Here is a 288,358-nt window from a genome sequence, read left to right as displayed (position 1 = left end):
CTGCCACACTTCCAGGTCAATATGTCTCGTCCCTGCGCCGTGCACTCATACCGCTTGGGTCAATAGGTCTCATTCATATGTCTTCTCTTGCATTGTACCCTCACACTGCCGCGCTTCCTACACGCATGCTGCTCAGAGTATGCCTTTTAACCCCCTCCCACCCCTAGATCATCCCTGTCCTCTGTCTCCATCCCTCCAGGAACTGCTACAGATGGTTCTTTGTACAGATGTCCTTCCCTCCCGGTTTACAATGCCACAGCTCTAAATTGAAGGTGGTAAATTAAACATACTCACCCCAACAACTGGATCATTGTTCCGTTCGAGAAGTTCTTGTACTCTGCTTGCAGCGCCAAATTGAAGGGGAAAATGGGAAGGCTTCTCTTCGCACAAGGGGGCCCTTTGATATAAAGGGTCGACACTCGTCCCAATCCGCGTAGCAGCCCTCAAAGTATTAGACAGAGATGGATGGCAAGGTATAACGATTTTTAATTACGGACATCCGGGAACACGTCTCATCACAGCCGCCTGTGAGTGGAGATGTTCCCTGAATAACAAAATTGTACATCATTTATATATTTCATAGATCCCCCCCAGGTACGACCTCCCTCGATCTCTAATTGGGTTACCTTATTAGTAATATTTTGGATTGACAGACCAAGATCTCAAGGCAACTTTTAGACCTTAACTGGGATGACCTCATTGGGTTAGAATTTGCTGATCAAACATAGCGCCTAAAAGTCTGTTTAGAGTCTTTTCACAGAATCTTATCTTGGACTGGAAGTACCTTAATGTTATCTGGTGTTTTAGTGCATCAATGTTGAATCAGACGCGTCCGGGTCCTTGGTGCTGGAATAGGTTAGAATGTGAGGTCAGCTATAGACCTTCTGCCCCTTTTGCTGAGCCAATGTAGAAGCCGGCACTTTAAACCTTATTTCGCTTATACTCCAAATGCCAATTTTCTCTTACACCACCCTAAAGCTGTTAGAAATACAGGGGAAATGGCATGTGGTATATAAACCCCAATCATCAGGTCCAATAGAAAGGACAAACCAGACCTTAAAAGAGAGGCTTAGGAAGGAGATAGGAAATACTCCGAAGAAATGAGATGAGATCCTACCCCTAATACTAATGAGCCACCGAGACAATCTCTCTAAGAGTACGGGATACTCCCCACATGCGCTGATGACAGGGAGACTTATGAGGACCCCGACCCATGTACTAGCACCAGTCCTGACCGAAACGCAGGTTACAGAGGTCACACGGGACAGGTTTGTTAGAGATCTGTATAATACTCTGAAGGGGCTGCATTTGGAAGCAGCTAACAATATGGGCAGACAGCAGCAGCAGAATAAACTGCTGCTGGAACCCCGGGTTACACAGGAATGGAGGGTAGGGGATCAGGTAATGGTCAGGAATTATGCCAGAATAGGGGCATTTGAACCGTTGAAAAAGGACCATATAGCATTGTAGACATGGCAAGCCCTATGGTCTACGTGATCCAGCTGCCAAAATGAATAAAGTGGTTTCATATAAACCAGTTAAGCTGTATAACCCTGGAGAGAAAAGTAAAAAGCGGGCCAAGGCCCAAGAAACTACAATGAGTTTGATCGATGTAAGCCTTCCACCAATGCTGTGGGATGATGATGAGGATGGAGATGTAAGGTACGGAGCAGTAAGGCGGAATGGTTGGGTGCCGTGACCGAGGATGCCCTGGATGCCTGCTCCATCTCCACCACCGAGCCTCCGAAAGCCCAAGCATCGGGATAAAAGAAGAGGGAAGCAATGATCTTAAAAAAAAGGGTTATGTACATGTGTGAATAACTGAAGAAGGACCTATGAGGGGGAGCCCCCTATAGAGCAAAAGTATTTGTTTCATTTTGTCTTTATAGGAGTGAATCGAGCCAGGGATACGAGATGAGGTGGATGTTGTGGATAGGCCTGTGGATGGCCTTGATTATTAAAGAATGGGGAGATCGGAGAGACACCGAGACATTCCTTACATACGGGTGCATGTGTGGTTGGATCAAACCACAAGTGCAGGGGAGGTGTGGGGATTGTTTTTAAACATCAGTGAAAGGATTCCAGGTCGGGGATGAACTGGATGCTGGGTTTTGATTCCTGTGTGACCTTGAACCCTCCAAAAACAGTCAATGCAACCGAGCTGATCGCGAGCAAATTAAAACCTATGCCTAAAATTCTGGAGATTCCAAACCAAGAAATTCCATGTCTTGTCCTAACACCCGGGCCTAAGAACGGGTTGGCATTAATCCCAACAGGGAAAATGTTGTATCATACTGTGTATTACAAAGTCGCGTTGGTTATTCTGAATTTAACAGTTATAATTACCCCGGTGGTGTCTGCCAGAAACGGAAAAGTTATATGAACGATTGTTAAAAGAAATGTTTAAACAATTCTATCAGAAGAATTATGGGGATGCAAGTCAGGGGGAGGCACACAAACCGAGATGAAAAAGGGGACTAATAAGTGATGTAGCAACAGCAATTAATAAAGGGACATCATTGGTAAATAGTGCGGACAACGCTCAGTTGCAATCCAAGTGAATACCTTAAGGGATCAGTTAAAGAAAATACTGGAGGAGGGTAGTGACATAGAGGATCATGAACTACAGGAGGACCAGGTTATGACAACCCATTTGAAGGAGATGGTAGCTGAGGAGGAGACACACGCTCAGACCATCAATGCTTTAACAAAGGAGGGTAGAAATGCGTCAGATCAAGCTGCTCAGAATGATGTATGTGTCATGTACAGAGCTTGGTTGTTAAATGAAGGACGCGATAATTTAGAGGAGTTAAAACAAGGGTCAGTAGCAAGCACCTAAAAGCTTTGAGTGTCTGCAACAACCTCCTGAATTCGTGCCAGCTATGGTCAGCCTCCGAAATGTACCCAGTCCCGATCAACTGTGGCCAGAGTGAACAATCCATAATGGGGATAGTGCTTAGAATACCGGTGATGGATCAGTTACAACGACCCGTACTGGTATACTGCATGGAAAACATTGGGGTACAACTCTTTCATAGAATAATTAGTTCAAATGCCCCCTGAATACAGGGGTGGGATAAAGCCTCCTGCACCTGGTATTCCTAGGCGGTCTCCTATCCAAGTATTAACCAGGCCTGACTTTGCTTAGCTTCCAAGATCAGATGAGAGCAGGCATTTTCAGACTAGTGTGGCCGTAGGCCAATAGTATTCAATTGGCCCGTATGGGAATCGAACCAGCGACCTTGGCGTTATTAGCTGCATGCTTTACCCAACTGAGCTAACCAGCAGCAAAGTGTAACAAAACTGCCCACCAGCACCATAGAACCCCTCAGTATGTGGTGAAATTGGGAGACTCAATAACCGGTACTATTCTGGAGGGATGACAGAGAGGAGAGACACATGTGATATTATGCCCCTATCATCTGAATCCTTTTGACCGGCCGGTATGTGGGTTCAAGTACGAGGACAGACAGCCTATAAGCTGTATCGTGGAAGTGACAGCTCACGACCATATCCCGCCACAGGTTACGTACAAGGAAAACGGGACATACTGTGTCACCACCAGCAAAAGCCGGTATAGAGGACACCAGGACACTTGGTGCCCAGTGACAGATTCTACCTCTTGTTTCAAACCCCAGGTAGAGACACTCATAGCACAAGAAAGGATCATTCCTATCTCAGACCACAAACACATAAGTATCATAGTCAACGGTACTTTACCCAACCTCCAGGAATACATATCACGTTTTGGATATGATATCTCGCCATTACCCGAACATTTGACTGAGCTATTAAAGGACATCAAGCTTTTCACACAAACATTATTACACATTACACCAAAAGAATGAAAAAGTAAGGGAGGAAATTGAGGAAATGATGGCCACTCTACGATGGGACTTAGGACTCAATATTGAGATCCCCCCTGGGTTCGAATCGTATTACATGCACTAATAATTGGTAATAGTGTTCTATCTATTTATCTTATTCTGTAAGTTAAAACAAAAGGTGAAAGAAGTGAATCTTGAAGGGTTATTAAAATGAACCAAGGCCAAAGTGTTTGTATATAAAACTGAAGTCAGATGGAGCAAAGCCGAACATCGTGTTGTTGTAAAAAGCGTTGGTTTGTCGGGAAAGATACTGTTTTGCTGTAAAAAGGGATGTAATCTGGAGTTTTGACTGAAGGCTGCAATATACCCAAAAAGGGTCATGGAAAAGAAGAAGTCACCAAGAATAATGTCTCTGAGTTTATAATAAGAGACATTAAAGGGGGGAGTGTAAGGTTTACACACTTCTACAGAAGGCACAGAGAGAGGTCACAAACTAAAAATGATTTAATACAAGCTTTTGGGATTAACTGGACAAAGGGAGAAAAAAGGCACCAGCCTGGGGCAGGTGGTGACTCATCACCAATTAAGAACAATCTCTGCGGTCGAGAGCCAGCCATGTTTATGTGCAGAAACAAAAGGGTTGATACATTTTCATATAAACCCACAGAAGAGCCCCTGGATTGATTGGCTGGAGGTGAAAAGACATATTCTCTCTAGAAACTCCAAGTCTGCAAGAAACCAGGACAACAAAAGGACCCCACAAGTTATATATTTTTGGAGAACGGGATACTTAAAATAAGGAGTTATCTTTTGCCCTGTACACACCGTGTGAAAATTGGGGACATCCAGGCCCATCATGGCAGTCAGTCAAACAGAGCACAACAAACAACGAATCGATCCAGACACATTAACGGAAACCTCAGCTCAGTGGGTGTTTTATTCGTAAAATGGATATATATACCACGAGATGGAAACAGCTCGGCGAGAACGAAAAGGAACGGAATGAACATTGGAAACTTTTCCGGGCGAAGGTGCGGATCCCAGAGGCACGACCCATTCACCACAAGGCGCGAGCAGTACCTCACATGATGAGGGAGAGAGTGGAAATCGAGCTGGACAGGCTGCAACGCGAGGGCATCATCTCCCCAGTGGAATTCAGCGAGTGGGCCAGCCCGATTGTTCCAGGACTCAAAAGTGATGGCACGGTCAGGATTTGCGGCGATTATAAAGTAACTATTAGTCGTTTCTCGCTACAGGACCAATACCCGCTACCTAAGGCAGACGACCTATTTGCGACGCTGTCAGGAGGCAAGACATTCACCAAGCTCAACCTGACTTCAGCCGACATGATGCAGGAGCTGGAGGAGTCTTCGAAGGGCCTCACCTGCATCAACACGCACAAAAGATTGTTCATCTACAACAGATGCCCGTTTGGAATTCGGTCGGCTGCAGCGATCTTCCAGAGAAACATGGAGAGCCTACTCAAGTTTTTACCATGCACAGTGGTTTTTCAGGAAGACATATTGGCCACGGGTCAGGACATCAACGAGCACCTACAAAATCTGGAGGAGGTCCTCCAGCAACTGGATTGCGCAGGGCTGCGGCTGAAGAGGTCGAAATACGTCTTCATGGCAACAAAAGTGGAGTTTTTGGGGAGATAGATCACGGCGGACGGCATTCGGCCCACAGACGCCAATACAGATGCTATCAGGAACGCGCCCAGGCCACAGAACGTCACGGAGCTGCAGTCATTCCTGCGACTCCTCAACTATTTTGGTAACTTCCTACCGGGGTTAAGCACCCTCTTAGAGCCCCTGCATTTGTTATTGCGTAAAGGTGAGAACTGGGTATGGAAAAAAAAACAAGTAATTGCTTTTGAGAAAGCCAGAAACATTTTATGCTCCAACTAGTTGCTGGTATTATATAACCCATGTAAAAGACTCGTGCTAGCATGTGATGCGTCATCGTATGGAGTCGGATGTGTATTACAACAAGCAAACGTTGCGGGGAAGTTGCAACCTGTCGCCTATGCTTCCAAGAGCTTGTCTAAGACCGAGAGGGCCTACAGCATGATTGAGAAAGAGGCATTAGTGTGTGTGTTTGGGGTAAAGAAAATGCATCAGTACCTGTTTGGCCTCAAATTTGAGCTGGAAACCAATCACAAGCCCCTCATATCCCTGTTCGCTGAAAACAAGGGGATAAATACTAATGCCTCAGCCCGCATACAAAGGTGGGCACTCGTGCTATCAGCGTATAACTATACCATCCGCCACAGGCCAGGCACCGAGAACTGTGCGGATGCTCTCAGTCGGCTACCATTGCCCACCACGGGGGTGGAAATGGCGCAGCCTGCAAACTTGTTGATGGTGGCGCAGCCCGCAGAATTGTTGATGGTCATGGAAGCGTTTGAAAATGATAAATCACCTGTCACGGCCCACCAGATTAGGACTTGGACCAGCCAAGATCCTCTGCTGTCCCTCGTAAAAAACTGTGTACTGCATGGGAGCTGGGCCAGCATCCCCGTTGAAATGCAAGAGCTAATCAAGCCGTTCCAGCGGCGAAAGAACAAGCTGTCCATTCAGGCAGACTGCCTGTTGTGGGGTAACCGCGTAGTGGTACCCAAAAAGGACAGGGAGATGTTCATCTCTGATCACCACAGCACACACTCGGGTATAGTAATGATGAAAGCGATAGCCAGATCCCACGTGTGGTGGCCCGGTATCAACTCTGACTTCGAGTCCTGTGTACGGCAATGCAGCGTTTGTGCTCAGTTGAGCAACGCACCCAGAGAGGCACCACTAAGTTTGTGGTCCTGGCCCTCCAGACCATGGTCGAGGATCCATGTCGACTATGCGGGCCCGTTTCCCGGTAAAATGTTCCTGATGGTGGTGGATGCTTTTCCAAAATGGATTGAATGTGAAATAATGTCGGGAAGCACCGCCACCACCACCATTGAAAGCCTGAGGGCCATGTTTGCTACCCACGTCCTGCCTGTTGTACTGGTCAGTGACAACGGGCCATGTTTCACCAGTGCCGAGTTTAAAGTATTCATGACCCGCAATGGGATAAAACATGTCACCTCGGCCCCGTTTAAACCAGCCTCCAATGGGCAGGCAGAGCGGGCAGTACAAACAATCAAACAGAGCCTTAAACGAGTCACAGAAGGCTCCCTCCAAACCCGCCTGTCCCAAGTACTGCTCAGATACCGCACGAGACCCCACTCGCTCACAGGGGTGCCCCCGGCTGAGCTACTCATGAAAAGGACACTTAAAACCAGACTCTCGCTGGTTCACCCCAATCTGCATGATCAGGTAGATGGCAGGTGGCAGCAACAAAATGTAAACGATGGTCGCGCCACTGTGTCACGGGAAATTAATCTGAATGACCCTGTGTATGTTCTAAACTATGGACATGATCCCAAGTGGATCGCGGGCACGGTGATAGCTAAAGAAGGGAGTAGGGTATTTGTCGTCAAACTAGACAATGGATAAATTTGCAGAAAGCACCTGGACCAAACGAGGCTGCAGCTCACAGACTGCCCTGAACAACCCACAGCAGACATCATCTTTTTCGAGCCCACAACACACACCCAAAGGATCAACAACACCACCCCGGACCAGGAAATCAAACCCATCACGCCCAACAGCCCAGCAAGGCCAGGCTCACCCAGCAGCCCTGCAGGGCCAACAACATGCCAGCCCAGCGAGGGCACAGCCAACACACCAGAACAGACATTTGTACCGAGGCGGTCCACCAGGGAAAGAAAGGCTCCCAACTGCCTCACCTTGTAAATAGTTTTCATTTTGACTTTGTGGGGGAGTGATGTTGTGTATCTGTAAAGCATGCACTCCCATGTTCTGCCACCAGGGAGCGCATCCCCTGAAGTCCCAAGGGATCCCAGCATCCCTTGGGAGCAATGTATATAAGCCGGCCCCTAAGGTCTGTTCCTCACTCTGGAGTGTCTTAATAAAGACTGAGGTCACTGTTATTTTAACCTCCCTGTGTGCAGTCTCATCTGTGTTAGGAACACAACAGCATGCATCCCTAATTTCTTGTTTGATGCTGTCCCCAACCTCACTACTACTGTTTGGTGGTCTGTACACAACTCCCACTAGTGTTTTCTGCCCCTTGGTATTCCGTAGCTCCACCCATACCGACTCCACATCATCCAAGCTAATGTCCTTTCTCACTATTGCATTAATTTCCTCTTTAACCAGCAATGCCATCCCGCCTCCTTTTCCTTTCTGTCTATCCTTCCTAAATGTTGAATACCCCTGCATGTTGAGTGCCCAGCCTTGGTCACCCTGGAGCCATGTCTTCGTGATGCCAATTACATCATACCCGTTAACTGCTATCTGCGCAGTTAATTCGTCCACCTTATTCCGAATACTCCTCACATTGAGGCACAGAGCCTTCAGGCTTGTCTTTCTAATACACTTTGCCCCTTTAGAATGTTGCTGTAATGTGACCCTTTTTGCTTTTTGCCTTAGGGTTCTCTGCCCTCCACTTTTACTATTCTCCTTTCTATCTTTTGCTTCTGCCTTCATTTTATTTCCCTCTGCCTCCCTGCATAGGTTCCCATCCCCCTGCCATGTTAGTTTAACTGCTCCCCAACAGCACCAGCAAATACTTCCCCTAGGACATTGTTTCCGGTCCTGCCCAAGTGCAGACGGTCCGGCTTGTACTGGTCCCACCTCCCCCAGAACCGGTTCCAGTGTCCCAGGAATTTGAATCCCTCCCTTCTGCACCACTCCTCAAGCCACGTATTCATTTGAGCTATCCTGCGATTCCTACTCTGACTAGCACGTGGCACTGGTAGCAATCCTAAGAATACTACTTTTGAGGTCCTACTTTTTAATTTAGCTCCTAGCTCCCTAAATTCGTCTTGTAGGACCTCATCCCGTTTTTTACCTATATCGTTGGTACATGTATGCACCACGACAACTGGCTGTTCTCCCTCCCTTTTCAGAATGCCCTGCACCTGCTCCGAGACATCCTTGACCCTTGCACCAGAGAGGCAACATACCATCCTGGAGTCTCAGTTGCGGCCGCAGAAACGTCTATCTATTCCCCTTACAATTGAATTCCCTATCACTATAGCTCTCCCACTCTTTTTCCTGCCCTCCTGTGCAGCAGAGCCAGCCACGGTGCCATGAACTTGGCTGCTGCTGCCCTCCCCTGATGAGTCATCCCCCTCAACAGTACCCAAAGCGGTGTATCTGTTTTGCAGGGAGACGACTGCAGGGGACCCATTCACTACCTTCCTTGTACTGCTCTTCTCTATCTGGCTGTGTACCCTTTACCTGTGGCAAGACCAACTCACTAAATGTGCTATTCACATCATTTTCAGCATCGTGCATGCTCCAGAGTGAATCCACTCGCAGCTCCAGTGCTGCAATGCGGTCCATCAGAAGCTGCAGCCGGACACACTTCCCGCACATGCAGTCATCAGGGACTCCGGACACATCCCTGACTTCCCACATAGTACAGGAGGAGCATAACACGTGACTTAACCCCTAGATAAACTTAACCCCTAGATAAACTTAATTTGGCAACAACAATGCTATAGGTTACTTACTGATAAAGAAAAGAGAAAGAAAAACTACTTACCAATCACCAGCCAATCACTTACCCCCTTGGATGTAACGTCACCTTTCGATTTCTTTCTACTTCTTTTTCTCTCCCTGCTGTAGCTGCACCGGCTGGCCTCTCCAATCTGCCGACGCTCCTGTTGGGCCTTTACAGACTCTCGATGTCCCGCTCCGCCTCCGCGACTCCCCACTGGCCGTTCCGATCTGTCGACACTCCTGTTGGGCCTTTACAGGCCTCTTGACGTCCCGCTCCGCCTCCGCGACTCCCCACTGGCCGTTCCGATCTGCCGACGCTCCTGTTAGGCCTTTACAGGCCTCTTGACGTCCCGCTCCGCCTCCGCGACTCCCCACTAGCCTTTGCACAAGCTGCTCAGGAAAGGAGATGACTGAGTATGGGGTGAACTTCAAGGCAGAGCCTTTGACAAGGCTACAAATCTGTTGTGTTCCCACAAGCTACTGGTACTGTATGACCCATGCAAGCGTCTAGTTTTGACCTGTGATGCGTTGTCCTATGGGGTCGGCTGCATACTCCAGCAAGCCAATGAGTCAGGCAAACTACAACCAGTTGCATACGCATCTCGAAGCGGAAAGAGCCTATGGCATGGTGGAGAAAGAGGCTTTAACATGTGTTTATGGGGTAAAAAAAATGCACCAGTACGTGCTTGGGCTTCGCTTTGAGCTGGAAACCGATCACAAGCCGCTTATATCGTTGTTCTCGGAACATAAAAGTATCAATACCAACGCGTCGTCCCGCATCCAGAGGTGGGCACTGACATTATCTGCCTATGATTATGTCAATCACCATAGACCAGGCACCGACAACTGTGCTGATGCATTGAGCCGGTTACTGTTGCCCACATTGGAGGTGGAAATGCCAATACCTGCAGAGCTACTCATGGTCACGGATGCCTTTGAGAGTGAAGGGTCGCCTGTCACTACTCAAAAAGTTAAGACCTGGACCAGCCAGGATCCGACCTTATCGGTTGTAAAACATTGTGTTCTGAACGGGGACTGGTCGACCATCCACAAGGAAATGGGTGATGAAACCAAACCGTACAGCCGTCACAAAGATGAGCTTTCCATCCAGTCCGACTGTTTACTGTGGAGTAATCGTGTTGTAATGACCAAGAAAGGCAGGGCGAGATTTGTATGGGAGTTACATAGCACGCATCCCGGTATTGTCATGATGAAGTCCATCAGCAGGTCCCATGTTTGGTGGCCTGGCATTGACTCAGACTTAGATTCATGCGTGCATCAGTGCAGCACTTGCATGCAGTTAAGCAATGCCCCAAAGGAAGCTCCGCTCAGTCTGTGGTCATGGCCATCCAAACCGTGGTCGAGAATCCACATCAACTTTGCAGGCTCCTTCCTCGGTAAAGTGTTTTTTGTGGTGGTGGATGTATACTCCAAATGGATAGAATTCATGATCATGTCATCCAGCACTTCCACTGCCACCATTGAGAACCTGAGAGCCATGTTTTCCACACAAGGTCTGCCAGATATCATTGTCAATGACAATGGACCGTGTTTCATGAGCCTGGAGTTTCAAGAGTTCATGAAACGCAATGGCATAAAACACATGAGGTCAGCGCCGTTCAAACCCGCGTCCAATTGTCAAGCGGAGCGGGCAGTTCAAACCATCAAGCAGAGCCTGAAACGCATAACTCACGGTTCCTTGCAGACACGCCTGTCACGCATACTGCTCAGTTACAGGACAAGGCCACACATGCTCACCGGGGTCCCGCCTCAAAACCAGGCTCTCTTTAGTCCATCCTGACCTTAACGATCATGTCGAAACCCGACGTCAACGCCAGCAGTGGTATCACAACAGCGCTGCATTGTCACGCGACATATCTGTAAATGACCCAGTGTATGTACTTAACCATGGTCAAGGGCCCAAGTGGCTCCCGGGCAATGTTACGTATAAGGAGGGTAACCGGGTGTGTGTGGTTAAGCTCAAGAATGGGCAGATGTGCAGGAAACACATTGATCAAATCAAGCTAAGACACACTGACGAACCGGAACAGTTGGAAGAAGACACCGCAAGCTTAGACGACCAACCAACTCACGTCCAACCATCAGAAGAACCCACTGTGGTCAACGCCCAGCCCCAAGTCGTGAGAGACTCGGAAAGCACTGGGATTGTACTGAGACGGTCAACTAGGGAGCGAAGGGCTCCGGACTGTCTGAACTTGTAATATGAACTTGTGCCAAGAACTGGGGGGGGGAATGATGTACATAAGGTCTGCCCACCACCAGGGGGCACTACCGCTGGAGGTCCAAGGGTCATAGGTAAATTCATGCTGGGCCCGGTATATAGCCTGAACTTCACCTTTGTATCTTCACTTCTGGAAGCCATTAAAGACTGACCAGGTTACACCTCATCACTGGCTCACAGTACGGAGTTCATTGTATCATTTCATACACGACAATAGGGGCTCATGAAGCCCTGATGCGTAATCCCTGGATGGAAGCTGATCTGGAATACAACATGTCACACATTGCGATGGGCAGCATAATAGAGAGAACTATTGACATCTTGAAACAGCGTTTCCAATGCCCGGACCATTCCGGAGGCTACTCACAATACTCCCCTGAGATTGTCGGTCAGTTCATTGTTGTGTGCTGCATGCTGCATAATTTAGCCATCATGAGGCAGCAGCAGCTGGTAGTAGAAGACCCACCTGCGGTGAAAGTGGTTAATGATGTGGAGGAATATGCAGATCATGAGGAGCAGGAGGAGGAGGACGAGGAAGCCATGCAACTATCTGAACCCGGAGCAGGACAGCGGAGGAGGGTGGGCCGTCGTGCCCATTTAATGATTGCTCGAGCCTTGCACCAGCAGTTCATCCGTGAACACTTTGCTGCCTGAAGGCTCAGCGGCAACTATTCCAAATGGACCATGCTTACTGTTTGGTCCTGTTTTGTAATGTTGTTGTGTTAATGGAACAAATAATGGAAATGATTCTTCTTGTGATGTTATGTATTGATGTGTGTATCGTCCTGGTAGCTTAAATGTAATGTAAGCACAATGCTACACCACAGAGGGCGCTGTGGTGGGAAACCTGGAAGGACCTGCAACAGGCACTATAAAAGGCTGACCACCACACCTGAGAGGCACTCTGGAGCTGAACAATAAAGGACGAAGGTCACAGCAGTTAGATTTACACCAGACCGTGTGGAGTCAGTGATTTGTGTGCTACATACACCACACTTCTTTAGTTCAAAAAGTTATACAGGCAACTCTCGATTATCCGCATACGGATCTAACGGAGAACCCGTTGCAACGGCATTTTTAAAAACTGTGATGGTGTCCCGTGTACGGCTGCACCGAGATGGACATTTCGCTGTTTTTCTAATCTCAGCACCGGAAAACAAGCTGATCCCAACTGCAACAGAAAGCAATGCAAAGCTCCTGTCCAAACTTCTCATTTTTGGTCTTTAACGCGCCCTTACACACGACCATTAATCCCACCCCACACACAGTCCTGCGCTGACCACTTTCTGCACTGTCCGCTGTTTGCACGAAAGCGCTGACATCAGTGAGTAACTGCAGCCCTGGGTGCAATGAATTATTTATTGAATGTTCCCACTCCAGAGAGTTTAAAAATATCCACTTCCAACACAATAAGGTTTACCGTGTCCTTGCCCGCATTTTTACCTTTCTCTCTATGTCAAATTTGGGATCCAAACATTCTCGCCAAGTATGTGCATTCGCCCTAGCGGCAAAATCTTTTACCCGGAATAGCCCGATCCCCGAGGGACCCGGATAATCGAGAGTTTCCTGTATTAATAAAGGAACAAATAATTTAAATGATTCAGTTATAATTTAACTTTAATAAAAATAATCTTGCATCAAAATTTAAAGTTTTCAGTTAAGATCACTAACAAACTTTAAGATCACTTACAAACTCTAAGATCGCATAAAAACTTTAAGATCACTTACAAACTTTTAAACTTGTAAATTTACGTAAATTACAAAACACTTTTAATTTGAGAACAGTTACAACAGTAACAACAATATCAATCATCAATCAATCATAGGCAGTCCCTCGGAATTGAGGAAGACTTGCTTCCATTCTAAAAATGAGTCCTTAGGTGGCTGAACTGTCCAATACGAGAACCACAGTCCCTGCCACAGGTGGGACAGATAGTCGTTGCGGGAATGGTGGGTGGGACAGATTAGCCGCACGCTCTTTCTGCTGCCTGCGCTTGATTTCTGCATGCTCTCGGAGATGAGACTCGAGGTGCTCAGCGCCCTCCCGGATGCACTTCCTCCACTTAGGGCGGTCTTTGGCCAGGGACTCCCAGCTGTCAGTGGGAATGTTGCACTTTATCAGGGAGGCTTTGAGGGTGTTCTTGTAACGTTTCTGCCCACTTTTGTCTTGTTTGCCGTGAAGGAGTTCTGAGTAGAGCACTTGCTTTGGGAGTCTCGTGTCTGGCATGCAAACAATGTGGCCTGCCCAGCGGAGCTGATCAAGTGTGGTCAGTGCTTCAATGCTGGGGATGTTGGCCTGGTCGAGGACACTAACGTTGGTGTGTCTGTCCTCCCAGGGGATTTGTAGGATCTTGCGGAAGCATCATTGGTGGTATTTCTCCAGCGATTTGAGGTGCCCACTGTACATGGTCCATATCTCTGAGCCATACAGGAGGGCGGGTATTACTACAGCCCTGTAGACCATGAACTTAGTGGAAGATTTGAGGGCCTGATCTTCCAAAACTCTTTTCCTCAGGCGACCAAAGGCTGCACTGACACACTGGAGGTGGTGTTGAATCTCGTCGTCAATGTCTGCTCTTGTTGATAAGTGGTTCCCGAGGTATGGGAAATAGTCCACATTGTACAGGGCCGCGCCGTGGATCTTGATGACTGGGGGGCAATGCTGTGTGGCGAGGACAGGCTGGTGGAGGACCTTTGACTTACGGATGTTTAGCATAAGACCCATGCTTTCGTAAGCCTCAGTAAATACATCGACTATGACTTGGAGTTCAGCCTCTGAATGTGCACATTGGCAGCTGTTGTCCGCATACTGTAGCTCGACGACAGAGGTTGGGGTGGTCTTGGACTTGGCTTGGAGACGACGAAGGTTGAACAGATTTCCACTAGTTTAGCTCCAGTTTAACGGGGAGCTTGTTGACTGTGAGGTCGAGCATGGCAGCGAGGAAAATTGAGAAGAGGGTTGGGGTGAAGACGCAGCCCTGTTTGACCCCAGTCCAGACGTGAATTGGGTCTGTAATGGATCCGTTGGTAAGGATCACTGCCTGCATGTCGTCGTGGAGCAGGCGGAGGATGGTGATGAACTTTTTGGGGCATCCGAAACGGAGGAGGACACTCCATAGACTCTTGCGGTTGATGGTGTCAAAGGCCTTTGTAAGGTCGAAGAAAGTCATGTATAAGGGCTGGTGCTGTTCACTGCATTTTTCTTGCAGCTGTCGCGCTGTAAAAATCATGTCCGGTGTGCCCCGTAGGGGACGAAATCCGCATTGTGACTCCGGAAGGAGCTCCTCAGCCACAGGGAGAAGACAGTTGAGGAAGACTCTAGCAACGACTTTCCCAGTAGCTGATAACAGGGATAAAACAATAATAATACCAACAACAACAACAAGGAAAAGCTGCACCCATCTCTCCTCCACCTTATTCCAAGACCTCCTGCTGCGATTGGTCATGTTGCCACCACCCCTGCCCACAGGCAGTGGCGCAACGTTTCTGGGGTTGGTACCAAGCTTATTCTTTTGAACATCTCGGATAATGCGCACTTCTTGATGGCGGGCATGAGCAAGTATTAATGCGGAGGGCTCAGCTTGGACCTCTTCAGAGGCTGGTCTGGGGATTGGAGTGGGAGTTGATTCTGTCAATGGGAGCGGGGTCTGGGCGTGTTCCCATATTGCAGCAGCTAACTCCGACATTCCTTCCCTCATGTGCCCTGACAGTGTATCGGCTACCTGCAACATTCCCTCCCTCATGTTCACCAACAGTGTCTCAACTATCTGCGACATTTCCTCCCTCATGTGCACTGACAGTATTCCCATTTCTCGTGAGAGTGTTGTTACTTCTCCCGACAGTCCCGGTACCTCATCAACTACCCCACTGATGGTGTCCAGGAATGATTGCAGAAGGTCAATGCCCTCACACTCATTGCCATCATCTGAACCACATCTGTTAAATCCTGCACCTCAGGAGAGCACTGTCGAGCTCTCCTTCTCCTCCTCACCCTGGGTGTGCCTCATTGCATTCCACCGGGACCCACAACCTTGGACAGTGGGGCCGCGGGTGTGATTCGCTGCATTCCACTGGGATCCCCAGCCTCGGACTGTGAGAAACCATGGAATGTCCCAACGCTCGTACCACTCAAGAAAGGGGCTGGCACCTCAATGGGCAACAACTGCACCTCCTCCAGAGTGAGTGCAACAGTGGGGGCTTCATTCATCCCCTCCCCCTGCGCCTCCCCCTCCCCCTCACCCCCATGCTCTTGGTCTGGAAGGTGGGATTGGAAGATGTTCTCCTCTTCAGGTTCGTCCGCGTCTGAATCTTCTTCTGCATCGGCTTCAGCCTCGTCAAGGTTGGCCTCAAGTTCTGCAAAATATAACAGAACAGACAAATGGTTAGCAGCAGAGGAGGGGTCAGGGGGCATGAGTAGGCTCACACAGTGCAGGTAGCAGGTTCAATTGCAGGACCACAATGAATGATACCACACTGCATCAACCAAAGCATAACTAACGGAGACATCCCCTTGAACTGAAGCATGGCTAACCCACGCAGTACTTAACATTTAGCAAAGCCAGACTGCGGAATTTGCAGGAGTAATCCTCTCCCTCGAGTGTGGGCCCAGCTTGTGCAGTGGTGGTTGCTTTTCTCCAGGCAGGACTCGTCAAAGCAGTGACCCTGTCTTCCAAGGGTGTCAGCGGGTGCAGATTTGCTGGGGCTCCTCCTGCTCAAGTTCTTTCTCGTTTGTTGTGTGCCATCTTCCTCTGCAACGATGAAAAAGTAACTTTTTACAGAGGATGTCTTTCTGCTGGGTGGGACATATACAGATGGTCACAGTTATAATTACAATTCCAGTGACTAACTGAAAGTATTACTTACATTAACTACTTGACCAAGGTCCTGCCACTTCTTTTTGCACTGGCCTCGGGGTGGTCACCATTGTACAGTAATCTTCTGCAAGTTGGTTCCAGTGTTTCTTCATTTCTTTCGGTGAAACTTTTACGTGATCTCTGGTGGTGTCCAGCTCATGCCATCTGGCCTCAATTATAGTAACCAGTGCCTCCACTTCATCCTGTGAGAAATTCTTGGTCCTTGAGCAGCGTTGCATATTGTATTGCAGCTCCGATTTTTCCAATGAGAATTAAAGTCCTCACACACAACTGGCTCTTTAAAAATAGCCGAGTGTAGACCTGGAGGTGTACTGGGCATGTGCGTCCATAGCAGTCACGTAAAAAACGTCATTTTTTCGGCGCAAACATTAAGCTCCACCCCCCGAAGCTAAAGGACAGGCTACCTGGCGCCAATTTGAAAAAATAGAACGGGGAAATTCTAGTTATTTTCTTGGAGTAGTCGGGGCAAAAAAAAACGCCCGTAACTCTTGCAAAATGCCAAAAAACGTCACTGGGGAAAATTGAGCCCTTTATCTCCACTGCCTTATCTCGGCTGGTGCCAGCAATTGATAATAAATGAGTAAATCAGGTGCTGCATGAGTAGCTCGTGTGAGAACTTCTGGCAGAAGTTTTGTATTGCTAAAGAAGATGGTAAAATCAGAAAACAGGTAGAATATTTTTGCCCTTACTACCAGATAAAAAGTAAGTTTGCCATTGGTAGTAGTGCTCACCATTACTAACAATGGAACAATCTTGCCCTATGATGTATGACTAAATGTTTAAGTGATAACGGCTGTCTGAATTGATGCCTGAGTATGCAGATTACTCGTGGGTGTGCGGGGGTGGGGGGAGAGGGGGAGTGTTTAACCACTTGCAACCTGTATCACAACAACACCAGAGGGCCTACCTGTTGGAGTCACAAGGGATCCCAGCATCCCTTGGGAGCACTGTATATAAGCAGGTCACCCACGAGGTACCTGCACTCTGGAGTCTTATTAAAGAAGCTAAGGTCACACTTGCTCATTGTTCACAGCACTCAGTTTCATCCTTTATTATGAGTGTATCAATTGGCGATGAGGTAACGATCAACCGCGCAAAACTGCAAAGAATAGTTGGCATCCTGGAGAAGTTCTCAGAAGGGGACGATTGGGAGGTCTTTGTGGAGAGACTCAACCAATACTTTGTGGCCAACATAGAAACATAGAAACATAGAAAATAGGTGCAGGTGTAGGCCATTCGGTCCTTCGAGACTGCACTGCCATTCAATAAGATCATGGCTGATCATTCCTGCAGTACCCCTTTCCTGCTTTCTCTCCATACTCCATGATCTCTTTAGCCGTAAGGGCCATATATAATTCCCTCTTGAATATATCCAATGAACTGGCATCAACAACTCTCTGCGGCAGGGAATTCCACAGGTTAACAACTCTGAGTGAAGAACTTTCTCCTCATCTCAGTCCTAGTCAGAGCAGGAATCGCAGGATAGCGCAGATGAATACGTGGCTTGAGCAGTGGTGCAGTAGGGAGGGATTCAAATTCCTGGGGCATTGGAACCGGTTCTGGGGAAGGTGGGACCAGTACAAACCGGACGGTCTGCACCTGGGCAGGACCGGAACCAATGCCCTAGGGGGAGTGTTTGCTCGTGCTGTTGGGGAGGAGTTAAACTAATATGGCAGGGGGATGGGAACCAATGCAGGGAGACAGAGGGAAACAAAAAGGAGGCAAAAGCAAAAGACAGAAAGGAGATGAGGAAAAGTGGAGGGCAGAGAAACCCAAGGCAAAGAATAAAAAGGGCCACTGTACAGCAAAATTCTAAAAGGACAAAGGGTGTTAAAAAAACAAGCCTGAAGGCTTTGTGTCTTAATGCAAGGAGTATCCGCAATAAGGTGGATGAATTAACTGTGCAAATAGATGTCAACAAATATGATGTGATTGGGATTACGGAGACGTGGCTCCAGGATGATCAGGGCTGGGAACTCAACATCCAGGGGTATTCAACATTCAGGAAGGATAGAATAAAAGGAAAAGGAGGTTGGGTAGCATTGCTAGTTAAAGAGGAGATTAATGCAATAGTTAGGAAAGACATTAACTTGGATGATGTGGAATCTATATGGGTAGAGCTGCAGAACACCAAAGGGCAAAAAACGTTAGTGGGAGTTGTGTACAGACCTCCAAACAGTAGTAGTGATGTTGAGGAGGGCATCAAACAGGAAATTAGGGGTGCATGCAATAAAGTTGCAGCAGTTATAATGGGTGACTTTAATATGCACATAGATTGGGCTAACCAAACTGGAAGCAATACGGTGGAGGAGGATTTCCTGGAGTGCATAAGGGATGGTTTTCTAGACCAATATGTCGAGGAACCAACTAGGGGGGAGGCCATCTTAGACTGGGTGTTGTGTAATGAGAGAGGATTAATTAGCAATCTCATTGTGCGAGGCCCCTTGGGGAAGAGTGACCATAATATGGGGGAATTCTGCATTAGAATGGAGAATGAAACAGTTAATTCAGAGACCATGGTCCAGAACTTAAAGAATGGTAACTTTGAAGGTATGAGGCGTGAATTGGCTAGGATAGATTGCCGAATGATACTTAAGGGGTTGACTGTGGATGGGCAATGGCAGATATTTAGAGACCGCATGGATGAATTACAACAATTGTACATTCCTGTCTGGCGTAAAAATAAAAAAGGGAAGGTGGCTCAACCGTGGCTATCTAGAGAAATCAGGGATAGTATTAAAGCCAAGGAAGTGGCATACAAATTGGCCAGAAATATCAGCGAACCCGGGGACTGGGAGAAATTTAGAACTCAGCAGAGGAGGACAAAGGGTTTGATTAGGGCAGGGAAAATGGAGTACGAGAAGAAGCTTGCAGGGAACATTAAGGCGGATTGCAAAAGTTTCTATAGGTATGTAAAGAGAAAAAGGTTAGTAAAGACAAATGTAGGTCCCCTGCAGTCAGAATCAGTGGAAGTCATAGCGGGGAACAAAGAAATGGCAGACCAATTGAACAAGTACTTTGGTTCGGTATTCACTAAGGAGGACACAAACAATCTTCCGGATATAAAAGGGGTCAGAGGGTCTAGTAAGGAGGAGGAACTGAGGGAAATCTTTATTAGTCGGGAAATTGTGTTGGGGAAATTGATAGGATTGAAGGCCGATAAATCCCCAGGGCCTGATGGACTGCATCCCAGAGTACTTAAGGAGGTGGCCTTGGAAATAGCGGATGCATTGACAGTCATTTTCCAACATTCCATTGACTCTGGATCAGTTCCTATTGAGTGGAGGGTAGCCAATGTAACCCCACTTTTTAAAAAAGGAGGGAGAGAGTAAACAGGGAATTATAGACCGGTCAGCCTGACCTCAGTAGTGGGTAAAATGATGGAATCAATTATTAAGGATGTCACAGCAGCGCATTTGGAAAATGGTGACATGATAGGTCCAAGTCAGCATGGATTTGTGAAAGGGAAATCATGCTTGACAAATCTTCTGGAATTTTTTGAGGATGTTTCCAGTAAAGTGGACAAAGGAGAACCAGTTGATGTGGTATATTTGGACTTTCAGAAGGCTTTCGACAAGGTCACACACAAGAGATTAATGTGCAAAGTTAAAGCACATGGGATTGGGGGTAGTGTGCTGACGTGGATTGAGAACTGGTTGTCAGACAGGAAGCAAAGAGTAGGAGTAAATGGGTACTTTTCAGAATGGCAGGCAGTGACTACTGGGGTACCGCAAGGTTCTGTGCTGGGGCCCCAGCTGTTTACATTGTAGATTAATGATTTAGACGAGGGGATTAAATGTAGTATCTCCAAATTTGCAGATGACACTAAGTTGGGTGGCAGTGTGAGCTGTGAGGAGGATGCTATGAGGCTGCAGAGTGACTTGGATAGGTTAGGTGAGTGGGCAAATGAATGGCAGATGAAGTATAATGTGGATAAATGTGAGGTTATCCACTTTGGTGGTAAAAACAGAGAGACAGACTATGATCTGAATGGTGACAGATTAGGAAAAGGGGAGGTGCAACGAGACCTGGGTGTCATGGTACATCAGTCATTGAAGGTTGGCATGCAGGTACAGCATGCGGTTAAGAAAGCAAATGGCATGGTGGCCTTCATAGCGAGGGGATTTGAGTACAGGGGCAGGGAGGTGTTGCTACAGTTGTATAGGGCCTTGGTGAGGCCACATCTGGAGTATTGTGTTCAGTTTTGGTCTCCTAACTTGAGGAAGGACATTCTTGCTATTGAGGGAGTGCAGCGAAGATTCACCAGACTGATTCCCGGGATGGTGGGACTGATCTATCAAGAAAGACTGGATCAACTGGGCTTGTATTCACTGGAGTTCAGAAGAATGAGAGGGGACCTCATAGAAACGTTTAAAATTCTGACGGGTTTAGACAGGTTAGATGCAGGAAGAATGTTCCCAATGTTGGGGAAGTCCAGAACCAGGGGTCACAGTCTAAGGATAAGGGGTATGCCATTTAGGACCGAGATGAGGAGAAACTTCTTCACCCAGAGAGTGGTGAACCTGTGGAATTCTCTACCACAGAAAGTTTTTGAGGCCAATTCACTAAATATATTCAAAAGGCAGTTAGATGAAGTCCTTACTACTCGGGGGATCAAGGGGTATGGCGAGAAAGCAGGAATGGGGTACTGAAGTTTCATGTTCCGCCATGAACTCATTGAATGGTGGTGCAGGCTAGAAGGGCTGAATGGCCTGCTCCTGCACCTATTTTCTATGTTTCTATGTTTCTATGCAAATGGCCGACCACTTATCCTAAGACTATGTTCCCTGGTTCTGGACTTCCCCAACAGCGGGAACATTCTTCCCGCATCTAACCTGTCCAGTCCCATCAGAATCTTATACGTTTCGATGAGATCCCCTCTCATCCTTCTAAACTCCAGTGAATAAAGGCCCAGTTGATCTAGTCTCTCCTCGTATGTCATTCCAATCATCCCTGGAATCAGTCTGGTGAACCTTCACTGCACTCCCTCAATAGCAAGAATGTCCTTCCTCAGATTAGGAGATGAAAACTGAACACAATATTCCAGGTGAGGCCTCACCAATGCCCTGTAAACTGCAGTAAGACCTCCCTGCTCCTATACTCAAGTCCCCTAGCTATGAAGGCCAACATACCATTTGCCTTCTTCACCGCTGCTGTACCTGCATGATAACTTTCAATGATTGATGAACCATGACACCCAGGTTTCGTTGCACCTCCACTTTTCCTAATCTGCCGCCATTCAGATAATATTCTGCCTTTGTGTTTTTGCCCCCAAAGTAGATAACCTCACATTTATCCACATTATACTGCATCTGCCATGCATTTGCCCACTCACCTAACCTGTCCAAGTCACCCTGCAACCTCTTAGTGTCCTCCTCACAGCTCACACCGCCACCCAGTTTAGTGTCATCTGCAAACTTGGAGATATTACACTCAATTACTTCACCTAAATCGTTAATGTATATTGTAAAGAGCTGGGGTCCCAGCACTGAGCCCTGCAGCACTCCACTAGTCACTGCCTGCCATTCTGAAAAGGACCCATTTATCCCGATTCTCTGCTTCCTGTCTGCCAACCAGTTCTCTATGCACATCAGTACATTACCCCTAATACCATGTGCTTTGATTGTGCGGGATCTTGTCAAAAGCCTTTTGAAAGTCCAAATACACCACATCCACTGGTTCTCCCTTGTCCACTCTGCTAGTTACATCCTCAAAAAATTCCAGAAGATTCGTCAAGCCTTTCATAAATCCATGCTGACTTGGACCGATCCTGTCACTGCTTTCCAAATGCGCTGCTATTTCATCCTTAATCATTGATTCCAACATTTTCCCCACTACTGATGTCAGGCTAACTGGTCTATAATTACTCGTTTTCTCTCTCCCTCCTTTTTTAATAAGTGGTGTTACATTAGCAACCCTCCAGTCCATAGGAACTGATCCAGAGTCGATAGACAGTTGGAAAATGATCACCAATGCATCCACTATTTCTAGGGCCACTTCCTTAAGTAGTCTGGGATGCAGACTATCAGGCCCCAGGGATTTATCGGCCTTCAATCCCATCAATTTCCCTGACACAATTTCCTGCTTTATAAGGATATCCTTCAGTTCCTCCTTCTCACTGGACCCATTGTTCCCTAGTAGATTCGGAAGGTTATTTGTGTCTTCCTTCGTGAAGACAGAATCAAAGTATTTGTTCAATTGGTCTGCCATTTCTTTGTTCCCCATAATAAATTCACCTGAATCCGACTGCAAGGGACCTACGTTTGTCTTCACTAATCTTTTTCTCTTCACATATTTATAGAAGCTTTTGCAGTCAGTTTTTATGTTCCCGGCAAGCTTCCTCTCGGATTCTATTTTCTCCCTCTTAATTAAACCCTTAGTTCTGCTCTGTTGAATTCTAATTTTCTCCCAGTCCTCAGGTTTGCTGCTTTTTCTGGCCAATTTATATGCCTCCTCCTTGGTTTTAACACTATCCTTAATTTCCCTTGTTAGCCACGGTTGAGTCACCTTCCCCATTTTATTTTTACTCCAGACAGGGATGTACAATTGCTGAAGTTCATCCATGTGATCTTTAAATGTTTGCCATTGCTTATCCACCGTCAACCCTTTTAGTATCGTTTGCCAATCTATTCTAGCCAATTCATGCCTCATACCGTCGAAGTTACCTTTCCTTAAGTTCAGGACCCTAGATTCCGAATTAACTGTGTCACCCTCCATCTTAATAAAGAATTCTACCATATTATGGTCACTCTTCCCCAAGAGGCCTCGCATAACAAGATTGCTAATTAGTCCCTTCTCATTACACATCACCCAGTTTAGGATGGCCAGCTTGCTAGTTGGTTCCTCAACATATTGGTCTAGAAAACCATCCCTAATATACTCCAGGAAATCCTCCTCCATCGCATTGCAACCAATTTGATTAGCCCAATCAACATGTAGATTAAAGTCGTCATGATAACTGCTGTACCTTTATTGTACACATCCCTTATTTCTTGTTTGATGTTGCCCCCAACCTCACTACTACTGTTTGGTGGTCTGTACACAAATCCCACTCGCGTTTTCTGCCCTTTGGTATTCCGCAGCTGCACCCATACAGATTCCACATCATCCAGGCTAATGTCCCTCCTTACTATTGCATTAATTTCCTCTTTAACCAGCAGTGCCACCCCGCCTCCTTTTCCTCTCTGTCTATCTTTCCTAAATGTTGAATACCCTTGGATGTTGAGTTCCCAGCCTTGGTCACCCTGGAGCCATGTGTCCGTGATGCCAATTACATCATATCCGTTAACTGCTATCTGCGCAGTTAATTCATCCACCTTATTCCGAATATACATGGCAGAATGTACACGTCGGCTGCTGCTGCACGACCTCAGATGACCCAGAGTCCACTATCAATCGTTAATGCGAGACAGTTAACACCTTGTTGGCGTTGTGGAGGTGATCATCGGCCCCATCAGTGCTGTTTCAAGCACTATGCGTGCAACGGCTGCAGAACAATGGGACACCTCCAGCGAATGTGCAGGCGAGCTGCAAACCCTGCAAACCCTGCAGGCCATCACGTTGCAGAGGAAGATCGATCCACTGTGGATCAGGCTGAATTGGAGACTTGTACCGAGGAAGCAGAAGTGTACGGGGTACACACATTCACCATGAAATGTCCACCAATAATGTTGAAAGTTGAACTGAACGGAATTCCAGTATCTATGGAACTGGACACGGGTGCAAGTCAGTCCATAATGAGTAAAAATGCCTGCGACAGGCTGTGGTGCAACAAGGCACACAGGCCCAAGCTCAGCCTCATTCACACCAAACTAAGGACTTACACCAAGGAACTAATCTCTGTATTTGGCAGTGCAGATCAAAGTCTCCTATGATGGAGCAGTACACGAACTCCGGATGTGGATCGTGCCAGGGGATGGTCCCACACTGTTTGGCAATAGCTGGCTGGGAAAAATCCACTGGAACTGAGACGACATCTGAGAGCTTTCATCCGTCAACGACACCTCATGTGCCCAGGTTCTGAGCAGATTTCCATCGTTGTTCGAGCCAGGCATTGGAAGCTTCTCGATGGCAAAAGTGCAGATCCATTTGGTTCCCGGTACGCGACCCATCCACAAAGCATGTGCGGTACCCTATATGATGTGAGAGAAAGTGGAAATTGAGCTGCACAGGCTGCAGCGAGAAGGCATCATCGCGCCGGTGGAATTCAATGAGTGGGCCAGTCCGATTGTCCTGGTACTTAAAGAGGACGGCACGGTCAGAATTTGTGGGGACTATAAAGTAACGATTAACCGTTTCTCGCTGAAGGACCAGTACCCGCTACCCAAGGCAGACAACCAATTTTCGGCCCTGGCTGGAGGGAAGACGTTCACCAAGTTGGACCTGGCCTCGGCCTACATGGCGCAGGAGCTGGAGGTGACTTCGAAAGTTCTCACCTGCATCAACACGCACAAAGGTCTGTTCATTGATAACCGGTGCCCGTTCGGGATTCAGTCGGCCGCGGCAATCTTCCAATGGAACATGGAGAGCCTGCTAAAGTCGGTTCCTCACACCATGGTTTTCCAGGACGACATACTGATTACAGGTCGGGACACCATTGAGCACTTGAAAAATCTGGAAGAGGTTCTTAGTCAGTTGGATTGCGTGGGACTCAGGTTGAAAAGCTTGAAGTGTGTTTTCCTGGCGTCGGAGGTCGAGTTCTTGGGAAGAAGAATCGCAGCAGATGGCATCAGACCCATTGATGCCAAGATGAAGGCCATCAAGAATGCGCCGAGACCACAGAACGTGATGGAGCTGCGGTCGTTCCTGGGACTCCTTAACTATTTCGGTAATTTCCTACCTGGGGTAAGCACCTTGCTAGAACCCCTACATGTGCTACTGCGCAAGGGAGATGACTGGATATGGGGGAATTCACAAGAGGCTGTCTTTGAGAAAGCCAGAAATCTGTTGTGTTCAAACAAACTGCTTGTCCTGTATAACCCTTGTAAATGATTAGTGCTAGCTTGCGATGCGACGTCATACAGGGCTGGGTGTGTGTTACAGCAGGCTAACGAATCGGGGATTTTGCAACCGGTCGCTTATGCGTCCAGGAGTTTGTCCAACGCCAAAAGGGCCGACAGCATGATTGAAAAAGAGGTTCCGGCGTGCGTTTACGGGGTAAGAAAAAATGCACCAGTACTTGTTTGGGCTCAAGTTTGAGCTTGAAACTGACCACAAGCTGCTCATATCACTGTTCTCTGACAGCAAAGGGATTAACACCAATGCCTTTACCCGCATCCAAAGATGGGCGCTCATGCTGTCGGCATGCAACTATGTAATCTACCACAGACTGGGCACAGAGAACTGTGTTGATGCTCTCAGTCGCCTACCATTGCCCACCACTGGGGTGGAAATGGCACAGCCTGCAAAATTGCTCATGGTAATGGATGCCTTTGTAAACAAAAAGTCACCCGTTACGGCCCGCCAGATCAGGACCTGGACCAGCCAGGATCCTTTACTGTCCTTGGTAAAAAAAACTGTGTCCTCCATGGGAGCTGGTCCAGCATGCCAGCAGAAATGCAGGAGGTGATTAAGCCGTTCCACAGGCACAAAGACGAAATGTCCCTGCAGGCGGACTGTCTATTGTGGGGTTATCACGTGGTCTTGCCCAAGAAAGGCAGAGATACATTCATTTGTGAACTGCACAGCACCCACTCAGGCATTGTAATGATGAAAGCAATAGCCAGATGTGGTGGTGGCATGGCATCGACTCAGATTTAGAGTCATGCGTGCACAAGTGCAAAATTTGCTCTCAGCTGAGCAATGCACCCAGAGAGGTACCGCTAAGTTTGTGGTCATGGCCCTCCAAACCATGGTCGAGGATCCAAGTGGACTATGCGGGCCCATTTCTAGGCAAAATGTTCTTGGTTGTCGTGGATGCCTACTCAAAATGATTGAATGTGCAATAATGTGTGTAAGCACGTCCACGGCCACCATTGAAAGCCTACGAGCCATGTTTGCCACGCACGGCCTGCCTGATGTCCTAGTCGGCCGTGTTTCACCAGTGCTGACTTCAAGGAATTCATGACCCGCAATGGGATCAAGCACGTCACATCTGCCCTGTTCAAGCCCGCATCCAATGGCCAGGCAGAACAGGCAGTTCAAACCATCAAGCAAAGCTTGAAACTTGTGTCGGAAGGCTCCCTGCAGACCCGACTGTCCCGAGTGCTGCTCAGCTACCGCACCAGACCCCACTCACTCACCGGGGTTCCCCCAGCCGAGCTGCTCATGAAAAGGGTGCTCAAAACAAGGCTCTCTCTTGTGCAATCTGATCTCCAAGATCATGTGGCAGACAGGCGGCATCAACAAAGTATGTACCATGACCGCGCAAATTAGTCACGCGATATTGAGGTCAATGACCCTGTGTTTGTACTCAATTGTGGACATGGTCCCAAATGGTTCGCTGGCACGGTCATAGCCAAGGAGGGGAGTAGGGTGTTCCAAGTCAAATTGGCCAATGGACTAACGTGCAGAAAACATTTGGACCAAATCAAATTGTGGTTCACCAACAGCTACGAGCAAGCTGAAGAAGACACCACCAACTTTGATCCTCAAACACACACACAAGTGGCAACCGACATCATGGTTGACCACAAAGCTGAACTCAGCATCCCCAGCAGCCCAGCAAGACCGGCTGCCCAGCAACCCAGTGAAGAACCAACCAACTCACCCACACCCGCATTTGTACCGAGACGATCGACAAGGGAGCGAAAAGCTCCAGATCATCTCACCCTGTAAATAAGTGTACTATTAACTGTACGAGGGAGTGATGTCATGTATTTAACCCCTTGCAACCTGTATCACACTACCACCAGAGGGCCTACCTGTTGGAGTCCCAAGGAATCCCAGCATCCCTTGGGAGCACTGTATATAAGCAGGCCACCCACAAGGTACCTGCACTCTGGAGTCTTATGAAAGGAGCTAAGATCACACTTGCACATTGTTCACAGTACTCAGTTTCATCCTTTATATTATGAGTATATCAGGGAGAAATTCAACTTGCACCCAAAATGGGTGGCAAATGGCAGAGCGATTGCTCCATGTGCTGGTCCACTGTACCTCCGGCCTGAACTGAGAGCCAAATGGACATCACGATGCAGCTCGCAGGTGGGGCCCTGACAAACTTTGACCATTTCTAATGTTGAGCCAGCCCCAGCTCGTTCCTGTGAGTGGGGGAGCCCGAATATGGCATCAGGTGGGCCTTCGACGCCAATCGGTCGACCGAGGTACCCCCTCCTCCCTCCACTTTCTCCCTCCCCCACCTGAATTTGCAGGTGCAAAACAGGTTGCCATGAGTTGAGGTCCTTTCCTGGCTGGCTACAGATGCTTACATCGCCATTCAGCTCTCCTCATTCGATTCCTCACAGCAATTTCTTTCTCAGCCAGGACCAAAACAGTGACTTTTAAATATACCTTTCTGTTTGTATTTTTTTAATTCATTGACCATCAGAAACATATGCAAGTGACAAATTTGTACACCTGTATATAAATTTGTGATTTCTGACTGACAGGATGGACTGTATCTACTTTACAAAATATTTACATGAAATACCAATGCTGATAGAAGTACAGTGGCTAACTAAACCATTTAACCTCTTAAAGAATATCATTTATTTATCACTATCTTAGCTATTATTTTATCATGTACCTTCACACTGAATGTTTCATTTGTCAATGACATATTGATTATGTGCTGTACTTTATGATATTCAGCTTGATCTGTGTTCTTTGTGATTGCACTTAAACAGTATCTGAAAACCTAATAAAAAGATAATGGAAAAAAATCATTTTCAACATATTAATATAGAAATATAGATAGATAGATAGATAGATAGATAGATAGATAGATAGATAGATAGATAGATAGATAGATAGATAAAGTGAATGATACATATGTAGACATTTTATGCATTATTATCTGCCCCTACCTAAATGTTAACTTTAGTTCTGAAAAGGATATTATACTGAAAAATTAATTGCTCTTAGTCCTGTTTTTCTCTATGTTCTATTTAAAACGTATTACCACTCTTCACAGCAGTGTGCGGAAATCATTATGGATGTCATGTTGATATCTGATCTTTGATAAATAACTGAAATTCCTGTATGTGGATCATTTACTGTTAACTATACCATCAGTATCCTCTACATTCTGTCTCAAAGATTACATTGAAATAGCTTTTTTTTAAAGACAAAAACATGTTCAAAATTTTTTGGAAGTGTGATTGAATTGATCATTATGAAATGCTTTTTAGAGACCATAAATATTTCTGGAAGAATGTATGAAAAATGTTGGTGCATTTCTGTAGGACTAATAATAATGATACTACCTTTTTAAAGCACTGGTCTTCTCTACTTTGACAATCATTTACTAAACAGAAGTCTGTTCTGTCCCCTGGGTGTAGAATTCCTACTCACAGAGGTCATTCTGAGAGAAGGTGGAAAAAAATCCTTAATAAAATGTTGGTAGAAGCTACAGGTGGGAAATAACGAAGATCTTGTGACCTGTAATCTTCTGCCACCTTGACTCACTTTGAGAGCACGCCATTTGTCAGTGCTGAAATTAGACGACGAGCCAACTTCTGCCTTGATCATAGCCCTTGGAATGCAGTCCTCATTTCAAACTAAATGCGAGTGAAGAATACAAGCTTGGCTCTGCTTTCCTTTGTGTGGTGGGGAATGTCTTTCAAATATGTCACATATGTCTAGTCACAACTGGAAAATAAAACTGCTTTTAGCATTCCATAGATTGTTCTTTATAGGAACAATATGGCTTTTTTGGCTAGATCTGATATTTATCCAACAAAGTTCAGTGGAGAGATTTATGAGTAACAAAGAAAGAATAATTTTGTCAAGAGTTTTGCTTTACTAATGGGCTTGTTTGGCTGAAATAAATCTTTGAAATCCTAATGCAGCTCTCAGGGTAAGGCATATGACAGACTTTTTTAGTGCAGAGTGAAACAAGTTTGTGAGCTGGAATTCAATTGTGCAGTATTGATTCCCAGCACCAGTCATTATTCCAGTCTGATTGACAGCTGAAAATTGGTTACGTTAAGTATTTCATATGTTATATTGGCTGACATTTGCTTGCCTGCTCCTGTGTCAATATTGTTGTAGAGATCTCGAGCTTTATGAGATAGCAATATACACTGACTGTGGCTTTTGTGTGATGTTCCAGTGTTTTTCTGACATAATTTAAGATATATTAAAAATGAGCAGCATCTTTCCTCTTGAGGAGCTTAATGCCAATATTATTGTCTTCCACGGGAAGATCATGTATGCTCATAATCTGGTGCTAATTTCCACCTGCACGCTCATGTTTAGGCATTAGATGCTCTAACTGTAAAATTGAGCTTGCTTGATTGATTCATGTCAAGCATCATCTCTGCTCTTGCAGGGGAAGTCGTCTAGATGACCCTTTTAAACTAGGAAACGAGATTTGTGTTTTTATCTTCACCTGGAAGCATCAAATTGACTGAATAATCTGTAATACATTAGCACTGGCATTTGTTGGGCAAGAATTAAACACGATACATTAATCATTCCTGATTATAATTCTCTTCGACCTGCAACAGAGTTGCATAGAAGAAACTATAAGATTTATTACATTTACTAGCTTATGCTGGATAATTTTTAATTGTTCTTGAACATCCTTATTACACTTGCATTGCTCTTTTAAAACTTAACCAATCATTCTGAACCAATAACATCAGCATCATACTTCCTATTTAATTTTTCCATGAGATATAAAAATACTTTACTTTAAACTTTGTGTGCTTTGTTATAAATAGCAGCGTTGCACGGGAATATGATGAGCACAACCCTCTTAATTTGGTTTGGATATCAGTGCAGCTGTACATTTTACTTACACTTACACTATCATATAATGATCCAGCGAGCATGTCAGCATAATTGTACAACAGATCCGATTCAGGTTCAAAACTATCACTGTACATTTTTTTACTGAGATTTGTTTAGGTGACATATCTGAATTTAAATATCAACAGACATATATTTTTCTTTGGAAAAGCAAAGATGGTTAAGGTTGAAAATTACTGTTAAATTATTTAAAATGGGCTAATGTCTCAATTAAAATAGTGGACAGAGGAATGTAAAATGTAATATAAACGTACTAAGTATTTATCTGCTCTTATCAGCAACAGTAATAGCTAGCCTTTAGTAACTTTCGTGGTCTTGGTGCCTGTCTTAATGTTTTGAGTTATTTTTAAGAAAGTAAGTCCTAGTTATCCAGCAGTATGTTGGCTAAAGAAATGTGCACTGATTTGTTTTAAATCTCAAATATTGTTTGTGTTGTATGTATCCCATAGGTATTAATGATCAGATTGTGTAAGATGCAGAGTCGTGCAACTTTATGAATGAGAAAATATATGGTTTGACATTACCTTTAATTTGTCTACAAACTGCTGCAGTAATAAGGCAGTTAAAAGAACGCCCAGTTTCTTCTGAAAGACAATTTGCTTTGTTTTACTCCCGATAATCGCTTGAAAGTAAATTTGCCTCCAGCTGTAAGTTGACTAAGAGTTGAATGTCCATCTACTATCTGCCACCTGCTAAAGCAAGGAGTCACCAAAATCCTGGATGCATTATGTATGGGTGGCCTTTTGTTTATGGGAGACAAAGCAAAAATCCTTAGGATTACTTTAAGATATCATATGTCACGCAACATGGAGTTTACCGCTATTCTTTGCTAAGATGTATAGTGCTTCCCTTGGGCTGAGAATGAAAGTGCAGCCAATTTTGAGTAGGTAACTCCTATTAAAGATTTATGCAAGCCTGAATTATTTGGCTTTAAACTACACTTTAATGAGAGCGTGTTTTTCTTGCAATGCAATGCTAAGTGAAGTAGATAGTATCATTGGTAATCCAGGGCTTAGTTGCAGGATTCTAAATGGCTATGAATTAAGGGGAGTATGCACATGTTTGAATCCCCCGCCCCCCACTCCTGTTTCTAAACCTGCCCTAGATAGTTCAGCGCAGGAACATGGCTGATTGCCCTTTGATAAACATGCCAAAAAATATCAGTCTGAAAAACTCAAGGACACAGTTTGTCAGTTTGAAAATCTGGCCAGGATTTTTTCTTTAGAAGTTACACTTTCATCTGCAGGTAGTCTCTTCCAATACAAGATGGTGGACATCCAGTTTCACTCATATAGTGAGAAGCAACAATGAGTTGATATTGTAAAGACCATAGCACTGTCAGAAATGGAATATTTCTTCATCACTCGTAGTACCTGTTTTTTTGTTGTTTTCTATCATATCCAGAAGCTGTCTTGAATTCTACAGAATTTCTGATCATTCTTAAATTTAATGCTGCTTATGCTTTATTACACATTAGCTAGAGCAGGATTCAAAATGAAAGAAGGGTTTTTCATGTTAAGAGGGTTGTGCTTGTCTACTGCTTTTGTAACTCTACATAATTGCACAACTATTAATACAGTTAGCATAATAAATAATAAAACTCCTAAAAATGGCACTTGATAATTAGTTCTTTTAGGAAAAAACTTTAACTTCATTATATGGAGCACGATGGGTTGAGCCAAATGATTATGATCAGAAATAATGGAACAAAATAGATATTATTTATCTCTATGTTGCATATTGATGTAAATTCAGTCCTTGTTTGATAAATATTTGTCCCTTTATATTCTCGATTCTGTAAATAATCAGTATAATAAAGTTTCACAACCAAACCTTTTAATTGTTTTTTAGGTTCAGTAAGAAAACATTTGCATGACTGCTGTTGCTAAGCAACCATGATCTCATTGCTGGGTCAGACAGTTGCTTTTAGCTCCTCAGATGCAATGAAGGCAGATATTCTGATCCCCAGCATGTTATCAATTCATCTCACATGTGATGTTGGGAAGAGTCTGTAATTACAATTCTCAGTTCATTTGACTTGTACATATTATTCCAAGTTAACTTTTCATGAAATAAAATACACGCTCAGTTAGAAGGCTGTTAGGGGCCCCTGATGTGACCCACTGCCATAGTAGTAAAACAGTTGGTTGACACACAACTCATGTTTCCAGAGGCTTGATTCAAATCTCAATCTCATCTGTCTGATGAGAAGAACCCATTTGGGGGAAGGGAGTATTACATTAGATATTCATCACATCAAATACCACACACTTACAACATCAACTACCATCTCAAATGTAGGTACGTACAACAGGGAAAAAGACGAGTTTGTGAGTGCTATTAAATGTAGGCGTGCATTACCTCATAGATACTCATTCTCTTGTCTGTTTATTTCCAAGGCTGTGGCACAAACCCAGTTAGTAACATGGGCTTCAGTGTTATATTTCAGTGCTTGCCTTGTAATTGTCATATGGCATTTCTGTAAAAGTGTACATGAAATTTGAAAGCTAGCTGCATTCAGAAGCTGATAAATGAGCATCAAGGGAGTGTTACCATTTGTACCCTCTGTCAACAAATGCCTCTGGCTAGTAAAAGGCACTTGTATCATTCAGTGGGAGAAAGCTGACACTCTTCTTGTGCAAAGAACTGCACAGACCTGAGTCAGCAGTTGGGTAAATGAAAAAAAAAATCAATATTTGACTATATCAGAGCACACCATAAGAAAGTGCAAAGTTATTATTTTGCTGCTTCATTGATGATTAGACGGTTGCACAGAAAAAGCTTTGAAAAACCTGAATCAAACACGTGGCTGAAATATTCACTTCACCAAAAATAAAATATGGCTATGTTGTTGTGGAAATGATGGAAAGTTTCCCATATCTGTATGGGAAGGGGAAATGACACACATACAAGAGGTGACATCACAGGTATCATTTTACATCAAAGTTCACTTGCAGTTTGGCAACAACAAGCAAATATCCTTTCAGAAGATGAGCATCTCCCTGAAAATAATCATGTAGGTGACTTAATTATTTTTTTCCATCTGAAAGAGGTCTAAAGTAAGTGTAAAGAATGGCACTATATCATGGTATTTTCAGGCTTGCAGGGTTACTATATGTGACTGTGCTTCTAATATTATCAGAACGTTGATTCCTTGGCAAACAAGCCAATTAAAACTATCAATATCTGTATCTGAAGTCCAAGTCAGGCTTTTATCAAGTATTCCTCGTACCTTCATTTTGAAAGCAATGAATGAGATAATGTTATTTGAATGGAACAAATATTTCTTCCAAATAATTTGATCAATTTTTTAAAAATTCTTCTGGTTATCTTCTATTTGTTAAGGAAAACTGTAAAATAATAAGGATGACATTAGACAAAATAAGTTTAAAGTAAGGGGTACAATCTGACATGACATCATATTTTATTTGAAACACTTTGTTTTGTTCATGAGTGGAAAGGAACAATTGCTGCATTGAGGGCATTGTTGTGTACTTCCAAAAGAAAGGCATTTTTGACAAGAACGGTTGAATTATGGAGCACCATCCTGCTTCTTAATCCCCATTACTGAAATGTAATAAAATAAAATTTGTAGCAAGCAACGTGCCTGTGTAAGTGCTGCAGATTTTTTAAAAGGGGTAGCAATTTTAAAATGATTCATAACCACACAGATTTAATAGTTCCATTTCATTCTTAGGATTAAAAGGCTTTTCTGAATTTTCGTGGCTGATTTGCAGTTAGAAATGAGCCTCCATTGCAAAATCTCAAGTGAAATCAGCAGCAGCTGTACTGAGATTATTTAATATGCTTTTGGGGTCCACGGAATAAACATGACGAGGTAAGAGTGTGTTAACCCAATGGTGGGCAGCGTGACTTACATAGAATTACATTGGCCTGGAATTTGTGGTCAGCAGCGAAATGATGGCATTCGCCAATAACCTCGAAATAAGCTGCCCACAAAGATCTAGAGATTTCTGTGGCATGAATTTCAGCTCCCCCGACCTTTGGTTGAATCTGGCGCCAAATTAAGCGAATCTCCAGCATCCAGCAATAGTGATGTCATCAAGCAGGCTGAGCAGCCAAATATATTGAAGAATTCTCATGGACTACAAACCAGGAAGTAAAATGTACAGATTCTAATTTACTTTTTATAAATTTTACAGAGAGCAAAATAAAGATTGGAACATAGATATAAAATTAAGATAGAAGCTGAAATAACAAACAAACTTTTAAAAATATATATTATTTTAAAAATCATGTAGTTCTTAATCATATTAATGGAAAAATTAGACATTCCACAAATATAAAATTTGTTTTTCAGGACCAGAATGGTTGTTCAGCAGTCAGCACACCATTAAAAACCATTGACACCTCTTTCAAATTAAGGGAGGTTTTTGTCCTTCAGTGTGATTTGAATTGATTACCGGCTCTGGGAGTTCCACAGTGCAACCTGTGGCGGAGCAGGGAATGTCTGAGTGCAACTTCCAGATTTCCACGTTTATCTGTGCATGTACTGCATCCTGAAGTTGCTGTCTGTTTCAGACAACAACGACAGTGAACGCTAACATTACCACCGCAAAATCCGGGCCATTGAATTTACAGCACAGAAATAGGCCATTCGACCCAACTAGTCTACGCCCACATAAGCTTCCTCCCACCCGACTTCATATAACCCTGTCAACATATCCTTCACATACTCAGTTACTGGCGCCCATGTCAAAACCAGTGACCGTTCTTCTTTCTTTCTGCAGACCTCTCATTAAGGTATTCCACAAGGTAGCACTGTAACTATTGCATTGTCTGCAGTAATGGAAAGCAACACTCCAAGTGGTCTGTCTTCCAAGCCAGCAGGCAATTATTAGCTTTAAAGTAAATCACTCATTTTATGAAGCTGAACCATAACAAATACTATCAAGGCAGGCTTCAAGATAGCAGGTGGCACTAATTGCACATCAAAACTATAGGAAAAGAGGCAAATAACACCCCATAGAGAAACATGACAGGAAGCTATGTTACCACTACAGCTTGTCCACACCATTTCTTCTGGTTTGCAAACTAGAAATTCCATGCAATACCTTTAGAACAATGACTGTATTTTGGAGGTTGTATGTGTCATTATGTCCGAGAGATTAAAGGGAATAATATGGAATTTGCTGTTAATTTTTTTGTTACTCGTACTGTGCTGTTCTAAGTTTTTGGCCAAAATTTTCTGTTTCAAAGTTTAGGTTTAATGCTGTACTTTTTCAAGTAATAGCATACATTGAACTGCAGATAGACCATATATAGAGCATTTAGATTAAAATTATTTTAAAGCCTTTTAATTAAACCCTAGAACCAAATGCTAAATATAATTCACATAACTTTACTAGTAAAAGAAAGCAGTGCGTGTCATACATTTATACTACCACTGGAGCACAATGACAAGAAGACACTGCCCCGTTTTTATAACATTGAATGAGAACCAAAATTGAGGTTGGCAGGTTTTATAATATATAAAGTGGAGCATTGAATGGACAGGAATATTTGATAATATTTATTTATCAATTTTGTTGTTAAATATAGATTTCAAAGGCTAAAGTTTCCTCGTGATACAAACACTATGTTGGCATGTACATAGTTTTCCTAATGAGCAAAGCTTTCACCGTTGCTATTTTTGACTCCCATTAGCAGCATTGCTATCGAAACATTGGGGCTGAAATTGGTGGCCGAACTGTCCACTGCCACTGGCTGTCGGCAAGTTTTTTCGCCGTTCTCACCTAGATCTGCATCCGGCGGGAGTGGAGTACTGCCGGGAACCGCCCGCTGACGGCTTCTGGCGCCAAGTCGCAGAAGTGATCTCACGCCCACCAAGCTGACATATTGGTGTGGGCGGGAGTCGGCGGGAATCGGCGGCAGCAGGGGGAAAGACCGCTGCGTGGAGACAGGTTTAACCCCAATGGTAAGTAAGGAGACCTGCAAAAAAAAAGGTTAGTGATCATTTTTTTATTTTATTTTTCTCAGCATTTCACCTGTAAGGGGTCTCCTGAAGGTGTCATGGTGTTTTTTTTAATTGTGAATATTTTTATTTTTCAGTCTTCCCCCCCCTCCCTGGGCCCAACTCAGTCCTCCGCGGCACTTTGGTGAGGAATGCATTTGCCGCCGAGATTGAGAGTTCCCGCCCGCTGCCACCCAGATTGATGGCGTAAGCCGTTATTTGTCTGTCGGGCTGTACCGCCATCTCTTTTTGAGGGATCTTCCTGGCAAAGTACCGCCCGGTCTCTCGGCGGCCATCGGCACTTGGGTGGGCCTTGGCTTCCACCAAGTTATGGCCCCATGTTTGCTAAATGCAAAGTGGGGAATCAGTGCAGTCAGGAGACAGAATTAGTAATGGTCATTAATATTCTGTTCCAAAAATAGGGTAAAGAACTAATTAGAAATAACACTAACTGAAAGCTGGTGTGTTGACACAAAACAAAGACCATTAACGTACAATTTTTTGAAAAAACAAGTGAATTTCTGTCTCCAATATGATTCTTTGCCCTCTGCTTTTAGATCTAATACAACATGCATCATTGACTGCCTTAGAGTACACCGAGAGTATCCAAGCCTCTGAGAGCAGCAGTTTCCACATCAGAATTTAAAGGCACAATCCAGTGTCCAACAGTTTGGGTTGCAGCATATTAAAATGCCAACTGTGGAAAAGCTTAATTTTAAATAGGAGAAGCTGAGGGTTCACATGGCAGGGAACGATATATTAAAAAATGGTGGAAACAAAATCCATAGTGCTTGTTAAAAGGGAAATGGATAAGTATTTGAAGAAAAATTGTAACGAGTATGGGGAATAACATATTCTAGACTGAGTGAAAGCTGCCTTGTCGGAGGTGTCACCTTTCGGATGAGAAGGTAAAGCAAGGCACAGTCAGCACTCTCAGGTGGAGCAAAAGATCCCATGGCATGATCTCAAAGAAGAGCAAGTCAGATCTCTTTGGTATCCTAGCCAAAAATTATTCATTAACTACAACAGAGGGCCCGATTTTGACCAAAGCCTCCACCCGTCCAAGTGCCGCCCAAAGTGCCAGACGGTACTTTGAGCGGGATATTCATGGGCGAAGTCCCTCGAAGGCCAGCGGGCGGCAACTGGACAATGTACGCCACCAATCTGGGCGTCAGCGGGTGGGAGGTCTCATTCTCGGCGGCAGAGGCGTTTGCCACCCAAGTGTCGCCGAGGATGGAATTGGGCCCACGGAGGGTCGAAGACCTGAAAAAATTCTCGGGAGACCTTCAGGGGAAAAAATATATAAAGTATTCACTAACATTTTTTTCAGGTTCTTCATACTTACCTTCGGGGACAGACCAGCCTCCTCGCAGCGGTCCACCCCTGTTCTGGTGCCGACTCCCACCAACACTCGCTCACATCAAAATGGGAGCTCGGCGGGGGAGGTCAGCTACGCCACTCGGCCGTCCGCTGACGTCAGCGGGCGGTTCCCGTCGGCTCTCCCCTCCCGCCCATTCAAGGCCACCTCGAAAGTGGCACTGGGTGGATCTGCAGGAGGAATGTGGGTGGCAGTGGGTGGCAGTGGGTGGTGAGGTGATGAATTTCGGCCACAGATTATCTGGTCATTGATGCCTGCAGGACCTTGCTGTGCGCAAATTGGCTGTCACGTTTCCTAAATTACAAAAGTGACTGCACTTCAAAAAGTACTTTTGGACATCTTGGGCCATAAAAGGTGTTATATAAATGCAAGTCTTTCTTTGTTCATTTAAGTGGTACCTTAGAGATCCAGCACAGGTACAATAAGCTAAATAATCTTCTATAATGTAAAATCATTTTTTTTAATTCTTTCACGGGATGTGCCGTTGCTGGCAAGGCCAGCCTTTACTGACCATCCCTAATTGTCCTTGAGAAGGTGGTGGTGAGATGCCTTCTTGAACCGCTGCAGTTCATGTGGTGAATGTACTCTCACAGTGCTGTTAGTGAGGGAGTTCCAGGATTTTGACCCAGCGACGATAAAGGACCAGCAATATATTTCCAAGTCAGGATGGTGTCTGACTTGAAAGGAAACTTGAAGGTGGTGGTGGTGCTCCCATGTGCCTGCTGCTCTTGTCCTTCTAGGTGATTAGTTCACGGGTTTAGAAGCAGCCTTAGCAAATTGCTGCAGTGCATCATGTACACACTGCAGCCATGTTGCGCTAGCGGTGGAGGGAGTGAATGTTTCAGGTGGTGGATGGGGTGCCAATCAATCGGCCTGCTTTGTCCGAGATGGTGTCGAGCTTCTTGAGTGTTGTTGGAGCTGCACTCATCCAGGCAAGTGGAGAGTATTCCATCACACTCCTGACGTGCCTTGAAGGAAAGGCTTTGGGGAGTCAGGAGTGAGTCACTTGCCACAGAATTGGCAAGTCTGCTGTTATTGCCACAGTATTTATGTGACTGGTCCAGTTAAGCTTTTGGTCAATAGTGACTCCCAGGATGTTGATGCTGGGGAATTTGACAATGGTAATTCCATTAATTTTTATGGTGAGGTGGTTAACTCTCACTTGTTGGAGATAGTCATTGCCTGGCACTAGTGTGGCACAAGTGTTACTTGCCACTTATCAGAACAAACCTGGATTTGTCCAGGTCTTGTTGCATGTGGATACAGACTACTTCATTATGTGAGGAATTGCGAATGGAACTGAGCACTGTGCAATCATAAGTGAACATCTCCACTTCTGACCTTATGATGGAGGAAAGGTCATTGATGAAGCAACTGAAGATAGTTGGGCCGAGAACACTGCCCTGAGGAGCTCCTGCAGCAATGTCCTGGGGCTGAGATGATTGACCTCCAACAACCACAACCATCTTCTTTTGTGCTAAGTATGACTCCAGTCAGTGAAGCATTTTCCACATTGATTTCAATTTTACAAGGGCTCCTTGAGGCCACACTCGGTCAAATGCTGCCTTGATGTCAAGGGCAGTCATTCTCGCCTAGCCTCTGGAATTCAGCTCTTTTGTCCATGTTTGGACCAAGGCTGTAATGAGGTCTGGAGCTGAGTGGTCCTGGCAGAACCCAACTGTGCATTGGTGAGCAGGTTATTGGAGAGTAAGTGCCACACGATAGCAATTTTGACGACACCTTCCATCACTATGCTGATGATTGAGAGTAGACTGATGGGACAGTAATTGGCCGGATTTAATTTTTCCTGTTTTTTGTGGACAGGACATATCTGGGCAATTTCCCACTTTGTTGGGTAGATGCCAATGTTGTAGCTGTACTGGATCAGGTTGGCTAGAGGCACGGCTAGTTCTGGAGCACAAGTCTTCAGCACTACAGCCTGGATGTGGTCGGGGCCAATACCCTTTGCTGTATCCAGTGCGCTCAGCCATATCTTGATATCACATGGAGTGAATCAAATTGGTTTAGACTTGTTTTCAGATTAGAATATTATGGAATTCTAGCAGCACTCCTCCTCCTCCTGGCACCAGAGGAATGTCTCTTTAAATTACTATTCTTTTAAAGTTGCCATTTGTGGCAGCTGCTGCCTTAGCATCTACCTATTATTCCTCAATGGTGCAGGTTTGACAAAGATGTCCTAAAATAGGCATTAAGCCCTTCATTTATATATGTTTTAGGCTGCCACTGTGAGTGCCTGAAAAGTTATCCAACCCGAAATTGAATCGGACGCCTTTCAGTCAGCTTTGGGGTGCAGGACGTTGGCGCTTGAAATTGGCACTCATTGTGTGAATTTTCAGTCATAAAATGGGTGCAACGAGGTCCACTATGATTCTGTAAGCATTAAGATTTCTTCGGGTCTATCCTCTCACTCTGACTTGCAAAGGCTAGCTCTGCAGCATGGCTATGTCACATGTTTCAATCAAGACTTCAAAGGAGGTGAAATAGCACTTTTACTCTTCCCCAACATGAAATACAAAGTTTTCCTCATGTGCTTCCTCTGGGAATTGTGCTTGTTGTACTTTGGCAAATAGACTTATTTTTATTGAATGGTAGAATTCCAATTTTATTCATGCTAATGTTATCTTTTTAGACTTTAGTTGATGCATATTGTGTGTTATTTATATTCATTTCTAACTACATCTTTAGGCTGCATCCCACAAACTGTCAAAATTACTGTTTAGAATGTATTTCTTTATAAATGAAGAAAGCCAGGCAGAGCTTACAATATTTCACCAGGGAAATGCTGCAATCTTATTATTTCAGACATGAAAATAAGACTTCTCATTGGCATTAAGTAGATCAACCTTGTATTTCATTTTACAAGCAGGTTCAACTTGACAAAAGCAGGAAAATACTGGAAGCAGAAAACAACTCATAAAATATTGGAGAGCTTCCAATGATATGTCATTACACACAGCTGTTCCACCCTTACACTGTGCTATTTAATGCAGTCACAATATTATTATGTGTGTTTTTCCCCCTTAGTGACACTTTATTTTTCAAAAGGAGTTCTGTGCAAACCTGTGATATACCTCAAAAGAATTATATCGCATGGAGTCAATTGCCATTTTGTAAAAAATTGCTCCTAAGATGGAAGCCGATTAGAAATATGTTGGAAAACACAAACAGGAGGATATCACCGAATTGATTAGTGGTTTTGCATCAGTTTCTCCAAATGTTGACATCTGTTCTCTTTCATGAAGGTACCATTTTTAGGGCTAATGGATAATTACAGATAATGGCATTTAGCTGTAAGGCATGAAAGCAATCTCTTCACAGCTCCTGACATTTGGTATGCAACCCACTGATAGTTGAAGCACAATTAAATAATTGTTTAGAGTAAGGTCTTGTTTTTTATTATTGTATGTATTTTACCAGCACTAGATTTCCCCTTGCTCCCACTTGCCTCAACACCTTCTGCTTCAGCTAGGAATGTAGTTTGTTTAAATATGGATATCTCTATAGCTACGATCATTGGCACTCTGTACTGACCACTAGCTAGTTTTCATCTTTATTGGATATGCTGGCTTTTCTTATTATTCCATTTACCCGACTACCCCCTACCCTAAGGTGAACTGCTTAACTATTGTGAAGTACTTCACCTTAAAGATCAGCAGAGAGCTAACAAGACTCAACCATTGTGAGAAGTCAAATTCCAATTAGTTGGAATGGAATTCAATTTCAGCTCCTTTGAATGGGAGTCCTATGCTCTATCAATACTAGATGGGATAGTTACTTAATATGAGGGATTGAGGAGAGTTGCCATTTAGTTCCTCTCTGAATTTAAGAACATTCTTTGCTCACCAACCCCATCACCCCAGATTTGTTTAAGGAATCAGTCATTTTTGGGGGGAGGGTGGGGAGGATTTGTTTTAAGTGTATCAAATGCCTACAGTAGATTCACAAAACCTAGACTCCCTCTCACATCTTTGGATCATTTTGGAGAGTAGTGATAACAAAGAGACTTCAGGTGATAAATGTCTGTCCTGATTGGGATTTAGAAAAATTGTTAACAGCATGAAATAAGGTACTCTCAGGGTAGATTTTGTTTGAACAGTTTGAATTTAGGCAAACAAAATAATGATTAGGTTGATGACTAAATATCCTGTAATACATCTAATCATCTATCAATGACCCTCCCTGAAAACCAAAACAGGGCCAATGGCAGAAAGCTCCCGAAATAGCTGTTGTAATACACATTGAAAAAAAGTAACAAGACAACATAATAATGATTAGATATTTGTTAACTGATGCAGTTATTTGATTTAGGAAAAGACCTAATGCTTCTTTGATTGTGTTTTCCAAACAGTGTCGAAAGTTTATCCTGCTCACAATGAGATGCAGATGTTCACGTAATCACATCTGCCCTCAAGAGGCCAGTTCAGTTAACGTGAGTATGACAGATCTGTTAAGGTATGTGATGATTACATGAAACTTTATTAAATAAATTTTTTCTGTCTTCCCTTCCCCCCAGTAGCCCTTTGAGTTTGTCCAGTGGCTTATTACATTTGTTTGAATACTCTGTAGATGCATGACATGGCCTCCTGAAAGGTTACCTGTTCACTTTCCAGATAGAATTAAAGGTTTCCACCTCTTCTGGCTTACCATGACTTGAAACTAGCAAGTAAACAGAGTATGTTAACTGCAGGACTCACATTTTCCCTCCTCTTCCATCTTAACATGAGTCAGTGGCACTGTGTAGCCTAAAGGGATGAAATCATATTTTTCATTCTTCTCCACTAATAAACCAACTAAAGGTTATTAAAACTACCCAATTCCTCACCTATCAATCATAAAGAAAAAGCTTTTAACCATAACAACCATCTCATGATAAATGTGCAAACACAGTATTGTGCGTAGGTCCAATTTATCACTGAGATATGCAGCAAAAATGCCTCCCCCATTTTACCACCTCTGGAGGAAGAAGAATGCTGGGAAACAGGATTTTAAAGCAATTTATAGATTCAAAAAGCTAAGAGAAAAGACTGCAGTTAATTAATTAAGCAGTCAGTCCTGGATGCTTCGGTCCTATTTAAATTTACCCTCGTGCTCTGAACTTTAGTCTTTTTTTCAAATATAGAAAATCTTTACTTTTCTTCCACACATGATAAAACTTGCTTTATCTGGTGCAAGGGTCAAGGATGTCTCGGAGCGGGTGCAGGACATTCTGAAAAGGGAGGGTGAACAGCCAGTTGTCGTGGTGCACATTGGTACCAAGGATATAGGTAAAAAACGGGATGAGGTCCTAAGAGACGAATTTAAGGAGCTAGGAGCTAAATTAAAAAGTATGACCTCAAAAGTAGTAATCTCGGGATTGCTACCAGTGCCACATGCTAGTCAGAGTAGGAATCGCAGGATAGCTCAGATGAATACGTGGCTTGAGGAGTGGTGCAGATAGGAGGGATTCAAATTCCTGGGGCATTGGAACCGGTTCTGGGGGAGGTGGGAACCAGTACAAACCGGACGGTCTGCACCTAGACAGGACCGGAACCAATGTCCGAGGGGAGTGTTTGCTAACGCTGTTGGGGAGGAGTTAAACTAATATGGCAGGGGGATGGGAACCAATGCAGGGAGACAGAGGGAAGCAAAATGGAGACAGAAGCAAAAGACAGAAAGGAGATGAGTAAAAGGGGAGGGCAGAGAAACCCAAGGCAAAAAACAAAATGGGCCACATTACAGCAAAATTCTAAAGGGTCAAAGTGTATTAAAAAGACAAGCCTGAAGGCTCTGTGCCTCAATGCGAGGAATATTCGGAGTAAGGTGGACAAATTAACTGTGCAGATAGCAGTTAATGGATACGATGTGGTTGGCATCATGGAGACATGGCTTCAGGGTGACCAAGGCTGGGAACTCAACATCCAAGGGTATTCAACATTTAGGAAAGATAGACAGAAAGGAAAAGGAGGCGGGATGGCGTTGCTGGTTAAAGAGGAAATTAATGCAATTGTAAGGAAAGACATTAGCTTGGATGATGTGGAATCGGTATGGATGGAGCTACGGAATACCAAAGGGCAGAAAACGCTAGTGGGAGTTGTGTACAGACCTCCAAACAGTCGTAGTGATGTTGGGGAGGGCATCAAACAGGAAATTAGGGGTACATGCAATAAAGGTGCAGCAGTTATCATGGGTGACTTTAATATGCATATAGATTGGGCTAACCAAACTGGAAACAATACAGTGGAGGAGGATTTCCTGGAGTGCATAAGGGATGGTTTTCTCGACCAATATGTCGAGGAACCAACAAGGGGGGAGGCCATCTTAGACTGGGTGTTGTGTAATGAGAGAGGATTAATTAGCAATCTCGTTGTGCGAGGCCCCTTGTGGAAGAGTGACCATAATATGGTGGAATTCTACATTAGGATGGAGAATGAAACAGTTAATTCAGAGGGTATGATTCAGAACTTAAAGAAGGGTAACTTTGAAGGTATGAGGCGTGAATTGGCTAGGATAGATTGGCGAATGATACTTAAGGGGTTGACAGTGGATGGGCAATGGCAGACATTTAGAGACCGCATGGATGAACTACAACAATTGTACATCCCTGTCTGGCGTAAAAATAAAAAAGGGAAGGTGGCTCAACCATGGCTATCAAGGGAAATCAGGGATAGTATTAAAGCCAAGGAAATGGCATAAAAATTGGCCAGAAATAGCAGCGAACCCGGGGACTGGGAGAAATTTAGAACTCAGCAGAGGAGGACAAAGAGTTTGATTAGGGCAGGGAAAATAGAGTATGAGAGGAAACTTGCAGGGAACATTAAAATAGACTGCAAAAGCTTCTATCGATATGTAAAGAAAAAAAGGTTAGTAAAGACAAACATAGGTCCCCTGCAGTCAGAATCAGGAGAAGTCATAACTGGGAACAAAGAAATGGCCGACCAATTGAACAAGTACTTTGGTTCGGTATTCACTAAGGAGTACACAAACAACCTTCTGGATATAAAAGGGGTCAGAAGATCTAGTAAGGAGGAGGAACAGAGGGAAATCCTTATTAGTCGGGAAATTGTGTTGGGGAAATTGATGGGATTGAAGGCCGATAAATCCCCAGGGCCTGATGGTCTGCATCCCAGACTACTTAAGGAGGTGGCCTTGGAAATAGCGGATGCATTGACAGTCATTTTCCAACATTCCATAGACTCTGGATCAGTTCCTATGGAGTGTAAGGTAGCCAATGTAACCCCACTTTTTAAAAAAGGAGGGAGAGAGAAAACGGAATTATAGACCGGTCAGCCTGACATCGGTAGTGGGTAAAATGATGGAATCGATTATTAAGGATGTCATAGCAGTGCATTTGGAAAGAGGTGACATGATAGGTCCAAGTCAGCCTGGATTTGTGAAGGGGAAATCATGCTTGATAAATCTTCTGAAATTTTTTGAGGATGTTTCCAGTAGAGTGGACAGGGCAGAACCAGTTGATGTGGACTTTCAGAAGGCTTTCGACAAGGTCCCACAAAAGAGATTAATGTGCAAAGTTAAAGCACATGGGATTGGGGGTAGTGTGTTGACATGGATTGAGAACTGGTTATCAGACAGGAAGCAAAGAGTAGGAGTAAATGGGTACTTTTCAGAATGGCAGGCAGTGACTAGTGGGGCACCGCAGGGTTCTTTGCTGGGGCCCCAGCTGTTTACATTGTACATTAATGATTTAGACGAGGGGATTAAATATAATATCTCCAAATTTGCGAATGGCACTAAGTTGGGTGGCAGTGTGAGCTGCGAGGAGAATGCTATGAGGCTGCAGAGTGACTTGGATAGGTTAGGTGAGTGAGCAAATGCATGGCAGATGAAGTATAATGTGGATAAATGTGAGGTTATCCACTTCGGTGGTAAAAACAGAGAGACAGACTATTATCTGAATGGTGACAGATTAGGAAAAGGGGAGCTGCAATGAGACCTGGGTGTCATGGTACATCAGTCATTGAAGGTTGGCATGCAGGTACAGCAGGCGGTCAAGAAGGCAAATGGCATGTTGGCCTTCATAGCGAGGGGATTTGAGTACAGGGGCAGGGATGTATTACTACAATTGTACAGGGCCTTGGTGAGGCCACACCTGGAGTATTGTGTACAGTTTTGGTCTCCTAACTTGAGGAAGGACGTTCTTGCTATTGAGGGAGTGCAGCGAAGGTTCACCAGATTAATTCCTGGGGTGGGGGGACTGACATATCAAGAAAGACTGGATCAACTGGGCTTGTATTCACTGGAGTTCAGAAGAATGAGAGGGGATCTCATAGAAACGTTTAAAATTCTGGCGGGTTGAGACAGGTTAGATGCAGGAAGAATGTTCCCAATGTTGGGGAAGTCCAGAACCAGGGAACACAGTCTAAGGATAAGGGGTAAGCCATTTAGGACCGAGATGAGGAGAAACTTCTTCACCCAGAGAGTGGTGAACCTGTGGAATTCTCTACCACAGAAAGTTGTTGAGGCCAATTCATTAATTATATTCAAAAAGGAGTTAGATGTAGTCCTTACTACTCGGGGGATCAAGGGGTATGGCGAGAAAGCAGGAATGGGGTACTGAAGTTGCATGTTTAGCCATGAACTCATTGAATGGCAGTGCTGGCTCAAAGAGCCGAATGGCCTACTCCCTGCACCTATTTTCTATGTTTCTATGTTTCTATATGACTGAACCAATTAACCTGGACCTTTGATATTACAGTATAAATCAGTGGTAGAGGCAATTTGGGAAATGGGATAAGGAAACAAAGACTCTTCACAGGAGACTGCTAAACTAATGTTATGCATTTTCTTGGTTTAGAATAAGATGCATTCCAAGGGTACAGGGAATGAATTGCCCCCCAGCTACTCTGCTCTCTTGCACAAAACTACAATGAATATAAAATTAATAATAATTCCAAAATAGCTCCAATGTTCAAAGCTCCTCAGTTTATGAACAATGCGATCATAAATTTTCTGAAAAAATTATTGAAAACAACCATCTGTCAAAGGCACTTATTATCTTTTTCCAGATTTAACATGATTTTTTTACCTTTTAAACAGTAGCATGTCACTTATATAACTCCACTGGGAATGTGATAGGGGCAGGTGTACCAACAAGTCAGACAAATGAGCACATGCAATATCCCAAAATAAATGATGACATCAACATTTCTGCCACAGCAACATCCATGCTGAAAATACTGGAGATATTGGCGAGACAGTTGCTTTCTCCCTATCAACATGGCAGCAGTGAATGCACAATATTGCCACAAAATGGCAGTTGCCATGTAATCTTCTATGCATGCAACTGTAATAATAATTACCACCTTTTGACACATTTTGCGAATACTGTGGTTGTGCAGCACCTCAATACCATACTATTGGGTAATGTCTGTGAGCTTGTAATGTTTGTAGCTCCACACTGTGGATGTGGACGTATTGTGTGCTGCAACTACAGAGTTAATAATAAACAGAACCAGGCACATTCCAGAGGCTTCTGACAGAGCTGCCTGTCATGTTAAAAAGCTGTGTGTGCTATGGTCTGTGAATACATCACATTTGGCGGCGAGATAGGATTTTTTTCAGATGATTTAAAGCTGAAATTTTGTTGGTGAAGGATTCAGCCAGCCGACAGAGAGACTTTGGAAGCTTCTGACTTTGGGAAAAAGCAACAAAATCCGAGGTAAAATTCAGCACATTGTGTGAACAGCGAGAAATTAAAATGGCAGCACCCGCAGGTGTAATGGGACATTTGGATGAATATAGACACGACCGGGAACGTTTTAAAGCGTATGTGGATCGGCTCGAAATGTATTTCACTGCAAATAACATAATCGAAGTTCCAGAGAATGCAGTCCAGAATCAGGCGATATTGGAACGGAAGCGCGCTATCTTCTTATCAGAGGTGGGTCCGGCATTGTATGAAACGCTGATAAATCTTCTTGTGCCTTGACGAGCCAAAGGACTCAATGCTTAAAGAGATTTTAATGAAGCTGGAGCAACACGATAACCCCAAACCGTTAGTAATTGCTGAAAGCTATCGTTTCGGGATTCGGAATCAAAAAACTGATGATTGTATCAGTGATTACATTGTAGCATTAAAAAAGCTATCGATTCACTGTAATTTCGCAAACTTTGAAAATGGAGCATTACGGGATTGTTTTGTTTGTGGGGTGAAAAATGATGCGCTCAGAAGAAAGTTATTGACGACAGATGACTTGACTTTTGAGATTGCTTGTCAGACAGTGAGGTCAATGGGCATGGCCAAATAATATTCCCGAGAATTAAATAATAATTACAGTCATCAGTCACCGAGGTGAATCACCTGCAGATTCAAAGTAAAAGGCGGTGGGGACCCAAGGTCTCAGAAACTGGAAATTTTAACAGAGCGTCGAAGTCATGCTATAGGCACCTGGGACAACATATTGCTCAAAGTTGTCCATATGTGAAGGCAGAGTGTTTCTTCTGCAGAAAGACTGGGCATCTTGCGAAGGCATGCCGACTGAAGGGTAAACCAGTTTTCAAAGCCACGAGTCCAGCATTCAAAGCTATGAGTAGAAATCCCCAGAGACTACATAGCAAGGAAGAACAACAACAGGACGTGGAGATGTTAGAGTTACACATCATCAGAAGCACGAGGTTAACAGACAGCGATTCGGAAAGTATCAAAATTCAAATAGCTGTTGCGGAATTCAAGATACCAATGGAAATCGACACGGGTGCATCCATGAGTGTGGTACCAGAGTCACTAAACCGCGACAAATTGCATGATTTCCCATTGGGGAAATCCAAGATAGAGCTGCGAGGCTACTCGGGAGAGAAAATTTCTGTGGTAGGTCGTATCATCATACCGGTGAAATATAAGGATCAATTTAAGAACTTGCCTCTAATAGTAGTGAAAGGAGACAAGCCTGCCTTACGAGGAAGAAATTGGTTGAGCTCACTGAAGCTGGATTGGAGGGAGATTTTCCATGTGGAAGTGAGATTTGCATCAATGGATGATATCAAAAAATATCCGAAGGTGTTCTGCGAAATGGGCAGTCCGATCCAAGGCTTCAAGGCGAGTGTCAGGGTACAGAAGGACGCTAGATCGGTTTACTACAAGCCACGTTCTGTACCATATGTACTCAAGGAGAAAGTTGAGCAAGAACTCAAAAGACTAGTGACTGAAAACATTATTTGTAAGATAGATCAATGTAATTGGGCTACACCCATTGCTGTTGTACCTAAGTCTGATGGTAAGGTAAGATTGTGTGGTGATTATAAAGTAACCGTAAACCAGGTTCTAGAGGGTAATGTCCCCAATACATTGCCAAATGTAGAAGATTTGTTCACAACACTGACAGGTTGTCAGATCTTACGAATGCCTACTTACAGCTTGAACTAGATGAGGAGTCCAAGTCATGCTTGAGTATAATACTCATCTAGGCCTATGTCAATTTAATAGGCTACCATTTGGAATGTCTTCCGCCCTTGCCATATTCCAAGGGGTGATGAACCAGATTTTGCAAGGTGTTGGAGGGGTAGAATGTTATTTAGATGACATACTAATTTCAGCACCAAATAGGCAAATTCATAATAACATATTGAATGAAGTCCTCAAATGGCTAGAGAAGCACAGAGTACGAGTGTCTGCTCGTAAGTGTGAGTTATTTAAAAACTCAGTGGAGTACTTAGGGTACAGAGTAGACAAAGATGGCTTACATCCAACCATGGGAAAGCTGGATGCAATTAGAAATGCACCCACTCCCAGGAATGTCACTGAACTTCGTTCATTCTTGGGTCTTTTGAACTATTATGGAAAGTTCCTACCAAATTTGGCTACAGTATTACATCCACTGATTTAACTATTAAAAAAACAGGTCCATTGGAAGTGGTCAAAAGAATGCAAAACAGCATTTAAGGAGTGTAAAAGCAAATTGGTAGAGAGCGCCATGTTAGTTCACTATGAAATATCTAAGGAGATTAAGCTAGCATGTGATGCCTCTCCGTATGGAGTTGGGGCAGTAATCTCTCATGTATTAAGTAGTGGGGAGGAGAGACCAATTGCTTTTGCTTCACACACTCTCAGTGCCAGTGAGAGCAATTATGCGCAAATTGAAAGGGAAGCTTTGGCATTAATTTTTGGGGTCAAGAAGTTTCACAAATACTTGTACCGTCGTATGTTTACCATCGTTATGGACCATAAGCCCCTTACAGCAATCCTCCATCCAAAGTCCCCAGTTCAAACATTAGCTGCAGCCCGAATGCAGAGATGGGCTTTGATTTTATCAGCATACATATATGATATTGAATACAGATGATCAGCTGATCACAGTAATGCTGATGCAATGTCTAGATTGCCTTCCCCATCACAAGTTACACCCAATAGAGAAGAAGTGTTTTATTTTTCATACACTGATGAACTGCCAGCTGATGAGATTGGTAGAGCAACCAAACGTGACCCAGTGATGTCAAAGGTATATGATTATATTGCAAATGAATGGCCAAACCATGTAACAGACAAAGATATTCATCCATTCTTCATTCGAAGGAATGAATTATCAGTCGATAAAGATTGTATCATGTGGGATGCAAGAGTGGTTATACCAAATTCAGGTCCAAATTATTAGGAGACCTCCATGACCAGCACCTGGGATTGTGCTTGACCAAGAGTTTTGCATGCAGTTATTTATGGTGGCCAAGTCTTGATAAAGATATAGAGTACATCGTGAGTCAGTGTACGACATGTCAATCGGTAAGCAAGCAACCACCATCAATACCATTACAGCCATGGAAATGGCCTCCCAGGATGTGGCAAAGGCTACATATTGATTTTGCTGAGTTAGAAGGACAACAATTATTCATTGTGATTGATAGCCATTCGAAGTGGGTTGAGGTGTTCCCAATGTGCAAAATAACAAGTAAAACATTAGACATTTTACGAAGATTATTTTCTCCATTTGGCCCCCCCAGAAGAAATTGTTTCGAATAATGAACCACAATTTCGTTCGGAAGAATTTGCACAGTTCACGAGCAAAAATGGTGTGAAACATACCAAGGTTCCACCGTACCACCATGCTTTGATTGGTGCAGCAGAGCACACTGTACAAATTGTAAAACGTGCCCTCATAAAACAAATGTTAGATCCAAATCCAAAGAAATGACAGTTGTCATTGGATCACAAATTGGCTAATTTTTTGATTACCTATCGTAATACTCCTCATACAACCACTGGTAGAACACTAGCAGAGTTGTTTCTCAAACGACAGCCACGAACCAGATTCTCGTTGTTAAAACCAAATTTGGTACCGTCCGTTGAAGAGACACAATTAAGACAGAAAGAGAATCATGATAAAGGTAGAGTAAAAGGGAGAAGTGTGAAATTAAACCAGAAGGTGAGAGTGAAGAACCATCACCATAAATGGTTAAAGTGGTTACTAGGAAGAGTGGTGAAGATATGTGGTCCTTGCACATATTTGGTAAAGATGTTTGATAACGGATAGGTTAGGTTTGTTCATATTGATCATATTTTACCTACAGACATGGAAGGAGTTGAAGGTGGGAATGATTCAATTATTTCTGACTCATCAGATAGTTTTGATATACCAATAGCAAATCCTACTTCTAATGTACTGGAAACAAATCCAAGAGAAAATCAGAATGTAAGTCTGAGTCCAAGTCAGGAAAACAAAGAGCCTGAAGTTAGAGTGAGTTCAAATGAAAATCAAGGAAATTCTGTGGAGGAAAACATTCCTCCATCGAAGGAGTTTAGATTTGACACCATGTTTGGAAGATTCTGTTCGAGGCTGAAGGTATCCTCTTCGAAACAGAAAACAAGTGGTTAAGTTAAATTTGTAAATATGGGGACAAAAATAAGCCTATATCCTGTGTTATGTATAAACATGCAAGTTATGTATGATGTTATAATAACTTATTCATGAAGGAGGGAGAAGTGTAATGACTGTGAGCTTGTAATGTTTGTAGCGCCACACTGTGGATGTGGACATATTGTGTACTGCAACTACAGAGTTAATAATAAACAGAACCAGGCATGTTCCAGAGGCTTCTGACAGAGCTGCCTGCCATGTTAGAAAGCTGTGAGTGCTGTGTTCTGTGAATATATCACATATTGTATCCTCTGGAAGGTTGAAGCATGCTGTGCATATTGTTGCTTCACCAGATGAGAAGGGGCTCTGACTCCAGTGAATTGATGTAAAATGATGTAAGGTTCTACCTAGATGGCACTTAAAAACATGACACATCGACCAACCTTCAGAGCATCACAGCAAGATTATTGACCATAACAATTCACCGAGTAAAGTGACTTCATAATAGTCCTTTGTTTTCACAACTTTGACAAACTGGACTAACCTACTATAGTTTACAAGGATGTGATAGGATGGACATTGACTCTGTTAGCTGACCTGGTAAAAATGTCATTGGAGGAAGCACACATTTAAATTATTCCAAGGCTTTTGTGGTACCCTGCGAAAAACAAAAGTAATTCATTGGCTGTAAATTGTTTTGGGATGTTATGAGAATGTGAAAGGTGCTTTATAAATGCAGTTATTTCTGTCTTTTTTTTTCTTTCTAGAAGGACTGAAAGAGACTATGAAAAAGGCTACAGGATAATATAAGCATATAAAATGTAAATGAGTAGTTAAAAGAGAGGGTAACAACCATTCGAGGATGAAGGGGGGTATCCAATTGTGGAGGATGACGGGATGCTGGAGATATTAAGTATTTTGCACCAGTTTTTGCAATAACAGTAGAAAGGTGAATTAGGTGCACTAGAGCAGAATATAGTACAATTGATATAGATAAATGAAAAAATAATTCAATCTTAAAAAAATGAGCAGAATTTAAAGTGGACAAGTCACCAGGCCCTGATGGCATGCAACATGAGCAGTTGAAAGAAGTTAGATAGAAGATAGCAGAGGACTTGGCCATCAGTTTTTTTCAATCATCCTTAACTATGAAAATGGTGCCCAGGGACTGGAAAGTAGCTGATGTAACACTTTTGTTCAAGAAGGAAGTGAAGGATAAACTGCTTAACTATAGATCAGTTAGACTAATGTCAATTGTGGGCAAACTCTCATAAGCCATAATTCAACATAAAATTAATGAATATTTAGAAATGCGTGTTAATTAAGAACAGCGAGCATGGATTTGTTAAAGATAAGCTTTGTTTGATAAATTTGATAAAAATTTTTGAAGAAAAAAGTGATTATATTGCTAAAGAAAATCAAATGGATGTATTGTATATGAATTTTCAGAAGTTGTTTGATAAGGTGTTTCACAAGAGGTTCATTAGAAAAATTCAGGCATACAATGTAAAAATATAGCAGCATGGATAACTCGTTTGTCGACAGACAGGACACAGAACTAGGGTGCTGTTAAGATTGGAGAACATAAGAAGTAGCAGCAGGAGTAGACCATTTAGCCCCTCGAGCCTGCTCCGCCATTCAATGAGATCATGGCTGATCTTCTGCCTCAACTTCACTTTCCTGCACTATCCCCATATCCCTTGATTGTCTTAATATTCAAAAATCTATTGATCTCTGTCTTGAATATGCTCAACGACTGAGCATCCACAGCCCTCTGGGGTAGAGAATTCCAAAGATTCACCACCCTCTGAGTGAAGAAATTTCTCCTCATCTCAGTCCTACATGGCCGACCCCTTATTCTGAGACTGTGACCCCTGGTTCTAGACTTTACAGCCAGGGAAACATCCTCCCTACATCTACCCTGTACAAATTTTGTATGTTTCAATGAGATCACCTCTCATTCTTCTAAACTCGAGAGAATATAGGCCTCGTCTACTCAATCACTCCTCATAGGACAATCCTTCCATCCCAGGAATCAGTATGGCGAACCTTCCTTGCACTCCCTTTATGGTATGTATATCCTTCCTTAGGTAAGGAGACCAAAACTGTACACAATACTTCATGTGGTCTCACCAGAGCAATATTTAATTGCAGTAGGAAAAATTTACTCTTATACTCAAAAGCTTTTGTAATAAAGGCCAACATTTGCTTTCTTAATTGCTTGCTGTACTTGCATGTCAACTTTCATGATTCGTGTACAAGGACACACCCAAGTCCCTCTGAACACCAACATTTCCCAAACTGTCACCATTTTCAAAAATATTATGCTTCTCTATTTTTCCTACCAAAGAGGATAATTTTGCATTTCTCTACATTATATTCCATTTACCATTTTCTTGCCCACTCACTTAGCCGGTCTATATCCCTCTGAAGTCTCTTTGCATCCTCCTCATAACTTACATTCCTTCCAAGCTTTCTATCATCAACAAACTTGGATATATTACATTTGCTCCCCTTATCCAAATCATTGATATATATTGTGACTACCTGGGGCCAAGCACTGATCCTTGTGGTACCCCACTAGTTACAGTCTGACAACCCAAAAATGACCCGTTTATTCTTACTCTTTGTTTTCTGTCCATTAACCAATCTTCAATCCATGCTAGTATATTATCCCCAACCCCATGAGCCCTAATTTTCTTTAATATCCTCTTGTATGGCACCTCAGCGAATGCCTTGGGAAGGGTTGGAAGTGGTGTAGCCAGAGGTCGGTATTGGGTTCACTTTTGTTCTCAGTACATATAGAGGATTTGGACTTGGGCAGAGGGAGCGTAATCTCCAAATGTGATTATGACACAAAATAGAGAGTTGTCAAGCAGTCAGGATGACTGTAAAACACATAGATAGGCTAGCAGAATGGGCAGACAGGAGTTTGATGTAATTTAATGTAGATAAGTGTTGGATAATACATTTTGGAAGGAAATCAAGGAATGGGAGCATACACACAATGGAAAGACATTGAAAGGTGCAAAGGAACAGACAGACCAAGGGATCCAATACATAATTTCCTGAAAGTGCAAATGCATTAGATAAGCCCATAAAAAAGCCAACAGCATTCTGGGTTTTATATATTGGGGTATAGAGGACAAGGGTAAAGAAGTAATGATACATTTAAATTTGTACAAAGCATTGGTTTGTCTGCAATTCGAGTGCTATGTGCAATTTTAGCCCACCCCCTTTTTGAAATGACATTAAAGCCATAGAGTACAATGAACATTCACCAGCATGATACTGGGATTGAAAACTAAGGAGAGACTTGGGATACTGGAACATTTGCCACTGCAGCAGAGAAGGCTAAGAGGAGAGTTAACAGATGTTTTTGAAATTATGAAGGGTTTTGATGGAATCAGTAGGGAAAGACTTTCCATTGATGGAGCAGTCAGTGATTAACAATTGTCACTGAGAGTGAAGCAAGGAAGATACCAGGCTATGGGAATAGAATAAGGCAGTGGAATTAGTTTTAGATTGCTATAACAAAGAGTTGGCACAGACATAATGGGCAAAATGACCTCCTTCTGTGCTGTAAACATATATGTTTCTATAGTGCATCTTATCCATGGACACGAGTTCACAAAGATAATGGGGAAATCATAAATAATAATATAAGAGTGGTAAATTTGTATATTATAATTCCATAGAAAGGGAGAACTTCCATTTATGGGAATGCAATAACCTGTAAAAGAAAACTAGGGGGAGTATAAAATGGGCTGCCAATGCACTAATGCCCAAGACAGATTTAACCCCTTACAACTAATTTTCCCATCCGATGATATACAAGAAAATAGTGCGAACTATATAAGCATGTAATGTTCACAATAATTTGATATCTGCTCACAACAGTAGCAGAAGCAATGTGTGCAAACCATATCACAAATAGCAATTGTTGGTCTCACATATTGATAATGTTTGCTTATTAATTTTTTGGAGGGTTAGGAATCTTCAGGGTAGCATTAAATGTGGGGGAATGGTCTGTTGATGCTTTCTACTTGTATTCACATCGCTTTTACTCATGTCTATTTTTGCTAATATGAGAAAACACAGAAACTTATGATATATGACGGTTGCTGAGTTAACAGCATCCGACAGCAGTAACATGAAGTGTACCGATGGTCAGTAATGACTCACTCAGTGTCAAAACCAGCTTAAAAATGGAACCCTCTCCCCACTTAAAATTAATACATTATATATTATGAAATTATGGAGTGATTTTAAGACTGCAACCTTGGAGTGTAACCTTGGGGTTCAGTTAAACGTTCTCCTGGTTCATAAAGTCACCTGAGACACTTGATTGGTTTACTGCTTTATAATCACTCCCAGGAATTCATTATTCTCTGTATAATGTAAAGCAAGGAGATGCTGCTTGTTTATGAAAAGAATTAAAAAATTGTATCTGAATTATGTTGCCAGTAATACATCATAGAGAATAGGCTTTTAGTATGATTATATATTGTATTAGAAACTCGCAGATCTACAACTGAACATTAGCAGAACTCCCAGCATAGAGCCCTAAACATTACAAGCCAATTAGTTGCTGTCACCAAACCGCCATTTTTATATACATGGATTTCCTGTTTTGACTGGTGGTATCCACATGTTTAACTTAACCTGACATAGGATACATGTTTTATGGAGATGATTGAAAAATGGATTCTTTTTGCATTTGTATAACATGTACGGAGTTCATTTCCAAAGTGCTTGCAGGAGTTAAAACAGAAAATCCTACTTTCAAAACAGAAGCATAAATATATAGACCAGCTGAGAAGTCTGGTGTTCAATGAAAATGAATACAGTTTATAGGTATTGCCAAAGAAGCCATTTGGCTGGCTGTAAACTATATTTAAATGCACGGCAAATGCATATTTTAACTCATTAGCTGAGGTCCTTTCATTGCATTACATTAGTCTGCTACTGGGAAGTCAAGAAGATTACAGACAGCTGGTGAAGGGCAGTAGATAGATTATAAGCTATTGGCAATAATCAACTCAAAGGTGTACATTAATCTGGTTTAATGGACTTCAAGTCTGCTTTATCACTTGGCTTTGACCTTGACAAACACATGCCTTGATGTTTCCCAGTTTCTATTTTGATCCGCAGTTCTTATAAATATCGATTCATTCTATGTATTCTATACTCTGTTTCCAAATGATCTTGGACTATAATAAATGGTCATGTTTGGACAATACCTGATTAGTACACATCTATTTATCCTTTTACTAAGCAAGAACATTTTAGTCATCAAAATATTAAAATCAAAATTTTTTTGGGCCCTAAAACATATGTATAAAAGAATCCTTAAGTATTCCATAGTTTGATCATTGTGGATGAGTACAATTGAAGATGTCCATCAGAAATTACATTAAAACTTACAAGAATTTTACAATCAAGATGATCATTACTAAATGACAACAGAACAATTTAGCGACATTGCTCAGAGGCCAATTATTATCTTACACATTTTGTAGTAGAAGCCTCTGGAAAACATGTGTGGTGAGCACAACACTTATTCAATGTAGAAGTAGGCACAGTTAACATCATCATCATCATCATCATAGGCAGTCCCTCGGAGTCGAGGATGACTTGCTTCCACTCTAAAAGTGAGTTCTCAGGTGACTGAGGAGTCCAATGTGGGACCTACAGTCTCTGTCACAGGTGGAACAGACAGTGGTTGAAGGAATGGGTGGTCGGGGAACCAAGGTTGAAACACAGAAACATAGAAAATAGGTGCAGGAGTAGGTCATTCGGCCCTTCGAGCCCGCACCACCATTCAATAAGATCATGGCTAATCATTCACCTCAGTACCCCTTTCCTGCTTTCTCTCTATACCCCTTGATCCCTTTAGCCGTAAGGGCCATATCTAGCTCCCACTTGAATATATCCAATGAACTGGCATCAACAACTCACTGAGGTAGGGAATTCCACAGGTTAACAACTCTCTGAGTGAAGAAGTTTCTCCTCATCTCAGTCCTAAATGGCTTACCCCTTATCCTTAGACTGTGTCCCCTGGTTCTGGACTTCCCCAACATCGGGAACATTCTTCCCGCATCTAACCTGTCCAGTCCTGTCAGAATTTTATATATTTCAATGAGATCCCCTCTCATCCTTCTAAACTCCAGTGAATACAGGACCAGTTGATCCAGTCTCTCCTCATATGTCAGTCCCGCCGTCTGACGAACCATCGCTGCACTCCCTCAATAGCAAGAGCGTTCTTCCTCAGATTAGAAGACCAAAACTGAACACAATATTCCAGATGAGGCCTCACCAAGGTCATGTACAACTGCAGTAAGACCTCCCTGCTCCTATACTCAAATCCCCTAACTATGAAGGCCAACATACCATTTGCCTTCTTCACCGCCTGCTGTACCTGCATACCAACTTTCAATGACTGATGTACCATGACACCCAGGTCTCATTGTACCTCCCCTTTTCCTAATCTGCCGCCATTCAGATAATATTCTGCCTTTGTGTTTTTGCCCCCAAAGTGGATAACCTCACATTTATCCACATTATACTGCATCTGCCATGCATTTGCCCACTCACTTAACCTGTCTAAGTCACCCTGCAGCCTCTTAGCATCCTCCTCACAGCTCACACCACCACCCAGCTTAGTGTCATCTGCAAACTTGGAGATATCACACTCAATTCCTTCATCCAAATCATTGATATATATTGTAAATAGCTGGGATCCCAGCACTGACCCCACTGCCTGCCATTCTGAAAAGGACTGGTTAACCCCGACTCTCTCCTTCCTGTCTGTCAACCAGTTCTCTATCCATGTCAGTACATTACCCCCAATACCATGTGCTTTGATTTTGCACACCAATCTCTTGTGTGGCACCTTGTCAAAAGCCTTTTGAAAGTCCAAATACACCACATCCACTGGTTCTCCCTGGTCCACTCTCATAGAAACATAGAAACATAGAAAATAGGTGCAGGAGTAGGCCATTCGGCCCTTCTAGCCTGCACCGCCATTCAATGAGTTCATGGCTGAACATTCAACTTCAGTACCCCATTCCTGCTTTCTCGCCATACCCCTTGATCCCCCTAGTAGTAAGGACCTCATCTAACTCCTTTTTGATAGTTGCATCCTCAAAAAACTCTAGAAGATTTGTCAAGCATGATTTCCCTTTCATAAATTCATGCTGACTTGGACTGATGCTGTCACTGCTTTCCAAATGCACTGCTATTTCATCTTTAATAATTTATTCCAACATTTTCCCCACTACTGATGTCAGGCTAACCGGTCTATAATTACCTATTTTTTCTCTCCCTCCTTTTTTAAAAAGTGGTGTTATCTTATCTAGCCTCCAGTCCATAGGAACTGATCCAGAGTCGATAGACTGTTGGAAATTGATCACCAATGCAGCCACTATTTCTAGGGCCACTTCCTTAAGTACTCTTGGATGCAGACTATCAGGCCCCAAGGATTTATCGGCCTTCAATCCCATCAATTTCCCCAACACAATTTCCCGCCTAATAAGAATTTCCTTCAGTTGCTCCTCCTCATTAAACCCTCGGTACCTAGTATTTCCGGAAGGTTATTTGTGTCTTCCTTCGTGAAGACAGAACCAAAGTTTTGTTCAACTGGTCTGCCATTTCTTTGTTCCCCATTATAAATTCACCTGAATCTGACTGCAAAGGACCTATGTTTGTCTTCACTAATCTTTTTCTCTTCACATATCTATAGAAGCTTTTGCAGTCAGTTTTTATGTTCCCAGCAAGTTTCCTCTCATACTCTATTTTCCCCCTCCTAATTAAACACTTTGTCCTCCTCTGCTGGATTCTAAATTTCTCCCAGTCCTCAGGTTTGCTACTTTTTCTGGCCAATTTATATGTCACTTCCTTGGATTTAACACTATCCTTAATTCCCCTTGTTACCCAAGGTTGAGCCACCTTCCCCGTTTTATTTTTACTTCAGACAGGGATGTACAATTGTTGAAGTTCATCCATGTGATCTTTAAATGTTTGCCATTGCTTATCCACTGTCACCCCTTTAATATCATTCGCCAGTCTATTCTAAACAATTCACATCTCATACCATCGAAGTTACCTTTCCTCAAGTTCAGGACCCTAGTCTCTCAATTAACTGTCTCACTCTCCATCTTAATAAAGAATTCTACCATATTATGGTCACTCTTCCCCAAGGGGCCTCGCACAAAAAAATTGCTAATTACTCCTTTCTCATTACACATCATTACAGTCGAGGATGTCCAGCCCTCTAGTTGGTTCCTCGACATATTGGTCTAGAAAACCATCCCTAATACACTCCAGGTTGGTTAGCCCAATCTATATGTACATTAAAGTCGTCCATGATAACTGCTGTACCTTTATTGCACGCATCCCTAATTTCTTGTTTGATGCTGTCCCTAACCTCACTACTACTGTTTGGTGGTCTGTACACAACTCCCACTGGCGTTTTCTGCCTTTTGGTATCCCGCAGCTCCACCCATACAGATTCCACATCATCCAAGCTAATGTCCTTTCTTACTATTGCGTTAATTTCCTCTTCAACCAGCAACGCTACACCACCTCCTTTTCCTTTCTGTCTAACCTTCCTGAATGTTGAATACCCCTGGATGTTGAGTTCCCAGCCTTGGTCACCCTGGAGCCATGTCTCCGTGATGCCAATTATATCAGATTTGTTAATTGCTGCCTGCGCAGTTAATTCGTCCACCTTATTACGAATACTCCTCGCATTGAGGCACAGAGCCTTCAGGCTTGTCTTTTTAACACACTTTGCCCCTTTAGAATTTTGCTGTAATGTGGCCCTTTTTGATTTTTGCCTTGGGTTTCTCTGCCTTCCAATTTTACTTTTCTTCTTTCTATCTTTTGCATCTGCCCCCATTCTACTTCCCTCTGTCTCCGTGCATAGGTTCCCATCCCCCTGCCATATTAATTTAACCCCTCCCCAACAGCACGTTCCTTCCGATGTCTATGCTTGTTTCTGCTTTTTCTCAGCGATGGGACTCGAGGTGCTCAGTGCCCTCCCGGATGCCCTTCTTCCACTTTGGGTGGTCTTGGGCCAGGGATTCCCAGGAATCAATGGGGATGTTGCATTTTGTCAAGGAGCCTTGGAGGGTGTCCTTGAAGCATGACCTCTGACCACCTGGGGTTCACTTGCCATGTCGGACCTCCTTTTAGAGCGCTTGCTTTGTGAGTCTTGTGTCAGGCATGCGGACGATGTGGCCCGCCCAACGGAGCTGATCAAGCGTGGTCAATGCTTCGATGCTGTGGATGTTGGCCTGAACGAGAACACTGAGGTTGGTGCATCTGTCTTGCCAATAGATTTGCAGGATCTTGTGGAGGCAGCGCTGGTGGTATTTCTCCAGCGCTTTGAGGTGTCTACTGTATATAGACCATGTCTCTGAGCCATATAGAAGTGCCTGTAAACCCTTGGTGCCGGATTTGAGGTCCTGATCTTCAAACACTCTCTTCCTCAGGCTACCGAAGGCTGTGCTGGCACACTGAAGCCGGTGTTCGACCTCATCATCAATGTCTTCTCTTGCTGACGATAGGCTCCTGAGGTATGGAAAATGGTCCTTGTTGTCCAAGGCCTCATCTTGGATTTTGGTAATCGGGGGGCCAGTGCTGTATGGCGGGATCAGGTTGGTAGAGGACCTTTGTCTTACAGATGTTTAGTGTAAGGCCCATGCTCTCATAGGCCTTGGTAAAGGTGTTGACAATTGCTTGGAGTTCCGAGTGTGCACAGACGCAAGTGTCTTCTACATACTGTAGTTGGATGACAGAGGATGGGACGACCTTGGATCTGGCCTGGAGGCAGCAGAGGTTGAACAGATTCCCATCTGTTCTATAATTTAGTTGCATTCCAGCGGGGAGCTTGCTAAGGGTGAGATGTAGCATTGCAGCAAGGAAGATTGAAAAAAGCGTTGGTGCGATAACGCAACCCTGCTTGACTCCAGTCCGGACGTAGATTGGGTTTATGGTGGATCCATTGGTCAGTATCACAGCTTGCATTTCATTGTGGAGTAGACGGAGGATGGTGACAATCTTTTGAGGGCAGCCAAAACGGAGGAGGAAGCTCCATAATCCCTCACGGTTAACGATGTCAAATGCCTTTGTGAGGTTAAAGAAGGCCATGTACAAGGGTCAGAACTGTTCGCTGCATTTCTTTTGCAGTTGTCGCTCGGTGAAGATCATGTCCATTGTACCCTTTAGTCGACAGAATCTGCATTGCGACTATGGGAGGAGCTCTTCAGCCACAGGGAGAAAACGGTTGAGGAGAATTCTTGCAATGATTTTCCCTGTGGCCGACAGCAGGAAGATTCCTCTCTAGTTGCCACAGTCGGACTTGTCCCCTTTTTTGAAGATGCTCATGATTATGGCAGCTCTGAATTCTCCTGGCATGCTCTCCTCCTTCCAGATAAGAGAAATTAGGTCATGTATTCGAGCCAATAGTGCTTCTCCATCATGCTTTAGTGCTTCAGTGGGAATTCCATCTGCTCCTGTTGCCTTGTTATTCTACAGCTAATGGATGGCCTTTCAATCTCGTGCTGGGCTGGGGTTGTGCTGAGATGGTGGCGGATACCATGCTGCGGGATGGAGTCAAGGACACTCACGTCGAAGACAGAGTCTCGGTTAAGGAGTCCTTGGAAATGCTCCTTCCAATGGACACTGACTGCCTCTCTGTTCTTGATGAATACCTCACCATTCTTGCCAGCAGTGGGGTAGGGCGTTGGATGCTTGGGCCGTAGGTGTTCTTGACTGCGCTGAAGAATCCATGCACGTCATGGTTGTCGGCTAACTGCTGGATCTCCTGTGCTTTCTCCACCCACCATCTGTTTTTTAGGTCACGAGTTTTTTCTTGGACCTCAGCCTTCAGACGTCTGTAGAGCTGTTTTCTTGCTCTCCAGTTCGGTTGCTGTTTTAAGTTCAGAAATGCCTTGCGCTTGCGACTAATTAGCTCCTGGATCTCCTGGTCATTTTCGTCAAACCATTCTTGGTGTTTCCTGGTCAAGTGACCAAGTGTCTCTTCGTAGGTGCTAATTGTGGAGGCCTTGAGGGAAGACCAGGTGCTGTGGGCACTCTGCATCTCTGGGTTATCAAGGGTCGGCAGATTGGCAGTGAGGCGCTGTCTGAATAGGGCTTTCTTAACAGGATCTTTGTGTGCCTCTGCGTCGATTTTCCTGCGGCATTGTTTTTGTTGTCATCGCTGTTTTGGGGCTACATTGATTTTAATGAGGGAATGGATTAGTGGGTGGTCCGTCGAGCAGTCGTCAGCTCCTGTCATGGCATGGGTGATGCGCACGTCCTTGCGGTCCCTCGCTCGGATGATGCAGTCGAGCAGATGCTAGTGCTTGGAGTGAGGGTGCTGCCATGATGCCTTGTACTTGTCCTTCTGATGGAACAAGGTGTTGGTAATGACAAGGTCGTGTTCTAGGCATTTTGTCAAGAGCAGGGTACCACTGGAGTTGGTTTCCCCTACCCCCTCTCTGCCGATCACGCCTCCCCAGAGGTCTGTGTCCTTACCGACTCTGGCATTAAAATCGCCAAGAAGGATCAGCTTGTTGTCCGTTGGAACTCGGGACAGGAATTGTTCAAGGCTGGCGTAGAATTCCTCTTTGGTCTTATCTGTAGTGTCCAGTGTTGGGCCCTCACGCTGATGACCGTAGTGTACTGGTTCCGGGGTAGTCTTTGAGACAGCCCACCAGCTCATTCTTGATGGTGAAGCCCACTCTGTGGCAGCGGCATTCTTCTTCTGGTTTGCCTTTCCAGAAGAAGGTGTAACCGGCACCTTGCTCTTTGAACTGGCTTTCCCCTGCCTGCCGGGTCTCACTTAGGACGGTGATGTCAACGTCGAAGCGTCTGAGTTCCTGGCAACGATAGCAGTGTGGCGTTTTGGTCTGTCGTTGTTGGGGTTGTCCATGAGGGTTCTGACGTTCCAGGTCCCAAACTTCATTTTTAAGGGTGGAAGATGCCTGTGCATGAGTTCTTTTAACGTGGGGTGGATGTTGCACACCAGCTACCACACGGGCTTAGCAGAGCGAGGTCTTGACCCAGTGGCAAGGGGGTCCAAGATGACTGGAGACCAGGCACTACTGTATGGGCCTAGTTGCCTACAGTGGGATGTGATCCCTAAGCTCATCGCTGAGCAGCTCCTTTCGGAGAGATGTTGAGAAATCCGAGTTGTGGAGAATGGGAGTGAAAGATTTGAGGCAATGGTTCCTTCTCCCAAGCATTAGCTCCCGGCTGTGGGCAGGCATTGAGATGGCCAGAGGTCCAGTTCGTAGGAGGAGGAGAGGTCAGAGAAGTCAGAGTGGCCGCCTCCATTGCATGCTCAACTGCTGAGCCCCTGTCGAGCACATGGTGAATACAATTAACATTGTGGGAGCTGACAGTGATGGGTCTTAATACATCCTGCAACTGCCAAAGGACTAAATGCCATTACACCATCTTTAATAGCAGGCTTGCATGAGTTGATAAAACAGGCCTGTTGAGCTCCTTAGGTCTATAATATATGGCAATAGCAGGAGGATATGCAAAATTTACTCAAACAATCATTCTAGGTATACTTCATTTATGAAAACCCTAATCAGCACTTATCACAAAGGGTCACAGTACTTGGTTAACTACATGCAAATGAAACCCTATTGCTTTTGTTTAAAGTACTTACATCTACTAATCCAGTAATGGATCACTTGCAAGTGCTGGCTAACAATCAGCCTTTTAAGCAGCAGCAACAGTTTGAAGTGTTCCTCTAAACCATTGTTTTTTAGATTACAGTTAGTGGCAAATTAATTGATGTCTAAGCAAATGTTCCCTTTAAATAGATGTTTCTATGAACAGGTTGTGCTTTAATTACTAAAACCTTTAAGCTAGAAATTGGTATCAAACAAACACGTAATGTGCTTGTCCTTTCCTGCTGTTTTAAGGAAGGTATTAACCTTTTTAAAATAATGGTGTTAATATCTCCTGCAAAATCGTTGGTAGAAGATTTTGATGAGAGTGTTAAGCATTTGTGGCTGAATGGCCTACTCCTACTCCTAACACTTATATTCTTATGTAACATCACCAACAATAATTTTCAGGGTTTTTTTTTTACTTTTTGAGAAAGACCTAACATGCTTGCACACTCAATGGGGTTGAGGAAAAAAAGGGACATTTTTTTCTCTTGCTGTATTTGGTTCTAAATGATCGTCTGACACAAAGCATAGAGGAAAATCAGACGGAGGCATTGCATATCCATAACAGACACTCTCAATTGTCTTCCTATTCATTTAAATGGACAAGAAATTGGATGAACTCAGTTATATGCATGCACTTCCTGAATTTTGTCTATGATTCTTTAAGCTCAAGTGCAGTAAGAAGAAAATCTACCTCAAAATAATCTAAAGATGATTACTCAGTTTGTTGTGTCCTTTGTTTTGAGTGTCCTTCTTGAGTTCCACCCATAAAAAATCCAATAATTACTCTGTTAAGCTTCTGACATTGTAAAAAATGTATGAAAATTAAATATAATCATGGGTAGTGATGGACTTGTTATATGGTGCTATTATTAGTAGCCACAAAGTGGATGTGTTCTGCAAGGGAGCCACGCCTCCTAGGGTGTAGTGAGCTTTAGAGATTTAAAACTTTGGAAACGTGACTTTTAATCCAGGGGTGTAGTCTTAAAACCACACCAGAAACTTATTTGAAACCCTTTGAGAACTGAAAGAAATAAATCTATTTCTCTTAAGCCTATATCCTTCTTACATGTGGATGATTCAACCAGGAAGTGAATGTTCATGAAATAAATTATTTGAGGACAGAATCTGTTTGGTTTGTAAAATGCAGGAGTCATGATTGTAAGTCATTGCTTATATTATTAAAAAATGTTGCTAACATTTAATTTGCTTGTCCCAGATGTCAACTGTGGCTCAGTTGGTAGCACTCTTGCCTATGAGTCAGAAGGTTGTAGGTTTAAATCCCACTCCAGGGATTTGAGCACAAAAAGAAATGTAGGTTGACTCTCCAGTACAGTATGAGGGAGTGTCTATGGAGCAAGGGACTATGGAGTGTCCTCCTCCGTTTCAGCTGGCCCCATAGGTTTGTCCGCTTGCTCCATGACGACATGTAAGCCGTGATCCTGACCAACGGATCCATCAAAGACACAATCCACGTCCGGACCAGGGTTAAGCAGGGCTGCATCATCACACCAACCCTCTTCTTGATCTTCCTTGCTGCCATGCTCCACCTCACAGTCAACAAGCTCCCCGCTGGAGTGGAAGTAAACTACAGAACCAGTGCGAACCTGTTCAACCTTCGTCATCTCCAGGCCAGATACAAGACTGTCCCAACCTCTGCCGTCGAACTACAGTATGCGAAAGACGCTTGCGTCTGCGCACATTCGGAGATTGAACTCCATGTCATAGTCAACATCTTCATTGAGTCGTACGAAAGCATGGGCCTTATGCTAAACATCTGTAAGACAAAGGTCCTCCACCAACCTGACCCCGCCACACAGTACTGCCCTCCAATCATCAAGATCCACGACGTGGCCCTAGACAATGTGGATCGCTTCCATACCTCGGGAGCCTATTATCAGCAAAGGCAGACATTGACGACGAGATTCAACACTGCCTCCAGTGTGCCAGTGCAGCAATTGGCCACCTGAGGAAAGGAGTGTTCAAAGATCAGGCCCTCAAATCTGCCACCAAGCTCATGGTCTACAGGGCTGTAGTGACACCCGCCCTCCTGTATGGCTCAGAGACGTGGACCATATAAAGTAGACACCCCAAATTGCTGGAGAAATACCACCAACGATGTCTCCGCAAGATACTGCAAATTCCCTGGGAGGACAGACGCACCAATGTTAACCTCGATTAGGCCAACATCCCCAGCATCAAAGCATGAACCACACTTGACCAGCTTCGTTGGGCAGGTCACATTGTTCACATGCCTGACACAAGACTCCCAAAGCAAGCGCTCTACTTGGGACTCCACTATGGCAAGCGAGCCTAATGTGGGCAGAGGAAACATTTCAAGGACACCCTCAAAGCCTCCTTGATAAAATGCAACATCTACACCGACACCTGAGAGTCCCTGGCCAAAGACCGCCCTAAGTGGAGGAAGTGCATCTGGGAGGTCTCTGAGCACCTCGAGTCTCATCACCGAGAGCATGCAGAAACCAAGCGCAGGCAACGGAAGGAGCATGCGACAAACCTGTCCCACCCACCCTTTCCTTCAACGACTGTCTGTCCCACCTGTGACAGAGACTATAATTCCCATATTGGACTGTTCAGTCACCTAAGAACTCACTTTTAGAGTGGAAGCAAGTCTTCCTCGATTTCAAGGGACTGCCTATGATGATGACAATATGAGGGAGTGCTGCACTGTCGGAGGGGCTGTCTTTTGGATGAGATTTTAAACAAAGCCCCTACCTACTCTCTCAGGTCGATGTAAAAGACCCCATGGCATTATTTTGGGTTATCGCTGGTGTCTTGGCCAATATATATCCCTCAATTAACATCACTAAAACAGGTTATCTGCTCATTATCACATTGTGGAAGCTTGCTGTTGCAAATTGGCTGCCATGTTTTCTATATTACAACAGTGTCAGTGACTACACTTTTTAAAAAAATACTTAATTGGCTGTAAAGCATTTTGAGGCATCCAGTGGTTGTGAAAGGTGCTATATAAATGCAAGTCTTTCTTTTTTTTTCTGTCACCCTAGCTAAAATTGCCTACCCCAGAGCAGGCCTATTTTGACTTCGTTCCACATTAAACACTGAACGTAATAACTGTGCTCTTAGGGAAATCTTAGTTTTGAAAGAAAAAATTCGAAGTATTACAATAGGAACAGGAGTAGACCATTTGCCTCTCAAACTTGCCCCACCATTCAATTGTGGCCAATCTGTAACTCAACTCCATTTCCTCACCTTCACTCCCTATCCCTTATATACCCTTACCTAACAAGAATCTATCGATCTTAATCTTGAATATTTCAACACTATCTGTGATCACTACTTGGACACTTACTTTCCCCAAAAACGTGATATATTTTTTGACACTACTAACAAATTTTTTAAATGTTATTTTCTGAATCTTTTCCGATTTTCTCCAGACCTCTCCAGATCCTCTTTACCTGAAATTCCTGGCTCCCTGCTGCAATATATTTTCACTGGTAAGAACATAAGAACATAAGAACATAAGAAATAGGAACAGGAGTAGGCCACATGGCCCCTTGAGTCTGCTCCGCCATTTAATACGATCATGGCTGATCCGATCATGGACTCAGGTCCTCTTCCCTGCCCGTTCCTCATAACCTCTTATTCCCTTATCGGTTAAGAAACTGTATATCTTTGTCAAACATGACTTCCCTTTCATAAATCCATGCTGACTCTGCCTGACTGAATTATGTTTTCCCAAATATCCTGTACTGCTTCTTTAATAATGGACTCCAACCATAGATGTTAGGTTAACTGGGCTATAGTTTCCTGCTTTTTGTCTCCCTCCTTTTTTAAATAGAGGCGTTACATTTGCAGTTTTCCAATCTGCTGGGACCTCCTCAGAATCCAGAGAATTTTGGTAAATTATCCCTGCCGCTACTTCTCTTAAGACCCGTTTTTTAATGTAAACCTGTGATTACCATGTCTAACCACCAGAGGGCTTACCCTTGAGAGTCCGCCATCAAGTGTGGTGAATACAAGGCAATTAACACCTTGTTGGTGCTGCGGGGGTGATCATCGATTCCATTCATGCCACTTCAAAGGATACGTTTGCAAGGTCTGTGGAACAATGGGACACCTCCAACGTATGTGCAGACGAGCTGCAAGCCCTGCTAATCCTGCAAACCACCATGTTGCAGAGAAGGACAGATCCACGGTGGATCACGACGAACCAGAGCCACAGACCAAGGAGGCAGAGGTATATGGGGTGCACACATTTACCACAAAGTGTGACCACAAATGGACTCCCGGTGTCCATGGAGCTGGACATGGGTGCAAACCAGTCCATAATGAGTAAAAGGACTTTCGATAAGTTGTGGTGCAACAAGGCTTCAAGGCCAGCCCTGACTCGCATTCGTACCAAACTTTGAACGTACACAAAGGAACCGATTCCCGTAATGGGCAGTGCTACTGTAAAGGTCGCCTACGATGGAGTGGTGCACGACTTACAACTCTGGGTGGTACCGGGCAATGGCCTCATGCTGTTCGGCAGGAGCTGGCTGGGAAAGATACGCTGGAACTGGGACAACGTCCAAGCGCTTTCGGCGGTCAATGGCACCTCATGTGTCCAGGTCCTAAGCAAGTTCCCCGCGCTGTTCGAACCAGGCATCGGGAAGTTCCAAGGAGCAAAAGTGCAGATACATTTGATTCCGGGGGCGCGACCCATCCAGCACAAGAGAGCGGTACTTTACATGATGAGAGAGAGGGTGGAGATCGAGCTGGACAGGCTGCAACGAGAGGGCATCATTTCACCGATAGAATTCAATCAGTTGACCAGTCCAATTGTTCCAGTCCTCAAGGGAGATGGCACCGTCAGAATCTGTGGTGATTACAAAGTAACTATCAATCGTTTTTCACTGCAGGATCAATACCCGCTACCAAAGGCATACGACCTATTTGCGATGCTGGCGGGAGGGAAAACATTCACGAAGCAGGACTTGACCTCGGCCTACATGATGCAGGAGCTGGAGGAATCGTCAAAAGGCCTCACCTGCATCAACATGCACAAAGGTCTTTTCGTTTGCAACAGATGCCCGTTTGGGATTCGATCGGCCGCGGCGGTATTTTCCAATGGAACATGGAAAACTTGCTGAAGTTGGTTCCGCGCACTGTGGTCTTCCAGGACAAAATCTTGGTTACAGGTCGGAACACCGTCGAGCACCTGCAGAATCTGGAGGAGGTTGTTAGTCGGCTTAATTGTGTGAGGCTCAGGCTAAAATGCTCGAAGTGCATTTTCCTGGCACCTGAAGTGGAGTTCCTGGGGAGAAGAATTGCAGCGGACGGCATCAGGCCCACCGATTCGAAGACGGAGGCAATCAAAAACGCACCAAGACCCCAGAACGTGACGGAGTTGCGGTCATTTCGAGGACTCCTGAACTACTTTGGTAACTTCTTACCAGGTCTTAGCACATTGTTAGAAGCCCTGCACTCTTTACTGCATAAAGGAGATGAATGGGTATGGGGTAAAAGCCAAGAAAATGCCTTTGAGAAAGCTAGGAAGCTGTTATGTTCAAACAAATTGCTTGTGTTGTACGATCCATATAAACATTTGGGAGTAACATGTGATGTGTCGTCATACGGTGTCGGGTGTGTATTGCAACAAGCTAATGAATTTGGGAAATTGCAACCGGTTGCTTATGCATCCAGGAGTCTGTCTAAGGCAGAGAGGGCCTACAGTATGATCGAAAAAGAAGCGTTAGCGTGTGTTTACGGGGTAAAGAAAATGCATCAATATCTGTTCGGGCTCAAATTTGAATTGGAGACCGACCATAAGCCACTTATATCCCTCTTTTCTGAAAATAAGGGGATAAATACAAATGCATCGGCCCGCATCCAGAGATGTGCGCTCACGTTGTCCGCATACAACTACGCCATCCGCCACAGACCAGGCACAGAAAACTGTGCCAATGCTTTCAGTAGGCTGCCATTGCCCACCACCAGGGTGGAGATGGCACAGCCCGCAGATCTAGTTATGGTAATGGAAGCATTCGAGTAATGGAACAATCACCTGTTACTGCCCGACAGATTAGAACCTGGACGAGCCAGGACCCCTTACTATCCTTAGGAAAAAACTGTGTGCTCCACATGAGTTGTTCTAGTGTCCCGTTAGAGATGCAGAAAGAAATAAAACTGTACCAGTGGCACAAAGATGAAATGTCCTATGGGGTAATCGGCTAGTTGTGCCAAAAAAGGGCAGGGACACTTTCATTAGTGATCTCCACAGGACCCACCCAGGCATTGTAATAATGAAAGCGGTGGCCCGGTATTAATGCAGACTGAGAGTCCTGTGTGCACAGATGTACTACATGTTCCCAGTTAAGCAATGCACCCAGGGAGGCGCCACTAAGTTTATGGTCTTGGCCCTCCAAACCGTGGTCTAGGGTTCATGTCGACTATGCAGGCCATTCTTGGGAAAAATGTTTTTAGTGGTTGTAGAGGTGTACTCCAAGTGGATTGAATGTGTGATAATGTCGGCAAGCACGTCCGCTGCCACCATTGAAAGCCTACAGGCCATGTTTGCCATGCACGGCCTGCCTGATGTCCTTGTAAGTGACAATGGGCCGTGCTTTACCAGTGCCGAATTCAAGGAATTCATGATCCGTAATGGGGTCAAACATGTCACATCTGCCCCGTTTAAGCCAGCGTCCAACAGTCAGGCAGAACGAGCAGTTCAAACAATCAAGCAGAGCTTGAAAAGGCTAACTGAAGGCTCACTGCAGACTCGCTTATCCCGAGTCCTGCTTAGTTACCGCACAAGACTCCACTCGCTCACCGGGGTCCCTCCCGCTGAACTGCTCATGAAAAGGGCACTTAAGACAAGGCTCTCATTAGTCCACCCTGATCTACATGAACAGGTAGAGAGCAGGCGGCTTCAACAGAATACATATCATGATCATGCAAATGTGTCACTAGAAATTGAAGTAAATGATCCTGTATTTGTGTTGAACTATGGACAAGGTCCCAAGTGGATTTCTGGCACTGTTTTGGCCAAAGAGCGGAGTAGGGTGTTTGTGGTCAAACTCGCAAATGGACTCACCTGCAGAAAACACTTGGACCAAACCAAACTCAGATTTACAGACTATCCAGAACAACCCACAACAGACTCTACCTTTTTCAACCCTCCAACACACACACAAATGGCAACTGACCCAGCGGTTGACCACGAAGGGGAACCCATCACCCCCAGCAGATGCAGCAAGGCGAGTTGCACAGCTGCGCAACAGCTCAGCGAAGGCCCAACAAACGATTCACTAACACCAGCATTTGCACCGAGACAATCAACCAGGGAAAGGAAGGCACCAGATCGAATCACATTGTAAATAGTTACACTATTGACTTTGGGGGGGGAGTATTGTTATGTATGTAAGCCTGTAATTACCATGCCTAACCATCAGAGGGCTTTTGCCCTGGAGTCCCAAGGGATCCCACAATCCCTTGGGAGCACCTGTATATAAGTAGGCCTCACAGGCTGGAGAAGCACTCTGAGATCTGTAATAAAGGACTATGGTCACACCTTACTTTGAGCTTGCAGTATCTATTCAAGACATAACAGACCCCAGGATGCAAGCCTCAGAATGTGCGCAGATTCAGGCATTGTCTGCGGACTGCAGCTCAACGACAGAGGTTGGGGTGATCTTGGACCTGGCCTGGAGGCGGCGTAGGTTAACCAGCTTCTCACTGGTGCTGTAGTTTAGTTCCACTCCAGCGGGAAGCTTGTTGATTGTGAGGCGGAGCATGGCGGCGAGGAAGATTGAGAAGAGGGTTGGAGCGATGACGCAGCCCTCCTTGACCCCGGTCCGGACGTGAATTGGGTCTGTAATGGATCTGTTGGTAAGGATCACGGCCTGCATGTCATCGTGAAGCAGGCGAAGGGTGTTGACAAACATTTGGGGGCATCCGAAACGGAGGAGGACACTCCATAGACCCTCATGGTTGACAGTGTATAGTCAATGTATTCACTGACTCCAGGATATAGTCAATATATTCACTGAGGCATATGAAAGCATGGGCCTTACCCTTAACATCCGTAAGACAAAGATCCTCCATCAGCCTGTCACTGCTGCACAGCACTGCCCTCTAATCATCAAGATCCACGGCATGGCCCTCAACATCGTGGACCATTTCCCATATCTCGGGAGCCTCTTATCAACAAAGGCAGACATTGATGCGGAGATTCAACATCGCCTCGCGTGTGCCAGTGCAGCTTTCGGCCATCTGAGGAAAAGAGTGTTTAAAGACCAGGCCCTCAAATCTACCACCAAGCTCTTGGTCCACAGGGCTGTAGTACTACCCGCCCTCCTATATGGATTTGAAGCATGGACGATGTATAGAAGGCACCTCAAGTCGCTGGAGATATATCACCAACAATGTCACTGCAAGATCCTGCAAATCCCCTAGGAGGACAGGCACCAACATCAGTGTCCTCATCCAGGCTAACATCCTCAGTATTGAAGCACTGACCACACTCGATCAGCTTCGCTGGGCAGGCCACATAGTTCGCATGTCAGATACGAGACTCCCTAAGCAAATGCTTTATGCAGAACTCCTTCATGGTAAACAAGCCAAAGGTGGGCAGCGGAAGCGTTACAAGGATACCCTCAAAGCCTCCCTGGTAAAGTGCGACATCACCACTGACACCTGGGAGACCCTGGCCGAAGACCGCCCGAAGTGGAGAAAGTGCATCCGGGAGGGCGTTGAGCTCTTCAAGTCTCAATGCAAAGAGCGTGAAGAGGTCAAGCGCAGGCCTCTGCAAACTAGCCCCACCTACCACTTCCCTTGATGAATGTCTGCCCTACCTGCAACAGGGTCTGTGGCTCTCGTATCGGACTGTTCAGCTACCAAAGAACTCACTTTGGGAGTGGAAGCAAATCTTCCTTGATTCCGAGGGGCTACCTATGATGATGAGGATGCAAGCCATCAGGTCCAGGGGATTTATCTGCCTTTAGTCCCATTATTTTACTGAGTACTACCTCCTTAGTGATTGTGATTGTGTTAAGTTCCTCCGCCGCACCCCCCCCACCTAGCTATAGCCCCTTGACTATCACTGTTGGAATATTGTTAGTGTCCTCTACTTAAAGACTGATACAAAATATTTGTTCAGAATTTCTGCCACCTCCATGTTCCCCATTAATAATTTCCTGGTCTTGTCCTCTGTTAGGTCTCTTAATTTCCAATGAAATACGAACTCCGATGGTAGTTTTAACTTTTTAATTCTTGGCAGAGAGCAACAAACTGCTTGGCTTCAAGCCAGGTCTTTGTTCTTACTGAGACACATGGTCAAAATGGCTGTAATTTATACCTGGATCAATTTACAGAAAAGAACTCGCCTTCTTTGACCTTATTGGCTCAATTGAAAGTCTTTTAACGTTTTATTGGCTCGCTACCCAAGGTCCGAAGATGTCAAAGTTGATTGATGAGTTAATGCAACATGCCGAACTGCATGTAGCAGCCTTGACTTGGGGGTCTGTGAATTTTCACAGTCTGTCTAAATGTGCCTGTTTGAATACTCTATCAATCCCCCCTTTGATTCTTTCACAAACTGAATCCTAAAACTTCAGGTATCACTGGTTAAACATTCTACAAAATAATGTTAATAGAGTTTCCTTCTAAAATTTGTTGATGTGTTTCGCCACATGTCCGGACTAGTAGCTTCCACACAAATTTACACCAACCCGAGTTCCATTGTGGCCACAATGGAAGTCTGGTTTTAATAGGTTAATTAACCTTATTCCAATTTAATCCAAATCAATATCTTAATTCAACCAGTAAACAACCTTTCCTTGAGCATAACATACTCCTGTGCCACATACAGACGGTCTGCTGGGACCTGCAAGGTGTCTCACCTGCGGGACAGCAGCTACAGCCGCCTGGTCGCAACAACATTTAATCAACATAAACAAACAATATAAAAGTAAAATGTAATTGTCCTTATTAGATTTCAGCTTCAGTTATGGGTGCTCGTTTAACGTGTAAAGCGTGGATCCAGGCTTCCTTTCCTTGGACTTTAACAGCTGCCTGGGTGGTCAATAACACTTGATAAGGTCCCTCCTACTTGGCACCCAAAGGTTCTTTATGCAACTTTTTCACATACACCCAGACTCCCGGGATGATGTCGTGTCCTCCTTCGGGTGGATTACCCCAAGCTGCCTATACCTGTCGGGAAACAGAACTAATAGCATTGGTTAAGTTCTGACAGTATAATAACAAAGTGTCACTCATTAAGTGAACATCAGCTTTCCGTAAATCGATAGTTCCTGGCAGCGACACGGGTCTTCCTGTTATAATTTCAAATGGGCTTAGACCTGTAGTTCTGTTCAGCGTTGCCCTAATGCTACATAGCACTATTGGTGGTGCCTAGGGCCATGGTGTTCCTTCTTGGTGATATTTGGCAAGCTGTTGTTTCAGAGTTCGATTCATTCGTTCTACTTGTCCTGATGATTGTGGATGATAAGGACAGTGTAAATCCCATGTAATGTTCAGTAACCTGCAAACTTCTTGGCAGACAGCACCTGTGAAGTGTGTTCCCTGATCTGAGTCAATGCTACTCGGAACTCTCCATCGGGGAATGTAATCCTTACACAAGACCTTTGCAGTGTGATTAGCTGTGGCTCTTTTAGTTGGGACAGCTTCTACCCATCTAGAGAATCTGTCGACCATGACAAGAATGTTAGTGTATCCTTGGCATGAAGGAAGAGATATATAATCAACCTGCAGATGCTGGAATGGTCCGACAGAGGCAGGGGGCCTCAGTTGGGACATTACCGTGATGGGTCCAGAATTATTTTTCTGGCAGACCACACAGCGGTCTGTTACCAGCTGGGCATGTTTTTTAAATCCCCGACCCCACCAGCTTTTCTGGAACCGTGCCATCATCTGTTGTGAGGCCAAGTGTCCCCACGAGTGGATCTGTTGGGCTAAAAAAGGCATAAGCGCTTGTGGCGCGACTGGCTTGTCGGTAACTCTTTGTCTCCAGACACCATCTTCGCATTGCTTAATTCCTGCCTCAATCCATGTCCATTTTTCCTCTCGGGAGCACTTGCCTTGCATTGTTTGAAGGTCTCGTGTCAGAACCCTGAGTGCTTTCCATCTGCACATCTGTGTTGGTTCTTCTGGAGGAACGCCCTGTGAGGCGACATCTTTAGCTGCCTGGTCGGCTAGGGCATTTCCCTGTGCTTCTGTGGTATTTTCCTTGGTATGGGCCTTACACTTCAGGATGGACACTTCCTGAGGTAATTGTATGGCCTCCAGTAAGTCTCGGACTTCTTTTCCATTTCGGATAGGTGTACCAGCAGCAGTGAGGAATCCTCTTTTCCGCCATAACATACCAAAGTCGTGAGCGACTCCAAAAGCATAACGCGAATCTGTGTAGACATTAGCTGTCTGTCCTTCTGCTATTCGACATGCTTCTGACAGGGCCCGTAACTCGGCCTGTTGTGCTGACATTCCTGAGGGTAAACATCCTTTTGCCACTACCTCATATAAGGTTGTAACTGCCCATCCTGCTTTTCTGGTACCATTGTCAACAAAGGAGGAACCATCTGTAAACAGGATGAGGTCTGAGTTGTGCAGAGGCTCCTCTGCTGCTAAGGCTGCTTCTTCTGTTTCTTTTAAAATCTCCACGCAGTCATGCTCTTCACATTCTCCCCCCTCTTGCTCCCTCAATTCTGACATCAGGAGCATAGTTGCGGGATTAACCGGGCTGGCCCGGACGATATGAAGATTAGGAGCTTCCAAAACTGCTGTCCAGCGGGTCCATCTTGCTGCTGTCACCTGAAACATTCTATTCATAGATAGCAAAGCGTGTACGGTGTGGGGACACTTGACAATCAGCTTTTGGTCGAGGACTAGACCCGCAGTGGTCATTACCGCTCGACATGTAGCTTCCATGGCCCTTAGGCAACTTCCCCATCCGAGGGCTACCGCATCCAGTTTTGCCGAATAATAGCCAATAGGTCTTTGCCGATCCCCATGTTCTTGTGTCAGTGTAGCTATCATGTATCCTTCTTTCTCATGGACAAACAGGGTAAATGGCTTACTACTGTCGGGGATTCCCAGAGCCGGTGCCGAATATAAAGCCTTTTTCAAACTCAGGAAGGCCTCTTGCTGTTCCTTAGTGAGGGTGATGGCTTCTTTAGAGGCACGTTTCCCCTTTAAAATATCATTCAGTGGCTGAGCAAGCTGTGTGAAGGAGTCAATCCAATTTCTGTTAAAGTTACACAATCCCAAAAAAGACCTTGGTTCCTGAATAGTGGTGGGTTTTTTAGCAGCCCGAATGGCTGCAGTTCTATCCTGGGTAAGTTCTCTCTTTCCTTGTGAAATCTTTTGTCCCAGGTATACAACCTCTTCTTGCGATATTTGTGCTTTGTCGATGCTGGCTTTATGTCCTTTCAACCGAAGGCAAAGCTCGTAAATCTTGTTCATGCTGTTCTTCCGTGTTTGAAGCTAACAGGATATCGTCTACATATTGGATGACTGTGGATGACAGGGGAGGTAATTCTCGCAAATGGCTTTGTAAAGCCATGTGGAATACCGTAGGACTGCTGTGGAAACCCTGCGGTAACCGGGTCCAAGTATACTGTTGTCCTTGGACAGTGAAAGCAAACCACTGTCGAACCTCCGGTGCCAGAGGCACCGACCAAAATCCGTTGGCCATATCTATAACCGAGAAATATTTATGTTCCGGTTTGAGGGCATTAAAAATGGTGGAGGGATCTGCGACCAAAGGAGCTTTTTGATCAATACACTGGTTAGCTTTCCTATAATTGACAGTCAAACGCCAAGTCTCATTAGATTTCTGTACCGGCCACACGGGGCTATTGGAGGAGCTATGCGTTTTAATAAGCACCCCTTGTTTCTCCAATTGCTGAATAACCGGTAAGATTCCTGCGATGGCAGTTGGACTGATGGGATACTGTTTAGTGCATGGAGGCTTGGTCCCTGTAAATGACGCAGGCTCCATCTGGAGTAGGCCACAATCGTTCTCTTTAGCCCATATTGGGTGTTCCTTCAATTCTTCTTTCTTCAAAGTTCTAATTGACCATGTCATCCGACCAACCTCGAAATGCAACGATGAATCTATTTGGATTAGAACGTCCATTCCCAAAAGGGGTTGATCTACTGGGCCTATCCAGACTGGCGTGGTTAGTTCATGTGGACCCAGCCCTATAAGTACCGGTGTTGTCCTTTTAATTTCCATTTTATGGCCCCAACTCCATAGGCTGTACGTGCCCTACCATCCAACGACAAAAAGTCTCCATATTGTAGGGGTAAGCATGTTAATTCCGCCCCTGTGTCTAAAAGACAGTCCACATCCTTATCGCCCACCCTCACAGTTATATATAGTCCATCTCCCCTTTGTTGTATTAGTGCGAGGAGGGGGACCAGGGTGGGCTCTAATCGTTTTTTGCTATCCCAAGTAACTCTTTCTGTTGTTGTATTGTCAGTCGCTTAAATGCTTCTATGAGGTCGTTATCTTGTGACAAGCCTGGCTTGTTGGCTGAATTGTATCCCTGGCTGCGTCCTCTTCCCCAGCCACGACCTTTCTGTTTTGCCCTGCACGTCTTGGCCCAGTGACCTTCTTTCCCACAATAATAACATTTTCCGGGTAATTTTCCAAATAACTGTTTATCGGAATCCTGGGATTTCCATCCCATAGCCTGTACAGCTCGGACTTTAGCTCCCATATCCCAATCTAATTGGTTACATCGATCCACCAATGCTGCAAAGGTAGTTCCTCTACCTTCCCTGTCCGGTAACACTACCTTAAGCATTTTGGACAGTTCTGGCTTTAGACCTGCCACGAAAGCTGCTTTCAGGGGTCCAAACACTTGTTCATCCATTTCCTCATCTGTATTATTCATACCCGAATATTCTAGCCACGTGCATCTAAACCGCTCGTCATACTCCAGGACCTCCTCTGTTCCTTTCTGTTGGCAGGCTGCAATTTTTCCCCAGTCTGTCTTAGCTGGACTGAAGGCTTGCAGCCAGTGTTTAATCGCCTCCCATCCTGCATCTAATTCTTGCTCATTCTGCCCCAAAGCTTCATCTACCTTGTCGTGCAATTTTCTTCCCTGTGTTTTTGGCACCATTATGGTCAAAATTTGCACTCCGTCCCAGGGATGAAGTTGATATATATTTCTTCAGCGGTCCAATTGGTCCCACGTTTTTACTCCCCCTTTCTTTGGATTGGGCAATTCCTTGGACCATTTATCAATTTTCTCTGGGTCTGCTGGATCATGAACTAAGTATTCTTCGTACACCCTTCTCTTTGTTTTTTTGGTTCCGCCCTCATCCGCAGTCTCTTCTGATTTGACTACAACTCGTCTTTTATTAAATGGGGCAAATGCACCCCTAATTCTTCACTGGAGGATTCAGAAACCGTATCTATTCCTCGGTCGTGTCTTCGGGTTTGCGCTTTTAATTTATCCAAACATGGGTACCCTGGGAATTGATCAATACATTTTCCTTTTCCTATTACTGTCTCTTGACCTAATGATTTTTTCCATTCGTTAATTTCACCTTTAAAATCTTTAACTTCCGCTTCCAGCTTTTCAAGTTCAAGCTTTTTCTGTCGCAGCTGTGCACAAACTGCTTGCAATTGATCCTTTGTACTGGTCAGTTCTCGATCATGTTGGGAACGCATTATAATTTCATTCCGGTTTCGAATCTGGCCCATAACCGCTCGGGACCATCTAGTTCGCTCTTTATTTTTCATACGGGTCGTTTTTCCCCAGACCCTTTTAATCTCGTCCAAGGACAATTGTCCTTTGGAGGTTCTGTACTTTTGTTCGATCTTAATACAGGTTTTAGATAAGTTGAATTGTTGCTCTATGTATTCTTTCAACTGTTCGAGAATTAACTTGAGGTGGTGCCTGCCCACCTTTAACAGTTGTAGGCAATTCTTTACCCTTATCTCCTGCCGCCATTTCTTTACTGAGTTCTCGAGTCGTGGGCTTTTAGCCAATCAATAGGTCGGTGATTAATTAACTAACACACCGCCAAAGTTTAGACGTCTATGGGACCTCGAGCCGACTACCAACCGGAGGGTTCGCAAACCAGAGGCTTTCGGAATCGCGTAGAAGGAGAGGCGAATTTAGACTTTTGACCGAGGACTTTTATTAAAAAGAGGAGTCCTTACCTCAATATGTAGGTCCGATGTCCAAAATTCAGTTTCTTTCCTCAGCGATCCTGTTCACAGCGCCAAAATTGTTAGATCTCTTAATTTCCAATGAAATACGAACTCCGATGATAGTTTTAACTTTTTAATTCTTGGCAGAGAGCAACAAACTGCTTGGCTTCAAGCCAGGTCTTTGTTCTTACTGAGACACATGGTCAAAATGGCTGCACTTTATACCTGGATCAATTTACAGAAAAGAACTCGCCTTCTTTGACCTTATTGGCTCAATTGAAAGTCTTTTAACATTTTATTGGCTCGCTACCCAAGGTCCGAAAATGTCAAGTTGATTGATGAGTTAATGCAACATGCTGAACTGCATGTAGCAGCCTTGACTTGGGGGTCTGTGAATTTTCACAGTCTGTCTAAATGAGCCTGTTTGAATACTCTATCATCCTCTAAGAGATCAACATTTACTTTAGCCATTCTTTTCCTTTTTATATACCTATAGAAACTCTTGCTATCTGTTTTTATATTTTCTGCTAGTTTACTTTCATAGTCTATCTTCCGTTTCTTAATCATTTTTTTAGTCGTTCTTTGCTGGCTTTTAAAAGCTTCCCAGTCTTCTGTCCTCCCACTGATGCCAGTCGCCCTATGGTACATTACTGATGTATAAGTTTGACAGTAAATGTTGGTAGTCTATTTGATTACATCCAATCCTGATCTGGCCCTCACTCAACATTTACACACACGTCCTTCCAGCTGTGTTTTCTGATGGACTTGTGAATGTAAACGTTTGTCCATTTTTCCTCCCTAAATTAGGACATTGTAAGGCTTTCATTGCTCCACTGGCTAAGATCCAACCTGGGACCTTTCTGATCTGTATAGCTCGGCTACTCACTGAACATTAACACATGTTAGGGCCCACTCTGCACCCCGAGGAGGGAGTGATGCTCATTGGAGCACATTGCAGGCAATCCCAAGCACATAGCCCGTGATTTTATATTCAAGTGATTGCCTGCTATGCACTCCCTGAGGGGTATTTATGACATTGTGCGATAGTGTAAAATGGGTGATTGCGAATCGGCAGCCCGTTTTACACGGAAATGAAAATCGAGAGAGATGAAAAATGGGCAGCCGATTTGTTATCGCCTGTTTAACACTATCCCACAAAGTCAAAATTAACCTCCTGTGAGCACCACTTTCAGCTGAGAGTGTGGAATCGGCTCTTTTAATTGGACGTAGCTGAAGATTTGTGTTTGATCTGATTTTAAAATTCAGGTCATGCATGCCTTCAGGTTTCTGCAAAGTGATACGACAGCATGTAAGTGTCTCAGTAATGTGTGCTTCCCGCGACATAATGGCATAAAAATCTGTGTTTAATAATGTTCTGAAATGAATGTCCTGGCCAAGGGAAAGGATAAAGAGAGTAATCATAAAGAACATGACTAGCATACAAGGTCTTCCTGTAGTTGAGGCAATTTGATGTGTGAAATAGAAATTCAGATAGAAAATAGTGTGTTCAAATTAATGCTAGGTGCTGTATAATTGATGAATATCTATTAAAATATAACTAAATAGAATTTTCTAGCAACCGCTATCACTAAGCAGCAATTATCATTGTTGAAAAGCCAATAGAAATGAAAAGATAAGAGGATGATTTGCCAACATACTGGCACTGAGCTATTTCCGACAGTTCTCCAGCTGTAAAGGCTAAAACCTTTATTGCGTGGGTCAGACACTACAAGTTTCGATAGGCAGCATTTTAATTTACTGTCAGCAATCAGCAAGTAAGTGAGGACTATTCAAATCCTGAGCCTTAATGAACAAGAATGAGGCTGATCTAATCTGCTGTTGTGAATAAAGACTGCAAAATGGGGAAGAGCGAAACTCAAAAGCCAACTGATACATATGGACACTGACCTGTTTATTTTAGTCAAATTGACCCAAGGTGCTTTGTTTGGCACAGAATCAATGCTGTGAGCCACAGACTATGAACAAGTACATCAACAATGATAGCTAAGAAAGTTAACAGAATTTGAGGAACAACAGAAGGTTATGTGAACAAAAGCAAAACCCTGCGGATGCTAGAAATCTGGAAATCTGAAATAAAAACAGAAAATGCTGGAAACACTCAGCAGGTCAGGCAGCATCTGTGGAGAGTGAAATAGAGTTAACCTTTCAAGTCTGTGACCTTCTGTTGGAACTTCAGTTCTGACCTGCTGAGTATTTCAAGCATTTTCTGTTTTTACATTATAAAATGTTACGTGAAATGAATTCATAATTCAAATGGGTGGCAATATAAAAAGTCTGAGCTAGATGGACCAAATTAGCCCTTTCCAGTCCTGTACACCTCTATGTTGCTAATGGGCAGTGATATAAAAAGCTTAGCACAGGTTTCCTGAGGTACTAAAATAAACAATCATTCCTGAGTGCATGCTCACAAAAACATTGCAGCTGTGCCATGAGGGAGAAGGTATATTATCAGAGTCCTGGGCATGGCCAAGGGGGCCATCAGCCGGTCCGGGCAGCAGGCAGTCGAGGGGCTCATTCAGCCCGACTGCCTGCCTCTCTTCTGCAGTTACATCTGAGCCAAGGTGTTCCTGGAGATGGAGCACATGGTGTCCACTGGTACGCTCGCGGCCTTCCGTGAGAGGTGGGCGCCGGAAGGACTGGAGTGCATCATCATCCCCGGCAACCAAATTTAAATTTGATGACTAAAGCTTAATTTGTTTAATTTGCTGGTTTTTAGTGCCCCCCACCCCCCATCCTTTTAGCCAGGGGGCACTTGTATAATTTCTGTTTGTGGTGCCCTAAACCCCCCACCCAAAAAAAAAGGGGCACTGGAAAAAACATTTATATTATCAGAGTCCCAGCAGGCTGGTCAATGTAAAGTATAGATTTTAATTCATAATTAACTTACTAGAGCAATTTGTAAAGTTATTGGGGTTAATTGTAACATAACTTGCCGGGCGGGAAGCCCCCGGGATTGGGCGGAATGCCGGTTTTACACCTTGCCCAATATTATCCTTTATTGACTTCAAAGGAGTCGGGTGCAGTGCAAAACGAGGATTACACCCAATCCCAGCAATAGGTTAAAATGACCCCTATCCCTGTTGATTCACATGAATAAATTCCTATGGGGTGAAATTGCCCTGGTCCCCAATTGGAAGTCCCGCCCCGGCCACTGAATTGGGCTTACTGTCCCTCAAAGGAAGTGGAGCACAATCTCACGCGTTCCACTTCCTGATGGCATGTGAGCAGCAGCGCTAACGGGGCACGAATGGGAGCGCTTTGCAGATGCTCCGCCTAGCGCTGCTTCAATGTCCCTCCCCTTCGCTTAAAGGGGAGGGCCCCTGCATCTGGAAGGCCTCTGATGGCCTCCACTGGACCATCAGGGCAGAGTGGAACTGGGGCTGCAGCACAGCACCCAAAACAGAGTGCTGGGCTGCACGATGACGGCCCGGACCATGCTTGGGAACCATTGTGGGAGCCGACCCGAGAGTTGTCAAAACTTTAAAGATGGCGGCGCGGGGCACTGGCGACCACCCCTTTAATTTCCACCCCGCCAGCGGGTGTTGACCAGCTTCGTGACTCACGAAGCCGGCATTGAGACCCGCTTGTGGGGCACGGGGCAATATCCCCGCGGGGCGGAAAGGGATCAGTGCACCGCGCTGAGGGGAAGCCGCGCACGGCTGGGGCGATACCGCCAAGGCACGGCACTGCCGTGACAGCACCTATGCAAACTCCCGGGCAATTTCCCGGTAGCCATTAGCCTCGACCCCCGGGCAAAAAGTGTTTTGCACCCCGTTAGCGATCCTGGAGGCGCTAACAGGTGCCGAAGAAAGGGCTAATTTTGCTCCCTATGTATATACCACAGATGCACTTAATAGGTAGCAAGTGTTCTCCGCCTGGCATCTGTAGGTGTTCTTTATTTCCAGTGTACATGTGGTCTAAAGTATTTAATACAGCAATTCAGTACGTATATCCGCAGATTAGATGTCTTCTTCTAGCTTCACTAAATTGGAAAAGGATAGTGACCAGGCACAGGAGAATGTGAACTCCTTGTGAACAACTAGTGCAAACATATCATCGAGGAAAATTAAGCTGACTGGAATAAAGACCATTGATCTGTCACCAAAAGCCCCCATGTACCAAATGAGATGGAGGGTCTAGAATAAGAGATGAGAAGAAATATCAGTAATATTAAGAGGTACAGCCACAAGAACAAATGTTAGACCGGCCACACTCCACCACAATAGCCTGCTGCAGTATGATAGTTCCTGTTACATCAAGTTACTGATGATGCTTATTCCATTGTGCAATCTGATAACACCCAGATGTACATTGACATGGCTCTCTAGTCAATCTGCGCTTCACACATTTGCATAACCAGTATTCCGCCTCTTTGCTCTAAGACATTGCTAATCACAGCCTCTCAAGCTCTCTCAAGCCTTTTCTGAGAGTTCGAGGATCAGCATCCAGTCTTTCTGTGGCTGAAGTGGCTCTCCCAATCTAGAGTACCACTCAGTGGAGGATCATTTTAAAACCAATTGCTCACAAAACTGTCAATGTAAATTATGAACAGGACAAACAGTTCACAAATCATCCAAAAATAACATATGCTTTGGTACAGCAATATTATCAGTTCCTTTCTCGTTAATGTTGTCTATATTGTTGCAAAGTTACAGCGACATTGCAATAATTGCATAAACGCGTGTTGTTTTTAAGTATTCTTATTATCTACTCCTTCACACCCAAAGTTATCGTAAAGATAATTCCACTGATGCATATTAGTTTTAACAGAGGTTTCATTTGCCTGTAATATTCTGCTTTCTGCTTAAACAAAAGCCATTGATTTTTCTCAACTATCCGTTTCTGGAATGTTCTCTGACATGCAGTGCCCATTTTTTATCCTGTGGACCTACTGTGCTCAATGTGTTCATGTAGAGGTTGCCTTGACTTGCACTAGTTGCAACAGAGAAATGACTTGATCTAAATAAATGGTGTACTTCACCACGTTCAATGTGTGCATTCAGGATAAAGCTAAGGTAATGTTATGCCACAGAGGTTTGCTGCCTATTTTCAGTGCATACTACTCATTCGTGCATGATGGTATTTGCATTCATTTTAAGTGGCACATTCTGAAAACATTAACAAAGGTGATTTCTTCCATATTGACTCAGTAAACTCCACCCCACCATTCGTGGCCAGCACATATATAATGGCCTAGAAATCCTGGTCGGCTGCTTCTCGCGGGCGATCGGGTAAAAAAGTTTAAAAAGTTGCGCACTTACATGTTCCTACTGCGCCCACGAGCGATCCCGGTCCTGAGGCCTTCATTCCCTGCGCGTCGCAGCGCATGCACGTAGCGATGTGCGCAGGGCTGGAGCTGCAGTCACATGGCTCTGGGCAGCCAATCCAGGTAAAGTATGTTCTCATTCATAATAATGGAAGCTCCTTAAGTTGGAGTTCCATTATTGTGATTGCGAAACCCCCCCAAACACCCAAAACACTAATAAAAAAATAGAAAAAATGCACCACATATTTTTATTAATTTAAATTAAAGTTAGTATGTATCTTATTGAAACGTATAAGATTCTGTTGGGGCTTGACTGGGTAAATGCAGAAAATGTTAATCCCTCGTGTGGGAATCTAGAACTAGAGGGCATAGTTTCAGAATAAGGGGTCGCTCATTTAAAATGGACATGAGGAGGAGTTTCTTCACTCACAGGGTCATGAATCTTTCAAATTCTCTACCCAAGAGTGCTGTGGAGGTCATTGAATATATTTAAGGTGGAGATAAACAGATTTTTGAAAGATAAGGGAGTGAAGGGTTATGGGGAGCGGGCGGGGAAGTGGAGTTGAGGACAGGATCAGATCAGCCATGATCTTATTGAATAGCGGAGCAGGCGCGAGGGGCTAAATGGCCTACTCCTGCTCCTATTTCTTATATTCTTATGCTCTAAGGTTTCTCCAGGAGTTTTCCATCAAATCCATCCTGAAAATCCTTGACTCCAAGCTCTGCACAAAACCCCGTCTAATGTTGGAGACGCACTCCACCTTGCTCCCTGACACTGGCAAGAGGCTCTCTGGCAGGCTTGCAATTGCACCTAGCATTTCCGTGTGCATGCCCATCACCCTTCTTCTGATGGCCACCTATTAGAGATCATCATCTGAGTACTGTGGATCAGAACACTGCATGAACTCTCCCTCCTGAGCTACCCTTTCCCCCTGGCCTGACTGCAGCCCACTTGTGCCCAGTGACTTCCCATGTCACTGGGCGCAAGTGGGGAGGGAGATCGGGAGGCGAGCGGCCTACAAGAGGCCCATCAGCGAGCAGTCCAGGGAGCATCGAGAGACGGGAGTTCGGGAGGTGAGCGGCCTACAAGAGGCCCGTCAGCGAGCAGTCCAGGGAGCATCGAGAGACGGGAGTTCGGGAGGTGAGCGGCCTACAAGAGGCCAGCTGGTGCAGCTACAGCAGGGAGAGAAGGCAAAAAGAAGTCGAAAGAAATCGAAAGGTCACGTCACAGCCAAGGGGGTAAGTGATTGGCTGGTGATTGGTAAGCAGTTTTTCTTTTTCTTTTCTTTATCAGTAACATTTAGCATTGTTGTTGCCAAATTAAGTTTATCTAGGGGTTAAGTCATGGCAGGAGAGCTCGGACACGTGTTATGCTGTTCCTGTACTATGTGGGAAGTCAGGGACGCTTCCGGTGTCCCTGATGACTACGTGTGCGGGAAGTGTATCCGCCTCCAGCTCCTGACAGACTGCATTGCGGCACTGGAGCTGCATGTGGATGAAATCTGGAGCATCCACGATGCTGAGAATGATGTGAATAGCATGTTTAGTGAGTTGATCTTACCGCAGGTAAAGGGTACACAGCCAGATAGTAAATGGGTGACCAACAGGAAGAGTAGTGCAAGGAAGGTCATTCCCCTGCAAAACAGACACACCGCTTTGGGTACTGTTGAGGGGGATGACTCATCAGGGGAGAGCAGCAGCAGCCAAGTTCATGGCACCGTGGGTGGCTCTGCTGCACAGGAGGGCAGGAAAAAGAGTGGGAGAGCTATAGTGATAGGTGATTCGATTGTAAGGGGAATAGAGAGACGTTTCTGCGGCCGCAACCGAGGCTCCAGGATGGTATATTGCCTTCCTGGTACAAGGGTCAAGGATGTCTCGGAGCGGGTGCAGGACATTCTGAAAAGGGAGTGTGAACTGCCAGTTGTCGTGGTGCATATAGGTACCAACGATATAGGTAAAAAACGGGATGAGGTCCTACAAGACGAATTTAGGGAGCTAGAAGCTAAATTAAAAAGTAGGACCTCAAAATTAGTAATCTCAGGATTGCTACCAGTGCCACGTGCTAGTCAGGGTAGGAATTCCAGGATGGCTCAGATGAATATGTGGCTTGAGGAGTGGTGCAAAAGGGAGGGATTCAAATTCCTGGGACATTGAAACTGATTCAAGGGGAGGTGGGACCAGTACAAACTGGACGGTCTGCACCTGGGCAGGACCGGAACCAATGCCCTCGGGGGAGTGTTTGATAGTGCTGTTGGGGAGCAGTTAAACTAACATGGCAGGGGGATGGGAACCTATGCAGGGAGACAGAGGGATATAAAATGGAGGCAGAAGCAAAAGATAGAAAGGAGAATAGTAAAAGTGGAGGGCAGAGAAACCCAAGGCAAAAATCAAAAAGGGCCACATTACAGCAAAATTCTAAAGGGGTAAAAGTGTGTTAAAAATACAAGCCTGAAGGCTCTGTGCCTCAATGCGAGGAGTATTCGTAATAAGGTGGATGAATTAACTGCGCAGACAGCAGTTAATGGATATGATGTGTGATATATTCACAGAACACAGCACACACAGCTTCCTAACATGGCAGGCAGCTCTCTCGGAAGTCTCCGGAAATCTATCTGGTTCTGCTTATTATTAACCCTGTACTTGCAGTACACAATACGTCCACATCCACATTGTGGAGCTACAAACATTACAAGCTTTCAGACATTACACTTCTCCCTCCTTAATGAAGAAGCCATCATAACAAACGTCATACATAATTTTCCTGTTTATACATAACACAGGATATAAACTTTTTTTTCCATATTTACATTTTTAACTTTACCACTTGTTTTCTGTTTTGAAGAGGATACCTTCGCTCTCGAACAGAACCTTCCAAACATGGTGTCAATTTCACACTCATTCGAGGCTCATCCTGAGGAACGTTTTCCTCCACGGAATTTCCTTGATTTTCATTTGAACTCACTCTAACTTCAGGCTCTTTGTTTTCCTGACTCGGACTCAGACTTTCATTCTGATTATCTTCTGGATTTGTTTCCAGTACATTGGATTTAGGATTTGCTACTGGTAGATCAAAACTATCTGATCAGTTAGAAATAATTGAACCATTCCCACCTTCAACTCCTTCCATATCTGTAGGTAAAATATGATCAACATGAACAAACCTAACCTGTCTATTATCAAACATCTTTACCAAATATGTGCGAGGATCTCATATCTTCACCATTCTTCCTGGTAATCACTTTACCCATTTATGGTGATGGTTCTTCACTCTCACCTTCTGGTTTAATTTCACACTTCTCTCTTTTACTCTGCCTTTATCATGATTCTCTTTCTGTCTTAATTGTTTCTCCTCTACGGACTGTGCCAAATTTGGCTTTAACAATGAGAATCTGGTCTGTGGCTGTCGTTTGAGAAACTGGTGTTCTACCAGTAGTTGAATGAGGAGTATTTCGATATGTAATCAAAAAATTAGCCAATTTGTGATCCAATGACAACTGTCATTTCCTTGGATTTGGATCTAACATTTGTTTTATGAGGACACATTTTACAATTTGTACAGTGCGCTCTGCTGCACCATTCATAGCAGGATGGTATGGTGGAACCTTGGTATGTTTCACACCATTTTTGCTCGTGGATTGTGCAAATTCTTCTAAACGAAATTGTGGTCCATTATCTCAAACAATCTCTTCAGAGAGGCCAAATGAAGAAAATAATTTTCGTAAAATGTCCAATGTTTTATTTGTTGTTATTTTCCACATTGGAAACACCTCAACCCACTTCGAATGACTATCAATCACAATGAACAATTGTTGTCCTTCTAACTCAGCAAAATCAATATGTAGCCTTTGCCACACCCTGGGAGGCCATTTCCATGGCTGCAATGGTACTGGTGGTGGTTGCTTCCTTACCGATTGACATATCATACACTGACTCACGATGTATTCGATATCTTTATCAAGACCTGGTCACCATAAATAACTACGTGCAAAACTCTTGGTCAAGCACATTCCCAGGTGCTGGTCATGGAGGTCTTTTAATAATTTGGACCTGAATTTATTTGGTATAACCACCCTTGCACTCCACATGATACAATCTTTATCGACTGATAATTCATTCCTACGAATGAAGAATGGATGTGTATCTTTGTCTGTTACCTGGTTTGGCCATCCATTTACAATATACTCATACACCTTTGACATTCTGGGTCACGTTTGCTTGCTCTACCAATCTCTTCAGCTGTGACTATCAGTTCATCAATGTATGAAAAATAAAACACTTCTTCTCTATCGGGTGTAACGTGATGTGGAAGGCAATCTAGACATTGCATCAGCCTTACTGTGATCAGCTGATCGTCTGTATTCAATATCATATGTATATGCTTACAAAATCAAAGCCCATCTCAGCATTCGGGCTGCAGCTAATGTTGGAACTGGGGACTTTGGATGGAGGATTGCTGTTAGGGGCTTATGGTCCGTAACGATGGTAAACTTACAACCATACAAGTATTTGTAAAACTTCTTGACCCCAAAAATTAATGCCAAAGCTTCCCTTTCAATTTGTGCATAATTACTCTCACTGGCACTGAGAGTGTGTGAAGCAAAAGCAATTGGTCTCTCCTCCCCACTGCTTAATACATGAGAGATTACTGCCCCAACTCCATACGGAGAGGCATCACATGCTAGCTTAATCTCCTTAGATATGTCATAGTGAACTAACATGGTGCTCTCTATCAATTTGCTTTTACACTCCTTGAATGCTGTATCGCATACTTTTGACCACTTCAAATGGACCTGTTTTTTCAAAAGTTCATTCAGTGGATGTAATCCTGTAGCCAAATTTGGTAGCAACTTCCCATAATAGTTCAAAAGACCCAAGAATGAATGAAGTTCAGTGACATTCCTGGGAGTGGGTGCATTTCTAATTGCATCCAGTTTTTCCATGGTTGGATGTAAACCATCTTTGTCTACTCTGTACCCTAAGTACTCCACTGAGTTTTTAAATAACTCACACTTACGAGCAAACACTCTAGCCGTTTGAGGACTTCATTCAATATGTTGTTATGAATTTGCCTATTTGGTGCTGAAATTAGTATATCATCCAAATAACATACTACCTCTTCAATACCTTGAAAAATCTGGTTCATCACCTCTTGGAATATGGCAGGGGCAGAAGACACTCCAAATGGTAGCCTATTAAATTGATATAGGCCGAGATGAGTATTTATAGTCAAACATGACTTGGACTCCTCATCTAGTTCAAGCTGTAAGTAGGCATTCGTAAGATCCAGTTTTGAGAAGATCTGACCATCTGTCAGTGTTGTGAACAAATCTTCTATGTTTGGCAATGTATTGGGGACATTACCCTCGAGAACCTGGTTTACGGTTACTTTATAATCACCACACAATCTTACCTTACCATCAGACTTAGGTACAACAACAATTACATCGATCTATCTTACAAATAATGTTCTCAGTCTCTAGTCTTTTGAGTTCTTGCTCAACTTTCTCCTTGAGTGCATTATGGTATGGAATGTGGCTTGTAGTAAACCGATCTAGCGTCCTTCTGTAGAAACATAGAAACATAGAAAATGTACCCTGACACTCGCTTTGAAGCCTTGGATCGGACTGCCCGTTTCGCAGAACACCTTCGGATACTTCTTGATAACCTCATCCGTTGATGAAAATCTCGCTTCCACACAGAAAATGTTACTCCAATCTAGCTTCAGTGAGCTCAAACATTTTCTTCCTAGTAAGGCAGGCTTGTCTCCTTTCACTACTATTAGAGGCACGTTCTGAAATTGAACTTTATATTTCACCGGTACGGTGATACGACCTACCACAGGAATTTTCTCTCCCGAGTAGCCTCGCAGCTCTATCTTGGATTTCTCCAGTTGAAAATCACGCAATTTGTTGAGGTACAGTGACTCCGGTACTACACTCACAGATGCACCTGTGTCAATTTCCATTGGTATCTTGAATCCCGCAACATCTATGTGAATTTTGATGCTTTCCGAATCGCTGTCCGTTAACCTCGTGCTCCTGATGACATGTAACTCTAACATCTCCTCGTCTTGTTGTTGTTCTTCCAAGCTATGTAGTCTCTTTGGATTTCTACTCATAGCTTTGAATGCTGGACTCATACCTTTTAAAGCTGGTTTACCCTTCAGTCGACATGCCTTCGCAAGATGCCCAATCTTTCTGCAGAAGAAACTCTCTGCCTTCACGTATGGACAACTTTGAGCAATGTGTTGCCCGAGGCAGCTATAGCACGACTTCGACGTTCTGTTAGAATTTCCAGTTTCTGAGACTTTGGGCCCCCACCGTCTTTTACTTTGAACCTGCAGGTGATTTACCTCGGTTGACCGACGACCATAGTCATTATTTAATTCTCGGGAATATTGTTCGGCCATGCCCATCGACCTCGCTGTCTGACAAGCAATCTCAAAAGTCAAGTCATCCGTTGTCAATAACTTCCTTCTGATCGCATCATTTTTCACCCCACAAACAAAATGACCCTGTAATGCTCGGTCTTGAAAGTTTCCAAAATTACAGTGCATCGATAGCTTTTTTAATGCTACGATGTAATCACTGATACATCCATCAGTCTTTTGAATCTGAATCCCGAAACGATAACTTTCAGCAATTTCTCATGGTTTGGGGTTATAGTGCTGCTCCAGCTTCATTAAAATCTCTTTAAGCGTTGTGTCCTTTAACTCGTCAGGCACAAGCAGATTTACAAGGGTTTCGTCTAATGGCAGACCTAACTCCACTAAGAAGATCGCTTTCTTACTTTCCAACACAGCCCGGTTCTGGACTGCATTGTCTGGAACTTCGATTATATTATTTGCAATGAAATACATTTTTAGCCGATCCACATACGCTTTAAAACATTCCCGGTCGTGTCTATATTCCCCCAAATAACCGATTACGCCTGCCATTTTAATCTCTCGCTGTTCACACCGTGTGCTGTATTTTATCTTGGATTTTGTAGCTTTTTTCCAAAGACAGAAACTTCCAAAGTCTCTCTGTCAACTGGCTGAATCCTTCACCAAATAAATTTAAGCTTTAAATCATTCGAAAAATCCCATCCTCATCATCAAATGTGATATATTCACAGAGCACAGCACACACAGCTTCCTAACATGGCTGGCAACTATCTCGGAAGTCTCCTGAAACCTGCCTGGTTCTGTTTATTATTAACCCTGCACTTGCAGTACACAATACGTCCACATCAACAGTGTGGAGCTACAAACATTACAAGCTTACAGACATTACATGATGTAATTGGCATCACGGAGACATGGTTCCAGGGTGACCAAGGCTGGGAACTCAACATCCAGGGGTATTCAACATTTAGGAAGGATAGGCAGAGAGGAAAAGGAGGCTGGGTGGCGTTGCTGGTTAAAGAGGAAATTAATGCAATAGTAAGGAGGGACATTAGCCTGGATGATGTGGAATCAGTATGGGTGGAGCTGCGGAATACCAAAGGGCAGAAAACACTAGTGGGAGTTGTGTACAGGCCACCAAACAGTAGTAGTGAGGTTGGGGACAGCATCAAACAAGAAATAAGGGATGTATGCAATAAAGGTTTAGATGAAGGAACTGAGTATAATATCTCCATTTTGCAGATGATACTAAACTGGGTGGCGGTGTGAGCTGTGAGGAGGATGCTAAGAGGCTGCAGGGTGACTTGGACAGGTTAGGTATGTGGATAAATGTGAGATTATCCATTTTGGGGGCAAAAACATGAAGGCAGAATATTATCTGAATGGCGACAGATTCGGAAAAGGGGAGGTGCAACGAGACCTGGATGTCATGGTTCATCAGTCATTGAAAGTTGGCATGCAGGTACAGCAGGCGGTGAAGAAGGCAAATGGTATGTTGGCCTTCTCAGCTAGAGGATTTGAGCATAGGAGCAGGGAGGGCTTACTGCAGTTGTACAGGGCCTTGGTGAGGCCTCACCTGGAATATTGTGTTCAGTTTTGGTCTCCTAACCTGAGGAAGGACGTTCTGGCTATTGAGGGAGTGCAGCGATGGTTCACCAGACTGATTCCAGCGATGGCTGGACTGTCATATGAGGTGAGACTGGATCAACTGACCTTTATTCACTGGAGTTTAGAAGGATGAGAGGGGATCTCATAGAAACGTATAAGATTCTGACGGGACTGGACAGGTTAGATACGGGAAGAATGTTCCCTATGTTGGGGAAGTCTCGAAGCAGGGGACATAGTCTCAGGATAAGGGGTAGGCCATTTAGGACTGAGATGAGGAGAAACTTTTTCACTCAGAGAGTTGTTAACCTGTGGAATTCCCTGCTGTAGAGAGTTGTTGATGCCAGTTCATTGGATATATTCAAGAGGTAGTTAGATATGGCCCTTACAGCTAAGGGGATCAAGGGGTATGGAGAGAAAGCAGGAAAGGGGTACTGAGGGAATGATCAGCCATGACCTTATTGAATGGTGGTGCACGCTCGAAGGGCCAAATGGCCTACTCCTGCACCTATTTTCTATATTTCTATGTTTCTATATGCAGATCCCACCTCTATACGACCCTCTAAAGTCATGCAGTGCTATTTACTCAGCTGATATCTGCGAGTATCAAATGCAATGCTGATGGCTCTTCATCTTCTTCTTTGTCTCCTCTGTCACTTTGCTGATGATGAGGGACGGGCACTTCTTCGGTTTCTGGAAGCAGAAAAGCACAAGGGTCGGTTTGTGGTGATGTAGGAGGGGGAAAGCTAGATTTCCATGCATACACCATCAGCAGCTTGTAAGTGAGAAGAGATTATGGGATGAGGGGAAGTGGGATGTGAGAAGAAGGATTTGGTATAAACATACCATTAAAAATGGTTTCAACTTCTCCACTGGCACTGCCCCTCTAATGATATCAAGGACAAATTCCTTGAGGTCCATCAAGTTCTCAGTTGTGGGATATCCTCCTATCTGCTGCTGCTCACTCCTGTTTTATGCCATCTTGGCCTGCAAGAGAAAGGAAAATGTATCAGTGAGTGTGGTGTAATGTATTTGGATGATGTACCTGCCATGTTTGAATAGTTCTTGTGTGTGCAAGGTGTGGGAGGTGGGTGTGGTTATTGCAGCAGTGTGAGAGTGAGGTGAAGCTATAATTGTGAGCTATAAGTGGTGATAGCTAACGATTGTTGGTAGGTGACTGATAGGGGAGTGGTGCTTTGAACAGAGTGTGAGGCTGTCGTGCAGATGGTGGGATATGGCATTTGCTGAAGCCTTCACTCAACTTGACCATCTGTGTGAGGTCATTAAACTTTTTGCGCCACTGGATACAGGTCCTTGGGTCCACACTGATAGCCATGACAGATTGTGCAATCTTTTCTCATAACCTTCTGTAAATGACCTTGGATGGCCTCTTGCCTCCCTGCAGGTAACGGACAGCCCACCTTTGTTGTACTCCCAGGCCCAAATTGCAGCATCTGAAAATCATCAAGCTCGTTCTCTCGGTTGTTGTGCCATTGTTTCTCCAGACTGACAATGAGGTGCTTCTACAACAAAGCACCTCCCAGCACCCATTTACATAGTGGAGAGAACTTAGGCCAAACTTTATTGGCCATCAGCCTGGACCCGATATTTCTTCCTACTCCCCCCCCTCTATTGAGCGCTAAGCGAATCAGGAGTGTGTTTAACACTGAGATCAGCGCTCCAATCATGTTAATGAGGAGGCAGCACAAACTTTTCATGCTGCTAACACCACTTAGAAGAGCCGAAGGCAAATAGCAAATGTTTTTGGGCTTATCCAATTTTTAAGCTTCTGTAAATGAAGAGAGGTTGAAATGATAGTCCTTTGGTATGATGTAGAAACATGTAGAGGAAGAGAGAAAACATTGGTCACTTATGCTGAGAAAAGATTACCAGAGAAAGTATTGTGTCAATTACGTTTAGATTAATGTAGGGACTGTTTGAATCCAAAACTGCAGAGACTAATGAAATGGATATATTTGTGATTGGAGGGGTATTTATTATGAGTTGGGGATTTAGTTTTTTTTTGGGCAGTGCGATAATGTGAATGGAAATTATGCTGGAAGTATGTCTGACTGTGGAACAGCAATTGGGACATTTTATTAGTGGGACTTTGTTGGTACAGCAAGAAGTGTAAGTCAATTGTAGGATGAGGTGTTACTAATTAACAATCATGTTGTAAATGGAGAGGATATATTAGGTATATCAGGTAATGAAGCATTCTGTGCTCACATGCAGCAAGATCTGGACAACATTTCAAGCTTGGACTGATAAGTTGCAAGTAATATTCGTGCCACAAAAGTGCCAGGCAAAGAGACAGTCTCACCACCTCCTGTTGACATTCAACGCATTACCATCATCGAATCCCCTGCCATCAATATCCAGGGGGTCAACATTGATCAGAAACTTAACTGGACCAGCCACATAAATACTGTGGCTTTCAGAGCAGGTCAGAGTTGGGTTTTGCAGCGAATGACTCAAAGCCTTTCCATCATCTACAAGGCACAAGTCAGGAGTATGATGGAATACTCTCCACTTGCCTGGATGAGTGCAGCTTCAACAACACTCATGTAGCTCGAAACCATCCAAGGCAAAGCAGTCCACTTGTTTGGCACCCCCTCCACCACCTTAAACATTCACTCCCTCCATCCCTGGCACACTGTGGCTGCAGTGTGTACCATCTACAAGATGCAATGCAGCAACTTGCCATGGCTTCTTTGACAGCACCTCCCAACACTGCGACCTCTACCACCTAGAAGGACAAGGGCAGAAGGCACATGGGAACACCTTCATCTGCAAAGTTCCCCTGCAAGTTACACACCATCCTGACTTGGAAGTATATCGCCGTTCCTTCATCATCACTGGGTCAAAATCCTGGAACTCCCTCCCCAAAAGCATTATGGGAGTATCTTCACTACAGGGACAGCAGCGGCTCAAGAAGGCAACTCACCACCACCTTCTCAAGGGCAATTAGTGATGGCCAATAAATGCTGGCCTTCCCATTGAAGCCCACATCCCAGGAACGAATTAAAAAAAAATGATTTGCCATTGACATATTCCTGGTCCTGTTCAAGCATTCCCCTCAGATCTGATCTAAAATACTCCTGGTCCTGAAGTTGTTTCCCCAGCTCTAACCTCCTTTCCACTAACCATTCAACTGATCTGTCCTGGGCATGATTTGAATCCCAAATTGACTATCATTCTGATTCAAAATGTTTTTCCACATTGTCAATGTTTTAAGCTAAAAAAATGTTTCAGCTCTAAGAATAATTATTTTTGGAATCTGCTTATACTTGTTCCAGATATCTTTTTTGTGCTAATCTATTTCTCAAGGGACCTTCAGACATCAGAGAGAAGAGAATCGTCACATTGGGCAGGAACTGAACCCGTGTTACAGAGATTAAATGGCATTATGCTAAAATGCTGCACCTTGCTTTCGCCATCAATAATCAATTTTACATTTACTATCCAAATATTCTCTGAAGACTAAATTTTGTTTACTTTAAGCAATCACAACCTAACTTTTATTAACTTTCTAAATAATTTGGCATATTCCTTTCTTATGAATTGCTGTAGAATTTTCCAGTCAGGCCTCAAGCACAGAAATTCTATTCTAAACAAAAAAGAACATTAATTATGGCATAGCTAAATATGAAAACAGTATTCTAAGGATATGGTTGAAAATATATGGGGCTAGAACCTCCACTTTTGCACTTATCACCCAAAAATGGGTGTTATTGCTGGCGTGGACGTTATTAAAGGGTTTTCTAATCGTTGACTTCTCGCCCATTCTCAAAACACCTAGTTTCCATTTTTGAAAATGGGAGTTACCGCGATTGATATCAAATGGGAGGTAGTGTTAAATTTCTTTGACCTTCTGCCGTAAAGTGTGGCTGTCCTTAGCAACGGCATAGCAACACTCGATTCCGGCGATTCAGGAGGTCAAGGATCATCATGATATGCACAGAAGAGGAGACAGAGAGAGAGGGAACTAAGAGACACTGAAAGCATGTGTGGCTATAGTGTGCGCTTGTCTGACTGTTGTGGGAGGCACGACGGAGATTCACCGGTAGCAAAAAGCCTACTAAGCACCAAGAACATAGTTGGCACCGAGTTTTTGTCCAACAAATAAGATATAACATGGAAGGGATGGAGGAGGTCGGGAGCTAGTAGCCAGGAACACTGGTGGCAGAGGGTACCCAGTGGTCCCTGAGTGCTGCACTGCACCCCAAGGTGCCACACCCTCATTGCCAACCACATATGAGAGCCAGCAGCAACATCTTGCTTCTGGCTCAGAGCATATTCCCATCTCGGGATCGTCCTCTCCTGTATCCATTCAAGCATTGCTTTGGCTGTCACCGCCCTCCCCTCAATGAAGCATTGCCTGAGAACCTCCTCGGCCAGGTGGCTTGGAGTCAGGAGGGGAAGGGGAAGGGGTAGAGGTGGGGAGGAGAAGCGGGAGCGGGGGAGGGGGGAAATTTTTGGTTTGTACAGAAATACTGATGATTTCAGACAAATGTTCGGTTTAAATGTTTTTTATTTAACAAAACTTGTAGCACATTGGCTCACTTGGCTGCACCATTACGCGCTGGTGATTCTTTAACATCAAAGAGTACAATCACACTTAATTTCAATCAACTTAAACTTTAACTGTCGCCAAGGTGATGGCCACCATTGATGTATGACTTGTACACCCAGCAGTGTGTCAGCCTTGTAAATAACACCACCGTTCTTTCAGGTAAAGCGATCATTGATGAGCTCCTGACGTAAGGCTCTTGCAACTATCGTGCCACCACGGGCCCTTTCATGCAGTCTACAAGGGAGTGGGGGCATGGCTTCAGCGTCTGCCTGATTGTCTGGGCCGATGTCAGCGTCCACCTCGTCGTCCTCCTCTTCCTCACTCTGGTGAGGTGGACTGTCAGAGTCATCAGGCAATTCTTGTCCCCTCCTGATAGCCAAGCTGTGTAGCATAGAGCACACCACCACGAATTGAGCTACCTGCTCAGGGTGGTTTTGGAGCTCGCCTCCTGAGTGGTCCAGGCATCTAAAGCGCTGCTTCAGCACTCCAATGGTTTTCTCTGCGATATTGCGAGTTGCTCTGTGGCTCTCATTGTATCGCCTCTTGGCCTCAGTGTGGGTGTCACGCAGGGGGGTCATCAGCCAGGTGGCGAGGCCATATCCATTATCACCAAGCATCCAGCATTGACCTTGTGGCTCATTGTTAAACAAGTCAGATACAGTGCTCTCATGCAGGATGTGACCATCATGGATGCTGCCCAGAAATTGAGCATTCACTGCCAGTATAATTTGCTGGTGGTTGATAACGAGTTGGACATTCAGGGAGTGGAATCCCTTGCGATTCCTGAAAACCTCAGCATCCTGAAAAGGTGCCCGCATCGCAATGTGCGTACAGTCTATTGCTCCCTGCACCTTGGGGAAGTTTGCAATTCTGGAGAATCCTAGAGCCCTGTCACTCTGTGCCTTCCTGGTCATAGGGAAGCTGACCAAATCCCTCCTGCATGCGTACAGAGCTTCAGTGAGCTGTCTAATGCAGCAATGTGTGCCATGCAGAGAAAGTTCGCAAATGTTGCCAGCTGTGGCCTGAAAAGAACCCGAGACATAGAATGACAGTTCCCCGGTCACTTTGACCTCGACGGACAGTGTAGTACTGATGGTGCTGGCAGGCTGCAGATCTCCCCTTATGAGCTAACATACCTCAGTGATAACCTCTTTGTGGAAGCGCAGTCTCCGAAAGTAGGTGGTGTCGGGCAAGTCGACTGTACAAGCAAACAAACAAACACACACGCAGATCAGCGTGTGGTCCGATCTAGGGCGTTACCCAGCCTTGTGGAGCAAAACGGAGAGGAGAGGTGTCGGTGATTTAAGTATTTATCTGCAGAATAACAACAATAATGGGTGCAATTTTTAGCATGCCTGATGTGATAAGGCTGTCGACCATATATGGCTTGCAGAGGCGACGAATAATTTGACGGCGATATCGGGGAGACAGATTAATGGGGAGGAGGCCTTACCCTCTGAGTCTATAGCGAGAGGCGCTCATACCTGCAACTGAGTGAGGCAGACTGCATTCGCAGGCTGCGATTCAGAAAGGAGGTCATCACAAAGATCTGCCAACTAATCAGGGCAGACATGCGGCCAAGAAGTGGAAGGAGGACTGCCCTAGCTGTAGAAGTAAAGGAAACAGCGGCACTTGCCTTCTATGCTGTGGGATCATTTCAAGCTTCAACTGGGGACGTATGCTCGAACTCGCAGCATGCCATCCATTGCTGCATTCGCCAGGTGACTGCTACACTGTATGTCAAAAGGGACCAGTTCATCACTTTCCCAATGACCATGTAGGCAATGACAGACAGGGCTGTGGGGTTCCCCAAAATTGCTGGCTTCCCCAGGGTACAGGGTGCCATTGACTGTACCCACATTGCCTTGACACCCTTGCAAGATTCCAAAGTTTACCGCAACAGGAAAGGGTTTCACTTCCTAAATGTGCAGCTGTTTTGCGATGACCTGCAGCAGATCATGGCAGTGGATGCCAAATATCCCGGTCGCATCCATGATGCTTTCATCCTACATGAGAGCATTATATCTGCGATGTTTCAGGAGCTGCCAGAAGGGCAGAGCTGGTTGCTCGGTGACAAAGGTTACAGGCTCGCCAACTGGATATTGACACCCCTACGCAAACCCCGCACTGAGACAGAGCGTCAGTACAATATGACCCACATAATGACAGAGCATCATAGAGAGGACAATTGGCATTTTAAAGCAGCATTTCTGATGCCTGGACCACTCTGGAGGCTACCTGCAATACTCTTTTCACCATGTCGCTCAGGTCACTGTTGTGTGCTGCATGCTGCACAACTTGGCCATCATGAGGGGACAAGCACTGGACATTGAAGATCCTCCTGAGGGGAGAAGGAGGGATGAGGATTCGGACGAGGTTGATGAAGAGGAGGAGGAGGAGGAGGAGGAGGAACAGCAGCAGGAGGAGGAACCACCAGAAGCCACAGGACAACGGTGGAAGAGGGTGGGCTGACCATGGGGACCTCTAGCCATTGCTAGAGACTTGCGACAGTGGCTAAACCATGAACGTTTTTCTGCCTGGAGGGTAAACGTCGGCACGGTTGATTATAGTGTCGCACCGTGTTGACTGTTTGCACTTTTAATTATGTTGTGTTAGTTTATGTTGGTCTAATATATACTGTTGATTAAATTCACAAAATAATGCACTGATTCTGGTTAAATTAAAAGAATAGGTTTATTAGACATTTGTACATTTGCATTTAACTTTAATAAAATACTTAACTTTTCAATGAAGAAATATCAAACTTTAACATTTTCAATTAACAAAACTTTATTGTATCAAACTTTTCGATTAACAAAACAAGTAACAACAAGATACAAATATCTCTCCTGCCCCTTATTCAATGACCACTAGTGAGTAGTACCCCTCTTGCCCGTCCTGGTGCCTCTACCCTTAGCCCTGTCTGTTGATGCAGCAGACTTCCTCGGGCCTCCCGGTGAGCCCACGGTTATATTTTTTTGGTTTTCGTTGTTGGGGTTGCACAGGGGCAGTCCTAGTAGATACCTTGCTGGAAGGCCCGGGTTCGTCTTTGTCTTCTTTTTCAAGCTGTGGATCACCCTGTGGCACAGTCCCTGAGGGTGGTCTGGGGATGATTTGAGTGGCAGCAGTTGATGCCGCCAATTGGTGTTGTTGAATGACAACCTGGGCGTGTTCCCTCATTGCAGCAGCTACCTACAAATTTCCACCACATATGTCAGACAATTTCCCCATCAGCTGTCCCGACAGTGCATCAAGTACATCCACCATTCCCTCCCTAATCTGCCCCGCCAGACAGTGTTGCTACTTCTCCTGACAATCCCACAATTTCTACCTTCACCTCACCCATGGTGTCCACGAGCGACCTGGTTAGCTGCACACTCTCCCCACTCATCCCGATGAGCTGTACCATGTCTACCTGCCCTTGTGGTTCAGCTATCCTTTCCACCCTCCCTCGCCGTCTCCCACTGCGCCTTGCTCCTCGACCCTATTGGGCATCCCTCTCCCAGGTGTGCTTTGCTGGACCACACTGGGACACGCATCCTGATCCATGAGCTTCACCGGCTGCAGGTCCAACATGACCATCTGATCAGTGGGAGGATCGTCATGCTAGCCTTTATCCAGATCATCCTGCTCAAAATCAGGAAAAAATTCTGGACTCTCTTCTGGATGTCCTTCGGGTGCTACTTCTGCCGGTACTTCTGCCAGTACTTCTGCTTGTCCTTCTGGATCACCTTCTGCCTCTTCCTGATGCGCAGCTGCTGTAAAACATACCAAAAACATCCATTAAAGCCGAACTAGCCCACGCAGTATTTAGCCAACCCACTGTGCAAATTGCAGGGCTTACCCCGTCTATTTGACCTGGGCCCAGCATCCACATTGGTGGTGTATCTTCTCCGGTGAACTTTAATCAGATCAGAGATTCTCTGTTCCAGCTGGCGCAATTGCAGCTTACTTGGTGGACCACCACCAGTACAATTCCTGTGGTTCCTGATCTTTGCATTCTTCAACTGCAAAGATGAAAATATCACTTTTTAAAGAGAGGGTCCTTTTGTGTGGAAGAGACACACACACACATACATATTTACAAATGTAATTGCAGTGCATGCTTACTTTAACTAATTGTCCTAGATCCTGCCACCTCTTTTTCAGCTGCCCGCCGATACTCCGGGTGATGGCTACTGCATTGTATTCTACAGCAACATCATCCCAATGTTGAGCCATTATAGCAGGTTGCACTTTTTTTCACTTTTCCCCCTGAGCTGCCAGCAGATCCCATTTCCTTTCAATGATAACTACCAGGGATACCACTTCGTGTGGGAGAAATCGAACAGCCCTTCCTTCTCACTGTCCTTCGAATTCCTCTTCCACTTCCCTCTCAGCAACGTTTTGTAGATTTTAATGCTCAAAATTGCAGAAAGATCCAGTCAGCATGATCCGATCACAAAAGGAAAAATTAGCCAATCACAAAGGGCTCTTTAAATATGTCTGATCCAGACCAGGAAGTTTCTTTTCTCACGCATGCCCAGAGAGGATTTTTAAGCGCAGACTTGTAGCTCCGCCCCCCACCCCCCCTCCCCCGCAGACACCTTCGGAGAGCGCGGCGCAAAATTCAAATATTTGTTTGGCGAAAGTCCCGATTTTTTTTTCTGGTGCAAACGTACAAAAAAAATCATACGTCAACATACATGGGCGCCAAAAATGTAGCAAGTGGAAAATAAGGGCCATAGTATGTAATGACAGCTTCTGAGTTAGTTAGTAGGCTAAGGGCCTGTTGGCCCATGTTATAGTATTATTTATCATGGGTTGCTACTATCTGTATAAGCCTAAAACACAAGAACACATCTGGATCTGGAGATAGTTTGCAGTTCTGGTAGTAACACTGAATATTACTCCTCCAGGGCTTTAGAACTGAATTGCAATCTCCTCTGACATAACCCCAGAGAGATATTCAAAAAAGTTTTCCTCAGTCTGTGAACCGTGTTAAGAAATAGGAGCAGGAGTAGGGCCATTTAGCCCCTCGAGCCTGCTCCGCCATTTAATAAGATCATGGCTGATCTGATTATGGGCTCAGCTCCACTTCCCTGCCCACTCCACATAACCCTTCACTCCCTTATCGCTCAAAAATCTGTCTATCACTGCCTTAAATATATTCAATGACCCAGACTCCACAGCTCTCTGGGGCAGAGAATTCCACATATATACAATCCTCAGAAAGATGAAATTCCTCCTCATCTCAGTTTTAAATAGGCAGCCCCTTATTCTGAGACTATGCCCTCTAGTTTTGCTCGATAGATGGCAAAATGAGCCTGTCATTCTCAAAAAATGATTTCCTTGCAGTCCATTGTTCTCATTATGCTCAGATAAGGTTAGCATGAATGTTGATGGTTATCTAAGCCTAGACAATTGTTCCTTATTATCTGTAATTATCAGTGATAGTGTGGCCTACACTAAATGGGCTAATACTCTAATCCCATTCTGTCCAGCTCATTGCTCAGAGGTGAATAATCTACACTCTGATGAGCGTTTTACCTGCTCGTTCTTAAACCCAACCAGTTTCATCTGAAGTCACGACCAGTAACAGCCTTTTCTTCCTCTTTACTTGAGCTCGGCTAATTACTGTTTGAAGGGAAGTAACCACTTTCTGCGTCATGTTGCTATTCAATACTACAATTAGGTAAGCTGCTTTTTGAAAAGGAGGACAACAGAACAGATTTCAATCTTTCTTACTCTTTTCAACCTTGGTGGTGTCCTGGACTTTGAGACTCGCCCTTTCACTTCGGTTTTGCATTAAAAATAAACAGTATAATATTATGGAACTGGATTTGAGATTGGAGGCTTCCCGCGGGCGGATGCCTCCAATCAGCAAAAAATCCACGCACTTACCTTCTGCCTCGGGATCCATGGAGAGTTGCGCTCCTGGGCCTGCAGGGAGGCCCAACTCTCCACCCGCGGAGGCCCTTTTCCCAGGGATGCGGAGGACCTGTCAAGAGAATTCTTGATAGATTACAAGTTCCGGGTTTTAGCGCATGCCTAAATCCGTAACTTACACGGCCTCTATGGGCGCGTGCACAACTCGTACGTACCCATTGGGGCTACAAATTATGGCACTATATGTCAAAATATCAGAAGAGAGTATAGAAGGCCCACCATTCCTAGAAACACCTAATACCATATGATCCTCAATATAGAGTGTAGGATACCAAAGTACAAACGCTTAAGTAAGTAGTTGTTATATACGATCTACATGTTATACCAAGTTTACCACAATAGCACTTCTCTACCCTGTGACCTCTACCATTGAGAGGGACAAGATCAGCCATGTCTTGGGAGCACCATCACCTCCAAGTTCTTCTTCATGTCACACACCATTTTGACATATATCACCATTCCTTAATCATGGCTGTGTGAATATCCCAGTATTTCCTTCCAAATACTATTGTGGGGGTTCCATTATCACAAGGACTGCAGCAATTCAAGAAAGCCCACAATCACCTTCTTAAGGCAATTAAGATTAAATGTAACTGTGCCAGTGTAACCCACATCCAGAGAACAAATTTATAAAAAACAAAGAATGCCCTGTTAGTGAGCCAGAACACATTCTTTGACCAAATAACCTTTTTCACTGTGACAGGTTGGCCCTATTCTTCTATTTTTTTCCCCTCTTGGGCTATCTTCCTCTTACCAGCTCCAACAGAGAGATACTCTGGACGATGTGTTTCTTTTTCAAATGTCACAGGAAACCAGAAATCTAACCTCTGACCCTCTCTCAGTCAGGGGGTTGGGCAGCAGGGGTGCTGGTTAAATTGGCTACTCCCTCTGGATGGGGGACCTTGTACAAATTATCTCTTCGCGGGAAATTTTTAAATCCAAAAAAATGGGTGGATTGGGGTCAGGTGGGAGGTTAAAGAATAAAAACCTGGAATCCTGACCCCAACCACCTACAACCTGACCCCTTCTGGTTTATACGGAGGTGGGACGGCTGGGCGGGCAGCAAAGCATCCCTGAGGTGCACGGCAATCGGGAGGTCCCACGTGAGCCGCTAACCAGCTCTTGCCGAAGCAAAAGCAAATTTAAAGGGACCACGCACAAATAAAATTAGAGGAAACATTGGAAAGCAGGCAATTTGCTCCCAATGGGTGGGGCTCCATTTAAATATTATAATATGGGTCCATGCCACACGGTGATCCACCATTTCAAATTTAACCCTGGCTGACTGGGTTTCCCAGGCCTTGGGGAATCTGCCAGCTAAAGGGAGGCGAGGACAGCTGGATCCATGAGGTAAGTGCCTTTCCACCAGCGTCCCTGCCTCACCAAACCCCCACCCGCACGACCCTTCCTATCCCCCCCACAATTCACCACCAGAACTGGCCGCGTGGCCTTCGATATGCCCTGACCCTTCCCACTTCCACCCCGACCTCACCCCTGAGGCCTCCAAGCTCTCCTCCAGCCTTCGATTCTCGGTCCCTGGACCCCATCACCGCTCTGGCATTCGACCCCCCCCCCCGCCGGCCTCTGATTCTCCCCTATGGCCTCCCCACTCCCCTGATCCTCCTCTGGCTTCCGACCACAACGTGCAATCCCTCCCTCCCTCCTCTCCGGCCTTCCCGTCGAACAACCAGCCATCCTCTCCATCTGGCTGGCTCCGAGCAGGAATCAGTGCTTTGAAATGCTAATCAGGACCGACTGTTAAATTTGGCAGGGCCTGCGGAAAACCCATTTTCCTGGGTTTCCCGGACGCTTCCAGCATGCCAGCTCCCAACCCGCCTCCAAATTAAAAGACCAGCCTTAATATCTGAAAATGAATAGGGCTTTTGCCCCCCAAAAAGGGTTGGAATCTCCATCCTCACCCACGGACTCCTCTTGTTACCTCTTGAAGCCATTTTTCTACTGACATGTGGAGAGGCAGCTTAAGAACATAATAAGAACATAAGAATTAGGAACAGGAGTAGGCCATCTAGCCCCTCGAGCCTGCTCTGCCATTCAACAAGATCATGGCTGATCTGGCCGTGGACTCAGCTCCACTTACCTGGCCGTGGACTCAGCTCCACTTACCCGCCCGCTCCCCATAAGCCTTAATTCCCTGATTGGTTAAAAATCTATCTATCTGTGACTTGAATACATTCAATGAGCTAGCCTCAACTGCTTCCTTGGGCAGAGAATTCCACAGATTCACAACCCTCTGGGAGAAGAAATTCCTTCTCAACTCGGTTTCAAATTGGCTCCCCCGTATTTTGAGGCTGTGCCCCCTAGTTCTAGTCTCCCCTACCAGTGGAAACAACCTCTCTGCCTCGATCTTGTCTATCCCTTTCATTATTTTAAATGTTTCTATAAGATCACCCCCCATCCTTCTGAACTCCAACGAGTAAAGACCCAGTCTACTCAATCTATCACCATAAGGTAACCCCCTCATCTCCGGAATCAGCCTAGTGAATCGTCTCTGTACCGCCTCCAAATCTAGTATATCCTTCCTTAAGTAAGGTGACCAAAACTGCATGCAGTACTCCAGGTGCGGCCTCACCAATACCCTATACAGTTGCAGAAGGACGTCCCTGCTTTTGTACTCCATCCCTCTCGCAATGAAGGCCAACATTCCATTCGCCTTCCTGATTACCTGCTGCACCTGCAAACTAACTTTTTGGGATTCATGCACAAGGACCCCCAGGTCCCTCTGCACCGCAGCATGTTGTAATTTCTCCCCATTCAAATAATATTCCCTTTTACTGTTTTTTTTTCCAAGGTGGATGACCTCACACTTTCCGACATTGTATTCCATCTGCCAAACCTTAGCCCATTCGCTTAACCTAGCTAAATCTCTTTGCAGCCTCTCTGTGTCCTCTACACAACCCGCTTTCCCACTAATCTTTGTGTCATCTGCAAATTTTGTTACACTACACTCTGTCCCCTCTTCCAGGTCATCTATGTATATTGTAAACAGTTGTGGTCCCAGCACCGATCCCTGTGGCACACCACTAACCACTGATTTCCAACCCTAAAAGGACCCATTTATCCCGACTCTCTGCTTTCTGTTAACCAGCCAATTCTCTATCCATGCTAATACATTTCCACTGACCCCGTGTACTTTTATCTTCTGCAGTAACCTTTTGTGTGGCACCTTATCGAATGCCTTTTGAAAATCTAAATACGCCACATCCATCAGTGCACCTCTATTCACCATGCTCGTTATATCCTCAAAGAATTTCAGTAAATTAGTTAAACATGATTTCCCCTTCATGAATCCATGCTGCGTCTGCTTGATTGCACTATTCCTATCTAGATGTCCCACTATTTCTTCCTGAATGATAGTTTCAAGCATTTTCCCCACTACAGATGTTAAACTAACCGGCCTATAGTTACCTGCCTTTTGTCTGCCCCCTTTTTTAAACAGAGGCGTTACATTAGCTGCTTTCCAATCCGCTGGTACCTCCCCAGAGTCCAGAGAATTTTGGTAGATTATAACGAATGCATCTGCTATAACTTCCGCCATCTCTTTTAATACCCTGGGATGCATTTCATCAGGACCAGGGGACTTGTCCACCTTAAGTTCCATTAGCCTGTCCAGCACTACCCACTTAGTGATAGTGATTGTTTCCAGGTCCTCCCTTCCCACATTCCTGTGACCAGCAATTTCTGGCATGGTTTCTGTATCTTCCACTGTGAAGACCGAAGCAAAATAATTGTTTAAGGTCTCAGCCATTTCCACATTTCCCATTATTAAATCCCCCTTCTCATCTTCTAAGGGACCAACATTTACTTGATTCACTCTTTTCCGTTTTATATCTCTGTAAAAGCTTTTACTATCCGTTTTTATGTTTTGCGCAAGTTTACCTTAGTAATCTATCTTTCCTTACTTTATTGCTTTCTTAGTCATTCTTTGCTGTCGTTTAAAATTTTCCCAATCTTCTATTTTCCCAGTAACCTTGGCCACCTTATACGCATTGGTTTTTAATTTGATACTCTCCTTAATTTCCTTGGTTATCCACGGCTGGTTATCCCTTCTCTTACCGCCCTTCTTTTTCATTGGAATATATTTTTGTTGAGCACTATGAAAGAGCTCCTTCAAAGTCCTCCACTGTTCCTCAATTGTGCCACCATTTAGTCTTTGTTTCCAGTCTACTTTAGCCAACTCTGCCCTCATCCCACTGTAGTCCCTTTTGTTTAAGCATAGTATGCTCGTTTGAGACACTACTTCCTCACCCTCAATCTGTATTACAAATTCAACCATAATGTGATCACTCATTCCTCGAGGAGCTTTTACGAGGATATCGTTTATTATTCCTGTCTCATCACACAGGACCAGATCTAAGATAGCTTGCTCCCTTGTAGGTTCTGTAACATACTGTTCTAAGAAACAATCCTGTATGCATTCTATGAATTCCTCCTCCAGGCTACCCCGTGCGATTTGAGTTGACCAAACGATATGTAGGTTAAATTCCCCCATGATTACTGCCGTTCCTTTTTCACATGCCTCCATTATTCCCTTGATTATTGCCCGCCCCACCGTGAAGTTATTATTTGGGGGCCTATAAACTACGCCCACCAGTGACTTTTTCCCCTTACTATCTCTAATCTCCACCCACAATGATTCAACATTTTGTTCATTAGAGCCAATATCGTCTCTCACAACTGCCCTGATATCATCCTTTATTAACAGAGCTACCCCACCTCCTTTCCCTTCTTGTCTATCTTTCCGAATTGTCAGATACCCCTGCATGTTTAATTCCCAGTCTTGGCCACCCTGCAACCACGTTTCTGTAATGGCCACCAAATCATGCCCATTTATAATGATTTGTGCTGTCAACTCATTTACTTTATTTCGAATGCTGCGTGCGTTTAGGTAGTGTTTTAATACTAATTTTTAAAGCATGATTTTTAGTTTTGACCCCTCCTGCAGCCCCTTTACATTCAGTGGCCCTTTTTGTTTTTTGCCTTGGGTTTCTCTGCCCTCCACTTTTAATCATCTCCTTTCTGTCTTTTGCTTTTGTCTCCTTTTTGTTTCCCTCTGTCTCCCTGCATTGGTTCCCATCCCCCTGCCATATTAGTTTAACTCCTCCCCAACAGCACTAGCAAACACTCCCCCTTGGACATTGGTTCCGGTCCTGCCGAGGTGCAGACCATCCGGTTTGTACTGGTCCCACCTCCCCCAGAACCGGTTCCAATGCCCCAGAAATTTGAATCCCTCCCTGCTGCACCACTGCTCAAGCCACGTATTCATCTGAGCTATCCTGCGATTCCTACTCTGACTAGCACGTGGCACTGGTCGCAATCCTGAGATTACTACTTTTGAGGTCCTACTTTTTAATTTAGCTCCTAGCTCCTTAAATTTGTTTCGTAGGACCTCATCCCTTTTTTTAGCTATATCATTGGCACCAATGTGCACCACGACAACTGGCTGTTCACCCTCCCTTTTCAGAATGTCATGCACCTGCTCCGAGACATCCTTGACCCTTGCACCAGGGAGGCAACATACCATCCTGGAGTCTCGGTTGCGGCCACAGAAACGCCTATCTATTCCCCTTACAATCGAATCCCCTATCACTATCGCTCTCCCACTCTTTTTCCTACCCTCCTGTGCAGCAGAGCCCGCCATGGTGCCATGAACTTGGTTGCTGCTGCCCTCCCCTGATGAATCATCCCCCTCAACAGTACTCAAAACGGTGTATCTGTTTTGCAGGGGTATGACCGCAGGGGACCCCTGCACTACCTTCCTTGCACTGCTCTTCCTGCTGGTCTTCCATTCCCTCGCTGGCTGTGGACCCTTCACCTGTGGTAAGACCAACTCACTAAACATGCTATTCACGTCATTCTCAGCATCGTGGATGCTCCAGAGTGATTCCACCCTCAGCTCCAATTCCGCAACGCGGTCTGTCAGGAGCTGGAGGCGGATACACTTCCCGCACACGTAGTCGTCAGGGACGCCGGAAGTGTCCCTGAGTTCCCACATGGTACAGGAGGTGCATATCACGTGACCGAGCTCTCATGCCATGACTTAACCTTTAGATACACTTAAATTGGCAACAACAGTGCTAAAGTTTACTCACTGATATAGAAGAGACAAAAGAAAAACTACTCACCAATCACCAGCCAATCACTTACCCCCTTGGCTGTGATGTCACCTTTCTGTTTCTTTCTACTTCTTTTTTGCCTTCTCCCTGTCGCTGCACAAGCTGGGCCTTTCTAGGCCTCTCGCTGACCCCGGACTCACGCCTCTCCACGCACCTCCTCGACGCTGCTCCAGAGTCAGTGACGCACCTCCTCACGCTGCTCCCAACTGCCGCCACGTTGGGCCTTTTGTAGGCCTCTCGCCGACCCCGGAATTCACGCCTCTCCATGCACCTCCTCGACACTGCTCCCGACTCAGCGACGCATCTCCTCACGCTGCAGTGATTGTCCCTCCTATTTCGGCCCCTTTCCAGGCGCAATCCAATATCCCGGCGGCAGACTTTATCAAACCTTTTCAGATGATACCCACACATTTGTAATCACGAAACATTTAATACAGTGTTATGCAGTCATGTGCAATTTCCAGTTTGGTCAATTAATGAGCTCCCAGTAGCAGGCCATTGTGGAGCAGGAGCAAACCTCCAGAGATTTAACAGGCTGAGCAGAGAAAATTTTGGGAAATCCAGCAGGCATAAGAACCAACACACACCAAACCCTTTCACACCAAACACTCGCACACCAAAATCTCGCACTCCAAACCCTCACACTCCAAACCTCACACTCCACAATCTCATGCTAGAAATCATAACACTTCAAAACTTCACATTGCAAAACCTCCAAACCCTCAAACTGCAAATACTCGCACTCCAAACCATTGCTCTCCAAACCCTCACACTCCAAACCCTCACATCCCAAACCCTCGCACTCCAAACCCTCGCACTCCAAACCATTGCTCTCCAAACCCTCACACTCCAAACCCTCACATCCCAAACCTTCGCACTCCAAACCCTCGCACTCCAAACCCTCACACTCCAAATACTCACACTCCAAACCCTCGCATTCAAAAACAACCAAACTCTCACACTCCAAACCGTCACATTCAAATTGCTCGTTGTCTATCGCCTCGTACTCCAAATTCTCACAACCAAACTTTAACGTTCCAAGCACTCACATTCAATACATTCACACTACAAACCCTCACACTACAAACCCTCGCACTCCAAATCCCCGCACACCAAGCCCTCACACTCCAAACCCTCACATTCCAAACCCTCACACTGCAAATCCTCGCACACTACACACGCAAACATCAAACACTCACCTGTCAAACGCTTACATTCAAAAAGCTCACATTACCAACTCTCTAAACTCTCGCACTCAAACCACTCACAGCCAAACCCTCACACTTAAAACACTCAAACTCCAATCCTTCAAACACTAAAATCGAATACACCAAACCCTCACACTCCAAACTCTCACACTTCAAACCTTCGCATTCCAAACCCTCGTGCTCCAAAAACACTCAAAACGACAACTCACACTCGAAATCCTCACACTCCACACAATAGCACACCAAACTTTCCAATCCCTCATACACCAAAAGCTCGCACTCCAAACCCTCGGACTCCAAACCCTCACACTCCAAACCCTCACACTCCAAACCCTCACACTCCAAACCCTCTCCGTCAAATGCTCACACTTCAAAAACTCCAAACCCGCACAGACCAAACCCTCGCACTCCTAACCCTCACACTCCAAAACCGTCACACTCCAAACCCTCACACTCCAAACCTTCTCCATCAAATGCTCACACTCCAAACCCTCGCATTACAAACCCTCACACTCCAATCCCTCACACTGCAAATCCTCACACTCCAAACCCTCACACTGCAAACCCTCACACTCCAAACCTTCACACTCCAAACCCTCACCGTCAAATGCTCACACTTCAAACACTCCAAACCCACACACACCAAACCCTCGCACTCCAAACCCTCACACTACAAATCCTCACACTACAAACCCTCACACTCCAAACCCTCACACTCCAAATACCTCACATTCCAAACCCTCTCCTCAAATGCTCATACTCCAAACTCTCACACTACAAACCCTCACACTCCAAACCCTCGCACTACAAACCCTCACACACCAAACCCTTGCACTCCAAACCCTGGCACATTAAATGCTCACAAACAAAACACTCTCATTCCAAACTCTCCAAACCATTGCACTCCAAACCCTCACATTCTGAATTCTCACACACCAAACACTTGCATTCCAAACCCTGACACAGCAAATGTTCACAATCAAAACATTCTCATTCCAAACTCTCCAAACCCTCGCATTCCAAACCCTCACACTCCAAACCCTTACACTCCAAAACCTCGCACACCAAACACTCGCACACCAAACCCTCGAACACCAAATCCTTGCACAGCAAAATCTTACACACCAAACCCTTACACTCCAAATCCTCACACTACAAACCTGCACACTCCAAAATCTCCAAGCCCTTACAGTTTAAATTTGTACACCCAAAAGCTAATGCTCCAAACACTCACACTCAATACACTCGCATTCCAAACCCTCACACTCCAAACACTCAAAAGCAAAACTTGAATTCCTCACACTCCAAACACTTACACTCCAAAGACTTGCACTCCAAACACTCGCACTCCAAGCCCTCACACTCCAAACCCTCACACTCCAAAACCTCGCACAGCAAACACTTACACTCCAAAACCTCGCACAGCAAACACTCGCACACCAAACCCTCGAACACCAAATCCTTGTACAGCAAAATCTTACTCACCAAACCCTTACACTCCAAACCCTCGCACTACAAACCCGCACACTCCAAAATCTCCAAGCCCTTACAGTTTAAATTCGTACACCCAAAAGCTAACACTCCAAACATTCACACTCAATACACTCGCACTCCAAACCCTTACACTCCAAACACTCCAAACCAAAACTCACACTTGAATTCCTCACGCTCCACACAATAGCACAGCAAACTCTCCAAACCCTCGCACGCCAAACCTTCACAATTCAAAACCTCACACTTCTAAACCTCACTCCAAACACTTGCAAACCAAACCCACACACTCCAAACCCTCACAATCTATACACTCACACTCCATACACTCACACTCCATACCCTCACAGTCCAAGCCCACACACTCCATACCCTCATAATCTAAACCCTCACACTCCATACCATCATACTACATACCCTCATACCCCATACCCTCACACTCCAAACACTTACATTCCAAAGACTTGCACTCCAAACACTCGCACTCCAAAGCCTTGTATTCCAAAGCCTCGCACTCCAAACACTCCCACTCCAAGCCCTCACACTCCAAGCCCTCACACTCCAAACTCTGCAAACCCTTATAGTCCAAATTCTCACACCCAAACTCTCATAATCCAAACACTCACACTCAATACACTCGCAGTGCAAACTCTCACACTCCAAATCCTCATACTCCAAGCCTTCGCACGACAGATGCTCACAATCCAAACACTCGCACTCCAAACTCTCCAAACCCTTGCATGCCAAACTCTGCAAGCTCTCGCACCCTCGACACTTACACTCCAAACTCTCACACTCCAAAAACTCCAAAACCCTCACACTCCAAATCCTCGAATTTCAAATACTCACACTCCAAATCCTCGCATGCAAACTCTCGCACTTCAAACCCTAGCACATCAAACGTCACAAACAAACATTCTCATTTCAAACTCTCCAAACCCTCGCTCTCTAAATCCTCACACTCTGAATCCTCACATTCCAAACCCTCACATTCCAAACCCTCTCCGACAAATGCTCACACTCAAAACTCTTCAAACCCGCCCAGACCAAACCATCGCACACCAAACCCTCACACTCAGAATCCTCACACACCAAACACTCTCCGACAAATGCTCACACTCCAAACTCTCCAAATCCGCACACACCAAACCCTCGGACTCTACCTCCTCATACTCGAAATTCTCACAACCAAACTCAAATGCTCCAAACACTCACATTCAATACACTCACACTACAAACCCTCACACTCCAAACCCTCGCACTCCAAATCCTCGCACTCCAAAATCACCAAGCCCTTATAATTCAAATTCGCACACCCAAAACCTAATGCTTGAAACAGTCACACTCAAGACACTCAAAAGCAAAACTCACATTTGAATTCCTCACAATCCACAGAATAGCATAGCAAACTCTCCAAAACCTCACACACCAAATCTTTGCACTCAAAACCCTCACACTTCAAATACTCACATTCCAAACACTCACTCTCCAAACCCTCACACTCCAAACCCTCACACTCCAAATCTTCACACTCCAAATCCTCACACTTCAAACCCTCACACTGCAATCCCTCACACTGCAAAACCTCACACTCCAAAACATTGCACTCCAAAACCTCACACTCCAAACACTCATAATCCAAGCCTTGCACTCCAAACCCTCACACTCCAAACCCTCACACTCTAAACCTTTACACTCCAAACCTTCATCCATCAAACGTTCGCATTCCAATCACTTCAAATCCTCATACTCCAAACCCTCGCATATCAAACCGTCACACTTCAAATAGTCGCACATTAAATGCTCACAATCCAAATGATCACATTCCAACCACTCCAAACCCTCAAACACAAATCCCTCACACTCCAAACCCTCGCACTCCAAACATTCACACTCCAAACACTCGCACTCCAAAACCTCGCACCCCAAAACCTCACACTCCAAACCCTCACACTCCAAACCCTCGTACATCATAGCCTCGCCCTGCAAATCCTTGCATGCCAAAATCTCGCAATCCAAACCCTCGCACTCCAAACCCTCGCATTCCAAACACTCACACACCAAACACTCGCACACCAAAATCTCATGCTAGAAATCAAAGCAGTTCAAAACTTTGCATTGCAAAACCTCCAAACCCTCAAAGTGCAAACACTCGCACTCCAAACCATTGCTCTCCAATCCCTCTCACTCCAAACATTTGCACACCAAACCCTCCACACATCAAACCATCGCACTTCACAACCTTCACTCTTCAAAACATGGCACTCCAAAGCCTTGCACTCCAAACCCTCACACGCCAAACCCTCGCACTCCAAACCTTCGCACTCCAAACCCTCGCACTCCAAACCCACGCACTCCAAACCGTCACATTCAAACTCCTCGCACACTACCTCCTCGTACTCCGAATTCTCACAAACAAAATTTAACGCTCCAAACACTCACATTCAACACACTCACACTCCAAACCCTCACTATCCAAACCATCGCACTCCAAACTCTCGCTCTCCAAACACTCGCACTCCAAACCATTGCTCTCCAAACCCTCTGACTCCAAACCTTCACACACCAGACACTCCATACGTCAAACCCTCGCACTCCAAACCCTCACACTGCAAATCCTCACATTCCACACCCACAAACACCAAACATTCGCCCGTCAAATGCTTACATTCATAAAGCTCACATTACAAACTCTCTAAACTCTTGCACTCGAACCACTCACACCCAAACCTTCACACTTAAGACATTCGCATTCCAAACACTCACACACCAAAAAACAAATACTGCAAACACTCGTGTTCCAAACACACACACTCCAAACCCTCACACTCCAAACCCTCAAACTTCAAATCTTCACAATCCAAACTATCGCACTCCAAAAACACTCAAAACCACAACTTACATTCAAAATCCTCACAATCCACACAATAGCACACCAAACTTTCCAAACCCTCACTCACCAAACCCTCACTCACCAAATCCTCGCACTCCAATCCCTCGCACTCCAAAGCCTTGTACTCCAAATCCTCACACTCCAAACACTCACACTCCAAACCGTCACACTCCAAACGCTCATACTTCAAACCCTCACACGCCAAAACCCTCGCACTCCAAACCGTCACACACCACACCCTCACACTCCAAAACCTCACATGCCAAACCCTCACACTCCAAACCATCACACTCCAAACCCTTACAGTCCAAACACTCACACGCCATAGCCTCACATTCCAAACCATCACTCTCCAATCTCTCGCTCTCCAAACCCTCAGACTCCAAACCCTCACACTCCAAACGCTCATACTCCAAACACTCACACTCCAAACCCTCACACTCTAAACCCTTACACCACAAAACCTCACACTCCAAGTCCTCGCATGCCAAACCCTCACACTCCAACACCACACATTCCAAACCCTCACACTCCAAGCCCTCACACTGCAAACCCTCACACACCAAACCCTCGCACTCCAAACACTCACACTCCAAACACTCGCACTCCAAGCCCTCACACTGCAAACCCTCACACTCCAAACCCTCAAACGCAAAACCCTCACACTCCACAACGTCGCACATCAAACCCTCGCCCTGCAAATCATTGCACGCCAAAATCTCGCACTCCAAACCCTCGCACTCCAAAATCTCATGCTATAAATCATAACACTTCAAAACTTTGCATTGCAAAACCTCCAAACTCTCAAAGTGCAAACACTCGCACTCCAAACCATTGCTCTCCAAACCCTCGTGCTCCAAACCTTCACACACCAAACGCTCCACACGTCAAACCCTCGCACTCCAAAACCTCACACTACAAATCCTCACACTCCACACCCGCAAACACCAAACACTCGCCCGTCAAAAGCTTACATTCAAAAAGCTCACATTACAAACTCTCTAAACTCTTGCACTCGAACCACTCACACCCAAACCCTCACACTTAAAACACTCGCATTCCAAACCCTCACACATCAAATATGAATACTGCAAACACTCGCGTTCCAAACGCTCACACTCCAAACACTCGCACTCCAAAATCTCATGCTATAAATCATAACACTTCAAAACTTTGCATTGCAAAACCTCCAAACTCTCAGTGCAAACAATCGCACTCCAAACCATTGCTCTCCAAACCCTCTCACTCCAAACCTTCGCACACCAAACCCTCCACACTTCAAACCATCGCACTCCACAACCTTCACTCTTCAAAACATGGCACTCCAAACCCTTACACTCCAAACCCTCACACTCCAAGCCATCGCACTCCAAACCGTCACATTCAAACTTTTCACACTCTACCTCCTCGTACTCCGAATTCGCACAAACAAACTTTAACACTCCGAACACTCACATTCAAAACACTCACACTACAAACGCTCACATTCCAAACCCTCACACTCCAAACCCTCGCACTCCAAACGCTCCACATGTCAAATCCTCGTACTCCAAAACCTCACACTACAAATCCTCACACTCCACACCCGCAAACACCAAACACTCGCCCGTCAAACGCTTACATTCAAAAAGCTCACATTACAAACTCTCTAAACTCTTGCACTCGAACCACTCACAGCCAAACCCTCACACATCAAATATGAATACTGCAAACACTCGCGTTCCAAACACTCACAGTCCAAACCCTCACACTCCAAACCTTCAAACTTCAAACCTTCACAATCCAAACCCTCGCACTCCAAAAACACTCAAAACCACAACTCACATTCGAAATCCTCACATTCCACACAATAGCACACCAAACTTTCCAAACCCTCACACACCAAACCCTTGCACTCCAATCCCTTGCACTCCAAACCCTCACACTCCAAATACTCACACTCCAAATCCTCACACTCCAAACCCTCACATGACAAACCCTCACACTCCAAACCCTCACACACCAAACCTTTGTACTACAAACCCTCACATTCTAAACCATCACACACCAAACCCTCACACTCCAAAACCTCACATGCCAAACCCTCACATTCCAAACCATCACACTTCAAACCCTCACACTCCAAACCATCACACTCCAAACCCTCACACTCCAACATCACACACTCAAAACCCTCACACTCCAAGCCCTCACACTGAAACCCTCGTACTCCAAACCCTCACACTACAAATCCTCGCACTCCACACCCGCAAACACCAAACACTCGCCTGTCAAACGCTTACATTCAAAAAGCTCACGTTGCAAACTCTCTAAATTCTTGCACTCAAAGCACTCAACTCCCAAACCCTCACACTTAAAACACTGGCACTCCAAACCGTCACACACCAAAAACGAATATTCCAAACAATCGCATTCCAAACCCTCACACTTCAAACCTTCACAATCCAAACCATCGCTCTCCATAAACACTCAAAACCACAACTCACACTCGAAATCCTCACACTTCACACAATAGCAAACCAAACTTTCCAATCCCTCACACACCAAACGCTCGCACTCCAAACCCTCGAACTCCAAACCCTCACACTCCAAACCATCACAATCAACCCTCTCCATCAAATGCTCACACTCCAAACACTCCAAACCTGCACACACCAAACCCTCACACTCCAAACACTCACACACCAAACCCTCACACTCCAAACCGTTACATTCCAATCCCGCTCACTCCAAACACTCACACGCCAAACCCTCACACTCCAATCCCCCATACATCAAAACCTTGCACACCAAACTCTAGCACTCCAAACCTTCACACTCCAAACGCTCACACTCCAAACCCTCACACTCCAAACCATTGCACTCCAAACCCTCACACGCCAAACCCTCACTCTCCAAACCCTCACACTCCAAACCTCACACGCCAAACACTCACACTCCAAACACTCACACGCCAATCGCTCACATTACAACCCCCCGCATTCCAAACCCTCACACTCCAAACCCTCAAACTCCAAATCCTCGAATTTCAAATGCTCACACTCCAAACTCTCTCACTCCAAACTCTCGCACTTCAAACCCTGGCACATCAAACACTCACAAACAAAACATTCTCATTCCAAACTCTCCAAACCATCGCACACGAAACCCTCACACTCAGAATCCTCACACACCAAACCCTCTCCGACAAATGTTCACACTCCAAACCCCCTCCAACAAATGCTCACACTCCAAACTCTCCAAATCCGCACACACCAAACCCTCGAACTCTACCTCCTCGTACTCCAAATTCTCACAACCAAACTCTAATGCTCCAAACACTTACATTCAATACACTCACACTACAAACCCTCACACTCCAAACACTCACACTCCAAATCCTCGCACTCCAAAATCACCAAGCCCTTATAGTTCAAATTCGCACACCCAAAACCTAACGGTCCAAACAGTCCCACCCAAGACACTCAAAAGCAAAACTCAAACTTGAATTCCTCACACTCCACAGAATAGCACAGCAAACTCTTCAAAACCTCACACACCAAATCTTTGCACTCAAAACCCTCACACGCCAAACACTCACACTTCAAATCCTCGCACTCCAAACCCTTACCCTCCAAACCCTCACAGTCCAATCCCTTACACTCCAAACACTCACATTCCAAACACTCACACTCCAAACCCTGGCACATCAAACACTCACAAACAAAACATTCTCATTCCAAACTCTCCAAATCATCGCACACGAAACCCTCACACTCAGAATCCTCACACACCAAACCCTCTCCGACAAATGTTCACACTCCAAACCCCCTCCGACAAATGCTCACACTCCAAACTCTCCAAATCCGCACACACCAAACCCTCGAACTCTACCTCCTCATACTCCAAATTCTCACAACCAAACTCTAATGCTCCAAACACTTACATTCAATACACTCACACTACAAACCCTCACACTCCAAACTCTCACACTCCAAATCCTCGCACTCCAAAATCACCAAGCCCTTATAGTTCAAATTCGCACACGCAAAACCTAACGGTCCAAACAGTCCCACTCAAGACACTCAAAAGCAAAACTCAAACTTGAATTCCTCACACTCCACAGAATAGCACAGCAAACTCTTCAAAACCTCACACACCAAATCTTTGCACTCAAAACCCTCACACGCCAAACACTCACACTTCAAATCCTCGCACTCCAAACCCTTACCCTCCAAACCCTCACAGTCCAATCCCTTACACACCAAACCCTCACAGTCCAATCCCTTACACTCCAAACACTCACATTCCAAACACTCACACTCCAAACACTCACACTCCAAACTCTGACACTCCAAACCCTCACACTCCAAACCCTCACATTGCAAATCCTCACACTCCAAAACCTCACACTCCAAAACCTCGCAGTCCAAGAACTCACACTCCAAATCCTTGCACTCTAAAACCTCACACTACAAGCACTCGTAATCCAACCCTCGCACTCCAAACCCTCACACTCCAAACCCTCAAACTTCAAATCCTCATACTCTAAACCCTCACCCGTCAAACGTTCGCATTCCAATCACTCCAAATCCTCATATTCCAAGCCTTCGTACATCAAACCCTTACACTTCAAATAGTAGCACATTAAATGCTCACAATCCAAATGCTCACATTCCAACTACTCCAAACTCTCAAACACCAAACCCTCACACTCCAAAATCTCGCACTCCAAACCCTTACACGCCAAACCCTCCACACTCCAAACCTTTGCATGCCAAACCCTCACACTCCAACACCACACACTCCAAACCTTCACACTTCAAGCCCTCACACTGCAAACCCTCACACTACAAACACTCACAATCCAAAACCTCGCACTCCAAACACTCACACTCCAAACCCTCACACTCCAAAACCTCGCACTCCAAACCCTCACACTCCAAACCCTCACACTCCAAAAACTCATACTCCAAACACTCACACTCCAAAACCTCACACTCCAAACCCTTACATGCCAAACCCTCACAATCCAAACCCTCGCATGCCAAACCCTTACACGCTAAACCCTCACAATCCAAACCCTCGCATGCCAAACCCTCACACTCCAACACCACACACTCCGAACCCTCACACTCCAAGCCCTCACACTCCAAACCCTCACACTCCAAACAATCAAACGCAAAACCCTCACACTCCAAACCCTTGCACATCAAACCCTTGCCCTGAAAATCCTTGCATGCCAAAATCTCGCACTCCAAACCCTCGCACTCCAAACTCCCACATTCCAAACCCTCACACTCCAAACACTCGCACTCCAAAATCTCACGCTGGAAATCATAACACTTCAAAACTTTGCATTGCAAAATCTCCAAATCCTCAAAGTGCAAAGAATCACACTCCAAACCATTGCTCTCCAAGCACTCCAAGCAGTCGCACTCCAAACTCTCGCACTCCAAACCCTCGCTCTCCAAACTGTTACATTCAAACTCCTCGCACTCTACCTCCTCGTACTCCGAATTCTTACAAACAAATATTAATGCTCCAAACACTCACATTCCACACACTCACGCTACAAACCCTCACACTCCAAACCTGCGCACTCCAAACCCTCGCACTCCAAACACTTGCACTCCAAACCCTCATTTTCCAAACCGTTACATTCAAACTCCTCGCACTCTACCTCCTCGTACTCCGAATTCACACAAACAAATTTTAATGCTCCAAACACTCACATTCCACACACTCACACTCCAAACACTCGTACGCCAAACCCTCGAACACCAAATCCTTGCACAGCAAAAACTCATACACCAAACCCTCACACTCCAAAACCTCGCACTACAAACCCGCACACTTCAAAATCTCCAACCCCTTACAGTTTAAATTCACACACCTAAAACCTAATGCTCCAAACAATCACACTCAATACACTCGCACTCCAAACCTTCACACTCCAAACACTCAAAACCAAAACTGACACTTGAATTCCTCGCACTCCGCACACTAGCACAGCAAACTCTTCAAACCCTCACACGCCAAACCTTCACACTTCAAAACCTCACACACTGAATCCTCACATTCCAACTCCTCTCACTCTACCTCCTCGCACTCCAAATTCTCACAACCAAACTTTAACGCTCCAAAGACTCACATTCAATACACTCACACTACAAATCCTCACACTCCAAACACTCACACTCCAAACCCTTGAACATCAAATCCTTGCACAGCAAAAGCTCACACACCAAACCCTCACACTCCAAAACCTCACACTACAAACCCGCACACTCCAAAATCTCCAAGCCCTTACAGTTTAAATTCACACATACAAAACCTAACGCTCCAAACCCTCACACTCCACACACTCAAAACCAAAACTCACACTTGAATTCCTCGCACTCCACACAATAGCACAGCAAACTTTCCAAAGTCTCGCATGCCAAACCTTCACAATTCAAACCTCACATTTCTAAACCTCACTCCAAATCCTTGCACCTCAAACCCACACACTCCAAACCCTCACACTCCATTCACTCACACTGCAAACACTTGCACTCCATACCCTCACAAACCATATGCTCACGTTTCAAACACTCGCACCCCTAAACCTCCCACTTCAAATCCACACACTCAAAACCCTTGCACTCCACACTCTCCAACAGCAGAAACTCTAAACCATAGCACTTCAAATGCTCAAAATCCAAACTCTCGTACTGCAAACTCTGTAAAAAATCATACTCAATACACTCACACTCCAAACCCTCACACTCCAAAGCCTTCCACTCCAAAACCTTCCACTCCAAAAACTCCCAATCCATGCTCTCACTCTTCAAACTCTCCAAACCCTTATTATCCAAATTCTCATACCCAAACTCTCACGATCGAAACACTCACACTCAATACGCTTGCGGTCCAAACCCTCGCACTCCAAAGCCTCGCATGCCAAACACTCGCACTGCCAATCCTCACACTCCAAATCGTCACACTCCAAACACTCACACTTCAAAATCTCACACATCAAACCCTCGCACTCTAAACACTGACACTCCAAACCCTCACATGCCAAACCCTCACACTCCATACCCTCACACTCGAAACACTCGCACTGCAAACCCTCACACTCCAAACTCTCACACTCCATAACCTCACACTCCATAACCTCACACTCCAAACACTCGCACCCAAACACTCGCACTCCAAAACCTCGCACGACAAATTCACACACTCCAAAACCTCCAAGCCCTTACATTTAAATTCGCACACCCAAAAACCTAATGCTCCAAACACTCACACTCACTACACTCACAGTCCAAACCCTCACACCCAAACACTCAAAAGCAAATCTCACACTTGAATTCCTCGCACTCCACACAATAGCACAGCAAACTCTCCAAACCCTCGCATGCCAAACCTTCACAATTCAAAACCTCACACTTCCAAACCTCACACTCCATACCTTCACACTCAAAACCCTCACGCTCCATACCCTCACACTCCAAACACTCGCACTCCAAACCCTCACACTCCAAACACTTGCACTCCAAACAATCGCACTCCAAACATTCACACTCCAAATTCTTGCACTCCAAACCCTCGCATTTCAAACACTTGCACACCAAACATTCACACTCCAACCTCTCGCAGTCCAAAGCCTTCCACTCCAAAACCTCACACTCCAAACACTCCGACTCCAAGCCCTCACACTCCAAACTCTCCAAAACCATATTATCCAAATTCTCACACCCAATCTCTCACGATATAAACACTTACACTCAATTCGCTCCCAGTCCAAATTCTCGCATTCCAAATCCTCACCCTCCAAGCCTTCGCATGACAAATATTCACAATCCAAACACCAGCATTACAAACACTCCAAACCCTCACACTCCAAAGCCATCATTCTTAAAACCCTCACACTCCAAACCTTCACATTCCAAACCATGGCACTCCAAACCTTCACAATCCAAACTCTCGCACTCCAATCACTCACAATCCAAACCCTCGCACACCAAACCCTTGCACTCCACAGCCGCAAACACCAAACACTCAAGTCAAAAGCTTACATTCAAAATGCTCACATTACAAACTCTCCAAACCCTCGGACTCAAACCAATCACACCCAGACCCTCACATTTAGAACACTCGCAGTCCAAACACTCGCATTCCAAAACTTCACACTCCAAACACTGACACACCAAACATTGACACTCCAATCACTGAAACTCCAAACTCTCGCACTCCAAACCCTCACACTCCAAACCCTCGCACTCCAAACTCTCACACTTCAAACCCTGGCACATCAAATGCTCACAATCAAAACGTTCTCATTCCAAACTCTCCAAACCCAAGCTCTCTGAATCTGCACACTCTGAATCCCCACACTCCAAGCATTCACACTCCAAATACTCTCTGACAAATGCCCACACTCCAAACTCTCCATACCCCGCACACACCAAACTATCGCACACCAAAACCTCGCAATCCAAAACCTCGCACTCCAAAATCTCCAAGTCCTTGCAGTTCAAATTCGCACACCCAAATCCTAACGGTCCAAACACACACTCAATACACTCAACAGCAAAACTCACACTTGAATTCCTCACACTCCACACAATAGCATAGCAAACTCTCCAAAACCCCACACACCAAATCCTTGCACACAAAACCTTCACAATCCAAATCCTCCCACTCCAAACCCTCGCACTCCAAATCCTCGCACTCCAAACCCTCGCACTCCAAATCCTCGCACTCCAAACCCTCGCACTCCACACCCGCAAACAGCAAACACTCGCATGTCAAACGCTTACATTCAAAATGCTCACATTACAAACTCTCTAAACCCTCACATACAAACCACTCACACCCAGACCCTCACACATAAAACACTCGCATGCCAAACCCTCACACTCCAAACACTGACATTCCAAACACTCATACTCCAAATCTTCACATTCCAAACGCTCGCACTTCAAAACCTCACACTTCAAAACCTCGCACTCTAAACGCTCACACTCCAAACACTGACACTCCAAACACTGACACTCCATACCTTCGCACTCCAAACCCGCACACTCCAAACCCTCGCACTCCAAACCCAAGCACTCCAAACACTCATACTCCAAACCCTTACACTCCAAACACTCAAATTCCAAACCATTACACTCCAAAACTTCACACTCTAAACCATCACACTCCAAACCTTCACAATGCAAACCTTCACAATGCAAACCCTCACACTCCAAACCCTCGCACTCCAAATCCTCAAACTCCAAACACTCACACTCCAAACCATTACACTCTGAACTCTCAAACTCCAAACCGTCACACTCCAAACCTTCACAATCCAAACCTTCATACTCCAATCACAGACACTCCAAACCATCACACTACAAATCCTCGCCTTTTAAACCCTCAGATTCCAAGCCCTTACACTCCAAACCCTCAGACTCCAAACCTTACCAATCCAAACCTTCGCACCCCAAACCCTCACACTCCAAACACTAATATTCCAAATACTAACATGCCAAACACTAACACTCCAAACAGTAACACTACAAACCCTCACACTCCAAACCATTACACTCCAAAACCCTTGCATTTCAAACCCTCGCACTCCAAATTCTCACAATCCAAACACTGACACTCCAAACACTGAAACTCCAAACACTGACACTCCAAACACTGGCACTCCAAACACTGAAAGTACAAACACTGACACTCCAAACACTTGCACTCCAAATCCTTGCACTCCAAACCCTCGCACCCCAAACCCTCACACTGCAAACACTAACACTCCAAACCCCAAGCCCTCCATCTCCAAATCCTCAAACTCCAAAACCTCACACTCCAAAACCTCATACTCCAAACCATTACATTCCAATCCCTCACACTCCAAACACTCACACTCCAAACACTAACACGCCAAACACTAATACTCCAAACACTGACATTCCAAACCCTCACACTCCAAACCCTCACACTCCAAACCCTCACACTCCAAACCATTACATTCCAAAGCCTCACACTCCAACCACTCCCATCCAAACCTTAACAATCCAAAACTTTCACATTCCAAACCTTATCGATCCAAACCCTCGTACCCCAAACCCTCACACTCCAAACATTAACACTCCAAACACTAACATGCCAAACATTAACACTCAAAACAGTAACACTTCAAACCCTCACACTCCAAACTCTCACACTCCAAACCCTCACACTCCAAACCCTCACACTCCAAACCATTAAACTCCAAACATTTACATTCCAAAACCTCACACTCCAAATCTTAACAATCCAAACCCTCGCACTCCAAACCTTACCAGTCCAAAACCTCACATACCAAAAACACTCACATTCCAAACCCTCACACCCCAAACGCTCACACTCCAAACCATTACAATCCAAACCTTCATATTCGAAACACTCACATTCCACAACCTCAAGCTCCAAATCCTCAAATTCCAAACCTTCACACTCCAAACCCTCACACTCCAAACCCTCGCATTCCAAACACTCGCACTCCAAACACTCACACTCCAAACCCTCACACTCTAAACCCTCACACTCCAACCCTAAAACTCCAAACCCTCATACTCCAAACCATTTCACTCCAAACCTTCAAACTCCAAACACTCACACTCCAAACTTTAACAATCCAAAACTCTCACACTCCAAACCTTACCAATCCAAACCTTCGTACCCCAAACCCTCACACTCCAAACACTAGCACTCCAAACACTAACACGCCAAACACTAACACTCCAAACAGTAACACTCCAAACCCTCACATGACAAACTCTCACACTCCAAACCCTCAAAGTCCAAAACTACACACTCCTAACCATTATATTCCAAACACACTCACTCCAAAATCTCACACTCCAAACCCTCACAGTGCAAACCATTAGACTCCACGCCCTCACACTCCCAACCATTACACTCAAACCTCCACAATCCAAACCATCGCACTCCAAACACTCACAGTCCAACCCCTCAAACTCCAAATCCTCTTGCTCCAAACCATTACACTCCAAACCCTCACACTCCAAACCATCCCATGGCAAATCCTCGCACTCCAATTCCTCGCACACCAAACACTTACACTTCAAACACTCCAGACTCCAAACCTTCACAATCCAAACCCTCACAATGCAAACCCTCACAATCCACTTCTCGCATGCCAAACCCACGCACTGCAAATCCTCCCACTCCAAATTCTTGCACTCCAAACTCTCACACTCCACACCCGCAAGCAGCAAACACTCGCATGCCAAACGCTTACATTCAAAAAATGCTCACATTACAAACTCTCTAAACCTTCGCATACAAACCACTCACTCCCAGACCCTCACACTTAAAACACTCGCACTCCAAACACTCACACTCCAAACCTGCAAACTCCAAACCCTCACACTCCAAACCATTACACTCCAAACTCTCATATTCCAAACCCTCAAACTCCAAAACCTCACAATCCAAACACTCACACTCCAAAACCTCACACTCCAAACACACGCATTCCAAACACTCACACTCCAAACCCTTGCACTCCAAACCCTCACACTCCAAACCCTCCAAGGGCAAATTCTCGCACTCCAAATCCTCACACGCCAAACACTCACACTCCAAACACTCGCATGTCGAATACCTACATTCAAAATGCTCACATTACAAACTCTCTAAACCCTCGCATACAAACCACCCACACCTAGACCCTCACATATAAAACACTGGCACTCCAAACACTCGCATTCCAAACCCTCACACTCCAAACCATCACATTCCAAGCCCTCTCATTCCAAAAATACTCAAAACCACAACTCACACTCAAATTCCTCGCACTCCACACAATAACACACTAAAATTTCTAATCCTCACACAGCAAAGCCTTGCACTCCAAATCTTCACACTCCAAATGGTCACACCTCAAACCCTCGCACGTCAAACCCTCACAATCCAAACACTTACACTCCAAACACTGAAACTCCAAACACTGACACTCCAAACACTGGCACTCAAAACCCTCACACACCAAATCCTCGCACTCCAATTACTCACACTCCAAATCCTTGCACTCCAAACCATTTCACTCCAAACACTCACAGTCCAAACCCTCAAACTCCAATCCCTCAAACTCCAAACCCTCACACTCCAATCCTTCACAATCCAAATGCTCGCACTCCAAACACTCGCACTCCAAGCCTTCACACTCCAAGCCCTCGCATTCCAAACACTCACACTCCAAGCACTCACACTCAAAACCCTCACTCTCCAAAACCTCACACTCCAACCCTCACACTCCAAGCCCTAACACTTCAAACCATTACACTCCAAACCTTCAAACTCCAAACACTCAGACTCCAAACTTTAACAATCCAAAACCCTCACAGACCAACCTTACCAATCCAAATCCTCGCACCCAAAACCCTCATGCTCCAAACACTAACACTCCAAACACTATCATGCCAAACACTGACACTCCAAACAGTAACACTCCAAACCCTCACACTACAAACTCAAACACTCCAACCCCTAACAGTCCTAAACCTCACACGCCTAACCATTATATTCCAAACATTCACATTCCAAACCCTCATACACCAAATCTTAACAATTCAAACACTCACACTCCAAACACTCACACTCCAAACACTCACACTCCAAACCATTACACTCCAAGCCCTCACACTCCCAACCATTACACTCCAAACCTTCACAATCCAAACCATCGCACTCCAAACACTCACAATCCAGCCCCTCAAAATCCAAACCCTCTTGCTCCAAACCATTACACTCGAAACACTCATATTCCACACCCTCAAACGCCAAACCCTCACACTCCAAACCTACACAATCCAAACCCTCACACTCCAAACACTCACACTCCAAACCCTTGCACTCTAAACCCTTGCATTCCAAAACCTCGCACTCCAAACCCTCGCACGGCAAACCGTCAGAGTCCAAACTGTCACACTCCAAACCCTCCTACGGCAAATCCTCGCAATTCAAATCCTCGCACGCCAAACACTCAAACTTTAAACACTCGCATGTCAAACGCTTACATTCAAAATGCTCACATTACAAACTCTCTAAACCCTCGGATACAAACCACTCACGCCCAGACTGCACACTTAAAACACTCGCCCTCCAAACACTCGCATTCGAAACCCTCACACTCCAAACCTTCACATTCCAAGCCCTCGCATTCCAAAAACACTCAAAACTACAACGCACACTCAAAATTCTCGCACTCCACACAATAACAGACTAAAATTTCCAATCCCTCACACAGCAAGCCTTGCACTCCAAATCTTCACACTCCAAATGGTCACACTCCAAACCCTTGCACTTCAAACCCTGATACTACAAACTCTCACAATCCAAACACTGACACTCCAAACATTGAAACTCCAAACACTAACACTCCAAACACTGGCACTCAAAACCCTCACACTCCAAACCCTCGCACTCCAAACCTTCATACTCCAAATCCTTGCACTTCAAACCCTCACACCCCAAACCATCACACTTTAAACACAAACACTCCAAACACTGACATTCCAAACAATCACACTCCAAACCTTCACACTCCAACCCATTACATTCCAAACACACACACGACAATCCTGAACAATCCAAAACCCTCACACTCCAAACCTTACCAATCCAAACCCTCGCACCTCAAACCCTCACACGCCAAACATTAACACTCCAAACCCTCACACTCCAAACTCTCACAATCCAAACCCTCACACTCCAAACCCTCACACCCTAAACCATTACACTCCAAACCTTCACAATCCAAACCATTGCACTCCAAACCCTCACACTCCAAACCCTCACACTCTAAACCCTCACACTCCAAACCCTCGCACTCCAAGCACTCACACTCCAAACCTTTAAACTCCAAAACCTCACACTCCAAATCTTCACAATCCAAACTCTCACACTCCAAACCATTGCACTCCAAACCCTTGCACTCCAAACACTCAGACTCCAAACCCTCAAACTCCAAATCCTCACTCTCCAATCCTTCACAATCCAAAATGCTCGCACTCCAAACCCTCGCACTCCAAAACCTCACACTCCAAACATTCGCACTCCAACACTCACACACCAAACCCTCGCACGCAAAAGCCTCGCACGCAAAACCCTCACACTCCAAAGCCTCACACGGCAAATCAGCGCACTCCAAATCCTCACACGCCAAACACTCACACTCCAAACACTCGCATGTCAATTGCTTACATTCAAAATGCTCACATTACAAAATCTCTAAACTCTCGCACTCAAATCACTCACACCCAGAACCTCACACTTAAAACACTTGCACTCCAAACACTCACACTCCAAACCCTCAAACTCCACACCCTCAAACTCCAAACCCTCACACTCCAAACCCTCACACTCCAAACACACGCACTCCAAACACTCACACTCCAAACCATTGCACTCCAAACCTTCGCACGCCAAAGCGACACAGTCCAAACCCTCACACTCGAAAGCCTCCAACGACAAATCCTCGAACTGCAAATCCTCGCACGCCAAACACACACACTCCAAACACTCGCATGTCGAACACTTACATCAAAAATGCTCACATTACAAAATCTCTAAACCCTCGCATACAAACCACTCACACCTAGACCCTCACAATTAAAACACTCGCACTCCAAACACTCGCATTCAAAACCCTCACACTCCAAACCTTCACATTCCAAACTCTCGCACTCCAAAAACACTCAAAGCCACAACTCACACTCGAAATCCTCGCACTCCACAAAATAACACACTTAAATTTCCAATCCCTCACACAGCAAACCCTTGCACTCCAAATCTTCACACGCCAAATGGTCACACTCCAAACCCTTGCACTTCAAACCCTCGCATTCCAAACTCTCACAATCCAAACACTGACACTCCAACCACTGGCACTCAAAACCCTCACACTACAAACCCTCGCACTCCAAACCCTCGCACTCCAAATCCTTGCACTCCATACCCTCGCACTCCAAATCCTCACACTTCATATACTAATACTCCAAACACTGACACTGCAAACCCTCGCACTTCAAACCCTCGCACTCCAAACATTGACACTCCAAACACTGGCACTCAAAACCCTCACACTCCAAACACTCACACTCCAAATCTTCGCACTCCAAATCCTTACAATCCAAACCCTCGCACCCCAAACCCTGACACTTCAAAAACTAACACTCCAAACACTGACACTCCAAACCCTCACGCTTCAAACCCTCAAACTCCAAACCCTCACACTCCACACCCTCACACTCAAAACCATTACATTCCAAACCCTCACACTCCAAACACTCACACTCCAATCCTGAACAATCCAAAACCCTCACACTCCAAATCTTACCAATCCAAACACTCGCACCCCAAACCCTCACACTCCAAACACTAACATTCCAAACACTAACACGCCAAACATTAACACTCCAAACAGTAACACTCCAAACACTCACACTCCAAACTCTCACACTCCAAACCCTCACACTCCAAACCATTACACTCCAAACATTCACATTCCAAAACCTCACACTCCAAATTTTAACAATCCAAACCCTCACAGTCCAAACCTTACCAATCGAAACCCTCACACTACAAACACTCACACTCCAAATCCTCACACTCCAAACCCTCACACTCCAAACCATTACACTCCGAACCCTCACATTTCAAACCCTCGCACCCCAAACACTCACAGTCCAAACCCTCACATTCCAAACCTTCACAATCCGAATGCTCGCACTCCAAACCCTCGCACTCCAAGCCCTCACACTCCAAACACTTGTACTCCAAACACACACACTCCAATGCCTCGCACTGCAAATCCTCACACTCCAAACCCTCACATGCCAAACCCTCCCACGGCAAATCCTCGCACTCCAAAATCTCGTCCGCCAAACACTCACACTCCAAGCACTAGCATGTCAAACGCTTACATTCAAAAAGCTCACATTACAAACTCTCGAAACCCTTGCACTCAAACCACTCACAGCAAGACCCTCACACTGAAAACACTTGCACACCAAACACTCGCATTCCAAACCCTCACACTCCAAACCTTCACATTCCAAACTCTCGCACTCCAAAACACTCAAAACTACAACTCACACTCAAAATCCTCACACTCCACACAATAACATCTGAAACTTTCCAATCCCTCACACAGCAAACCTTTGCACTCCAAATCTTCACACTCCAAACCCTCGCACTTCAAAACCTCACACTTCAAAACCTCGCACTCCAAACCCCCACACTCCAAACCTCAACAATCCAAACACTAACACGCCAAACACTAACACTCCAAACACTGACACTCCAAACCCTCACACTCCAAACCCTCACACTCCAAACCCCCACACTCCAAACCCCCACACTCCAAACCTTAACAATCCAAAGCCTCGCACCTCAATCCCTCACACTCCAAACACTAACACTCCAAACACTAACACGCCAAACACTAACACTCCAAACAGTAACACTCCAAACCCTCACACTACAAACTCTCACACTACAAACCTTCACAGTCCAAAGCCTCACAATCCAAAACATTACATTCCAAACATTCACATTCAAAACCCTCACACTCCAAATCTTAACAATCCAAACACTCACACTCCAAATCTTACCAATCCAAACCATCACACTCCAAACACTCACATTCCAAACATTCACATTGCAAACACTCAAACTCCAAACCTTCACACTCCAAACCGTCACAATCCAAACTCTCACACTCAAACCTTCACATTCCAAACATTCATACTCCAAACACTCATATTCCACATGCTCAAACTCCAAACACTCACATTCCAAACACTCACACTCCAAACCCTCACAATCCAAACCCTCACATTCCAAGCCCTCACACTCCAAACACTCACACTCCAAATCTTCGCACTCCAAATCCTTACAATCCAAACCCTCGCACCCCAAACCCTGACACTTCAAAAACTAACACTCCAAACACTGACACTCCAAACCCTCACACTTCAAACCCTCAAACTCCAAACCCTCACACTCCACACCCTCACACTCAAAACCATTACATTCCAAACCCTCACACTCCAAACACTCACACTCCAATCCTGAACAATCCAAAACCCTCACACTCCAAATCTTACCAATCCAAACACTCGCACCCCAAACCCTCACACTCCAAACACTAACATTCCAAACACTAACACGCCAAACATTAACACTCCAAACAGTAACACTCCAAACACTCACACTCCAAACTCTCACACTCCAAACCCTCACACTCCAAACCATTACACTCCAAACATTCACATTCCAAAACCTCACACTCCAAATTTTAACAATCCAAACCCTCACAGTCCAAACCTTACCAATCGAAACCCTCACACTACAAACACTCACACTCCAAATCCTCACACTCCAAACCCTCACACTCCAAACCATTACACTCCGAACCCTCACATTTCAAACCCTCGCACCCCAAACACTCACAGTCCAAACCCTCACATTCCAAACCTTCACAATCCGAATGCTCGCACTCCAAACCCTCGCACTCCAAGCCCTCACACTCCAAACACTTGTACTCCAAACACACACACTCCAATGCCTCGCACTGCAAATCCTCACACTCCAAACCCTCACATGCCAAACCCTCCCACGGCAAATCCTCGCACTCCAAAATCTCGTCCGCCAAACACTCACACTCCAAGCACTAGCATGTCAAACGCTTACATTCAAAAAGCTCACATTACAAACTCTCGAAACCCTTGCACTCAAACCACTCACAGCAAGACCCTCACACTGAAAACACTTGCACACCAAACACTCGCATTCCAAACCCTCACACTCCAAACCTTCACATTCCAAACTCTCGCACTCCAAAACACTCAAAACTACAACTCACACTCAAAATCCTCACACTCCACACAATAACATCTGAAACTTTCCAATCCCTCACACAGCAAACCTTTGCACTCCAAATCTTCACACTCCAAACCCTCGCACTTCAAAACCTCACACTTCAAAACCTCGCACTCCAAACCCCCACACTCCAAACCTCAACAATCCAAACACTAACACGCCAAACACTAACACTCCAAACACTGACACTCCAAACCCTCACACTCCAAACCCTCACACTCCAAACCCCCACACTCCAAACCCCCACACTCCAAACCTTAACAATCCAAAGCCTCGCACCTCAATCCCTCACACTCCAAACACTAACACTCCAAACACTAACACGCCAAACACTAACACTCCAAACAGTAACACTCCAAACCCTCACACTACAAACTCTCACACTACAAACCTTCACAGTCCAAAGCCTCACAATCCAAAACATTACATTCCAAACATTCACATTCAAAACCCTCACACTCCAAATCTTAACAATCCAAACACTCACACTCCAAATCTTACCAATCCAAACCATCACACTCCAAACACTCACATTCCAAACATTCACATTGCAAACACTCAAACTCCAAACCTTCACACTCCAAACCGTCACAATCCAAACTCTCACACTCAAACCTTCACATTCCAAACATTCATACTCCAAACACTCATATTCCACATGCTCAAACTCCAAACACTCACATTCCAAACACTCACACTCCAAACCCTCACAATCCAAACCCTCACATTCCAAGCCCTCGCACTCCAAAAACACTCAAAACCACAACTCACACTCAAAATCATTGCACTCCACAAAATAACAAACTAAAATTTCCAATCCCACACACAGCAAACCCTGGCACTCCAAATCTTCACACTCCAATCCTTCGCACTCCAAATACTTGCAGTCCAAACCCTCGCACTCCAAACACTCACACTTCAAACACTAACATTCTAAACACTAACATGCCAAACACTAACACTCCAAACACTGAAACTCCAAACCCTCACACTCCAAACACTCACACTCCAATCCCTCGCACTCCAAATCCTTGCACTCCAAACCCTTGCACTCCAAACCCTCACACATCGAACACTAACACTCCAAACCTTACCAATCCAAACCCTCGCACCCCAAACTCTCATACTCCAAAAACTAACATGCCAAACACTAACACTCCAAACAATAACACTCCAAACCCTCACACTCCAAACTCTCACACTCCAAGCCCTCACACTCCAAACCATTACACTCCAAACATTCACATTCCAAAACCTGACACTCCAAATCTTAACAATCCAAACCCTCACACTCCAAACCGTACCAATCCAAACCCTCACACTCCAAACACTCAAACTCCAAACCCTCACACTCCAAACCGTACCAATCCAAACCCTCACACAACAAACCCTCAAACTCCAAGCACTCAGACTCCTAACCCTCAAACTCCAAACCAGCACACTCCAATTCTTCACAATCCAAATGCTCACAATCGAAACCCTTGCATTCCAAACCCTCACACTCCAAACCCTCGCACTCCAAACACTAGCACTCCAAACACTAGCACTCCAAACTCTCACACTCCAAACCCTCGCACTTCAAACCCTTGCATGCTAAAACCCTCACACTCCAAACCCTCCCATGGCAAATTATCTCATTCCGAATCCTCGCATGCCAAATACTCACACACCAAACACTCGCATGTCAAATGCTTACATTCAAATCATCACATTTCAAAGTCTCTAAACACTCGCACTCAAACCACTCACACCCAGAACCTCACACTTAAAACACTCGCACTCCAAACACTCGCATTCTAAACACTCACACTCCAAACCTTCACATTCCAAACCTTCACGCTCCAGAAACACGCAAAACCAAAGCTCACACTCAAAATCATCGCATTCCACAGAATAACACACCAAACTTTCCAATCACTCAGACAGCAAATCAATGCACTCAAAATCATCACACTCCAAACACTGACACTTACAAACCTTCACACTCCAAAGCCTCGCACGCCAATCCCTCGCACACCAAACCCTCACACGCCAAACCCTCACAGTCCAAACACTGAAAGTCCAAACACTGACACTTCAAACCCCCTCACTCCAGAACCTGACAATCCAAACCCGCAGACTCAAACCCTCTCACTCCAAACTCTCCAAACCCTTGCACTCCAAACTCTCCAAACCCCCGCACTCCAAACTCTCCAAACACTCGCTCTACAAACACTCCAATCAGTCGCATCCTCGACACTCACACCCCAAACCCTCACACTCCACACACTCCAAAACCCTCACACTCCAAACACTCACACTCCAAACACTCCAAAACACACACACTCAAAACCCTCAAATTTCAAATGCTCACACTCCAAACCCTCGCACTCCAAACCTTCAAACTTCAAACCCTGGCACATCAAATGCTCACAAGCAAAACGTTCTCATTCCAAACTCTCCAAACACTCGCTCTCTGAATCCACACACTCTGAATCCGCACACTCTGAATCCTCACACTCCAAATACTCTCTGACAAATGCCCACACTCCAAACTCTCCATAATCCGCACACACCAAACCCTCGCACACCAAACCCTCGCAATCCAAAACCTTGCATTCCAAAATCTCCAAGTCCTTGCAGTTCAAATTCGCACATCCAAATCCTAACGGTCCAAACACACACTCAATACATTCAAAACCAAAACTCACACTTGAATTCCTCACACTCCACACAATAGCATAGCAAACTCTCCAAAACCTCACACACCAAATTCTTGCACACAAAATATTCACAATCCAAACTCTCACACTCCAAACACTCAAACTCCAAACCCTTGCACGGCAAACTCTTGCACTCCAAATCCTCCCGCTCCAAACCGTCACACTCCACACCTGCAAATAGCACACCAAACACACGCATGTCAAACGCTTACATTAAACTGCTCACATTACAAACTATCTAAACCCTCACACTCAAACCATTCACACCCAGACCATCACACTTAAAACACTCGCATGCCAAACCCTCACACTCCAAACACTGACATTCCAAACACTCAAACTCCAAATCTTCATATTCCAAACCCTCGCGCTCCAAAAACACTCAAAACCACAACTCACACTCGAAATCCTCACACTCCAAATAACACACCAAACTTTCCAAACCCACACACGGCAAACCCTTGCACTCCAAATCTTCACACTCTAAACCCTCACACTTCAAAACCTCACACTTCAAAACCTCGCACCCCAAACCCTCACACTCCAAACACTAAAACTCTAAACACTAACACACCAAACACTAACACTCCAAAGAGTAACACTCCAAACCCTCACACTCCAAACTCTCACACTCCAAAGCCTCACACTCCAAAACCTCACACTCCAAACCATTACACTCCAAACGTTAACATTCCAAACCCTCAAACTCCAAACCATCACACTCCAAACCATTACACTCCAAACACTCAAAGTCCACATCCTCAAATTCCAAACCCTCATACTCCAAAACTTCACAATCCAAACGCTCACACTCCAAACATGCACACTCCAAACCCTCACACTCCAAACACTCGCACTCCAAGTTCTCACACTCCAAACCATCAAAATCCAAACTCTCACACTCCAAATCTTCGCAATCCAAACCCTCACACTCAAAACACTCACACTCCAAAGCCTCGCACTCCATACCCTCGCACTCTAAACCCTCGCCTTCCAAACCCTCAAACTGCAAACCCTCGCACTCCAAACACTCAGATTCCAAACCCTCAATCTCCAAACCCTCATACTCCAAACTTTCACAGTCCAAATGCTCGCACTCGAAACCCTCGCACTCCAAACCCTCGCACTCCAAACTCTCACACTCCAAACCCTCGCACTCCAAACACTTGCACTCCAAACCCGCACACCCTAAACTCTCACACTCCAAACCCTCACTCCAAACTCTCCCACCGCATATCCTCGCACTCCAAATACTCGTACTCCATTAAACACACACATGTCAAACGCTTACATTCAAAATGCTCACATTACAAACTCTCTAAACACTCGCACTCAAAACACTCACACCCAGACCCTCACACTTAAAACACTCGCACTCCAAACATTCGCGTTCCAAACCCTCACAATCCAAACCTTCACATTACAAACACTCCCACTTCAAAAACACTCAAAACCAAAGCTCACACTCAAAATCCTCGCACTCCACACAATAACACACCAAACTTTCCAATCACTCACACAGCAAATCCTTGCACTCAAAATCTTCACACTCCAAACACTGACACGCCAATCCCTCACACACCAAACCCTCACACGACAAACACTCACAGTCCAAACACTGAAAGTCCAAACACTGAAACTACAAACCCTCTCACTCCAGAGCCTCGCAATCCAAACCTGCAGACTCAAACCCTTTCACTCCAAACTCTCCAAACACTCGCTCTCCAAACACTCGCTCTCCAAACACTCCAAGCAGTCGCACCCTCGACACTCACACCCCAAACCCTCACACTCCACATACTCCAAAACCCTCAAACTCCAAACACTCACACTCCAAACACTCCAAAACCCACACACTCAAAAACCTCGAATTTCAAATGCTCACACTCCAAACCCTCGCACTCCAAACTCTCGTACTCCAAACTCTGGCACATCAAATGCTCACAAGCAAAACGGTCTCATTCCAAACTCTCAAACGCTCGCTCTCTGAATACGCACACTCTGAATCCTCACACTCCAAACCCTACACTCCAAATCCTCTCTGACAAATGCCCACACTCCAAACTCTCCATAATGCGCACACACCAAACCATCGCACTCCAAACCCTCGCACTTCAAACCCTCCCAATCCAAATTCTCAGAATCCGAACACTGACACTCATAACACTGGCACTCAAAACCCTCACAATATAAACCCTCACACTCCAAATCCTTGCACTCCAAACCCTCGCACCCTAAACCCTCACACTCCAAACACTGACAATCCAAATCCTCACGCTCCAAAACCTCACACTCCAAACCATTACACTCCAAACCCTCACACTCCAAACACACACACTCCAAAACTTAACAATCCAAAACCTTCACACTCCAAATCTCCCCAATCCACACCCTTACACCTCAAACTCTCACAATCAAACACTAACATGCCAAACACTAACACACCAAACACTACCATCTCCAAACAGTAACACTCCAAAACCTCACACTCCAAACCATTACACTCCAAACCCTCACACTCCAAATCTTAATAATCCAACCCTCACAGTCCAAACCTTACCAATCCAAACTCTCACACTCCAAACACTCACACTCCAAACACTCAAACTCCAAACCCTCGCACGCCAAACCCTTGCACGCCAAATCCTCCCACTCCAAACCGTCACACTCCACACCTGCAAACAGCACACCAAACACTCGCATGTCAAACGCTTACATTCAAAATGCTCACATTACAAACTCTCTAAACCTTCGCACTCAAACCATTCACACCCAGACCATCACACTTAAAACACTCGCATGCCAAACCCTCACACTCCAAACACTGACATTCTAAACACTCAAACTCCAAATCTTCACATTCCAAACCCTCGCGCTCCAAAAACACTCAAAACCACAACTCACACTCGAAATCCTCGCACTCCACACAATAACATACCAAACTTTCCAAACCCACACACAGCAAACCCTTGCACCCCAAATCTTCACACTCCAAACACTCACAATTCAAAACCTCACACTTCAAAACCTCGCACTTCAAAACCTCGCACTCTAAACACTGACACTCCAAACACTGACACTCCAAACATTCGCACTCCAAACCCTCGCACTCCAAACCTTCGCACACCAAACCCTCACACTCCAAACCTTCACAATTCAAACCCTCACAATCTAAACCCTCGCACTCTACACCTCGCACTCTACACCTCACACGCCAAACCCACGCACTGCAAATTCTCACACTCCAAATCCTCCCACACCAAATCCTAGCACTCCAACCTCACACTCCACACTCACAAACACCAAATACTCTCCTGTCAAATGCTTACATTCAAAATGCTCACATTACAAACGCTCTAAACCCTCGCACTCAAACCACTCACACCCAGAACCTCACACTGAAAACACACACTCCAAACACTCGCATTCCAAACCCTCACACTCCAAACCTTCACATTCCAAACTCTCGCACTCCAAACTTACACAATCCAAACCCTCGCAATCCAACCCTCACACTCCACACCCGCAAACACCAAAGACTCGCATGACAAACGCTTACATTCAAAAAGCTCACATTACAAACTCGCGAATCCCTCGCTCTCAAACCACTCACACCCAGACCCTCACACGGAAAACACTCGCACTCCAAACACTTACACTCCAAAAATTCACACTCCAAACCCTCACACTCCAAAACCCTCACACTTCAAACCCTCACACTCCAAACCATACACTCTGAACCCTCACACTCCAAACCGTCACACTCCAAACCTTCACAATCCAAACCCTCACACTCCAAACCCTCAGACTCCATACCTTCACAATCCAAACCCTCACAATGAAAACCCTCCCAATCTACCCTTCGCACGCCAAACTCACGCACTGCAAATCCTCCCACTCCAAATCCTCGCACACCAAACCCTCACACTCCACACCCGGAAACAGCAAACACTCGCATGTCAAACATTTACATTCAAAATGCCCACATTACAAACTCTCTAAACCCTCGCATTCAAAACACTCACACCCAGACCCTCACACTTGAAACACTCGCACTCCAAATACTCACATTCCAAACCATCACACTCCAAACCTTCACATTTCAAGCCCTCACAATCCAAAAACACTCAAAACCACAACTCACACTCGAAATCCTCGCACTCCACAAAATAACACACCAAACTTTCCAATCCCTCACACAGCAAACCCTTGCACTCCAAATCTTCACACTCCATATGGTCACACTCCAAACACTCGCACTTGAAAGCCTCCCACTCCAAACCTTCACAATCGAAACACTGAAACTCCAAACACTGACACTCCAAACACTGGCACTCAAAACCCTCACACTCAAAAGCCTCGCACTCAAAACCCTCGCACTCAAAACCCTCGCACTCCAAATCCTTGCACTCCAAACCTTTGCACCTCAAACCCTCACATTCCAGACACTCCAAACAATAACACGGCAAACACTAACAGTCCAAAAACTGACACTCCAAACCGTCACACTCCAAACCATCACGCTCCAAACTCTCACACTCCAAACATGATAAGTCTCCAAACCATTACACTCCAAACCCTCACACTCCAACCACTCACAATCCAAACACTGACACTCCAAACACTGACACTGCAAACATTCGCACTCCAAACCCTCGCACTCCAAATCTTTGCACACCAAACCCTCACACTCCAAACCTTCACACTCCAAACCTTCACAATCCAAACCCTTCATAATCCAAACCCTCGCACTCCACCCCTCACACGCCAAACCCACGCACTCCAAATCCGCCCACTCCAAATCCTAGCACTCCAACCCTCGCACTCCAAACCCGCAAACACCACTCACTCTCATATCATAGAAACATAGAAACATAGAAAATAGGTGCAGGAGTAGGCCATTCGGCCCTTCTAGCCTGCACCGCCATTCAATGAGTTCATGGCTGAACATGCAACTTCAGTACCCCATTCCTGCTTTCTCACCATACCCCTTGATTCCCCTAGTAGTAAGGACTTCATCTAACTCCTTTTTGAATATATTTAGTGATTTGGCCTCAACTACTTTCTGTGGTAGAGAATTCCATAGTTTCACCACTCTCTGGGTGAAGAAATTCCTCCTCATCTCGGTCCGAAATGGCTTACCCCTTATCCTTAGACTGTGTCCCCTGGTTCTGGACTTCCCCAACATTGGGAACATTCTTCCTGCATCTAACCTGTCTAACCCCGTCAGAATTTTAAACGTTTCTATGAGGTCCCCTCTCATTCTTCTGAACTCCAGTGAATACAAGCCCAGTTGATCCAGTCTTTCTTGATAGGTCAGTCCCGCCATCCCGGGAAACGCTTACATTCAAAATGCTCACATTATAACCTTTTTAAACCCTCGCACTCAAATCACTCATACCCAGACCCTCACACTGAAAACACTCGCAATCCAAACACTCGCATGCCAAACCATCACACTCCAAACCCTCACATCCAAACCATTACACTCCAAATCTTAACAATCCAAACCCTCGCACTCCAAGTCTTACCAATCCAAACCCTCACAATCCAAACCATCACACTCCAAACCATTGCACTCCAAACACTCACATTCCAAACCATCACACTCCAAACCTTCACATTCCAAACTCTCGCACTCCAAAAACACTCAAAAGCACAACTCACACTAGAAATCCTCGCACTCCACACAATATCACCTCAAACTTTCCAATCCCTCACACAGCAAACCCTTGCACTCCAAATCTTCACACTCCAAATGTTCACACTCCAAACAATGACAGTCCAAACACTGGCACTCCAAACGTTCGCACTCCAAACCCTCGCACTCCAAACCCTCACACTCCAAACCCTCGCACTCTAAACCCTCGTACTCCAAACCCTCACACTCCAAACCCTCACACTTCAAACCCTCACACTTCAAACCCTCACACTCCAAACCATCACACTTCAAACCTTCACAATGCAAACCCTCAGACTCCAAACCCTCAGACTCCAAACCCTCACACTTCAAACCCTCACACTCCAAACCATCACACTCCAAACATTCACAATCCAAACCCTCACACTCCAAACACTCACGTTCCAAACCATCACACTCCAAACCTTCACACTCCAAACCCTCACACCCCAAGCCCTCACACTCCAAACCCTCAGACTCCAAACCTTTACAATCCAAACGCTCACAATGTAAACCCTCACAATCTACCCCTCGCACGCCAAACTCACGCACTGCAAACCCTCGCACTCCACATCCGCAAACAGCATCACAAACACTTGCATGTCAAACGCTTACATTCAAAATACTCACATTACAAACTCTCTAAACCCTCGCATTCAAACCACTCACACCCAGACCCTCACATTTAAAACACTCACATTCCAAACCCTCACACTCCAAACCTTCACATTCCAAGCCCTCGCACTCCAAAAACACTCAATACCACAACTCACACTCGAAATCCTCACACTCCACACAATAACACACCAAACTTTCCAATCCCTCACACAGCAAACCCTTGCACTCCATATCTTCACACTCCAAATGGTCACACTCGAAACCCTCGCACTTCAAACCCTCACACTCCAAACTCTCACAATCCAAACATTGACACTCCAAACACTGGCACTCAAAATCATCACACACCAAACCCTCACACTCCAAACCCTCACACTCCAAATCCTTGCACTCAAAATCCTTGCACTCCAAACCCTCACACCCCAAACCCTCACACTCCAGACACTAACATTCCAAACACTAACACGCCAAATACTAACACTCCAAACACTGACACTCCAAACCCTCACACTCCAAACACTCACGCTCCAAACACTCAGACTCCAAACCTGAACAATCCAAAATCGCCACACTCCAAACCTTACCAATCCAAACCCTCGCACGCCAAACCCTCACACTCCAAACACTAACACTTCAATCACTAACACGCCAAACACTAACACTCCAAACAGTAACACTCCAAACCCTTACACTCCAAACTCTCACACTCCAAACCCTCACACTCCAAACCCTCACACTCCAAACCATTACACTCCAAACATTCACATTCCAAACCCTAACACTCCAAATCTTAACAATCCAAACCCCCACACTCCAAGTCTTACTAATGCAAACCCTCACAATCCAAACCCTCACACTCCAAACCATTACACTCCAAACCTTCACAATCTACACAATCGCACTCCAAACACTCACACTCCAAACTCTCAAACTCCAAACCCTCACACTCCAAACCATTACACTCCAAACACTCACATTCCACACCCTCAAATTCCAAACACTCACATTCCAAACCCTTGCACTCCAAAAACACTCAAAACCACAACTCACACTCGAAATCCTCACACTCCACACAATAACACACAAAACTTTCCAATCCCTCACGCAGCAAACACTTGCACTCCAAATCTTCACACTCCAACCACTCACACTTCAAAGCCTCACAATTCAAACCATCACACTCCAAACACTGGCACTCCAAATACTGACACTCCAAACAAAGACTGACACTCCAAATCTTCGCACTCCAAACCATCGCATTCTAAACCCTCGCGCTACCAATCCTTGCACTCCAAATCCTCACACTTCAAACACTGAGACTCCAAACACTGACACTCCAAACACTAACACTCCTAACCTTCACACTCCAAACACTTGCACTCCAAACCCTCGCACTCCGAACTCTCACTCTCCAAACCCTCACATTCCAAACATTCACACTTCAAAACCTCACACTCCAAACACTCACATTCCAAACACTCACATTTCAAACATTCACACTCCAAATACTAACACTCCAAACACTGACACTACAAATCCTTGCACTCCAAATCCTTGCACTCCAAACCCTCACACTTCTAACCCTCGCACTGTAAACCCTCGCACTCCAAACCCTCGCACTCCAAACCCTCGCACTCCAAGCTCTCGCACTCCAAAATCTCATATTCCAAACCCTCACACTCCAAACACTCGCACTCCTAATCCTTGAACTCCAAACCCTCGCACTCCAAACCCTCGCACTCCAAACCCTCGCACTCCAAACCCTCGCACTCCAAACCCTCACACTCCAAACCCTCACACTCCAAACCCTCACATTGCAAATCCTCACACTCTAAACCCTCATGCTCCAAACCCTTGCACTCCAAACCATGGCACATTAAATGCTCACAAACAACGTTCTCGTTCCAAACTCTCCAACCCTCGCTCTCTGAATCCTCACACTCTGAACCCTCACCCTTCAAATGCTTGCACTCCAAACCCTCACACTCCAAACCCTCTCCATCAAATGCTCACACACCAAACTCTCCAAATCCGCACACTCCAAACCATCGCGCTCCGAATCCTCACACATCAAATCCTCACAATCCAAACTCTGCCACATCAAATTCTCTTACACAATCCCTCACACTACAAACACTCACACTACAAACGCTCACACTCCAATCCCTCGCACTGCAAATCCTCATGCTCCAAACGCTCGCACTCCAAACTCTTGCAGTCCAAACCTTGGCACAGCAAATGCTCACAATCAAAACGATCTCATTCCAAACTCTCCAAACGCTCGATCTCTGAAACTTCACACTCCAAACACTTGCACTCCAAACCCTCGAACACCAAACACTCACACACCAAACACTCACACGTGAAACTCTCGCACTCCAAACCCTCGCAATCCAAATATTCCCACTCCAAACCATCATACTCCAAAATCTCCAAGCCCATGCAGTTTAAATTCAAACACACAAACCCAAAGGCTCCAAATACTCACACTCAATACACTCGCACTCCAAACCCTCACACTCCAAACATTCAAAACCAAAACTCACACTTGAATTCCTCGGACTCCGCACAATAGCACAGCAAACTCACCAAACCCTCACACGTAAAACCCTCACACTTCAAAACATCATCATTTCAAAACCTCGCACTGCAAACCCTCTCTGAGAAATGCTAATACTTCAAACTCTCCATAACCTGCACACACCATATCATCACAAAGCAAACCCTCGCACACCAAAACCTCGCACTCCAAAATCTCCAAGCCCTGATAGTTCAAATTTGCACAGCAAAAACGTAAATCTCCAAACACTCACACTCAATACACTCAAAACCAAAACTCAGACTTGAATGCCTCACACTCCACAGAATAGCACAGCAAACTCTCCAAAATCTCACACACCAAATCAGTGCACTCAAAATCCTCACACGTCAAACACTCACACTGCAAACCCTCACAATCCAAACCCTCACACTCCAAACCGTCACACTCCAAACATTCGCACTCCAAACCCTTGCATGCCAAACCCACACACTCCAAAACCTCACACCCCATACCCTCACACTCCATATCCTCACACTCCAGAGCCTCACAATCCAAACTCTCACACTCCAAAGCCTCACACTCTAAACCCTCACACTCCAAACCCTCACACACCAAACCCTCACTCCATATCCTCACACTCCAAACACTCGCACTCCATACCCTCACGCTCCAAACACTCACAGTCCAAACCCTCACACTCCATACCCTCACACTCCAAACACTCGCACTCCAAAACCTCCAAAACCCCTCACTTCAAATCCAGACACACAAAACCCTAGCACTCAACACTCTCCAAAAGCAGAAACTCGAAACCATAGCACTTCAAATGTTCAAAGTCCAAATCCTCGTACTCCAACCTCTCCAAAATAATCACACTCAATACACTCACACTCCAAACCCTCAATCTCCAGAATCTTCCACTCCAAAACCTCACACTCCAAACATTCCCACTCCAAGTCCTCACACTCCAAACACTCGCACTTCAAACACACGCACTCCAAATTCTTTCACTCCAAACCCTCGCATTCCAAAACCTCCAAAACCTCTCACTTCAAATTCACACACTCAAAACCCTCTCACTCCACTCCCTCCAAAAGCAGAAACTCAAAACCATAGCATTTCAAATGCTCAAATACCAACTCTCATACTTCAAACTCACCAAAAAATCACACTTAATACACTCGCACTCCAAGCCCTCACACTCCAAACTCTGTAAACCCTTATATTCCAAATTCTCACACCCAAACTCTCACGATCCAAAAACTCACACTCAATACACTCGCTGTCCAAACTCTCACACTCCAAATCATCACACTCCAAGCCCTCGCACGACAAATGCTCACAATCCAAACCCCAGCATCCCAAACTCTCCAAGCCCTCGCACTTCAAAACCATTGTCCTCCAAATGCTCACACTCCAGAGCCTCGCAATCCAAACTCTCACTCCAAACCCTCACACTCCAAACCCTCACACTCCAAACCCTCATACTCCAAACCCTCACACTCCAAACCCTCACACTCCAAAACTATCATCCTCCAAATGCTAACACGCCAGAGTCTCTCAATCCAAACCCGCAGACTCCAAATCCTTGCACCAAACTCTCCAAACACTTGCACTCTTGACACTCATATTCCATAAACACTCGCACACCAAATCCTTGCATTTCTCACACTCACAATCCAAATACTCAAACTCCAAACTCTCCAAAGCCTCACACTCCAAAACCTCACAGGATAAACCCTCGCACTCCAAACCCTCGCACTCCAAACGCTTGCACTTCAAACCCTCGCACGTTAAACCCTCATACTCCAAAATCTCCAAGCCCTAACAGTTTAAATTCACACACCCAAAACCTAACACTCCAAACACTCAAACTCAATACACTCGCACTCCAAACATTCACACTCCAAACACTCAAAACCAAAACTCACACTTGATTTCCTCGCACTCCATACAATAGCATAGCAAACTCTCCAAACCCTCACACGCCAAACCTTCACACTTCAAAACCTCACATTTCGAAAGCTCGCACTCCAAACCGCAGACTCCAAATCCTCGCATTCCAAACTCTCCAAACCCTCGCACTCCAAACTCTCCAAACCCTTGCACTCCAAATTCTCTAAACACTCACACTCCAAACACTCTAGGCACTCGCAACTTCGGCACTCACACTCCAAACCCGCACACACCAAACCCTCGCATTCCAAATCCTTGCATTCCAAACCCTCACACTCCAAAACCTCGCACTCCAAAACCTCACACTCCAAGACCTCGAAATCCAAAACATCGCACTCCAAAATTTCCAAGCCCTTACAGTTCAAATTCGCACACCCAAAACCGAATGCTCCAAAAACTCACATTCAATACACTCGCAATCCAAACCCTCAGACTCCAAACACTCAAAACATAGAAACATAGAAAATAGGTGCAGGAGTAGGCCATTCGGCCCTTCGAGCCTGCACCACCATTCAATAAGATCATGGTTGATCATTCACCTCAGTACCCATTTTCTGCTTTCTCTCCATACCCCTTGATCCCTTTAGCCGTAAGGGCCATATCTAACTCCCTCTTGAATATATCCATTGAACTGTCAGCAACAACTCTCTGCCATAGGGAATTCCACAGGTTAACAACTCTCTGAATGAAGAAATTTCTCCTCATCTCGGTCCTAAATGGCTTACCCCTTATCCTTAGACTATGTCCCCTGTTTCTGGACTTCCCCAACATCGGGAACATTCTTCCTGCACCTAACCTGTCCAGTCTCGTCAGAATTTTATATGTTTCTATGAGATCACCTCTCATCCTTCTAAACTCCAGTGAATACAAGTCCAGTTGATCCAGTCTCTCCTCATATGTCAGTCCTGCAATCCCGGGAATCAGTCTGGTGAACCTTCGCTGCACTCCCTCAATAGCAAGAATGTCCTTCCTCAGATTAGGAAAAGGGGAGGTGCAACGAGGCCTGGGTGTCATGGTACATCCGTCATTGAAGGTTAGCATGCAGGTGCAGCAGGCGGTGAAGAAGGAAAATAGTATGTTGGCCTTCATAGTGAGGGGATTTGAGTTTTGGAGCAGGTAGACCAAAACTGAATACAATATTCCTGGTGAGGCCTCACTAAAGCCCTGTACAACTGCAGTAAGAACTCCCTGCTCCAATACTCAAATCCTCTAGCTATGAAGGCCAACATGCCATTTGCCTTCTTCACCACCTGCTGTACCTGCATGCCAACCTTCAATGACTGATGAACCATGACACCCAGATCTCGTTGCACCTCCGTTTTCCTAATCTGCCGCAATTCAGATAATATTCTGCCTTCGTGTTTTTGCCACCAAAGTGGATAACTTCACATTTATCCACATTATACTGCATCTGCCATGCGTTTGCCCACTCACCTAACATAGAAACATAGAAACATAGAAAATAGGTGCAGGAGCAGGCCATTCAGCCCTTCTAGCCTGCACCACCATTCAATGAGTTCATGGCTGAACATGAAACTTCAGTACCCACTTCCTGCTTTCTCGCCATACCCCTTGATCCCCGAGTAGTAAGGACTTCATCTAACTCCCTTTTGAATATATTTAGTGAATTGGCCTCAACTACTTTCTGTGGTAGAGAATTCCACAGGTTCACCACTCTCTGGGTGAAGAAGTTTCTTCTCATCTCGGTCCTAAATGGCTTACCCCTTATCCTTAGACTGTGACCCCTGGTTCTGGACTTCCCCAACATTGGGAACATTCTTCCTGCATCCAGCCTGTCCAAACCCGTCAGAATTTTAAACGTTTTTATGAGGTCCCCTCTCACTCTTCTGAACTCCAGTGAATACAAGCCCAGTTGATCCAGTCTTTCTTGATAGGTCAGTCCCACAATCCCGGGAATCAGTCTGGTGAATCTTCGCTGCACTCCCTCAATAGCAAGAATGTCCTTCCTCAAGTTAGGAGACCAAAACTGTACACAATACTCCAGGTGTGGCCTCACCAAGGCCCTGTACAACTGTAGCAACACCTCCCTGCCCCTGTACTCAAATCCCCTCGCTATGAAGGCCAACATGCCATTTGCTTTCTTAACCGCCTGCTGTACCTGCATGCCAACCTTCAATGACTGATGTACCATGACACCCAGGTCTCGCTGCACCTTCCCCCTTCCTAATCTGTCACCATTCAGATAATAGTCTGTCTCTCTGTTTTTACCACCAAAGTGGATAACCTCACATTTATCCACATTATACTTCATCTGCCACGCATTTGCCCACTCACCTAACCTATCCAAGTCACTCTGCAGCCTCATAGCATCCTCCTCGCAGCTCACACTGCCACCCAACTTAGTGTCATCCGCAAATTTGGAGATACTACATTTAGTCCCCTCGTCTAAATCATTAATGTACAATGTAAACAGCTGGGGCCCCAGCACAGAACCTTGCGGTACCCCACTAGTCACTGCCTGCCATTCTGAAAAGTACCCATTTACTCCTACTCTTTGCTTCCTGTCTGACAAACAGTTCTCAATCCACGTCAGCACACTACCCCCAATCCCATGTGCTTTAACTTTGCACATTAATCTCCTGTGTGGGACCTTGTCGAAAGCCTTCTGAAAGTCCAAATATACCACATCAACTGGTTCTCCTTTGTCCACTTTACTGGAAACATCCTCAAAAAATTCCAGAAGATTTGTCAAGCATGATCTCCCTTTCACAAATCCATGCTGACTTGGACCTATCATGTCACCATTTTCCAAATGCACTGCTATGACATCCTTAATAATTGATTCCATCATTTTACCCACTACTGAGGTCAGGCTGACCGGTCTATAATTCCCTGCTTTCTCTTTCCCTCCTTTTTTAAAAAGTGGGGTTACATTGGCTACCCTCCACGCGATAGGAACTTATCCAGAGTCAATGGAATGTTGGAAAATGACTGTCAATGCATCCGCTATTTCCAAGGCCACCTCCTTAAGTACTCTGGGATGCAGTCCATCAGGCCCTGGGGATTTATCGGCCTTCAATCCCATCAATTTCCCCAACACAATTTCCCGACTAATAAAGATTTCCCTCAGTTCCTCCTCCTTACTAGACCCTCTGACCTCTTTTATATCCGGAAGGTTGTTTGTGTCCTCCTTAGTGAATACTGAACCAAAGTACTTGTTCAATTGGTCTGCCATTTCTTTGTTCCCCGTTATGACTTCCCCTGATTCTGACTGCAGGGGACCTACGTTTGTCTTTACTAACCTTTTTCTCTTTACATACCTATAGAAACTTTTGCAATCCGCCTTAATGTTCCCTGCAAGCTTCTTCTCGTACTCCATTTTCCCTACCCTAATCAAACCCTTTGTCCTCCTCTGCTGAGTTCTAAATTTCTCCCAGTCCCCAGGTTCACTGCTATTTCTGGCCAATTTGTATGCCACTTCCTTGGCTTTAATACTATCCCTGATTTCCCTTGATAGCCACGGTTGAGCCACCTTCCCTTTTTTATTTTTACGCCAGACAGGAATGTACAATTGTTGTAATTCATCCATGCGGTCTCTAAATGTCTGCCATTGCCCATCCACAGACAACTCCTTAAGTATCATTCGCCAATCTATCTTAGCCAATTCACGCCTCATACCTTCAAAGTTACCCTTCTTTAAGTTCTGGACCATGGTCTCTGAATTAACTGTTTCATTCTCCATCCTTAAGCAGAATTCCACCATATTATGGTCACTCTTCCCCAAGGGGCCTCGCACAATGAGATTGTTAATTAATCCTCTCTCATTACACAACACCCAGTCTAAGATGGCCTCCCCCCTAGTTGGTTCCTCAACATATTTGTCTAGAAAACCATCCCTTATGCACTCCAGGAAATCCTCCTCCACCGTATTGCTTCCAGTTTGGCTAGCCCAATCTATGTGCATATTAAAGTCACCCATTATAACTGCTGCACCTTTATTGCATGCACTCCTAATTTCCTGTTTGATGCCCTCCCCAACATCACTACTACTGTTTGGAGGTCTGTACACAACTCCCACTAATGTTTTTTGCCCTTTAGTGTTCTGCAGCTCTACCCATATAGATTTCACATCATCCAAGCTAATGTCTTTCCTAACTATTGCATTAATCTCCTCTTTAACCAGCAATGCTACCCCACCTCCTTTTCCTTTTATTCTATCCTTCCTGAATGTTGAATACCCCTGGATGTTGAGTTCCCAGCCCTGATCATCCTGGAGCCACGTCTCCGTAATCCCAATCACATCATATTTGTTAACATCTATTTGCACAGTTAATTCATCCACCTTATTGCGGATACTCCTTGCATTAAGACACAAAGCCTTCAGGCTTGCTTTTTTAACACCATTTGTCCTTTTAGAATTTTGCTGTACAGTGGCCCTTTTTGTTCTTTGCCTTGGGTTTCTCTGCCCTCCACTTTTCCTCATCTCCTTTCTGTCTTTTGCTTTTGCCTCATTTTTGTCTCCCTCTGTCTCCCTGCATAGGTTCCCATCCCCCTGCAATATTAGTTTAACTCCTCCCCAATAGCACTAGCAAACACTCCCCCTAGGACATTGGTTCCGGTCCTGCCCAGGTGCAGACCGTCCAGTTTGTACTGGTCCCACCTCCCCCAGAACCGGTTCCAATGCCCCAGGAATTTAAATCCCTCCGTGCTGCACCACTGCTCAAGCCACGTATTCATCTGTGCTATCCTGCGATTCCTACTCTGACTAGCACGTGGCACTGGTAGCAATCCCGAGATTACTACTTTTGAGGTCCTACTTTTTAATTTAGCTCCTAGCTCCTTAAATTCTTTTCGTAGGACCTCATCCCTTTTTTTACCTATGTCGTTGGTACCAATGTGCACCACGACAACTGGCTGTTCTCCCTCCCATTTCAGAATGTCCTGCACCCGCTCCAAGACATCCTTGACCCTTGCACCAGGGAGGCAACATACCATCCTGGAGTCTCGGTTGCGGCCGCAGAAACGCCTATCTATTCCCCTCACCATCGAATCCCCTATCACTATCGCGCTCCCAATCTTTTTCCTGCCCTTCTGTGCAGCAGAGCCAGCCACAGTGCCATGAACTTGGCTGCTGCTGCCCTCCCCTGATGAGTCATCCCCCCCAACAGTACTCAAAGCAGTGTATCTATTTTGCAGGGGGATGACCACAGGGGACCCCTGCACTATCTTTCTTGCACTGCTCTTCCTGCTGGTGTTCCATTCCCTATCTGGCTGTGGACCCTTCTCCTGCAGTAAGACCAACTCACTACACGTGATACTCACGTCATTCTAACCTGTCCAAGTCACCCTGCAGTCTCTTAGCACCCTCCTCACAGCTCACACCGCCACCCAACTTAATGTCATCTGCAAACTTGGAGATATTACACTCAGTTCCTTCATCTAAATCATTAATGTATATTGTAAATAGCTGGGGTTCCAGCACTGAGCCCTGCGGCACCCCACTAGTCAATACCTGCCATTCTGAAAAGGACCCGTTTATCCCGACTCTCTGCTTCCTGTCTGCCAACCAGTTTTCTATCCGCGTCAGTCCATTACCGCCAATACCATGTGCTTTAATTTTGCACACCAATCTCTTGTGTGGAACTTGTCAAAATCCTTTTGAAAGTCCAATTACACCACATCCATTGGTTCTCCCTTATCCACTCTACTAGTTACATCCTCAAAAGATTCTGGAAGATTTGTCAAACATGATTTCCCTTTCATAAATCCATGCTGACTTGGACCGATCCTGTCACTGCTTTCCAAATGCGCTGCTATTTCATCTTTAATAATTGGTTCCAACATTTTCCCCACTACTGATGTCAGGCTAACCGGTCAATAATTACCCGTTTTCTCTCTTCCTCCTTTCTTAAAAAGTGGTGTTACATTAGCTACCCTCCAGTCCATAGGAACTGATCCAGAGTCGATAGACATTTGGAAAATCACCAATGCATCCACTATTTCTAGGGCCACTTCCTTAAGTACTCTGGGATGCAGACTATCAGGCTCCGGAGATTTATTGGCCTTCAATCCCATCAATTTCCCTAACACAATTTGCTGCCTAATAAGAATTTCCTTCAGTTCCTCCTTCTCACTAGATTCTCGGTCCCCTAGTGTTTCCGGAGGTTATTTGTGTTTTCCTTTGTGAAGACCGTACCAAAGTATTTGTTTAATTGGTCCGCCATTTCTTTGTTCCCCATTATAAATTCACCTGAATCTGACTGCAAGGGACCTACGTTTGTCTTCACTAATCTTTTTCTCTTCACATATCCACAGAAGCTTTTGCAGTCAGTTTTTATGTTCCCTGCAAGCTTACTCTCATACTCTATTTTACCCCTCCTAATTAAACCCTTTGTCCTCCTCTGCTGAATTATAAAATTCTCCTAGTCCTCAGGTTTGCTGCTTTTTCTGGACAATTTATATGTCTCTTCCTTGGATTTAACACTATCCTTAATTTCCCTTGTTAGCCACGGTTTAGCCACCTTCCCCGTTTTATTTTTACTCCAGACAGGGATGTACAATTGTTGAAGTTCACCCATGTGATCTTTAAATGTTTGCCATTGCCTATTGTATCGTACAGGGTTAATCACATAGGTTAATTATGATATTTAGTCATTCACAGTGTGTCTCTGCTCCATGCTTCGTGGATTGTTGTTGCTATATAGAAAGAGAGAGAAAACGACTTGGGACACACACCAGCTTGTTATGAGACAGTCCGCGGCTCGAGATCTCATGCTTTTTGAACAAGCACCTGGGGCCTTACAGTTTAGGAGTTGGCCATAAGCCGCATGCACCCATGTTTTGTTCAATAGTATGTTTATTTGAGAGTACAAAGGTACAGCACTGTTCCGTAGTTCTTCGAACTTCACCTTGGACCGTGATTCGCGAGCGGTGCTGGGACCCCCAATGCTGCAGACCAGCCGTCGCTTGTGGAGTTCCCGACGGGCGAAAGGCCGTGAGCTTTGTTGCATCTTATCATACTTCTCTTTTCTTCGTAAACTGTATTATTAATGTTTCTTTTCTCTCAGTAAATGGTGTTTTACTCTTTACTTCATTTGTCTTGTCTCTTATTTAACATTCATCCAGATTCCGAACCTGGGTCTATTATTATTGATCCAAAACATTTTGACGTCACGAACAGGATCTGGTAAAATGTTTAAGAGAGGAAACAAGAAGCAGTTTCCTCCTGCGGGAGAGAAGTATAGAATAACAGGGTGGATCACGAGGGCTGAGGGTTTTGGCTCTCTTGTCAATGTACTAGCCCGGTTTGGACTCCCGCAACATTGGGATATGCCGTTATTGGGACAGAACAAAGATAGACCCCACGTGGTACTGTCTCTCCTGGAGGAAGCCGGCTTCCCACAGGAGAAAAATAGTCCCCCACAAATGGGGTGGATTTTGTTGATAGCCTTAAGGGAGATGTGTAAACAACTTAAGGAAAGTGAGGCAGAAAACCTACAGTTAAAAACAGCTGCTAAGGTTTTGGAAAGTCAAAACTCGACCCTGACTGAAGCGGTCCGCACTGCACAAGAACGGGCGGACAAGGTCAATGAACAATCAGAAACTTTAATATGCCGTCTGCCGACAGTACAAAATAAAAAGAAAGCTAGACGACGGAAATTGCAGCTGGATTTGAAATATATCCTTTGTATTTGCTGCTGCATGTGGTATGGACTTGCTCAATTAGATCCCAGTGAGTGTTTAAAAGCCAATGCAAAATCATGTGGGGAATGTATACAAGCTGGAGAAAATGGAGAGAGGGGGGAACAGGAGGAAACTAAAGACCCTCCCCCATACTCTCCGAGCACGGAAGCTCGACCCTTTATGACAAATGAGACGAAACAGCAAGATGGGGAACAGCCGGTACCCACTAGAGGGGTGCGTGACTTCACCACTAGTGAGTTACAAGAAATGGTTACTATAGGGGTCCGGCAAAAATATCTCTCTGCCGTTGATTGGGAAGGGGAGGTAAAACCTTAGAATACTATGGCGGAGGGTGCGATACAGTTGCGCAACATGGCAACACAGGGAGGATTATATCACCAACAATATGGGGGGCCAGATCAGGAGCTCTTTACGGCAGGAATGCGGAGCAGCCTGATGAAGAGTGGCCCTCCTATGATGAGGGGTGCGCTACTCTCATTATTGGGACCAGCCCACGGGCAGCGGGTGGGGCACGCCTGCCTATTGTTAGGACAGTTAGAGGATGTAGAGGATCCCCTCGACTAGGGCTGTGGCCGGGATCCGGGAGCACCCCCCGTTAGAACCACATCAACCCAAGCTCCCGGGCATCTGAGGCCACACATTCCGATTACTTACCTGGCAGGGGAGTAACCATAATAAGCTTTGTTGAATGAAGAAAGACTTTGTGAATATCTGTCTGTGAATGAAAGCACTTTTGTGATTTTTTGACTGCGGAATGAATTTTTCATGCGTCTGAAAGCCTGTTTGGAAAAATAGTGGAGCTGCCTGTTCGTTTTAGCTCCACCCACTTTTTCAAACAGAGTGAAGGTTTTTTTAACCCTTTGTTGTGTTGTCCTGTATGTGGCAAATCTTCAGAAAGTGTGAACCTTACAGGGGAAAACATACAAGGGCTCTTGGGGGCGGATATCATTAGACATGCAGTGTCCCGCTACAATAGCCCTGTTTGGCCTGTGCAGAAACCCGACAAAAGTTGGAGGACGACTGTGGACTACCGACAACTGAACAAATTTGCCCCTCCCCTGGCAACCGCTGTCCCAGATGTAGTAACTGTAACAGAGCAGCTGTCTGAAGAAGGTGCGGAGTGGTATGTAGTAATCGACCTGGCCAATGAGACACACAAGGTTGGGCGCGCGCAGCAAAGCTCCATAGTGCGCTGGAAATGGTATATCGCAAACAGAGCAAGTAAAGGAAAAGAAGGAATCACCCGACTACATGAGCATGTGGCTGAATACCCACAAACAGCTGAGAGTGAACTTACGCAGTCGTCTGTCATTTAACCCAGGATTTACCGATCTCCTGGGGCGTGTCTTTTGAACAGTGAACACCTGAAGAGTGTAGCCATGCCTGGTTCACAGATGGCCCAGCGGTCTGGCAAAACAGCCTTCAGTGATGGCGAGCCGATGCCTTCAATCCAAAAACCCAGTCAATTGTGATGAGGGCAAGGGAGGCTCCAGCCAGCTAGCAGAACTAGCAGCTGTAGTCCTTGCGTTAGAAGAGGAACAGCAACAAGAACACATATGTACTGACTCATGGGCGGTAGCCAATGGCATGGCGAGTTGGATGAGAAACTGGCGTGAACAAAACTGGCAAATAACTGGGAAAAACTTGTGGGGAAAGCACTTATGGGAACAAATATGGTCCAAAGCCCAGAAGATGAAAATAACTGTATATCATGTGGATGCTCACATGAAAAACACTTCAAAGACCTCTGAATATAATAACACCGTTGATAATATAGCCCGGGTACGGGCTGTCAAAGAGGCAGAAGACGAAGAATATGGCATAGGCAAGTGGGCCCATCACAAATCTGGACATTTGGGCATTCAGGGTACGATACAATGGGCACGAAATAGGGGGTTACATTTGATTAAACAGATCATAAACACCAGTGAAATTTGTCAAAAAGTGAAGCATTTTCCCCTGCAACGACAACCCGGTGCATATATTAAGAGAGGGACTCAACCAGCAAAAATAGGGTAAGTCCTCTTCTATAACAGTGAGTAAACTTTTAACATTGTTGTTGCCAATTTAAGTGTATCTAAGGGTTAAGTCATGGCAGGAGAGCTCGGTCGAGTGTTATGCTCCTCCTGTACCATGTGGGAACTCAGGGACGACACCAGTGTCCCTGACGACTATATCTGCAGGAAGTGTATCCACCTCAAGCTCCTGACGGTCCGCGTTGCGGAGTTGGAGCTGAGGGTGGATTCACTCTGGAGCATCCACGATGCTGAGAATGACGTGAGTATCACGTGTAGCGAGTTGGTCTTACCGCAGGAGAAGGATCCACAGCCAGCTAGGAAATGGAAGACCAGCAGGAAGAGTAGTGCAAGGAAGATAGTGCAGGAGTCCCCTGTGGTCATCCCCCTGCAAAACAGATACACTGCTTTGAGTACTGTTGAGGGGGATGACTCATCAGGGGAGGGCAGCAGCAGCCAAGTTCATGGCACTGTGGCTGGCTCTGTTGCACAGGAGGGCAGGAAAAAGAATGGGAGAGCGATAGTGATAGGGGATTCAATTGTAAAGGGAATAGATAGGCATTTCTGCGGCCGCAACCGAGAGTCCAGGATGGTATGTTGCCTCCCTGGTGCAAGGGTCAAGGATGTCTCGGAGCGGGTGCAGGACATTCTAAAAAGGGAGGGAGATCAGCCAACGACATAGGTAAAAAAAGGGATGAGGTCCTACGAAACGAATTTAAGGAGCTAGGAGCTAAATTAAAAAGTAGGACCTCAAAAGTAGTAATCTTGGGATTGCTACCAGTGCCACGTGATAGTCAGAGTAGGAATCGCAGGATAGCGCAGATGAATACGTGGCTTGAGCAGTGGTGCAGCAGGGAGGAATTCAAATTCCTGGGGCATTGGAACCGGTTCTGGGGGAGGTGGGACCAGTACAAACCGGACGGTCTGCACCTGGGCAGGACCGGAACCAATGTCCTAGGGGGAGTGTTTGCCAGTGCTGTTGGGGAGGATTTAAACTAATATGGCAGGGGGATGGGAACCAATGCAGGGAGACAGAGGGAAACAAAAAGGAGGCAAAAGCAAAATACAGAAAGGAGATGAGGAAAAGTGGAGGGCAGAGAAACCCAAGGCAAAGAACAAAAAGGGCCACTGTACAGCAAAATTCTAAAAGGACAAAGGGTGTTAAAAAAACAAGCCTGAAGGCTTTGTGTCTTAATGCAAGGAGTATCCGCAATAAGGTGGATGAATTAACTGTGCAAATAGATGTGAACAAATATGATGTGATTGGGATTACAGAGACGTGGCTCCAGGATGATCAGGGCTGGGAACTCAACATCCAGGGGTATTCAACATTCAAGAAAGGTAGAATAAAAGGAAAAGGAGGTGGGGTAGCATTGCTATCTAAGGAGGAAATTAAAGCAATAGTTCGGAAGGACATTAGCTTGGATGATGTGGAATCTATATGGGTAGAGCTGCAGAATACCAAAGGGCAAAAAACGTTAGTGGGAGTTGTGTACAGACCTCCAAACAGTAGTAGTGATGTTGGGGAGGGCATCAAGCATGAAATTAGGGGTGCGTGCAATAAAGGTGCAGCAGTTATAATGGGTGACTTTAATATGCACACAGATTGGGTTAACCAAACTGGAAGCAATACGGTGGAGGAGGATTTCCTGGAGTGCATAAGAGATGGTTTTTTAGACCAATATGTCGAGGAACCAACTAGGGGGGAGGCCATCTTAGACTGGGTGTTGTGTAATGAGAGAGGATTAATTAGCAATCTCGTTGTGCGAGACCCCTTGGGGAAGAGTGACCATAATATGGTGGAATTCTGCTTAAGGATGGAGAATGAAACAGTTAATTCAGAGACCATGGTCCAGAACTTAAAGAAGGGTAACTTTGAAGGTATGAGGCGTGAATTGGCTAGGATAGATTGGCGAATGATACTAAAGGGGTTGACTGTGGATGGGCAATGGCAGACATTTAGAGACCGCATGGATGAACTACAACAATTGTACATTCCTGTCTGGCGTAAAAATAAAAAAGGGAAGGTGGCTCAACCGTGGCTATCTAGGGAAATCAGGGATAGTATTAAAGCCAAGGAAGTGGCATACAAATTGGCCAGAAATAGCAGCGAACCCGGGGACTGGGAGAAATTTAGAACTCAGCAGAGGAGGACAAAGGGTTTGATTAGGGCAGGGAAAATGGAGTACGAGAAGAAGCTTGCAGGGAACATTAAGACGGATTGCAAAAGTTTCTATAGATATGTAAAGAGAAAAAGGTTAGTAAAGACAAACGTAGGTCCCCTGCAGTCAGAATCAGGGAAAGTCATAACGGGGAACAAAGAAATGGCAGACCAATTGAACAAGTACTTTGGTTCGGTATTCACTGAGGAGGACACAAACAACCTTCCGGATATAAAAGGGGTCGGAGGGTCTAGTAAGGAGGAGGAACTGAGGGAAATCCTTATTAGTCGGGAAATTGTGTTGGGGAAATTGATGGGATTGAAGGCCGATAAATCCCCAGGGTCTGATGGACTGCATCCCAGAGTACTTAAGGAGGTGGCCTTGGAAATAGTGGATGCATTGACAGTCATTTTCCAACATTCCATTGACTCTGGATCAGTTCCTATGGAGTGGAGGGTAGCCAATGTAACCCCACTTTTTAAAAAAGAAGGGAGAGAGATAACAGGGAATTATAGACGGTCAGCCTGACATCGGTAGTGGGTAAAATGATGGAATCAATTATTGAGGATATCATAGCAGTGCATTTGGAAAGAGGTGATATGATAGGTCCAAGTCAGCATGGATTTGTGAAAGGGAAATCATGCTTGACAAATCTTCTGGAATTTTTTGAGGATGTTTCCAGTAGAGTGGACAAGGGAGAACCAGTTGATGTGGTATATTTGGACTTTCAGAAGGCTTTCGACAAGGTCCCACACAAGAGATTAATGTGCAAAGTTAAAGCACATGGGATTGGGGGTAGTGTGCTGACATGGATTGAGAACTGGTTGTCAGACAGGAAGCAAAGAGTAGGAGTAAATGGGGACTTTTCAGAATGGCAGGCAGTGACTAGTGGGGTACCGCAAGGTTCTGTGCTGGGGCCCCAGCTGTTTACACTGTATATTAATGATTTAGATGAGGGGATTAAATGTAGTATCTCCAAATTTGCGGATGACACTAAGTTGGGTGGCAGTGTGAGCTGCGAGGAGGATGTTATGAGGCTGCAGAGCGACTTGGATAGGTTAGGTGAGTGGGCAAATGCATGGCAGATGAAGTATAATGTGGATAAATGTGAGGTTATCCACTTTGGTGGTAAAAACAGAGAGACAGACTATTATCTGAATGGTGACAGATTAGGAAAAGGGGAGGTGCAATGAGACCTGGGTGTCATGGTACATCAGTCATTGAAGGTTGGCATGCAGGTACAGCAGGCGGTTAAGAAAGCAAATGGCATGTTGGCCTTCATAGCGAGGGGATTTGAGTACAGGGGCAGGGAGGTGTTGCTACAGTTGTACAGGGCCTTGGTGAGGCCACAGCTGGAGTATTGTGTACAGTTTTGGTCTCCTAACCTGAGGAAGGACATTCTTGCTATTGAGGGAGTGCAGCGAAGGTTCACCAGACTGATTCCCGGGATTGTGGGACTGACCTATCAAGAAAGACTGGATCAACTGGGCTTGTATTCACTGGAGTTCAGAAGAATGAGAGGGGACCTCATAGAAACATTTAAAATTCTGACGTGGTTCGACAGGTTAGATGCAGGAAGAATGTTCCCAATGTTGGGGAAGTCCAGCACCAGGGGACACAGTCTAAGGATAAGGGGTAAGCCATTTAGGAGCGAGATGAGGAGGAATTTCTTCACCCAGAGAGTGGTGAACCTGTGGAATTCTCTACCACAGAAAGTTGTTGAGACCAATTCACTAAATATATTCAAAAAGGAGTTAGATGAAGTCCTTACTACTAGGGGAATCAAGGGGTATGGTGAGAAAGCAGGCATGGGGTACTGAAGTTGCATGTTGAGCCATGAACTCATTGAATGGCGGTGCAGGCTAGAAGGGCCGAATGGCCTACTCCTGCACCTATTTTCTATGTTTCTATGTAAGTTGATTATGTAGGACCTTTACCATTGCAACAATAGTTCCAATATTTGCTCACTGCTGTTGATACCTATTCTGGACTTTTGGTAGCTTATCCAGTTACTAAAGTGAATCAACAAAGTACGATTAAACGACGGAAAATTTAATCAGATACTACGGTGAGCCAGCAGAAGTACAGCCCGATAATGGGTCGCACTTTACAGGTCAAACAGTGCAACAGTGGGCGGTAGACAACGGGATCTATTGGATGTTCCACATACCTTATTATCCGCAAGCTGCAGGGTTAATAGAATGTATGAATGGACTACTTAAGCAACAGATTAAAATATTAACTCCCACTAAGCAGTGCGCAATCTGAATCACCGACCATTGCGGGGGTAACTCCCATAAGCCACATGTTAGGCAAAGTTAGTGTCCCTACTATTGAAAAAAGAAAATCAGACTCAGGACACAGTTTGTGAAGGAGGAAAAGTGTGGGTGCAGTACCCCCAGAAACCATTACAAGCAGGGGAAATCTTAGCGAAAGGAGAAGGAAACACTTATTGGGTGCTCCTGACTGGTCAAGATATTCCTCTCTGTGTTGACAAGGGTAAATTGACTAAACAGGGCTGAACTAACATACCTATGTTTCCTCCCACAGGAATTCTGCCCAAAATGGCGACTTACCAACTCGTGCTGGCCAGTCTCTGTGTCTCGTTATCTGTGACTGTGCTACTTCCATCCTCAAACACAGCATGGGATGGCCGTACAGGGTGATGGTTTGCTAACACTGATCGTACTCAAGACAATTACTAACCTTCCTCCCACTGTAGACCTAACTCGTTTAGCTCAATTTCTAAAAGCTAACACTGATCGTTGTTTTACTCGTCGCATTATTACTGCTTGCATGTATTATTAGGTGTAGATTGTGGGCGTTGCTTGTGCATACTCAACGTGTAACTGATGCATTACGCTTTCAATTTGATTATATTACTTAGAATGTCTAAATATCAAGGGTGGATTGTATCGTACAGGGTTAATCACATAGGGTTAATTATGATATTTAGTCATTCACAGTGTGTCTCTGCTCCATGCTTCGTGGATTGTTGTTGCTATATAGAAAGAGAGAGAAAACAACCTTGGGACACACACCAGCTTGTTATGAGAAGGTCCGCGGCTCTAGATCTCATGCTTTGTGGACAAGCACCTGGGACCTTACAGATTAGGAGTTGGCCATAAGCCACATGCACCCATGTTTTGTTCAATAGTATGTTTATTTGATAGTATAAAGGTACAGCACTGTCCCATAGTTCTTCGAACTTCACCTTGGACCGTGATTCGCGAGCGGTGCCGGGACCCCCAATGCTCCAGACCAGCCATCGCTTGTGCAGTTCCCGATGGGTGGAAGGCCGTGAGCTTTGTTGCATCTTATCATACTTCTCTTTTCTTCGTAAACTGTATTATTAATGTTTCTTTTCTCTCAGTAATTGGTGTTTTATTCTTTACTTCATTTGTCTTGTCTCTTATTTAACATTCATCCAGATGCCGAACCTGGGTCTATTATTATTGATCCAAAACACCTATCCACAGTCAACCCTATAAGCATCACTCGCCAGACTATTCTAGCCAATTCACATCTTATACCATCGAAGTTACCTTTCCTTCAGTTCAGGACCTTAGTCTCTGAATTAACTGTCACTCTCCATCTTAATAAAGAATTCTACCCTATTATGGTTACTCTTCCCCAAGGGGACTCGCACAACAAGATTGCTAATTAGTCCCTTCTCATTACACATCACCCAGTCTTGGATGGACAGCCTTCTGGTTGGTTCTTTGACATGTTTGTCTAGAAAACCATCCCTAATACACTCCAGGAAATCCTCCTCCACCGCATTGCTACCAGTTCAGTTAGCCCAATCAATATGTAGATTAAAGTCGCCCATGATAACTGCTGTACCTTTATTGCATGCATCCCAAAACTCACAGTTGAATTCCTCACACTGCACACAATAGTGCAGCAAGCTCAGCAAACCGCCACACGCCAAACACTCACACTCCAAACCCTCGCACTCCAAACCTTCACACTGCAAACACTCGCACACCAAACCCTCGCACTCCATACCCTCGCACTCCATACCCTCGCACTCCATACCCTCGCACTCCATACCCTCGCACTCCATACCCTCGCACTCCATACCCTCGCACTCCAAACCCTCACACTCCAAACCCTCGCACTCCAAACCCTCGCACTCCAAACCCTCGCACTCCAAACCCTCGCACTCTAAACCCTCGCACTCCAAACCCTCGCACTCCAAACCCTCGCACTCCAAACCTTCACACTCCAAACACTTGCACACCAAACCTTCACACTCCAAACCCTCACACTCCAAATCCTCACACTCCATACCCTCACACTCCATATCCTCGCACTTCGAACACTCACACTTCGAACACTCGCACTCCAAATTCTTGCACTCCAATCCCTCGCATTTCGAACACTTGCACACCAAACATTCACACTCCAAAACCTCTCACTTCAAATTCACACACTCAAAACCCTTGCACTCCACACTCTCCAAAAGCAGAAACTTGAAAACATAGCACTTCAAATGCTCAAAATCCAAACCCTCATACTCCAAACTCTCGAAAAAAATCACACTCAATACACTCGCACTCCAAACCCTCACACTCCAAAGCCTTGCATTCCAAAACCTCACACTCGAAGCACACCCACCCTAAGCCTCACACTCCAAAATATCCAAACCCATATAGTCCAAATTCTCACACCCAAACTCACGATCCAGACACTCACACTCAATATGCTCGCAGTCCAAACTCTCACACTCCAAATCCTCACACTCCAAGCCTTCGCACGACAAATGCTCACAATCCAAACCCCAGCATTCCAAACACTCCAAACCCTCACACTCCAAAACCATCGTCCTCCAAATGCTCACACTCCAGAGCATCGCAATCCAAACCGCAGACTGAAACCCTCGCATTCCAAACTCTCCAAACCCTCGCACTCCAAATTCTCTAAACACTCGCACTCCAAACACTCTAGGCACTCGCAACTTTGGCACTCACACTCCAAACCCGCACACACCAAACCCTCGCATTCCAAATCCTTGCATTCCAAACCCTCACACTCCAAAACCTCGCACTCCAAGACCTCGAATTCCAAAACATCGCACTCCAAAATTTCCAAGCTCTTACAGTTCAAATTCGCACACGCAAAACCTAATGCTCCAAACACTCACACAGAATACACTCGCAATCCAAACCCTCAGACTCCAAACACTCAAAACATAGAAACAAAGAAACATAGAAACATAGAAAATAGGTGCAGGAGTAGGCCATTCGGCCCTTTGAGCCTGCATCACCATTCAATACGATCATGGCTGATCATTCACCTCAGTACCCCTTTCCTGCTTTCTCTCCATACCCCTTGATCCCTTTAGCCGTAATGGCAATATCTAACTCCCTCTTAAATATTTGCAATGAACTGGCATCAACAACTCTCTGCCGTAGGGAATTCCACAGGTTAACAACTCTCTGAGTGAAGAAGTTCCTCCTTATCTCAGTCCTAAATGGCTGACCCATTATCCTTAGACTATGTCCCCTGTTTCTGGACTTCCCCAACATCAGGAACATTCTTCCTGCATCTAACCTGTCCAGTCCCATCAGAATTTTATATGTTTCTATGAGATCACCTCTCATCCTTCTAAACTCCAGTGAATACAGGCCCAGTCAATCCAGTCTCTCCTCATATGTCAGTCCTGCAATCCCAGGAATCATTCCGGTGAACCTTTTCTGCATTCCCTCAATAGTAAGAACGTTCTTCCTCAGATTAGGAGACCAAAACTGAACACAATATTCCAGGTGAGGTCTCACTAAAGCCCTGCACAACTGTAGTAAGACCTCCCTGCCCCTGGCTATGAAGGCCAACATACCATTTGCCTTCTTCACTGCCTGTTGTACCTGCATGACAACCTTCAATGACTGATGTATCATGACACCCAGGTCTCGTTGCATCTCCCCTTTTCCTAATCTGCTGCCATTCAGATAATATTCTACCTTCGTGTTTTTCCCCCAAAGTGGATAACTTCACATTTATCTACACTATACTGCATCTGCCATGCGTTTGCCCACTCACCTAATCTGTCCAAGTCACCCTGCAGCCTCTTAGCACCCTCCTCCCAGCTCACACTGCCACCCAGCTTAGTGTCATCTGCAAACTTGGAGATATTACACTCAGTTCCTTCATCTAAATCATTAATGTATATTGTAAATAGCTGGGGACCCAGCACTGAGCCCTGCAGCACCCCACTAGTCACTACCTGCCATTCTGAAAAGGACCCATTTATCCCGACTCTCTGCTTCCTGTCTGCCAATCAGTTCTCTATCTGCATCAGTCCATTACCGCCAATACCATGTGCTTTAATTTTGCACACCAATCTCTTGTGTGGGACCTTGTCAAAAGCCTTCTGAAAGATCAAATCCACCACATCCACTGTTCTCCCTTATCCACTCTACTTGTTACATCCTCAAAAGATTCCAGAAGATTTGTCAAGCAAAATTTTCCTTTTATAAATCCATGCTGACTTGGACCGATCCTGTCACTGCTTTCCAAATGCGCTGCTATTTCATCTTTAATAATTGGTTCCAACATTTTCCCCACTACTGATGTCAGGATTACCCGTTTTCTCTCTTCCTCTTTTCTTAAAAAGTGGTGTTACATTAGATACCCTCCAGTCCATAGGAACTGATCCAGAGTTGATAGACTTTTGGAAAATGATCACCAATGCATCCACTATTTCGAGGGCAACATCCTTAAGTACTCTCGGATGCAGACTATCAGGCCCCAGGGCTTTATTGGCCTTCAATACCTCCAAACCCCAGCACTCCAAACCTTCACACTCCAAACCCTCGCACTCCAAACTTTCACACTCCAAACCCTCACACTCCAAACCTTCACACTCTAAACCCGCACACTCTAAACCCTCGCACTCCAAACCCTCACACTCCAAACCTTCACATTCCAAACACTTGCACACCAAACCTTCACACTCCACTCACATTACAAACCCTCACACTCCAAACCTTAATACTCCAAACCCTCACACTCCAAACCCTCACAATCCAAACTTCACACTCCAAACCCTCACACTCCAAACCCTCACACTCCAAACCCTCACACTCCAAACCCCTGCTCTTTAAATGCTCAAATCCACATTCTAAACTCTCCAAACACATGCACTACAAACCCTTACACGACAAACACTCAAATCTTGGCACTCCAAACCTCACACTCCAATCTATCCAAACCCTTACACTCCAAATTCTCCAAAACCTCAAACTCAAAACAGTCGCACTCCAAAGCTTCAAACTCGAAACCATCACACACCAAACGATCAAACTGCAATCTCTCCAAATCCTCGGATTCCAAACCCTCGCACTCCAAACCCTCACACTCCAAACCCTCACACTCCAAAGACTCGCACTCCATAGCTTTGTACTCCATAGCCTCACACTCCAAAGCCTCGCACTCCAAAGCCTCGCACTCCAAAGCCTCGCACTCTAAACCCTCACACTTCAAAGCCTCGCACTTCAAAGCCTCGCACTCCAAAGCCTCGCACTCTCAACCCTCATACTCCAAGCCCTCGCACTCCAAATCATCACACTTCAAACCTCTTACTTCAAATCCTCTTACTCCAAACCCTCACTCTCCAAACCCTCGCACTCCAAACCCTCGCACTCCAAACCCTCGCACTCCAAACCCTCGCACTCCAAACCCTCGCACTCCAATCCATCAAAAACCAAACCATCACACATCAAACACCAAAATCTATAAAACTTCAACCTCCAAACACTCGCACTCCAAATTCTTGCGCTCCAAACCCTCGCACTTCAAACACTTGCACACCAACACTCATACTCCAAAAACTCACACTCCAAAACCTCCAAAACCTCTCACTTCAAATCCACATGCTCAAAACCCTTCCAATCCATGTGGTATATGCAAGCACTCTAATAATGACTCCACGAGGTAAGGGTCTTGTACTTGATCTGTAGTGACCTTAGTCTGTTTATTGCAGCTCCTTGAGTGAGGACACAATGAGGTGAGCTCCCTTTTATACTTGGTTACCTGCAGTTTGCAGGTTGTTATGTCTTGAATAAAGAATCAAACCAGATACTGTAAGCTTAATGTAATGTGTGACCGTAGTCCTTTATTACAGGTCTCCAGAGTGCCTCTCCAGCCTGTGAGACCTTCTTCTGTACCGGTGCTCCCAAGGGATTGTGGGACCCCTTGGGACTCCAGGAGATTAGCCCTCTGATGGTTAAACAAGGTATTTACAGGTTTATATATATATAACAACACTCCCCCCCCTCCCCCCAAGGTCAATAGTGTAACTATTTACAATGTGAGTCGATCTGGTGCCTTCCTTTCCCTGGTTGATCGTCTCGGTGCAAATGCTGGTTTTGGTGAGTCATTTGTTGGGCCCTCGCTGGCCTTGCAGGGCTGCTGGGTGTGGTGAGTCCTGCTGGGCTGCTGTAGGTGATGGGTTCTGCTTCCTGGTCAACTGCTGGGTTGGTTGCCCCTTGTGTGTGTGTTGCGGGGTCGAAAAAGGTAGAGTCTCTTGTGGGTTGTTCTGGATAGTCCGTGAATCTGAGTTTGGTTTGGTCCAAGTGTTTTCTGCAGGTGAGTCCATTTGAAAGGTTGACCAGAAACTCCCCTCTTTGGCCACAACAGTGCCGGGAAGACACTTGGGACCTTGTCCATAATTTAACACAAATACAGGATCATTAATCTCGATTTTGCGTGACACATTTGCGCGATCATGATATGTATTCTGTTGAAGCCGCCTGCTCTCTACCTGTTCGTGTACATCAGGGTAGACTAACGAGAGCCTTGTCTTAAGTGCCCTTTTCATGAGCAGTTCAGCGGGGGGAACTATAGTGAGCGAGTGGGGTCTTGTGCGGTAACTAAGCAGGACTCATGATAGGCGAGTCTGCAGTGAGCCTTCAGTTACCCTCTTCAAGCTCTGTTTGATTGTTTTCACTGCTCGTTCTGCCTGACCATTGGACGCTGGTTTAAATGGGGCAGATGTGACATGTTTGATCCCATTGCGGGTCATAAACTCTTTGAACTCGACACTGGTGAAGCACGGCCCATTGTCACTCACAAGGACATCAGGCAGGCCGTGTGTGGCAAAAAGGGCCCGCAGGCTTTCAATGGTGGCAATGGACGTGCTTGCCGACATTATCTCACATTCAATCCATTTGGAGTACGCATCAACAACCACAAGGAATATTTTTCCCAAGAATGGGCCCGCATAGTTGACATGGATCCTGGACCATGGTTTGGAGGACCAGGACCATAAACTTAATGGCACCTCCCTGGATGCATTGCTAACTGAGCATGTGTTACATTTGTGCACACAGGACTCTAAGTCTGCATCGATACCGGGCCACCACACGTGGGATCTGGCTATCGCTTTCATCATTACAATGCCTGGGTGGGCACTGTGGAGGTCACTAATGAAAGTGTCCTTGCCCTTTTTTGGCACCACTACCCGATTACCACATAGGAGGCAGTCTGACTGTATAGACATTTCATCTCTGTGCCGCTGGTACGGCTTTATTTCTTCCTGCATCTGTAACGGGACACTAGACCAACTCCCGTGGAGCATACAGTTTTTTACTAAGGACAGTAAGGGGTCCTGGCTCGTCCAGGTTCTAATCTGTCGGTTGGTAACAGGTGATTGCTCACTCTCGAATGCTTCCATTACCATAACTAAATCTGCGGGCAGCCTACCAAGAGCAACGTGCCTGGCCTGTGGAGGATGGCGTAATTGTATGCGGTCAACGTGAGCGCCCATCTCTGGATGCGGGCCCATGCATTTGTATTTATCCCCTTACTTTCAGAAAAGAGGGATATAAGTGGTTTATGGTCGGTTTCCAATTCAAATTTGAGCCCAAACAGATATTGCTGCATTATCTTTACCCCATAAACACATGCTAATGCTTCTTTTTCGATCATGCTGCAGGCCCTCTCAGCCTTTGACAGACTTCTGGATGCATAAGCAACCGGTTGCAATTTCCCAGATTCATTAGCTTGTTGCAATACACACCCGACACCGCATGACGACGCATCACATGCTAGTACCAAACGCTTACATGGATCATACAACACAAGCAATTTGTTTGAGCATAACTGTTTCCTAGCTTTTTCAAATGCATTTTCTTGGCTTTTACCCCATACCCATTCATCTCCTTTATGCAGTAAAGAGTGCATTGGTTCCAACAGTGTGCTAAGACCCGGTAAGAAGTTACCAAAGTAGTTCTGGAAACGACCGCAGCTCTGTCATGTTCTGTGGTCTCGGTGCTTTCTTGATTGCCTCTGTCTTCAAATCGGTGGGCCTGATTCCGTCCGCCGCGATTCTTCTCCCCAGGAACTCCAATTCAGGTGCCAGGAAAACATGCTTCGAGCGTTTTAACCTGGGCCCCACCCAATTAAGCCGAATAAGAACCTCCTCCAGCTTCTGCAGGTGCTTGACAGTGTCCCAACCTGTAACCAAGATGTTGTCCTGGAAGACCACGGTGCGCGGAACTGACATCAGCAAGCTTTCCATGTTCCTCTGGAATATTGCCTTGGCTGATCGAATCCCAAATAGGCATCTGTTGTAAATGAAGAGACATTTGTGCGTGTTGATGCAGGTGAGGCCCTTCGATGATTCCGCAAGCTCCTGGGTGATGTAGGTCGAGGTCAAGTCCAGTTTTGTGAATGCTTTCCTCCCACCAGTGTCGCAAATAGGTCGTCTGCCTTTGGTAGCGGGTATTGATCCTGCAGGGAGAAACGATTGAGAGTCACTTTGTAATCACCACAGATTGGGACGGTGCCGTCTCCCTTGAGGACTGGAACTATTGGACTGGCCCACTCATTGAATTCGATCGGCGAAATGATGCCCTCTCGTTGTAGCCGGTCCAGCTCAATCTCCACCCTCTCTCATCATGTACGGTACTGCTCTCTCCTTGTCATGGATGGGTCACGCCCCCGGAATCAAGTGGATCTACACTTTTGCTCCTTGGAACTTCTTGATGCCCGGTTCGAACAGCGAGGTGAACTTGTTTAGGACCCGGGCACATGAAGTGTCATCGACGGACGAGAGCTCTCGGACGTCATCCCAGTTCCAGCGTATCTTTCCCAGCCAGCTCCTGCCGAACAGCGTGGGGCCATTGCCCTCGACCACCCAAAGTGGTAAATTGTGCACCGCTCCATCATAGGAGATCTTTACGGTAGCACTGCTGATTACGGGAACCAGTTCCTTTGTGTACTTTCTCAGTGTAGTACGAATGGGAGTCAGGACTGGCCTTGAGGCCTTGCTGCACCACAATTTATCGAAAGTCTTTTTGCTCATTATGGACTGGCTCGTGCCCGTGTCCAGTTCCATTGACACCGGGAGTCCATTTAATTCAACCTTCAGCATTATCGGGGGACACCTTGTGGTAAATGTGTGCACCCCATATACCTCTGCCTCCTCAGTCTGAGGCTCTGGTTCATCGTGATCCACCGTGGATTTGTCCTCCTCTGCAACATGGTGATTTGCAGGGTTAGCAGCGTTTGCAGCTCGCCTGCACATATGTTGGAGGTGTCCCATTGTTCCACAGCCCTTGCAAACGTATCCTTTGAAGCGGCATGAATGGAAACGATGATCATCTCTGCAGCGCCAACAAGGTGTTAATGGCCTTGCATTCACCACCCTTGATGGTGGACTCTGAGACATCTACGGACGTGCAGCTGCAGGCATGTGAGTCCTGCCCTGTTCGTTCCAATTTGAAAACAACATTACTTTGTTCACAGTACTTGCAGCAGCACTCATGCGCTGAGAGATTTGTTTGGTATTGTCATTGGTGGCGATGAACACCTGGGCTATCGCTATGGCTTTACTCAATGTTGGGGTCTCTACAGTCAAAAATTTGCGAAGTATTACTTCATGGCCAATGCCAAGTACAAAGAAGTCCCTCAGCATGTGCTCCAAGTGTCCTTCAAACTCACAATGTCCTGCAAGGCACCTTAGCTTGGACACGTAGCTTGCCACTTCCTGGCCTTCAGACCTCTTGTACGTGTCGAACCGATACCTTGCCATCAGAACGCTTTCCTTCGGGTTTAGATGCTCCAGGATCAGTGTGCACAAATCAGCGTATGACTTCTCTGTGGGTTTCGCTGGAGTGAGCAGATTTTTCATGAGATCATACGTTGGTGCCCCGCAAACGGTGAGGAGGATTGCCCTTTGTTTGGCAGCGTTCGCTTCTCCTTCCAGCTCGTTGGCCACGAAGTATTGGTCGAGTCACTCCACGAAGGTTTCCCAATCATCTCGTTCCGAAAATTTCTCCAGGATGTCCACAGTTCTCTGCATTGTTGCGGTGGGGTCCGTCATCTGTATCTCGTCGCCAGTTGTTATGTCTTGAATAAAGAATCTGACCAGATACTGTAAACCTAAAGTAATGCGTGACCATAGTCCTTTATTACAGGTCTCCAGAGTGCCTCTCCAGCCTGTGAGGCCTCCTTATGTACAGGTGCTCCCAAGGGATTTTGGGATCCCTTGGGACTCCAGGGAATGAGCCCTCTGGTGGTTAAATAAGATACTTACAGGTTTACATATACAACACAGGTGACCCTTAGCTCTCCACCAATAGCATCTTCTGGTGGTACAGGTATGGTGTATACAGTGTGAAGATACATTTAGTGGTCTACTGTTACAGTACATACATTATACATACACAACAACACTTCCCCCTAAGTTTTGTGCAACAGCCTTTTGCACTGTGTGCTCTGACCCTCAACTTGAATGCGCAAAGCCCTTGCACTTTGTCTGTGCTTGGGAATGGTTCTCTCCCTATGGACCCCCAGTTCCTTATTGCCACGACATTGGGAAGTGGTCAGCAGTGGACGGTTGGAGGTTGTAGTGAGGGTTGTGTAGATTCTGGGTGTGATCCATGTGTCCATGGCTACATACATCCATTCCCCCCCCCCCCATACATAGACCATGTGTGTGGCTCAACACCTGCATTGGCATACATGTACTGAGAGTAAAGAATCGGATTGGTTATTCACTCTTTTTGAGTTCAGCAGTGGTGGAGCACATACATATTACAGGTAAGGTACATACGTGGCATTGCCATCTCCAACTGGAGGCGTGGGTGCAGGTGGGTGAGGCCATTTAGTGGTGGGCAGAGCCACTGGAATGTGTGGCCTCCCTGTCCTCCTTTTTAGGGCTGCAGGGTCTCCCTGCTGCCCTTCAGCCGTGATGGAAGTCTGGTCATCCCAGGTTCCGCCGGGAGGGCCGGAGGGTGCTGGCCTCTTGCTTCCGGTTCTGGCCCTGGTGGCCAGGGAGGTAGGGCCAATCTGGGGCAATGTGCCAGTGGTGGTGCCTGTGCCGTCCATTGATCGCTGGCCCTACAGTGGGTATGCTCCCACTGTGTATGTAGCCACCCTCCCTGGGGCAACACATTGGTCCCGGAAGCGCAGGCTACATGATCAGGTAGCCCGCTGGACCTGGGTGCTTCCCACGGGAGTTTCCTTTGGCTTTGTCGGCGTGCATGTAGAACACGGCATCATATCTCATTTCATCGTTAGCATTCATGATACATTGGCTCCAACCGCAAACAGCCGACTCGACATTGTTATTTGCCTTTATACTTTTGCATTTGACAATTACATCACTTTCTTGTGTACTATCAGCATCTCAGTACAAGGTTGCATTTAAATAACTGCATTTGTTAGTTACATTTTTTTCATTAGTATTACCAGCATCACTGTTCAACAGTACACTTATATACTTGCGTTTGTTGATTGCATCTTTTACATTAGTGTCACCGGCATCGCTGTTCAATGGTACATTTGTATAGTTGCATTCGTTAATGACATCTTTATCATTAGTGTCATTGGCATCGCTGTGCAAAGAGTGGAACTGTCCCTTTAATTGTTCTGGGTTGCCGGTCTCCTTTAAAAGGGCCTTGTAATCTTTACCCCAATCCAGTTCGCTGCTTGGCATCACGTGTTGATTCCTCAACGCTGCCCCTCGTGGTCTGATCGCGGCCATCTTGATTTCAGGTGCTTCACCTCGTGGTGCGGGCACCATCTTCTTTCGCTCCACGAGGTAGGCTGTGGTGATCCTTTTCTCCCCAGGTTCTGCCACGGAAGCTGGGAATCTACCTTCTGTCCTCCGAGTCCTGCCACTGGAACCCAGAAGGTGAGGTCTGGTCGTTCGGGTTGAATCATCCGACCATTGAGTTGTGCAGGTTGTGTCGTCGCCACGCAATCGAGTTGGACGGTAGGATCTTCAGGTGCTGCGATGGATCCAAATTTGGGGCCGCATAGGACGTCGATCACCGGGGCCTGGAGGCTTTCCCAGCTCCAACAGATTTGGATTTGCTTCATCCATTTTCTTCCTAGCAGCATTGGACCATCACCGGCAATGATCTACAAAGGTAGCTCGTGCATCGCACCGCTGTGGGACAACTGGATATCCACGCTGCCAACCACTGGGATGTGTAAGTGAACAGCTTCGCCTGGATTGGGAGCATTTTGGCTCGTTCGGTGGGATTATCCCAGAGTTTCTCGAAGGCCGTCAGATTCATCAGCGATTGGCTCGCCCCTGTGTCAACCTCCATCGAGACTGGAACACCGTTGATTTCTACTTCCATTTTCCATTGGGAACTCACGGTGGAGCAGGTATACACTCCGTACACCTCTTCCAAGGGCTGAGCTGCCTCATAGACCCTCTCCTTGTCTTCATCAGCGTTGGAGCCCGGTGATCGGCCAACTCTTCAGCGACTCGGTGAGTAAAATTTCTTTGACACATTCGCTGGAGATGACCTTTAGTGTTACAGCCTTTGCAAGTAAAGTCTCTGTATTGGCACTGGTGGATCCTGCGATTTCCTCCACAGCGCCAGCATGGGGCTGGCCGGTTGGCCCCATGTGGCGGACTCAGGGTTGCGGGACTCGGGACAGCAGCCTTACCTCTGAAAGGCGCCATTCGGTTCACTGTACTTGTCGGGTTAGAGTCCTGGGCGTGAGTCATCATCCTCTTGGAATCACAGGCTGAAATCATGAATGCCTGGCTCACTTTAATTGCCTTCTGCAGGGTGACCGTAGTGACGGCAGAGAGCAGCGTGTGGAGGAGGCCCTCGTGGCCGATTACAATAACAAATATATCCCTCAGTGCTTCGGTGAGGTGGTCGCCAAAATCACACAGTGCAGCCAATCGTCTCAGGTCTGCAGCATATTCTGCAAATACTTGGCCTTCGGGCCGCCGGTGGGTGTAGAATCGGTGTCTGGCTGTGAGGATGCTCTCTTTAGGTTTGAGATGTTCCTGTTCCTTGTTACGAGCTCCATGTATGTTTTGGTTGTCAACTTCGCTGAGGATAGCAGGTCCCTGACAAGGCCATGGACAGTGGGCCCACAACTGCTGAGCAGGATAGCTCTGCGCTTATCAGCCAGCGAGGTCGGACTGACTCCTGCTCGGTCATTGGCAGTGCAAAAGTGTTTGAGCCTTTCCACAAAGGCATCCTAATCTTCCCCATCAGCGAATTGTTGAAAGTTGCTTCGGTTAGACATGTTGAGTGTGGAAATTTATAATCTCGTCGCCAGTTGTGGTATATGCAAGCACTCTAATAATGACTTCTTGAGGCAAGGGTATTGTACTTGAACCGTGGTGACCTTAGTCCGTTTATTGCAGCTTCTTGAGTGAGAACACAATGAGGTGAGCTTCCTTTTATACTTGGTTACCTGCAGTGTGCAGGTGACCCTTAGGTCTCCACCAGTAGCACACTCTGGTGGTACAGGTATGGTGTATATAGTGTGAAGGTACATTCAGTGGTCCAGTGTTACAGTACATACATCATCAATACACAACACTCCACACTCTCCAAAAGCAGAAACTCAAAACCATAGCACTTCAAATGTTCAAAATCCAAACCCTCGTACTCCAAACTCTCCAAAAAATCACACTCAATACACTCGCACTCCAAAGCCTCACACTCCAAATCCTCACAGGTCAGACACTCGCACTTCAAACCCTCACACTCCAAACGCTCACACTCCAATCCCGCCAAATGCTCAGACTCCAAAGCATCACACTCCAAACCCTCTCATTCCAAACTATCAAACTCCAACCACTCGCACATGAAATGCTCACAATCTAAATGATCACATTCCAACCACTCCAAACCCTCACCCTCCAAACCCTCACAATCCAAACCCTCACAATCCAAACCCTCGCACTCCAGACCCTCACACAACAAATGCTCACAATCCAAACCCATGCATTCCAAACACTTCAAACCCTCGCACTCCAAAACCATTGTCCGCCAAATGCTCACACTCCAGAACCTCTCAATCCAAACCCGCAGACTCCAAACATTCGCACTCCAAATCGTTGCATTTCAAACACTCACAATCCAAATGCTCGAACTCCAAACTCTCCAAAGCCTCACAATCCAAATCCTCACAGGTCAAATCCTCATACTCCAAACCCTTGCACTCCAAACCTTCAGACTTCAAATCCTCACACTTCAAACTCTCACACTCCAAACCCTCTCATTCCAAGCCTTCAGACTCCAAAACCTCGCACCGCAAACCTTTGCATTCCAATCCCTCCAAATGCACACACTCCAAACTCTTGCACTTGAAAAACTCGCAGTCCAAATCCTCGCACTCCAAACCCTCACACTCCAAACTCTTGCACTCCAAACCCTTGCACTCCAAACCCTCGCACTCCAAACCCCCGCACTCCAAACCCCCGCACTCCAAACCCCCGCACTCCAAACCCCCGCACTCCAAACCCTTGCATTTGAAAAGCTCGCACTCCAAACCCTTGCACTCCAAACCCTCGCACTTCAAACCCTCGCACTCCAAACTCTCACACTCCAAACCCTCGCACTCCGAAACCATCGTCCTCCAAATGCTCACACTCTAGACCCTCGCAATCCAAACCTGCAGATTCCATACCCTCACACTACAAACTCTCCAAACACTCGCAACCTCGACACTCACACACAAAACCCTCGCACTCCAAATACTCCAAAACTCTCACACTCAAAATCATCACATTTCAAATGCTCACAATCCAAATGCTCGAACTCCAAACTCTCGAAAGCCTCACACTCCAAACCCTCATACTCCAAACCCTCGCACTCCAAACCACGCACTCCGAGCCCTCATGCTCCAAACCCTCACACTCCAAACCCTCACACTCCAAACCCTCACACTCCAAACCCTCACACTCCAAACCCTCACACTCCAAACCCTCACACTCCAAACCCTCACACTCCAAACTCTCACATTCCAAACTCTCACACTCTAAACCCTCGCACTCCGAAACCATCGTCCTCCAAATGCTCACACTCTAGACCCTCGCAATCCAAACCTGCAGATTCCATACACTCACACTACAAACTCTCCAAACACTCGCAACCTCGACACTCACACACCAAACCCTCGCACTCCAAATACTCCAAAACTCTCACACTCAAAATCATCACATTTCAAATGCTCACAATCCAAATGCTCAAACTCCAAACTCTCGAAAGCCTCACACTCCAAACCCTCTAACTCCAAACCCTCGCACTCCAAACCACGCACTCCGAGCCCTCATACTCCAAACCCTCACACTCCAAACCCTCATACTCCAAACCCTCAAACTCCAAACCCTCGGACTCCAAACCCTCGGACTCCAAACCCTCGGACTCCAAACCCTCGGACTCCAAACCCTCGGACTCCAAACTCTCACACTCTAAACTCTCAAACTCCAAACTCTCCAAAGCCTCGTACTCCAAACTCTCTAAACCCAACACGCACCAAGGGCTAGAACCTCCACTTTTGTACTTATCGCCCAAAAATGGGTGTTATTTCTGGCAAGGGCAGCAGAAAGGGTTTTCACATCGCCGGCTTCTCACCCATTCTTATAGCACCTAGTGTTCATTTTTGAAAATGAGCGTTACCGTGAGCGATATGAAATGGGCGGCAACGTTAAATATTTTTGACCTTCTGCTGTAAAGTGTGGCCGTCCTTAGCAGCAGCATGGCAATGCTTGATTCCCGCGATTCAGGAGGTCAACGGTCATCATGACATGCGCAGAAGAGGAGACAGAGAGCGAGGGAGCTCAGAGGCACTGAAAGCGTGTGTGGCTGTGGTGTGTGCTTGTCTGGCTGTTGTGGGAGGCACGAGGGAGATTCACCAGCAGCAAAAAGCCTACTAAGCACCAAGAACATAGTTGGCACTGGGTTTTTGTCCAACAAGTAAGATATAACATGGAAGTGATGGAGGAGGCCCTGGAGCTGGTAGCCAGGAATACTGGTGGCAGAGGGTTCCCAGTGGTTCTGGAGTGCCTCACTGCACCCCAAAGTGCTGCACCCCCATTGCCAACCACACATGAGAGCCAGCAGCAACACCTTGCTTCTGGCTCGGAGCACGTTCCCACCTCAGGACTGTCTTCTCCTGTACCTGTCCAAGCAGCATTTCGGATTTCGGCCATCAGCCCCCCACCCCTCACCAATGAAGCATTGCCTGAGGAGCTCCTCGGCCAGATGGCTTGGAGTCAGGAGAGGAAGGGGAAGTAGAGGTGGGGAGGAGAAGCGGGTGGGGGGGGGGGGGGGGGGAGGGGTGGTGGGAAGGGTTGGTTTGTACAGAAATACTGATCATTTCAGCCTAATGTTCGGTTTAAATGTTTTTTATTTAACAAAAATTTGTAGCACATTGGCTCAGTTGGCTGCACCATTACACGCTGGTGATTCCTTAACATCAAAGGGTATAATGATACTTAACTTCAATCAACTTAAACTTTAACTGTCACCAAGGTGATGCCCACCATTAATGTATGACCTGCACACCCAGCAGTGTGTCAGCCTTGTAAATACCACCAACGTTCTTTCAGGCAAAAAGATCATTGATGAGCTCCTGACGTAAGGCTCTTGCAGCTATCATGCCACCATAGGCTCTTTCATGCAGTCTACAGGGGAGCAGGGGCATGGCTTCAGCGTCAGCCTGATTGTCTGGGCCAATGTCAGCGTCCGCCTCCTCGTCCTCCTCTTCCTCTTTCTGGTGAGGTGGACTGTCAGAGTCATCAGGCAATTCTTGTCCCCCCACTGATAGCCAAGTTGTGCAACATGGAGCGAATTGCGCTACCTGCTCAGGGTGGTATTGGAGCTCGCCTCCTGAGTGGTCGAGGCATCTAACGCGCTGCTTCAGCACTCCAGTGGTTTTCTCCACGATATTGCGAGTGGCTCTGTGGCTCTCATTGTATCACCTCTCGGCCTCGGTGTGGGTGTCACGCAAGGGGGTCATCAGCCAGGTAGCAAGGCCATATCCTTTGTCACCAAGCATCCAGCATTGACCTTGTGGCTGATTGTTAAACAAGTCAGATACAGTGCTCTCACGCAGGATGTGAGCATCATGGATGCTGCCCGGAAATTGAGCATTCACTGCCAGTATAATTTGCTGGTGGTCGACAAATAGCTGGACATTCAGGGAGTGGAATCCCTTGAGGTTCCTGATAACCTCAGCATCCTGAAAAGGTGCCCGCATCGCGATGTGCGTACAGTCTATTGCTCCCTGCATCTTGGGGAAGTTTGCAATTCTGGAGAATCCTAGAGCCCTCTAACTCTGTGCCTCCCTGGTCATAGGGAAGCTGATCAAGTCCCTCCTGCATGCGTACAGGGCTTCAGTGAGCTGTCTAATGCAGCGATGTGTGGCATGCTGAGAAAGCCCGCAAATGTCTCCAGCTGTGGCCTGAAAAGAATGCGAGGCGTAGAACGACAGTGCTGCGGTGACTTTGATCTAAATGGACAGTACAGTACTGATGGTGCTGGCAGGCTGCAGATCTGCCCTTACCAGCTGGCATACCTCAGTGATAACCTCTTTGTGGAAGCGCAGTCTCCGAAGGCAGGTGGTGTCGGGCATGTCGAGGTAAGACTGCTTCTCCTTTTACTTGGGGGGTGTAACGTCTGGTCCTCCTCATCAGTCTGGCATGTCTTACATTGGGCACATAATGCAGTGGAGCATTCCTTCGGTGATGTCGAGTCTGCTGCATGTAATTGGTCACCAAGAGAGGGTGAGAAAGGACAGGCCCCATTGCAGTAGCTCTCTGTTTTCCATCGATTGGTCACAAACAAGGAATGTCCGGATGAAGACACCTCTTCAATTACAATCAGTCACAGTATGATCAAGATGTTTTTACAGATGTTCATATCAACTCCAACGACCTGCAGAGTACATCCAAACTCCCCCGAGGTTGAAGCACAGCAGCCTTTTAAAGGGTGCGACATGTGATGTAGAACATGGCGTCCATAACGCTGTGATTAGTACCAGTTAGTTCCACTTTATCTGGGCGGTTTTTTGGGCGAGCGATATTGTGGGTGATATGTGTGCAAGGTGGTGAAATTGACGCTGGGCGATCACATGGCTGTTAGTTTTAGTAAATATGCTCTTCATGACAAAAAAAAGTGGCCAGGCGTTAATATTGACTCTCGGCATTAAATCAGTGCAGAAAGTAACGCTGGGTGATATTATGGGCGTTAATTTAGCCCATTCTGATGATTCTGCCAAAAAAAAGTGGGCGGGTGGTAATATTTTTTCCGCTCGCCGATGTTTCCTAAAAATGCCCGCCAGCTTCCATTTTGTGCCAAAATGGGCGTTATATGGGCGTTAAGCATGCAAAAAGTGGAAAATCTAGCCCCATAACCCTACATACCCTCACACTCCTAACCCTCGCACTCCAAACCATCCAAAACCTCCAAACATAGAGACTCCAAATCTTCATGCTCAAAGCACACACACTCTAATCCCTCGCACTCCAAAGCCTCGCACTCCTCGCACTCCAAACCCTCGCACTCCAAACCCTCGCACTCCAAACCCTCGCATTCCAAACCCTCGCACTCCAAACCCTCGCATTCCAAACCCTCGCACTCCAAACCCTCGCTCTCCAAACCCTCGCTCTCCAAATCCTCGCTCTCCAAACCCTCACACTCTAATCCCTCAAACTAATTCATATGCTTGACGTTCGCACTTGAAACGCTTGCACTTCAAACATTCACATTCCAAACTCAACATAATCCAGTCCCTCACATTCAAAACCCTCGGACTAGAAGCCCTCACACTACAAACCCTCACACTCTAAACTCTCAAACTCCAAACCCTCACACTCTTCACTTTCACACTTCAATCCTCACACTTCAAACATTCACATTCCAAACTCAACAAAAACCAAACCATACTGGCAGTGAATGCCAAATGTCCGGGGACCTTCGATGAGGCTTACATCCTGTGTGAGAGCGCTGTCTCTGACATCTTTAAGAGTCAGCCACAAGGACATTGCTGGATGCTTGGTGATAACCGATATGGCCTAGCCACCTGGCTGATGATCCCCCTGCGCGACGCCCACACCGAGGCCGAGAAGCGATACAACCGGAGCCACATAGAGACATGCAATGTGGTCCAGAAAACAATAGCTGTGCTTAAGCAGCGCTTCAGATGTCTGGACCACTCAGAAGGGGAGCTACAATACAACCCTGAGCAAGTAAGTAAATTTTAAGTCGTGTGCTCCATGCTACACAAGCTAACTATTAGGAGGGGCCAAGAATTGCCAGAAGGGACTGATGCTGCATCTCAGGAGAGAGAGGACGAGGACGACGAGGGGTTGGACGCTGACCGAGGGCCAGACAATCAGGCTGGCTATGCAACCATGCCCATGACCCCTCCAGACCACAGGAAAGGGCCCGTGGTGGCTACATAGCTGCAAGACTCCTACGTGAGGAGCTGATATCTGAACGATTTGCCTGAAAGAACGTTGATGTGAGTGACAACGCTGACAGACTGCTGTGTGTGTGTGCAGCTCAAACATCAATGGTGCCCATCAGCTTGATGCCAGTTACAATTTACGTTGATTGAAGTTAAGTTTTATTTAACCCTATCATGTTAAGGAATCACCAATGTGTAGCGGTCCAGCTATCTGAGACAATAAGCAACAGGTTATGTTCAATTAAAAAAATGTTATACCAACATTGGTCTGAAATCATAAGCATCACAGGCAATAACACCCAAACCCCGCCCACACCCCACTTTTTCCAACATTGACATCAATCAAATGTTCAACATGTCCAGCAACACAGAATACAAAGACAAAGCACCTCACTTTCGTTCCCCCCTCCCCTTCTTTTCACCACCTCTACCCCTTCCCCTCCTCACTCCACAGCGCCTGGCCGAGCAGCTCCTCGGGTGGTGCCTCATTGGGACGGATGAAGGCAGATGCAGTGGTTGGACGGGTACGGGAGCAGTGGGGGGCAGTGCTAAGGATGCAACATTCTCTGATGTAGAAGCAGGATCTTGGTCCTTGCTCTCATCTGTTGCTTGCAGTGATGGTGCGGAACCTAAGGGTGAGTGCCGTGCTCTGGGAACACTGGGAGGCCTGTGCCAGCAGTGTTCCTGGCTGTCGCATCCAGGGCCTCCGCCATCCGCGGAATGTACTCGGTCATGGTGGCCAGCTGTCGGGATATGCCCCCCAATGCTTCAATGAGCTGGTCACCGATTGCTACAGTCCTCCTGGACAACTGTACCATCTTTCTGCTCTCATGTGGTGCTCGTGGAACAGACCTGCCGCGTCCACGAGGCCGCCGTGGGGTCGGCGCCATCCTGAGGACAAATGGGGTGCCCTGTGGGGAGCTGCTTGGGGCCGGTACCTCCAGAGTGGAGGCGGGAATGACCGGAGGACCACTAGATGGCCTTGGGGTGGAATGGCTTCTGGAGCATGGCGATGCAGATTCCTCGATGTCCGCGCTCTCATCCGTCGAGAACAGACCCAGCAGATTGACGGGCGAGAATCGGAGCCCCTCAGCACCAGTTGTAGCCTCTGTGGCCTTGCCTGGGATACGCTGCTGGCTGAGCTGCAAAACACAAATGACGTTATTAGAGGAGATTGGGTGCTCGGGTGGCAAAGTGAGTCCAGCGTTACACACAGCATATGCACGACAAAAGCACCACCGCAATCAAAATCATCAGAGACATCACATTTCATGACCATCAACACATTTGCATTGCAATGCTTTTCATTAGGCCAGCTTTATTTCTATGACAATTTTACAAATCATTTATCATATATGATTGTTCGGATATGAGTGGGTGTGGCATATATTGACTTTATATCATGCAATGGTGTAAACTTTACTCACGCAACATTACTTCAGGGTCTGCAGATGCTTGTGTGGCTGTCCGGGTGTGCTTCCCCATGAGTGCGAGCACCCGCTCCTCCATCTCAGTGATGTCGCTGGTGACTGGTGGCCCCCCACCCGTTCGCCTCTGCACGGACCTCATCGTCGAGAGCTTCTTCTGTAAAAGGTGACAGGACAACATGACATGAGATCATTGCGTGATATCATTGCTAGGTACTGTCACAGACACTGATACAACACATAACTAACAAATGTAATCATGATTATTATGATAATTATCATTCTTTACCGAAAGACCTGCACCATTACCGCAGGCTTTGAGTAAAACATTCCCAGTAAAAGTGAAAGACCTCACATCTGCTGATAGTCACTCACCAGGGCCTGATGGACTGCATCCCAGAGTACTTAAGGAGGTGGCCTTGGAAATAGTGGATGCGTTGACAGTCATTTTCCAACATTCCATTGACTCTGGATCAGTTCCTATCGAGTGGAGGGTAGCCAATGTAACCCCACTTTTTAAAAAAGGAGGGAGAGAGAAAACAGGGAATTATAGACCGGTCAGCCTGACATCGGTAGTGGGTAAAATGATGGAATCAATTATTAAGGATGTCATAGCAGTGCATTTAGAAAGAGGTGACATGATAGGTCCAAGTCAGCATGGATTTGTGAAAGGGAAATCATGCTTGACAAATCTTCTGGAATTTTTTGAGGATGTTTCCAGTAGAGTGGATAAGGGAGAACCAGTTGATGTGGTATATTTGGACTTTCAGAAGGCGTTCGACAAGGTCCCACACAAGAGATTGATGTGCAAAGTTAGAGCACATGGGATTGGGGGTAGTGTACTGACATGGATTGAGAACTGGTTGTCAGACAGGAAGCAAAGAGTAGGAGTAAATGGGTACTTTTCAGAATGGCAGGCAGTGACTAGTGGGGTACCGCAAGGTTCTGTGCTGGGGCCCCAGCTGTTTACACTGTACATTAATGATTTAGATGAGGGGATTAAATGTAGTATCTCCAAATTTGCGGATGACACTAAGTTGGGTGGCAGTGTGAGCTGTGAGGAGGATGCTGTGAGGCTGCAGAGCGACTTGGATAGGTTAGGTGAGTGGGCAAATGCATGGCAGATGAAGTATAATGTGGATAAATGTGAGGTTATCCACTTTGGTGGTAAAAACAGAGAGACAGACTATTATCTGAATGGTGACAGATTAGGAAAAGGGGAGGTGCAAAGAGACCTGGGTGTCATGGTACATCAGTCATTGAAGGTTGGCATGCAGGTGCAGCAGGCGGTTAAGAAAGCAAATGGCATGTTGGCCTTCATAGCAAGGGGATTTGAGTACAGGGGCAGGGAGGTGTTACTACAGTTGTACAGGGCATTGGTGAGGCCACACCTGGAGTATTGTGTACAGTTTTGGTCTCCTAACCTGAGGAAGGACATTCTTGCTATTGAGGGAGTGCAGCGAAGGTTCACCAGACTGATTCCCGGGATGGCGGGACTGACCTATCAAGAAAGACTGGATCAACTGGGCTTGTATTCACTGGAGTTCAGAAGAATGAGAGGGGACCTCATAGAAACATTTAAAATTCTGACGGGGTTAGACAGGTTAGATGCAGGAAGAATGTTCCCAATGTTGGGGAAGTCCAGAACCAGAGATCACAGTCTAAGGATAAGGGGCAAGCCATTTAGGACCGAGATGCGGAGGAACTTCTTCACCCAGAGAGTGGTGAACCTGTGGAATTCTCTACCACAGAAAGTTGTTGAGGCCAATTCACTAAATATATTCAAAAAGGAGTTAGATGAGGTCCTTACTACTAGGGGGATCAACGGCTATGGCGAGAAAGCAGGAATGGGGTACTGAAGTTGAATGTTCAGCCATGAACTCATTGAATGGCGGTGCAGGCTAGAAGGGCCGAATGGCCTACTGCTGCACCTATTTTCTATGTTTCTATGTTTCTATGACTGTTACAAATCAAATTATATAAATACATAAGTACATGTAAATCAATGTAATACTTACTCTTGCGGATCCCACAAGGTCGTTTCATCGTTTGCGGCATTGGTTGCCCTCACGCATCATGTTGGTCGCTGACGAGACCACCTCTGCTATCTCGGTCCATATCTTCTGGTAGGCCTTTGGGGTGGGCTTCCCACGCCTTCCCTGTGTCAAATCACCCCAGCGTAACTCGACCTGTTGCAGGAGGGAGGCATTTGCCTCGTCCGAGAACCTCCTCGCTCTTTTGCGCCCTCCAATGTGCTCCTCTCCCACCTCACTGCTCTCGCTAGTATCAGTCTCCACAGCGCGCTGTGATGCCTCCTCCTCTCCCTCAATTATAGGCCAAATTTGGGCAAATATCTGGCTGGTAACAGCTAATTTTTGTTTCATTATTTGCTATAAAGCTCTAAACTCACCCTACTTCCTCCCAAATCAGCCACACCACACCCACAATCGCCTTCAGTATATCTCAGCTCCCCCTCTCTCTGTCTCCTCTTCTGCGCATGTCATGATGACCCTTGACCTCCTGAATTGCGGGAATCGAGCGTTGCCATGCCATTGCTAAGGACGGCGACACTTTATGGCAGAAGGTCAGTGAGATTTAATGCTACCGCCCATTTCATATCGCTTGCGGTAACGCCCAATTTCAAAAATCGAAACTAGGTGCTTTGAGAATGGGCGAGATGCCGGCAATCTGAAAACCCATTTTTACCACCCACGCCAGAAATAACGCCCTTTTTTGGGCGATATGCACAAAATTGTAAAATCTAGCCCCATGTCTTGGTCCAGTAGCAAGGATTAGCCAGGACGACTGGAGACCAGCTCTGCTGCACGGATCTAGTGCGCACAGATATCGCAGTGTGGGCTGGCCCATGGTGCCCGTTGGCCCTCGCCTCTCCTGGGCCCCGATCATATCCCTCTACGAACTCTCACCGCTCCTTCGCCCTGACCTCGCCGCTCCTGCTGTACCTGCCCGCACTGCAGTAAGCCGTCGCCCTCCTGCAACAGCACATGCTGCTCCCTGCAATGGTATGCTGCTACACACTGCTACCTCTAATAGCCCCGTCCTGCTGATGGTCTTGCAGGCCGGGACCGTGCCGATTTCTGGGACTGTCCACCGCATGCTGCTCCCGCTAAAGGCCCCATTCTGCTGATGGTCTTGCTGAAATATTATCAACATGGTATGTACCAGTTTTCTATGTGGCATCCCACTACTAAATTTGATTGTTTCTTTTGAACCAATTATGGTTTACCGAAAAGATTTGTTTTCATTTTTCTTGCTTTCTGAGTTGGCAATTCCATGTTTAATGCAAAAAGGAGCTCACCCCTAGACTGTAAAAGACGGCACTTTTCAATAATTAGCTCACAAACCCAGTTCTTTAGCAAATACTATGAACTGTGTATGGCCAGGATAAGAAGAAATCCAGTTTGTAATTTTATACCTGAAGAATCCCATTGTATCTCATTCATCCCATGCATTCCTCAGATGATGTCACAGCTCCACGTAGCCTATAGTTTTTCTTCTGGTCTTTTCACAGAATATAGACTTAAAAGATGTTGGGCTAGATTTTCCATTATTTTGGCATGCATAACGTCCACTTAAATTCCATTTTAACACTGAAATGAGGTGTAACGCCCAGATAGAAACATAGAAACATAAAAAATAGGTGCAGGAGTAGGACATTGGGCCGTTCTAGCCTGCATCGCCATTCAATGAGTTCATGGCTGAATATGTAACTTCAGTACCCCATTCCTGCTTTCTCGCCATACCCCTTGATCCCCCTAGTAGTAAGGACTTCATCTAACTCCTTTTTGAATATATTTAGTGAATTGGCCTCAACAACTTTCTGTGGTAGAGAATTCCACAGGTTCACCACTCTCTGGGTGAAGAAGTTTCTCCTCATCTCGGTCCTAAATGGCTTACCCCTTATCCTTAGACTGTGACCCCTGGTTCTGGACTTCCCCAACATTAGGAACATTCTTCCTGCATCTAACCTGTCTAAACCCATCAGAATTTTAAACGTTTCTATGAGGTCCCCTCTCATTCTTCTGAACTCCAGTGAATACAAGCCCAGTTGATCCAGTCTTTCTTGATAAGTCAGTCCCGCCATCCCGGGAATCAGTCTGGTGAACCTTCGCTGCACTCCCTCAATAGCAAAAATGTCCTTCCTCAGGTTAGGAGACCAAAACTGTACACAATACTCCAGGTGTGGCCTCACCAAGGCCCTGTACAACTGTAGTAACACCTCCCTGCCCCTGTACTCAAATCCCCTCGCTATGAAGGCCAACATGCCATTTACTTTCTTAACCGCCTGCTGTACCTGCATGCCAACCTTCAATGACTGATGTACCATGACACCCAGGTCTCGTTGCACCTCCCCTTTTCCTAATCTGTCACCATTCAGATAATAGTCTGTCTCTCTGTTTTTACCACCAAAGTGGATAACCTCACATTTATCCACATTATACTTCATCTGCCATGCATTTGCCCACTCACCTAATCTATCCAAGTCGCTCTGCAGCCTCATAGCATCCTCCTCGCAGCTCACACTGCCACCCAACTTAGTGTCATCCGCAAATTTGGAGATACTATATTTAATCCCCTCGTCTAAATCATTAATGTACAGTGTAAACAGCTGGGGCCCCAGCACAGAACCTTGCAGTACCCCACTAGTCACTGCCTGCCATTCAGAAAAGTACCCATTTACTCCTACTCTTTGCTTCCTGTCTGACAACCAGTTCTCAATCCATGTCAGCACACTACCCCCAATCCCATGTGCTTTAACTTTGCACATTAATCTCTTTTGTGGGATCTTGTCGAAAGCCTTCTGAAAGTCCAAATATATCACATCAACTGGTTCTCACTTGTCCACTCTACTGGAAACATCCTCAAAAAATTCCAGAAGATTTGTCAAGCATGATTTCCCTTTCACAAATCCATGCTGACTTGGACCTATCATGCCACCCCTTTCCAAATGCGCTGCTATGACATCCTTAATAATTGATTCCATCATTTTACCCACTACCGATGTCAGGCTGACCGGTCTATAATTCCCTGTTTTCTCTCTCCCTCCTTTTTTAAAAAGTGGGGTTACATTGGCTACCCTCCACTCCATAGGAACTGATCCAAAGTCAATGGAATGTTGGAAAATTACTGTCAATGCATCCGCTATTTCCAAGGCTACCTCCTTAAGTACTCTGGGATGCAGTCCATCAGGCCCTGGGGATTTATCGGCCTTCAATCCCATCAATTTCCCCAACACAATTTCCCGACTAATAAGGATTTCCCTCAGTTCCTCCTCCTTACTAGACCCTCTGACCCCTTTTATACCGGAAGGTTGTTTGTGTCCTCCTTAGTGAATACTGAACCAAAGTACTTGTTCAATTGGTCTGCCATTTCTTTGTTCCCCGTTATGACTTCCCCTGATTCTGACTGCAGGGGACCTATGTTTGTCTTTACTAACCTTTTTCTCTTTACATATCGATAGAAACTTTGGCAATCCACCTTAATGTTCCCTGCAAGCTTCTTCTTGTACTCCATTTTCCCTGCCCTAATCAAACCCTTTGTCCTCCTCTGCTGAGTTCTAAATTTCTCCCAGTCCCTGGGTTCGCTGCTATTTCTGGTCAATTTGTATGCCACTTCCTTGGCTTTAATATTATCCCTGATTTCCCTTGATAGCCACGGTTGAGCCACCTTCCCTTTTTTATTTTTACACCAGACAGGAATGTACAATTGTTGTAGTTCATCCATGCGGTCTCTAAACGTCTGCCAATGCCCATCCACAGTCAACCCCTTCAGTATCATTCGCCAATCTATCCTAGCCAATTCACGCCTCATACCTTCAAAGTTAGCCTTCTTTAAGTTCTGGACCATGGTCTCTGAATTAACTGTTTCATTCTCCATCCTAATGCAGAATTCCACCATATTATGGTCACTCTTCCCCAAGGGGCCTCGCACAACGAGATTGCTAATTAATCCTCTCTCATTACACAACACTCAGTCTAAGATGGCCTCCCCCCTAGTTGGTTCCTCGACATATTGGTCTAGAAAACCATCCCTAATGCACTCCAGGAAATCCTCCTTCACCATATTGTTTCCAGTTTGGTTAGCTCAATCTATGTGCATATTAAAGTCACCCATTATAACTGCTGCACCTTTATTGCATGCACCACTAATTTTCTGTTTAATGCCCTCCCCAACATCACTACTACTGTTTGGAGGTCTGTACACAACTCCCACTAACGTTTTTTGCACTTTGGTGTTCTGCAGCTCTACCCATATAGATTCCACATCATCCAAGCTAATGTCCTTCCTAACTATTGTCTTAATCTCCTCTTTAACCAGCAATGCTACCCCACCTCCTTTTCTTTTTATTCTATCCTTCCTGAATGTTGAGTTCACAGCCCTGATCATCCTGGAGCCACGTCTCTGTAATCCCAATCACATCATATTTGTTAACATCTATCTGCACAGTTAATTCATCCACCTTATTACAGATACTCCTTGCATTAAGACACAAAGCCTTCAGGCTTGTTTTTTTGACACCCTTTGTCCTTTTAGAATTTTGCTGTACAGTGGCCCTTTTTATACTTTGCCTTGGGTTTCTCTGCCCTCCACTTTTCCTCATCTCCTTTCTGTCTTTTGCTTTTGTCTCCTTTTTGTTTCCCTCTGTCTCCCTGCATTGGTTCCCATCCCCCTGCCATATTAGTTTAACTCCTCCCCAACAGCACTAGCAAATACTCCCCCTAGGACATTGGTTCTGGTCCTGCCTAGGTGCAGACCATCCGGTTTGTACTGGTCCCACCTCCCCCAGAACCGGTTCCAATGCCCCAGGAATTTGAATCCCTCCCTGCTGCACCACTGCTCAAGCCACGTATTCATCTGCGCTATCCTGCGATTCCTACTCTGACTAGCACGTGGCACTGGTAGCAATCCCAAGATTACTACTTTTGAGGTCCTACTTTTTAATTTAGCTCCTAGCTCCTTAAATTCGTTTCGTAAGACCTCATCCTTTTTTTACCTATGTCGTTGGTACCAATATGCACCACGACAACCGGCTGTTCTCCCTCCCTTTTTAGAATGTCCTGCACTCGCTCTGTGACATCCTTGACCCTTGCACCAGGGAGGCAATATATCATTCTGGAGTCTCGGTTGCAGCCGCAGAAACGCCTATCTATTCCCCTTACAATTGAATCCCCTATCACTATCGCTCTCCCACTCTTTTTCCTGCCCTCCTGTGCAGCAGAGCCAGCCACGGTGCCATGAACTTGGCTGCTGCTGCCCTCCCCTGATGAGTCATCCCCCCAACAGTACTCAAAGCAGTGTATCTGTTTTGCAGGGGGATGACCACAGGGGACCCCTGCACTACCTTCCTTGCACTGATCTTCCTGCTGGTCTTCCATTCCCTATCTGGCTGTGGACCCTTTCCCTGCGGTACGACCAACTCACTACTCGTGCTACTCACATCATTCTCAGCATCGTGGATGCTCCAGAGTGAATCCACCCTCAGCTCCAACTCCGCAACGCGGTCCGTCAGGAGCTGGAGGCGGATACACTTCCCGCACACGTAGTCGTCAGGGAGACTGGTGTCGTCCTTGAGTTCCCACATGGTACAGGAGGAGCATAACACGTGACCGAGCTGTCCTGCCTTTGATAAGCAACAACAATGCTAAAGTTTACTCACTGTTATAGAAGAGAAAAAAGAAAAACTACTCACCAATCACTAGCCAATCACTTACCCCCTTGGCTGTGACGTCACCTTTCTGTTTCTTTCTACTTCTTTTTTGCCTTCTCCCTGTAGCTGCACCGGTACGCCTCTCCACGCACCTCCTCGCGCTGCTCCCGACTGCCGCCGCGTTGGGCCTTTATAGGCCTCTCGCCGACCCCGGAACTCACGACTCTCCACGCACCTCCTCGACGCTGCTCCCGACTGCCGCCGCGTTGGGCCTTTATAGGCCTCTCGCCGACCCCGGAACTCACGCCTCTCCACGCACCTCCTCGACGCTGCTCCCGACTGCTGCCGCGTTGGGCCTTTATAGGCCTCTCGCCGACCCCGGAACTCACGCCTCTCCACATACCTCCTCGACATTGGGAACATTCTTCCTGCATCTAACCTGTCTAAACCCGTCAGAATTTTAAACGTTTCTATGAGATCCCCTCTCATTCTTCTGAACTCCAGTGAATACAAGCCCAGTTGATCCAGTCTTTCTTGATATGTCAGTCCCGCCATCCTGGGAATCAGTCTGGTGAACCTTCGCTGCACTCCCTCAATAGCAAGAATGTCCTTCCTCAAGTTAGGAGACCAAAACTGTACACATTACTCCAGGTGTGGCCTCACCAAGGCCCTGTACAACTGTAGTAACACCTCCCTGCCCCTGTACTCAAATCCCCTCGCTGTGGATGTCACCCCTTTAGCCACAAAATTGAAAATGATGCCCATTTTTCGGACACTTATCATCGAAAGTTAATTTCACCATGTACGTAACGGCAGGAAAAAATACTGCCCGCCCACTTTTCTTGGGCAGAATCATCAGAATGGGCAAAACCAACCCCCATAATATCACCCAGTGTTACTTTCGGCACCGAATTAACACCGAGATTCAATAATACCGACTGCCCACTTTTTTTTGTCGTAAAGATCACATTTGCTGAAACTGGCGACCAGTATATCGACGAGCGTCACTTTCACCTCCTCGCACACATCTCGCCTGTTATATATGTAAGCCTGTAAATATCTTGTTTAACTACCAGAGGGCTCTTCCCATGGAGTCCCAGGGGATCCCACAATCCCTTGGGAGCACCTGTACATAAGGAGGCCTCACAGGCTGGAGAGGCACTCTGGAGACCTGAATAAAGGACTACGGTCACACATTACTTTGAGCTCACAGTATCTGGTCAGATTCTTTATGCAAGACATAACATCACCCACAATATCGCTCGCCCAAAACACCGCTCTGAAAAAATTGAACAGTCTGAACTAATTCTGGATGCCATTTTTCAAATCGCAGGTCGCTTCATTGAAAAGGCTGCTTCAACTTCGGGGGAGTTTGAATTGACTCTGAAGTTCTTCTCAGGTGAATTGATCATCTGAACAGACATCTTTTCAGACTGTGGATGATTGGGTTTTACTGTCGGTGTCTTTTAGTGTTGAAATGATTGCTTTTGAACAACCGGCATTATACTTTTATTGGAATGTGCCAGCCATTTCTCAGCCTGCATCGATTACAATGCAGATGCTGCAGAGTGCAAATGGCACAACGTCTAATCCACGATATTATGTGCCCAATCTAAGATGTGCCAGACTGAGGAGGAGATCCAGACCATATACACCCCGCACTTACAGGGAGAAGCGGTCTTACCTCAACTTATCTGAGAAAACCTGCCTTCGGAGACTGCGCTTCCACAAAGTGGTGATCAGTGAAATATGCCAGCTCATCAGGGCAGATCTACAGCCTGCCATCACCTTCAGGACATCACTGTCTGTCGAGGTCAAGATCAGCACAGCACTGTCGTGCTACGCATACGATTCCTTTCGGGCCTCCGCAGTCGACATTTCCCCTCTCTCTCAGCATGCCACACATTGCTCCATTAGACATGTCACAGAGGCCCTGTACGCACGTAGGATGGACTTTATCAGCTTTCCTATTGTTATGTATGTAATAACTCGATAGACTGAATACTGTAAACTAACACAGGTACAAACCTGGCTCTGTTTTAGTAGGGTCCAAAATGATTACATTACATAATGGCTTGCCTTTTATACCTGGGCCGCACACACGTGCGTACAACCCAATGACCTAAAACAGTGGCGCCACCTGGTGGCTAGTAACCCCATGCATACATACATGACAATATCCCCCTTTAAGATATTAGTAACAGTCTTTTTACAAATTGAGACGGTCCGGGGCTTTCCGCTCCCGAGTTGATCGTCTCAGTTCAACTCCAGCCTTGGGCGTATGTTCTGAATCTGTTATGACGGGGGCTGGGTAGCCGATCTAATGGGAGTGGTAGTGACCATGTGAGGGATTGAAAGTCCAGATTGATTGATGACAGCAGAGTCCTCTGATGACTGAGGGTAAGTTGGTTGGTCATTGATTGTGTCTTCCTCAGACTGTTCCGGTTCATCCGTGTGCCGCAGCTTTATCTGATCAACATGTTTCCTGCATGTTTGCCCATTCTTGAGCTTGATGATAAACACTCTGCTACCCTCCTTGGCCGTAACAGTACTGGCGATCCACTTGGGACCTTGACCATAATTTAGTACATACACAGGATCGTTAACAGAAATGTCGCGTGACACGGCAGCGTGATCATGGTACCACTGCTGACTTTGACGTCTGTATTTACCATGATCGTTCAAGTCAGGGTGAACAAGTGAGAGCTTGGTCTTGAGACCTCTCTTCATCAATAGTTCAGCAGGGGGGACCCCGGTAAGCGTGTGGGGTCTTGTCCTGTAACTAAGCAATATGTGTGACAAACGAGTCTGCAGTGAACCTTGAGTTACACGTTTCATACTCTGCTTGATGGTTTGGACAGCACGCTCTGCTTGACCATCAGATGCGGGTTTGAATGGTGCTGACCTCACATGTTTGATACCATTGAGTTTCATGAACTCTTGAAACTCCAGACTAGTGAAGCAAGGTCCGTTGTTGCTTACAACGATGTTGGGCAGACCATGAGTGGCAAACATGACACGAAGGTTCTCAATGGTAGCTGTGGATGTACTGGATGACATGATTATACACTCTATCCATTTGGAATATGCATCCACCACAACTAAAAACATTTTTCCCAGGAAGGGACCTGCAAAGTCGATGTGGATCCTGGACCATGGTTTAGATGGCCACGACCACAGACTCAGCGGCGATTCCGCTTGTGCTTTACTAAGCTGCATGCAAGTGTTGTACTGATACACACATGATTCCAGATCAGAGTCAATTCCAGGCCACCATACATGAGAACTGGCAATGGCTTTCATCATGACAATACCAGGTTGAGTGCTATGTGTCATGTACAAATTTCTCTTTGCCTTTCTTAGATATGACAACACGATTACCACACATTAAACAATCTGACTGAATGGATAGTTTGTTTTTGCGACGGTTGTAAGGTTTGGTCTCAACAGCCATTTGCTTGGGTATGGCAGACCAATTACCACTAAGGACAGAACATTTCACAACTGATAATATCGGGTCCTGGCTGGTCCAGGTCTTAACTTGTTGAGCTGTGACAGGGGTTCCTTCACTTCCAAAAGCATCCATGACTAACAGTAGGTCTGCAGGTTGTGGTGTCTCCACCTCTGGTGTGGGCAACGGCAGATGGCTCAGTGCATCGGCACAATTCTCGGTGCCAGGTCTATGGCGAATGACATAATCATAGGCCGATAATGTCAGTGCCCACCTCTGGATGCGGGACAATGCATTGGTATTGATACCTTTGTTTTCCGAAAACAATGAAATGAGTGGCTTGTGATCTGTTTCCAGTTCAAACCGAAGACTAAACAGGTACTGATGCATCTTTCTAACCCCATACACACAGGCTAGTGCTTCTTTCTCTACCATGCTGTAGGCTCTTTCTGCCTTTGACAAACTTTTAAAAGCATGCGCAACAGATTGTAGTTTACCCGACTCATTAGCTTGTTGGAGCACGCAACCAACTCCATATGACGAAGCATCACAGGCCAATACTAGACACTTACATGGATCATAATGTACCAGCAGCTTGTTGGAGCAAAGCAGATTAGTAGCTTCCTCAAAAGCTCTATCTTGAGATGCACCCCAAACCCAGTTGTCACCTTTTCTTAGCAACATGTGCAGTGGCTCTAATGAAGTGCTCAATCGAGGTAGAAAATTACCAAAGTAGTTGAGTCGACCAAGGAACAAATGCAGCTCCGTCACATTCTAAGGCTTGGGTGCATTTTTGATGGCCTTGGTTTTCGAGTCCGTAGGCCTGATGCCATCAGCAGCAATATTCCTCCCCAGGAATTCGACTTCCGTTGCCATGAAGACGCACTTCGAATGTTTCAATCTGAGTCCCACATTGTCCAAACGATGTAGAACCTCTTCCAGGTTGTTCAGATGTTCAGCGGTGTCACGACCTGTGACCAGGATGTCATCTTAGAACAAGACAGTTCTAGAGACGGACTTCAGTAGACTGTCCATGTTCCTCTGAAATATGGCTGCAGCCGAGCGAATTCCAAAAGGACACCTGTTGTAGATAAACAGTCCTTTATGAGTGTTGATGCACATAAGTTTCTTTAATGTCTCGACCAGCTCCTGTGTCATGTAGCCCGATGTCAGATCCAGTTTAGTGAATGACTTCCCCTTGGCTAGCCATTGCAAACAGGTCATTAGCCTTCGGTAATGGGTATTGATCCTGTTTCGAAACTCGGTTGATCATAACCTTGTAGTCTCTACAAATCTTGACAATGCCATCACTCTTCAACACAGGAACAATGGGGCTGGCCCATTCGTTAAATTAGACCGGTGATATGACCCCTTCACACTGGAGTCTGTCCAGTTCGATTTTGACTTTCTCCCTCATCATGTACGGAACCGCCCAAATTTTACGATGGACGGGTCTTGCATCCGAGTCCATGTGGATCTGCACCTTGGCTCCCATGAAATTGCCGATGTCTGGTTCAAACAGCGAGGGGAACTTGCTCAGCACTTGAGCACATGGAGTATCATCTTCCGACGACAACACTTTGATATCATTCCAATTCCATTTGATTTTTTTCTAGCTAATTCCTGCCGAACAGCGTTGGACCCTGTGGTCCAATCCATAACAGTAAATCATGAACCGCACCATCATACAACACCTTGACGACTGCACTGTCAATCACCGTTATGAATTCTTTAGTGTACATACGCAACTTGGCATTGACTGGACTCAGCTTAGGCCTCACAGCCTTAGTACCCCACAGCTTGTCGAATGTCCTCTGGCTCATTATTGATTGACTCGCACCTGTGTCCAATTCCATTGATACCGGCACACCGTTAATAATTAATATGAAACTTATCGGTTGGCTCTTTGTTATGAACGAATACAATCCATACACTTCCTCCTCTGGTATCTCGGATTGCATATCCGGATCTGCACTGTACTGGTCATCATCCTCCATGTGGTGTGTCGCAACATGCTTGTTCAGTTGCGGACACATGCACTGCTTATGCCCCAGTCTCGAACAGCCTTTACAAATGTACTGTTTAAACCGACACTGATGAGGCCGATGATTGCCCCCACAATGCCAACATGGTGAAATCGGATTCATTCCCATTGGCGGATTTTGGGCAGCCACAGGTTTCTCATACGCAGTCGAGTAGGCCCTGCCATATGCAGCTCTGCCAAACGACGATACAATCTTGTTTACAGTACTTGCCGAGTTCCAATTTTTTGATGATACCTGCTTTAAGTTTTTGTCCGTCGTCATGCATGCCTGGGAAATCATAATGGTCTTGCTCAACTCCAGCATCTCCGCCACCAGTAGCTTTCGCAGGAACAGCTCGTGGTTGATGCCAATTACAAAGAAGTTCCGCAGCATGTCTCCCAAGGCGTTTTTGAACTTACACGGTCCAGCTTGACGTCTTTGGTCGGCAACGAATTCCGACACATCCTTGCCTTCAGAACAAACGTGCTTGAGGAATCGATATCATGAGATGATGATGCCTTCTTTTTTGGTTTGAGATGGTCAAGTACCAGAGCACATGATTCCTCATAGTCCTTGTCCATTGGACATGCAGGCAAGAGAAAGTTCTTATGAGTCCATAGATTTTCGGACTGCAAACCGTGAGGAAGACGACCCTGCGCCTAACTGCGTCAGTGGATTCCTCCATTTTGTTGGCCACGAAGTACTGGTCCAGGCGAGCTACAAAATCTGCCCAGGCCTCTCCCTCCATGAATCTCTCCAGAATTCCAATTGTGCTCATTTTTTGCATGCGAAGGTTCTTAAGTTATGTTATGCCAAATGTTATGAATGTAATAACTCGATAGACTGAATACTGTAAACTAACAGAGGTACGAACCTGGCTGTGCTTTATTCGGGCCCAAAGTGATTACATTACATGATAGAAACATAGAAACATAGAAAATAGGTGCAGTAGTAGGCCATTCGGCCCTTCGAGCCTGCACCGCCATTCAATGACTGAACATGCAACTTCAGTACCCCATTCCTGCTTTCTCGCCATACCCCTTGAAGGCTTGCCTTTTATACCTGGGCTGCACACACGTGCATACAGCCCAATTGTTATGTATGGAGAAAGAGTCAGGCTGAACACCGTGAGCTCAAAGTAAAGTGTGACCTTAGTCTTTTATTGCAGGTCTCCAGAGTGCCTCTCCTACCTGTGAGGCCTCCTTAAATACCTGTGCTCCCAAGGGATTATGGGAGGGATTAGCTGCAACAAAGTTCTTCTCCATGGATGATAATCAGATTATTGTCCTTTGCTTCCTTCCACCCGGTGCTCGAATCAAATTCTTTGTATTCATCAACGCGGTTAACAGCGAATGCTCAGACCCAACAAGCCCTGCTGTACAGAGTAAATATAAGTTTACATATATAACAACACTTCCCTCCAAAGTCAATAGTGTAACTCTTTATAATTTGAGTCGATCTGGGGCCCTTCTTGCCCTGGTTGATCGTCTCGGTGTGAAAGCTGGTGTTGTTGAATCAGTTGTTGGGCCCTCGCTGGGCTGCTGTGCAGCTGGCCTTGCTGGGCTGCCTGATGTGTTGGGCCCTGCAGGGCTGCTGTGGATGATGGGTTCTGCTTCGTGGTCACCCGTGGTGCCGGTTGCCACAGGTGTGTATGTTGGGCGATCAAAAAAGGTAGGGTTCAAGGTGGGTTGCTCAGGATAGTCCGTGAATCTGAGTTTGATTTGGTCGAAGTATTTCCGGTGAATAAGTCCATTTGAAAGTTTGACCCGAAACACCCTGCTCCCCTCTTTGGCCACTTGGGACCTTGTCCATAATTCAATACAACTACAGGATCATTGATTTCAATCTCGCGTGACACATTTGCGCTATCATGGTATGTACTTTGTTGAAGCCGCCTGCTCTCTACCTGTTCATGTAGATCAGGGTGAACTAACGAGAGCCTTGTCTTAAGTGCTCTTTTCATGAGCAGTTCAGCAGGTGGGATCCCAGTGAGCAAGTGGGGTCTCGTGCAGTAGCTAAGCAGGACTCAGGATAGGCGAGTCTGCAGTGAGCCTTCAGTTACCCTCCTCAAGCCTTGCTTGATGGTTTGCACTGCTCTCTCTGCCTGACCATTGGACGCTGGTTTAAACGGGGCAGATGTGACATGTTTGATCCCGTTACGGTTCATGAATTCTTTGAACTCAGCACTGGTAAAACATGGCCCGTTGTTGCTCACCAGGACATCGGGAATGCCGTGTGTGACAAACTTGGCCCGCAGGCTTTCAATAGTGGCAGCGGACGTGCTAGCCGACATTATCTCACATTCAATCCACTTGGAGTACGCATCTACAACCACAAGGAACATTTTACCCAAGAACGGGCCTGCATCGTCGACGTGTACCCTAGACCATGGTTTGGAGGGCCAAGACCATAAACTTAGCAGTGCCTCCCTGGGTACATTGCTTAACTGCGAGCATGTATTACATCTGTGAACGCAGGATTCTAAGTCCACAGCGATACCGGGCCACCACACGTGGGATCTGGCTATCGCTTTCATCATTACGATGCCAGGGAGGGTACTGTGGAGGTCATTGATGAAGGTGTCTCTGCCCTTCTTGGAAACCACTACACGTTTGCCGTACAAAAGGCAGTCTGCCTGTATAGACATTTCATCTTTGCACCGCTGGAATGGCTTTATCTCTTCCTGCATTTCCACTGGGACACTGAACCTGCTCCCGTGAGGCACACAGCTTTTGACAAGGGATAATAAGGGGTCCTGGCTCGTCCAGGTTTTGATCTGCCGGGCAGTGACGGGTGATTGCTCACTCTCGAATGCTTCCATAACCATGGCTAAATCTGTGGGTTGTACTATTTCCACCCCCGTGGTGAGCAATGGCAGCCTACTGAGAGCATCGGAGCAGTTTTCTGTGCCTGGCCTGTAGCGGATGGCGTAGTTGTGTGCGGACAACGTGAGCGCCCATCTCGGGATGTGGGCCGATGCGTTTGTATTTATCCCTTTACTCTTGGAAAACAGGGATATGAGTGGCTTATGGTCAGTTTCCAATTCGAATTTTAGCCCAGACAGGTAGTGATGCATTTTCTTTACCCCATAGACACACGCTAACGCTTCTTTCTCAATCATGCTGTAGGCTCTCTCAGCCTTAGACAGACTCCTGGATGCATAAGCAACCGGTTGCAGTTTCCCGAAATCATTAGATTGTTGCAATACACACCCGACACCATATGACGATGCATCACATGCTAGTACCAAACGCTTACACGGATCATACCACACAAGCAATTTGTTTGAGCATAACAATTTTCTCGCTTTTACAAAGGCATTTTCTTGGCTTTTGCCCCAAACCCATTTTTCCCCTTTTCGTAGTAAGACATGCAGTTGTTCTAACAGTGTGCTTAGACCCGGTAAGAAGTTACCAAACTAGTTCAGGAGTCCCAGAAACGACCGCAGCTCCGTCATGTTCTGTGGCCTCCGTGCGTTCTCGATTGCCTCCTTCTTTGCGTTGGTGGGCCTGATGCCATCTGCCGCAATCCTCCTTCCCAAGAACTCCACTTCAGGCACCAGGAAAATGCACTTTGAGCATTTTAACCTGAGCCCCACGTGGTTGAGTCGACTCAGAACCTTCTCCAGGTTCTGCAGATGCTCGGCTGTGTTCTGACCTGTGACCAAGATGTCGTCGTGGAAGACCACAGTGTGCGGGATCGACTTCAGTAGGCTTTCCATGTTTCTCTGGAATATCGCCGCCGCTGATCGAATTCCAAACGGGCATCTGTTATAAATAAAAAGACCTTTGTGCGTGTTGATGCAGGTGAGGCCCTTCGATGATTCCTCCAGATTCTGCGTCATGTAGACTGAAGTCAGATTAGCTTCGCGAACATCTGTCCTCCCGCCAGCGTTGCAAAGAGGTCGTCGGCTTTTGGTAGTGGGTATTAGGCCTGCAGACAAAAACGATTGATAGTTACTTTGTAATCGCCACAGATTCTGACGGTGCCATCTCCCTTGAGGACAGGAACGATCGGGCTGGCCCACTCGTTGAACTCGATCAGTGAAATGATGCCCTCTCGTTACAGCCAATCTAGCTCGATCTCTACCCTTTCTCTCATCATGTATGGTACTGCTCTCGCCTTGTGATGGATGGGTCGCGCCCCTGGAATTAGGTGGATCTTCACTTTTGCTTCTTGGAATTTCCCAATGCCTGGTACGAACAGCGAAGGAAATTTGTTTAAGAGCTGGGCACTTGAAGTGTCGTCAGCGGGCGATAGCGCTCGGATGTCGTCCCAGTTCCAGCGTATCTTTCCCAGCCAGCTCCTGCCGAATAGCGTGGGACCATCGCCCGGTACCACCCAGAGTGGTAGCTTGTGCACCACTCCATCGTAGGAGACCTTTACGGTAGCACTGCCAATTACAGGAATCAGTTCTTTCATGTAAGTTCTTAGTTTTGTACGAATTGGAGTTAAGACTGGCTTTGAGGCCTTGTTGCACCACAGTCTTTCGAAAATTGTTTTGCCCATGATGGACTGGCTGGCGCCCATGTCCAGTTCCATTGACACCGGGAGTCCATTTAGTTCAACATTCAGCATTATCGGCAATACAAGCAATACAAGCTTACATATATAACACCAATGACCTCCGACAGTGGGGCCACCTGGTGGCTAGTAACCCCAAGCATACATACATGACACCTATGACTACGGAGGCTCAGACTGACAGGGCTGGAGCATTCTACCACATTGCTAAGTTCCCCTAGGTGCAGGGAGCAATACAGTGTACTCACATCGGCATGCGGCCACCTTCTCAGGACCCAGAGGTTTTTCCGCAACAGAAAAGGATTTCACTCCCTGAAGGTCCAACTAGTTGTCGACCATAACCCAGATAATTATGGCAGTTGAATGCCAAATGTCCAGGCAGCTTCGATGAGGCTCACATCCTGCGTGAGAGCGCTGTCTCAGACATGTTTACCAGTCAGCCACAAGGACAATGCTGGATGCTTGGTGACAACCGATATGACCTAGCCACCTGGCTGATGACTCCCCTGCGTGACAGCCACACCGAGGCCGAGAAGCTATTCAATGAGAACCACAGAGCCACACGCAATGTGGTCCAGAAAACAATTAGTGGCTTAAGAAGCACTTTAGATGTCTGGAGCACTCAGGAGGGGAGCTACAATACAACCCTGAGAAAATAGCTCAATTCATGGTTGTGTGCTCCATGCTGCACAACCTGGCTATCAGGAGGGGACAAGACGTGCCAGAAGGGACTGATGGTCCACCTCAGAAGAGAGAGGAAGAAAAGGACGAGGGGCTGGACGCTGACCTCAGGCCAGACAATCAGGCTGATTATGCAACCATGCCCATGCCTCCCTCCAGGAAAGGGCCCGTGGTGACTACATAGCTGCAAGACTCTTACGTCAGGAATTCAGAAATGAGCGATTTGCCTGAAAGAATATTGCTGTTAATGACAAAGCTGACACACTGCTGTGTGTGCAGCTCAGACATCAATGGTGGGCATCATCTTGGTGCCAGTTAAAGTTTAAGTTGATTCAAGTTAAGTGGAATTATATAACCTTTCATGTTAAGGAATTACCAGTTATTTGAGACAATGTGCAACAAGGTTATGTTGAATAAAAAACATTTAACACGACCAATGGGCTCAAATCATAAGTATCACGGGCAAAAACACCCCACCCCCACTCCACTTTTTCGATCATTGACATCAATCAAATGGTCAACATGTCCAGCAACACGGAACACAAATGCAAATCAACAGGGTGGCCCCCTCCCCCCATACATTACAACAAACTGCATGCACCGAGATGGAGATATAACATCAACTGTGGACATGCACATCACTTTCCTTCCTGTTGTGTATGTATATACCCTGTACACTCAATGTACAGTTACATAAGACCATTGAATGTATCTTTACACTGTATACAATATACCTGTACCACCAGAGGATGCAACTGGTAGAGACCTCGAGGTCACCTAGGTCACCAATTATAAAAGGGAGCTCACCTCACTGTAACCTCATTCAGGAGCTGCAAAAAATGGACTAAGGTCACAACAGTTCAAGTGCAAGACCTTACCTCGTGGAGTCATTACTAGAGTGCTTACAGATACTACAATTGGCGACAAGAATACGAATTTCCACGCGAAAAATGGCTAACCTTAGCAACTTTCAACAATTCGCTGATGGGGAAGATTGGGCTGCCTTTGTGGAAAGGCTAGAACACTACTTCATTGCGAACGACCTGGCTGGGAACACAGCGACCTCGCTGGCTGATAAGCGCCGAGCCATCCTGCTCAGCAGTTGTGGGCCCAACGCTCATGACCTTGTCAGGGACTTGCTAGCCCCAGAGAAGACGACAACAAAAACGTTTGTGGAGCTCGTAACGTTGATACAGGAACAGCTCAAGCCTAAAGAGAGCATCCTCATAGCCAGACACCGGTTCTATACACACCGATGGCCCGAAGGCCAAGAAATCGCAAATATGCTGCAGACCTGAGACGATTGGCTGCACCATGTGATTTTGGTGACCACCTCACCGAAGCACTGAGGGACATCTTTGTTATTGGAGTCGGCCACGAAGGCCTCCTCCACAGGCTGCTCTCAGTGGACACCACGGTCACCCTGCAGAAAGCAATTAACATGAGCCAAGCGTTCATAGCCTCGGCCTGCGATTCCAGAAGAATGATGACTCAACCCCAGGACTCTAACATGACATGCACAATGAACCGAATGGCACCTTTCAGAGGCAAGACTGCGACCCCGAGCCCCGCAACCCTGAGTCCGCCGCATGGGGCCAACCAGCCAGTCCCATGCTGGCGTTGTGGAGGAAATCACAGAGCCCATCAGTACTGATATAGAGGCAATACTTTCAAAGGCTGTAACACTAAAGGCCATCTACAGCAAATGTGTAAAAGAAATTTTACTCACCGAGTCACTGAAGAGTTGGCCGATCACCCGGGCTCCAGCGTTGATGAAGACAAAGAGAGAGTCCAGGAGGCAGCTCAGCCCCAGGAAGAGGTATAGGGAGTGTTTACCTGCTCCACTGAGAGTTCCCTGTTGAAAATAGAAGTCGAAATCAACGGTGTTCCAGTCTCGATGGAGTTCGACACAGGGGCGAGCCAATCGCTGATGAATCAGACGGCCTTCGAGAAACTCTGGGACAATCCTATCGAACAACCCAAAATGCTACAAATCCAGGTGAAGCTGTTCACTTACACAAACGACACCATCCCAATCGTTGGCAGCGTGGATATCCAGGTGTCCCACAGCGGCGCGATGCACAGGCTGGTGATGGTCCAACGCTGCTAGGAAGAAGATGGACGAAACAAATCCAAATCTGTTGGAGCTGGGAAAGCCTCCAGGCCCCGGCGATCGACGTCCTATGTGGCCCCAAATTTGGATCCATCGCAGCACCTGAAGATCCTACCGTCCAACTCGACTGCGTGGTGACGACACAGACCGCACTACCCAACAGCGCGTAAGCGATTTTAGTACTAGCCTCATTGCTAGACGGACGGTTCGAATCGCCCCCCGTCTTACGAAAGTTCTAGACCTGGGAATTATTATTCAGAGTGTAAATGGAATGAGTCACAGACAGGAAGGTTCCGGTGAAAAACCGTATTTACTTATTTAGGTCTAACATACATTGGCTAAAAACATGCACTACTAAACAAAATCACTGGCTCTGTGGAGAATAAAATCGAGCTTACAAACAACATACATACAGTACAGAAATGAGACCAGTAACATGCAGTAATTCCCTGGTGGATTCTAACTCTACCCCTACCAACTAATTACCCAGTCGAAGCTTCCTCCCCAGAATAGCCCTGAAAAGCTTCACTTCTGAGAAACCCTGAGCCCTTACTTTCACCCAGCTTGGGACACTGGCGATCATGCTCACCACTACACACACACAGTTGGCTTCCTTGCTCAGCTCAGCTGTGGGAAGTCACTGCCCGGTTTTCAGTCTCGGCGGCTTCTTCTGCGAAACTGCGGCTTCCTCTTGGTACATCGATCTTGGTGGAGCGAGAGCGAGAGGGAGAGAGAGCTCTCTAGATACAAGCTGCAAGCTGCAAGCTCTAAGCTAAAAATAAAGTGGAAATAGTCTGTCTTTATGGGAGTCTTGCTACATCCTATCTTTTCCACCAATCTGTAAAATACTTTTGTTTCTAAGCATGGGTACTTAGTCAGTGATGTGCCATCCAACCCATGTGTATTGGACTCATGGCCCTTAATCTGGGCATCTCTCTCAGTCTTTGTGTTGGGAAAGACCTGGCTCCTCTTTGGCTGGCCAGGCTAGTGGGTTCATTGTTCTGCTTTCCTTCTGAGATGGAGGTGAGAAATGCTTTTGCATATTAGTGTGGCTTTGTCAGTGGCCCCCCTTCCTGGCCGACAGCTCTTTTGTCAATATTCATGGCCCCCTTCCTTTAGCTGGGACTGGTGGGCAAACCCGTTCTGAATGACTGACAGTTCTTTTGTCACAGCTAACTGCCATGCGGTCTCTGGAGTTTTAACAAAACCAGCTTTTTCACATATCTGCACAGGCCGACCCAGCAAAGGGAAATTACACTCAGGAAAAAATTTAATCCACGAAATATTCGACTGAGTCTATTCTTTAAACAGAAACTTTGCGATCTCTCAGGCGAGATTATCCAACCCGAACGACCAGACCTCACCTTCCGGGCTGTGGCAGGACTCCGAAGGAAGAAGATCGAAGCAGAAGGTAAATTTCTGGATTCAGTGGCAGAACCTGGGGTGAAAAGGATCACCGCAGCCTACCTCGTGGAAAGAAAGAAGATGGCGCCTGCACCATGAGGTGAAGCGCCTGAAATCAAGATGGCCGCGACCAGACCACGAGGGGCAGCATTGAGGGAGCAACGCGTGATGTCAAGCAGCGAACCGGATTGGGGTAAAGATTGCAAGGCCCTCTTAAAGGGGACCGGCAATCCAGAACAATTAAAGGGACAGTTCCACTTTTTGTACAGCGATGCCGGTGATACTAATGTGAGAGATGTAATTAACAAATGCAAGTATCTAAATGTACCGTTGAACAGCGATGCCAGTAGGATACGTGGAAAAGATGTAATTGATGAATACAAGTATCTAAATGTAATATTGTACAGCGATGCCGGTAATATACAGGGAAAATATGTAATTGAGGGAAAAGATGTAATTGACAAATGTGAATTAGTACCTGAGTGCAATCGGAGCCAATGAATCATGAATGTAAACGATGGAATAATGTGTGATGCCGGGTTCAATATGGATGCCGACAAAACCAAGGGCAACCTCCTGTTTGAAGCACCCAAGGCCAGCGGGCTAACCGATCATGTAGTCTGCGCCTCCGGAACCAACGTGATGCCGCAGGGAGTGTGGTCACACACAGTGGGAGCATACCCACTGCAGAACCAGCGATCAGCGGATGGCACAGGCACCACTACTGGCACCCTGCCCCAGATCGGCCCTATCCCTCTGGCCACCATGGCCAGCACTGGGAGCAAAAGGCCAGCACCCTCCAGCCCTCCCGGCGGGACCTGGGCTAACCAAACCAGGCTCCCACTACCGCTGAAGGGCAGCAGGGAGACCCTGCAGCCCTCAAAGGAGGACAGGGAGGCCACACATTGCTATGGCTCTGCCCACCACTAGGCAACGGCAAAGGTTCAGAGACCCAGCCAGGGAGCGATCCGAGCCCACCCAGCTGGCAGGGGGTGCAGCGCCGCCATCAGACAACCTGGACACAGTCCGGTTACTCTGGAACTAGCGTCCTCACCCACCTGCACCTACACACCAGGAGCAAGACTGTAATACCATGTATGTACATTACCTGACATATGTACTCGTTCCACTTCTGCAAGACCCAAACAGTGATGTAACCAATCCTACTTTTTTTTTTCTGTTCTCTGTACATGTATGTAAATGCAGATGTCGAGCCAGACACATGGTCTATGTATGGTGAGTGGGAGGGCAAATGGGGGTATGTAGCCATGGACACACATGACACACATGGATTACACCCAGAACCCACTCAAACCCCCACTGCAACCTCCAACCGTCCACTGCTGACCATTTCCCAATGTCGTGGCAGTAAGGACTTGGGGGTTCACAGAGAGAGAGCCATTCCCAAGCACAGACAAAGTGCAAGAGCTTTGGGCACTCAAGACGAGGGCCAGAGCACAGTGCATAGGCCAGTGGCACAAGACTTAGGGGGGAGTGATGTTGTGTATGTATATGCCCTGTACAGTCAATGTACAGTTACATAAGACCATTGAATGTATCTTTACCCTGTATACAATATACCTGTACCACCAGAGGGTGCAACTGGTGGAGACCTAGAGGTCACCTGCACACCACAGGTAACCAAGTATAAAAGGGAGCTCACCTTACTGTAACCTCATTCAGGAGCTGCAATAAATGGACGAAGGTCACAACAGTTCAAGTGCAACACCTTACCTCGTGGAGTCATTACTAGAGTGCTTACAGATACTACAATTCCCCCCTCCCCTTCTTCTCCCCACCTCTACCTCTTTCCCTCCTCGCTCCACTCCGCCTGGCTGAGGAGCTCCTCAGGCGGTGCCTCATTGGGGTGGGATGAAGGCAGAGCTGGTGGTTGCACGGTAATAAGGTGGGAACATTCTTGGATCCAGAAGTAAGATCTTGGTCCTGCCTCTCATCTGTCGTCAGCACTGGGGATGCAGAACCTAGGGGTGGAGTTCCGCGCTCCGGGACCACTAGGAGGCCTGTGGCACCAGTGTTCCTGGCTATCGCCTCCCGGGCCTCCGCCATCCGAAGAACGTACTCCGTCATAGTGCCGGAGATGCTGGCCAGCTGTCGGGATATGCTCCCCAATGCATTTAGGATCTGGTCATCCATATCTGCAGTTCTCCTGGACAACTTTACCATCGCTCCGCTCTCATCTGGTGCTCGTGGACCAAACCTGCCATATCCACGAAACCTCCGCGGGGTCGGCGCCGTCCTGAAAACAAATGGGGTGCCCTGTGGCGAGGTGCTCGGGCCCGGTACATCCAGAGTGGAGGCGGGAATGGCCGGAGGAGCACGAGATGGCCTTGGGGTGGAATGTCTTCTGGAGCCTGGCGATGCAGACTCCTCAAAATCCGCGCTCTCATCTGATTGATGGGCGAGAATCGGTGCTCCTCAGCAGCAGATGTAGTATCGTCCGGTGAGTCCGGCCCCGCGCCCCCACCTTCTGGCCTCTGTGGTCTTACATTGGGATGCGCTACTGGCTAAGCTGCAAAACACAAATTAGGTTATTAGAGGAGAACGGGGTGCTAGGGTCACAAGGTGAGTCCAGCGCTATGGACAGCATATGCACGACAAAAGTACCACCGCTATCAAAACATCACAGACATAACATTTCATGACCATCAGCACATTCTGCATTGCAATGATTCTCATGAGGCCAGCATTATTTATAAGACATTTTTAGAAATCATTTAACATATATTATTGTTCGGATATGAATGGATGTGGCATCTATTGACTTTACATCATGCAATGGTGTATATTTTACTCACGTGGCATCACTTCAGGGTCTGCAGCTGTCTTTGTGGCTGTCCGGGGATGCTTCCCCATGAGTGCGAGCACCCGCTCCTCCATGTCAGTGAGGTCGCTGGTGACTGGTGCCCCTGCCCTCAGACCTATTGGTCGGGAGCTTCTTCTGTAAAAGGTAACAGGATGACATGGCATGAGATCATTGCCAGATATCATTGCTAGATACTGTCACAGAGACTGATACAACACATAACCGATAGATGTAAGTAATCATGATTATTATGGTAAATATCGTTCTTTACCTAAAGACCTGCAGCGTGACCGCAGGCTTTGAGTAAAACATTCCCGGTAAAAGTGGAAGACCTCACATCTGCTGATAGTCACTCATGACTGTTACAAATCAAATTATATAAATACATAAGTACTTGTAAATAAATGTAATACTTAATCTTGCGGATCCGACAAGATCGTTCCATTGTTTGCGGCATTGGTTGCCCTCACGCACCTCGTTGGTCGTTGACGAGACTACCTCTGCTATCTCGGCCTATATCAGCTGGTAGGCCTTTGGGGTGGGCTTCCTACACCCTCCCTGGGTCAAATCACCCCAGCATGACTAGACCTCCTGCAAGAGGGAGGCATTTGCCTCGTCCGAGACCCTCCTCGCTCCTTTGCGTCCTCCAACGTGCTCCTCTCCCAGCTCACTGCTCTCGCCAGCGTCAGTCTCCACAGCGTGCTGTGTCACCTCCTCCTCTCCCTCCATTATAGGCACCAATTTCGGGAAAATATCTGCCTGGTAACAGCTAAATTTTTTGGGGCCCAATTTGCTATAAAGCTGGAAACGCTCCCTCTTTCCTCCCAAAGCAGCCACATCACACCCACACACACCTTCACTCCCTCTCAGCTCCCTTTCTCTGTGTCTCTTATATGCATGTAATAATGATCCTTGACCTCCTGAATTGTGGGAATCGAGCGTTGCCATGCCGTTGCTAAGGACGGCGTCACTTTATGGCAGAAGGTCAGAGAAATTTAATGCTACCACCCATTTCAGATCGCTCGCGGTAAAGCCCAATTTTTAAAATGGAGACTAGGGGCTTTGAGAATGGGTGACAAGCTGACGATCTGAAAACCCATTTTAGCTGGAAATAATGCCTATTTTTGGGCAATCTGCATAAAAGTGTAAAATCTAGTCTGTTATATTTTCTTTAAATATTATAAAATAGATTTTTTTTAATTCTATGGTTGAGAAATTCGGTTGTGCAGCACCTCAGTTAGTGCCCTAGAGGGGCATTAATGCATCTCGAATGGCTTACCACCTGGCCGTACAGATTGTAGCTCCCCATCGGGAAATTTGGTTGAGGTTTACCGGCGGCGCAAAAGGCTAGCGCCTTGCCATCTAACTTCAGTCAGATCATGACGTCTACACGTGCAACGCCCCGCTAGTGCCCCGCTCGCAAAATTAGGTGTCTCCGCCTCATTTAGCTTCCGCCACTGAACACACTGGAACAACCAGGCAGTCCACACTCTTTTTGGCGATACCTAGAGACTATTTGAAGAAAGGAGCAATCGGATTAATCGGAGGTCAAAGTGAGTGCAACGTTTTGACAGAGCATGGTGCATGAACCTCTTCCTTTGCAGTAACAGATTTATCTGACGTTACAGGTTCCTAGCAACTTGAGTTTGAGATAAATGGGTGATTACTGGCATGCCAGCATTGCCTTCTACATGCTCTTGTTCAGCAGTGTCAGGATAGAAGGGCAGTTGGCCATGTTGGCCCACGACTGAGGAGACCCCGTAGACGTCGGGACAGGAGGCCTTATCCCCCCCATAGTTTTATCAGGAATAACGCTCATACCTGGACATGTCGAAGGAGCAGTGTATCAGAAGGCTGCACTTCCGAAAGGAGATCCTCACAGAAATATGCATCTCCTACAGCCAGATATCGGCACCAGGACTGCGCTGCCCGTCGCAGTGAAGGTCATGGTGGCATTCATCTTCTATGTCTCCGGCTCCTTCAAGGCAGCATCAGGGGACATATGCAGCGTCTCTCAATGTGTTGCACATCGCTGCACCCGCGACGTGACACAGGCTCTGTACAGACAGAGAATGGAGTTCATAACATTCACAATGAGCAGGGATACACAAGATGAGCAGACATGATAGCGGGCTTCCTGATGGTTCATCATCATAGGCAGTCCCTCGAAATCGAGGAAGACTTGCTTCCACTCTTAAAATGAGTCCTTAGTTGGCTGAACAGTCCAATACGAGAGCCACAGTCCCTGTCACAGATAGTCATTGAGGGAAAGGGTGCGTGGGACAGGTTTGCTGCTCGCTCTTTCCGCTGCCTGCGCTTGGTTTCTGCATGCTATCGGTGATGAGACTCAAGGTGCTCAGTGCCCTCCCGGATGCACTTCCTCCACTTTGGGCGATCTTTGGCCAGGGACTCCCAGGTGTCAGTGAGGATGTTGCACTTTTTCAGGGCGGCTTTGAGGGTTTCCCTGTCATGTTTCCTCTGCCCACCTTTGACTCGTTTGCCGTGAAGGAGTTCCGAGTAGAGCGCTTGCTTTGGGAGTCTCGTGTCTGGCATGCAACTATGTGGCTTGCCCAACGGAGCTGATCAAGTGTGGTCAGTGCTTCAATGCTGGGGATGTTGACCTGGCCGAGGACGCTAACGTTGGTGCGTCTGTCCTCCCAGGGGATTTGTAGGATCTTGTGGAGGCATCGTAGGTGGTATTTCTCCAGTGACATGAGGTGTCTACTCTACATGGTCCATGGTCCGATGGTTCGAGGAACCATTGACTGCACACATGTGGCCTTGCGAGCATCACTCCAGAATGCTGAGGTCTTCCAAAACAAAAAAGGATACCACTCCCTGAATGTGCAGCTGGTGTGCGACCACACGCAGCGCATCCTCGCAATGAATGCCATCTATCCTGACAGCGCACATGATGCATTCATCTTGTGTGAGAGCAATGTGCCACGAATGTTTGTGCCATCACGGGAAGAGAGTGGCTGACTGCTTGGGGACAAATGATATGGCCTAGCCACCTGGCTAATGACCACCCTCCCCAACCCCACCACCCAAGCGGAGCAATGCTACAATGACAGCCATGCGGCCACGCGCAACATCATCGAGCAGACAATAGGGGTGTTGAAGCAGCGTTTCCGATACCTGGACTGCTCTGAATGTAGCCTTCAATACTGCCCTCAATAGGTGTCATTATTCATTGTGGTGTGCTGCGTGCTGGTCAACTTGACAATAATGAGGGCCCAGGCATTGCCAGTGGGGATCGCAGCCCCACCTCAGGGGGAGAAGGAAGATGAAGAGGAACCTGCCGAGGCCACGATTGGCCAGCCAGACGATGAGGAAGTGCAGCAGCCATGGCGTCAGGAGTTTCAGGCTCTTCAAAGCCCAGGAATGGTGTGTCTTCCACTGAGGTGGTGTCTACACTCGGTGCTGTTGATGGAGGGTCCCCTTCCTTCTCATCTCCACTGTCATTCCATGTGGTTACTCACAGGCAGGCTGCTGCATTTCTGGCTCATCATCTGTAAGCACAAAGCAACGCAACTGTGGTTAGCAGCAGGGCACGGGGGGGGGGGGGAGGGGGGCTGGGGGCCAGGAAGGGAAGAAGTGGGTGACATTGGACATTTATATGTAAAGTGTGTAAGGCATGCGGTTTCAAGGGTAAAGGGTCTCACATAAAACGCAAAGGGCATTAACATACCGTCACTGTCCCCAGGGGGGCTCAGCTTCACCGACCACTATCGCACCAGCTGATGTGCTCATGAGGGCGGTCACCCACTCTGTCACCTCCGGTGAGGTCCTGGATGTCAGGCTCCCCTCCTCCAGTATGCCTCTGACCGCGCCTGTTGTGTGCCAGTTTCGACTGCAATAACAATCACAAGAAGGTGTGAGTGAGTGTGCAGCTCATCATGTGCCACATGTACCTTCCATAGTTGAATAGCTGCTATTGTATTTGAATCTGCATGGCTGCGCAGAGTGGCTGTGTGAATGGTGTGATTAGGTGACAATCACCTAAGATGAAGGATGAGGCTGTAATGTGTGGAGGGATCAGGCTGAGTAGGGAAGAAGGTCAGCGCCGCTTGAATGGCCAGGGCATGGCTGCTGAACTGCACCTGAACATTTATGATGTATTCACCAACGAAGACCATGACCTGGTACACAAAGTGAAGGAGCAGGTACTGCAAAGACTTGACATTGTGTGAGACAGTTAGATTCACATTATGGCATTGCAACGTTAATAGAAAGGGTACTCACCCTCACGACCCTAGTGAGGTCATTGAACTCCTTGCAACATTGTGTCACAGTTCTGGCCGTTATGTTCCTGGCGGAGACGTGCTGGGCCACCTCCCTCCATAGCCTCCTGAAGATTCTAGGAGTGGGACTCCTTCCACTGGAAGGTTGCAGCACATTCCACCGTCTCTCCACTGCCTCCACTAATGCGCCAATGGCCATGGGCGAGAAGTGATGGGCACGGTGGCGACCTCCTCCCTCCTCCATTTTCCCACTCTGAGCAGGCTAAGAAGTTGGAATTGCGCATTCGCATACTGATCTTAGCACGCCTTGAAGAATGGGCTGTTCATGGGATATACAGCACCTTCGCAGCAAGCGCATTCCTTCTCGAAATTTACCGCTGAGAATTTCGGTTCTATCACTCTAAGAGAATTGTGCAACGATTGATTTAGCGCTCCGTTTCCCTCTTGGGATGCAGAAACCTAATTTCACGGAAGGCTGCGCAAACTTTCAGGGGGCACTATAGTTAACGCTCCGACAGGATTAATGCCTTAAAATGGACGATATTGTATTTCTGCCCTAAATGTATTACCATGTCAAGATTGTGTTTGCTTATTTGACTTTCTGATTACTTTGGAAACTACTTTCAGGTTTGACCTTTTAATTTTCTCCAGTTTTAGATCATTCCTATTTCTGCCCAGTTACTGTTGCAATAAAAGCTTTTTTGCTTGATTACAATGTGGATAAAAAGGTTGCACAACAGGCAACAGATAGTAGACAAGTTACTCCTCTGGCTGGAGTCACTCCTAGCACAAAGGAAGATGGTTATGGTTGTTGGAGGCCAATAATCTCAGCCCCTGAGCATCGCTACAGTGTCCTCGGCCCAACCATCTTTAACTGCTTCATAAGAACATAAGAAATAGGAACAGGAGTAGGCCATACGGCCCCTCGAGCCTGCTCCGCCATTTAATATGATCATGGCTGATCTGATCGAGGGAACATCAACGGCAGGTCGGGGCCACAAAAGGAGTGGCGAGCGGTGGCCATGGGCAGCGTGGAGGCATGCCACTTCAAGGTACAGCGCGAGCTGGTGCAGGAGGGCGACGGCTGTGAAGAGTGACGTCATCAAGATCTAGGTCGGTGATTGGAGCGTGGGCAGATACAGCAGGAGCGGCGAGGTCGGGGCGAAGGAACGGCGAGAGATTGTAGAGGGACGTCACTGGGGCCCAGGGGAGGCAGTTTGGGGCCAGGGACCCAGGGGCAGCACGGGCCAGCCCACTCTGCAATACGTGTGCGCACTAGGTCCATGCAGCAGGGTTGGTCTCCAGTCTTCTTGGGTAATCCTTGCCACTGGACTAAGACCTAGCTCTGTCAAGCCCGTGTGGTGGCTGGTGTGCAATGGCCACCCCATGTTAAAAAAATTCACGCACAGGCATCTTCACCCCCTTCAGGATGTAGTTCGGGTCCTTCATTGAAACACCTGTGAACTCGTCCTTTTTTTTGGCATGGTAGCAAGACATCCTCATTTCGAGGGACTGCCTATGATGGCTAATCCGATCATGGACTCAAGTCCACTTCACTGCCCGCTCCCTATAATCTCAATCCCTTATCGGTTAAGAAACTATCTCTGTCTTTAGTTTATTCAATGTCCTGGCTTCCACAGCTATCTGAGGCAGTGAATTCCACAGATTTACATCCCTCTGAGAGAAGAAATTCCTCCTCAGCTCAGTTTTAAATGGGCGGCCCCTTATTCTAAGATTATGCCCTCTAGTTCTAGTCTCCCCTATCAGTGGAAACATCCTCTCTGCATCCACCTTGTCAAGCCCCATCATAATCTTATACGTTTCGATAAGATCCACCTCTTATTCTTCTGAATTCCAATGAGTAGAGGCCCAACCTCCTCAACCTTTCCTCATAAGTCAACCCCCTCATCTTCGGAATCAACCTAGTGTACCTTCTCTGAACTGCCTCCAAAACAAGTATATCCTTTCGTAAATATGGAAACCAAAACTGTACACAGTATTCAAGGTGTGGTCTCACCAATACCCTGTATAACTGTAACAAGATTTCCCTGCTTTTATACTCCATCCCCTTTGCAATAAAGGCCAAGATTTCATTGGCCTTCCTGATCACTTGCTGTACCTGCATACTAACCTTTTGTGTTTCATGCACAAGTACCCCAGGTCCCGCTGTACTGCAGCACTTTGCAATTTTTCTCCATTTAAATAATAACTTGCTCTTTGATTTCTTTTCTGCCAAAGTGCATGAGCTCACACTTTCTGGCCAACCAGTGGATCTGCCATCATCCCCAAATGAAGCAGCACCTGAGGAGCACTGCCGCAAGGCGGCTTGGAGTTAGGAGGGGAAGGGGAAGGGGTAGAGGTGGGGAGCAGATGCAGGGGGAAAAGGAAAGTGAGGTGCATGGCCGTAGGAGTTGGAGTGGTGAGAGTATTGATCTTGCTTTTGTTGCAAGGTTTGGGAGAATGGGGGAGGGGGAGGGGGTTACCTTGTTTTTTTGCATTTGTGTTATTTGTGTTAGTAGCATTTGTTGTGGGGTGGGGTGGGGGAGCGGTGGGGTGGGGTGGGGTACTTTTTAGAGTTATAATTATGAATTTATATAAATGTTATCTTTAATTTTTTTAAATTTAACATAACATTGTTGCGCATTGTCACAGATAGCTGCACTGTTACACAGTGGTGATTCTTTAACATGAAAGGGGACAATTCAACGTAACTTGAATAAACTTTAACATTAACTGTCACCAAGGTAATGCACACCATTCATGTATGAGCTGCAGACACAGCAGTCTTGCAGCTTTGTAAATAACACCAATGTTATTTCAAGCAAAGTGCTCATTTATGAGCTGCTGATGCAAGAGTCATGCAGCTATGTAGCCAACATGGGCCCTCTTGATATCTGACGAAGGATCATTGACCTGAAACGCTAACTCTGTTTCTCTACAGATGCAGAAACAGGCCGTGTGCTTTGCCAGAAGGAAGTAATGTATACCTGCATGGAGGCCCCGTCCTGCATTACAACACCAGCGGCAAGTCGGGGCCATAAAAGAAGCAGCCACGGGCGCAGCGTGGAGGCATACTACTTCAGGGAGCAGTGCGAGCTGGTGCAGGAGGGCGACAGCAGTGAAGAGTGACGTCATCAATGTCCAGGTCGGTGATTGCAGCGTCGGCAGACACAGCACGAGCGGCGAGGTCGGGGCGAGCGAGCGGCGAGAGACTGTAGAGGGAAGTGATCGGGGCCCAGGAGAGGTGTGAGTTCGGGGCCAGGGGCAGCATGGCCCAGCCCACACTGCGATATGTGTGCGCACTAGGACCGTGCAGCAGAGCAGGTCTCCATTCGTCTTGGATAACCCTTGCCACTGGACCAAGACCTAGCTCTGTCAAGCCCGTGTGCTGGGTCTTGTGCAACAGCCACCACACATTAAAAAAATCTATGTAAAGGCATCTTCCACCCTTCAGGATGTAGTTCAGGACCTGGAATATTTGGTCCTTCATTGAAACACCTGTGAACTCATCCTTTTTTGGCGTGGAATTTCCTGCAGTCTACAGGCAGGGCGGGGGCATGGTTTCATCGTCAGCCTGATTGTCTACCCGAGGTCATTGTCCACCTCCTCATCCTCCTCTTCCTCTCTCACCTGAGGTGGATCGGCAGTCCCTTCTGGCAATTCTTGTCCCCTCCTGATAGCCAAGTTGTGCAGCATGCAGCACACCACCATGAATTGAGCTACCTGCTCAGGGTGGTATTGTAACTCGCCTCCTGAGTGGTCCAGGCAGCTAAAGCACTGCTTAAGCACTCCAATGGTCTTTTTGATGATATTGCGTGTGACTATGAGACTCTCGTATCACTTCTCGGCTTCTGTCTGGGTGTTACACAGTGGGGGTCATCATCCAGGTGTCGAGGTCATATCCTTTGTCACCAAGCATCCAGCATTAACCTTGTGGTTGACTGGTAAACATGTCAGATATAGCGCTCTCACGCAGGATGTGAGCATCATGGATGCTGCCTAGAAATTTTGCATTTACTGCCATTATAATTTGCTTGTGATCAACAGTGAGTTGCATATTCAGGGAGTGGAATCCCTTTCGGTTCCGAAAAACCTCTGCTTCCTAAAAGAGTGCCCGCATGGCAATGTGCGTACAGTCTATTGCTCCCTGCACCTTGGGGAAGTTTACAATTCTGGAGAATCCTAGAACCCTCTCAGTCTGTGCCTCCCAGGTCATAGGGAAGCTGATAAAGTCCAGCCTGCATGCGTAAAAGGCTTCAGTTACCTGTTGAATGCAGCAACGTGTGGCATGCTGAGATATAGAGCAAATGTCGCCAGCTGGTGCCTGAAAAAAACCCGATGCATAGAAGGAAAGTGCCGCAGTTACTTTGACCTCAACGGACAGTGCGGTCCTGATGGTGCTGGTAGGCTGCAGATCTCCCCTGATGAGCTGGCATATCTCACTGATAACCTCTTTCCAGAAGCGCAGTCTCCTAAGGCACGTGTTATCGGACAAGTTCAGGTAAGACCGCTTCTCCCTGTAAGTGAATCAGGTGTAAGTTCTCATCCTTCTCAGCAGTCTGCCACCTCTTTGATGGGCACATAATGCTCTTCAATATACCTTCTGCCATCTCTAGTCTGCAGCTTGTGCGTAGTCATCAAGACAGACTGAGAAATTACAGCCCCTTTACAATAGCAATCAATATTTTGCCTATTGTTCACAAACAATAAATTTACCTACTAAAACACCTAAAATAAATTCAAATCGTCCTCAGTATGACAAGATGTTTCTTACAGATTTTCAAATCACCTTAAAATAACTCCAGATTACATCAAAACTTCCCAGAAGTTAAAGCAGCCTTTTATCGGAAATGTCCTCTGATTTACAAAATGCCGTCCATACCGCTGGGTTAAGGTCAGGTGAGAACAACTTTTTCTCAGCGTTTTTTTCGGCGAGCGATATTTTCGAATATGTGGACGAGATGCCGAAAGTAACGTTCAGCGATATTATGGCCGTTAGTTTTGGCTATTCTGACCCTTACGGCAAAAAAAATGGGCGGGCTGTATTATTAATTCTCGGCATTAACTAAATGCCGAAAGTTATGTTGGCCGATAAGTGAGCGATAAATGGACGTTAGTTTCCATTGTTTTGCAAAATGACCTATATCTGGATGGTATACCTCATCTCAGCATTAAAATGGATGTTAAGAGGGCGGTAGCGATGCTAAACTAATGGAAAGTCTAGCCCATAGTAATAGTTCATTCAAATTAATAATTCGCAAAAGCGATTCACCCTGGCCCGATCTTAAAAGGATCTGTTCCGTGTTTCTGGGACCCAATGGCAGATGTCCGGACCCAGAATGCACTGTGTACTAGAATATGCCCTATGCAAATTAGAGTGGAATCATGACTGCTCATCTCCACAAATCTTTTACCGAAGAAGATGACAGGCGCTGCATCTTTCCACTCTCAGTATCCAGAGAACGACGGCAGGGGAGCTCTCATTTGGCACCAATTGGGATGGCATTAGTAATCTTTGCAGATGACTGAAATGGGATATTGATCCTGATACAGGCTCTAAAGAGGGTACAGTTCTATTTCACAGCACTGATTTTCATGGACCAGAAGATACCATAATATTTTCAACTTTTATCTTTGATTCACTTCTAAGCAATATCAAATACATGTTGTGTATGTAAGATAGCATCTGACTAATACCTGAATTCATGTTTCTGCAATGTTCATGTTTATACAATGTTCACTCAAATTTTTTCTGCACGCGGTCCCTTTAAATTTGCTGCGCAGCCGGCCACTATAGATCTGCGTATGCGCAGTATCTCTTCTACCAGCAGCAATTGGACATTGGCCTGCGCAGGACCGCGCGATTGGTGGATCATTGGTGGGTGACCCTCAACAGCTCACCAAAACTTGTTAAGTAGCCCTCCAGCCCAAATAATTGCCCACCACTGACCTAGAAGATCAAGGGCAGCAAGTGCATTGGAACACCATCACCTGCCAGTTCCCCTTCAAGTTGCACACTATCCTGATTTGGAAATATATCACTGTTCCTTTATAAAAACATAAGAAATAGGAGCAGGAGTAGGCCATACGGCCCTTCAAGCCTGCTCCGCCATTCAATAAGATCATGGCCGATCTGATCATGGACTCAGCTCCACTCCCCTGCCCGCTCCCCATAATCCTTTACTCTCTTATCGCTCAAAGATCAGTCTATTTCCGCCTTAAATATATTCAATGACCCAGCCTCCACAGCTCTCTGGGATAAAGAATTCCATAGATTTACAACCCTCTGAGAGAAGAAATTTCTCCTCATTTCAGTTTTAAATGGGTGGCCCCTTATTCTAAGACTATGTCCCCTCATTTTAGTTTCTCCTATGAGTGGAAAGATCCTCCCTGCATCCACCTTGTCGAGCCCCCTCATTATCTTATAAGTTTCAATAAGATCACCTCTCATTCTTCTGAACTCTAATGAGTATAGGCCCAACCTACTCAACCTATCCTCATAAGTCAACCCCCTCATCTCTGGAGTCAGCATAGTGGAGCTTCCCTGAACAGCCTCCAATGTATGTATATCCTTCCTTAAATACGGAGACCAAAACTGTATGCAGTACTCCAGGTGTGGCTTCACCAATACCCTGTACAGTTGTAACAGGACTTCTCTGCTTTTATACTCTATTCCCCTTGCAATAAAGGCCAATATTCAATTTTCCTTCTTGATTACTTGCTGCACCAGCATACTAAATTTTGTGTTTCATGCACAAGGACCCCCAGGTCTCTCTGTATTGCAGCACTTTGCAATTTTTCTCCATTTAAATTCTAATTTGTTTTTCTATTATTTCTGTCAAAGTGGATAACCTCACATTTTCCCACATTATACTCCATCTGCAAAAAATTTTGCCCACTCACTTAGCCTGTTTATATCCCTTTGCAGATTTTTTGTGTCCTCCTCACAATTTGCTTTCCCATCCATCTTTGTATCATCAGCAAACTTGGCTACATTACAATCTGTCCCTTTATCCAAGTCATTAATAGAGATTGTAAATAGTTGAGGACCCTCATCGTCACTGGGTCAAAATCATGGAACTCTCTCTCTAACAGCATAGTGGGAGTACCTTCACCACATGGACTGCAGCGATTCAAGAAGGTGGCTCACCACCACCTTCTCAAGGGCAGTTAAGGATGGGCAATAAACGCTGGCCTTGCCAGCCACACCCACATCCCATGAACACATTTTCAAAAGAAGTTAATACAGCCCATCAAAGCCACTTACACTAAATAACAGATCACGTATAATGATCCCCATTGTAGATTATACTCCTTTTATTTAATCTGATAGAAGTGAAAGACCATAGGTAAATGCTTTTCTGTTTCTCTTTGCTGACATTTAGGATTCATCAGATCTCAGAAATCTTGCTGTTTTATTTTCTTTTGCTCTTTTACTTTAACGGTTTGAGAATTGAGAATTTTCTCCTCTATTGTTTTTCATAGAATTATTGCTGGATCACCAGTTGGAAAACTCACGCTTTTAATCAGCCATCTATCAGCAGAATTTGTAGCAGGAATCTAAACACACTCAGAAAATGCTACGCTCCCAACTGAGTTGTTCGAAAAATGGAAAAGTATTTTGCTGGGGATAGAAAGATATTTCCCACAGTGGTCAGTCGTCACTGGTACTGAACAATCTATCGGGAGCTGCTCGCTTCTTCCATTGCCAAACACTCATATGTGGCAACATCTGCAGAGTTCATGCAGGCTCCTGTTTTCTCCCCACACCCTAATACAGGGTACTTAGTCTATCCAGTCAGAAGGATGAAAGGCTGAATGAAACCCGCTGAGATTCAAACCCAAAACCTTCAGGCTCTGAGACTATCACTCAACCAGTTGAACTACCTGATCACAGAACTAGTAACCAAATAATGGATTTTTGAGACTGTTTCTGACAGATATATTTTTCAGATCTTAAGATTGAAACAAAGGGCTCAAGTTTCGGCCTGAGTTGCTCCTATTTTTTTGGAGCAACTAGTTTAGAATGGAGCATCTTAGAAATTGCAATTCTCGGCATTTAGTTTGCTCCAGTTCTAGTGAGTTCGAACAGTTTCATTTTAGAACAGATTTTTTTTTTCAAAAGGGGGTATGTCCAGCCACTTACGCCTGTTTTGCAAGTTTAGGCAGCAAAAACTTACTCCAAACTAACTTAGGATGGAGTAAGTGTAGATTTTTGTATGCTCAGAAAAACCTTGCCGATACTTATAAATCAGGCGTAGGGATCGAGAGATGGGGAGGGGGAAGTGGGGTTTAAAAACATTAAACACTTCACTTTTACAAATAAAGAGCCATCATCAATAATAAATGATAAATAAATCAATAAATCAACCAATAAATCAATTTTAAAAAATTAAAAAATAAAAAGTAAAATAAAAATCACTCAATAACTAAAAAATTATTTCTACTCACCTACTGCAGCACCGGGGAGAAGGGGGGGAAGAGTGGGGGGGAGAAGGGGAGGAGAAGAGGGGGGAAGAATGGGAGGAGAAGAGGAGGAGAAGAGGGTGGGATAAGAGGGGGGAGAAGAGAGAGGGGGGCAGAAGAAGATGAACGGTGGGGGGAGAAGATGATGAACGGGGGGAAGCTGAATGGGCCCCGCCGAGGACTTCGGGCGTGGCCAGCCCCCAGCGAGAGACCGGGCGGCCGGGCCCTGTCACCGGCGACGTCGCTGCCGGCTCCAACAGAGGACTTCAGGGGACTTTGGGCGGGCCTCGCCGACACCGACGCTGGTTCCAAGGAGGACTTCGGGCGGGGCCCGTCCCAGCGAGAGGCCGGGCGAGCCCCACCGACGAGGTAAGATGCATCAGGCCACTCGGCCTGGGATAGGGGCGACGTCCCTTCGGTCTGGGATAGGGTCGTTGCCCAGAGACCGGACATGTTTTTGGCGCAGGGCTGTAGCTCCGCCCCCAGCTGCTCCTGCTGCGCCTCGCCAACCTGGAAATGGGCCTACAGATATCGGAGAATCGCGAGGTAAGTATTCGGCGCAATTTTTGTTCTACAAATTAGGCGGGTCTCTCCGATGTGCGCCATTCTAGCGGGAGTCCGAAACTTGAGCCCAAAATAACAACCAAAATACTATAGCCTGGAAATGACTTTGAGTGATCTTATCACAACAAATTCCTCTGTAGACTACTTCAGTTTTAATATGGCAGGCAGATGAATTATGCGCAGTGTAATTTCCAGATTTGTATTTGATTTAAAATAGTAATTAATACTATTATAAAATAAATATAATTTTAATGATGTTACAAGTTAATATAATATGATGTATTTGGAATACTGTAAATCATTTCTCTTGTATTAGCTTGGTTAATGATTTACTCTGTTTTTCTATCTTACTTTATTTGTTTTTATTTTACTCCCTTCTGTTGATTGGGATTTGTTTTAATTGCATTTATTTTAACTTGTTATTCTCTATTAATAATCTTACCTGCTGCTAAAATATTCAGGTGTTGAAATGCCAGCAGAAATGAAAATCATATCTGGACACACGATACTTCAGTACCTATGGGCCCAAGTTTGCCCCCACGCTTAGAACGGCGCAACTCCGTGAGCTGCGCCGTCTTTTTAGAACACAAACCGCGCCTAAAACTTACCTTGCAATTCTCTCCACAGCTGGACCGATGAAGGCCCTCGCCATGGCACAGCACAAGGGGCGGGGGCCGAAGCCAGGACCCGCCACTGAAAACTAGAGTGTGCGAGCATGTGCAGTAGCTCCTCGCCCCCGAATCTGCAAACTGCGTGGGTGTTAATCATTTGAACGCTCCTAAATGCTGGGTTGGGTTTAAAAGTAGTAAACAATGTTTCTTTTCAACCAAAAACCTCGGAGTGATTTTTGAACAAGTCTATCAAATGAGCGAGATCTGAGAACGTTTATATAATATTTTAATATTTAGGATCATCTAGCTATTTTAAGAGTAATCTTGACTGTGTACCCAGCTTGCCCAGCTTACTTGAATATAAATGCATCTTCCTATTCGAAGTGGAGTTCGAACCAGTTGAAAAGTAGCCAGAGGGAAGTCACAATGTCTACTTATTTGAAGAATAGGATCTCCTGTGGCTACAAGTGCAGACTTCAAAGTTTGAGTGGCAGGTGCTGTAATTGTCTGAAGAATGCCGTCCCTAGCCCTGGCCGAATGGGCATCCCACCGCGAACTGCGGGAACAGTACCTGCCGTGTTCAGCCGGGAGTACTATAAAGAACATAAAGTCTGGAATAAATGAGTTTAAGGTAAGATTTAGAAGAGAAAATGATTGAAGGGTATGGGGAAAAGCTGGGTAACTGGGGTTGAGATTATTTAAAAAGGGATAGGCTTGTTCCTAAACATGTGTTTGTTCTCCCCACCCCATGGAGTTGTGTGTTTTTGCATTAATTTCTGAAGAAGCAATTACAATGAGCTTTCTCTCAGTGGCTCAGCCATTTGGGGGGTTTACAATGATAAAGCTAAAAATGTATTGTTGTGCAGACAGCTTCCAATAATTTGATAAACTATACAAAAATCACTTGAGGGTTTAAAGATCCTGTGTTACTGGATGATTTAAAGCACTTTATGCAGCTTTTATCTCCACCTACCTGTTGTGTGTAGATTTGTGTTAGTTTACCTAGGATTCTATAAAAGCAATCAATGGGGTAAAGGAGGGGCAGTTCTGAAGCACGTCTGATTTAGCAATGCATGAAGCAGTAAGCTTGTAATCCAAGACATACGTTCAAGGGAACTGGCTGAGATACTCGATTGTGATTAGGCATATCAACACTTAATTAATAAATTAGCAAATTTACGTCAAAAAATAGTTATGGTGTGGGATGGTGAAATAATTTTCAAAACATTATACTGATTGATTTATTGGTTGATTTATTGATTTATTTATCATTTATTATTGATGATGGCTCTTTATTTGTAAAAGTGAAGTGTTTAATGTTTGTAAACTTCCTTTCCTCCCCACCCCCCCCCATCTCTCGTTCCCTACGCCTGATTTTTAAAGTGTAGGCAAGGTTTTTCTGAGCATACAAAAATCTACACTATCTCCATTCTAAGTTAGTTTGGAGTAAGTTTTTACTGCCGAAACTTGCAAAACAGGTGTAAGTAGCCGGACACGCCCCTTTTTGAAAAAAAAAATCTGTTCTAAAATGAAACTATTCTAACTGACTAGAACTGGAGCAAACTAAATGCCGAGAATTGCAATTTCCAAGATACTCCATTCTAAACTAGCTGCTCCAAAAAAATAGTAGCAACTCAGGCCGAAACTTGACCCCAAAATGTTATTTCAAAGCAAATCACTTTGAATCATTCAGATTTACCTTGAGGTAAAGCAAAAGGAAAAAAAGAACAGCTCTTAAAATTGTTTGTTGCAGTTGAAAAGATAAAAATTCTTATGAGTAATAATATAAACCATGGCAAATGAGATAAATGATAAGAATTGTGTGGTTGACCATTATTCACTTCTAATTCCACTTCCTGAATCCCTTAGCAGCAATACATGCGCTGATTTACCATAACTATCTCATTAATGGCTGTGACAAATCTTCTGATTTTTTTTACAGTGGCCTTAAAAATGATGCTTCGCACAATAGCATGTTTACCACATTCATCTGTATTTGAAACAGGTTAATGTCTCCACTAAAATAACCAACAAAATGAATCTAAGACAAATAAATTCAGCTTCTGTACACTATTATCCCACTGCGTAAATTCAAGGCCTAGGTTTATTTTACTTATCATCTGTTTCCTCAGGAAACTATGGGTATGAGCTGCTATGGGTACTGTCTGCCGCAAAATAACATGCACTTGTGATGCCATTACATGGAGTGACTGGGGCAGTTCCTTCCCCGATATCACCTGATAAAGTGCAATATCCCCACTGATACCTGGGAGACCCTGGCCAAAGACTGCCCTGTGGAGGAAGTGCATCCGGGAGGGCACTGAGCACCTCGAGTCTCGTCGCCGAGAGCATGCAGAAATCAAGCGCAGGCAGCGGAAAGAGCGTGCAGCAAACCAGTCCCACCCATCCCTTCCCTCAATGACTATTATCACACTTGTGACACAGACTGTGGTTCTCCTATTGGACTGTACAGCCACCTACTAACTCATGCTAAGAGTGGAAGCAAGTCTTCCTCGATTCCGAGGGACTGCCTATGATGATGATGATGACATGTAGTGACTGGGGCAGTTCCTTCCCCGATATTTTCCATATTGCTTTTGCCCAGGAAATATATTTTACACATCAGTGTTTTATCCAGCCTCTACTCGATATCTACTTACTTTCAAATAAGTTTGATTTGTGCCGATATTTTCTACTTGCAGACACAAGAATAATCCAAAAACTGTATTTTGCCTGTATGTTTCTATAAAATTGACCTGATATGATGTCAGATTTCTTTGGGGGCTAGACTTTCAGAACATCATCGCCCATTTATCACCCATTTAGCCCCCATATAAGCGCTGAATTCAGGCGATCGCCCATATTTGCTGAAATGTGGAAACTTGCGCACGATTATAGCCCATTTATCGCCGGCACAACTTTCGGCAGACAGGAAGGAACTGCATCGCCCGGCCTATTTAAAAAAAAAATGACGTCCTCCTCGTGCAAGGCTGAGAATAGTGTTTATAATCAAAACTAGCGCCCGATTATGGCCCAGATTAGTGTCGAGCTCTACTTTTGGCATTTCGCCCATAAATCGCCCAAATGATCGCTGGCCCAAAAAGAAACCGAAGAAAAGCTGCAATCATCTGATCTTAACTCAGCATGACGGACGCCATTTTGTAACTTGGAAGATCTTTAATAAAAGGCTGCTTCAAGTGCTTGTCAGGAGAAGCAATTTGTGAGTGATTTTAAGGGCCTTTTTGACTTTTGCCAATCATCTAATCACATTTGTATTTGTTGAGGACAAATTAAGGACATTTATAGCGATTTATAGTGATGGTGTTATATATGTAGACCTGTAAATACCATGTTTAACCACCAGAGGGCTCATCCCCTGGAGTCCTAAGGGATCCCACTATCCGTTGGGAGCACCTGTACATAAGGAGACCTCACAGGCTGGAGAGGCACTCTGGAGACCTGTAATAAAGGACTACAGTCACATGATATTTTGAGCTTACAGTATCTGGTCAGATTCTTTATGCAAGAAATAACAACTGGCGGGAGATACAGATAATGAACCCCACCGCAACAATGCAGTGAACCGTAAGAATCCTGCAGAAATTTTTGGAGGGAGATGATTGGGAAACCTTCGTGAAGCAACTCGACCAATACTTCATGGCCAACGAGATGGAAGGAGAAGCGAGCGCTGCCAAATGAAGGGCGATCCTCCTCACCGTTTGCGGGGCACCAATGTATGGCCTCATGAAAAATCTGCTTGCTCCAGCGAAACCCACAAAGAAGTCGTACGATGATTTGTGCATTTGAGAATTTAAACCTGAAGGAAAGCGTTCTGATGGCGAGGTGATGGTTCTACACGTACAAGAGGTTTGAAGGCCAGGAAGTGGCGAGCTACGTCGCCGAGCTAAGGCGCATTGCAGGACATTGTGAATTTGAAGGACACTTGGAGCACGTGCTCAGGGACTTCTTTGTACTTGGCATTGGCCATGAAGTAATACTTCGCAAACTTTAGACCCCAACCTTGAGTAAAGCCATAGCGATAGCCCAAGCATCCATCACCACCAGTGACAATACCAAACAAATCTCTCAGCACACGAGTGCCATGGCTCGTACTGTGAACAAAGTAATGTTGTTTTCAAATTGTAACATACAGGGCAGGACTCACATGCCTGCAGTTGCACATCCGCAGATGTCTCAGAGTCCACCATCAAGGGTGGTGAATGCAAGACCATTAACACCTTGTTGGCGGTGCGAAGGTGATCATCGCTTCCATTCATGCCGCTTCAAAGGATAGGTTTGCAAGGGCTGTGGAACAATGGGACATGTCCAACATATGTGCAGGTGAGCTGCAAACCCTGCTAATCCTGCAAACCACCATGTTGCAGAGGAGGACAGATCCACGGTGGATCACGATGAACCAGAGTCTCAGAGTGAGGAGGCAGAGGTATATGGGGTGCACACATTTACCACAAAGTGTCCCACGATAATGCTGAATGTTGAATTAAATGGCGTGTCAATAGAGCTGGACATGGGCGCAAGCCAGTCCATAATGAGCAAAAAGACTTTCGATAAATTGTGGTGCAGCAAGGCCTCAAGGCCAGTCCTGACTCCCATTCGTACTACACTGAGAAAGTACACAAAGGAACAGATTCCCGTAATCAGCAGTGCTACCGTAAAGGTCTTCTACGATGGAGCGGTGCACAAATTACTCCTCTGGGTGGTCAAGGGCAATGGCCCCACGCTGTTCGGCAGGAGCCGGCTGGGAAAGATACGCTGGAATTGGGACGACGTCCGAGTGCTCTCGTCCGTCAATGACACTTCATGTGCCCAGATCTTAAATAAGTTCCCCTCGCTGTTCGAACCGGGCATCGGGAAGTTCCAAGGAGCAAATGTGCAGATCCAGCTGATTCCGGGGATGCGACCCATCCATGACAAGGCGAGAGCGGTACCGTACATGATGAGAGAGAGGGTGGAGATTGAGCTGGAATGGCTGCAACGAGAGGGCATCATTTCACCGATCGAATTCAACGAGTGGGCCAGTCCGATTGTTCCAGTCCTCAAGGAAGACGGCACCGTCAGAATCTGTGGCGATTACAAAGTAACTATCAATCGTTTCTCCCTGCAGGATCAATACACGCTACCAAAGGCAGATGACCTATTTGCGATGCTGGTGGGAGGAAAAACGTTCACGAAGCTGGACTTGGCTCGGTGTACATGACGCAGGAGCTGGAGGAATCATCGAAAGGCCTCACTTGCATCAACACGCAAAAAGGTCTCTTCATTTACAACAGATGCCCTTTCGGGATTCGATCAGCTGCAGCGATATTCCAGAGGAACATGGAAAGCTTGCTGAACTCGATCCCGCGCACCGTGGTCTTCCAGGATGACATTTTGGTTACAGATCGGGACACCGTCGAGCACCTACAGAACCTGGAGGAGCTTCTTAGTCGGCTTAATCGTGTGGGGCTTAGGTTAAAACACTCGAAGTGCATTTTCCTGGTTCCTGAAGTGGAGTTCCTGGGGAGAAGAATCACGGCAGACGGCATCAGGCCCACCGATTCGAAGACGGAGGCAATCAAGAACGCAGAATGTGATGGAACTGCGGTTGTTTCTAGGACTCCTGAACTACTTTGGTAACTTCTTACCGGGTCTTAGCACACTGTTAGAACCACTGCACTCTTTATTGCGTAAAGGATATGAATGGGTTTGGGGTAAAATCCAAGAAAATGCCTTTGAGAAAGCTAAAAAACTGTTATGCTCAAACAAATTTTTTATGTTGTATGATCCATGTAAGCATTTGATACTAGCATGTGATGCGTCGTCATACGGGGTCGGGTGTGCATTGCAACAAGCTAATGAATCTGGAAAATTGCAACTGGTTGCTTATGCATCCAGAAGTCTGTCTAAGGCCGAGAGAGCCTATAGCATGATCGAAAAAGAAGCGTTAAAGTTTGTTTATGGGGTAAAGAAAATACATCAATAACTGTTTGGGCTCAAATTTGAATTGGATACTTAACATAAGCCACTTATATCCCTCTTTTCTGAAAGTAAGGGGATAAATACAAACGCATCGGCCTGCATCCAGAGATGGGCGCTCACGTTGTCCGCATACAACTACGCCATCCACCACAGGCGAGGCACAGAAAACTGTGCCGATGCTCTCAGTAGGCTGCCATTGACCACCACAGGTGTGGAGGTGGCACAGCCCGCAGATTTAGTTATGGTAATGGAAGCATTCGAGAGTGAGCAATCACTTGTTACCGCCCGACAGATTAGAACCTGGACGAGCTAGCACCCCTTACTGTCCCTAGTAAAAATCTGTGTGCTCCACGGGAGTTAGTCTAGTGTCCCGTTAGAGATGCAGGAAGAAGAGCTGCGCAGAAGTGAAATGTCCTTACAGGCAGACTGCCTCCAATGGGGTAATTGGGTAGTGGTGCCAAAAAAGGGCAGAGACACTTTCATTCGTGACCTCCACATTGCCCACCCAGGCATTGTAATGATGAAAGCGATAGCCAGATCCCACGTGTGGTGGCCCAGTATCGATGCAGACGAAGAGTCCTGCATGCACAAATGTAGCACGTGTTCTCAGTTAAGCAATGTATCAGGGAGGCGACACTAAGTTTATGGTCCTGGCCCTCCAAACCATGGTCCAGGGTCCATGTCGACTATGCAGGCCCATTCTTGGGAAAAATGTTCCTTGTGGTTGTAGATGCTTACTCCAAATGGATTGAATGTGAGATAATGTCGGCAAGCACATCCGGTGCCACCATTGAAAGCCTGCGGGCCATGTTTGCCACGCACGGCCTGCCTGATGTCCTTGTGAGCGACAATGGGCCATGCTTCACCAGTGTCGAGTTCAAAGAGTTCATGACCCGCAATGGGATCAAACATGTTACATCTGCCCCGTTCAAACCAGCATCCAATGGTCAGGCAGAGCGAGCAGTGCAAACAATCAAGCGAAGCTTGAAGAGGGTAACTGAAGGCTCATTGCAGACTTGCCTATCCCAAGTCCTGCTTAGTTACCGCACAAGACCCCACTCACTCACTGGGGTTCTCCCCGCTGAACTGCTCATGAAAAGGGTACTTAAGACAAGGCTCTCGTTAGTCTACCCTGATCTACACGAACAGGTAGAGAGCAGGCGGCTTCAACAGAATACATATCATGATCACGCAAATGTGCCCCGTGAAATCGAGATTAATGATCCTGTATTTGTGTTAAACTATGGACAAGGTCCCAAGTGGCTAACCGGCACTGCCGTGGCCAAAGAGGGGAGTAGGGTGTTTCAGGTCAACCTTTCAAATGAACTCACCTGCAGGAAACATTTGGACCAAACCAAACTCAGATTCACCGGACTATCCAGAACAACCCACAATAGACTCTACCTTTTTCAACCCTCCCACACATACATAAGTGGCAACTGACATAGCGGTTGACCACGAAGCAGAACCCATCACACGCAGCAATCCAGCAGGACTCACTACGCCCAGCAGCCCAGCAAGGCCAGCTGCGCAGCAGCCCAGCGAGGGCCCAACAAATAACGTACCAAAACTAGCATTTGCACCGAGATGATCAACCAGGGAAACGAAGGCCCTAGATCGACTCACCTTGTAAATATTTATACTATTGACCTTGGGGAGGGGGGGGGGGGTGGGGGGAAATGTTGTTATATATGTAAACCTGTAAATACCTTGTTTAACCACCAAAAGGCTAATCCCCTGGAGTCCTAAGGGATCCCACAATCCCTTAGGAACACCTGTACATAAGGAGGCCTTACAGGCTGGAGAGGCACTCTAGAGACCTGTAATAATGGACTATGGTCACACATTACTTTGAGCTTATAGTATCTGGTCAGATTCTTTATGCAAGACACAACAGATGGGGCCTGTAATTTCTCAACCAATATTGATCACTAATCACATGCTGCAGACTGAAGATGGGAGAAGGTATATTGAAGAGCATTATGTGCCCAATCAAAGAGGTGGCAGATTGCTGCAGAGGAGGAGACGTTATACCCAACACATTTACAGGGATAAGCGATCATACCTGAACTTGTCCGATAACACGTGCATTAGAAGTCTGCGCTTCCGAAAGGAGGTCATCAGTAAGATATGCCAGCTAATTAAGGGAGATCTGCAGCCTACCAGTGCCATCAGAAATGCACTGCCAGTTGAGGTTAAGGTTACTGCGGCACTTTCCTTCTACACATCGGGCTCCTTTCAGGCCTCAACTGCCGACATTTGCGGTATCTCTCAGCACACCACACATTGCTGCATTCGACAAGTGACTGAAACCCTTTATGCATGCAGGATGGACTTTATAAACTTCCCTATGACAATGGAGGCACAGACTGAGAGGGCTTTGGGTTTCTCAAGAATAGCAAACTTGCCCAAGATGCAGGGAGCAATAGATTGTACGTACGTCGCCCTGCGAGCACCTTTACAGGATGCAGAGGTGTTTTCGGAACCGACAGGGATTCCACTCCCCGAATGTGCAGCTCGTTGTCGACCACCAGCAAATAATCATGGCAGTAAATGCAAATTTTCCAGGGAGCATCCATGATGCGCACATCTTGCGTGCGAGCACTGTGTCTGGCCTGTTTAAGAATCAGCCACAAGGTCATGATTGGATGCTGGGGGATAAAGGATATGGCCTTGCCAGCTGGCTCATGACCCCCCAGCGTAAACCCCAGACAGAAGCCGAGAAACACGACAACGAAAGCTATATAGCTACACGCAATATCGTCAAAAAGACAATTGGAGTGCTTAAGCAGTGCTTCAGATGCCTGGACCACTCAGGAGACAACCTACAATACCACCCAGAGCAGGTCGCTGAGTTCGAGCAGTCAGTCGAGGAGGCGGGAGCTCGGAGCAACGCGAGTACGGGGTCGGCGAGAGGCCTATAAAGGCCAGCGGGAGTCGAGCAGTTCGAGCAGCCAGTCGAGGAGGCGGGAGCTCGGAGCAGCGCGAGTACAGGGTCGGCGAGAGGCCTATAAAGGCCAGCGGGAGTCGAGCAGTTCGAGCAGTCAGTCGAGGAGGCAGGAGCTCGGAGCAGCGCGAGTACGGGGTCGGCGAGAGGCGTACCGGTGCAGCTACAGGGAGAAGGCAAAGAAAGAAACAAAGGTGACGTCACAGTCTAGGGGGTAAGTGATTGGCTGGTGATTGGTGAGTAGTTTTTCTTTTTCTTCTTATATTAGTCAGTAACTTTTAACATTGTTGTTGCCAATTTAAGTGTATCTAAGGGTTAAGTCATGGCAGGAGAGCTCGGTCGGGTGTTATGCTCCTCCTGTACCATGTGGGAACTCAGGGACACTTCCGGTGTCCCTGATGACTACGTGTGCAGGAAGTGTATCTACCTCCAGCTCCTGACGGTCCGCGTTACGGAATTGGAGCTGAGGGTGGATTCACTCTGGAGCATCCACGATGCTGAGAATGACGTGAGTATCACGTGTAGTGAGTTGGTCTTACCGCAGGGAAAGGGTCCACAGCCAGCTAGGGAATGGAAGACCAGCAGGAAGAGTAGTGCAAAGAAGGTAGTGCAGGGGTCCCCTGTGGTCATCCCCCTGCAAAACAGATACACTGTTTTGAGTACTGTTGAGGGGGATGACTCATCAGGGGAGGGCAGCAGCAGCCAAGTTCATGGCACCGTGGCTGGCTCTGCTGCACAGGAGGGCAAGAAAAAGAGTGGGACAGCAATAGTGATAGGGGATTCAATGGTGAGGGGAATAGATAGACGTTTCTGCGGCCACGACCGAGACTCCAGGATGGTATGTTGCCTCCCTGGTGCAAGGGTCAAGGATGTCTCGGAGCGGGTGCAGGACATTCTGAAATGGGAGGGAGAACAGCCAGTTGTCGTGGTGCATATTGGTACCAACGACATAGGTAAAAAAAGGGATGAGGTCCTACGAAACGAATTTAAGGAGCTAGGAGCTAAATTAAAAAGTAGGATCTCAAAAGTAGTAATCTCGGGATTGCTACCAGTGCCATGTGATAGTCAGAGTAGGAATCGCAGGATAGCGCAGATGAATACGTGGCTTGAGCAGTGGTGCAGCAGGGAGGGATTCAAATTCCTGGGGCATTGGGACCGGTTCTGGGGGAGGTGGGACCAGTACAAACCGGACGGTCTGCACCTGGGCAGGACCGGTACCAATGTCCTAGGGGGAGTGTTTGCTAGTGCTGTTGGGGAGGATTTAAACTAATATGGCAGGGGGATGGGAACCAATGCAGGGAGACAGAGGGAAACAAAAAGGAGGCAAAAGCAAAAGACAGAAAGGAGATGAGGAAAAGTGGAGGGCGGAGAAACCCAATGCAAAGAACAAAAAGGGCCACTGTACAGCAAAATTCTAAAAGGACAAAGGGTGTTAAAAAAACAAGCCTGAAGGCTTTGTGTCTTAATGCAAGGAGTATCCGCAATAAGGTGGATGAATTAATTGTGCAAATAGATGTTAATAAATATGATGTGATTGGGATTACGGAGACGTGGCTCCAGGATGATCAGGGCTGGGAACTCAACATTCAGGGGTATTCAACATTCAGGAAGGATAGAATAAAAGGAAAAGGAGGTGGGGTAGCATTGTTGGTTAAAGAGGAGATTAATGCAATAGTTAGGATGCAATAGTTAGGATGATGTGGAATCTATATGGGTAGAGCTGCAGAACACCAAAGGGCAAAAAACGTTAGTAGGAGTTGTGTACAGACCTCCAAACAGTAATAGGGATTTTGGGGAGGGCATCAAGCAGGAAATTAGGGGTGCATGCAATAAAGGTGTAGCAGTTATAATGGGTGACTTTAATATGCACATAGATTGGGCTAGCCAAACTGGAAGCAATACGGTGGAGGAGGATTTCCTGGAGTGCATAAGGGATGGTTTTCTAGACCAATATGTTGAGGAACCAACTAGGGTGGAGGCCATCTTAGACTGGGTGTTGTGTAATGAGAGAGGATTAATTAGCAATCTCATTGTGTGAGGCCCCTTGGGGAAGAGTGACCATAATATGGTGGAATTCTGCATTAGGATGGAGAATGAAACAGTTAATTCAGAGACCATGGTCCAGAACTTAAAGAAGGGTAACTTTGAAGGTATGAGGCGTGAATTGGCTAGGATAGATTGGCGAATGATACTTAGGGGGTTGACTGTGGATGGGCAATGGCAGACATTTAGAGACCGCATGGATGAATTACAACAATTGTACATTCCTGTCTGGCGTAAAAATAAAAAAGGGAAGGTGGCTCAACCGTGGCTATCTAGGGAAATCAGGGATAGTATTAAAGCCAAGGAAGTGGCATACAAATTGGCCAGAAATAGCAGCGAACCTGGGGACTGGGAGAAATTTAGAACTCAGCAGAGGAGGACAAAGGGTTTGATTAGGGCAGGGAAAATGGAGTACGAGAAGAAGCTTGCAGGGAACATTAAGGTGGATTGCAAAAGTTTCTATAGGTATGTAAAGAGAAAAAGGTTAGTAAAGACAAACGTAGGTCCCCTGCAGTCAGAATCAGGGGAAGTCATAACGGGGAACAAAGAAATGGCAGACCAATTGAACAAGTACTTTGGTTCGGTATTCACTAAGGAGGACACAAACAACCTTCCGGATATAAAAGGGGTCAGACAGTCCAGTAAGGAGGGGGAACTGAAGGAAATCTTTATTAGTCGGGAAATTGTGTTGGGGAAATTGATGGGATTGAAGACCGATAAATCCCCAGGGCCTGATGGACTGCATCCCAGAGTACTTAAGGAGGTGGCCTTGGAAATAGCGGATGCATTGACAGTAATTTTCCAACATTCCATTGACTCTGGATCAGTTCCTATGGAGTGGAGGGTAGCCAATGTAACCCCACTTTTTAAAAAAGGAGGGAGAGAGAAAACAGGGAATTATAGACCGGTCAGCCTGACCTCAGTAGTGGGTAAAATGATGGAATCAATTATTAAGGATGTCATAGCAGTGCATCTGGAAAATGGTGACATGATAGGTCCAAGTCAGCATGGATTTGTGAAAGGGAAATCATGCTTGACAAATCTTCTGGAATTTTTTGAGGATGTTTCCAGTAAAGTGGACAAAGGAGAACCAGTTGATGTGGTATATTTGGACTTTCAGAAGGCTTTCGACAAGGTCCCACACAAGAGATTAATGTGCAAAGTTAAAGCACATGGGATTGGGGGTAGTGTGCTGACGTGGATTGAGAACTGGTTGTCAGACAGGAAGCAAAGAGTAGGAGTAAACGGGTACTTTTCAAAATGGCAGGCAGTGACTAGTAGGGTGCCGCAAGGTTCTGTGCTGGGGCCCCAGCTGTTTACATTGTACATTAATGATTTAGACGAGGGGATTAAATGCAGTATCTCCAAATTTGCGGATGACACTAAGTTGGGTGGCAGTGTGAGCTGCGAGGAGGATGCTATTAGGCTGCAGAGTGACTTGGATAGGTTAGGTGAGTGGGCAAATGCATGGCAGATGAAGTATAATGTGGATAAATGTGAGGTTATCCACTTTGGTGGTAAAAACAGAGAGACAGACTATTATCTGAATGGTGACAGATTAGGAAAAGGGAAGGTGCAACGAGACCTGGGTGTCATGGTACATCAGTCATTGAAGGTTGGCATGCAGGTACAGCAGGCGGTTAAGAAAGCAAATGGCATGTTGGCCTTCATAGCGAGGGGATTTGAATACAGGGGCAGGGAGGTGTTGCTACAGTTGTACAGGGCCTTGGTGAGGCCACACCTGGAGTATTGTGTACAGTTTTGGTCTCCTAACTTGAGGAAGGACACTCTTGCTATTGAGGGAGTGCAGCGAAGATTCACCAGACTGATTCCCGGGATGGCGGGACTGACCTATCAAGAAAGACTGGATCAACTGGGCTTGTATTCACTGGAGTTCAGAAGAATGAGAGGGGACCTCATAGAAACGTTTAAAATTCTGACAGGTTTAGACAGGTTAGATGCAGGAAGAATGTTCCCAATGTTGGGGAAGTCCAGAACCAGGGGTCACAGTCTGAGGATAAGGGGTAAGCCATTTAGGACCGAGATGAGGAGAAACTTCTTCACCCAGAGAGTGGTGAACCTGTGGAATTCTCTACCACAGAAAGTAGTTGAGGCCAATTCACTAAATATATTCAAAAGGCAGTTAGATGAAGTCCTTACTACTAGGGGGATCAAGGGTTATGGCGAGAAAGCAGGAAGGGGGTACTGAAGTTTCATGTTCAGCCATGAAGTCATTGAATGGCGGTGCAGGCTAGAAGGGCTGAATGGCCTGCTCCTGCACCTATTTTCTATGTTTCTATGTTTCTATGTTTCATTCTGGTGTGCTGCATGTTGTGTAACCTAGCTATCAGAGAGGACAACGCTTGCCAGATGGGACCGCCGGTCCACCTCAGGAGAGAGGGGAGACGGAAGAGGAGGATGAGAACGAGGAGGAGGATGAGGATCTTGGGGAGGACAATCAGCCTGGTAATGAACCCATACCCCCACGCCCTCCCCCCCACAACACTGGAAAAGCCCCGTGGTAGTTACACAGCTGCAAAACTCTTGCGTCAGCAGCTCATAAATGAATGCTTTGCGTGAACTTACTTGGTGACAGTTACAGTTGCATTACGTTTCATCCTGGCCTGGCCATGGCCATTGTTTCCAACCATTGCATTGATGTTTTACCTTACGTTATTAGAAGACACTTCACGACAATTGTAAAGTGAAATAAAAATGTTTAATAATTGTCGACATAATTTTAATTTTTTTTTAACAAACATTTATAACACCCCTCCCCAACCCCCAACAATGAACAACATTTTTAACACAACAACATAACAACACCCTCCCACAATCCCCAACAGTGAACATTCAACAAAATTTTATTTTTAACAACAATATACAGCATCCCTCTCTCTACCTGTGGTTACACTTCCCTTCTGCACCTTGAACCCCTTATTATAACCTCCCATTTCGCACTAACTCCCCGAGTAATGGGACCAAGATGTCTTGCAGCAGAGCACCTCAAGGCCTGCTGCTGTAGGGGGGGGGCGGCGGTGACGTCAGCAGAATGACCTCAGTGGCTGGAGGAGAAGAAGTTTCTGAAGAAAAGTCTTCCGAATCAGAGGAAGTTCTTCCTCCTGTCTCACATCTGTCATGGTGCTTGGTGGTACGGCACCTTGGAATGCAGTGCCGTATCTCGAAACTATCGCAAGCCGCAAGCCATGGACAGAGTCGGTCGTTCGTCCCATTGCCACAACTATCCGATCCATGCCCTCCGTTATTCATGCAGACAGTGTGGCAATGTTGCCCGTCAATCCACCGAGCGCTTGGAGGAGCTCTTGACCTATGTCAACGATTGCCCTTGACAGTGAGACCATGTCCTCATTTTGTTCTGCCCGTCGCAGCGCGTGCCTACCTGGCCGACTCAACCTCCGCGGGGTCAGCATGCGCACTGGACGCCTTGGAGTGGCCTGCTGCAAGCTGCTTGGCCCCGCTACTTCGCCTGTTGAGGAAGATGTGGCTGCAGGTACCACAGATGAAAACTCTGGGTCATCTTCCTCCTCCTTAGATTCCTGTTCCTCACCGATGGTGATCACCACCTGCAGCAGTAAAGCTGTTGGTGCAGGGGCCTCCGTTTGCGCCTGGGGAGTCTGGGTAGCTGCAAAACATAATTGAGGTTATTATAAGAGAAGGGTAGACATGAGAATGCATGCGCTGCGCTGGCATACGTACGAGGAGCAACACTACTGCAATAAATGTGACCGAGAGACGTTACATATGATTAACCTGAGAGTACAGAAGCTGCATGCCTAACATTACATCATTCATATATTATAATCAAATACCATTAGATTACTTTAAATTACCGCTGCTTTACCACTGCTTTACACATTACTCACGTGACGCAACAACGGGATCTGCACCACCACGGGTGGCAGAACGATTGTGGCTGCCCACTAGTGCTGCAACACATTCCTCTAAATCCGTGAGCGGGTGGAGCGCAGCAGGCCCTCCGCCGGTCCGCCTCTGCTCTGCATGATTCTTCGATATCTTCCTCTGCAAACGTGACAAGAGCATGACATAAGGTAATTGACTAGCAGGTACTATGATGCAAACACAACAGATATTGAAATCCACAATTAGTCACCCCACATTCTATTCATCCATAACTTTAACGTTATATGCTAATACGATTTGTATCCACAATGGATGCATGGTTATAACATCTGCGTTCAAAGAAAATATTTAAAAAGATCGTGTTTAGGAAGGGTAAGATTATGTGGTGATTCCGGAATTTGCAGCCATCTTACAGGTTGTGTGTTGGTGTGCTCTGAAAATATGACAGGAACTAATGCTTGACACCAAACATCTTGCGTACAATCTCTATGAAAGGCCCATCCACGGGCCATGCCATTCGGTGCCTGAGGGGAGGTAGGCAGTTTATTTGTAGCGATGAAGGTCCCCCGGGGAGGGGGGGAGAATTCAGGACCGATGGTGAGCTCGGCAATGACAGGACTATAATGGGAGGGGGCACCGTGTCCCTGGGCTGGCTCAGAGACCTCCGTGTGGCCGGAGCTAATGTCCCAAAGTATCCCAGGGCAGACAGTGAGCCAGGGCAGCTCTTCCCCAGTCCAGGCTGGGTCACTGTGTGAGTGACAGCAGCCAGAGAGACTTACACAGTCTAGGTAAAGCTGACCGGACGCCTCAGTGCTCAGTCGTGCCCCATCCACCAATGTAACCATAAAGGAGACGGTGCCCAAGTTAAAGACTTGTTCACAGCACATAAAAATTCTCCTTCTAAACTAACGTGGCAGAAATGCCAAATGCTTGCGGTCTGTCTGTTTCCAGTCAATCCTTTAAATAATAATAATTAATACTGTTGATTAAATGTAAGGCATCTGAGCAAAATTAGACTTAAAGCGTGGAGGTTCCGATCTTAGTGCAAATCTTAGCAGGGAAGCTACCCAAGATTACCCAGCTTAATTACAATCCAGCAGATTTACATTCTAATTAATTCAGTTGATCATTACAACTTAAAATGTAATAATTTAATACTTACTCTTGCCGAAGCAACCAGGCTGTTCCACCTCTTGCGGCACTGGTCTGCCTCACGTCTATCGTGGGCCACAGATGAAACAATGGCGATGACATTGCCCCATATTCTTTGATAGGTCTGGAGGGGAAGGTTAATTGGCCCCATCTATTCTCCATCTCATTAACGAGGGTCTCATTGGCCTCATCCGAGAAGGCTTTCGCCCTCCTTCTCCATGACAGCTCCTCCTGCTGCATACTGGTATCACTAGACATCCTTAAAAGTTAACAGACTGCTTCCCTTCTCTCTCCTTCTCTCCCTCCCTCTCTTTCGTTCTTCTGAGCATGCGCAGATGACCCCTGAACTCCCGAATCGCGGGAAAACTTCTTTGCTAAAAAAAAATGTGCATGCGCAGATCAGCCATTGCTATGGATGCCAGCCTTGCATGACTGAATACATCGCTAAGGCCCATTTCACATCGCTAAGGCTATCGCCCAAAATAAAAAGGCAAATCTATCGGTTTTTAAAATGGCCGATATTCCAGCGATCATGAAAAATAAAAAATGCACTAAGGCTGGAAATATCGTCAAAAGCGATCATAGTGAAAAGTCTAGCCCCGAGTCTCTTACCTACATTTTGATTTCTCATTTAATGCCAGTAACAGATGCCCTTTTTTAATGGCTAGGATAGTCAAGGGGATGGGAGAACAACTTTGTAAACATGCAGTATTTATGACCAGTTAAATTCCTGCTCTAGAATTTACTTTTGAAAGAGGAGGCATGATGAGGTGAATTTCCCTTTCTCCTTCCATGTTTTCTCATATTTTACTTCAATGACTCAGCATATGAATTCAATAAAGTTAAGTACAGTTTGTATTGAGTTCTGCGGAACAATATTGGGCCAGAAAAATAACATAGGAATTGTTGTTCCCAATATTATTAAGGCAAAAAAATGAAGTAACTGAAGCAAGGGAATGATTGTCAATGGAATGTAATATTTGTATTCATGTTTGTAATGAAATCCTTTATTAAAACATTCCCGTTTTGCCAGATAAGATTATAAACTTCAAAACAACATTCTCCATTTAAAGCGGGCTGGGACCAGTGCCCTGGAGAATCTAATGACTAGAGCTGTAGAAAGAGCTTTAAATTAAATAGGGCGGAGGGGGTCAGGTGAGGGAAAATTTAGAAATCTAAAGAGAAAAGTCAAGGTAATGGAGCAGAGTAGCAAATTGGGTAAAGATAAGCAGGGTGTGACAGGAAAGGATAGAGGGGGCGAAATTCAGTATTGGCTCGTTTAGGGGCAGTAAACGAGGCGAGGCGGGACTTCCTGCACCCGGCGGGGATGTCCCGCCCCAGCCGCAAAATTGGGGTTATTGCTCCCAGGAGGAAGTGGAGCGCAATGTCGGACACTCCACTTCCTCTCGGGGGTGGGACCGGGACAGTAAGCGCAATAATTTTCCAGTGCTATGTGGTCTCCTTCCCCTTCTATTAAAGGAGAGGGCACGCAGCGAGCTCTGCAGTGGGGCCAGGGGCCTCCGCTACACCACTGGGCCGCAGCCTGGCACCATCGTGGCACGGAGACCGCGAAACATATAACGGAAGGCCGGACCAATAAGTCGGACTGGAGAAAGAAATGGCGCTGTGCACCTGCCATTTACTTTTCACCCCTCGAGTGCGGTTCCAGTTTGCAACCTGTGAGGGCTGGTGCTGACATCGCCAGCGGCAGCCTCACGGGGCGCTACCCAACTTCCGCTGTGGGGTGAAAACGGGTCGCCGCACACGGCGATGTCATCATCATCTCCGGCGCGGTGGGCCGGTGCACTACCGGCGGGTGTGGGGTGCTGCTGGTTTGTGCCTCTGCTAACTCGTGCGCAATTTTGGTGGAGGTGATAGTGCCCCCCGCAAACACTATCGAGTGGAGGGTAGCCAATGTAACCCCACTTTTTAAAAAAGGAGGGAGAAAGAAAGCAGGGAATTATAGACCGGTCAGCCTGACCTCAGTAGTGGGTAAAATGATGGAATCAATTATTAAGGATGTCATAGCAGCGCATTTGGAAAATGGTGACATGATAGGTCCAAGTCAGCATGGATTTGTGAAAGGGAGATCATGCTTGACAAATCTTCTGGAATTTTTTGAGGATGTTTCCAATAAAGTGGACAAAGGAGTACCAGTTGATGTGGTATATTTGGACTTTCAGAAGGCTTTCGACAAGGTCCCACACAGGAGATTAATGTGCAAAGTTAAAGCACATGGGATTGGGGGTAGTGTGCTGACGTGTATTGAGAACTGGTTGTCAGACAGGAATCAAAGAGTAGGAGTAAATGGGTACTTTTCGGAATGGCAGGCAGTGACTAGTGGGGTACCGCAGGGTTCTGTGCTGGGGCCCCAGCTGTTTACATTGTACATTAATGATTTAGACGAGGGGATTAAATGTAGTATCTCCAAATTTGCGGATGACACTAAGTTGGGTGGCAGTGTGAGCTGCGAGGAGGATGCTATAAGGCTACAGAGTGACTTGGATAGGTTAGGTGAGTGGTCAAATGCGTGGCAGATGAAGTATAATGTGGATAAATGTGAGGTTATCCATTTTGGTGGTAAAAACAGAGAGACAGACTATTATCTGAATGGTGACAGATTAGGAAAAGGGAAGGTGCAACGAGACCTGGGTGTCATGGTACATCAGTCATTGAAGGTTGGCATGCAGGTACAGCTGGCGGTTAAGAAAGCAAATGGCATGTTGGCCTTCATAGCGAGGGGATTTGAGTACAGGGGCAGGGAGGTGTTGCTACAGTTGTACAGGGCCTTGGTGAGGCCACACCTGGGGTATTGTGTACAGTTTTGGTCTCCTAACTTGAGGAAGGACATACTTGCTATTGAGGGAGTGCAGCGAAGATTCACCAGACTGATTCCCGGGATGGTGCGACTGACCTATCAAGAAAGACTGGATCAACTGGGCTTGTATTCACTGGAGTTCAGAAGAGTGAGAGGGGACCTCATAGAAACGTTTAAAATTCTGACGGGTTTGGACAGGTTGGATGCAGGAAGAATGTTCCCAATGTTGGGGAAGTCCAGAACCAGGGGTCACAGTCTAAGGATAAGGGGTAAGCCATTTAGGACCGAGATAAGGAGAAACTTCTTCACCCAGAGAGTGGTGAACCTGTGGAATTCTCTACCACAGGAAGTAGTTGAGGCCAATTCACTAAATATATTCAAAAGGGAGTTAGATGAAGTCCTTACTACTCGGGGGATCAAGGGGTATGGCGTGAAAGCAGGAAGTGGGTACTGAAGTTTCATGTTCAGCCATGAACTCATTGAATGGCGGTGCAGGCTAGAAGGGCTGAATGGCCTGCTCCTGCACCTATTTTCTATGTTTCTATATGTTTAATAAGGTCAAAGCAGGAAATATTGGTAAAAAAAATTAATCGAAAGGCTGTTTATCTAAATGCACAAAGCATTCGTAACAAGCTCGATAAACTAGGTGCATAAATAGAGATAAATGGGTTTGCTCGAATTGTGATGTGGTTGCAAAGTGACTAAGGTTGGGAACTGAATATTCCAGGGTCCATAGGGGAAGAAATTTGGGGTGTTTGCACCTCCCAGTAGCGCCACCGGGGACAAACGACTTTTCGCCCAACCACTAACGAATCCCACGAAATTCCATTGGAGTTTAACCGCGGCGGTACCCAGTAGCGCCCCACTCTGCTGCACCAGTGATGATGACATAATCACTGTGCAGCAACGACCCGTTTTCGCCCCGGAGCGAAAATTCGGTCGCTCTCCCTGAAGCTGCGTCGGACGATGCCAGTGACCGCTTCAGGGGGAGCGTACCGGGCTGTAGGCCGCTTGCAGGGCACATTTTAAAGGGGAGGTAGGGATTTCAAAATGTTAAAATTGGCCGACTTCTTCCTCTTGGATCGTGGGGTCCGTGCTGCGAACTTGCAGCGCAGCACTTTGCTTGTGTGTTGCCAGGCTGCTGCCACGGCACCTCACTCCCTGGTGGTCCAGGGAGGGACCCGTTTCTTGGCCGCAGAGTCGGCAGCTTGGCCCTTACCTTTATGAATGGGAGGGCCCTGTCGACGTGGCAGTGCTATGCCTCCCTTATGGAGTCCTTCCGCCCATCTCCCGCCCCGCTCGCGCCTCACAGAGCAAGTGGAGCACAATATTTTGCGTTCCACTAGCTCTCGGGGACATTAACCCGTATATAGGTCACGGGGCAGGGTGTCCACACCTGGCACAGGAATGCCTGTGTCGCAGCTGTTACTACGCAACTTCGCACCCGTAATATTTCAAAAAGATTAGCAGAATTGAAAAGAATGTGGAGCAGGAGGGAAGGGGGTGGGGGTAGCCCTGATAATAAAGGATGACATAAGAACAATAGTGAGAAAGGATCTTGACCCAGAAGATCGGGAAGTATAATTAGTATATATGGAGATAAGGAATAACAAGGGTCAGAAAACACTGCTGAGAGTAGTTTATAGGTCCCCTTTATAGAGGCTATACTGTTGGACAGAGTATGTCAAGAAATAATAGGAGCTTGTAACAAAGATGATACAATAATCATGGGGAATTATACTTCATGGACAAATATAATTGGCACAGGTAGACCGGAGGATGAGTTCATGGAATGCATTCGAGACAGTTTCCTAGAACAATATGTCATGGAACCAACCAGGAAACAGGCTATTTTAGATCTTGTATTGTGTAATGAGACAGGGTTAATTAGTAATCTCATAGTAAAGGATCCTCTGGGGCAGAGTGATCATAATATGATAGTATTTTACGTTAAGTTTGAGAGCGACATACTTCAGTCCAAATCTCGAGTCTTGAGAGACAGTTTGCCCTGGGATGTGCTTCACATTAGCGCCTGCAGGGGGCCGGTAACGGGGCGCTAATGGGTTCCTGACTGGGCGCGCCAAATTCAATGATGCCCGCAAACTTCCCTGGGGGTTTTGCGATGGCGCTACCACTTACCGCCTCGGTCTCTAGCGCCTCATTGATCATGATGTCATCCTGTGCGCAGTGCCCATAACCGCCCCGGATCACAAATTCATTCTTTCCCCATGCCTGAGTGGCTGTCGTCAATAAGGGCAGGACGAGGAGGCGCTATGCAATCAGCTGGCCACTGGAGGAGCAGTATTTAAAGGCATCAATGACCAGTTTACTTGTAGTCGGCAAAGAATGCTGCCTTGTCAGTTTGACACAGGCAAACAGCTGCTTTGAGCAATGTCATCGTTTTTCAGTTTCAGGAGGTTTCTGCTTCATAAAAATTATTCAGTATCATGTTAAGGTGAGGGCAGGGGGGCAGGAATGGAGCAAAGAATGGCAACAGTATCAGGAGCTGGAGAGTGAGGCAGGCTTGTGGTGTGAGGGGTACGTGGGGTGAGAAAAGAAGAGGGGATGAAGATACCATTGTAGTCGATGGCCACGGCACCCATCACCGGGTGCCCAATGAGTCACAGCACTCACTCCTCATGGTCTGTAAGCTGCTGAAGCTGTGCATCACTTCTGCCTGTTCTCTGCTGCTCCCTCCTATTGTGGGCCATCTTGGTCTGTAAGAGAAACTAATTTGTATGAGTCCGAGTCCAGCTATGTGCTTGGGAGATGTGCATTCCATAGTTGAATAGCTGTAATTGTAGGCAAAGCATGAGATGGGGATGTGAGTTTTAGTAGGTGGACATGCTTGGTAGGTGAGTGGTGGGGGTGTGGTAGTTTGCACAGTGTGTACAGACTGAGGTTCAGATGCTGTTATGTAAGACCTATTGAAGCATGTACTCACCTTGACCACTCGACTGAGGTCGTTGAATTCCTTCCAGCACTGTGTCAGGCACCTGACAATGACACTGCTGGCCAAGACCTCCTGGGCCACTTCCCTCCACATTGCCCTGAATACACGGGGCAATGGCATCCTTCCCATGGTCGGGAACAGTTCTGCCCTCCGTCGTTCCACTCCCACAACCAATGCCTCTAATGCCTGGTCACTGAAATGGCACGCTCTCTCCCTGGGACTTGGATCAGCCATGAGAATTACCTGATTCAGTTGCTTGAAGGTCACCTTCACAGCCAGCATTGCTGGTAATGAGGATTTGCACAATGATGGCACCTCCACTTTAAGGGCTGGAAGGAGCCAGTGTGAAGGATCAATCCCGATTGCATTGCACCGGAAATTCATTATCGCTTTGCTGGTAGAGCTCCTGTCATACCCTACCGAGGTCATTGGCGCTAGATTTAGCACTCCTGTTCTTTCCTGGAGCGCTAACAGACAATTTAATGGAAACCTTGAATTCAGCAGAAACGTACTTCAACACCTGCCACACTACTCCCTGTAGACTTTTGAAACTTTAAACAACTATAGAAAGCATCCAAAATGTGTAGAATTGCAGCAACAGCCAGAAGAAATAGACCAGCAACGAACTTGTAAGTAGTGGTCAATGCCTCCTACAGCTCAAGGAACAACCCAACAGAGGTGACCAATGCCGCAGGCTGCAGGGATTCACCAATCTGAGACCACCTCTCTGCCTCGCCGTGCGTCTGTCTGTCCATGCATCCATCTGGCTGTAAACCGCTCTCAACTGTAACGGGTTGTATCTCTATACCTATCTTAACCGTATGTAGCATCTGATTATGCTTTAAAACTGTAGCTTTTTAATAAAATACCTTACAAATCTTAAGACCCTTTGAGTATCTGTGTGTGACCTGTGATCCTAATCTTACAGTAGGCTGGAGCATGGAGTTCCAAAATGGCATTGCTGGTGTCAAATCAGCATTGCACGCTGATTGACTTCATGATCTGCCTGCTCTGCACGCTAACCCCTTTACCAATATGGCATCTGGCGCACTTTGCATCAGAAGTGTGTGCACATGCCACAGATGCCATTTTGGAACCTTATGGGGCTTTGATGGCGCCCAAAAAACAGGCATCACCGAGCTCAATTTCGCCCCCTAAAAGTGTGAACCAGGGGCCCAACCCACCTCAAACCCGGTTTTAACGAAGGCGGGATGGGTAGTGGGTGACCAATCCACTCCCAGGAGGTAGGTTGGTCGGTAAAACCTGTTCCGGAGGCTGCATGCCTCCACTTTAACACACTTTTTATTTCTAACTCGTGTCGGCTGGGTTTCCCTGGACTCAGGAAACCCGACAGGTAAAAGGAGGCAAGAAGGGCTGGATCTGTCAGGTAAGTGCCTTTACAGCACTGCTTGTAGGCTGGGGGTAGCAGGAGTGCTTCCTCCAGGCCTAACGAGCTTACCCTGTGAACTCCCCGTGATCTGTCCGACACTTCTCCCCACGATCGCATCCCCCCCACCCCCCCCGACCACTACCTGACTCGTCGTACATCTGTCTGTCCATGCGTCCGTCCGGTCGTTTCGCTCCGCGTAGACCGCTCTCAACTGTGATCTCTCCCACCCGCCCCACTAGAAACCCTATCTGCTCCTCAGCCGCGTGCTGCAGGCTTACCTGCCCGACAAGCATCAGCCTGTCTATCAGGCTGGCTGTCGAGTGGGAAATCTGGAGAGAAAATGTAAAAGACGACTTGCAGTTAAAAACTTCCGTGTTTCCGTCCATAACTCTTCTCCCCCGTTCTGAATACACAGCCCCGTAAATATCGGGGCCTTAGTTTCAATAGATGCATCTGGCTGAAGTCAAAATGCCGTACAAGCTGTGGAGCCTCAAGCAGTATTGCGGCTTCTTTGGTAGCATTTATGTAAGTTGATTAAGTGACGGAAATCACTGAAATAAGTTGAGATTGATAACAGAAAATGGTTGAACTGCCCAGAAAATCTGCAGCCATTCTAGTGTAGCTTTAGTGGGGTTCTGCCAGAGGGGTCAGAATCTAGGCTGGGACCCAGATATGTTGGATCCTCATCTTTCTCTACAGTTTTCAGGATAGCCTTGTCTGGGCCGGAGGGGAGAGATGTGGGCCCCTGCGCACCCTAAGCAAAGCCATTAGCATTGGGGGAGCAGGACCTACACAGGAACATACGAACAGGAGTAGGCCATTCAGCCCCTCAAGCCTGTTCTGGCACTAACTTAGATCATTGCAGATCTGTATTTTAACTCTATCTACCCGCTTTGGTTCTGTAACCCTTAATACCTTTGCCTAACAAAATTCTGTCAATCTCAATTTTGAAATTTTCATTTGACCTAGCCCCAACAGATTTTTGGGGGGAGTAAATTCCAGATTTCCACTCCCCTTTGTGTGAAGAAGTGCCTCTGACATCAATCCTGAACGGCCTATCTGTAATTTTAAGGTTATGCCCCCTTGTTCTGAACTCCCCACCAGAGGGAATAATTTATCTTTATCTACTTGATCAACTCCTTTAATCATCTTAAATACCTCAATTAGCCCACCCCTTAATCTTCTATATTAAGGCAATACAAGCCTAGTCTATGCAACCTGTCCTCATAATTTAACCCTTTTAGCCCCAGTATCATACTGGGGTAAAGACTCACTACGCCAGGATTTGCTGCCACCCCAGCCCTCCGAGGGACTTGGCATAGGACTGGCAAAGACAGGCCCGGTGAGACCAAGGGTTCTTACCCACTGAAAGGTGGAAGCAAAATGTTAGTTTTAAAATTAGTCTCCTGGGAAGCATCGATAAGTTACACCCGGGTGGGGAAGGACCCGGCACTCAAAACCCCAATCCTGGCATTCTGCTACCAAACTTGCCAGGCGCTCTAACATGACAGGTGGCCTAGCTGCACCCCTAGTGTTGTAGGTGGTCACTATTGCCCTGGAAAACAGGAGACTTCTTTCGGCCCCAGAAAGTCCCCTGGGGCCAGCAGTGGGGAGCCCTGGTGGGCACTTAATACGCCACAGATTTTCGCAGCTGCAGATTTGGCATGAGAAAAGGCAAAGCAACCCAGTGACTCATGAATAATGTAGGTTTGTACCTCTGTTTGGAGAATTGTCTCTGCATTCTGGAACTGTAAGTCATTTACCAAAGTAACCATCTGAGTAAAAGCACTTTTAATAATCTCTGCTGCCAGCTCAAAGTGGCAATGAAGTCTGCAATAAAATGTTTATTCAGAATGAAGTTCCAACGACCCAATTTTATGGTATGTAATTCTTGCAGCAGCAGCAAATAAAGCAATCTCGAGATCATCAGCAGTTAACTAGGATTTGTATTTGTGAAGGTGCAACCTCTCGTTGGTAATTCTCAGTCCTGTTTCATTTCTGACATCTAGACACTCTCATTACAATACATAATGTCCTATAAAAACTGCCTGTTCTTCGCTTCACTTCTGGAAGTGCTAGCTCTTGTTGTGGTAGGGTTCCATGTACTAATACTTCATGCACAAACATAGATAGTGTCAGTTGGCTATTCTACCATGAAGGAGATCATATCTGTGCAATCCAGTTCTCATTCTAGAGATCAAGAGCAGGAAACCTAACTGATTTTTCCAGGGATGCTGAGGTCAATTGTAATGGCCACCTAATGCACTTTCTTGTCTATACTGCTTAATACTACATTCAGTAACAAGGTAGGGGGAGTAACAGGGTGGGTGCGGGGGAGGGAGGGGGAGCAGTGTGACCTTTATCCATTCAGGTGAAGCTCCATTGGGGCAGCCTATGCATTATTTTAGTACCAACAACATCACACTGGATGTGTTCTATACTGAAAATAGTGTTGATTCCCTTATCAATCCTTGTAGAGAGTTAATGGGACTTTTGGTAACATAAATGCTCTGGTTAAGAATGGGAATAAAGATCTGAAGGATAGGTTTAGTTATAAATGGTCAAATGCTTTATGCACCAAAGTGAAAGCAACTAGTCGCATTCAAATAGTGTAGACTGTAAATTTAGATTAATATCCTGGAATTTCACTCAATTCCATATGGGGAGTGGAGGGAGAAATTTCATGGAGCTTTATATTTAGAAATGTTACCATCAATTATTCACCTCCCTCAGGAGATTAAATAAATGTTCTCTAATCCATTATAAGGGAAATTGCACATGATGGCAGTAATGATCACTTTCATCGCCTGGGCGATAAACGTGGATCGTATCTTCTGCCCATTATAAAATCCACCCACTTGTCATTCCATTGATCCCAATGGAAATTAGAATTAGGCAGGGTGTATAATGGGCAAGGATTCCACTCTGCCAGTTTACCAGCCAAGTGGTGCAGCACTCACTCAGTACTGTACTGAACTGCCAGCCTAGATTAATAAATAACCCCGTGAATATTGTATGTAATTGTGCTTTGTCCAGGGAAATTGTTTAGCAAAAAAGTGAAGAGTTCAAGCTTTGCCTTATGTTTAATGTTTTCTACAAATAAAATGTTATTTTTGCGACTCTAAAAATGGTTCCCTGTCTGATTCTATTCATGCACCAGTTGAGGAGAGGATTGGGTTTGCACACAGCAAGTCATGCCATAGCCTGTGAATGGCCAGTCCTGTTGTCAATCATAAAGTTCCACAAGTTGTAGGCACAGGTGCATGCTGAGAGCTGTAATCTGCTAGTTTCAGTATATTTCACTAACAGTGATAAGTCTGGAACCTATAGGAACTCATGGTTAAAATGTCTTACATACATAGAATTACATAGTATATATGGCACAGAAACAGGCCTGTCAGCCCAACCAGTCCATGTCGGCATTTATGCTCCACTTGAGCCTGTTCCCAGCCTTCCTCACCTACCTTTATCAGCATAACCCTCTATTCCCTTCTCCCTCATATGCTTATCTAGCCTCCCCTTAAATGCATCTCTACTATTTGCTTCAGCCACTCCCTGTGGTAGCAAGTTCCACATGCTCCCTGCGTTCGCTGACCAGTTAAGCAATGCCTCGATTTCAAAATTCTCATTCTGTTTTTCAAGTCCCTCCATGGCTTCGCCCCTTCCTATCTCTGTAGTCCTCCAGCCCCACAACCCCCCCAAGAGATCTGTGCTCCTCCAATTCTTCCCTTTTGAGCATCCCTGATTATAATCACTCAACCATTGGTGGCTGTACCTTCTTTTGCCTAGGCTCTAAGCTCTGGAATTCCCTGCCTAAACCTTTTCACCTCTCTACCTCTCCCACCTCCTTTAAGACGCTCTTTAAAACCTACCTCTTTGACCAAGTTTTTGATCACCTGCCCTAATTTCTCCTTATGCGGCTTGGTGTCAATTTTTTAAATCTCATAACTCTCCTGGGAAGCACTTTGGGATGTTTCACTACATTAAAGGCACTATATAAATACAAGTTGTTGTTGCCCACCACTCTCTGGGTAAAGAAGTTTCTTCTCTTCCCTATTTGATTTCTTGGTGACTATTTTACATTGATGGCCTCTAGTCTGGTTCTTCCCTACAAGTGGAAACACTCTGAGCTAGAAATTCATCAAAATGAGCAGCATCGGATTGGCCGCCTGTTACACGCAGTGCCTGATACTCAATTTCCTTGACTGCAATTGAACTGAATATCAGACGATGCATATAACAAGTGGTCTATCCGATACCGCCCGTTTTGCATCGCTGCCTGAGACGAATTTCTAGGCCTCCCTCTGTGTCTACTCTTATCAAAACATTTCAGAATCTTATAGACCTCCACTAGCTACATAGGTAAATTCTTCCAATGGTAAACATTGCTAGACGCTTTTAAAACATAGAAAAGCTATTGTATAATTAGGTTGAATAATTTTCTTTTATATTTTGCAATTTTTATGTCATAGAAAGAAAGACTTACATTTATATAACACGTTTCATGACCTCAGGATATCCTAAAGTGCTTTACAGCCAATTAAGTACTTTTGGAGTGTAGTCACTGTTGTAATTTAGAAAATGTGGCAGCCAATTTGCACACAGCAAGCTCCCACAAACAACAATTTGATAATGACCAGATAATCTGTTTTAGTGATGTTGGTTGAGGGATAAACATTGGCCAGGACACTGGAGGAAACTCAGGACACTGGGGATAACTCCCCTGCACTTCTTCAAAATAGTGCCATGGGATCTTTTACATCCACCATATAGATCAGACGGCGCCACCGTTTAATGGCTCATCTGAAAGATAGCACCTCCGACAATGCAGCACTCCCTCAGTACTGCACTAAATTTACAGCCTAGATTTTTGTGCTCAAGTCTCTGGAGTGTGACTGTGAACGTACAACATTCTGACTCGGAGGTAAGAGTGCTACCAACTGAGCCACGGCTGACACCTTGTCAACATGAGTGAAAAACCTTATTTCCAATTGTTGGTTTAGAAAAACCAAGATGGTTGCTTCACAAAAAAAATTGGAGCAATTTGATTGGTTTCAGCTTTTTATTTCTTTTAATTGTAGATTTTATTGCAAAAACAAAATACTGCGGGTGCTGGAAATCTGAAATAAAAACAGATTAATGCGAGAAATACTCAGCAGGTCATACAGCATCTGTGGAGAGGGAAACACTGGTCTGAACTTTGCAGGGCGGATGAAGGCGTGCGCCATTGTAATCCTTGTAAAAGGCCCCACAAGTTTCTGGTTTATGCCTATGCTGTACATGCACAAAAACCCGAAACTTGCATCTGTCAAGCTTCGCAAGCTTCACCTTGACAGATCCTCCAAACCAAAAGAAAAATCACTTTCCCTGCCGCAGAGTTCCGGTAAAAACAGGCATATGGCTTGCATTCACAAGCGTGAGGGTGAATATAAATGTTAAATTAATATTTTTAACATAAAAAGTCATCCACAAACATTAAAAATTAGTTCATGTAAATTTTGGCCTGGATTAAAATATTTAAAACTATTTTTCAAAAAATTTAATTTTTATTGCAAATGCTCCATTAAAGGGACTTTTAATTAAATGTTAAAATGGAAACATTTATTTTTAGTAGTGTTGTGTAAATTCTTTAATTATTTGGGGATTCCATTGCTTGTCATTCGGAGATTCCGTTTGGAAATGACAGCAATGGAATGCTCCTTTCTGATTGGAGAACCTGGCCCACATGATCCCAGGGACGCTTTCGAACCATCTGTGTCCCTGGGATCCATAGGCCTTTACGCAGGCCTACAAGCTGAGGCCCGGGAGCCAGCAGATAGGTTTGGATTTTTTTTGGGTCGGAGGCATGCTCCGGAGGTACACCTCTGATAACAAATTCCAGCCCAGAGTAAATGGGCTGGATTTTGTGGGGTGGGGGGTCAGTGGGCGTGATCGGTGGTGGGTCAGATGGCAAAGTGTTTTGTTTCCCCAGTGGGTCGGGACCCCGCTGTGAACCCGCCGCCACGCACCTTTACCAAATGTCAGGTCTGTCAGCGCTGAGCAGGCCCGACATGCAGCGGCGGGAGAAGCAATTAAAATCATTAGTGGCTTGATATCTGTGGCCATTCAATCAGCTGATGAGTTGACAGCTTCAAATGTCAAGTCAAAACTCGCAGCTGATTGAGCTATCTGTTCCTTAGCCATTAGCTTCTCTAAACTGCATCTCCACAACAGATTCACCATGCTGCAAGTCTTTACAAAGTCCCCATCCAGTCTGACCTCATTATCTCTCCCACCATTGACACATCACTTCTGTCATCTCTACTTCATCTGCCATCTATTCCATCAGCATGGGTTCCCTTAAACTCTCTCACCTTGGTCCTCAGAATCCCACCACAATCAGCCCCAACAACTGCATCACCAGGCACACCAGCAGCACCAACAATAACTCCAACCTTTTCCACAATCAATTGATGCTACACAGGACACAGGGCATCATCACCCAAGCACATTGCTGCCCGGGAGGCCAGGGATGGCTTTACCATGGCCAGCTTTGTTTCACTTGACGCTGTACACCCTGGTTGCCACATAGTGCGTGAGGCTGGCACTAACACCATAAAGCATTCTTACAATTCCCAAGCCATTCCTTTCACACTCATCACCATCGCAGGGGGTACCGTTAAGTCTCACCATTCACTGCAACTCACTAAGCCACTTCCAAAGGTGCACACAAATCTGTCCAAGAACGCAAAGTGTTGAAAATAAAGGTTTGAATGTTTGACACCACATTAACAGAAACTTTACATGAACATTGCATGAAACACCCAAGTGACTACCCTTGTGCGTTGCTAGGATGAGGGTGAGTGTAAGGGGTGGTTAGTGAGATGGGATGTGAAAAAATAGATAGAGGGATGGGTGGAGGTGCAAGGTATGTTGGTGTGAGTAAGGATGTGCAGGAGTAGGGTAGGGAAGGCAGAATGATGGGGATATGATAATATAGATAGAGAGGGATGGATGGAGGTGCAAGGTATGTTGGTGTGAGTAAGGATGTGCAGGAGTAGGGTAGGGAAGGCAGAGTGATGGGGATGTGATGAGAGGCACATGGCCCCTTTAAGGAAAATGGCCTGATGACGCATCATCAAATAATGTCACCAGACCCGCTTCCTCTAATTGGCTGGGAAATGCGCTGGGCAGGCTTAACAAGCCCAATCAGGGGAAACTCATTTCAGAGGCCGGGATCGAGGTTGGTAAAATCTGACCAACATTTCAGGTCGATGACTTTTCATGAAAGGTTATCGACCTGAAATGTTAACTCTTTTTCTCTCTCCACAAATGCTGCCTGACTTGCTGAGTATTTCCAGCATTTTCTGGTTTTATGACAGATTTTACTGACTGCTCATGCTTGGTTTGTTGCTTTCAGAAATCCTGAGTAGTTCTTCTTTGGTGATGCTGCCTCCTTGTACTGTCCCAAATCGTGTTTGTAAAATCGGTTTCACAATCATGCAGGAGAGTTTTTATAATCTTTGCCTGTAGAGTTTGAGGACCAGCATAGCTTACTCTATAAGCTCCACTTAAGATATTAGCAATGTGCATATGCTTCAGTTTCGGAGTGTATGTTTGAAAATGTCATAGCATTCTTTATAATTGTTTACATAGGAAATTATTTCCATACACATACTGCTCAAACCTTCCACACCGGCAATCGTTGCCAAGTACCCCTTTCCAATTGGACCCTGGTGCATCACACCATAATGGGATCTCCTCTTTCACATTACGGCACTTAAGAACCGGATGTTCTATGATTAACTTGGTTATGGGTCTCTAACTAGTGCCATTCCACACCTTTATTTTCTAGATGGGTCTATATTTCAGTTGCAGCTGATAAATGTAACAGGAGTTTTGAAAGATAGTTCATCAGACCAAAGAAGTGCTTTTGTAACTGATATTTTATTTAGATATCTACAGAATACTTTTAACTTACTTTGGATCCAATAATAACTAATTTGCATTTGTTGTTGTCTTAAACACTTTGAAATTGATTTATGTGTGGACTTTTGTAAACTGTAAATGTGTTCATTTAACTTAAAATTTCTCTCACATATACATCAATGGAAATTAAAATCAGGACAGATGTATAACGGGTGGCTGAATCAATTTGATCCATTTTACATTATCACCCAAAGGCAAAATACCCCCAGTGATTCTTGTCCTTGTCTGTTGTGGCATTCTTATCATATACTCATTCTCCATAAAATCAAACATCATTTGCCATGAAGTCCACTCACAGAAGAACACAAAAACAGAAGAGAAAGTCAGGGATGAGACAAAGCTACTTGCTTGATTGAAGCTCATCCACTCGAACTCCAATTCTCCTAGCCTAGTGCATTTTCAATGTCATTGACTGTATTACCTTCCCTGGTAAGTAATTCTAATGTTTGTTAGCATTTGAGTAACACATTATTTCCTAATATCTATTTTAAATGTACCTTTCAATGTAAATCTGTTTTCTAGCCTTACTGCCTGAACTACCTTGAAGTAATATTTTGGGTTCAATTGGTCTACATTATTTAACATTTTATATATCTCAACAAAATCCCCTTTAACCTCATTCTTTCTAGGCTACAGAGCGGAAGCTTCTCTAATCTTTCATCATCGCACATCCCCTTTATACGTAGGATCATTCTTTTTGCTCCTTTCTGCAACCTCTCCAGTCCTTGCATGCCTCTTTTGAATTCAGTGTAATCACCTTGATATTTCTCCACTGCCAATAGCTAGGCAGCCACCAAGTGGAGTATTGATTCTGTGGCGAACTGAACTTGCCAGAATACATATTTGGCATCCAGTGCAGAAATAATCTTGATTTTGCTGAGCTTTCTGGCAATCTCTTCGACTGTTGATAGTGCAGAGTAAGATTTCTTAATTGCTCACTTTAAGTCCTTTTGATCAATGTAGATTGTCAGCTTGTTCCGCTTTACAACTGTCACTGTACTCGATAGCCAGTCTGTGGGTTCAGTCAGAGGTGGAGTGCCTCTGTTGCAACTAATCCCAATTACTTTCATTAGAGGCTCCTTCAGCACGGCAGGAATTTTGAACAGTGAGTCCACTGCTAGTTTTACACTTCAGTGGGTTCCTTGAAGACAACCTTGGCTTTTAACCACTATTGCAGTAAAAATTCATAAATTACTTGTAAGTCAGCAGTTCATCAGCAATCTTGTTAATGGTATTTACATAATGATACACTCTGCCAGCTGCCAGCATCTTCAAAAACTTTAATTTCTGCATTTATTTCTGTTACACCATTATCTACAACTAGAAACTCTGGATTGTATGTAACTCCTTCTCGTGTACAGTTCAAAGTACATTTGCTGATGAGATACATCACAGATTCTCTACACAATTTTAGCTTAATTATTCCGCTTTGGAGAAAGATATCACCTGGATTCCCTGCAGCATTCGTTCATTCTTTGAGAAGAACTAGATTACATCCAGTTTCACAACCTTTGCATTTCACTGGCCCTCACTGATGATTAACAATTTTTGGGGGAGTAAGTATATTCTCGATTCAATTGTCTTTGTATCAAATCAGCATCGTGTTCAATCGTCTTTGGGAAGTCCAGTTGTTTCTTTTTCTACCTTTTAGTCTTACAATTGGCAGCATAATGGCACTGGATGCTGATTCTTCTTCTTAAAATGTCTGTCAGTTAGCCTCTAATCAGCTTGGGCTTCTGCTCTCTGTGTTTCTTTCCATATAGTTTACTCCTTTTACCCAACTGTATGAACAGTTTCATCATTACTGAGCTGGCTCATCTGGGTCTGTGCAACCTTAACAGCTCCAACCATCTCCATCAGTGTTTGAAGGTCACGCTCTGCCTTTCTCAGCAATCTTTCTTTCTCATTTGACTGTCCCCGACACCAAACACAATTCAATCCTGAATCAGTAGCTCCTCAAGCTCTCCAAAGCCCCAAGTGTTTACAAGGTACTTCAACATCATAACATAGTGATTAATAAGTTCCCTACTCTTCTGATTTCTTGAATGAAAAATATCTCTCATACACAGTATTCCTCTTTGGCTGGCAAAGATTCACAAGCTTCTCTATAACTTCCTCTATTTTATTTTCATTACTGCCCGATCCAATAGAAATATATTTACCACATCAAGAACTTTATCACCTAACACTGTAAGAAAGTGTTGCATCTCTTCAGCCTTCACCATTCTCTGCAGTACCTGTAGCTAGCTCATAATTTATGCATCTTTGCCCAAATTCTTCCATTTCTTCACTGGTTTTCCAGCGAAGAGTTTTAACAGTTCAGCCACTGGTAATCGTTGTGCAACCACTTCAGTCACAGTTTTTAATGCTGCTAACACCATGAAATGATGTGTCCTATGCACAGAATACTCAGCAATTTATTTTTACTCAGTTGCTTTTTGTTTCTGAATAAAACTTCAAAAATGCCTAACCTAAAATACTGTGTATGTAGAATTGGTTTAACCCATTGACACAATTAATAACATGTGTGGTTGAATTTCTTACATTTCCGCTACTTAACTCCAGGATCTACAGCAGTGTCTAATCAGTACATTATTAAACGCTGTTACAGTCAAAAATGCAATCTTCTATTTTTATTTCCTGTTTTTCTGTCATCTCTCAGCTTCCTATATTGCCATAACTTTCCACATTAATGAGGAAAGTAGAGTAACAGACACTACAAATGCTCAATATGGAGTAACAGATTTAAAGCTTTTGATGTCTTTAAAGCATGTTAGAAACCCAGTGGACATTAGAGTTACCTATCCAGACTTGTATAATGCAGTTTTCTTCTTCTGTTTTAGGACATTTTATCCCTACAACCCTCTACGAACATTTGCGCATCCCCAATTTTCATCGCTCCACCATTGGCGACCATGCCTTTAGCTGTCTAGGCCCTACGCTCTGGCATTCCCTTCCTAAACCTCTCCGCCTCGCTAACTCCCTGTGCTCCTTTAAGATGATCCTCAAAATCTATCTCTTTGACCAAGCCAATGCTAATATCTCCTTATGTGGCTCGGTGTCAAATATTGCCTGATCACTCTCTTGTGATGCATCTTGTGATGTGTTACTATGTTAGCAGCGCTTTATAAATGCAAGTTGTTGTTGTAATTACTCACTATGGTGAAAAACTCAAATGCCAGGGGCACAAGTTAAAAATGAGGAAGTTAGAAATAAGAAGGAAGTCAGGTTGGATTTTTATTTTACCCAAAAATAAAGATTGTGGATAATTAATCAAAAAAGATTATTAAAGCAGTCCATGTAAATGAACTCAACGGACAATTAAATGTGTTTCTGGGAAGAGGAGGATTGAGGGAGATGGTGAGAAGGTGGGTAGGTGTGGCTGATCTGTAACAAGAGGACAGACCATTTGAGCCTTTTCATAATCTAGATAACCAATACAAGCAAAAGGCCCAGAAATGATATCTGTGCTAGGTGGATCTGGAAGATCATTCTCTACTTTAAATTGCAGGTCTATTTGTCACTGCAATTTACCAATCAGTTTTGGGGTGACTATCATAGGTACTCACTGCAGGGAGAACCCTAGACTGAAGGGTGTTAGGTCTCGGGAAGTGAGGAAAAATTGCTTTATCTGTTTGATCACACATTGAATCTCCTCACAGCCAATTAAGGAGCACATGTGAAGTCTGAACCATCTCAAAATAAGTCTTATGAGGAGAAAAATGGGGAAGACGGAATAAAATATATTTTATATTATTCGAGAGAAACTTATGAACAACTTAAAAATCTAAGAAGCTCAATGGTACTTCCAAGAAAATACGTGTTAATCATCCCATGGAGTTAAATGCGCCATGTTGAATGTCTATAATATATTGAATTTACATGTATAATACACATTCTCCCATTTTTGCAACCAATATAAATGTGTCACAGCAATATATATATAAATATTTTGTAGTACTATAATAATATTACTGGAAAAATGCTTTTAATATACACCATGGGAAACCTAATCCAGGACGCAATGTTTTTGAAAAGACTACAACTGTGTTGAGTATCTGGCGCCATCTACTGTCTATTTAGTTTATCGCAGTCAGTTTTTAATGACTTTTATCAGGAACTCTGCACTGAAGAGTGTAGTTTTAAATTATTTCTAAGCTTTTTTTGAATAGTGATCAGCAGTGCTGAATATATGTTATAAAGTATAAACATTACTGCATGCTTAAAGGTGGATTGCACATGATTGGTAATTGAAGTCTTAACTGGCATTCATGCAATAATGGTTTATTTAAAAGAGCTCTTTTTTCTGTTGCCTGGGTAACCTCTGTTTATGTAATTTGTATGTAATTGGACACTAATTGCAAATGTACACTTAACTACACGTAGTGCTGTATTTTGTTATTCTGACTAGTAGCTGTAACATGACGTGGCAACTCCCAGGTTAGTTAGTGAAACCACATAACCTTTTGATTCATCTACTTGAGAATCATGAAAATATTCAACAATGTTAATGGTATTTTAATTTATAGAACTCCAGTATTGTGCAAGTACGGTACTATTATCATGTTCTTTCTCATTGCAGTTAAATTGTGTAACATCTAGTTTCATGGCTGTTTCAACATTTTGAATGTATTTTTGTCAGGTTTCAAAATAATTATCAAGGTAGCTCAGCATTCATCTATACTACTGGAACGTAACAGATTTTAAAAGCACACAATGGGCATACTGGTATATTACTGAGGAAAGTGAACATATGGAGAAAAATGCCACCTGTTGGACATCATGTGTAGTGCAGCAACGTATAAGTTCTGTGTGGTGACTTCTCCCACATACAACGAGGTAGATTTTCAACATTCTGCCCTGTCGTAGTGGATTGGCCGCCTGTTATAGGAACAGCCTGATTTTCCTTTTCATTGATTTCTCTGGCGGGTTCTCTAACCAGCGGGCGATCTGTAATGCCAACTTTACGCCTAGATGGTTACCGCAGCAAAGCTTGGTGTGAGACTAAAGTCCAAACGAAGGCCAAACATTCCTTCAATATAGTATAAGATGCAACTGCTTTATGGAAGTAAAAATTCTGACTAATTTTCTTCTTTCCTCAATCTTCTTTTGTTACCCACTTTGCATTGTTGGCTGGTGGCGACTTCATTTTTCTTTGATTTCCTAACTATGGCCGGAAATTTCCTCGAAGTGACTTCCGCTGCACCGCCATAACTTCCCCAGAAGTGAGACGGAAAGCTTCAGTAAACATATATATGCACCCATACTGCCGCAGGTGACTGCAGAATTTATTTACATTATGTAACCCCACCCTAATTCCAGATAATCTGGTGGAGTCAAAAATGTAGGTCACCACAGCATGACAAATCCTGCACTGCAGCGAAGCGGGAGCAAGGAATTTCGGTCCACTGCACTTTATCATTAAGCATACCTACTTAATTAGGATTTATTCAAATTGGATTTGGAGTGGGGTTGGCCTAACATTTTGGTCAACAGTTATGTGTGAATGGTATTAGAAATACTGCTCAGATGTAAAAATAATTCATGATTCAAATAGAGATAAGGAAGTATCGAAGAATAAGCTTCAATACTCTGAATATTATTGTCAGGAATATGAGGAATAGATGCAACATGAAATATTGAAGTAAGTACCAGGAAGGTAGATTGTATACTGGAGCAATAGGGAGCTACATTTTTAGTGATATAAGAAGTAGACTGAGCATTACTGACCAAGTAGACTCCTTGAAGGAATAAGCTGGGTAGACATATGATGCAGGGTCAGGAAATGACAGATGTGCTAAATTAATTCTTCACAAATAAAGACTGTGGATAAATTCCAGATCCAGTCAAATTGTCTTAGGAATCTGTAACAGATGTAGAGGTCAATATCTAGTCTGAAAAAATGCCAAGAACTAATTGAAACACTAAGAATGATTTTCTTGGTGCCAAATAGCACCTGAAAAATGGACAAAAATTATTTAGCCTCATTTTGTACCTGAATAACACTGCAGCTGAATTTCCTTTTATGGTTTCTCAGGCGGTTACACCTGACTGCACCTGAAGCGAGTGCACTAATGTAAATTAATTGCATACATGTGCCAGAGACCTGTGCACTCACTCTAGCACCAGGTGCAGTTCAGGAGCAAACTGCTTTCAATAATACCTAGCCATATACCTTCCAGAGCTGTTGTTGATGCGCTACCTGTCTTAAAGGGACAGGCGTCAAGAAATGGCTTTATTTTTGGCATCTTGAATGAAAAATTGGCTTTCATCTTCTGAAATTGTTGCAGAATGATGTACCTCTTTTCCGTTCACTGATGTTTGGTACAGTGGTTCCATCCAGCTCCCTCCTCATCTTTTGCGAGATGCCATATTTAGAGTCAGAAGAGGAGCAACAACCACAAGCTGTTTTGACATCTGTTGAGATATCTGTCTGGCCCTCTCCAGAAACACGAACAACTGACAAAGGACAGGAATCCTTCTTCCACCTTTCCATAAAATAGATCCAGCCTGCAGTCAAAACAACGAATCCCATAGTCAGGTCTGCAGTCTGCTCATATTCCCAAACATTCACTGTGCATACCCAAAATTGTTTTCCTTGTTCATCCACAGTAAAATATCACAAAGTGATCGAGTTCTGACAGTGATTTTTGAAAAAAATGCTGGGTATGTAACTGTCTACTCTTTATCACCATGGTCTTAACACACTTTTTCCATGGTGTAGTCTGAGTGCACGGCTGCCTATTCTAGTGCTCCTTCTAAGTGAAATGTTAGTGACTGGAGACTGAGAAAGTGGACTGAACTGTGTCACTGGTACATGGTGCGATCTCTTTGACTACAGGCCTTGGAATCTCCTTCTACAGGCTGTGAGCTCTCCGTAGATATAGGACAGCCTGTCAGAATCTACCTTTCAATTGATCGATAGATATGAGTGGTGGGTGGAGGAGTAGTGTGGCAGTGTTGCAGCCCGAGTGGGAACTTCACCATCCATGGCCTTATCTGTCCCGACCCTACTTGAATCTTCCATGTCACTATGCCCTTTCATCTGCGGGTGCTTCAATAATATCGCAGAAGCTCATCCCCATCTCACACCTCATTTGGGTAAGCTCATCAGTAACCATGCAGAATGATGTGACAATAGGGCAGCTGAAGGTTTAAATGGCAGCTGTTTGACCCACCGTTTTAGCCTCTCTGTCAGTGGCTATGGAATTGCCATTCTATCCAAGGATATCTTCAGTCTGCAAGCCAACCTTAACATCCCATTCATGCAACTGCTGGACTCCCCCATACTAACCACCAATTGTTGAAAGCTTCTAGGCAGATTCACCAATGTTCCCTATTGTCAACCTATTGTTCTGTGAAAGTAACCTTCTCTTAAAAGCTAGGTCACGGAGATCTGGTTCCCTAACCTCACCAGCTGGGGAAGGAGGTGACCTTACCCACCTGCGAGGAGCTCTCTGCTCTTGTTCCGCCACCTGCTCCTGCTCCTGAACACTCATGCGCTGTCACTCGCCACTTGTGCTGCCTTCTTGCTGTCTATCTAAACCTTCCAGGTGGACATACCTGAATTGGTGAGTGGGTAGATTAAGTCCAGTGATGGGCTGCTAGGCATGCTACTACTTTTACTTGAAGTGTAGAGGTATTTTGGGGGGTATTCCTATTCATGCTTATAGGAATTCCCATGAGCATGAATGGGGATTCCCTTCTTTCATTGGGTGGGCTGGTTCATGTGATCCCAGGGAAACTTGTGAACCACGTGTGTCCCTGGGATACGTGGGCCTCTACCTGCAGATACCCGGAAAGGTCCAGAACCGCGAATCTCCGTACCTCTCGGATCACCAAGTACGCAGGCATTTTATTTGCGGATCGGAGGCATTTCCCCACTGGAAGCCTCTGACCGCAAATTCAGGGCCATTGAGCTAAGGCAGGTAAATGAGATTGACGTACATATCACCCGTGATCTAATTGAATGGCAGAACAGCCTCGGGGGGCTGAATGGCCTACTCCTGTTTTTATATTCCTAAGTATAGACACAGATAATGAAATATTCTATGGAATATGATTGTTGCTGTCCTGGTAATGTCGTCTATGAAATGCAAATATTCTGAATTGAAAGTTATAGGTTTTGCCTTCAGGGTTAATAAGAAGTATCACAGTGATTTAGCTTGGAAGTTCTCTCCATGGTTATTCATATCTGTCCACAGATTGAATAATCTGGGAAGAGCCCATGATCGGTCAAACTTCACAACATCCATTGGACATGATAGACTCCATGGGCTAAGTAGCCTTAACTCTCCCATACTTTTCATAAACTTATTGACTTCAATGGAAAGTAAAATTGGGTGAGGACTATAACACGGGGCCAATCCACTACAATTTGTTTTGTCAAAGCTAAATTTCACCCCAAAGTCTCTCTGGATGTAAGTGTGGGTTACAACATTAGCCCAATACCGTTATAGCTCTATCTCCGACCTGTGCCTCAGTCTGCTGAAGGTCTGCATCAGAGCAAAAATTATACCCGTCCAATTTTATACTGTAATCTCTTACAAGAGAATTACATTTACTCTCATACCATTTTCTTTCATCTTATTAAAGAATCCACTTTTTTGGTCAAAATTATAATATTTAATATTAGTAACTCAATGGGGAGTTATTCACAGCTAAACTAAATTTAATGTTCATGCATCTAAATTTGCACCTGAGTTTTTACCTGGCATAGAGCACAAGACTGCTTTTATGACTTCGATGATAGCTACAAGGATTAATGGTGCTGAACTTTGTATCTGTTATAAAAATATGAAATGCTGGAAATACAGGGAACCGACATCTGAAGAGAGAAAAGGCAGGTTAATGTTTCAGGTGTAAATCCTTCATCAGAACTGGAAATGAGAGGATGCACAAGCCCCTTAATAGGATTGAACAAAATGAAGGGGAGGGGGAGACAATCATTTGAAGTGAAGACTGCTGACTCCTGTCACAGAGAGGCATTAATGGGTCGAGTGGCTGGCTAACAGATTATTTTGAAAAGCTGGTGGATGATATACAAAGAGGCAATGAAAAGAACAAAAGGGGATGAAAATAATTAAGTAGATGGTGCAAAGGAAAAGTGTTTCCCAAATGCAGATAAATCATCAAGCAAAAAACAGAAATAGAAGGAAATTAATTTACCTTTTAGTTCCGCTCGCTTCTTTTTTAGGGCATTTGACCTCTTTATAACAGCTCCACTTAACAGTGTGCGACGTTTTTGAGATGGGCGAATGGGTGACGTCATCAAAACCTTGGTCGCTGTTTTGGAGCGTGGGCAGGAACATTGGCAGGACCCAGGTACAGAGGAGTGGGAAGGCCAGGGCGGGGCGGATGAGCAGCGAGTGTTTGTGGCGAGATGCAGTGAATGTTTATGGCGGAGGAGTGGTGAGAGATCATGGCAGAGGTGCAACAGATGAGGGTACAGGGCCCAGAAGAGCCGAGGGCCCAGGGGCAGCACGGGCCAGCCCACACTGCGATATGTGTGCACGCTAGGTCCGTGCAGCAGAGCAGGTCTCCAGTCGTCCTGGTTAACCCTTGCCACTGGATAAAGGCCTAGCTCTGTCAAGCCCGTGTGGTGGCTGGTGTGCAACGGTCACCACAAGTTAAAAAAATTCACACACAGGCATCTTCCACCTCCTTCAATTAGAGTTCAGGACTGGAACATCGGGTCCTTCATTGAAACACCTGTGAACTCGTGGAAGCAAGTCATCCTCGTTCGAGGGACCGCCTATGATGATGATAATGAACAGCTCCACTTTATTTCTTGTTTATTGCATTTTGTTCTATTCAATTTTATATTTTACGTGTCTTTTTCACTTTCAGACCTAACCACTCCAACACTCTTCTGACTGGCCTCCCTTCCTCCACCTTCCATAAATCCTTGCTTGTGCAAAAATCTGCCGCACGCATGCTGTCCCTTACAAATTCCTACTCTTCCATCACCCCATCCCTGCTGATCTACTTTGGTTCCCTGTCACCAGTGCATTAAACTATTAAACTTCAAATTCTCATCCTCTTTAGTAACTTCGTCCATGGTCTCACCCCACCCTAACTCTGCAATCTTCTCCAATTCTATATTTCCCCACCTTAAATTCTCTGTATCATTGTCTCTGGCCTCTTCAGCATCACCTTTCCCATTATCCCGCAGCCAGCAGCGCAGTCTTCAGATACCTGAGTCCTACTCTCGACTTACCTCCCAAAAACTCTTTACTTCTTTCTCCTCCTTTAAGAACCTTCTCAAAGCCCATCTCTTCAACTTTGCCTTTGGTCACCCTTCTTAACTTTTCTTTTACTGACACAGTGTTGGTTTGCTTTACACCTATCCATGAAGTGCCTTGGGGAGTTTCTTACCTTATAGGTGCTACATAAATACAATTTGTTGTTGTTTGAATTCTGCTTCTGGATTTCTTTTCAAGATAACTCATGGGAGTATTTCCTCATAAGTTAGCTCCCACACAATAAAGTAGCTCACAGTCGTGACCTGGAAACTGCTCTTTAATTGTAATTCAATGGCATCTCTCTGAGGCAACCGCTACATTCACAACATTTAATGAAAGATGGTAGATAATCTGCTGTTGTATTTCCATATCTGCTCTTGTCATTACAGCCATCTGACGATAGCAGCTTGCGCAATGTCATCACACCCAGAGAGCTGCTGGCAGTAGCACTGTTCCATTTGTCGCCGAGAGCATGCAGAAAGCAAGCACAGGCAGCGGAAGGAGTGTGCGGTAAACCAGACTCCCCACGCACCCTTTCCTTCAACGACTGTCTGTCCCACCTGTGACAGAGACTGTAATTCCTGTATTGGACTGTTCAGTCAGCTAAGAACTCACTTTTAGAGTGGAAGCAAGTCTTCCTCGATTTCGAGGGATTGCCTATGATGATCATGTTCCATTTAGCTATTGTATAATTTCTGTTGAGCTTTACAGTTGAAAAACTCCTCAACATGGAAGGTTCATTCATTATTCATAGGTGACAGCTAGATATACATTTTTAACGCTTCTACAATGAAGTAAATGCAGATCTTCATTCGGGAATAAAATGTATTTATTTAATTTGTGTGCAGTCAGAAAAGATCGTTCTGCAAAGTAATCGCCTGCTTAATATTATAATTTTAGCTGACAAACTTGGTTTGCCAGTAACAGGGCTCCATTTATTGTTTTGGCTCTTTTTACATGACATCAATGTCGTTTCATTAATGTGCTGCTACATGCTGGAGTGATGATTTTCTTTAGCGTTCCCTTTTGAACGTAACAAAAAGAGCCAACGTAATGTATAATACAAATGTTTCATTGCTCTGTGCTGCAACATTGTCCAATTATACAAAGTGCTTCATACCCTAAGGTTCCCTAAATACTCTAATGGCTCAAATAACCACAACAAACCATTATGGTTTTAGTTACCTCTGTGTTTAACCTTTCCTTGCTAATACAAAGGTAAAGAAAAGAATAAGCAGTATCTGAGCAGGCACAGTCAATTCCATTTATGCAGAAATCTCATATCTCCTAATGTAAATACATTTTTGCCACAGCATAATTTTCTTCATGATTTATTAAGTAGTGATATAAGAATACCCCTTCAACTGTATGTCTGGTTCTAGCAACATGTTAGTTTTTTCTGACCTACTGTGTACAATAAGATCCACAGTACTTCATTTATCCTGCATGTTCACTGGGATTTGAGTATAATAATAAAAATATTTGCATCTAGATTGCACCCTTCATGTCAAGATGTCTCATTAGTCAGGAAATGGTGTTAGGGAAATTGATGGGATTGAAGGCCAATAAATCCCCAGGACCTGATAGTCTGCAACGCAGAGTACTTAAGGAAGTGGCCCTAGAAATAGTAGATGCATTGGTGGTCATTTTCCAACATTCTATGGACTCTGGATCAGTTCCTATGGTTTGGAGGGTAACTAATGTAACCCCACTTTTTAAAAAAGGAGGGAGAGAAAATAGGGAATTATAGACTGGTTAGCCTGACATTGGTAGTGGAGAAAATGCCGCAATCAATTATTAAAGATGTAATAGCAGCGCAATTGGAAAGCAGTGACAGGATCGGTCCAAGTCTGCATGGATTTATGAAAGGGAAATCATGCTTGACAAATCTTCTAGAATTTTTTGAGGATGTAACTAGTAGAGTGGATAAGGGAGAACCAGTGGATGTGGTGTATTTGGACTTTCAAAAGGCTTTTGACAAGGTCCCACACAAGAGATTAGTGTGCAAAATTAAGGCACATGGGATTGGGGGTAATGTATTGACGTGAATAGAGAACTGCTAGCAGACAGGAAGCAAAGAGTGGGAATAAACGGGTCCTTTTCAGAATGGTAGGCAGTGACTAGTGGGGTAGGTTCAGTGCTGGGACCCCAGCTATTTACGATATATATTAATGATTTAGACAAAGGAATTGAATGTAATATCTCCAAGTTTGCAGATGACACTAAGCTGGATGGCAGTGTGAGCTGTGAGGAGGATTCTAAGAGGCTGCCGGGTGACTTGGACAGATTAGGTGAGTGGGCAAATGCATGGCAGATGCAGTATAATGTGGATAAGTGTGATGTTATCCACTTTGGTGGCAAAAACAGGAAGGCAGATTATTATCTGAATGGTGAGATATTAGGAAAAGGCAAGGTGCAACGAGACCTGGGTGTCATGGTACATCAGTCATTGAAAGTAGGCATGCAGGTACAGCAGGCAGTTAAGAAAGCAAATGGCATGTTGGTCTTCATAGCGAGAGGATTTGAGTATAGGAGCAGGGAGGTCTTGCTGCAGTTGTACAGGGCCTTGGTGAGACCACACCTTGAGTATTGTGTACAGTTTTGGTCTCCTAATCTGAGGAAGGACATTCTTGCTATTGAGGGAGTGAAGCGAAGGTTTACCAGACTGATTCCAGGGATGGCAGGACTGACATATGAAGAAAGATTGGATCGACTAGGCTTGTATTCACTGGAATTTTGAAGTATTAGAGGGGATCTCATAGAAGCATATAAAATTCTGACAGGATTGGACAGGTTAGATGCAGGAAGAATGTTCCCGATGTTGGGGAAGTCCAGAACCAGGGGACACAGTCTAAGGATAAGGGGTAAGCCATATAGGACCGAGATGAGGAGAAACTTTTTCACCCTGAGAATTGTGAACCTATGGAATTCTCTACCACAGAAAGTTGTTGAGCCCTGTTCGTTGGATATATTCAAAAGGGAGTTAGATGTGGCCCTTACGGCTAAAGGGATCAGGGGGCATGGAGAGAAGGCAGGAGTGGGGTACTGAAGTTGCATGATCAGCCATGATCATATTGAATGGTGGTGCAGGCTCAAAGGGTCGAATAGCCTGCTCCTGCACCTATTTTCTATGTTTCTATGTTTCTATTATGCTTTAAATATTCAATAATTTTTTGAAATAAAATGACTATCATTATGTAGGCAAATGTTAGGTGAGTGGGTAAAATGTTCATGCTACGATCACTGGAACTGGCAAACAGCCAGCAGCATAATTCTAGATTTTGTCATTTCAAACTTGGATTGTGTCTGGGATTAGCATTTTGAGCAACATCACATGATTGTAAAATATTGATGGCTACAGGTGCATCACGGTGGTGGGAAAAATTTGAGGTAATGAATTTAAGGGTTCCACTAGGACTTTAATGAGGAACTTTTTCTGTTTCGTCTGATACTAAAATCATAGGGGATATTTTATCCTAACTTGCTGGGCAGAAAACCCTCAGAATCGGGTGAAATACCAGTTTTACACCCTTACCAATATTACCCTCCATGGACTTCAATGGTGAATAAAATCAAGAGAGCTTTAAAACCAACATTGCACAGCTTCCTGTCAGATTCCTGATGGGCAGGTTAGGTTAAAATAACCCCAACAGTGTCAATCTGGAGTCAAAACCAACCCGGCTCCAGAGAGAAGCAATGGGAGACTCTCTGAAGGTTCCATACCTCATTGACTTAACTTTGCATGCTGTCTAATTTCAGTGAGGTGTCAAATTAGGTATAAAAACTGCCCAAAATCCCTGGTGCCCCTGAGCAGGTTTTAAAATGACTGCAATTAATTTAAATGTTTACAAAATGCAGATGCTTCCTTATATAAATATTAAAAATGTAACTGTTGGAAGAGGAGCTCTGCACAAGCTGCAAGAATGAATGCGTCGAGCTTTTTCATGAGCAGCAGAATGAGAGAGGGGAGATTTAACCTCAAGAAGCAGATAGGGTGCAAGTGAGCAATGCAAACTGGGAAAAATGTCAGAGTGTCAGGAAGCCAGCTCCAACCTGCCAACTTCCATGTTTTAACTTGAACGTGGTCGGCTGCTTGTGTGCAACCACTTCGGGAGAGACACGTTGCCTATTAACATGTACTGATCGCTCAATTGGAGCGATATTTTAACTGGTCTTTAAATTTAACAGCACATCCACTCCATTCCTGGGCTTCCTGAAACTCGCCAGTGAAAGCAAGATGAGAACACAATGGCAATTGAGGGGGCTGAATCAAACTCAAGGAAATACTGTAATAAATACTCAGTACTCAAGATGCCAGTCAGAATGAGCGGGCACTTGCGTTTGCGTCTCTGGTTGGGTTCTCACAGGTTCAGGGTGTTATCGACTGCACACACATGGCAATATGGGCATCCCCGGATCAACCAATAGTATTTGCCAACCACAAGGGCTTCTACTCCGTTAACTGTACTCACCTTTCCTGACCTGGTTAGGCCATTTAAGCGCTTCCTGCACTGAATCCACGAGCGTGGCACGATGTGCCTGCTGCTCACCTTCTGAGCCACCTCCAGCCATGCCTTCTTGGTTTCACCAGCAGTTTCCTTCCTCCCATTGCTGGGGAAGAGTATCTCTGTCTGACTCCTCACAGCCCCCAGCAGCGCATCAAGGGAGGCATCAATGAAACAGAGCGCAGCATTTGACCACCTCAAATCCATTCCTGAACTTCCTCTTGTTGACTTCCCAACTCCCTACTCCTCCAAATTGCATCTTCGGATTGGCCCTTTCAATACAGGAGTATAGATTTTGTCATACGGGTCCTCACCACGCGTGCTGCCACTCATTGAATGCTAAACCCCGAAGTAAAATGCTAATGAGCTGGCTCTGTTTAAAAACCACTGACAGACGTGCTGAACTTCCCACACGATATCAAACCTCAACATGTCTCCGAGTAAATATCGGCGCCAAATTTTCAGCAGGGCAGTGTAAACAGGGCATCGTTTAGATGACATCCCAACTGCAGCTATTGGTCTTAGTTAGATGGTTGTAGTCTAAATTCACTCTAAGAGTATCACAGGCAAGGGCCATGAAATTTGGGCTTATAGCGCCGGCTGGTAAGACCTGTTTTGCTGAAAAAATGGCAACCGCCTCGCTTCCGACGTGGAACACAGAGGCCCCCATTTTGGGGAGGTCGTTCAGGCTGCCATTGCCTGTGCTCGCCTCTCACATGTAAATATGCAGATCGTGACGTCAATCGGCGTCCAATGCCTGAATTGACACACAACTGAGATGTTGGATGCCGCCGCACTCCAAACCACACATGGAAGAACGTCCTAGCAGCAGTGCTACAGAGACACTGCCAAGGCTTCTTAAAGGGACACACACATCTTTCAGGAAAGTTTTGTTTTTAGATCTTGGACTTTTTTTACATTTTATTGTAGCGGCTTGGAGCAATACATTTAACAAATTGCTAAGGTGTGTCGGGAGTGCTGCTGCATGCTTGCAAGACTTCAGATGTAAAAGGAAGGCCTCTGAGAACATTACCTGCTCCCAGTCCTGGGGGCTCTAGTTGCAGTCCCCCTTGGGCTGCACCAGCACATGGACATGGAACAGAGGCAGCAAAGGGGACAAGCTTCTCGCAGAGCAAAGAGGAAAAAGCAGAAGAGGGGGAAGCAGAAGGAAGGAGGCAACCCAGACAGCCCCTTTCTGACCAGGATATCTGGGATGGAATCACCTGCCTGTGGTACCAGTGACCACAATCCCAATTCCCCTTTCAACATTTTTTCCCACACCTTACTTTCCCTTTGTTACTGACCATTACAGTGTCCTCTTCCCCACAATGCTGAAATAAAAACCACAACAAAGCAAAATTTCCAATCCAACTTTATCTGTATATGCATCCAATATTACATTAAAAAATCAAGTCGTCAATCTTGGGCATTCTCTTAGTGATTGTCTTGCATCTGCTTTTGCCTATCCTAGTAATATTACGCTGTGCTACCCCAGTGGCTGCAGCATGGCTGGTGGAAGGCTTCTGACTTACAGTGGCGGACACTGCAAATGGCCTTGCAGGTTGTCCTCAAGGAGCTGGTGGCTGGGAGTGTGAAATTGTGTGACGGTGTTCCTTCTTCTTCTTCACTCTCCTCTCCCTCTTCTTGGTCAATCACTGGCTGGGCTGGCTGCATTTCTTGAATGTCTGAAATGAGAAAGGCACATGGGTAGGTTTGTAGTGGGGGGAGGGTAGTAAGTCAAGAGGTGCATGCTTGCACCATGTGCAGCTTGAGCCAAGGGCTCAACCATGCCCCTGCCAAGAAGGTCCAGCACCATCTCATCCAATGGAGTGAGATGAAGTTAGGAATCTGAGGTGTACATTATGTTTGGTAGAGATTGTTGGGAGGTGAGTGATGGCTTGTACATTGAGCACTGTGTGAGGCTAGTGGTACAAGTGGTCGGAGATGGCTTTTGAAGATGCATTCACTGACCTTGACCACTCGTCTGAGGTCATGAATCTTCATTGGGCACTGGAGCCAGGTCGTGGGGTGACACTCCTGGCAGTGACAGACTCGGTGATCTGGTCTCACATCCTTCTTTTTGGAAGGCCTCCTGGCTCCCTGTTGGTAGAGGACCTCTCATCCAGTGTTGAACCCCTGCACAAAGTTTGAGTGTTGCACCCGAGACCCTGGGTTCCCTTTCCCTGACCTGTTGAGCCATTTGTGTTAGTGCTGAAGCATTTTTACTATGTTCTATGTGCAGAAGGCAGTTTAACTTTCAGAGCTGCAGACTGCCTAGTTTTGAATGGATTTTTTTTTCAGAAGGCAGTTCATCTTTAAGGTCCAGAGACTACTTTCAAAACTAACAGCTTTGCTTTAAGGAAAGGTAGTGTTATTCCAGCGACGAATCCTTAAGCCTCCTGCTGAGCGCACAGCCTGTCAGCAGTGCGATAGTCGCTGGGCTGCACACTAAGATCATTTCAATTAACATGCAGCACCAAATTAACAGGCTGCCAGCGCTTTCTAAACAGGCCTGCGCCTATTTTCAGGCGTTTTCAAAAATCTTTTTGAGCGTATTAAAGCTCATTGTTTCTGTGATGTTCTTCTCTGCCCCATAGCTTATTGATGTCATCACATTAAATACATGTTGTGACAACACTGCAAATGACAATCAGTACAAATGGAGAAAAATAGCCCAAATGTAAATGAAAAATTTAAGATATTAGTAATTGATGTGAGCTTTGCTCATAAGCTCAGTAAAGCTCAGCAACCAATAAAAGACCAGAATACAGGACAATTACCCCTGGACCAGAGCACAGATTGCATCATATCACAGGTAAGTGGTTTTTCAGATAACACTTGGTGCATGTAATCTCCTGGATTGGTTTCCTTCGACTGAGGGGGTCGGAGAGCAATTTTCCACATTACGTTTTTCCCTTATTGTGCCTGGGTTTTTCCTCTGGTTTCTTGTCTCTCCCAGGGGATTATCTGACTGTGGGAGTGGAGGTGGTGATGGTGGGAGGGGGGGTTAAGTAGGAAATGTCTGTCATGAGTGCTCCAGCCATTGTGAGTGTGGGGCAGTCTTGATGGGCCAGCTAATCTTTTCCTTCCCATCAATTTTGTATGTTTGTATGTAAATACAATTCCTAAAAAATGGGAGCAATTCTGCTTTTGCCTTACATTTTTATAGCACCTTTCAGGACCACCAGACATCTCAAAGCACTTTACAGCCAATTAGAGTTTTGTCATGTAGAAAACACAGCAGCCAATTTGCACACAGGCAAGCACAAACTGCAATGTGATAATGACCAGATAATCTGTTTTGTGATGTTGATTGGCCAGGACACGAGGAATAACTCCCCCACTCTTCTTCGAAATAGTGCCATGGGATCTTTTACATCCACTTGGAAGAGCAGACAGGACCTCAATTTAACATCTCATCTGAAAGACAACACCTCCAACAGTGTAGCACTCCCTCAGTATTACACTGGAGTGTCGCCTAGATTTTTCATGCTGAGGTCCCTGGAGTGGGATTCGAACCCACAACCTTTTGGCCTAGAGACAAGAGTGCTACGCACTGAGCCACAGCTGATACTGTAGGGAATACCACCTTCCCATGGCTCCTAATTTAATCTGCCTGTTTTAAATTGTCTTACTTCCTTTGCAGAATGGTTAAAAAAATTTGAGCATGACTTTATTTTTCCCTTCAAAGTCCTGCCAATATTTTTGATTTAAAAAATTGATAAAAGTTTAACTGATGTGCATAACTTTATGGTATTTGTAATAGTTGATGTGTTATATCAGCATGTGCATGGTCACAATAAGGTCAGATTGGTATTGATACGTGTAGCTATATTTCTAAAGTGCAATTGTATGATACATTATGAAAAGCTTGAACATATGTTTGGCTTCAGTTGACTCAATGGGTAGTTATACCATTTGGTGTGGAACTAAGCCGTACATACCAGGACGTTTCTAGGTTTGATCTCTCTCCTGTACTGTTAGCTGATCTCAGCCTATACAATGGTGGGGCATTACAGCTACTCAGTCATACTGGGGAATGAGGAGGCATAAACCAGCAGAGTTCCAGCTTCTGATTGCTACCCAGTGATTGAATTTCAAAGTGCACATCTGCGAATGTTAGGCAATGACCAGGACTAGGGTCAACTTGAAATCCTAGCGCCCACAGTTGAATAGCCCGCTAACACTCACTGTTTAAGTTCACATATCAAGAATAGTCATTTGGGCAAGGTCGACATGCTAAACAAGGCACCATAGATCATACTCCTATTACTGTAATAATTTTATAATAGGTACATTGCTGCCTTAGTACTTTTCTTACTCACTGTACATAGTTAAGGAAGATACACCATCAGGTAATGAGCTTGGAATAATAAAGATGCCACTGCATCTTTGATCAATGAGGAGAAGCAGCCTATCTACAGTAATTGCATTCCCAGCCTACAATGAGCCAGAGTAATAAGGAAAGATACTGCAAAGGTTGACGTTGACTTTATTTTCTTTATCTTTAAAGGTATCTACGTAAAGCAGGACTTCATTCTGGCAAGCATTTCACAACGATTGGTGAGTAAGAGAGTGTAATATTTCCTGGAAGTTAGAACATGGCACAGAGGTATTTTGTTGAGGTGGACAATGGAGCAGGTATATTTGGAGTTGTAGAGCAGACTTTCTATGTTGTTCAGAGGAAGATGTTAATTCTTTGAGAATAAGTGACAGTCCTCCTGAACGGAACACTTCATCTTACCACCTCTTCATTTTCAGAAAAGAAAAGAAAATGCAGTTTAGAGATTTTATACTCCCTGAGCATGTTAGCGTAACATCATACTTTTTCCACTGATGGAGAATGTAATTCAAGTAGCATTTCTCAGATCAGGCCAAGAGATGTTGAGACAATCCTTATTTAAGCAATCGAACAAGATGTTTGCAGAGGCTGAAAAAAACTTCTTCTGACATCATGTTGAAGTGAGACTCGCCAGGCATTCGCTGAAGTGACTCTCTTGCATATTTTTGGCAGCGATTGTAGAATATTTCACGTGTGTGAAATGATAAATCAAACTGAAATGGCAATATTGCCACATCACTTGAATGCACTGTAGGTACAGATTTCCTCTGAGATAGCTGTATGGAAATCATAAACCCATTTATAAAGAACACATATTTTTTACCGGAAACAGGAAATCATTCCCCCACTGTCTCGACTTTTGAGAGTGCTCTCTTTACATCCTCAGTTCAATATAACATTTAAGTCGAACTGTAGTAAAAAAAAAGCCAATGCTGTAATGTATTGGATAGGAGAGGTTAGATGTAATTTGATTTTGATCATCTTTTTCACCAGAGATATTAGTCTGCCTCTTCCCAAATACTTTTGTGACCCACTGAAGTGTTAGGCATTACGTTCTCATTTACTTGGTATTTACTTTTGTTACGCTGGGCTATGTACTGACCCAATTATTTCAACTTCAAACCATAGCACATTTTCTCTGATTCTGATTTTCTGGTCAACTCCTCCCATGTTCGTGATCACTCCATAAAACTTTCTAGGCTGCTTGACTTTCTCTTGAATTCACCACAACAATACTGAACATTTGGTGGCAGGAGTAGATTTGGATTCAAAGAAAAGTGTGCTTTCTTCATGGTCAATATCTGACCCGACCAGAAATAATAGTTTTGAGTTGTTGTGTTATATTTCTCTAAACCCTAAATTTGATGCTCATGTGTAAACAAATCCTCAAACAACTTTACTTGTTTTCTTTGTCTATTGAATAATAAGTATCCGTATTAAGTATGTCAGTGCCTTATTCATCTTAAACAAGAAAGTCTAGTTGGTAGGACCTTTAATGTTACCTGGAGATTGAAATTCCTCTGCACACTATTTTTAGTACAGTGGTTAATGCATTCATATCACATTACTGAATGTGCCATTTTAATTAAATTGTTAAGCCATTTATTTTTAATTAAAGCGACTATAGAAATTGAACTGCTGATCTTATGTATTGTTAGGTCTGCATAGTTTTATACTTTTTTTCTTTTCATGCTGAACTGCAATGGACTCTGAATCAACATTTGTCACGACAAAGGCAGTCTGCAGGAAACCATACGTAATCCATGCCAGTGATGCCATATTAAGCACAGTTTCTTCTTAACAAATCCATCTCTTTTGATTTGAGCTGATCTAAAGCTTCAATAGATGGCTGGCATAACATTTCGGTGGTGTTGACTCATACAGAACAGAAAAGGCTCGGGTTTGGTCTCCGCTCCAGCACTTATGGTTGGTTTGAGCAGCCCTAAGATGGGGAAGAACAGAATCAACTCTGATTCCTCTTCTGCTGGAAATGTTTATGCATGCAGACATTGGGTGAGTAAGAGCACAACTGTGATGGCCCCGCAGTTGAATAACTTGTCGATATTAGCTAGGTTCACACAAGAAAAATGGCCATTTAGGCAAGGAATCAGAGGGCAACTGGTATTCGTGGAACTGTACCACAGCAACAATCTGAGGCTTCAGAGAGCATATTGTGTGTAATTGGCTTCAGAACTCATATATGTTAATAAAGTTTAAACATGCCAACTAAACCTTCTTACATTTAGTTATATATAACTTCATCATTGTGAAGCCAAGCTCCTGATAAATATTCAATATGCAAAATACAGGATGAGAGGCAACATTTGGGATGTGTAGAATTTTAGGTGAGGTTCATCAGCTTGGGAAGTTTATTGAGAAGAATTAGAATCCAAAGACTGGCTATAGTACCATGAAGTAGATTTTTTTTATCATCTATGGATTTTGTAGAGACCACTTTACTGTCTTAGCTTCACCAGTGATCATCTAATTTATCTAGGATTATTGCACTGAATTTACTGTTTGGTTTTCTTCCAGAATAAAATGTCAAGTCCACAGTTGTGTGTGCAGTAGCTTTTCACTGGAAGAACTGAGCAGATCCTTGAAAAGCTTCGAGCAGTTGATCTTTGGATAGAGCAAAACAAATCCTCTTTAGAAGATCAATATTCATCCCTTTTAAGCTTTATGTGAAACTGGTGGATTTGTAGGATGTAATACTGATGTACATTTAATCATTGAAAAATCAGCTGAGGCTTTTAAAGCAGTATCATATTGTCATACAAGAAGGACTGTAATTGCTGACTGCTTCCTTAGTAACTGGGCCTAGTGTATGTTTGCAGTTCTTTTGCCATTTATGTATAATTGTCTTCAGAACTTGGTTAATAAAGCTTGACAAGCCAAAAAAATCAGGACTACTAAACATACTCACATTTTGTCACATGGGGTAGCTCCATCATAGTAAAGCCAAGCCCTTGTTAAATATTTAACATGCACCTACAAGATGCACTGCAGAAAAACACCAAGACTTCTTCGAATGCACCTCCCAAACACGTGACCTCTACCACCTAGAAGGACAAGGGCAGCTGGTGCATGGGAACAGCGCCATCTCCAAGTCCCCCTTCGATTCACACACCATCCGGACTCGGAAATATATTGCTGTTCCTTCATCGTCGCTGGGTCAAATTCCTGGACCTCCCTCCCTAACAGCACTGTGGGAGTACCTTCACCACACGGACTGCAGTGGTTCAAGAAGGCGGCTCATCACCATCTTCTTAAGGGCAATTGAGGCACTAAATGCTGATTTTGCCAGCGACATTCACATCCCATGGATGAATTAAAAAAATGTAACCTAGTAGAATTGGGAAGTACCTAACCCTGTAGGTTGATATCAAGATGCATTTTTAATTCCTGGCCATTGCTCAGTCTTAATTCATTTAACCCCATTATTAAGCCATTGGAAAATCCTCACCATTGAAGTGATGCTGAGACATTTTGAGATGCAATAGTTGATGAATGGAATCTGGCTGGAACTCTTTTAAGGTTTCATTTCACACAGCTCACTAAGCCCTCGAATATTCCAGTCTGTCTAACCTGCTCACCGTTTGATATCTTCCCCTTTTTGTTCGAAAATCCACCAGAATTTAAGTCCTGTTTAAATAAACAAACTTTGCAAGCTACTCACAATAGCCTGATTGATCCATTATGTGGTTACCGTAACTTTTTCTGCTGAAGCCATACCAATGTATGACACTGAGAAACTTACAAGGATCATGGAACAATTATACAAAAGTTCTTTGAAGTTTAACCTGCAGAGTAAGCATGAAGCATTGCTTAAAGTGGCTGTTTGCCAGGACTAAGGTATTGCTTTTGCAATGTATAGGCAGGTTCGAACAGGAATTGCAGCTTGAAAGACCCTACTAAATCTGTGGATTACTCACTGCACAGTGGTTCATATGTGACTATGGATTCCTTAAGCCATTCAGGTGTAAAAAAAATAAGTATTCAATCTAAGATACACGTCTTCAAGCTAAGTAAATGCTATACTACATTAGGAAATCATCACATCCCTACAGGAAATAGAAATGTTATAGGTTTCATTTAATTGTGGATGATGTTAAAAAAAAAATCAACTTATTGCTGAGTTTTTGCAACTGCAAAACATACCAAAACTGACAGCTGCAGTAATCATACATCTTACATGACTTTATCCTAAGACAAAACCACATGATGCAAAAAAAGTCACCAACATTATTCATGCAGACAATAAATTCCACAATGAGTCACTCCAGTGAGAGGTAGGGAGGATGTATTGGATGTTTAGTCTTAAGTTCATAACTTGTAACTCCCTCATGGCAGGACTATACTGGCAAGTTTCCCCTTTTCCAGTTTATTCAGCAGTACTGTGCAGTCCTCTCCAGTAATGGGCAATATTTCACATTCCTTTCCAAATTTATTATTCATGAGGGACAGAGAAATGTATATGAAATATGATAATGATAAAACTGATTTCTTCTGAAGCAGAAATTTATAATAGACCATCAGATCAGTTAAACCAGCTTGATCCAAGCAACCTCTCATTATTATTAGATGGCCATGGAGGCTGCCATTGTTTTTACTAAATTAGGGAGTCATTGGGTTGAGGCTTCAGGTCCTCTGATGGCTCCAAATGGAACTCTTCCAAGAACAGTGAAAGTCATAGTGTCCCTACAGGAAATAGAAATTGGCCAGCTGTTTTAGTGAGATTTACAATAACTGAATCTGTAATCAAATAGGCAGCACTGTACTTCATGAATGATGAGGAGTTAAACCGACACATTCAACTAGTGACCTTTACTACACACAGAACTGGCTTCTAGATGGGTGAATGGAGAGAGGTTGTATCACTTGTATGAGACAGAGGAGGAAATACCTACTAGGAACATACTTAAATGGAGTCAGATATGTGGGAATTTTCATATTCAGCAATGCTTCCACTGGCCTTCTGTGTCCCGGTGAACCGATACTAGGATTCTGGTTTTCATCTTCAGATCCGTCCACAGCTATAGTTTTGTTCCACCCAATCTTGGAAATCTTTTCTGTTCATGCATCCCACTCCATACCTTCCCTTCCTCTGACTCTAGATTACTGCTTGTTCCCTGCTCCACGATCCAATGCTGATCTTGCAGCAACTGAACCCCCAATCTTTCAAATTCACTTCCTAACCCCTTTACTTTGTCACCTCTCTTGCGTTGAAAATCCTCCTAAAACCTATATGTTTGATCAAACGTTTGATCCTCAAATTAATTCACTTACTACTTGGCATCCATCTCTTCCCTTGTAATGTGCAAGGAGAAGCTTTGTAAGAGCTGGTTTATCATGTGATAATCTGCCCTTTTGTACAAGCTTTAGAGAAAATTCATATCCACTTAACAGGCAGAAATTCTACAGTTAATGGGTCAATTTCCTCTCAGTGGGCAATAGGAGAAAGCTCAGATTCCACTGTATTCAACATATATCTGTGAAGGAGAGATTTTCCTGTGTCTGTACCCAGTCTCACTGCATTGCCTGGACATAATGGCCCAGATATTGGTGGCCTTACCGCCCAATGCTGCCCACTGCTGACGATTGCTGGCGAGTTTAGCCTCTGGTCTCCCCTCTGTGCCAGTTTCCACTTGGGCTGGAGTGGGTGGCAGAGGAGTACCGCCAGGAACCGCCTGCTGACTGCTGCTGACGGCCAAGTAGCGTAAGTGACCTCCCGCTCGCCAAGCTGCCAGATTGGTGCTGGCGGGAGTCGGCGCCAGCGGGGGGAAGGACCGCATGGAGGCTGGTCTAACCCCGACGGTAAGTACGAAGACCTGCAATAAAAGGTTAGTGAACATTTTTAAAAAACATTTTTACAGCGACTTACCTGGATGGAGTTCCCTGAAGGTGTTCCGGTGTTTTTTTTCTTTGGAATGATTTTTATTTTCAGGTCTTCCAACGTCCCTGGGCCCGACTCCATCTTCAGCGGTGCTTGGGCGGCAAGAGCCTTTGTCGCTGAGATTGAGAGCTCCCGCCCACTGCCGCCCAGTTTGATGGCGTAAGCCATTATTTTGCCACTGGGCAGTACTGCCACCACTTTTAGTGGAATCTTCCTGGCAAAGTACCTCTCGGCGGCCATCGGCGGACCTTTGGGTGGCACTTGGGCGGGCTTTGGGTTTCACCGATTTCGGGCCTAGTGAATCGAGGAAAACTGGAAGAGTTGGAGCCTCGCTCGCCAAAGAATCCGCCAGATTTTCTTAAAATGTAAGGAAAACCTGCCCAATTTCCCAATATTTGCTGTGGCCTCGATATTAAACCCCTTCCCCTGCCACAATGGGCAGGAGGGAGTCAAGGGAGGAGTGAAAAATGAAAAAGCAGGGAACACCTCCCAACGTGCCCATTACCGATTTTACAGCAGTGAGTTTTGTGGCTTCTGACACATATTTAAATCGGGCTCCTACATTTAAATTTTATAATTGCTGTGCGGGTTTCCAAGGAGACGGCAAACCATGCAAGGAAAGGGAGGCAGGAGCTGCCGGCACCACAGAAGCAAGTAGTTTCTCAAGCACTCCTTGTGGGCCAGGAGGAGCACACCCCTCACCCCTCAAGGAAATCTTCGGCCTCTGCTTTGCTGATCGCGGCCTTTCTCTCTCTCTCCTGCCTCATAAGTCGAACATCCCTCCTCTGATTTGCACTGCCAATGTGGCCGGTTATTGGCCAGGAAATGGAAGAAAAAAATGATAATTAAGTCCTGCCGTTAAGTGCAGCAGGACCTCCGCATCCCTGGCCTTTCTGGGTTCTTCGGCCATTTATGTCCACACCTGCACCTTCACCGCCTCCCCATAAATATACGGGTCTGTGAGTCTGGGCGCAAACCCAGGAAAATCTCCCTTCTAATGTCCATCCAGCTGCTGGGATTGCTATTGTTATATATTGCACTCCAGTTGATATACAGACTGTTGCTAAAAACCCAACTGGTTGACTAATGTCGAGAGGGAAGGGAACCACCCGTCCTTACCCTGTCTGACCTAAATGTCACTCCAGTCCCACACCAAAGTGCTTGACTCTTAACTGCCCTTTGAAGTGGTCTAGCAAGCCACGCAGTTGTATCAAACAAAGAATTAACAGCAGTGATTCAAGATAAAGACCCACCACCATCTTCTCAGGGTAACTAGGGATGGGCAATAAATTCTGGTCTTGCCAGCAATGCCCACATCCTGAAAATGAATTGAAAAAAATATATATCTGAGGAGCAGACTTGTGAATCCAGCTTTCTCCATGAAAATATGATCAGTTTTTCACTGGGATTGCCATTGCCAACAGTAGCAAGTAGTACATCCAAATGAAAGGGAAAATCATGAATAGTGATTCTTTACCTTTTGCACAACTCAAATTAAATTTAAATCATACCTTTTTATTGCCATTTTTGCTGCCTGATTATTTTCAGGATTCTGAAATTTTGTTGAGCAATTTACGAAAAACTAAATGGAGACCAGCTGTAGTTTAAAATATCTGACTGTTTTTACTTTGTTTAATTTATTGTTTAAAAGAGCGTCCACACACTTTGTTAGTCAGAGGATATTACCTGTTTCTAAACGCACAACACAATGATATCTCCTACAATGCAATGATATCTCTCGGGTCACTCATCACTAAAACATCAATAGGATACTTTTGCCTGACAATCTGCCAATTCTACTCAGCTCTTCCAGAACCATATGATTGCATTTCCTTCCTCAAAACAGAAACAAACCCCTTTAAATGTGCAACTTTCTGTGGCTTAATTTTTTGCTTTGTTTCATATTCAACTGCTTAAGCCATTACAAATATTAGTTTTAATTGGACTTCTGCATACAGGTAGGCTACCATATGTCAGGCCTTGTGTGTGTATGTTTCTATCAGAGGATTAAATGTGGTCACTTAATATCCCTTTCCTATTTTTTTGGCTAAGATCAGCATGATTTATTCTCTGCAATCTATGCTCACATCTGTGCCTTGGATTAACAATGCTGGATCACAGGCAAAAATTCTAGTTGTGACCAGTAGAGGAAGCTCTAACATGGGGAAAAGGGGGCTGACAGGGTGACTGAACTGAGGGTGCTGCCATCTGCCGACTATTATCTGTACAGCCAAGTTTTAAACAAATGTATTACAAAATGAAAGCAGCATTGAGCTACATTTGGCAGTGTCAGCTGTGGTTCAGTGGGTAGCACTTTCACCTCTGAGTCAGAAGGCTGTGGGTTCAAGTCCCACTCCAGGGACTTGAACACAAAAATCTAGGCTGACATTCTAGTGCAGTGCTGAGAGAGCACTGCATTGTTGGAGGGATCGTCTTTCCGATGAGACGTTAAACCGAGGTCCCACCTGCTCTCTCAGGTGAACGTAAAAGATTCCACGGCACTATTTCGAACAAGAGCAGGGGAGTTATCCCTGGTATCCTAGCCAATATTTATCCCTCAATCAGCATAACAAAAAAATAGATTATCTGGTCATTATCACATTGCTGTTTGTAGGAGCTTGCTTGTGTGCAAATTGACTGCTGCATTTCCCACATTACAGCAGTGACTACACTTCAAAAAAGTACTTCATTGGCTGTAAAGCACTTTGAGATGTCCGGTAGTCATGAAAGGCGCTATATAAATCCAAGTCTTTCTTTCTAAGGAATTAGAAGTGTCAAATGTCATACCTCATTGATCTGTATGGTGTCTACATTTTTCTCCTGTGTTGTGTCTTTTAGCAGCTGACTGCAGAGATCTATTGAAAACAAGCTGCCAAGCTTAACTGGGATATTCAGTATAAATAAATCATTCAATAAATAGGCAGGAAGTGAAGAGCGATCGGGCTTTTAGACTCACATGCACCAGAACTAATCTGCATTTACATTTTGATTACAATGGATGCAGAACAGCATTAACCAATATCAAAACACTTGTAAAAGATGAACACATGAGCCGGGAATTTCATAGAGACTTCTTCGGTTCCACCACCGTAACTTTGGCAGAAGTTCAACGGAAGCACCATGATCCAGCCAAAGTTATGGCAGCAGAGTGGAAAAATCGCTGAGGAAATTCGCCACCATTTTTATGCACTTTCAGTGGTCAGTTATATGCTTAGAATGACACAGGGATCAATCCCTATGTGGAACAGGCAGGCCCAAGGTCCAAACTCAGGCCTCAATAACATCACACCGGGAGTCCCCAGGCAGCTTGCCAGCGATCACTATTTGATTTTGCGACCACTGTGTCGTCTGCAGCGGCCCTCGGGTAAGTCTTGAGAGGGGAGGGGGCGAACAGGAGGGCTGGCCGAGGTTGCGAGTGGGACATGGGGGGTTCGGAGGGGGTAGCCGATAGCGGATCGTAGTTTTAATGTGGAATCGGGAGAAGCACTCCTGCACCCTCCGACTCCATGTTCAGATAAGTATTTGTTTTAAACTGAGCTTTTTGGTGACAGACTGCAGTGGTCCCTTTAAGACCTCTTTAAGAACCTGGTTTTCCTGAACGCAGCCAGCTTGGTGGAGGCAAAGGAGGCATCAAACAGGTGTTAGGCCCCTTATTTGCATATGGAAAGCGGCTAATGGTGCTGGCACTGGATGCCTCTTTTGATGCCTGTATCAATATGGTATTAGCGCACCCCACCCGTCATATTGGCTGCTTAGGGTCCCGTTTTGCGTCAGAAAAACAGGTGCTGCACCTTCGAATTTCGAGGTCATTCTCTATAGTTTGTGTCAATATGAAGGAATTTCGACTTTCCTTCAGCACCACCTGTGTATTGTAGTTCAGATGCCTAGTCACCTGAATCCATATTAGGCAAAGTTTAAAAGCTTTGCAGATGGTCTATTGAACCATATGAAAGCTTCTTAAGTGTAATTTATGATCATTTCAATAGAGAAGTGATGGACAAATTACACGAATGTTAAAATTTGAACAACATTCTGTTGCTTTTGAGTGGAGTGACTCCATTTGCTCTGGCCCAAGATCAATAAATGGCAGGCTAAGTCAGTTCCATATCACTCTCAGCAGATACTGGACTCAAACCAGTACCCGTGATACAGTATGTCCTTCAAATATTTGGAATTATAAGCCTAGTGTCAGCTTGGCTCAATTACAGCACTCTCACCGTTCAGTCAGAAGGTTGTGACCCTAAGCGCCTCTCAGTTCTAAGTGATTGAAGCTGAAAGTTCAGTGCAATACTAAAGGAGTGCTGCCTTGTTGGAAGAATTTACTTTCAAATGAGCCATTAACCTGTAGCCATGCCTATCTTGATCAGGTGGATGCAAAAGATCCCATTATTCAAATGTAATTCTCCTAGTGTCATGGTCAACATTCATTCCTCAATTACCTCCACCAACAAAAATTAACTAGTCAATTATTTAATTTCCCATTTGTGGAATCGTTTTTTGCACAATTTACATACTACATTTCCTTACAGAATAACAATGGTTACACTTCAAAAGTAATTCATATGCTGCAAAGCACTGTGGAATGATCTGAGCAAATGAAAGGTGTCACATAAATGTATTTCTTTCAAAAGGAATAGGACCATTTGGACACAAGACAAACGGCTCAGAGATCTGATAATCTCAACCAGTGGAGGGCGCCAGTTTTCACTAATCACAAATTCATTATAAAACTAACATACAAAATATATTTTTTAGTAAAATATAAAAATTGAAATGCTGAATAAAAAAGTTTTCCACAAAATACATTTGCAACTCATTTCCTTTTCATGCATGCTTGGAGATGTCTCTGCTGATGCACTTGTATTACAGTGTTAGGTGTGGGTGCTGTTATATTACAGGTATTAGTGTGGGTGTTATATTAGTGTTTGGTGTGGGTGTTATATTACAGTGTTTGATGTGGGTGATGTTAAATTAAAGGTACAGGTGTGTTAGTTGTCATATTACAGTGTTTGGTGTGAGTACTGTTATAGTCTAGGTATTGGTGTGGGTGCTGTTATATTACAGGTATTGGTGTAGGTGTTGTTATATTACAGGTATTGGTGTGGGGGTTGTTATATTACAGGTATTGTTGTGGGTGCTGTTATATTACAGGTATTGGTGTAAGTGTTGTTATATTACAGGTATTGGTGTGGGTGCTGTTATATTACAGGTATTGGTGTGGGTGCTGTTATATTACAGGTATTGGTGTAGGTGTTATATTACAGGTACTGATTGGAGACCAGTGCTCAGTGTCTCGACTTCAGGCAACAATGCTCATCAATTCACATTAATGAAAAGCATTCTGACAAATAGTCCCACCTGGAAGATCAGCCTGCCTTTCTACTTCAGTTCCTCACAAACCTGTTGTACATTTCCAGCATTTTTTAATTTTTAATCGCAGAATTCCCAGCACTTCTCATTGTCTCAAGTAACTCAGAATTATCTTCTTGAATTCTTAAATGAAATTACTGCCTTGCAGCAAACTGAAGAGTATCTACTTTTTCTAGAGACTTGAACACAAAATCTAGGCTGACAGTGCAGTGCAGTGCAGTGCTGAGGGAGTGCTGCACTGTTGGAGGTGGCGTCTTTCAGATGAGATGTTCAACCGAGGCCCCATCTGGTGGACGTCAGAGATTCATGGAATGATTTCAAAGAAGAGTGGGGAAGTTCTTCCCTGTGTCCTGTCCAACATTTATCCTTCAACCAATATCAGTAAAACAGAATATCTGGTCATTGATCTCATTGCTGTTTGTGAGACCTTGCTGTGCACAAATTGGCTGTCGTGTTTCTCACATTACCAGAGTGACTACACTTCAAAAGCATTTCCTTGGCTATAAAGTGATTTGGGATGTCTTGATGTCATGAAAGCCACTACATAAATGCAAGGTCTTTCTTTAAATAATGTACCAGTGAAGATCCCGCAGAATTGCTTGTGCTGAGAAGTATGTTGCACTGTTTGTCTGGTGAACCCATCATGTTTGGGGAAGCAGGTCCAGGGGACAGGGAAGCCAGCACCAAGAATTAGAGTGAGGATAATTCAGAGTATAAAACCAGTGGTGTAGTGCAGCTAGCAATAGCAGCCAACTGGTGATTTCAGATCACTGCACCCATCCCACAAAAGTAACTGGTGGCCAACAACTAGCTATCATTCAGCAACAGAAATAACGTGGTAACATTACATTCTGCACGCTTTCAACTGAAGCAGTCAGGCTCTGGATGGAGCTGGGGCAGATTACCCAGCAGGGGGCAGTAGCGAGGTGAGTGGAGGGGAGGGAATGGGATTGTTCTGCTGGGATTCCAGCTTGTGTTTTTGAATCTGCCATTTTCTGGTGGGGGGTGCGAGGGAGTGGGGGTGGGGGGAATCATAGGCAGATCTACTGCCCTTTCCTCCACATCAAGGTGGGAGTGTTTTGGGGAATCCTAGCCTACCCAGGAATTCTGCCCTTCATGCCATTAAAAGGCCCCAGTGGAACATGCCAGCTGAAAGCTGGTGTCAGTCTCCAGAAATGGCCCCAGCCTATGCCAGTACTAAAGTACTCAATCCTGGAGGGCATCGATTCGCTTCATTTAAACATTAATGGGAGCTATTGGAACCAAAGATTTTTTCTACCTTTTCTGCCTTTAGCCCAGGATTGACTTGGGTGTTGCATTGACTTGGAGTGGTTAAGTGCCGCTCTAGCTGCAGCAGGCAGATTGGAACAGGATGTGTCCTTTACTGGTGCAGTGAGCCCACCCCAGCCTATTGCCACAACTTGAGATAGGGTGGACAACACTTCACTTTGGGTAGCCCGTTGGAATTTTGGCCCCACTGCTCTCAGTGCTCTCCGCTGCCAGACTTGGTGGTGTAAATGGGCAATTATTCAACGGGGCTAAAATTCCAGTTGGAGGCTTCCTTCAGACGAACGTCTCTGACCGAAAAATTTTTTCCAAAATACTTGGTGGTCCTGGAAGCGCCTTCGATTCCAGTCGAAGGCCTTAATTCGATGCGTAGGGTACAGGGACAGGATTTCCCCGTACGTGCGAAAAAGCTGGAGTCACGTGGGCCTGGACCACCAATCAGTCTGCAGTATTCTCATTGATAATAATGGGAACACCATTTTTACGAGTTCCCATTATTATCAATGAAAATAACCCCCTAAAACAGGAAACACAACATAATAAATAAATAAAACACCTCACATGTTTAAAATTAATTGAAATTAAAGTTAATTTTAGAAAAAAAATATTTTGTGAAAAAAAAATTATTTGTTGTATTAACAGTTTAAAATAAACTTACCTTAATGGACAGGATTTTTAACGTAAAAATGTGTTTTTAAATTCAATTTTTATGTTTTCAAACTCTAAAAGCCCAATCTTAGCCATGCGAATATCCTTCTCCCGGGAATGCGGTGGATCTGTCAAGTCAGATCGGAAAAGCCGGTTTATGGCGCATGTGCATTGCGCCCCGAAAACCAGCTTTTGCGAGGCCTTGCCGGGTCCGTCTGCACTTTATACGAACCTGGTGAAACCGGAATTTTAGCCCCAGTGTTAGTGGGTACTACTTTGTTGAAACAAATCTGACATTTATTTTTAGAGCTAAAGGACCCAAAAATCTACACGCCTACAATGCTGCCACTGACGCTAGGATGGTGACCATCAGGACCCTCGCCCACTGACCCCGACAGGCCTTTCAGGATCGGCGGAGGTTCCCCAATTTGGAAATGATGGGCACCCATGTTTCTAGGGGTGCATCCAGGGCACTCCCCATATAACCCAAGCCAGAAACTCCAGTCTATTTGCTTAGACCCGGGGTGCGACGAGGGTTGGTGGGTCAAGGCTCACTAGAAATACACAGCTGATCACACCAGTGCCCTCCTTACAAAGAGGGCTGTTCCAAATATTTAATCAAAGAAATGGGAACTGAAATTGCAGGAGTACCAATCTGGCCATTGCTCGGCTGGTATGCTTGTCTCACCAGGTGTACCTAGACCGACTTATACACTGCGTCCCGATGAAGACCCAGGACACAAGAACTCCAATGTTTGGCAGACCCCTCCCTCCAACAGTCTCACCCTCCCTTACAACAATGACCTTCTTTGTAAGGGACAGGCAGTGGCAAAACTGTTCGGCAGTGCTAGGTGGGTCCCAGAATATACAAGTCACGGCCTAGATTCTGGGTGTAGTTTCTGATGCAGTCACTCCTCCAGTATGGTCACAGTTTCCGGGCAGCAGAATGTTTCTAATTTTTAAAAAATTGGTGAAATGCGTTGGTCCAAAAGGTTTCTATTAGTGATTCAGCGACAAAATTCATCTCTCTGACTTTTCCCCCCTGCATTTCTCTAATGGGTTTCTGTTGTACATTTCTATGTTTTATACAGTGCTATTTCCAATGCATGTCATTTGAAGTCTGTCCAATATACCATAGCAGGAGCACTGCTGATGATCACATCGGCCGGCATGCACAGGGCTCTCAGTGTATTTGAAGCTTTTGAAGCATGCAATGATTGCAGGTTTACCCCCAGAGACTATAGGAAGAGTAAACAAAGCTGGAATTGATAATCTGCCGGGATAATATAAGCATCTGCTGAGTGAGGAAATGAAACAGCTTGGACATTAATTGTCAGGAGATGAACTAGAGGAGGCGGGGGTGGGGCGGAAAGAAAAGAGCCCAGGGTTCCTGGTGAGATGTGGTTCTCATTTTTAATTTGCTTTTAGTTGTTCGGACTTTTGATTGAGGAAAAGTTTTCATCATGCCTAGCATGGGAACAAGGCAATGTATTCACGAGATTTGGAAACAGTGGGGTTATGATTGTGCATGATCTTGAAAATTATTACACATTTTCCCACCCTGAAGAATGAGCTCCCGGGTAAAGATGATTACAAAGTGGCAATAAGTGGATTATTTCTCTAAGGACTGGAGCCAGTGGATCCCCAGGGGTTGGTTTCTTCCTCCAACGTTCACCGCAGCAGTACATGTCTGAGGTTTAGTATTTTAAAGTTTACCGGTGGGCAAGAGAAAAATGCACTGGAAATCAAGAATGGTTTATTTTGTGTGTTGTGGAAAATCTAGTTCTTAAAGAAGGAAACTGTTATGTTCATAATAAAGTAATGTAACTAAGTACTGTAGACATGAGTAAGTGTGACCTTAGTTTCTTTATTCAAACTCCAGAGTGTTGGTACAGCATGGGAGGCCTGCTTATATACAGTGCTCCCAAGGAATGCTGGGATCCCTTGGGATCCCACAGGTATGCCCTCTGGTGGCGGTATGACACAGGTTATACAGGATTGCATACATAATATCACTCCCTCCCAAAGTCAACAGTACACTTATTTACAGGGTAAGACAATCTGGGGCTTTTCGCTCCCTTGTCGATCGTCTCGGTACAAATGCAAGTGTGGATGTGTTGGTTGGGCCTTCGCTGGGCTGCTGCGCAGCTGGCCTTGCTGGGCTGCTGGGGATGGTGAGTTTAGCTTCGTGGTCGACCATGATGTCGGTTGCCACTTGTGTGTGAGTTGGAGGGTCGAAGTTGGTGGTGTCCTCTTCGGGTTGCTCGTGGCTCTCTGTGAATCGCAGTTTGGTTTGGTCCAAATGCTTTCTGCAAGTCTGTCCATTAGCAAGTTTGATGTGAAACACCCTACTCCCTTCTTTGGCTACGACAGAGTCAGCAAACCATTTGGGGCCATGTGCATAGTTAAGTAACAATACAGGGTCATTGACTTCAATATCGCATGACAAGTTTGCGCAATCATGGTATATGCTTTGTTGATGCCGCCTGCCCTCCACGTGATCATGGAGATCAGGGTGGACAAGAGAGAGCCTTGTTTTGAGCACCCTTTTCATGAGCAGCTCGGCTGGGGGAACCCTGGTGCGGTAGCTGAGCAGGACTCGGGACAGGCAGGTCTGCAGGGAGCCTTCCGACACACGTTTGAAGCTTTACTTGATGGTTTGAACTGCCCGTTCTGCCTGGCCGTTGGATACGGGCTTGAACGGGGCAGATGTGATGTGCTTGATCCCATTGCGGGTCATGAATTCCTTGAATTCAGCGCTGGTGAAACATGGCCCATTGTCGCTGACAAGGACATCAGGCAGGCTGTGCGTGGCGAACATGGCTCGTAGGCTTTCGATGGTGGCAGTGGACATGCTGACAGACATTATGACACACTTAATCCATTTTGAATAAGAATCCACAACAACCAAAAACATTTTGCCTAGAAACGGGCCAGTGAAGTCAACGTGGATCCTAGACCACAGTTTGGAGGGCCATGACCACAAACTTAGCGGTTCCTCCCTGGGTGCATTGCTTAGTTGAGAGCAAGTGTTGCATTGGTGCACGCATGACTCCAAATTTGAGTCAATGCCGGGCCACCACACATGGGATCTGGCTCTAGCTTTCATCATTACTATGCCTGGGTGGGTACTGTGTAGGTCGCGTATGAATGTTTCCCTGCCTTTCTTGGGCAAAACCACATGATTGCCCCACAAAAGACAGTCCACCTGTATGAATATTTTGTCTTTGCACCGCTGGAACGGCTTGAACTCTTCATGCATCTCTGCTGGAACGCTGGACCAGCTCCGATGGAGGACACAGTTTTTTACAAGGGACAGTAAAGAATCCTGGCTGGTCCAGGTCCTGATCTGGCGGGCCGTAACGGGTGACTTTTCATTTTCAAATGTAACCATCACTAAAAGCAAGTCTGCAGACTGTGCCATTACCACCCCGGTGGTGGGCAATAATAGCCGACTGAGAGCATCAGCGCAGTTCTCTGTGCCTGGTCTGTGGCGGATTACATAGTTATATGCAGACAGCGTAAGCGTCCATCTTTGGATGCAGGCAGAGGCATTGGTATTAATCTCTTTGCTCTCTGAGAATAGCGATATGAGCGGCTTATGGTCAGTTTCTAACTCAAACTTGAGACCAAACAGATACTGGTGCATTTTTTTCACCCCATAAACGCATGCCAGAGCTTCTTTTTCAATCATGCTGTAGGCCTTTGACAAACTCCTGGATGCATAGGCGACCAGTTGCAATGTTCCCGATTCGTTTGCTTGTTGTAACACACACCCGACCCCGTACGAAGATGCATCGCAAGCTAGCACTAAACGTTTACATGGGTTATACAGAACAAGCAGTTTGTTGGAACATAACAGATTTCTGGCATTCTCAAAAGCAGCCTCTTGTGACTTCCCCCATACCCAGTCATCTCCCTTGCGTAGCAGCACATGTAGGGATTCTAGCAAGGTGCTTAACCCGGGTAGGAAATTACCAAAATAGTTGAGGAGTCCCAGGAATGACCGTAGCTCCGTCACGTTCTGTGGTCTCGGCGCGTTCTTGATGGCCTCCGTCTTGACATCGGTGGGTCTGATGCCGTCTGCCATGATTCTTCTCCCTAAGAACTCGACCTCTGGCGCCAGGAAAACACACTTCGAGCATTTCAACCTGAGTCCCACGCGATCTAGCCAACTTAGAACCTCTTCCAGGTTCTTCACGTGTTCGATGGTGTCCTAACCTGTGACCAGTATGTTATCTTGGAAAACCACAGTGCGCAGAACCGACTTTAGCAGGCTTTCCATATTCCTTTGAAAAATTGCTGTGGCCGATCGAATCCCAAATGGGCATCTATTGTAGATCAAGAGACCTTTGTGTGTGTTGACACAGGTGAGGCCTTTTGAAGATTCCGCCAGCTCCTGCGTCATATAGGCCGAGGTCAGGTCCAACTTGGTGAACACCTTTCCTCCAGCCAGGGTTGCAAATAGGTTGTCCGCCTTGGGTAATGGGTACTGGTCCTGTAGCGAAAAACGGTTAATCGTTACTTTATAGTCCCCACAAATTCTGACTGGGCCACCGTCTTTGAGAACCGGAACAATCGGACTGGCCCACTCGTTGAACTCCACCAGCGCGATGATGCTTTCTCGCTGCAACCTGTCCAGCTCAATTTCCACTTTATCTCGCATCATATGTGGCACTGCCCGTGCCTTGTGGTGGATGGGCTGTGTACTGGGAACCAAGTGGATCTGCACCTTCGCCCCCAAGAAACTTCCGATGCCTGGCTCAAACAATGACAGGAACTTGCGCAGAACCTGGGCGCATGAGGCATCGTCGACAGATGAAAGCGCTCGGATGTCGTGCCAGTTCCAGCGTATTTTTCCCAGCCAGCTTGTGCCAAACAGTGTGGGGGCAATTCCTGGTACAATCCATAGTGGGAGTTCGTGCACTGCTCCATTATAGGAGACTTTTACTGCTGCATTGTCAATTACAGGGATCAGCTCTTTAGTGTAAGTTCTTAGCTTTGTATGAATGGGGCTAGAAACATAGAAACATGGAAACATAGAAAATAGGTGCA

This window comes from Pristiophorus japonicus, chromosome 2, assembly GCF_044704955.1.
Source record: "Pristiophorus japonicus isolate sPriJap1 chromosome 2, sPriJap1.hap1, whole genome shotgun sequence".
Lineage (NCBI taxonomy): Eukaryota > Metazoa > Chordata > Chondrichthyes > Pristiophoridae > Pristiophorus > Pristiophorus japonicus.
This window is presented reverse-complemented; position numbering follows the sequence as displayed.